General features: G+C 48.6%; 12 protein-coding genes, 1 long non-coding RNA gene and 1 pseudogene across 37 annotated transcripts in view; 5 read left to right on the forward strand and 9 right to left on the reverse strand.

Moving 5' to 3' along the window:
- LOC140710880 (G antigen 10-like) overlaps window positions 1-4619 on the reverse strand; it is a 4823-nt gene extending 204 nt beyond the window's left edge. Inside the window, exons 1-4 of one of the 2 annotated variants that reach the window (XM_073013706.1) lie at window positions 4522-4619; window positions 3402-3490; window positions 2797-2920; window positions 1-13 (exon numbers count right to left, since the gene is read on the reverse strand). The exon at window positions 1-13 is cut by the window's left edge and continues 204 nt beyond it. In XM_073013706.1, the coding sequence (XP_072869807.1) occupies window positions 1-13; window positions 2797-2920; window positions 3402-3482 (218 nt within the window). In that variant the 5' untranslated portion in view covers window positions 3483-3490; window positions 4522-4619. Of the gene's footprint in view, window positions 14-2565; window positions 2921-3401; window positions 3491-4521 lie in introns of those variants that run through there. The other variant, XM_073013705.1, reaches the window with a different exon arrangement.
- A 13215-nt stretch (window positions 4620-17834) lies between these two features.
- LOC140710882 (G antigen 10-like) lies at window positions 17835-22657 on the reverse strand. Of its 2 annotated transcripts, XM_073013711.1 has the most exons (4): window positions 22560-22657; window positions 21440-21528; window positions 20835-20958; window positions 17835-18051 (listed from the first exon to the last, which is right to left on the reverse strand). In XM_073013711.1, the coding sequence occupies exons 2-4, from the start codon at window positions 21518-21520 to the stop codon at window positions 17927-17929; spliced, it is 330 nt and encodes a 109-aa protein (XP_072869812.1). In that variant the 5' UTR covers window positions 21521-21528; window positions 22560-22657; the 3' UTR covers window positions 17835-17926. The 2 variants fall into 2 exon arrangements, with proteins under 2 accessions (XP_072869812.1, XP_072869811.1); XM_073013710.1 differs by lacking the exon at window positions 17835-18051 and having other exon boundaries at window positions 20604-20958.
- A 4185-nt stretch (window positions 22658-26842) lies between these two features.
- LOC140710883 (G antigen 10-like) lies at window positions 26843-31665 on the reverse strand. 2 transcript variants are annotated; one of them, XM_073013713.1, is made up of 4 exons: window positions 31568-31665; window positions 30448-30536; window positions 29843-29966; window positions 26843-27059 (listed from the first exon to the last, which is right to left on the reverse strand). In XM_073013713.1, the coding sequence occupies exons 2-4, from the start codon at window positions 30526-30528 to the stop codon at window positions 26935-26937; spliced, it is 330 nt and encodes a 109-aa protein (XP_072869814.1). In that variant the 5' UTR covers window positions 30529-30536; window positions 31568-31665; the 3' UTR covers window positions 26843-26934. The 2 variants fall into 2 exon arrangements, with proteins under 2 accessions (XP_072869814.1, XP_072869813.1); XM_073013712.1 differs by lacking the exon at window positions 26843-27059 and having other exon boundaries at window positions 29612-29966.
- Window positions 31666-51368: 19703 nt separating this feature from the next.
- LOC140710884 (G antigen 10-like) lies at window positions 51369-69369 on the reverse strand. 3 transcript variants are annotated; one of them, XM_073013714.1, is made up of 5 exons: window positions 69229-69369; window positions 68636-68759; window positions 56355-56480; window positions 55640-55641; window positions 52664-52726 (listed from the first exon to the last, which is right to left on the reverse strand). In XM_073013714.1, exons 1-5 carry the CDS (start codon window positions 69307-69309, stop codon window positions 52664-52666), a joined length of 396 nt encoding a protein of 131 aa, XP_072869815.1. In that variant the 5' UTR covers window positions 69310-69369. The 3 variants fall into 3 exon arrangements, 2 of the variants coding, with proteins under 2 accessions (XP_072869816.1, XP_072869815.1); XM_073013715.1 differs by lacking the exons at window positions 52664-52726; window positions 55640-55641 and adding an exon at window positions 51369-52061; XR_012092028.1 differs by lacking the exons at window positions 52664-52726; window positions 55640-55641; window positions 68636-68759; window positions 69229-69369 and adding exons at window positions 59648-59945; window positions 65688-66122 and having other exon boundaries at window positions 56372-56480.
- A 5416-nt stretch (window positions 69370-74785) lies between these two features.
- LOC140710783 (uncharacterized) lies at window positions 74786-82164 on the reverse strand. Its single transcript, XR_012091852.1, has 3 exons — window positions 81953-82164; window positions 81374-81497; window positions 74786-74939 (listed from the first exon to the last, which is right to left on the reverse strand). It is a non-coding gene; the product is annotated as an uncharacterized lncRNA (long non-coding RNA).
- A 16358-nt stretch (window positions 82165-98522) lies between these two features.
- On the reverse strand, window positions 98523-116439 carry PPP1R3F (protein phosphatase 1 regulatory subunit 3F). Of its 2 annotated transcripts, none has more exons than XM_007991707.3 (4): window positions 115101-116439; window positions 104523-104578; window positions 103915-103994; window positions 98523-100204 (listed from the first exon to the last, which is right to left on the reverse strand). In XM_007991707.3, the coding sequence occupies exons 1-4, from the start codon at window positions 116099-116101 to the stop codon at window positions 98951-98953; spliced, it is 2391 nt and encodes a 796-aa protein (XP_007989898.1). In that variant the 5' UTR covers window positions 116102-116439; the 3' UTR covers window positions 98523-98950. The 2 variants fall into 2 exon arrangements, with proteins under 2 accessions (XP_007989898.1, XP_007989897.1); XM_007991706.3 differs by having other exon boundaries at window positions 103915-103997.
- An 18-nt stretch (window positions 116440-116457) lies between these two features.
- Window positions 116458-135603, forward strand: FOXP3 (forkhead box P3). Of its 7 annotated transcripts, XM_007991695.3 has the most exons (12): window positions 116465-116841; window positions 119698-121343; window positions 127502-127733; window positions 128464-128602; window positions 129017-129104; window positions 129174-129278; window positions 130181-130268; window positions 130474-130554; window positions 131774-131924; window positions 132642-132718; window positions 134080-134181; window positions 134362-135603. In XM_007991695.3, exons 3-12 carry the CDS (start codon window positions 127524-127526, stop codon window positions 134509-134511), a joined length of 1191 nt encoding a protein of 396 aa, XP_007989886.3. In that variant the 5' UTR covers window positions 116465-116841; window positions 119698-121343; window positions 127502-127523; the 3' UTR covers window positions 134512-135603. The 7 variants fall into 7 exon arrangements, 6 of the variants coding, with proteins under 6 accessions (XP_037848866.2, XP_007989886.3, XP_037848868.2 ...); XM_037992938.2 differs by having other exon boundaries at window positions 116458-116841; window positions 134080-135603; XM_037992940.2 differs by lacking the exons at window positions 116465-116841; window positions 119698-121343 and adding an exon at window positions 128261-128365 and having other exon boundaries at window positions 126335-127733.
- Window positions 135324-155459, reverse strand: CCDC22 (CCC complex scaffolding subunit CCDC22). 3 transcript variants are annotated; one of them, XM_007991697.3, is made up of 18 exons: window positions 155356-155459; window positions 150310-150466; window positions 148437-148614; window positions 143593-143725; window positions 142749-142855; window positions 142557-142623; window positions 142279-142457; window positions 138923-139117; window positions 138295-138357; window positions 138085-138204; window positions 137544-137663; window positions 137332-137448; window positions 137121-137222; window positions 136931-137038; window positions 136592-136687; window positions 136286-136345; window positions 136129-136203; window positions 135324-135696 (listed from the first exon to the last, which is right to left on the reverse strand). In XM_007991697.3, the coding sequence occupies exons 2-18, from the start codon at window positions 150357-150359 to the stop codon at window positions 135583-135585; spliced, it is 1884 nt and encodes a 627-aa protein (XP_007989888.1). In that variant the 5' UTR covers window positions 150360-150466; window positions 155356-155459; the 3' UTR covers window positions 135324-135582. The 3 variants fall into 3 exon arrangements, with proteins under 3 accessions (XP_007989888.1, XP_072869821.1, XP_072869823.1); XM_073013720.1 differs by lacking the exon at window positions 155356-155459 and having other exon boundaries at window positions 150310-150524; XM_073013722.1 differs by lacking the exons at window positions 138923-139117; window positions 155356-155459 and having other exon boundaries at window positions 150310-150517.
- On the forward strand, window positions 151498-152083 carry LOC103231969 (heat shock protein beta-1 pseudogene; annotated as a pseudogene).
- On the forward strand, window positions 155029-180867 carry CACNA1F (calcium voltage-gated channel subunit alpha1 F). 4 transcript variants are annotated; one of them, XM_007991705.3, is made up of 44 exons: window positions 155029-155147; window positions 155388-155530; window positions 155625-155777; window positions 157509-157705; window positions 157817-157920; window positions 158822-158979; window positions 159254-159346; window positions 159454-159547; window positions 159713-159739; window positions 159888-160048; window positions 160953-161178; window positions 162825-163032; window positions 163124-163244; window positions 163359-163440; window positions 164902-164947; window positions 165457-165508; window positions 166198-166342; window positions 166523-166652; window positions 167033-167092; window positions 167240-167346; window positions 167433-167520; window positions 167964-168071; window positions 168162-168214; window positions 169409-169555; window positions 170393-170594; window positions 170692-170850; window positions 171665-171775; window positions 172030-172113; window positions 173142-173270; window positions 173629-173694; window positions 173948-174039; window positions 174456-174615; window positions 174845-174972; window positions 175251-175347; window positions 175530-175632; window positions 175891-175992; window positions 176173-176303; window positions 176541-176666; window positions 177250-177419; window positions 178841-178948; window positions 179092-179219; window positions 179324-179436; window positions 180129-180326; window positions 180575-180867. In XM_007991705.3, exons 3-44 carry the CDS (start codon window positions 155651-155653, stop codon window positions 180803-180805), a joined length of 5172 nt encoding a protein of 1723 aa, XP_007989896.1. In that variant the 5' UTR covers window positions 155029-155147; window positions 155388-155530; window positions 155625-155650; the 3' UTR covers window positions 180806-180867. The 4 variants fall into 4 exon arrangements, with proteins under 4 accessions (XP_007989896.1, XP_072869819.1, XP_072869820.1 ...); XM_073013718.1 differs by lacking the exons at window positions 155029-155147; window positions 172030-172113 and having other exon boundaries at window positions 155430-155530; XM_073013719.1 differs by lacking the exons at window positions 155029-155147; window positions 167964-168071 and having other exon boundaries at window positions 155430-155530.
- Window positions 180868-185918: 5051 nt separating this feature from the next.
- On the forward strand, window positions 185919-198101 carry SYP (synaptophysin). The gene is made up of 7 exons (XM_007991681.3): window positions 185919-185996; window positions 187133-187198; window positions 188330-188454; window positions 191491-191686; window positions 192408-192599; window positions 194136-194466; window positions 196628-198101. The coding sequence occupies exons 1-6, from the start codon at window positions 185961-185963 to the stop codon at window positions 194460-194462; spliced, it is 942 nt and encodes a 313-aa protein (XP_007989872.2). The 5' UTR covers window positions 185919-185960; the 3' UTR covers window positions 194463-194466; window positions 196628-198101.
- A 1464-nt stretch (window positions 198102-199565) lies between these two features.
- PRICKLE3 (prickle planar cell polarity protein 3) lies at window positions 199566-210644 on the forward strand. 4 transcript variants are annotated; one of them, XM_037992919.2, is made up of 9 exons: window positions 199566-199666; window positions 201232-201317; window positions 202026-202209; window positions 205655-205768; window positions 206073-206210; window positions 206986-207189; window positions 207268-207472; window positions 208268-208567; window positions 209223-210644. In XM_037992919.2, the coding sequence occupies exons 1-9, from the start codon at window positions 199625-199627 to the stop codon at window positions 209819-209821; spliced, it is 1872 nt and encodes a 623-aa protein (XP_037848847.2). In that variant the 5' UTR covers window positions 199566-199624; the 3' UTR covers window positions 209822-210644. The 4 variants fall into 4 exon arrangements, with proteins under 4 accessions (XP_037848847.2, XP_007989870.3, XP_072869827.1 ...); XM_007991679.3 differs by having other exon boundaries at window positions 207286-207472; XM_073013726.1 differs by lacking the exon at window positions 205655-205768.
- PLP2 (proteolipid protein 2) lies at window positions 210404-213686 on the reverse strand. 2 transcript variants are annotated; one of them, XM_007991676.3, is made up of 5 exons: window positions 213398-213686; window positions 212217-212369; window positions 212018-212113; window positions 211066-211156; window positions 210404-210818 (listed from the first exon to the last, which is right to left on the reverse strand). In XM_007991676.3, the coding sequence occupies exons 1-5, from the start codon at window positions 213491-213493 to the stop codon at window positions 210796-210798; spliced, it is 459 nt and encodes a 152-aa protein (XP_007989867.2). In that variant the 5' UTR covers window positions 213494-213686; the 3' UTR covers window positions 210404-210795. The 2 variants fall into 2 exon arrangements, with proteins under 2 accessions (XP_007989867.2, XP_072869832.1); XM_073013731.1 differs by having other exon boundaries at window positions 213324-213596.
- A 1499-nt stretch (window positions 213687-215185) lies between these two features.
- On the reverse strand, window positions 215186-222875 carry MAGIX (MAGI family member, X-linked). Of its 4 annotated transcripts, XM_073013728.1 has the most exons (6): window positions 222636-222874; window positions 221645-221791; window positions 220769-220851; window positions 220468-220695; window positions 220236-220368; window positions 215186-219446 (listed from the first exon to the last, which is right to left on the reverse strand). In XM_073013728.1, exons 1-6 carry the CDS (start codon window positions 222682-222684, stop codon window positions 219133-219135), a joined length of 954 nt encoding a protein of 317 aa, XP_072869829.1. In that variant the 5' UTR covers window positions 222685-222874; the 3' UTR covers window positions 215186-219132. The 4 variants fall into 4 exon arrangements, with proteins under 4 accessions (XP_072869829.1, XP_072869830.1, XP_007989842.2 ...); XM_073013729.1 differs by lacking the exon at window positions 220468-220695 and having other exon boundaries at window positions 222636-222875; XM_007991651.3 differs by lacking the exon at window positions 222636-222874 and having other exon boundaries at window positions 221645-222127.
- Window positions 222876-255026: the final 32151 nt, after the last annotated feature.

The raw sequence follows: 255026 nt of genomic DNA on the forward strand, positions 1-255026 counted from the left end.
TCAGGCTCTGGCCCTTGAAAATAAAAAATACATATCAATTTAAGCAGTAAAACATAAAATATCAATAAGAAAATAATACTCATGCTCTCTGTGTTATTATATCAAAGCTTTAGCTACTATAATGATAGATGTGTTGATAAGAATCCCACGAACATTATTTCAGCAGTCTGTTAGCAGAAAACAGGAAAACAAGGTGTTCCAAATATTACCCTCTTCCTTTCCGAAGACTGCCCTCAGACAACTTTGTGGCCTCCTTTGCTCTTCTCTGTTATTCTACTTCTGATTGTCCTTACCTCATCAAATGACTCAAGGCTGAAATCCTGTCTCTCACAGCACTTACACTCCTAGCACTTAGACTCTCCTACGGCCTGAGTAGCCACCAATCAACGCGAGTTGAAAAAAGGTCTTTAAAAAATACATGAAAAAGCCCAAACTGCAGAACATTCTGCAAACCAACTGGTCTATCCTCTTCAAAAATGTCCATATCATGAATGACAAAGAAAAATTAAGGAAACATTCCAGATTAAAGGAAACTAAAAACACCTGAAAAGCACATGCAAGACGTGATCCTGAACCGGACTCTGGATCAGAAAAAGAAATCCTATCAATAACACTATCTGGGCCGGGCGTGGGGTCTCACGCCTGCAATCCAAACACTTTGGGATGCCAAGGTGGGCAGATCAGGTGAGGTCAGAAGTTCAAGACCGCAGTGGCAGGCGCCCGTAGTCCCAGCTACACGGCAGGCTGAGGCGTGAGAATCCCTAGAACCTGGGAGGTGTAGGTTGCAGTGAGCCAAGATCGCACTACTGCACTCCAGCCTGGGCAACGGAGGGAGACTCCGTCTCAACAAAGAATAACGAAAGGAAGAAAGAAGTTGTCTAGGGAGCTGGCAAAATTTGAGTATGCACTGCGTATTAAATGACTGCATTTTCTCATTGTTAAATTTCCTGATTTTGATCTTTCTGCAGTGATGATCCAAGAAATGACTTTCTCTTTGTGCTGACGATATACACACCCTCAAGTACATAGGGGAAAGGACCATGATACCTGAAACTTTATCTAAACAAGTCAGCATTAATAACAGTAAACATATATCCGCGTGTGGGTGTTTGTGAGTGTGTGGGCAGCCGGGTAAAAGAGGGAGGGAAGAGACATGAAACGTACGGAGAGAAAGCTATTAATAATTGGCGAATCTAGGTGAAAAGTATATGAGTTCGTTGTACTATTCTTGCAAATTTTCTATAAATATTATATCTTGAATATAGACAGAGTAAAAATTTTAAAGAATATATGACAACTACACTGAAGTTTAGGAAGAGAGGAGGTTTTCTTTTGATTGTGGTAAAAAATACACATATCCTCAAACTTACCGTCTTTTTTTAAGTGGTACGGTTCACTAAGGAGTTATGTCTGCAACATTACCAGCCACTAGGCACAAACTTCGAATCTCTGTTTTCCTATACCATGAAACCTTGATTTATTTACTTCTTTGTTTGTTTGTTTATTAGCAATGAGGTCTTGCTGTGTTTCCCAGGCTGGGCTTGAACGCCAGGGCTCAAGCGATCCTCTCACCTCAGCCTCCCAAGTAGCTGGGACTATGAGTGCACAGCGTTCAGCCCAGCTTGAGACCTCTCTCCTAAATGACAATCTGAGGATAAACCACAGGACATGCATAATGCTTATATTCAGCTGTAGAGTACCAAGAGCACTGTGCATCACCTAAGAAATCGGAAGTCTACAACATGGATAGGATTTCAGTTACAATTACAATGTCAATTTCTGAAGGACTGATTAGCTGAATGGATTTGAGGACTACAGAAAATCTTACAGTCACAACACCCATTACCTACTGGGGTAAACAGAAACTTAACTTTGTTCAAACAAAGTTATATTTAGGTCCGAAGGTCCCAAATGTAATATTCCATAAATGAACCCCGTGAAGAACAAAGCACCAAATATAACATTGTTTGTGAATCACACAAGATACACTATCCCGCACTTAGAATAAGGGAGTGGGTGGACAGCAAGTAATGGGCATTGTTATCAGTCATATTCTAGAAACTTTTAACAATGAATCCCTGGAATAATCCATGACCTCAGTTACATAAATGTTTCCTTTCAAAACATTTTATCTTGGAGAAATTATTTCCACCTCATGTTAACCCCAGGATAACTCCTTTTCTGCTTTTCCAACCATAAAAGGATTTAATCACCTCCTAAAAGCCACTTAGAAAATCACTAAACCAGCTACCTGTATGGCAGTATCCTCGTTTATCCAGCTTTTATCAAACGTACCATATAAAAATATCAATCAAAGGAAACGGTGGCCAACATTCAGTGACTCAGTTTTTGGAGCTGCTCCTGCTCCTCTCAACTGGGTCTCTTCTTGGGCCAGTACTAAGCTACCTTACAGTAAAGCATTTGAGTTTTAAGCATTTTCAGCAAAATCTTTCCTTCTTTATAGCAACACAGATGATAGGAAGACACAAACCTTGGAACAAAGTACAAATTGTGTATTCACCAGTCAAGGGTTCTCGGATAAAACACAATCCCGGCACCTCTATTCTCTCATTCATAAAGTCGAGAAATTTTATCATAGTGAGGGATTTGCCTAAGCTAAGCTGCAAACTACATAGCCTCCTGGCTTTTCCAGTCAATTTCAGGCATTCTTTCCATTGATTTCTTTCCTCCTGTTCCCGCTATGTGACAATGCATAACACACACACACATGCACACACGCACACGCACACACACAGACACACACACCAGCGGGCATTCTTCTTCCCTTTCCATCACCTTGCCCTGCAGATGCTCCCTCATCCTCTCCCTCCTGAGCAGGTGCAGGATCCTGACTTTGAGTTGCTGGTTCCCCTTCTTCAGGTTTTGGTGGTTCCACTTCTTCATCACTGAACTGCTCGGGCTGGGGAATATGTGTGGGTGTGCAAATAAAGAAAAAAAAAAAAAAAACAAGTTTTGCTATTGATACAAAATTTTACATATATACACAGAATACATAGCTGTTTCTGATCATAACTAAGCCTAAAGACATTTCTCCAACTCTATTCTCTATGGCCAAGAAGGTTACTCTACCCACAGGGAGGTTACTGTGAGAAAAGTGACGCACAAGGACTTTGGAAGCTATTATACTCTGTGTTGGAATACATGTGTACGATCCGTCATTAACAAACAAAGCATGAGAAAGAAGTCATGGGCAAAAGCTGAAGAACACGAGAGGAAAAACAAAAAATCCTCCACAATCAACGTTTCCTTCATCAGACGCCATAATCATGTTTTATCAGCAGGAAAGACGTTTCTCAGCATTTCCATACTAATGCAACAACACTATCACAAAAATTAATTTCTGCTAATAGAAAACATCGAATTAACGTTTAAGCGCTCACCAGCATAGGCCCAATCACTTCAGGAGGCTCTACATAGCGTCTTGGCCTACGCCGATAGGTCGATCTTCCTCGCCAACTCATATTTCACACTGAAAACAGACAACCGTGATTGGGAACATGCGCTCCAGAGGGCTGCCATATTCGATCACTTCCATGGATCAATGTTAACTTGTCGTTTTAATTTTGAAAATACTGTCAAAATAAGTCCCAGAGTTAAGCATACGTGTGTACATTTTCTAAGTGCCTACAAAGCCATTTATGCTGGCCAAGCTGGCAGAGCAGTCATCTTAAGGCGTGTGGCAAGAGGCAGAGGACATTTTTTTCTAAATTTCTTTTGGACCGCGGTCTCGCTGTGCTGCTCAGGCTGGAGTGCAGCGGCGCCATCACAGCTCACTGCAGCCTCGACCTCCTGCTCAAGGGATCCTCCCGCCTCTGTGTCCCGAGTAACTCGGACTATAGGCGAGCGCCACTGTGCCCCGCAGATAGAGGTCATTTCTGATGAGGTTTAGTTTCACAAGCGGACTCCCCACGAAAACATTAGTGAATCGCAATTCCCGTGATCGCTGCTTTGGGCAACTCCCGCTTCCTAGAGCCATTCACCCCCTCTCACATCAAGTTTGGTTGCACCACACTGCCTCGCCCACTCCTTCCCACTTTTCCCAGACCTTCCATGGCGTATGTGAGACCTTGCAGTGCTTCTCACTCAGGCGCTCCACACTCCACACCGCTGGGGGGCGCTCACCAGGCCGTAGCCTTCCCAGGTGCCAGGTTCCTTCTTTACCGCCCGCCTTGCCCCCACCGGGCACCCTATTCAGGATCTGCCCTGTGTCGTTGGAGGATCTCGGCACCTCGGGACTTCCATCCCCCAAACGGCACTCACCCCATCTTCACCTGAGCCCCTGACTGCCTTCCCTCCCGGCCCACCTTCCTCCCTGTCCAGGCCCCCTGACGACCACAAAGTCGATGGTGGCATAGCAGCCTGAGAAGAGAAGGAGGACGACCTCGAGGTCCTTCTCCCTCAGAGGCCACAGACGAGGAAGCGGGATCCACCGGACCCACCGAGGCCCTCTTCACCCTCACTCACACTTCAGCCCCCGGGATAACTGGCCTGCAGACCTACCAGACGAATCTCAGTAGGGGAAAAAGAGTCCGGATGGCAAGAACGAGACCGCACAGCCTCACAGCTCCCTGGCGTTCTTCACGTGGGCTAACGGGCAGGGCGGAAGACGCCCAGTGAACATGCGCACTGAGACGGGGGCCCAGGGAGCATGCGCGGCTGTGGGCCTGGGCGGGCTGCCGTTCCCAGCCCAATGCCCCAAACCCCCGGTTCCCATCCAGTGAGGATAATAGAATCCAACTGCCCTTTGCTGTTCCCTATGTTTCTGGGACTCAAATACCTCAAGTAGTGCTCCCCTCAAAACTCACTCGATTTTCAACTGAACTGACCCCCGACACACACACATACACACACATACACACACACACACACACACACACACACACACACACACACATACCCAGGGTCCTCTCTTGCCGTGGCCCCACCATGGGGACAAGAGCCACGGTGACCCACCTGGGAAGACAGGTAGACCACATGCAAAAACAGCAATAGCAGTCTACACCAAAAAGAAATTGTTCAATGTGAACAAGTCACAGAAAGAGACTGAAAAAAAAAATGAATACAATCTCTAGGACCTGTAAAGAAATACTAAAACGATAGCTATCATTTGTAGCATCAGAATCACAGAAGGAGAAGTGACGGTATTAGGGAAACGGGACAGCCAGAGTGGCACCATGTGAAAATCAACTCCGTCTTGAAAATAGCAGGATACACAGTCCTACCAGTCACAACCCATGGTCCTAAGATGTTTGGAGTTGAGAAAACAGACGAAAGGTACCTCCAAGGACATGCTCCCACAGCAGCGGAAACTGCAGGGTTCCCAACACCCATAGCAATATATGCTTTCAACATAATTATGCTTTCATGGACTTACACACGGGTAAGTCAAGGATAGTTGTCTTTAAATCAACAGAATGATAAATTTCATCATGCAAGTCTTTGTCCCCCTGCACAAAGGTACAGATAAGTTTAGTCTTTGTATAGATAAGATCCCTATAGAAGAAAAACCTGATCAGGCCAAGTCTCACGCCTGTAATCCTAGTATTTTGGGAGGCTGTGCTGGCCAGAACACCTGAGCTCAGGACTTCCATCGAGACCAGCCTGAGCAACATCAGAAAATGTCATCACTACAAAAAACAAAGAAAAAGCCATCAAAAAATTACCTGGGCATGGTGGCATGTACCTAGACTCACAGCCACTCAGGAGGCTGATGTGGCAGGATCGCTTCAGCCCAGGAGGTCAAGGCTGCAGTGAGCTGTGATAACACCACTGCACCCCAGCCTGGATGACAGAGTGAGACCCTGTCTCAAGTTTTAAAAATTGAACTTAAAAACCTACAATCTTATCAATCGAATTCACCATATTAACAGATGAATGGGAAAGAATGCTGTGGTAATCAAAATAGATGCACTGTTTGATGAAACTCAACATAGATTCAAATGAATACGCTCAGCATATTTAGAACAGAATGGAATGACTTACTCTGAAGAAGTCCATCTACAAAAAAAGGACAGTAAATATGACGGTGAAATTGTGGAAGTTTTCCGTTTCTCATCAGGGATAAGACAAGGATGTCCACTATCACCATGGTAACAGGTGGGTCTGCACAGTGCCATAAAATCAGAAAAGGAAATAAAACTCTTTACAATGGCAGCAACAGGACTGGCGCAGAGGCCCACGCCTGTAATCCCAGCACTGTGGGAGGCAAGGCGGGTGCATCACTTGCACTCAGGAGTCCAAGAACAGCACGGGAAACATGGCAAAACCCCGTCTCTACAAACAATACAAAACGACAAAGAAAAATAAATGGCAGAAACAAAATTGCTCTTATTGAAGGATGATATGTTTCTGTATGTTGAAGACTGAAAATGATCTAGAAATAAAACTTTTAGAATTCATAAGCATATTTCACAAGGCTGCTGGATAGAAAACCAATATATAAGAATTATGTCTCCGCCGGGCATGGTGGCTCACGCCTGTAATCCCAGCACTTTGGGAGGTCGATGTGGGTGAATCACGAGGTCAGGATTTCAAGAGCACCCTGGCCAAGATGGTGAAACCCTATCTCTACCAAAAATACAAAACTTAGCGGGGCGTGATGGAGGGCGCCTGTAATCCCAGCTACTCAGGTGGCTGAGGCAGAGAATTGCTTGAATCCCGGAGGTGGGGGATGCAGTGAGCAGAGATCGCGCCACTGCACTCCAGCCTGGGTGACACAGCGAGACTCTGTCGCCAAAGAGAAAAATGAAAGAAAGATAAAAGAATGATGTCTCTACATACCAGCTCAAACACTTAGAATATAACATTTCAAAGAATGATACATGTCTCACAGCATCAAAAAGCTAGAAATAAAGTTCACAAAAGATGCGCAAGACTTCTTTGCAGAGGGCTGTAAAGCTTTATTGGGAGAATTGTAATGAACAAATTTCCAACATAGGAGCAGCCTGCATCATTTCAGCGTGTCTTCTTTTAACACTGTCATTGCTTTTCACCTGTAACAGAAACGTAACAATTGGGAACATGACTTAGCAACAGATTATTTAAATGACCCTAAAGGCATACAAAACACACTACAGTTTGGATTTTATTAAATGGAATAGAAACAAAACCCAAAGGGTGATCCTGTGTCTTACATCCAATTAAACCTCTCTATACACTTTGAGGACAGACCTGCAGAATTTAAAGGTAATTTCTTCCCTAAACATCCAGTGCTTCCTTTCAATTCAAAAGCACTTACAATTCACAGTCAGCAATTTGGAAAACACATGTGTAAAACATACTTCAGTTGATTAGTCAGGAAGTACTAAAGTCATGGTCTTTCAACTTTAAATCTGATCAATCCATGTCTCTAAAGCTGAAACTTCCATGTAACATTTGATATGGTGAGAGATGATTATATCACATATGTGTCGACAGTCTTATTAGAAATGCTGGCTCATGAAGACTGACAGTGCGGCAGGCAGCGTGCATAGCACAGGCATCTTACTCACACCCATGCTGAGCATCACTGACCTACATGCCACAGATGATAGGAACTAACCGGTCTCTCACCAGTTGATAATTTCATCACTCAAGGTTTCCGTGAGGAAAGATTTTAAAAGCAATTGTTCATTAAAAGCCAGACAAACCCAGCCTGGGCAACATAGTGAGACCTCATCTCGACAAAAAAAAATTTTTTTTTTACTTTAACAAAAAAAAAAAAAAAAAAACAACTTAAGGCACGGTGGCTTGTGCATGGACTTTCAGCCACTCAGGAGGCTGAGGTGGGAGGACTGCTTTACCCAGGGAGCCAGAGGTGGCAGTGAGCTGAAATCACACCACTGTACTCCAGCCTGGGTGACAGACTGAGACTCTGTCTCAAACAAACAAACAAAGAGGAGGGAGAATTCACAATTTGACAAGATACTACGATAGGTATTCAGCTCTCCACACGGAAAAACTAGGATGAAGCAGAGTGACCGCTCACTTTCTTAGGAGCAATGAAATCTCAATTTAGAGATTTTCAGATGACTCAGGCCAGGGTTTCATGATTTGGAATCAACACATCATGCGAAGCAGATGATCTCTGTATCCCATGCATTCGATGCAACGGGATCAGAGTATGAAAGAACCAGAAGGGAAAATGGTTTTCAAATCTCTGACTTCAACTCACTATTTTCATAAGAACTAAAGACAGGTTTAGAAGTGAAAGGACTCACTCAGCATCTCGCCAAGGCTGTGAGAGCTGGTACTAGAACCCGCATCAGTGCTTCGGCATTTTTCACACCAAGTGATGGGTGTTACAAATGTGTTATGTATTTGTTAAAAGCAGATCTTTACAAAAGCATCTGAAAACTATGAGCTATTGGTTCAAGGATTTAGACTCAAATCTTCATTCAACATGGCTTTGACTCAGTTTGTTTCTATATCTGACAGCCTATCAGTCGGGTGCTGGGGCCTGAACTACGTTTCAAATAACCTTTCTATATAAGAACTCTAGTATTACAGAGGCAGTACTGTTACCTCTCTGCTATTAAAAATATAATGCTGGGTCGGGCTCCGTGGCTCTCGCCCGTAATCCCGGAAATTTCAAAGGGCGAGGCACGTGGATAACCCAAGGCCAGGAGTTCGGGACCAACCTGTGCAAAGGAACGAAACCCCCATCTCTACTAAACATATGAAAATTAGCTGGGAACGGTGGAGCACGTCTGTAAGCCTGGCTACTCGGGAGGCACACGCAGGAGAATGACTTGAACCCGGGAGGCCGAAGTTCCAGTGACCGAGGTGGTACCACTGCACTCCAGCTTGGTCGACAGAGCGAGACTCTGTCTCAAAAAATAACTATTATTATTATAATATGATACTGTGGAAACAGACACCCTACGATTTGCATGTCTAATGGATTGCCTACCTTATTCAGGCCTTTTCACCTCCTCTGGATTTGGCAGGCTCATCTCCTGGACATCAGGACCATCTTCACGCTCATAATCAGTCGTCGGGCGAACCTCTTCCTGGCTCTCAGCTTCAGGCTCTGGCCCTTGAAAATAAAAAATACATATCAATTTAAGCAGTAAAACATAAAATATCAATAAGAAAATAATACTCATGCTCTCTGTGTTATTATATCAAAGCTTTAGCTACTATAATGATAGATGTGTTGATAAGAATCCCACGAACATTATTTCAGCAGTCTGTTAGCAGAAAACAGGAAAACAAGGTGTTCCAAATATTACCCTCTTCCTTTCCGAAGACTGCCCTCAGACAACTTTGTGGCCTCCTTTGCTCTTCTCTGTTATTCTACTTCTGATTGTCCTTACCTCATCAAATGACTCAAGGCTGAAATCCTGTCTCTCACAGCACTTACACTCCTAGCACTTAGACTCTCCTACGGCCTGAGTAGCCACCAATCAACGCGAGTTGAAAAAAGGTCTTTAAAAAATACATGAAAAAGCCCAAACTGCAGAACATTCTGCAAACCAACTGGTCTATCCTCTTCAAAAATGTCCATATCATGAATGACAAAGAAAAATTAAGGAAACATTCCAGATTAAAGGAAACTAAAAACACCTGAAAAGCACATGCAAGACGTGATCCTGAACCGGACTCTGGATCAGAAAAAGAAATCCTATCAATAACACTATCTGGGCCGGGCGTGGGGTCTCACGCCTGCAATCCAAACACTTTGGGATGCCAAGGTGGGCAGATCAGGTGAGGTCAGAAGTTCAAGACCGCAGTGGCAGGCGCCCGTAGTCCCAGCTACACGGCAGGCTGAGGCGTGAGAATCCCTAGAACCTGGGAGGTGTAGGTTGCAGTGAGCCAAGATCGCACTACTGCACTCCAGCCTGGGCAACGGAGGGAGACTCCGTCTCAACAAAGAATAACGAAAGGAAGAAAGAAGTTGTCTAGGGAGCTGGCAAAATTTGAGTATGCACTGCGTATTAAATGACTGCATTTTCTCATTGTTAAATTTCCTGATTTTGATCTTTCTGCAGTGATGATCCAAGAAATGACTTTCTCTTTGTGCTGACGATATACACACCCTCAAGTACATAGGGGAAAGGACCATGATACCTGAAACTTTATCTAAACAAGTCAGCATTAATAACAGTAAACATATATCCGCGTGTGGGTGTTTGTGAGTGTGTGGGCAGCCGGGTAAAAGAGGGAGGGAAGAGACATGAAACGTACGGAGAGAAAGCTATTAATAATTGGCGAATCTAGGTGAAAAGTATATGAGTTCGTTGTACTATTCTTGCAAATTTTCTATAAATATTATATCTTGAATATAGACAGAGTAAAAATTTTAAAGAATATATGACAACTACACTGAAGTTTAGGAAGAGAGGAGGTTTTCTTTTGATTGTGGTAAAAAATACACATATCCTCAAACTTACCGTCTTTTTTTAAGTGGTACGGTTCACTAAGGAGTTATGTCTGCAACATTACCAGCCACTAGGCACAAACTTCGAATCTCTGTTTTCCTATACCATGAAACCTTGATTTATTTACTTCTTTGTTTGTTTGTTTATTAGCAATGAGGTCTTGCTGTGTTTCCCAGGCTGGGCTTGAACGCCAGGGCTCAAGCGATCCTCTCACCTCAGCCTCCCAAGTAGCTGGGACTATGAGTGCACAGCGTTCAGCCCAGCTTGAGACCTCTCTCCTAAATGACAATCTGAGGATAAACCACAGGACATGCATAATGCTTATATTCAGCTGTAGAGTACCAAGAGCACTGTGCATCACCTAAGAAATCGGAAGTCTACAACATGGATAGGATTTCAGTTACAATTACAATGTCAATTTCTGAAGGACTGATTAGCTGAATGGATTTGAGGACTACAGAAAATCTTACAGTCACAACACCCATTACCTACTGGGGTAAACAGAAACTTAACTTTGTTCAAACAAAGTTATATTTAGGTCCGAAGGTCCCAAATGTAATATTCCATAAATGAACCCCGTGAAGAACAAAGCACCAAATATAACATTGTTTGTGAATCACACAAGATACACTATCCCGCACTTAGAATAAGGGAGTGGGTGGACAGCAAGTAATGGGCATTGTTATCAGTCATATTCTAGAAACTTTTAACAATGAATCCCTGGAATAATCCATGACCTCAGTTACATAAATGTTTCCTTTCAAAACATTTTATCTTGGAGAAATTATTTCCACCTCATGTTAACCCCAGGATAACTCCTTTTCTGCTTTTCCAACCATAAAAGGATTTAATCACCTCCTAAAAGCCACTTAGAAAATCACTAAACCAGCTACCTGTATGGCAGTATCCTCGTTTATCCAGCTTTTATCAAACGTACCATATAAAAATATCAATCAAAGGAAACGGTGGCCAACATTCAGTGACTCAGTTTTTGGAGCTGCTCCTGCTCCTCTCAACTGGGTCTCTTCTTGGGCCAGTACTAAGCTACCTTACAGTAAAGCATTTGAGTTTTAAGCATTTTCAGCAAAATCTTTCCTTCTTTATAGCAACACAGATGATAGGAAGACACAAACCTTGGAACAAAGTACAAATTGTGTATTCACCAGTCAAGGGTTCTCGGATAAAACACAATCCCGGCACCTCTATTCTCTCATTCATAAAGTCGAGAAATTTTATCATAGTGAGGGATTTGCCTAAGCTAAGCTGCAAACTACATAGCCTCCTGGCTTTTCCAGTCAATTTCAGGCATTCTTTCCATTGATTTCTTTCCTCCTGTTCCCGCTATGTGACAATGCATAACACACACACACATGCACACACGCACACGCACACACACAGACACACACACCAGCGGGCATTCTTCTTCCCTTTCCATCACCTTGCCCTGCAGATGCTCCCTCATCCTCTCCCTCCTGAGCAGGTGCAGGATCCTGACTTTGAGTTGCTGGTTCCCCTTCTTCAGGTTTTGGTGGTTCCACTTCTTCATCACTGAACTGCTCGGGCTGGGGAATATGTGTGGGTGTGCAAATAAAGAAAAAAAAAAAAAAACAAGTTTTGCTATTGATACAAAATTTTACATATATACACAGAATACATAGCTGTTTCTGATCATAACTAAGCCTAAAGACATTTCTCCAACTCTATTCTCTATGGCCAAGAAGGTTACTCTACCCACAGGGAGGTTACTGTGAGAAAAGTGACGCACAAGGACTTTGGAAGCTATTATACTCTGTGTTGGAATACATGTGTACGATCCGTCATTAACAAACAAAGCATGAGAAAGAAGTCATGGGCAAAAGCTGAAGAACACGAGAGGAAAAACAAAAAATCCTCCACAATCAACGTTTCTTTCATCAGACGCCATAATCATGTTTTATCAGCAGGAAAGACGTTTCTCAGCATTTCCATACTAATGCAACAACACTATCACAAAAATTAATTTCTGCTAATAGAAAACATCGAATTAACGTTTAAGCGCTCACCAGCATAGGCCCAATCACTTCAGGAGGCTCTACATAGCGTCTTGGCCTACGCCGATAGGTCGATCTTCCTCGCCAACTCATATTTCACACTGAAAACAGACAACCGTGATTGGGAACATGCGCTCCAGAGGGCTGCCATATTCGATCACTTCCATGGATCAATGTTAACTTGTCGTTTTAATTTTGAAAATACTGTCAAAATAAGTCCCAGAGTTAAGCATACGTGTGTACATTTTCTAAGTGCCTACAAAGCCATTTATGCTGGCCAAGCTGGCAGAGCAGTCATCTTAAGGCGTGTGGCAAGAGGCAGAGGACATTTTTTTCTAAATTTCTTTTGGACCGCGGTCTCGCTGTGCTGCTCAGGCTGGAGTGCAGCGGCGCCATCACAGCTCACTGCAGCCTCGACCTCCTGCTCAAGGGATCCTCCCGCCTCTGTGTCCCGAGTAACTCGGACTATAGGCGAGCGCCACTGTGCCCCGCAGATAGAGGTCATTTCTGATGAGGTTTAGTTTCACAAGCGGACTCCCCACGAAAACATTAGTGAATCGCAATTCCCGTGATCGCTGCTTTGGGCAACTCCCGCTTCCTAGAGCCATTCACCCCCTCTCACATCAAGTTTGGTTGCACCACACTGCCTCGCCCACTCCTTCCCACTTTTCCCAGACCTTCCATGGCGTATGTGAGACCTTGCAGTGCTTCTCACTCAGGCGCTCCACACTCCACACCGCTGGGGGGCGCTCACCAGGCCGTAGCCTTCCCAGGTGCCAGGTTCCTTCTTTACCGCCCGCCTTGCCCCCACCGGGCACCCTATTCAGGATCTGCCCTGTGTCGTTGGAGGATCTCGGCACCTCGGGACTTCCATCCCCCAAACGGCACTCACCCCATCTTCACCTGAGCCCCTGACTGCCTTCCCTCCCGGCCCACCTTCCTCCCTGTCCAGGCCCCCTGACGACCACAAAGTCGATGGTGGCATAGCAGCCTGAGAAGAGAAGGAGGACGACCTCGAGGTCCTTCTCCCTCAGAGGCCACAGACGAGGAAGCGGGATCCACCGGACCCACCGAGGCCCTCTTCACCCTCACTCACACTTCAGCCCCCGGGATAACTGGCCTGCAGACCTACCAGACGAATCTCAGTAGGGGAAAAAGAGTCCGGATGGCAAGAACGAGACCGCACAGCCTCACAGCTCCCTGGCGTTCTTCACGTGGGCTAACGGGCCGGGCGGAAGACGCCCAGTGAACATGCGCACTGAGACGGGGGCCCAGGGAGCATGCGCGGCTGTGGGCCTGGGCGGGCTGCCGTTCCCAGCCCAATGTCCCAAACCCCCGGTTCCCATCCAGTGAGGATAATAGAATCCAACTGCCCTTTGCTGTTCCCTATGTTTCTGGGACTCAAATACCTCAAGTAGTGCTCCCCTCAAAACTCACTCGATTTTCAACTGAACTGACCCCCGACACACACACATACACACACATACACACACACACACACACACACACACACACACATACCCAGGGTCCTCTCTTGCCGTGGCCCCACCATGGGGACAAGAGCCACGGTGACCCACCTGGGAAGACAGGTAGACCACATGCAAAAACAGCAATAGCAGTCTACACCAAAAAGAAATTGTTCAATGTGAACAAGTCACAGAAAGAGACTGAAAAAAAAAATGAATACAATCTCTAGGACCTGTAAAGAAATACTAAAACGATAGCTATCATTTGTAGCATCAGAATCACAGAAGGAGAAGTGACGGTATTAGGGAAACGGGACAGCCAGAGTGGCACCATGTGAAAATCAACTCCGTCTTGAAAATAGCAGGATACACAGTCCTACCAGTCACAACCCATGGTCCTAAGATGTTTGGAGTTGAGAAAACAGACGAAAGGTACCTCCAAGGACATGCTCCCACAGCAGCGGAAACTGCAGGGTTCCCAACACCCATAGCAATATATGCTTTCAACATAATTATGCTTTCATGGACTTACACACGGGTAAGTCAAGGATAGTTGTCTTTAAATCAACAGAATGATAAATTTCATCATGCAAGTCTTTGTCCCCCTGCACAAAGGTACAGATAAGTTTAGTCTTTGTATAGATAAGACCCCTATAGAAGAAAAACCTGATCAGGCCAAGTCTCACGCCTGTAATCCTAGTATTTTGGGAGGCTGTGCTGGCCAGAACACCTGAGCTCAGGACTTCCATCGAGACCAGCCTGAGCAACATCAGAAAATGTCATCACTACAAAAAACAAAGAAAAAGCCATCAAAAAATTACCTGGGCATGGTGGCATGTACCTAGACTCACAGCCACTCAGGAGGCTGATGTGGCAGGATCGCTTCAGCCCAGGAGGTCAAGGCTGCAGTGAGCTGTGATAACACCACTGCACCCCAGCCTGGATGACAGAGTGAGACCCTGTCTCAAGTTTTAAAAATTGAACTTAAAAACCTACAATCTTATCAATCGAATTCACCATATTAACAGATGAATGGGAAAGAATGCTGTGGTAATCAAAATAGATGCACTGTTTGATGAAACTCAACATAGATTCAAATGAATACGCTCAGCATATTTAGAACAGAATGGAATGACTTACTCTGAAGAAGTCCATCTACAAAAAAAGGACAGTAAATATGACGGTGAAATTGTGGAAGTTTTCCGTTTCTCATCAGGGATAAGACAAGGATGTCCACTATCACCATGGTAACAGGTGGGTCTGCACAGTGCCATAAAATCAGAAAAGGAAATAAAACTCTTTACAATGGCAGCAACAGGACTGGCGCAGAGGCCCACGCCTGTAATCCCAGCACTGTGGGAGGCAAGGCGGGTGCATCACTTGCACTCAGGAGTCCAAGAACAGCACGGGAAACATGGCAAAACCCCGTCTCTACAAACAATACAAAACGACAAAGAAAAATAAATGGCAGAAACAAAATTGCTCTTATTGAAGGATGATATGTTTCTGTATGTTGAAGACTGAAAATGATCTAGAAATAAAACTTTTAGAATTCATAAGCATATTTCACAAGGCTGCTGGATAGAAAACCAATATATAAGAATTATGTCTCCGCCGGGCATGGTGGCTCACGCCTGTAATCCCAGCACTTTGGGAGGTCGATGTGGGTGAATCACGAGGTCAGGATTTCAAGAGCACCCTGGCCAAGATGGTGAAACCCTATCTCTACCAAAAATACAAAACTTAGCGGGGCGTGATGGAGGGCGCCTGTAATCCCAGCTACTCAGGTGGCTGAGGCAGAGAATTGCTTGAATCCGGAGGTGGGGGATGCAGTGAGCAGAGATCGCGCCACTGCACTCCAGCCTGGGTGACACAGCGAGACTCTGTCGCCAAAGAGAAAAATGAAAGAAAGATAAAAGAATGATGTCTCTACATACCAGCTCAAACACTTAGAATATAACATTTCAAAGAATGATACATGTCTCACAGCATCAAAAAGCTAGAAATAAAGTTCACAAAAGATGCGCAAGACTTCTTTGCAGAGGGCTGTAAAGCTTTATTGGGAGAATTGTAATGAACAAATTTCCAACATAGGAGCAGCCTGCATCATTTCAGCGTGTCTTCTTTTAACACTGTCATTGCTTTTCACCTGTAACAGAAACGTAACAATTGGGAACATGACTTAGCAACAGATTATTTAAATGACCCTAAAGGCATACAAAACACACTACAGTTTGGATTTTATTAAATGGAATAGAAACAAAACCCAAAGGGTGATCCTGTGTCTTACATCCAATTAAACCTCTCTATACACTTTGAGGACAGACCTGCAGAATTTAAAGGTAATTTCTTCCCTAAACATCCAGTGCTTCCTTTCAATTCAAAAGCACTTACAATTCACAGTCAGCAATTTGGAAAACACATGTGTAAAACATACTTCAGTTGATTAGTCAGGAAGTACTAAAGTCATGGTCTTTCAACTTTAAATCTGATCAATCCATGTCTCTAAAGCTGAAACTTCCATGTAACATTTGATATGGTGAGAGATGATTATATCACATATGTGTCGACAGTCTTATTAGAAATGCTGGCTCATGAAGACTGACAGTGCGGCAGGCAGCGTGCATAGCACAGGCATCTTACTCACACCCATGCTGAGCATCACTGACCTACATGCCACAGATGATAGGAACTAACCGGTCTCTCACCAGTTGATAATTTCATCACTCAAGGTTTCCGTGAGGAAAGATTTTAAAAGCAATTGTTCATTAAAAGCCAGACAAACCCAGCCTGGGCAACATAGTGAGACCTCATCTCGACAAAAAAAAATTTTTTTTTTACTTTAACAAAAAAAAAAAAAAAAAAACAACTTAAGGCACGGTGGCTTGTGCATGGACTTTCAGCCACTCAGGAGGCTGAGGTGGGAGGACTGCTTTACCCAGGGAGCCAGAGGTGGCAGTGAGCTGAAATCACACCACTGTACTCCAGCCTGGGTGACAGACTGAGACTCTGTCTCAAACAAACAAACAAAGAGGAGGGAGAATTCACAATTTGACAAGATACTACGATAGGTATTCAGCTCTCCACACGGAAAAACTAGGATGAAGCAGAGTGACCGCTCACTTTCTTAGGAGCAATGAAATCTCAATTTAGAGATTTTCAGATGACTCAGGCCAGGGTTTCATGATTTGGAATCAACACATCATGCGAAGCAGATGATCTCTGTATCCCATGCATTCGATGCAACGGGATCAGAGTATGAAAGAACCAGAAGGGAAAATGGTTTTCAAATCTCTGACTTCAACTCACTATTTTCATAAGAACTAAAGACAGGTTTAGAAGTGAAAGGACTCACTCAGCATCTCGCCAAGGCTGTGAGAGCTGGTACTAGAACCCGCATCAGTGCTTCGGCATTTTTCACACCAAGTGATGGGTGTTACAAATGTGTTATGTATTTGTTAAAAGCAGATCTTTACAAAAGCATCTGAAAACTATGAGCTATTGGTTCAAGGATTTAGACTCAAATCTTCATTCAACATGGCTTTGACTCAGTTTGTTTCTATATCTGACAGCCTATCAGTCGGGTGCTGGGGCCTGAACTACGTTTCAAATAACCTTTCTATATAAGAACTCTAGTATTACAGAGGCAGTACTGTTACCTCTCTGCTATTAAAAATATAATGCTGGGTCGGGCTCCGTGGCTCTCGCCCGTAATCCCGGAAATTTCAAAGGGCGAGGCACGTGGATAACCCAAGGCCAGGAGTTCGGGACCAACCTGTGCAAAGGAACGAAACCCCCATCTCTACTAAACATATGAAAATTAGCTGGGAACGGTGGAGCACGTCTGTAAGCCTGGCTACTCGGGAGGCACACGCAGGAGAATGACTTGAACCCGGGAGGCCGAAGTTCCAGTGACCGAGGTGGTACCACTGCACTCCAGCTTGGTCGACAGAGCGAGACTCTGTCTCAAAAAATAACTATTATTATTATAATATGATACTGTGGAAACAGACACCCTACGATTTGCATGTCTAATGGATTGCCTACCTTATTCAGGCCTTTTCACCTCCTCTGGATTTGGCAGGCTCATCTCCTGGACATCAGGACCATCTTCACGCTCATAATCAGTCGTCGGGCGAACCTCTTCCTGGCTCTCAGCTTCAGGCTCTGGCCCTTGAAAATAAAAAATACATATCAATTTAAGCAGTAAAACATAAAATGTCAATAAGAAAATAATACTCATGCTCTCTGTGTTATTATATCAAAGCTTTAGCTACTATAATGATAGATGTGTTGATAAGAATCCCACGAACATTATTTCAGTAGTCTGTTAGCAGAAAACAGGAAAACAAGGTGTTCCAAATATTACCCTCTTCCTTTCCGAAGACTGCCCTCAGACAACTTTGTGGCCTCCTTTGCTCTTCTCTGTTGTTCTACTTCTGATTGTCCTTACCTCATCAAATGACTCAAGGCTGAAATCCTGTCTCTCACAGCACTTACACTCCTAGCACTTAGACTCTCCTACGGCCTGAGTAGCCACCAATCAACGCGAGTTGAAAAAAGGTCTTTAAAAAATACATGAAAAAGCCCAAACTGCAGAACATTCTGCAAACCAACTGGTCTATCCTCTTCAAAAATGTCCATATCATGAATGACAAAGAAAAATTAAGGAAACATTCCAGATTAAAGGAAACTAAAAACACCTGAAAAGCACATGCAAGACGTGATCCTGAACCGGACTCTGGATCAGAAAAAGAAATCCTATCAATAACACTATCTGGGCCGGGCGTGGGGTCTCACGCCTGCAATCCAAACACTTTGGGATGCCAAGGTGGGCAGATCAGGTGAGGTCAGAAGTTCAAGACCGCAGTGGCAGGCGCCCGTAGTCCCAGCTACACGGCAGGCTGAGGCGTGAGAATCCCTAGAACCTGGGAGGTGTAGGTTGCAGTGAGCCAAGATCGCACTACTGCACTCCAGCCTGGGCAACGGAGGGAGACTCCGTCTCAACAAAGAATAACGAAAGGAAGAAAGAAGTTGTCTAGGGAGCTGGCAAAATTTGAGTATGCACTGCGTATTAAATGACTGCATTTTCTCATTGTTAAATTTCCTGATTTTGATCTTTCTGCAGTGATGATCCAAGAAATGACTTTCTCTTTGTGCTGACGATATACACACCCTCAAGTACATAGGGGAAAGGACCATGATACCTGAAACTTTATCTAAACAAGTCAGCATTAATAACAGTAAACATATATCCGCGTGTGGGTGTTTGTGAGTGTGTGGGCAGCCGGGTAAAAGAGGGAGGGAAGAGACATGAAACGTACGGAGAGAAAGCTATTAATAATTGGCGAATCTAGGTGAAAAGTATATGAGTTCGTTGTACTATTCTTGCAAATTTTCTATAAATATTATATCTTGAATATAGACAGAGTAAAAATTTTAAAGAATATATGACAACTACACTGAAGTTTAGGAAGAGAGGAGGTTTTCTTTTGATTGTGGTAAAAAATACACATATCCTCAAACTTACCGTCTTTTTTTAAGTGGTACGGTTCACTAAGGAGTTATGTCTGCAACATTACCAGCCACTAGGCACAAACTTCGAATCTCTGTTTTCCTATACCATGAAACCTTGATTTATTTACTTCTTTGTTTGTTTGTTTATTAGCAATGAGGTCTTGCTGTGTTTCCCAGGCTGGGCTTGAACGCCAGGGCTCAAGCGATCCTCTCACCTCAGCCTCCCAAGTAGCTGGGACTATGAGTGCACAGCGTTCAGCCCAGCTTGAGACCTCTCTCCTAAATGACAATCTGAGGATAAACCACAGGACATGCATAATGCTTATATTCAGCTGTAGAGTACCAAGAGCACTGTGCATCACCTAAGAAATCGGAAGTCTACAACATGGATAGGATTTCAGTTACAATTACAATGTCAATTTCTGAAGGACTGATTAGCTGAATGGATTTGAGGACTACAGAAAATCTTACAGTCACAACACCCATTACCTACTGGGGTAAACAGAAACTTAACTTTGTTCAAACAAAGTTATATTTAGGTCCGAAGGTCCCAAATGTAATATTCCATAAATGAACCCCGTGAAGAACAAAGCACCAAATATAACATTGTTTGTGAATCACACAAGATACACTATCCCGCACTTAGAATAAGGGAGTGGGTGGACAGCAAGTAATGGGCATTGTTATCAGTCATATTCTAGAAACTTTTAACAATGAATCCCTGGAATAATCCATGACCTCAGTTACATAAATGTTTCCTTTCAAAACATTTTATCTTGGAGAAATTATTTCCACCTCATGTTAACCCCAGGATAACTCCTTTTCTGCTTTTCCAACCATAAAAGGATTTAATCACCTCCTAAAAGCCACTTAGAAAATCACTAAACCAGCTACCTGTATGGCAGTATCCTCGTTTATCCAGCTTTTATCAAACGTACCATATAAAAATATCAATCAAAGGAAACGGTGGCCAACATTCAGTGACTCAGTTTTTGGAGCTGCTCCTGCTCCTCTCAACTGGGTCTCTTCTTGGGCCAGTACTAAGCTACCTTACAGTAAAGCATTTGAGTTTTAAGCATTTTCAGCAAAATCTTTCCTTCTTTATAGCAACACAGATGATAGGAAGACACAAACCTTGGAACAAAGTACAAATTGTGTATTCACCAGTCAAGGGTTCTCGGATAAAACACAATCCCGGCACCTCTATTCTCTCATTCATAAAGTCGAGAAATTTTATCATAGTGAGGGATTTGCCTAAGCTAAGCTGCAAACTACATAGCCTCCTGGCTTTTCCAGTCAATTTCAGGCATTCTTTCCATTGATTTCTTTCCTCCTGTTCCTGCTATGTGACAATGCATAACACACACACACATGCACACACGCACACGCACACACACAGACACACACACCAGCGGGCATTCTTCTTCCCTTTCCATCACCTTGCCCTGCAGATGCTCCCTCATCCTCTCCCTCCTGAGCAGGTGCAGGATCCTGACTTTGAGTTGCTGGTTCCCCTTCTTCAGGTTTTGGTGGTTCCACTTCTTCATCACTGAACTGCTCGGGCTGGGGAATATGTGTGGGTGTGCAAATAAAGAAAAAAAAAAAAAAAACAAGTTTTGCTATTGATACAAAATTTTACATATATACACAGAATACATAGCTGTTTCTGATCATAACTAAGCCTAAAGACATTTCTCCAACTCTATTCTCTATGGCCAAGAAGGTTACTCTACCCACAGGGAGGTTACTGTGAGAAAAGTGACGCACAAGGACTTTGGAAGCTATTATACTCTGTGTTGGAATACATGTGTACGATCCGTCATTAACAAACAAAGCATGAGAAAGAAGTCATGGGCAAAAGCTGAAGAACACGAGAGGAAAAACAAAAAATCCTCCACAATCAACGTTTCCTTCATCAGACGCCATAATCATGTTTTATCAGCAGGAAAGACGTTTCTCAGCATTTCCATACTAATGCAACAACACTATCACAAAAATTAATTTCTGCTAATAGAAAACATCGAATTAACGTTTAAGCGCTCACCAGCATAGGCCCAATCACTTCAGGAGGCTCTACATAGCGTCTTGGCCTACGCCGATAGGTCGATCTTCCTCGCCAACTCATATTTCACACTGAAAACAGACAACCGTGATTGGGAACATGCGCTCCAGAGGGCTGCCATATTCGATCACTTCCATGGATCAATGTTAACTTGTCGTTTTAATTTTGAAAATACTGTCAAAATAAGTCCCAGAGTTAAGCATACGTGTGTACATTTTCTAAGTGCCTACAAAGCCATTTATGCTGGCCAAGCTGGCAGAGCAGTCATCTTAAGGCGTGTGGCAAGAGGCAGAGGACATTTTTTTCTAAATTTCTTTTGGACCGCGGTCTCGCTGTGCTGCTCAGGCTGGAGTGCAGCGGCGCCATCACAGCTCACTGCAGCCTCGACCTCCTGCTCAAGGGATCCTCCCGCCTCTGTGTCCCGAGTAACTCGGACTATAGGCGAGCGCCACTGTGCCCCGCAGATAGAGGTCATTTCTGATGAGGTTTAGTTTCACAAGCGGACTCCCCACGAAAACATTAGTGAATCGCAATTCCCGTGATCGCTGCTTTGGGCAACTCCCGCTTCCTAGAGCCATTCACCCCCTCTCACATCAAGTTTGGTTGCACCACACTGCCTCGCCCACTCCTTCCCACTTTTCCCAGACCTTCCATGGCGTATGTGAGACCTTGCAGTGCTTCTCACTCAGGCGCTCCACACTCCACACCGCTGGGGGGCGCTCACCAGGCCGTAGCCTTCCCAGGTGCCAGGTTCCTTCTTTACCGCCCGCCTTGCCCCCACCGGGCACCCTATTCAGGATCTGCCCTGTGTCGTTGGAGGATCTCGGCACCTCGGGACTTCCATCCCCCAAACGGCACTCACCCCATCTTCACCTGAGCCCCTGACTGCCTTCCCTCCCGGCCCACCTTCCTCCCTGTCCAGGCCCCCTGACGACCACAAAGTCGATGGTGGCATAGCAGCCTGAGAAGAGAAGGAGGACGACCTCGAGGTCCTTCTCCCTCAGAGGCCACAGACGAGGAAGCGGGATCCACCGGACCCACCGAGGCCCTCTTCACCCTCACTCACACTTCAGCCCCCGGGATAACTGGCCTGCAGACCTACCAGACGAATCTCAGTAGGGGAAAAAGAGTCCGGATGGCAAGAACGAGACCGCACAGCCTCACAGCTCCCTGGCGTTCTTCACGTGGGCTAACGGGCAGGGCGGAAGACGCCCAGTGAACATGCGCACTGAGACGGGGGCCCAGGGAGCATGCGCGGCTGTGGGCCTGGGCGGGCTGCCGTTCCCAGCCCAATGTCCCAAACCCCCGGTTCCCATCCAGTGAGGATAATAGAATCCAACTGCCCTTTGCTGTTCCCTATGTTTCTGGGACTCAAATACCTCAAGTAGTGCTCCCCTCAAAACTCACTCGATTTTCAACTGAACTGACCCCCGACACACACACACACACACACACACACACACACACACACACACATACCCAGGGTCCTCTCTTGCCGTGGCCCCACCATGGGGACAAGAGCCACGGTGACCCACCTGGGAAGACAGGTAGACCACATGCAAAAACAGCAATAGCAGTCTACACCAAAAAGAAATTGTTCAATGTGAACAAGTCACAGAAAGAGACTGAAAAAAAAAATGAATACAATCTCTAGGACCTGTAAAGAAATACTAAAACGATAGCTATCATTTGTAGCATCAGAATCACAGAAGGAGAAGTGACGGTATTAGGGAAACGGGACAGCCAGAGTGGCACCATGTGAAAATCAACTCCGTCTTGAAAATAGCAGGATACACAGTCCTACCAGTCACAACCCATGGTCCTAAGATGTTTGGAGTTGAGAAAACAGACGAAAGGTACCTCCAAGGACATGCTCCCACAGCAGCGGAAACTGCAGGGTTCCCAACACCCATAGCAATATATGCTTTCAACATAATTATGCTTTCATGGACTTACACACGGGTAAGTCAAGGATAGTTGTCTTTAAATCAACAGAATGATAAATTTCATCATGCAAGTCTTTGTCCCCCTGCACAAAGGTACAGATAAGTTTAGTCTTTGTATAGATAAGACCCCTATAGAAGAAAAACCTGATCAGGCCAAGTCTCACGCCTGTAATCCTAGTATTTTGGGAGGCTGTGCTGGCCAGAACACCTGAGCTCAGGACTTCCATCGAGACCAGCCTGAGCAACATCAGAAAATGTCATCACTACAAAAAACAAAGAAAAAGCCATCAAAAAATTACCTGGGCATGGTGGCATGTACCTAGACTCACAGCCACTCAGGAGGCTGATGTGGCAGGATCGCTTCAGCCCAGGAGGTCGAGGCTGCAGTGAGCTGTGATAACACCACTGCACCCCAGCCTGGATGACAGAGTGAGACCCTGTCTCAAGTTTTAAAAATTGAACTTAAAAACCTACAATCTTATCAATCGAATTCACTATATTAACAGATGAATGGGAAAGAATGCTGTGGTAATCAAAATAGATGCACTGTTTGATGAAACTCAACATAGATTCAAATGAATACGCTCAGCATATTTAGAACAGAATGGAATGACTTACTCTGAAGAAGTCCATCTACAAAAAAAGGACAGTAAATATGACGGTGAAATTGTGGAAGTTTTCCGTTTCTCATCAGGGATAAGACAAGGATGTCCACTATCACCATGGTAACAGGTGGGTCTGCACAGTGCCATAAAATCAGAAAAGGAAATAAAACTCTTTACAATGGCAGCAACAGGACTGGCGCAGAGGCCCACGCCTGTAATCCCAGCACTGTGGGAGGCAAGGCGGGTGCATCACTTGCACTCAGGAGTCCAAGAACAGCACGGGAAACATGGCAAAACCCCGTCTCTACAAACAATACAAAACGACAAAGAAAAATAAATGGCAGAAACAAAATTGCTCTTATTGAAGGATGATATGTTTCTGTATGTTGAAGACTGAAAATGATCTAGAAATAAAACTTTTAGAATTCATAAGCATATTTCACAAGGCTGCTGGATAGAAAACCAATATATAAGAATTATGTCTCCGCCGGGCATGGTGGCTCACGCCTGTAATCCCAGCACTTTGGGAGGTCGATGTGGGTGAATCACGAGGTCAGGATTTCAAGAGCACCCTGGCCAAGATGGTGAAACCCTATCTCTACCAAAAATACAAAACTTAGCGGGGCGTGATGGAGGGCGCCTGTAATCCCAGCTACTCAGGTGGCTGAGGCAGAGAATTGCTTGAATCCGGGAGGTGGGGGATGCAGTGAGCAGAGATCGCGCCACTGCACTCCAGCCTGGGTGACACAGCGAGACTCTGTCGCCAAAGAGAAAAATGAAAGAAAGATAAAAGAATGATGTCTCTACATACCAGCTCAAACACTTAGAATATAACATTTCAAAGAATGATACATGTCTCACAGCATCAAAAAGCTAGAAATAAAGTTCACAAAAGATGCGCAAGACTTCTTTGCAGAGGGCTGTAAAGCTTTATTGGGAGAATTGTAATGAACAAATTTCCAACATAGGAGCAGCCTGCATCATTTCAGCGTGTCTTCTTTTAACACTGTCATTGCTTTTCACCTGTAACAGAAACGTAACAATTGGGAACATGACTTAGCAACAGATTATTTAAATGACCCTAAAGGCATACAAAACACACTACAGTTTGGATTTTATTAAATGGAATAGAAACAAAACCCAAAGGGTGATCCTGTGTCTTACATCCAATTAAACCTCTCTATACACTTTGAGGACAGACCTGCAGAATTTAAAGGTAATTTCTTCCCTAAACATCCAGTGCTTCCTTTCAATTCAAAAGCACTTACAATTCACAGTCAGCAATTTGGAAAACACATGTGTAAAACATACTTCAGTTGATTAGTCAGGAAGTACTAAAGTCATGGTCTTTCAACTTTAAATCTGATCAATCCATGTCTCTAAAGCTGAAACTTCCATGTAACATTTGATATGGTGAGAGATGATTATATCACATATGTGTCGACAGTCTTATTAGAAATGCTGGCTCATGAAGACTGACAGTGCGGCAGGCAGCGTGCATAGCACAGGCATCTTACTCACACCCATGCTGAGCATCACTGACCTACATGCCACAGATGATAGGAACTAACCGGTCTCTCACCAGTTGATAATTTCATCACTCAAGGTTTCCGTGAGGAAAGATTTTAAAAGCAATTGTTCATTAAAAGCCAGACAAACCCAGCCTGGGCAACATAGTGAGACCTCATCTCGACAAAAAAAATTTTTTTTTTTACTTTAACAAAAAAAAAAAAAAAAAAAAAAACAACTTAAGGCACGGTGGCTTGTGCATGGACTTTCAGCCACTCAGGAGGCTGAGGTGGGAGGACTGCTTTACCCAGGGAGCCAGAGGTGGCAGTGAGCTGAAATCACACCACTGTACTCCAGCCTGGGTGACAGACTGAGACTCTGTCTCAAACAAACAAACAAAGAGGAGGGAGAATTCACAATTTGACAAGATACTACGATAGGTATTCAGCTCTCCACACGGAAAAACTAGGATGAAGCAGAGTGACCGCTCACTTTCTTAGGAGCAATGAAATCTCAATTTAGAGATTTTCAGATGACTCAGGCCAGGGTTTCATGATTTGGAATCAACACATCATGCGAAGCAGATGATCTCTGTATCCCATGCATTCGATGCAACGGGATCAGAGTATGAAAGAACCAGAAGGGAAAATGGTTTTCAAATCTCTGACTTCAACTCACTATTTTCATAAGAACTAAAGACAGGTTTAGAAGTGAAAGGACTCACTCAGCATCTCGCCAAGGCTGTGAGAGCTGGTACTAGAACCCGCATCAGTGCTTCGGCATTTTTCACACCAAGTGATGGGTGTTACAAATGTGTTATGTATTTGTTAAAAGCAGATCTTTACAAAAGCATCTGAAAACTATGAGCTATTGGTTCAAGGATTTAGACTCAAATCTTCATTCAACATGGCTTTGACTCAGTTTGTTTCTATATCTGACAGCCTATCAGTCGGGTGCTGGGGCCTGAACTACGTTTCAAATAACCTTTCTATATAAGAACTCTAGTATTACAGAGGCAGTACTGTTACCTCTCTGCTATTAAAAATATAATGCTGGGTCGGGCTCCGTGGCTCTCGCCCGTAATCCCGGAAATTTCAAAGGGCGAGGCACGTGGATAACCCAAGGCCAGGAGTTCGGGACCAACCTGTGCAAAGGAACGAAACCCCCATCTCTACTAAACATATGAAAATTAGCTGGGAACGGTGGAGCACGTCTGTAAGCCTGGCTACTCGGGAGGCACACGCAGGAGAATGACTTGAACCCGGGAGGCCGAAGTTCCAGTGACCGAGGTGGTACCACTGCACTCCAGCTTGGTCGACAGAGCGAGACTCTGTCTCAAAAAATAACTATTATTATTATAATATGATACTGTGGAAACAGACACCCTACGATTTGCATGTCTAATGGATTGCCTACCTTATTCAGGCCTTTTCACCTCCTCTGGATTTGGCAGGCTCATCTCCTGGACATCAGGACCATCTTCACGCTCATAATCAGTCGTCGGGCGAACCTCTTCCTGGCTCTCAGCTTCAGGCTCTGGCCCTTGAAAATAAAAAATACATATCAATTTAAGCAGTAAAACATAAAATGTCAATAAGAAAATAATACTCATGCTCTCTGTGTTATTATATCAAAGCTTTAGCTACTGTAATAATAGATGTGTTGATAAGAATCCCACGAACATTATTTCAGTAGTCTGTTAGCAGAAAACAGGAAAACAAGGTGTTCCAAATATTACCCTCTTCCTTTCCGAAGACTGCCCTCAGACAACTTTGTGGCCTCCTTTGCTCTTCTCTGTTGTTCTACTTCTGATTGTCCTTACCTCATCAAATGACTCAAGGCTGAAATCCTGTCTCTCACAGCACTTACACTCCTAGCACTTAGACTCTCCTACGGCCTGAGTAGCCACCAATCAACGCGAGTTGAAAAAAGGTCTTTAAAAAATACATGAAAAAGCCCAAACTGCAGAACATTCTGCAAACCAACTGGTCTATCCTCTTCAAAAATGTCCATATCATGAATGACAAAGAAAAATTAAGGAAACATTCCAGATTAAAGGAAACTAAAAACACCTGAAAAGCACATGCAAGACGTGATCCTGAACCGGACTCTGGATCAGAAAAAGAAATCCTATCAATAACACTATCTGGGCCGGGCGTGGGGTCTCACGCCTGCAATCCAAACACTTTGGGATGCCAAGGTGGGCAGATCAGGTGAGGTCAGAAGTTCAAGACCGCAGTGGCAGGCGCCCGTAGTCCCAGCTACACGGCAGGCTGAGGCGTGAGAATCCCTAGAACCTGGGAGGTGTAGGTTGCAGTGAGCCAAGATCGCACTACTGCACTCCAGCCTGGGCAACGGAGGGAGACTCCGTCTCAACAAAGAATAACGAAAGGAAGAAAGAAGTTGTCTAGGGAGCTGGCAAAATTTGAGTATGCACTGCGTATTAAATGACTGCATTTTCTCATTGTTAAATTTCCTGATTTTGATCTTTCTGCAGTGATGATCCAAGAAATGACTTTCTCTTTGTGCTGACGATATACACACCCTCAAGTACATAGGGGAAAGGACCATGATACCTGAAACTTTATCTAAACAAGTCAGCATTAATAACAGTAAACATATATCCGCGTGTGGGTGTTTGTGAGTGTGTGGGCAGCCGGGTAAAAGAGGGAGGGAAGAGACATGAAACGTACGGAGAGAAAGCTATTAATAATTGGCGAATCTAGGTGAAAAGTATATGAGTTCGTTGTACTATTCTTGCAAATTTTCTATAAATATTATATCTTGAATATAGACAGAGTAAAAATTTTAAAGAATATATGACAACTACACTGAAGTTTAGGAAGAGAGGAGGTTTTCTTTTGATTGTGGTAAAAAATACACATATCCTCAAACTTACCGTCTTTTTTTAAGTGGTACGGTTCACTAAGGAGTTATGTCTGCAACATTACCAGCCACTAGGCACAAACTTCGAATCTCTGTTTTCCTATACCATGAAACCTTGATTTATTTACTTCTTTGTTTGTTTGTTTATTAGCAATGAGGTCTTGCTGTGTTTCCCAGGCTGGGCTTGAACGCCAGGGCTCAAGCGATCCTCTCACCTCAGCCTCCCAAGTAGCTGGGACTATGAGTGCACAGCGTTCAGCCCAGCTTGAGACCTCTCTCCTAAATGACAATCTGAGGATAAACCACAGGACATGCATAATGCTTATATTCAGCTGTAGAGTACCAAGAGCACTGTGCATCACCTAAGAAATCGGAAGTCTACAACATGGATAGGATTTCAGTTACAATTACAATGTCAATTTCTGAAGGACTGATTAGCTGAATGGATTTGAGGACTACAGAAAATCTTACAGTCACAACACCCATTACCTACTGGGGTAAACAGAAACTTAACTTTGTTCAAACAAAGTTATATTTAGGTCCGAAGGTCCCAAATGTAATATTCCATAAATGAACCCCGTGAAGAACAAAGCACCAAATATAACATTGTTTGTGAATCACACAAGATATACTATCCCGCACTTAGAATAAGGGAGTGGGTGGACAGCAAGTAATGGGCATTGTTATCAGTCATATTCTAGAAACTTTTAACAATGAATCCCTGGAATAATCCATGACCTCAGTTACATAAATGTTTCCTTTCAAAACATTTTATCTTGGAGAAATTATTTCCACCTCATGTTAACCCCAGGATAACTCCTTTTCTGCTTTTCCAACCATAAAAGGATTTAATCACCTCCTAAAAGCCACTTAGAAAATCACTAAACCAGCTACCTGTATGGCAGTATCCTCGTTTATCCAGCTTTTATCAAACGTACCATATAAAAATATCAATCAAAGGAAACGGTGGCCAACATTCAGTGACTCAGTTTTTGGAGCTGCTCCTGCTCCTCTCAACTGGGTCTCTTCTTGGGCCAGTACTAAGCTACCTTACAGTAAAGCATTTGAGTTTTAAGCATTTTCAGCAAAATCTTTCCTTCTTTATAGCAACACAGATGATAGGAAGACACAAACCTTGGAACAAAGTACAAATTGTGTATTCACCAGTCAAGGGTTCTCGGATAAAACACAATCCCGGCACCTCTATTCTCTCATTCATAAAGTCGAGAAATTTTATCATAGTGAGGGATTTGCCTAAGCTAAGCTGCAAACTACATAGCCTCCTGGCTTTTCCAGTCAATTTCAGGCATTCTTTCCATTGATTTCTTTCCTCCTGTTCCTGCTATGTGACAATGCATAACACACACACACATGCACACACGCACACGCACACACACAGACACACACACCAGCGGGCATTCTTCTTCCCTTTCCATCACCTTGCCCTGCAGATGCTCCCTCATCCTCTCCCTCCTGAGCAGGTGCAGGATCCTGACTTTGAGTTGCTGGTTCCCCTTCTTCAGGTTTTGGTGGTTCCACTTCTTCATCACTGAACTGCTCGGGCTGGGGAATATGTGTGGGTGTGCAAATAAAGAAAAAAAAAAAAAAAACAAGTTTTGCTATTGATACAAAATTTTACATATATACACAGAATACATAGCTGTTTCTGATCATAACTAAGCCTAAAGACATTTCTCCAACTCTATTCTCTATGGCCAAGAAGGTTACTCTACCCACAGGGAGGTTACTGTGAGAAAAGTGACGCACAAGGACTTTGGAAGCTATTATACTCTGTGTTGGAATACATGTGTACGATCCGTCATTAACAAACAAAGCATGAGAAAGAAGTCATGGGCAAAAGCTGAAGAACACGAGAGGAAAAACAAAAAATCCTCCACAATCAACGTTTCCTTCATCAGACGCCATAATCATGTTTTATCAGCAGGAAAGACGTTTCTCAGCATTTCCATACTAATGCAACAACACTATCACAAAAATTAATTTCTGCTAATAGAAAACATCGAATTAACGTTTAAGCGCTCACCAGCATAGGCCCAATCACTTCAGGAGGCTCTACATAGCGTCTTGGCCTACGCCGATAGGTCGATCTTCCTCGCCAACTCATATTTCACACTGAAAACAGACAACCGTGATTGGGAACATGCGCTCCAGAGGGCTGCCATATTCGATCACTTCCATGGATCAATGTTAACTTGTCGTTTTAATTTTGAAAATACTGTCAAAATAAGTCCCAGAGTTAAGCATACGTGTGTACATTTTCTAAGTGCCTACAAAGCCATTTATGCTGGCCAAGCTGGCAGAGCAGTCATCTTAAGGCGTGTGGCAAGAGGCAGAGGACATTTTTTTCTAAATTTCTTTTGGACCGCGGTCTCGCTGTGCTGCTCAGGCTGGAGTGCAGCGGCGCCATCACAGCTCACTGCAGCCTCGACCTCCTGCTCAAGGGATCCTCCCGCCTCTGTGTCCCGAGTAACTCGGACTATAGGCGAGCGCCACTGTGCCCCGCAGATAGAGGTCATTTCTGATGAGGTTTAGTTTCACAAGCGGACTCCCCACGAAAACATTAGTGAATCGCAATTCCCGTGATCGCTGCTTTGGGCAACTCCCGCTTCCTAGAGCCATTCACCCCCTCTCACATCAAGTTTGGTTGCACCACACTGCCTCGCCCACTCCTTCCCACTTTTCCCAGACCTTCCATGGCGTATGTGAGACCTTGCAGTGCTTCTCACTCAGGCGCTCCACACTCCACACCGCTGGGGGGCGCTCACCAGGCCGTAGCCTTCCCAGGTGCCAGGTTCCTTCTTTACCGCCCGCCTTGCCCCCACCGGGCACCCTATTCAGGATCTGCCCTGTGTCGTTGGAGGATCTCGGCACCTCGGGACTTCCATCCCCCAAACGGCACTCACCCCATCTTCACCTGAGCCCCTGACTGCCTTCCCTCCCGGCCCACCTTCCTCCCTGTCCAGGCCCCCTGACGACCACAAAGTCGATGGTGGCATAGCAGCCTGAGAAGAGAAGGAGGACGACCTCGAGGTCCTTCTCCCTCAGAGGCCACAGACGAGGAAGCGGGATCCACCGGACCCACCGAGGCCCTCTTCACCCTCACTCACACTTCAGCCCCCGGGATAACTGGCCTGCAGACCTACCAGACGAATCTCAGTAGGGGAAAAAGAGTCCGGATGGCAAGAACGAGACCGCACAGCCTCACAGCTCCCTGGCGTTCTTCACGTGGGCTAACGGGCAGGGCGGAAGACGCCCAGTGAACATGCGCACTGAGACGGGGGCCCAGGGAGCATGCGCGGCTGTGGGCCTGGGCGGGCTGCCGTTCCCAGCCCAATGTCCCAAACCCCCGGTTCCCATCCAGTGAGGATAATAGAATCCAACTGCCCTTTGCTGTTCCCTATGTTTCTGGGACTCAAATACCTCAAGTAGTGCTCCCCTCAAAACTCACTCGATTTTCAACTGAACTGACCCCCGACACACACACACACACACACACACACACACACACACACACACATACCCAGGGTCCTCTCTTGCCGTGGCCCCACCATGGGGACAAGAGCCACGGTGACCCACCTGGGAAGACAGGTAGACCACATGCAAAAACAGCAATAGCAGTCTACACCAAAAAGAAATTGTTCAATGTGAACAAGTCACAGAAAGAGACTGAAAAAAAAAATGAATACAATCTCTAGGACCTGTAAAGAAATACTAAAACGATAGCTATCATTTGTAGCATCAGAATCACAGAAGGAGAAGTGACGGTATTAGGGAAACGGGACAGCCAGAGTGGCACCATGTGAAAATCAACTCCGTCTTGAAAATAGCAGGATACACAGTCCTACCAGTCACAACCCATGGTCCTAAGATGTTTGGAGTTGAGAAAACAGACGAAAGGTACCTCCAAGGACATGCTCCCACAGCAGCGGAAACTGCAGGGTTCCCAACACCCATAGCAATATATGCTTTCAACATAATTATGCTTTCATGGACTTACACACGGGTAAGTCAAGGATAGTTGTCTTTAAATCAACAGAATGATAAATTTCATCATGCAAGTCTTTGTCCCCCTGCACAAAGGTACAGATAAGTTTAGTCTTTGTATAGATAAGACCCCTATAGAAGAAAAACCTGATCAGGCCAAGTCTCACGCCTGTAATCCTAGTATTTTGGGAGGCTGTGCTGGCCAGAACACCTGAGCTCAGGACTTCCATCGAGACCAGCCTGAGCAACATCAGAAAATGTCATCACTACAAAAAACAAAGAAAAAGCCATCAAAAAATTACCTGGGCATGGTGGCATGTACCTAGACTCACAGCCACTCAGGAGGCTGATGTGGCAGGATCGCTTCAGCCCAGGAGGTCGAGGCTGCAGTGAGCTGTGATAACACCACTGCACCCCAGCCTGGATGACAGAGTGAGACCCTGTCTCAAGTTTTAAAAATTGAACTTAAAAACCTACAATCTTATCAATCGAATTCACTATATTAACAGATGAATGGGAAAGAATGCTGTGGTAATCAAAATAGATGCACTGTTTGATGAAACTCAACATAGATTCAAATGAATACGCTCAGCATATTTAGAACAGAATGGAATGACTTACTCTGAAGAAGTCCATCTACAAAAAAAGGACAGTAAATATGACGGTGAAATTGTGGAAGTTTTCCGTTTCTCATCAGGGATAAGACAAGGATGTCCACTATCACCATGGTAACAGGTGGGTCTGCACAGTGCCATAAAATCAGAAAAGGAAATAAAACTCTTTACAATGGCAGCAACAGGACTGGCGCAGAGGCCCACGCCTGTAATCCCAGCACTGTGGGAGGCAAGGCGGGTGCATCACTTGCACTCAGGAGTCCAAGAACAGCACGGGAAACATGGCAAAACCCCGTCTCTACAAACAATACAAAACGACAAAGAAAAATAAATGGCAGAAACAAAATTGCTCTTATTGAAGGATGATATGTTTCTGTATGTTGAAGACTGAAAATGATCTAGAAATAAAACTTTTAGAATTCATAAGCATATTTCACAAGGCTGCTGGATAGAAAACCAATATATAAGAATTATGTCTCCGCCGGGCATGGTGGCTCACGCCTGTAATCCCAGCACTTTGGGAGGTCGATGTGGGTGAATCACGAGGTCAGGATTTCAAGAGCACCCTGGCCAAGATGGTGAAACCCTATCTCTACCAAAAATACAAAACTTAGCGGGGCGTGATGGAGGGCGCCTGTAATCCCAGCTACTCAGGTGGCTGAGGCAGAGAATTGCTTGAATCCGGGAGGTGGGGGATGCAGTGAGCAGAGATCGCGCCACTGCACTCCAGCCTGGGTGACACAGCGAGACTCTGTCGCCAAAGAGAAAAATGAAAGAAAGATAAAAGAATGATGTCTCTACATACCAGCTCAAACACTTAGAATATAACATTTCAAAGAATGATACATGTCTCACAGCATCAAAAAGCTAGAAATAAAGTTCACAAAAGATGCGCAAGACTTCTTTGCAGAGGGCTGTAAAGCTTTATTGGGAGAATTGTAATGAACAAATTTCCAACATAGGAGCAGCCTGCATCATTTCAGCGTGTCTTCTTTTAACACTGTCATTGCTTTTCACCTGTAACAGAAACGTAACAATTGGGAACATGACTTAGCAACAGATTATTTAAATGACCCTAAAGGCATACAAAACACACTACAGTTTGGATTTTATTAAATGGAATAGAAACAAAACCCAAAGGGTGATCCTGTGTCTTACATCCAATTAAACCTCTCTATACACTTTGAGGACAGACCTGCAGAATTTAAAGGTAATTTCTTCCCTAAACATCCAGTGCTTCCTTTCAATTCAAAAGCACTTACAATTCACAGTCAGCAATTTGGAAAACACATGTGTAAAACATACTTCAGTTGATTAGTCAGGAAGTACTAAAGTCATGGTCTTTCAACTTTAAATCTGATCAATCCATGTCTCTAAAGCTGAAACTTCCATGTAACATTTGATATGGTGAGAGATGATTATATCACATATGTGTCGACAGTCTTATTAGAAATGCTGGCTCATGAAGACTGACAGTGCGGCAGGCAGCGTGCATAGCACAGGCATCTTACTCACACCCATGCTGAGCATCACTGACCTACATGCCACAGATGATAGGAACTAACCGGTCTCTCACCAGTTGATAATTTCATCACTCAAGGTTTCCGTGAGGAAAGATTTTAAAAGCAATTGTTCATTAAAAGCCAGACAAACCCAGCCTGGGCAACATAGTGAGACCTCATCTCGACAAAAAAAAATTTTTTTTTTACTTTAACAAAAAAAAAAAAAAAAAAAAAAAAACAACTTAAGGCACGGTGGCTTGTGCATGGACTTTCAGCCACTCAGGAGGCTGAGGTGGGAGGACTGCTTTACCCAGGGAGCCAGAGGTGGCAGTGAGCTGAAATCACACCACTGTACTCCAGCCTGGGTGACAGACTGAGACTCTGTCTCAAACAAACAAACAAAGAGGAGGGAGAATTCACAATTTGACAAGATACTACGATAGGTATTCAGCTCTCCACACGGAAAAACTAGGATGAAGCAGAGTGACCGCTCACTTTCTTAGGAGCAATGAAATCTCAATTTAGAGATTTTCAGATGACTCAGGCCAGGGTTTCATGATTTGGAATCAACACATCATGCGAAGCAGATGATCTCTGTATCCCATGCATTCGATGCAACGGGATCAGAGTATGAAAGAACCAGAAGGGAAAATGGTTTTCAAATCTCTGACTTCAACTCACTATTTTCATAAGAACTAAAGACAGGTTTAGAAGTGAAAGGACTCACTCAGCATCTCGCCAAGGCTGTGAGAGCTGGTACTAGAACCCGCATCAGTGCTTCGGCATTTTTCACACCAAGTGATGGGTGTTACAAATGTGTTATGTATTTGTTAAAAGCAGATCTTTACAAAAGCATCTGAAAACTATGAGCTATTGGTTCAAGGATTTAGACTCAAATCTTCATTCAACATGGCTTTGACTCAGTTTGTTTCTATATCTGACAGCCTATCAGTCGGGTGCTGGGGCCTGAACTACGTTTCAAATAACCTTTCTATATAAGAACTCTAGTATTACAGAGGCAGTACTGTTACCTCTCTGCTATTAAAAATATAATGCTGGGTCGGGCTCCGTGGCTCTCGCCCGTAATCCCGGAAATTTCAAAGGGCGAGGCACGTGGATAACCCAAGGCCAGGAGTTCGGGACCAACCTGTGCAAAGGAACGAAACCCCCATCTCTACTAAACATATGAAAATTAGCTGGGAACGGTGGAGCACGTCTGTAAGCCTGGCTACTCGGGAGGCACACGCAGGAGAATGACTTGAACCCGGGAGGCCGAAGTTCCAGTGACCGAGGTGGTACCACTGCACTCCAGCTTGGTCGACAGAGCGAGACTCTGTCTCAAAAAATAACTATTATTATTATAATATGATACTGTGGAAACAGACACCCTACGATTTGCATGTCTAATGGATTGCCTACCTTATTCAGGCCTTTTCACCTCCTCTGGATTTGGCAGGCTCATCTCCTGGACATCAGGACCATCTTCACGCTCATAATCAGTCGTCAGGCGAACCTCTTCCTGGCTCTCAGCTTCAGGCTCTGGCCCTTGAAAATAAAAAATACATATCAATTTAAGCAGTAAAACATAAAATATCAATAAGAAAATAATACTCATGCTCTCTGTGTTATTATATCAAAGCTTTAGCTACTGTAATAATAGATGTGTTGATAAGAATCCCACGAACATTATTTCAGTAGTCTGTTAGCAGAAAACAGGAAAGCAAGGTGTTCCAAATATTACCCTCTTCCTTTCCGAAGACTGCCCTCAGACAACTTTGTGGCCTCCTTTGCTCTTCTCTGTTATTCTACTTCTGATTGTCCTTACCTCATCAAATGACTCAAGGCTGAAATCCTGTCTCTCACAGCACTTACACTCCTAGCACTTAGACTCTCCTACGGCCTGAGTAGCCACCAATCAACGCGAGTTGAAAAAAGGTCTTTAAAAAATACATGAAAAAGCCCAAACTGCAGAACATTCTGCAAACCAACTGGTCTATCCTCTTCAAAAATGTCCATATCATGAATGACAAAGAAAAATTAAGGAAACATTCCAGATTAAAGGAAACTAAAAACACCTGAAAAGCACATGCAAGACGTGATCCTGAACCGGACTCTGGATCAGAAAAAGAAATCCTATCAATAACACTATCTGGGCCGGGCGTGGGGTCTCACGCCTGCAATCCAAACACTTTGGGATGCCAAGGTGGGCAGATCAGGTGAGGTCAGAAGTTCAAGACCGCAGTGGCAGGCGCCCGTAGTCCCAGCTACACGGCAGGCTGAGGCGTGAGAATCCCTAGAACCTGGGAGGTGTAGGTTGCAGTGAGCCAAGATCGCACTACTGCACTCCAGCCTGGGCAACGGAGGGAGACTCCGTCTCAACAAAGAATAACGAAAGGAAGAAAGAAGTTGTCTAGGGAGCTGGCAAAATTTGAGTATGCACTGCGTATTAAATGACTGCATTTTCTCATTGTTAAATTTCCTGATTTTGATCTTTCTGCAGTGATGATCCAAGAAATGACTTTCTCTTTGTGCTGACGATATACACACCCTCAAGTACATAGGGGAAAGGACCATGATACCTGAAACTTTATCTAAACAAGTCAGCATTAATAACAGTAAACATATATCCGCGTGTGGGTGTTTGTGAGTGTGTGGGCAGCCGGGTAAAAGAGGGAGGGAAGAGACATGAAACGTACGGAGAGAAAGCTATTAATAATTGGCGAATCTAGGTGAAAAGTATATGAGTTCGTTGTACTATTCTTGCAAATTTTCTATAAATATTATATCTTGAATATAGACAGAGTAAAAATTTTAAAGAATATATGACAACTACACTGAAGTTTAGGAAGAGAGGAGGTTTTCTTTTGATTGTGGTAAAAAATACACATATCCTCAAACTTACCGTCTTTTTTTAAGTGGTACGGTTCACTAAGGAGTTATGTCTGCAACATTACCAGCCACTAGGCACAAACTTCGAATCTCTGTTTTCCTATACCATGAAACCTTGATTTATTTACTTCTTTGTTTGTTTGTTTATTAGCAATGAGGTCTTGCTGTGTTTCCCAGGCTGGGCTTGAACGCCAGGGCTCAAGCGATCCTCTCACCTCAGCCTCCCAAGTAGCTGGGACTATGAGTGCACAGCGTTCAGCCCAGCTTGAGACCTCTCTCCTAAATGACAATCTGAGGATAAACCACAGGACATGCATAATGCTTATATTCAGCTGTAGAGTACCAAGAGCACTGTGCATCACCTAAGAAATCGGAAGTCTACAACATGGATAGGATTTCAGTTACAATTACAATGTCAATTTCTGAAGGACTGATTAGCTGAATGGATTTGAGGACTACAGAAAATCTTACAGTCACAACACCCATTACCTACTGGGGTAAACAGAAACTTAACTTTGTTCAAACAAAGTTATATTTAGGTCCGAAGGTCCCAAATGTAATATTCCATAAATGAACCCCGTGAAGAACAAAGCACCAAATATAACATTGTTTGTGAATCACACAAGATATACTATCCCGCACTTAGAATAAGGGAGTGGGTGGACAGCAAGTAATGGGCATTGTTATCAGTCATATTCTAGAAACTTTTAACAATGAATCCCTGGAATAATCCATGACCTCAGTTACATAAATGTTTCCTTTCAAAACATTTTATCTTGGAGAAATTATTTCCACCTCATGTTAACCCCAGGATAACTCCTTTTCTGCTTTTCCAACCATAAAAGGATTTAATCACCTCCTAAAAGCCACTTAGAAAATCACTAAACCAGCTACCTGTATGGCAGTATCCTCGTTTATCCAGCTTTTATCAAACGTACCATATAAAAATATCAATCAAAGGAAACGGTGGCCAACATTCAGTGACTCAGTTTTTGGAGCTGCTCCTGCTCCTCTCAACTGGGTCTCTTCTTGGGCCAGTACTAAGCTACCTTACAGTAAAGCATTTGAGTTTTAAGCATTTTCAGCAAAATCTTTCCTTCTTTATAGCAACACAGATGATAGGAAGACACAAACCTTGGAACAAAGTACAAATTGTGTATTCACCAGTCAAGGGTTCTCGGATAAAACACAATCCCGGCACCTCTATTCTCTCATTCATAAAGTCGAGAAATTTTATCATAGTGAGGGATTTGCCTAAGCTAAGCTGCAAACTACATAGCCTCCTGGCTTTTCCAGTCAATTTCAGGCATTCTTTCCATTGATTTCTTTCCTCCTGTTCCTGCTATGTGACAATGCATAACACACACACACATGCACACACGCACACGCACACACACAGACACACACACCAGCGGGCATTCTTCTTCCCTTTCCATCACCTTGCCCTGCAGATGCTCCCTCATCCTCTCCCTCCTGAGCAGGTGCAGGATCCTGACTTTGAGTTGCTGGTTCCCCTTCTTCAGGTTTTGGTGGTTCCACTTCTTCATCACTGAACTGCTCGGGCTGGGGAATATGTGTGGGTGTGCAAATAAAGAAAAAAAAAAAAAAACAAGTTTTGCTATTGATACAAAATTTTACATATATACACAGAATACATAGCTGTTTCTGATCATAACTAAGCCTAAAGACATTTCTCCAACTCTATTCTCTATGGCCAAGAAGGTTACTCTACCCACAGGGAGGTTACTGTGAGAAAAGTGACGCACAAGGACTTTGGAAGCTATTATACTCTGTGTTGGAATACATGTGTACGATCCGTCATTAACAAACAAAGCATGAGAAAGAAGTCATGGGCAAAAGCTGAAGAACACGAGAGGAAAAACAAAAAATCCTCCACAATCAACGTTTCCTTCATCAGACGCCATAATCATGTTTTATCAGCAGGAAAGACGTTTCTCAGCATTTCCATACTAATGCAACAACACTATCACAAAAATTAATTTCTGCTAATAGAAAACATCGAATTAACGTTTAAGCGCTCACCAGCATAGGCCCAATCACTTCAGGAGGCTCTACATAGCGTCTTGGCCTACGCCGATAGGTCGATCTTCCTCGCCAACTCATATTTCACACTGAAAACAGACAACCGTGATTGGGAACATGCGCTCCAGAGGGCTGCCATATTCGATCACTTCCATGGATCAATGTTAACTTGTCGTTTTAATTTTGAAAATACTGTCAAAATAAGTCCCAGAGTTAAGCATACGTGTGTACATTTTCTAAGTGCCTACAAAGCCATTTATGCTGGCCAAGCTGGCAGAGCAGTCATCTTAAGGCGTGTGGCAAGAGGCAGAGGACATTTTTTTCTAAATTTCTTTTGGACCGCGGTCTCGCTGTGCTGCTCAGGCTGGAGTGCAGCGGCGCCATCACAGCTCACTGCAGCCTCGACCTCCTGCTCAAGGGATCCTCCCGCCTCTGTGTCCCGAGTAACTCGGACTATAGGCGAGCGCCACTGTGCCCCGCAGATAGAGGTCATTTCTGATGAGGTTTAGTTTCACAAGCGGACTCCCCACGAAAACATTAGTGAATCGCAATTCCCGTGATCGCTGCTTTGGGCAACTCCCGCTTCCTAGAGCCATTCACCCCCTCTCACATCAAGTTTGGTTGCACCACACTGCCTCGCCCACTCCTTCCCACTTTTCCCAGACCTTCCATGGCGTATGTGAGACCTTGCAGTGCTTCTCACTCAGGCGCTCCACACTCCACACCGCTGGGGGGCGCTCACCAGGCCGTAGCCTTCCCAGGTGCCAGGTTCCTTCTTTACCGCCCGCCTTGCCCCCACCGGGCACCCTATTCAGGATCTGCCCTGTGTCGTTGGAGGATCTCGGCACCTCGGGACTTCCATCCCCCAAACGGCACTCACCCCATCTTCACCTGAGCCCCTGACTGCCTTCCCTCCCGGCCCACCTTCCTCCCTGTCCAGGCCCCCTGACGACCACAAAGTCGATGGTGGCATAGCAGCCTGAGAAGAGAAGGAGGACGACCTCGAGGTCCTTCTCCCTCAGAGGCCACAGACGAGGAAGCGGGATCCACCGGACCCACCGAGGCCCTCTTCACCCTCACTCACACTTCAGCCCCCGGGATAACTGGCCTGCAGACCTACCAGACGAATCTCAGTAGGGGAAAAAGAGTCCGGATGGCAAGAACGAGACCGCACAGCCTCACAGCTCCCTGGCGTTCTTCACGTGGGCTAACGGGCAGGGCGGAAGACGCCCAGTGAACATGCGCACTGAGACGGGGGCCCAGGGAGCATGCGCGGCTGTGGGCCTGGGCGGGCTGCCCTTCCCAGCCCAATGCCCCAAACCCCCGGTTCCCATCCAGTGAGGATAATAGAATCCAACTGCCCTTTGCTGTTCCCTATGTTTCTGGGACTCAAATACCTCAAGTAGTGCTCCCCTCAAAACTCACTCGATTTTCAACTGAACTGACCCCCGACACACACACATACACACACATACACACACACACACACACACCCAGGGTCCTCTCTTGCCGTGGCCCCACCATGGGGACAAGAGCCACGGTGACCCACCTGGGAAGACAGGTAGACCACATGCAAAAACAGCAATAGCAGTCTACACCAAAAAGAAATTGTTCAATGTGAACAAGTCACAGAAAGAGACTGAAAAAAAAAAATGAATACAATCTCTAGGACCTGTAAAGAAATACTAAAACGATAGCTATCATTTGTAGCATCAGAATCACAGAAGGAGAAGTGACGGTATTAGGGAAACGGGACAGCCAGAGTGGCACCATGTGAAAATCAACTCCGTCTTGAAAATAGCAGGATACACAGTCCTACCAGTCACAACCCATGGTCCTAAGATGTTTGGAGTTGAGAAAACAGACGAAAGGTACCTCCAAGGACATGCTCCCACAGCAGCGGAAACTGCAGGGTTCCCAACACCCATAGCAATATATGCTTTCAACATAATTATGCTTTCATGGACTTACACACGGGTAAGTCAAGGATAGTTGTCTTTAAATCAACAGAATGATAAATTTCATCATGCAAGTCTTTGTCCCCCTGCACAAAGGTACAGATAAGTTTAGTCTTTGTATAGATAAGACCCCTATAGAAGAAAAACCTGATCAGGCCAAGTCTCACGCCTGTAATCCTAGTATTTTGGGAGGCTGTGCTGGCCAGAACACCTGAGCTCAGGACTTCCATCGAGACCAGCCTGAGCAACATCAGAAAATGTCATCACTACAAAAAACAAAGAAAAAGCCATCAAAAAATTACCTGGGCATGGTGGCATGTACCTAGACTCACAGCCACTCAGGAGGCTGATGTGGCAGGATCGCTTCAGCCCAGGAGGTCGAGGCTGCAGTGAGCTGTGATAACACCACTGCACCCCAGCCTGGATGACAGAGTGAGACCCTGTCTCAAGTTTTAAAAATTGAACTTAAAAACCTACAATTTTATCAATCGAATTCACTATATTAACAGATGAATGGGAAAGAATGCTGTGGTAATCAAAATAGATGCACTGTTTGATGAAACTCAACATAGATTCAAATGAATACGCTCAGCATATTTAGAACAGAATGGAATGACTTACTCTGAAGAAGTCCATCTACAAAAAAAGGACAGTAAATATGACGGTGAAATTGTGGAAGTTTTCCGTTTCTCATCAGGGATAAGACAAGGATGTCCACTATCACCATGGTAACAGGTGGGTCTGCACAGTGCCATAAAATCAGAAAAGGAAATAAAACTCTTTACAATGGCAGCAACAGGACTGGCGCAGAGGCCCACGCCTGTAATCCCAGCACTGTGGGAGGCAAGGCGGGTGCATCACTTGCACTCAGGAGTCCAAGAACAGCACGGGAAACATGGCAAAACCCCGTCTCTACAAACAATACAAAACGACAAAGAAAAATAAATGGCAGAAACAAAATTGCTCTTATTGAAGGATGATATGTTTCTGTATGTTGAAGACTGAAAATGATCTAGAAATAAAACTTTTAGAATTCATAAGCATATTTCACAAGGCTGCTGGATAGAAAACCAATATATAAGAATTATGTCTCCGCCGGGCATGGTGGCTCACGCCTGTAATCCCAGCACTTTGGGAGGTCGATGTGGGTGAATCACGAGGTCAGGATTTCAAGAGCACCCTGGCCAAGATGGTGAAACCCTATCTCTACCAAAAATACAAAACTTAGCGGGGCGTGATGGAGGGCGCCTGTAATCCCAGCTACTCAGGTGGCTGAGGCAGAGAATTGCTTGAATCCCGGAGGTGGGGGATGCAGTGAGCAGAGATCGCGCCACTGCACTCCAGCCTGGGTGACACAGCGAGACTCTGTCGCCAAAGAGAAAAATGAAAGAAAGATAAAAGAATGATGTCTCTACATACCAGCTCAAACACTTAGAATATAACATTTCAAAGAATGATACATGTCTCACAGCATCAAAAAGCTAGAAATAAAGTTCACAAAAGATGCGCAAGACTTCTTTGCAGAGGGCTGTAAAGCTTTATTGGGAGAATTGTAATGAACAAATTTCCAACATAGGAGCAGCCTGCATCATTTCAGCGTGTCTTCTTTTAACACTCTCATTGCTTTTCACCTGTAACAGAAACGTAACAATTGGGAACATGACTTAGCAACAGATTATTTAAATGACCCTAAAGGCATACAAAACACACTACAGTTTGGATTTTATTAAATGGAATAGAAACAAAACCCAAAGGGTGATCCTGTGTCTTACATCCAATTAAACCTCTCTATACACTTTGAGGACAGACCTGCAGAATTTAAAGGTAATTTCTTCCCTAAACATCCAGTGCTTCCTTTCAATTCAAAAGCACTTACAATTCACAGTCAGCAATTTGGAAAACACATGTGTAAAACATACTTCAGTTGATTAGTCAGGAAGTACTAAAGTCATGGTCTTTCAACTTTAAATCTGATCAATCCATGTCTCTAAAGCTGAAACTTCCATGTAACATTTGATATGGTGAGAGATGATTATATCACATATGTGTCGACAGTCTTATTAGAAATGCTGGCTCATGAAGACTGACAGTGCGGCAGGCAGCGTGCATAGCACAGGCATCTTACTCACACCCATGCTGAGCATCACTGACCTACATGCCACAGATGATAGGAACTAACCGGTCTCTCACCAGTTGATAATTTCATCACTCAAGGTTTCCGTGAGGAAAGATTTTAAAAGCAATTGTTCATTAAAAGCCAGACAAACCCAGCCTGGGCAACATAGTGAGACCTCATCTCGACAAAAAAAAATTTTTTTTTTACTTTAACAAAAAAAAAAAAAAAAAAAAACAACTTAAGGCACGGTGGCTTGTGCATGGACTTTCAGCCACTCAGGAGGCTGAGGTGGGAGGACTGCTTTACCCAGGGAGCCAGAGGTGGCAGTGAGCTGAAATCACACCACTGTACTCCAGCCTGGGTGACAGACTGAGACTCTGTCTCAAACAAACAAACAAAGAGGAGGGAGAATTCACAATTTGACAAGATACTACGATAGGTATTCAGCTCTCCACACGGAAAAACTAGGATGAAGCAGAGTGACCGCTCACTTTCTTAGGAGCAATGAAATCTCAATTTAGAGATTTTCAGATGACTCAGGCCAGGGTTTCATGATTTGGAATCAACACATCATGCGAAGCAGATGATCTCTGTATCCCATGCATTCGATGCAACGGGATCAGAGTATGAAAGAACCAGAAGGGAAAATGGTTTTCAAATCTCTGACTTCAACTCACTATTTTCATAAGAACTAAAGACAGGTTTAGAAGTGAAAGGACTCACTCAGCATCTCGCCAAGGCTGTGAGAGCTGGTACTAGAACCCGCATCAGTGCTTCGGCATTTTTCACACCAAGTGATGGGTGTTACAAATGTGTTATGTATTTGTTAAAAGCAGATCTTTACAAAAGCATCTGAAAACTATGAGCTATTGGTTCAAGGATTTAGACTCAAATCTTCATTCAACATGGCTTTGACTCAGTTTGTTTCTATATCTGACAGCCTATCAGTCGGGTGCTGGGGCCTGAACTACGTTTCAAATAACCTTTCTATATAAGAACTCTAGTATTACAGAGGCAGTACTGTTACCTCTCTGCTATTAAAAATATAATGCTGGGTCGGGCTCCGTGGCTCTCGCCCGTAATCCCGGAAATTTCAAAGGGCGAGGCACGTGGATAACCCAAGGCCAGGAGTTCGGGACCAACCTGTGCAAAGGAACGAAACCCCCATCTCTACTAAACATATGAAAATTAGCTGGGAACGGTGGAGCACGTCTGTAAGCCTGGCTACTCGGGAGGCACACGCAGGAGAATGACTTGAACCCGGGAGGCCGAAGTTCCAGTGACCGAGGTGGTACCACTGCACTCCAGCTTGGTCGACAGAGCGAGACTCTGTCTCAAAAAATAACTATTATTATTATAATATGATACTGTGGAAACAGACACCCTACGATTTGCATGTCTAATGGATTGCCTACCTTATTCAGGCCTTTTCACCTCCTCTGGATTTGGCAGGCTCATCTCCTGGACATCAGGACCATCTTCACGCTCATAATCAGTCGTCAGGCGAACCTCTTCCTGGCTCTCAGCTTCAGGCTCTGGCCCTTGAAAATAAAAAATACATATCAATTTAAGCAGTAAAACATAAAATATCAATAAGAAAATAATACTCATGCTCTCTGTGTTATTATATCAAAGCTTTAGCTACTGTAATAATAGATGTGTTGATAAGAATCCCACGAACATTATTTCAGTAGTCTGTTAGCAGAAAACAGGAAAACAAGGTGTTCCAAATATTACCCTCTTCCTTTCCGAAGACTGCCCTCAGACAACTTTGTGGCCTCCTTTGCTCTTCTCTGTTATTCTACTTCTGATTGTCCTTACCTCATCAAATGACTCAAGGCTGAAATCCTGTCTCTCACAGCACTTACACTCCTAGCACTTAGACTCTCCTACGGCCTGAGTAGCCACCAATCAACGCGAGTTGAAAAAAGGTCTTTAAAAAATACATGAAAAAGCCCAAACTGCAGAACATTCTGCAAACCAACTGGTCTATCCTCTTCAAAAATGTCCATATCATGAATGACAAAGAAAAATTAAGGAAACATTCCAGATTAAAGGAAACTAAAAACACCTGAAAAGCACATGCAAGACGTGATCCTGAACCGGACTCTGGATCAGAAAAAGAAATCCTATCAATAACACTATCTGGGCCGGGCGTGGGGTCTCACGCCTGCAATCCAAACACTTTGGGATGCCAAGGTGGGCAGATCAGGTGAGGTCAGAAGTTCAAGACCGCAGTGGCAGGCGCCCGTAGTCCCAGCTACACGGCAGGCTGAGGCGTGAGAATCCCTAGAACCTGGGAGGTGTAGGTTGCAGTGAGCCAAGATCGCACTACTGCACTCCAGCCTGGGCAACGGAGGGAGACTCCATCTCAACAAAGAATAACGAAAGGAAGAAAGAAGTTGTCTAGGGAGCTGGCAAAATTTGAGTATGCACTGCGTATTAAATGACTGCATTTTCTCATTGTTAAATTTCCTGATTTTGATCTTTCTGCAGTGATGATCCAAGAAATGACTTTCTCTTTGTGCTGACGATATACACACCCTCAAGTACATAGGGGAAAGGACCATGATACCTGAAACTTTATCTAAACAAGTCAGCATTAATAACAGTAAACATATATCCGCGTGTGGGTGTTTGTGAGTGTGTGGGCAGCCGGGTAAAAGAGGGAGGGAAGAGACATGAAACGTACGGAGAGAAAGCTATTAATAATTGGCGAATCTAGGTGAAAAGTATATGAGTTCGTTGTACTATTCTTGCAAATTTTCTATAAATATTATATCTTGAATATAGACAGAGTAAAAATTTTAAAGAATATATGACAACTACACTGAAGTTTAGGAAGAGAGGAGGTTTTCTTTTGATTGTGGTAAAAAATACACATATCCTCAAACTTACCGTCTTTTTTTAAGTGGTACGGTTCACTAAGGAGTTATGTCTGCAACATTACCAGCCACTAGGCACAAACTTCGAATCTCTGTTTTCCTATACCATGAAACCTTGATTTATTTACTTCTTTGTTTGTTTGTTTATTAGCAATGAGGTCTTGCTGTGTTTCCCAGGCTGGGCTTGAACGCCAGGGCTCAAGCGATCCTCTCACCTCAGCCTCCCAAGTAGCTGGGACTATGAGTGCACAGCGTTCAGCCCAGCTTGAGACCTCTCTCCTAAATGACAATCTGAGGATAAACCACAGGACATGCATAATGCTTATATTCAGCTGTAGAGTACCAAGAGCACTGTGCATCACCTAAGAAATCGGAAGTCTACAACATGGATAGGATTTCAGTTACAATTACAATGTCAATTTCTGAAGGACTGATTAGCTGAATGGATTTGAGGACTACAGAAAATCTTACAGTCACAACACCCATTACCTACTGGGGTAAACAGAAACTTAACTTTGTTCAAACAAAGTTATATTTAGGTCCGAAGGTCCCAAATGTAATATTCCATAAATGAACCCCGTGAAGAACAAAGCACCAAATATAACATTGTTTGTGAATCACACAAGATATACTATCCCGCACTTAGAATAAGGGAGTGGGTGGACAGCAAGTAATGGGCATTGTTATCAGTCATATTCTAGAAACTTTTAACAATGAATCCCTGGAATAATCCATGACCTCAGTTACATAAATGTTTCCTTTCAAAACATTTTATCTTGGAGAAATTATTTCCACCTCATGTTAACCCCAGGATAACTCCTTTTCTGCTTTTCCAACCATAAAAGGATTTAATCACCTCCTAAAAGCCACTTAGAAAATCACTAAACCAGCTACCTGTATGGCAGTATCCTCGTTTATCCAGCTTTTATCAAACGTACCATATAAAAATATCAATCAAAGGAAACGGTGGCCAACATTCAGTGACTCAGTTTTTGGAGCTGCTCCTGCTCCTTTCAACTGGGTCTCTTCTTGGGCCAGTACTAAGCTACCTTACAGTAAAGCATTTGAGTTTTAAGCATTTTCAGCAAAATCTTTCCTTCTTTATAGCAACACAGATGATAGGAAGACACAAACCTTGGAACAAAGTACAAATTGTGTATTCACCAGTCAAGGGTTCTCGGATAAAACACAATCCCGGCACCTCTATTCTCTCATTCATAAAGTCGAGAAATTTTATCATAGTGAGGGATTTGCCTAAGCTAAGCTGCAAACTACATAGCCTCCTGGCTTTTCCAGTCAATTTCAGGCATTCTTTCCATTGATTTCTTTCCTCCTGTTCCTGCTATGTGACAATGCATAACACACACACACATGCACACACGCACACGCACACACACAGACACACACACCAGCGGGCATTCTTCTTCCCTTTCCATCACCTTGCCCTGCAGATGCTCCCTCATCCTCTCCCTCCTGAGCAGGTGCAGGATCCTGACTTTGAGTTGCTGGTTCCCCTTCTTCAGGTTTTGGTGGTTCCACTTCTTCATCACTGAACTGCTCGGGCTGGGGAATATGTGTGGGTGTGCAAATAAAGAAAAAAAAAAAAACAAGTTTTGCTATTGATACAAAATTTTACATATATACACAGAATACATAGCTGTTTCTGATCATAACTAAGCCTAAAGACATTTCTCCAACTCTATTCTCTATGGCCAAGAAGGTTACTCTACCCACAGGGAGGTTACTGTGAGAAAAGTGACGCACAAGGACTTTGGAAGCTATTATACTCTGTGTTGGAATACATGTGTACGATCCGTCATTAACAAACAAAGCATGAGAAAGAAGTCATGGGCAAAAGCTGAAGAACACGAGAGGAAAAACAAAAAATCCTCCACAATCAACGTTTCCTTCATCAGACGCCATAATCATGTTTTATCAGCAGGAAAGACGTTTCTCAGCATTTCCATACTAATGCAACAACACTATCACAAAAATTAATTTCTGCTAATAGAAAACATCGAATTAACGTTTAAGCGCTCACCAGCATAGGCCCAATCACTTCAGGAGGCTCTACATAGCGTCTTGGCCTACGCCGATAGGTCGATCTTCCTCGCCAACTCATATTTCACACTGAAAACAGACAACCGTGATTGGGAACATGCGCTCCAGAGGGCTGCCATATTCGATCACTTCCATGGATCAATGTTAACTTGTCGTTTTAATTTTGAAAATACTGTCAAAATAAGTCCCAGAGTTAAGCATACGTGTGTACATTTTCTAAGTGCCTACAAAGCCATTTATGCTGGCCAAGCTGGCAGAGCAGTCATCTTAAGGCGTGTGGCAAGAGGCAGAGGACATTTTTTTCTAAATTTCTTTTGGACCGCGGTCTCGCTGTGCTGCTCAGGCTGGAGTGCAGCGGCGCCATCACAGCTCACTGCAGCCTCGACCTCCTGCTCAAGGGATCCTCCCGCCTCTGTGTCCCGAGTAACTCGGACTATAGGCGAGCGCCACTGTGCCCCGCAGATAGAGGTCATTTCTGATGAGGTTTAGTTTCACAAGCGGACTCCCCACGAAAACATTAGTGAATCGCAATTCCCGTGATCGCTGCTTTGGGCAACTCCCGCTTCCTAGAGCCATTCACCCCCTCTCACATCAAGTTTGGTTGCACCACACTGCCTCGCCCACTCCTTCCCACTTTTCCCAGACCTTCCATGGCGTATGTGAGACCTTGCAGTGCTTCTCACTCAGGCGCTCCACACTCCACACCGCTGGGGGGCGCTCACCAGGCCGTAGCCTTCCCAGGTGCCAGGTTCCTTCTTTACCGCCCGCCTTGCCCCCACCGGGCACCCTATTCAGGATCTGCCCTGTGTCGTTGGAGGATCTCGGCACCTCGGGACTTCCATCCCCCAAACGGCACTCACCCCATCTTCACCTGAGCCCCTGACTGCCTTCCCTCCCGGCCCACCTTCCTCCCTGTCCAGGCCCCCTGACGACCACAAAGTCGATGGTGGCATAGCAGCCTGAGAAGAGAAGGAGGACGACCTCGAGGTCCTTCTCCCTCAGAGGCCACAGACGAGGAAGCGGGATCCACCGGACCCACCGAGGCCCTCTTCACCCTCACTCACACTTCAGCCCCCGGGATAACTGGCCTGCAGACCTACCAGACGAATCTCAGTAGGGGAAAAAGAGTCCGGATGGCAAGAACGAGACCGCACAGCCTCACAGCTCCCTGGCGTTCTTCACGTGGGCTAACGGGCAGGGCGGAAGACGCCCAGTGAACATGCGCACTGAGACGGGGGCCCAGGGAGCATGCGCGGCTGTGGGCCTGGGCGGGCTGCCCTTCCCAGCCCAATGCCCCAAACCCCCGGTTCCCATCCAGTGAGGATAATAGAATCCAACTGCCCTTTGCTGTTCCCTATGTTTCTGGGACTCAAATACCTCAAGTAGTGCTCCCCTCAAAACTCACTCGATTTTCAACTGAACTGACCCCCGACACACACACATACACACACATACACACACACACACACACACACACACACACACACACCCAGGGTCCTCTCTTGCCGTGGCCCCACCATGGGGACAAGAGCCACGGTGACCCACCTGGGAAGACAGGTAGACCACATGCAAAAACAGCAATAGCAGTCTACACCAAAAAGAAATTGTTCAATGTGAACAAGTCACAGAAAGAGACTGAAAAAAAAAAATGAATACAATCTCTAGGACCTGTAAAGAAATACTAAAACGATAGCTATCATTTGTAGCATCAGAATCACAGAAGGAGAAGTGACGGTATTAGGGAAACGGGACAGCCAGAGTGGCACCATGTGAAAATCAACTCCGTCTTGAAAATAGCAGGATACACAGTCCTACCAGTCACAACCCATGGTCCTAAGATGTTTGGAGTTGAGAAAACAGACGAAAGGTACCTCCAAGGACATGCTCCCACAGCAGCGGAAACTGCAGGGTTCCCAACACCCATAGCAATATATGCTTTCAACATAATTATGCTTTCATGGACTTACACACGGGTAAGTCAAGGATAGTTGTCTTTAAATCAACAGAATGATAAATTTCATCATGCAAGTCTTTGTCCCCCTGCACAAAGGTACAGATAAGTTTAGTCTTTGTATAGATAAGACCCCTATAGAAGAAAAACCTGATCAGGCCAAGTCTCACGCCTGTAATCCTAGTATTTTGGGAGGCTGTGCTGGCCAGAACACCTGAGCTCAGGACTTCCATCGAGACCAGCCTGAGCAACATCAGAAAATGTCATCACTACAAAAAACAAAGAAAAAGCCATCAAAAAATTACCTGGGCATGGTGGCATGTACCTAGACTCACAGCCACTCAGGAGGCTGATGTGGCAGGATCGCTTCAGCCCAGGAGGTCAAGGCTGCAGTGAGCTGTGATAACACCACTGCACCCCAGCCTGGATGACAGAGTGAGACCCTGTCTCAAGTTTTAAAAATTGAACTTAAAAACCTACAATTTTATCAATCGAATTCACCATATTAACAGATGAATGGGAAAGAATGCTGTGGTAATCAAAATAGATGCACTGTTTGATGAAACTCAACATAGATTCAAATGAATACGCTCAGCATATTTAGAACAGAATGGAATGACTTACTCTGAAGAAGTCCATCTACAAAAAAAGGACAGTAAATATGACGGTGAAATTGTGGAAGTTTTCCGTTTCTCATCAGGGATAAGACAAGGATGTCCACTATCACCATGGTAACAGGTGGGTCTGCACAGTGCCATAAAATCAGAAAAGGAAATAAAACTCTTTACAATGGCAGCAACAGGACTGGCGCAGAGGCCCACGCCTGTAATCCCAGCACTGTGGGAGGCAAGGCGGGTGCATCACTTGCACTCAGGAGTCCAAGAACAGCACGGGTAACATGGCAAAACCCCGTCTCTACAAACAATACGAAACGACAAAGAAAAATAAATGGCAGAAACAAAATTGCTCTTATTGAAGGATGATATGTTTCTGTATGTTGAAGACTGAAAATGATCTAGAAATAAAACTTTTAGAATTCATAAGCATATTTCACAAGGCTGCTGGATAGAAAACCAATATATAAGAATTATGTCTCCGCCGGGCATGGTGGCTCACGCCTGTAATCCCAGCACTTTGGGAGGTCGATGTGGGTGAATCACGAGGTCAGGATTTCAAGAGCACCCTGGCCAAGATGGTGAAACCCTATCTCTACCAAAAATACAAAACTTAGCGGGGCGTGATGGAGGGCGCCTGTAATCCCAGCTACTCAGGTGGCTGAAGCAGAGAATTGCTTGAATCCCGGAGGTGGGGGATGCAGTGAGCAGAGATCGCGCCACTGCACTCCAGCCTGGGTGACACAGCGAGACTCTGTCGCCAAAGAGAAAAATGAAAGAAAGATAAAAGAATGATGTCTCTACATACCAGCTCAAACACTTAGAATATAACATTTCAAAGAATGATACATGTCTCACAGCATCAAAAAGCTAGAAATAAAGTTCACAAAAGATGCGCAAGACTTCTTTGCAGAGGGCTGTAAAGCTTTATTGGGAGAATTGTAATGAACAAATTTCCAACATAGGAGCAGCCTGCATCATTTCAGCGTGTCTTCTTTTAACACTCTCATTGCTTTTCACCTGTAACAGAAACGTAACAATTGGGAACATGACTTAGCAACAGATTATTTAAATGACCCTAAAGGCATACAAAACACACTACAGTTTGGATTTTATTAAATGGAATAGAAACAAAACCCAAAGGGTGATCCTGTGTCTTACATCCAATTAAACCTCTCTATACACTTTGAGGACGGACCTGCAGAATTTAAAGATAATTTCTTCCCTAAACATCCAGTGCTTCCTTTCAATTCAGAAGCACTTACAATTCACAGTCAGCAATTTGGAAAACACATGTGTAAAACATACTTCAGTTGATTAGTCAGGAAGTACTAAAGTCATGGTCTTTCAACTTTAAATCTGATCAATCCATGTCTCTAAAGCTGAAACTTCCATGTAACATTTGATATGGTGAGAGATGATTATATCACATATGTGTCGACAGTCGTATTAGAAATGCTGGCTCATGAAGACTGACAGTGCGGCAGGCAGCGTGCATAGCACAGGCATCTTACTCACACCCATGCTGAGCATCACTGACCTACATGCCACAGATGATAGGAACTAATCGGTCTCTCACCAGTTGATAATTTCATCACTCAAGGTTTCCGTGAGGAAAGATTTTAAAAGCAATTGTTCATTAAAAGCCAGACAACCCCAGCCTGGGCAACATAGTGAGACCTCATCTCGACAAAAAAAAAAATTTTTTTTAATTTAACAAAAAAAAAAAAACAACTTAAGGCACGGTGGCTTGTGCATGTACTTTCAGCCACTCAGGAGGCTGAGGTGGGAGGACTGCTTTACCCAGGGAGCCAGAGGTGGCAGTGAGCTGAAATCACACCACTGTACTCCAGCCTGGGTGACAGACTGAGACTCTGTCTCAAACAAACAAACAAAGAGGAGGGAGAATTCACAATTTGACAAGATACTACGATAGGTATTCAGCTCCCCACACGGAAAAACTAGGATGAAGCAGAGTGACCGCTCACTTTCTTAGGAGCAATGAAATCTCAATTTAGAGATTTTCAGATGACTCAGGCCAGGGTTTCATGATTTGGGATCAACACATCATGCGAAGCAGATGATCTCTGTATCCCATGCATTCGATGCAACGGGATCAGAGTATGAAGGAACCAGAAGGGAAAATGGTTTTCAAATCTCTGACTTCAACTCACTATTTTCTTAAGAACCAAAGACAGGTTTAGAAGTGAAAGGACTCACTCAGCATCTCGCCAAGGCTGTGAGAGCTGGTATTTGAACCCGCATCAGTGCTTTGGCATTGTTCACACCAAGTGATGGGTGTTACAAATGTGTTATGTATTTGTTAAATGTTAGACCTAATACCATAAAAATCCTAGAGGAAAACCTAGGTAGTACCATTCAGGACATAGGCATGGGCAAGGACTTCATGTCTAAAACACCAAAAGCAACGGCAGCAAAAGCCAAAATTGACAAATGGGATCTCATTAAACTAAAGAGCTTCTGCACAGCAAAAGAAACTACCATCAGAGTGAACAGACAGCCTACAGAATGGGAGAAAATTTTTGCAATCTACTCATCTGACAAAGGGCTAATATCCAGAACCTACAAAGAACGCAAACAAATTTATAAGAAAAAAACAAACAACCCCATCAAAAAGTGGGCAAAGGATATGAACAGACATTTCTCAAAAGAAGACATTCATACAGCCAACAGACACATGAAAAAATGCTCATCATCAGTGGCCATCAGAGAAATGCAAATCAAAACCACAATGAGATACCATCTCACACCAGTTAGAATGGCGATCATTCAAAAGTCAGGAAACAACAGGTGCTGGAGAGGATGTGGACAAATAGGAACACTTTTACACTGTTGGTGGGATTGTAAACTAGTTCAACCATTATGGAAAACAGTATGGCGATTCCTCAAGGATCTAGAACTAGAAGTACCATATGACCCAGCCATCCCATTACTGGGTATATACCCAAAGGATTATAAATTATGCTGCTATAAAGACACATGCACACGTATGTTTATTGCAGCACTATTCACAATAGCAAAGAGAAATAATACCACACATCTACAGCCATCTGATCTTTGACAAACCTGAGAGAAACAAGAAATGGGGAAAGGATTCCCTATTTAATAAATGGTGCTGGGAAAACTGGCTAGCCATAAGTAGAAAGCTGAAACTGGATCCTTTCCTTACTCCTTATACGAAAATTAATTCAAGATGGATTAGAGACTTAAATGTTAGACCTAATACCATAAAAATCCTAGAGGAAAACCTAGGTAGTACCATTCAGGACATAGGCATGGGCAAAGACTTCATGTCTAAAACACCAAAAGCAACGGCAGCAAAAGCCAAAATTGACAAATGGGATCTCATCAAACTAAAGAGCTTCTGCACAGCAAAAGAAACTACCATCAGAGTGAGCAGGCAACCTACAGAATGGGAGAAAATTTTTGCAATCTACTCATCTGACAAAGGGCTAATATCCAGAACCTACAAAGAACTCAAACAAATTTACAAGAAAAAAACAAACAACCCCATCCAAAAGTGGGCAAAGGATATGAACAGACATTTCTCAAAAGAAGACATTCATACAGCCAACAGACACATGAAAAAATGCTCATCATCACTGGCCATCAGAGAAATGCAAATCAAAACCACAATGAGATACCATCTCACACCAGTTAGAATGGCGATCATTCAAAAGTCAGGAAACAACAGGTGCTGGAGAGGATGTGGAGAAATAGGAACACTTTTACACTGTTGGTGGGAGTGTAAACTAGTTCAACCATTATGGAAAACAGTATGGCGATTCCTCAAGGATCTAGAACTGGATGTACCATATGACCCAGCCATCCCATTACGGGGTATATACCCAAAGGATTATAAATTATGCTGCTATAAGGACACATGCACACGTATGTTTATTGCAGCACTATTCACAATAGCAAAGACTTGGAATCAACCCAAATGTCCATCAGTGACAGATTGGATTAAGAAAATGTGGCACATATACACCATGGAATACTATGCAGCCATAAAAAAGGATGAATTTGTGTCCTTTGTAGGGACATGGATGCAGCTGGAAACCATCATTCTTAGCAAAGTATCACAAGAACAGAAAACCAAACACCGCATGTTCTCACTCATAGGCGGGAACTGAACAATGAGATCACTTGGACTCGGGAAGGGGAACATCACACACCGGGGCCTATCATGGGGAGGGGGGAGGGGGGAGGGATTGCATTGGGAGTTATACCTGATGTAAATGACGAGTTGATGGGTGCAGCACACCAACATGGCACAAGTATACATATGTAGCAAACCTGCACGTTGTGCACATGTACCCTACAACTTAAAGTTTAATAATAATAAATAAATTTTAAAAAAATAAATAAATAAAAAATAAAAGCAGATCTTTACAAAAGCATCTGAAAATTATGAGCTATTGGTTCAAGGATTTAGACTCAAATCTTCATTCAACATGGCTCTGATTCAGCTTGTTTCTATATCTTACAGTCTATCAGTCGGATCCTGAGGCCTGAACTATGTTTCAAATAACCTTTATATAAGAGCTTTATTACTAAAGAGGCAGTATTGTTACCTCTCTCTTATTAAAAATATAATGTGGCCGCCACGGTGGCTCAAACCTGTAATCCCAGCACTTTGGGAGGCCGAGACGGGCGGATCACGAGGTCAGGAGATCGAGACCATCCTGGCTAACACGGTGAAACCCCGTCTCTACTAAAAAATACAAAAAACTAGCCGGGTGAGGTGGCGGGCTCCTGTAGTCCCAGCTGCTACTCGGGAGGCTGAGGCAGGAGAATGGCATAAACCCGGGAGTCGGAGCTTGCAGTGAGCTGAGATCTGGCCACTGCACTCCAGCCTGGGCGACAGAGCGAGACTCTGTCTTAAAAAAATAAATAAATAAAAATTTAGAAAATAAAAATAAAAATATAATGCTGGGTTGGGCACGATGGCTCTCCCCTGTAATCCCGGCAATTTCAAAGTTCGAGGCAGGTGGATCACCTGAGGTCAAGAGTTCAGGAACTACCTGTGCAACATAATGAAACCCCGTCTCTACTAAAAATACAAAAATTAGCTGGGCGTGGTGGAGTATGTCTGTAAGCCTTGCTCTGCGAGAGTCTCAGGCAGGAGAATCACTGGAACCCTGGAGACAGAATTTCCAGTGAGCCGAGATGGCACCACTGCACTCCAGCCTGGTCAGCAGAGTGAGACTACATCTAGAAAATATAATAATAATTATGATACTGTGGAAACAGACACCCTATAGTTTTCATGCCTAATGGATTGCCTACCTTCTTCAGTCATTTTCACCTCCTCTGGATTTGGCAGGCCCATCTTCTGGACATCAGGACCATCTCCACGCTCACACCCAGTCTTCGGGTGAACCTGTTCCTGGCTATCAGCTTCAGGCTCTGGCCCTTAAAAATAAAAAGTACATATCAATTTAAGCAGTAAAACATAAAATATAAGTAAGAAAATAATATTCATGCTCTCAGTGTTATTATATAAAAGCTTTAGCTAGTCTTATAATAAATGTGTTGATAAGAATCCCAGGAACATTATTTTAGGAGTCTGTTAGGAGAAAACAGGAAAACAGGGTTTTCCAAATATTACCCTCTTCCTTTCTGAAGACTGCCATCAGACACCTTTGTTGCCTCCTTTGCACTTCTCTGTTATTCTACTTCTGATTGTCCTTATCTTATTAAATGACTCAAGGCTGAAATCCTATTTCTCATAGCACTTACACTCCTAGCACTTAGACTCTTATATGGCATGAGTAGCCACCAATAAATGCTGAGTTGAAAAAAGGTCTTTATAAAATACATGAAAAAGCCCAAACTGCAGAACATTCTGCAAACCAACTGGTCTATCCTCTTCAAAAATGTCTATATTATGAATGACAAAGAAAAATTAAGGAAACACTCCAGATTAAAGCAAATTAAAAACACCTGAAAAGCACATGTAAGACGTGATCCTGAACCAGACTCTGGATTAGAAAAAGAAATCCTATCAATAAAATTATCTGGGCCAGGCATGGGGTCTCATTGCTGTGGGATAATTAAGGAATCAGAGAGACCGAGGGGTTGAGGAGGAATTATTTAATTATTTAGGTGCACCGACCCATTCTGATTAACATCCAAAGGACTGAGCCTGAACAAACAGTCAAGCTACCTTTTAAGCATTTCGTGGGGCTGGGGGAGATCTGTGCAGGGGGAAGTGTATCACAGAAGTGAGAAACAAAGACAGTTACTCAATTAAGACATGCATTACATCATTTCTTACTCTTCAAGGAACAACCTATTTTAAGACTTGAGATTATCTGTCTAATAACCTTGCTGCTGCACAGCTAGAGAAACAGAGTCTTCACAATGCCTGGGGAAGGGAGAGATAAGGCTCACTAGCCACAGAAGGAAAAACAGGCAGTTAATTTTAAAGGACTCCAACTCTTTCTTTTCCTCAGGGGGAACTGTGTTTTCTTACATACAACTGAGTTTTTGCTTACACATTCTTTAATTTCTTTTAATTCATTTCATTTCACCCCTTTGGTGCTTTTTATAACAAAGGTGTTCATAGAAAGCACCATTATTTGTCACCTCTTCACAGAGCTGAGCTGCTTCTTCTACTGGCAGCAGTTGATATTTGGTTAATGCCATCAACTGTGCAGTAGTGTGTCAGGTTACTATTGCCTTTATGGTTGACTGAATACTCCCAATAAACAGGTAAAATGCAAGGGAAGATGAGCCAGATGCCAAGAATAAACAAAAACCCACCAATAAGAGTTTCGAATCTTCTAAAGGTTGAGCACCATCCTCCAAACAATGAATCCGGGGCCCATCCGGATCAAGTCTGAACCGGAACATGGGCCAACTTGCGCATTCTAGCTGTGATTTCCATGACAACTCAGCCATTATCATTGATTTCTAGGCAACAGTTGGTTAAATTAAGTTTTCCACATACTCCTCCTTCTGAGGCTAAGAGGTAATCTAAAACCAATCTATTTTGATATATAGCATTTCTCATTTGTGTTGCTTGTATTGCCAATAAATCTAGTGCCCTTGACGCTTCATTGGTTATAATTTCAAGGACTGCCTGCAACTTTATGAAGCAGTTGACCATATAGATTGGGGTGTGATATCCCCATGACCCATCTTATGCCCAGGTAGCTGGCCCATAATATTTAGTGATTCTTTCAGGAGGCCATTCATTATCCTTCCAGTCTCCTATGTCTACATCCTTTGTGACATTTGTGTCTAATTTTGTGATTATGCTTCTTCTAGTTCTTCTTTTATTTTCATCATAAACTGGATACCCTAAGAGTTCCCCTTGCTTTAGAGGAATTAGTAAGAAGGATGGCTTGATTGTTCCTAATACACATGCCCCTGTCCATTTAGCCAGCAGTTGCCAATATGCCCATGCTCCACAGATCTAATATAGGCCAGAGGGTGCTTTCCAAGCATTTGGAGACCCTAGAGATGCCAAGAGTGGCTTAGAATAGAGAACCGAAAGGGTTTGGATCTGGTAAGTAGGAGTCATTCCGGGTGTTTCTCCAGAGTTTTGTCTTTAGTCTCATCATAATACTGTTGCCCTAGGCAGATTGTTTCTCCTACTCCTTCTCTGAAAGACTTTCTCCAATGGGCGATACAGTATTTTCCAATTATGGAGTTTTTTAACAACCAAACACTGGCTGAGGCTGTTGGTTCACTGGCAGGGTTAGGCGAAGTGAATTTATCTTGTGGCATTAATTCCTTTGCCTCCCATGGCCACTGGTCCCCCATATTAGTTTCTCCACATACACAGCATGAGGAAATTCCTAAGCTGTCAGTTATGTTTTCAGCTGGTTGGGCAAATAAGTTTTTGGTTGATGGGGAAAGCGCAGACACTGACTGATCAAAATGCTTATAGAATGACTTATGGACCCAAAATTGCAGGGTTGGACGCATTTGAGTCCTTCTAGTCTTTTTGACAATTAGTAGTGGACTCCAAGGCCTGCTCCTTGTCTATTTACCTGTAATAGTGCTGTCTGTCCTGTAGACCAGAAAGGTAGCTCTGGCTTTAAGATAGCAAAATTTAAAGGATTGCATGCCCTTGTCTTACAGTTTGGTTTGGTTGACATACTCCTTAGCAGAGCAGTCCTTCCTGAATGTAAGTGTTGGAGCTCTGTTAGCATAGACCACTGAATGTTACAGTCTAGGCATCTGATTTGTGGTTCTCCGTACAGATGTTTAGGGCTGCTCCTGCTAAGCCTCTCTTGTGTTAAACCATTGCAGACTGTTTCTGGTTGTATGTGTAGGTTCTTAACTTGGTTCCTGTACATTTATAGTAGGTACGGTACAGTAGAATTTTAACTATGGTATTTTTTACCCAGGTAGTGTGTACACAATGTGGGTATCCTTCTAAAGATTTCTCCCCTTTTAGTATAGACAGAAATGGTAACAACATCAGTGTATGTAATAGAAACATGCTTACACTACACATGGGCATGGCAAACCTTCCTCTGAGCATAGACATTTGCAGCATTTGCAGTAATAACAACAGAACAATCAGTATTGACAGAATTATAACTAGGCTTATAAATTGTATTTACATTTACTTATCCAGAGATGGCCCTCTTAGCTTCGGCTGTGCGTAGACTAGTCAGCTTCCAGGATGTGACTAGAGCAGAGATTGTAGGATCCTCAAGCTTCAGCCGTGTGTCGACTGACCAGCCCCTGGTGCGGTCAGAGCAGGGCAGTCATCCTTCTTACCGGTGGTTGGGTTTTGTCATAGGACCATTTGGGTGGGGCAATCTGGGTCTTGTTAGCTAATCCACTGGTCATCGTCAGGAGTCACGGTTGCCACTGGTTTCAGCCGGCTATTGTGAATCCAAGGTGTGACACCTGCAACTTTAACAGCAGTGGGAGTAGACATGATTACAATATGGGGCCCGTCCCATCAGGGCCCCAGGGTTGTTAGATTCCACCTTTTAACCCAGACAGAGTCCACTGGCTTATGTGGATGCACTGGGTCTGTTAGACTTATAGGTATCCTTTCCCTTACCTAGCTTTGCACCTCTTGCATTGCCACTCCTAAAGCCTGCATCTGTCTCCTAAGGGTTAACTCTCCTAACTCCTTTAAGTCCCCTCTAATTTGATTAATGATTGGGGTGGCCTTCTGAACAATATTTCATAGGGTGAATACCCAGTTTGTTTTGTAGGTGTACACCTGACCTGGAGGAGGACCATGGGCAAGACCTGATCCCATCATAAGTGAGTTTCCTGGCAAAACTTTTTTAGTAGCTGTTTGAGTGCCCACTTCATCCATTCCACCTTCCCTGAACTCTGTGGTCAGTAGGCTGTGTGCAGTTTCCATGTGATCTTTAAAAGTTGAGTCAGCTGTTGTACTACTTCTGCCACAAATGCAGGATCATTGTCTGATCCTAGGGTTAAAGGCAACCCAAATCTTGGCATGATGTCTTTTAGTAGCACCTTTGTTACCTCTCGTGCCTTTTCAGTTCTGGTGGGGAAGGCCTCAACCTACCCTGAGAAGGTGCAAACAAACACTAGCATATACCGGTAACCTCCTGCTCAAGGTAACTCGGTAAAGTCTACAAGCAGGTTCTCAAAAGGCACAGCTCCTGCTTCTTGAATTCCGGGGGGTTGAGTTGGTCCTTGTTTTGGATTATTCCGGGCACAGGATAGACATTGTTCACAAACAGCACAGGTGATGGCAGAGAGCTGTGGCACATAGAAATGTCAACCTATCTCAGTCTCTAGTCGTCCTTCCAATGTGTGTTCTTTTATGGATCTGCTTCACAAACCTTGGGGCTTTTGTTTCTGGGATGGCTAGCCTCCCATCAGAGAACAGCCACCATCCATTTTTAATATATTTTCCTGTTTCCTGACCAAACCAAGCTTTTTCACTTCAAGAGTAACTGGTTACCTCCAGTAAAGGGGGCTCTATAAGGAGAGACATTGCTAGAGTTCTTTCTTCAGGTAAAGCCTTGCTCATTGCTGCCTGCCTAGCCTCTCGGTCTGCCTTTCTGTTGCCCCGTGCCTCATAGCTTTTCCCGATTTGGTGTCCTTTGCAATGAATGACAGCCACCTTCTCTGGAGCCCATATGGCTTCTAATAATTGTAAAATTTCCTCTTTATTTTGTATTTCTTTTCCTTCAGTAGTCAATAGTCCTCTCTCTTTGTACATTGCCCCATGGGCACGCAGGGTTGCAAAAGCATATCTTGAATCCCTATATATGTTTACTTTCTTCCCCTTGGCCAATAACAGTGCTCTGGTTAATGCTATTAATTCAGCCTTCTGAGCAGAAGTCCCAGAAGGTAAGGCTTGAGCCTCGACCACTGAGTACTGGGTCACTACTGCATACCCTGCATATTGCACCTCATCTGTTATGAAACTGCTACCATCAGTGAAGTAGTCAACATCTGGGCTCTCCAAGGGGGTATCTCTGAGATCTTCCCGGCTGGAGAACACTTCATTCACCGTATTTATGCAACAGTGGGGAAGGTCCTGCCAGCAGTAAGGCAACCCACCATCCTTCCAACTGGGCTCCTCCACAGGTAGTAGGGTAGCTGGGTTCAAGGTATTCACAGACTCCAGTGTTATCTGGGGATTTTCACACAGAAGCCCTTGATACTTTAGCATTCTAGAGTTGGACAGCCAACGATGTCCTCTTTGCTCCATTAAGGTGAATACAGCGTGTGGCACCCAGACTATTACCTTCTGACCTAGGACTAGCTTGTTGGCATCTTCTATAAGGATTGCAGTAGCTGCCAGCACCCTGAGGCAGTGGGGCCAACCTAAGGCCACCAAGTCCAGTCTCTTGGATAAGTATGCTACTGGCTGATGCCAAGAGCCCAACAACTGAGTTAAGACTCTGACTGTCATTCCCTTCCATTCATCCACATACAGAAAGAAGGGTTTTGGTTTGTTTTTTTAACATCTGGCAACCCTAGCGCTGGGGCTTGAATGAGAGCTTCCTTTATATCTTTGAAGGCCTTCTCCTGTTCCTTTTCCTATATGAGGGGCTCTCTTTCTTTTCCTTTGGCAGCCTCATATAAGGGCCTTCCTGTAAGGGAGAAGTTTGCAATCCAGATTCGGCAGAATCCTGCTGCACCCAGAAATTTCTTGACCTGCTACCTTGAAACTGGGGTGGGCAATGCACATACAGCCTCCTTGCATGCACTTCCAAGCCTGTGCTGGCCTTGGGATACCATGAATCCTAGATATCCAACCTCCCGAAAACAGACTTTTGCCTTGTCCTTGGACACTTTGTAAACTGGCCTGTATTCACCATTTGGCTTGCGCACAGGAAGCAGAGGAGTATTCCAGGAGGACTTGCATTTCACTATAATCCTATGTTCATAGAGCTGATTTAAATGTTTTGTTATGCCATCAATTGCCTCTCTGGGTAGGGGTACTGACAGACTCGTACCAGGGCAGCATAAGGGTTAAGCTCTACTACCACCGGGGGTCTGTTTGCAGCAAGTCCAGGGGGGTTGTCCTCAGCCTATACACCTGGTACCTTGAAAAGCATTCCCCACATATTGTGTAGGTCTGGCTCCGGTAGCCTTCTGGCACACAGTTCATAGAGCCACCATTCCTCAGCCTTTGTGACAGTTAGAGTCAATACCATTGCCTTAGACTTTCCAAACTCCAGTGTCATATTCCCTTTAAATGTAAAGGAAATTTGTGCCTGCAGTTTCTGGAGTAAGTCTCTTCCTAACAAGGGCACTCGACAATCTGGCATATATAGAAACTTATGCTGCACTTCTTGTCCCCTAATAACACATCTCCTGGATTTGCAGAAAAGTCTCTTTTCTTTGGCCCCTATAGCCCCTACAATAGTAGCACAGTTCTTTGTGGGGGAGCTAATTGGGTGAGGTACCGCAGAGAAATTAGCACCAATATTGACCAGAAAATCCATTAATTGGCCCCCTACTTCCATAGAGACCATAGGCTCCCCGGGGCCTGAAAGGATGGAGTCTAGTCTGTCTCATTCCTCTAAATTCTTGGCCCCCACTAAGCTGATCGGATCAGGATCTGCCTTGGAAGCACCACAACTAGCAATCAAACGCCGCTCTTGGGTGTTAGACCATTGAACATTCTCCTTATTCTTTTGACATTTATCCTTCTAGTGTCCTTTCCTTTTGCACCGTGCACATTAATCTCTCTCCAGCCTCGGCTGGCTTTCCAACTCCTATCCAGACTAGCCTTTTCCATGACCGCGTTCATGCCCGTGTCCATGCCTCCTTGCAAAGCCAGCTTCTCCTCCTGTAAGGGCTGCTGCTAGTAAATTAGCCTTTCTTAAGCCTCCGATCAGCTTTCTTCTTTGCCTCCTGATCTCAGTTAATGTACACCTTGGTAGCCACTTTAATAAACTGAGTAGCATTCATGCCGATGAAGCTTCTAACTTCTGCAATTTATGCCTAATATCTCCTTGGCCCTGCCTTACAAATGCTGTATTCACCATGCGCTGATTTTCAGCAGCATTAGGGTTAAATGGAGTGTACAACCAAAATGACTCACAAAGTCTTTCTTAAGGGAAGGGGAACATCACACACCGGGGCCTATCATGGGGAGGGGGGACGGGGGAGGGATTGCATTGGGAGTTATACCTGATGTAAATGACGAGTTGAGGGGTGCTGACGAGTTGATGGGTGCAGCACACCAACATGGTACAAGTATACATATGTAACAAACCTGCATGTTATGCACATGTACCCTAGAACTTAAAGTATAATAATAATAATAATAATAATTAATAAATAAATAAACTGGCTAGTGCTTTTATCTGCAACCTGGAGCACTTCTAAGATTTTTTATATTGGTTGCATTTTTCCTTTTTTTTTGAGACGGAGTCTGGCTCTGTCGCCCAGGCTGGAGTGCAGTGGCCGGATCTCAGCTCACTGCAAGCTCCGCCTCCCGGGTTTACGCCATTCTCCTGCCTCAGCCTCCCGAGTAGCTGGGACTACAGGCGCCGCCACCACGCCCGGCTAGTTTTTTGTATTTTTTAGTAGAGACGGGGTTTCACCGTGTTAGCCAGGATGGTCTCGATCTCCTGACCTCGTGATCCGCCCGTCTCGGCCTCCCAAAGTGCTGGGATTACAGGCTTGAGCCACCGCGCCCGGCCGCATTTTTCTTTTACCATCCTTTAGTCTTTGCAGAAGTGTTTCTTGGCGCCTTTGTAGGTGTTGAAGCCAGACTGCCTCATCTGGGTCCTAGTAGGTGTCCTTTTGTCCTCGTAAGAGGCGTAAGCATAACTTGGGCATGGCCAGACCTGAGATGGCCTGTCTGACTTTTCTAGCCTTTCACTTTAACTTCCCGGAGCTCTGATTTCTGTGAGACTGGGAGCCTGTATCTCTTTGAACTTAACTCCTTAGGGGCAGTTAGCCTTGGTAAAGGGGGGTACATTGGAATGTAGGGAGGAGGGGTCTCTATTACCTCCTGTGGTTCTTGCAAAAACGGTTTTCTCTTTCCTCAGACTTTTCTTTTGTTTCCATAGCTGCCCGGGCAGCTGATTCTTACTTTCACTTTTGGCTTTTACTTTTCACTTTTTACTTTTGGAGTTACAAGCCTCTGTGACTTTCCCTGTAACTCTGTAGCTGCCAGAGCAGCTGGTTTCTCCCGGCGTGAGCTGCGAGCATTCTACAATAAACTGCTAGGCATTTAGTCATCAATCAATATAAAGACTAGGTCTGAATGCCCTGGCTGTCCTCTGACCCCAGTCACCACCTTAAAACACATGGCCAATTTCTCTGTAGTGCCTTTGGCCAGCCATCCAACACTAAAAGAGGGCTATTCTAATTCACGGTATGTCCTTAACTTTTGAGCATCCAGTTTCATCCCATAATCACCTCTAAATCCTTTTAAAAATTTTTTTATCATGCACTCCAAAGGAGTTGGTTTCAATGCTTTTCCTCCCATTTCCTCCCTTGTAGCACACTTTCACTCTCAGGTCCACCAGACTGGGTCCTATTACGACAGTTTCAGAGGCTGCTTAGCCAGGAACGTGCCTTCCCCTTTCACAGCCTGCTGTGGCTATGGAGCTGGTCCTATCAGCTGTGCACAACGTCCTAGGTCTGATTTCCCCGCACTTGCCTTGGAGCACACAGCCCACGCTAAGGGATCTGTGCTTCCCCACGTCACTCCCCGCATTGGGCTCTCCCGAGACCATCTCTTTCACACACTTTCACACATGTCCTCTGCCCCAGGACTCCTCATCGGATGAAACGGGCCTCTCCCGTGTCCCAGGTGAGCCTAGTTAGGCTCCCACATTCACACACATACACACCACTCCTACCCCAGGACTCCTCATCGGACGAAACGAGCCTCCCTCATGTCCTGGGTAGGACCACACACACCCACACACTCCCAATTGGGGTGGCAAGCCACTCTTGCTACCCTGCCAGCAAGCTCTTCCTTGCTGCACTTGCCGCTCTATCGGCCCATTTTCTCCACCAGTGAACCACTTTCACTTTGTTAGGGGGACATGAGGTTCATCCAAATTGGCAGGCCACTCCTGCCACTCCCAGCCACTCTGGGTTAGATGAGTAGCTGGTCCCCGGGAGGTGATCAAGCTCCCCTTTGTCCCTATGGGACGGGCTTTCCTGACTTGGGCCCTTTATCCTTACTGTGGTTCCTGAAGTGCTGGTATCATGCTGCAGCCCTGTCTCTGGTTCCTCTGCGCTGCCACATAAGTCCTCGGGATGCAGGGAGAGCCAGTCTCCATCCGGGTAAAGCTCCCCCATGGTGTGCCTTGGATGCCAAGTCTCCCCCAGTCCTGGGGGTCTAGTCCCACAGGCAAAGAAGACAGTAAATCTGTCATCTCTGATCCCCGTCTGGGCCACCAGAAATGCTGTGGGATAATTAAGGAATCAGAGAGACCGAGGGGTTGAGGAGGAATTATTTAATTATTTAGATGCACCAACCTAGTCGGATTAACATCCAAAAGACTGAGGCCCAAACAAAGAGTTAAGCTATCTTCTAAGCATTTCATGGGGCAGGGGGAGATCTGTGCAGGGGGAAGCGTATTACAGAAGTGAGAAACAAATACAGTTATTCAATTAAAACATGCATTACATCATTTCTTACCTTTCAAGGAACAACATGTTTCACGACTTGAGATTATCTACCTAGTGACCTTGTAGCCACACAGCTAGAGAAACAGAGTCTTCACAATGCCTGGGAAAGGGAGAGATAAGGCTCACTAGCCACACAAAGAAAAACAGGCAGTTAATTTTAAAGGACTCCAGCTCTTTCTCTTCCTCAGGGGAAATTGTTTTTTTTTAACATACAACTGAGTTTTTGCTTACACATTCTTTAATTTCTTTTAATTCCTGTTCCATCACGCCTGTAATCCAAACATTTTGGGATGCCAAGGTGGGCAGATCAGGGGAGGTCGGAAGTTCAAGACCAACCTGGACAACAGGGCGAACCCTATCTCTACTAAAACTACAAAAAAAAAAAAAAAAAGGAAACATTACTCGGGCGTGGTGGCCAGGCCATGTAGTTCCAGCTACATGGGAGGCTGAGGCATGAGAATCCCTTCACAACCTGGGAGGTGTAGCTTGCAGTGAGACAAGATCGCACTACTGCACTCCAACCTGGGGAACAGAAAGAGACTCAGTCTCAACAAAGGAAAAAAAAAAGGAAGAAACAAATTGTCTGGAGAACTGGAAAAATTTGAGTATGCACTGTGTATTAAATGACTGCATTTTCTCATTGTTAAATTTCTGATTTTGATCTTTCTGCAGTGATAATCCAAGGAATGACTTTTTCTTTGTTCTGACAATATACACACACTCAACTACATAGGGTAAAGGGCCATAATATCTGAAACTTTATCTAAACAAGTCAGCATTAATAACAGTAAACATATATCCATATGTGTGTATGTGAGTGTGTGGGCAGCAGGGTAAGAGAGGGAGGGAAGAGATATGAAACCTATGAAGTGAAAGCTATTAACAATTGGTGAATCTAGGTGAAAAGTATATGGGTTCATTGTACTATTCTTGCAAATTTTCTATAAATGTTATGTCTTGAAAAGAGATACAGTAAAAATTTAGAAGAATATAAGACAACTACACTGAACTTCAGGAAGACAGGTATTTTTAATTGTGGTAAAAAATATATGTATCATAAAATTTACCATCTTAACTATTTTTAAGTAGTACAGTTCACTAAAGAGTTATGTTTGCAACATTACCAGCCACTAGGCACAAATTTTGAATCTGTGCTTTCCTATACCATGAAACCTTTAGTTATCTGTTTGCTTGTTTGTTCGTTTGTTTGTTTATTACTGATGAGATCTCGCTATGTTTCCCAGGCTGGACTTGAACTCCAGGGCTCAAGCAATCTTCTCACCTCAGCCTCCCAAGTAGCTGGGACTATGAGTGCATGGCGTTCAGCCCAGCTTGAGACCTTTCTACTAAATGACAATCTGAGGATAAACCACAGGACATGCATAACGCTTATATTCAGCCGTAGAGTACCAAGAGCAGTGTGCATCACCTAAGAAATCTGAAGTCTACAACATGGATAAGATTTCAGTTACAATTACAACGTCAATTTCTGAAGGATTGATTAGCTGAATGGATTTGAGGACTATGGAAAATCTTACAGTCACGACACCCATTACCTACTGGGGTAAAGAGAAACTTAACTTTGTTCAAACAAAGTTATATTTAGGTCCGAAGGTCCTACATGTAATATTCCATAAATGAACCCCGTGAAGAACAAAGCACCAAGTATAACATTGTGAATCACACAAAATATACTGTCCTGCACTGAGAATAAGGGAGTGGGTAGACAGCAATTAATGGGCATTGTTATCAGACATATTCTAGAAACTTTTAACAGTGAATCCCTGGAATAATCCATGACCTCAGTTACATAAACGTTTTGTTTGAAAATATTTTATCTAGGAGAAATTATTTCAATCTCAATGTTAATCTCAGGATAATTCCTTTCTTGCTTTTTCTAACCATAAAAGGATTTAATCACCTCCTAAAAGTCACTTAGAAAATCACTAAACCAGCTACCTGTATGGCAGTATCCTCGTTTATCCAGCTTTTATCAAACGTACCATATAAAAATATCAATCAAAGGAAATGGTGGCCAACATTCAGCGACTCGGTTTTTGGAGCTGCTCCTGTTCCTCTGAACTGGGTCTCTTCTTGGGCCAGTACTAAGCTACCTTACAGTAAAGCATTTGAGTTTTAAGCATTTTCAGCAAAATCATTTCCTTCTTTACAGCAACATCGATGGTAGGAAGACACAAACCTTGGAGCAAAATACAAATTTTGTATTTACCAGTCAAAGGTTCTTGGATAAAACACAATCCCCACACTTCCATTCTCTCATTCATAAAGTTGAGAAATTTTATCATAGTGAGGGATTTGCCTAAGCTAAGCTGCAACTACATAGCCTCCACGCTTTTCCAGTCAATTTCAGGCATTCTTTCCATTGTTTTCTTTCCTCCTGTTTCTGCTATATGACAATGCATAACACACACACACACGCACACACAGACACACATAGACGCACGCACCAGCAGGCATTCTTCTTCCCTTTCCCTCACCTTGACCTGCAGATGCTCCCTCATCCTCTCCCTCCTGAGCAGGTGCAGGATCCTGACATTGAGCTGCTGGTTCCCCTTCTTCATGTTCTGGTGGTTCCACTTCTTCATCACTGAACTGCTCGGGCTGGGGAATATGTGTGGGTGTGTAAATTTAAAAAAAAAAAAAAGTTTTGTTATTGATACAAAATTTTACATATATACACAGAATACATAGCTATTTCTGATCATAACTAAGCCCAAAGACATTTCTCCAACTCTATTCTCTATGGCCAAGAAGGTTACCCACAGGGAGGTTACTGTGAGAAAAGTGACGCACAAGGACTTTGGAAGCTATTATACTCTGTGTTGGAATACATGTGTACGATCCGTCATTAACAAACAAAGCATGAGAAAGAAGTCATGGGCAAAAGCTGAAGAGCATGAGAGGAAAAACAAAAAATCCTCCACAATCAACGTTTCCTTCATGAGACGCCGTAATCATGTTTTATCAGCAGGAAAGACGTTTCTCAGCATTTCCATACTAATGCAACAACACTATCGCAAAAATTAATTTCTGCTAATAGAAAACATCGAATTAACGTTTAAGCGCTCACCAGCATAGGCCCAATCATTTCAGGAGGCTCTACATAGCGTCTTGGTCTACGCCGATAGGTCGATCTTCCTCGCCAACTCATATTTCACACTGAAAACAGACAACCGTGATTGGGAACATGCGCTCCAGAGGGCTGCTATATTCGATCACTTCCATGGATCAACGTTAACTTGTCCTTTTAATTTTGAAAATACTCTCAAAATAAGTCCCAGAGTGAAGCATACGTGTGTGCGTTTTCTGAGTGTCTACAAAGCCACTTATGCTGGCCAAGCTGGCAGAGCAATCATCTTAAGAAGTGTGACAAAAGGCAGAGGGCATTTTTTCTAAATTTCTTTTGGTCCCGCGGTCTCCCTGTGTTGCTCTGGCACAGTGCAGTGGCGCGATCACAGCTCACTGCAGCCTCGACTTCCCACTCAAGGGATCCTCCCACCTCAGCATCCCGTGTAACTGGGACTACAGGCGCAGGCCACAGCTCCCCCCTGACAGAGGGCATTTCTGATGAGGTTTAGTTTCACAAGTGGACTCCACATGAAAACACTAGTGAATCATAATTCTCGTGATTGCTACTTTTGGAACACTCCCACTTACTAGAGCCATTCACCCCTCTCAAATCAAGTTTGGTTGGACCACACAGCCTCGCCCAGTCCTTCCCACTGTTTCCGGACCTTCCATAGCAGAGGTGAGACCTTGCAATGCTTCTCACTCGGAGGCTCCGCACTCCACAAAGCTTGGGGGGCACTCACCAGCCCGCAGCCTTCCCAGGTGCCAGCTCCCTTCTTTACTGCCCTCCTCGCACCCGCCTGGGGCCTCGTTCAGGGATCTGCCCTGTGTCCGGGGTTCCTGGCACCTCCTGACTTCCAGCCCTCTGACAGCACAACCAGCAATCGCCCCTTCTACTCCTGAGCCCTTGACCTCCTCCCCTTCATGGCCCACCTTCCTCCCTGTCCTGGCCCCTTCACAACCACAAAGCTGATGGTGGCCTCGCAGCCTTTGAGAGAAGGAGGACGACCTCGAGGCCCTTCTCTTTCAGAGGTGAGGAACTCCCTCCCTTTCAGAAGACTCGAGGCCCTTCTCCCTCAGGAGCTACAAGGCCCTTCTCCCTCAGAGGCCACAGACCATGAGCAGGACCCGACAGACCCACCCGAAGCACACTGCCAGCTCTTCAACCTCACTCACACTTCAGCCCCCAGGCTGACTGGCCTGCAGACCTACCAGATGAATCTCAGTAGAGGAAAAAGAGTCCGGACAGCAGGAACAAGACCACACACCCTCACAGCTCCCTACCGTTCTCCACCTGGGCAAAGCATCGGAGCGGAAGACGCCCAGTGAACAGGCGCACTGAGACGGGAGCCAAGGAGCATGCGCGGCTGTGGGCCGGGGAGGACTGCAGTTCCCAGCCCCGCAACCCAAACCCTGGATTCCCATCCCCACTGAGGATAATGGAATCCGACCTCCACCTCCCTCTGCTGTTTCCTATGCCTCTGGGACTCAAATACCTCAAGTAGTGCTCAAGTAGTGCTCCCCTCAAAACTCATTCCATCTTCAACTAAACTCCCCTCCCCTCCAGGGCCCTCTTTTGCCCTGGCCCCACCATGAGGACAAGAACCACGGTGACTGCCTGGGAAGACAGGTAGACCACCTGCGAAAACAGAAATAGCAACCTACCCCAAAAAGAAATTGTTTAATATGTGAACAAGTCAGAGAAACAGACTGAAAGTAAAATGAATACAACCTCTAGGACCTGTAAGAAAATACTAAAATGGTATCATTTGCAGCATCAGAATCACAGAAAGAGAAGTGACAGTATTAGAGAAACAGGACAGAGTGACACCATGTGAAAGTCAACTCCATCTTGAAACTAGCAAGACACATTCCTTACCAGTCACAACCCAGGGTCCTAAGATGTTTGGAGTTGAGAAAACAGACGAAAGGTACCTCCAAGGACATGCTCCCACAGCAGCCGAAACTGCAGGGTTCCCAACACCCATAACAGTATATGCTTTCAACATAATTATGCTTTCATGGACTTACACACTGGAAAGTCAAGGACAGTTGTCTTTAAATCAATAGAATGATAAATTTCATCATGCTCTTAGCCCACCCACACAAAGGTACAGGTAAGTTTAGTCTTTACATAGATATGACCCCTATATAAGAAAAATCGGCCAGGCCACGGCTCACGCCTGTAGTACTAGTATTTTTGGAGGCTGAGCTGGGCAGATCACCTGAGCTCAGGTGTTCGAGATCAGCCTAAGCAACATGAGAAAATCTCATCACTACAAAAAAAAAAAAAAAAGAAGAAGAAAGAAAAATTAGCTGGGCATGGTTACATGTACCTATAGTCACAGCTACTTAGGAGGCTGAGGTGGGAGGATCGCTTGAGCCAAGAAGGTCAAGGATGCAGTGAGCTCTGATGACACTACTGCACTCCAGCCTGGGTGACAGAATGAGACCCTGTCTCAAATTTTAAAAATAGAAAATAAAAATGTACAAAGTTATCTATCTAACTATCTACATTAACAGATGAATGGGAAAAAAATACTGTGGTAAACAAAATAGATGCACTGATGAAACTCAACATATATTCAAACGAATACTGTCAGCAAATTTACAACAGAATGGAATGACTTACTCTGATAAAGCCTGTCTACAAAAAAAAAAGGACAGTAAATATGATGGTGAAATGGTGAAATGTTTCCGTTTCTCATCAGGGATAAGACAATGGATGTCCACTATCACCATGGTAACAGGTGGGTCTGCGCAATGCCATAAAATCAGAAAAGGAAATAAAACTCTTTAAAATGATAGCACCGGCCCAGCGCAGTGAGGGCCTGTAATCCCAGCACTGTGGGAGGTGAGGTGGGTGCATCACTTGCACTCAGGAGTCCAAGAACAGCCCGGGAAACATGGCAAAACCCTGTCTCTACAAACAATACAAAAGGAAAAACAAAGAAAAATGGCAGAAACAAAATTGCTCTTATTGAAGGATGATATGATTCTGTATGTTGAAGACTGAAAATGATCTAGAAGTAAACTTTTAGAATGCATAAGCATATTTCACAAGGCTGCTGGATAGAAAATCAATATATAAGAATTATGTCTCGCCTGGGCGCAGTGGCTCATGCCTGTAATCCCAACACTTTGGGAGGCCGAGGCGGGTGGATCACGAGGTCAGGAGTTCAAGAGCAGCCTGGCCAAGATAGTGAAACTCCATCTTTACTAAAAATACAAAAAAAAAAAATTTAGCCGGGTGTAGTGGTGGGCTCCTGTACTCCCAGCTACTCGGGAGGCTGAGGCAGAAATTGCTTGCATCCAGGAGGGGGGGTTGCAGTGAGCAGAGATCGTGCCACTGCACTCCAGCCTAAGCAACAGAGTGAGACTCCGTCTCAAAAGAGAAAAAAAGAAAGAAAGAAAGAAAAGAATGATGTCTGTACATACAAACTCAGTTAGAATGTAAAATTTCAAAGAATGATACATATCTCACAGCATCAAAAACCTAGAAATAAAATTCACAAAAGATGTGCAAGACTTCTTTGCAGAAGGCTGTAAAGCTTTATTGGGAGAACTTTAATGAACAAATTTCCAACACAGGAGCAGCCTGCATCATTTCAGCGTGTCTTCTTTTAACTCTGTGATTGCTTTTCACCTGTAATAGCAACATAACAGTTGGAAACATGACTTAACAGCAGTTTATCTATATGATTCTAAAGGCATGTAAAGCCCGCTACAGTTTGGGTTTTATTAAATAGACTAAAAACAGAACCGTAAGGGTGATCCTGTGTCTTACATCCAATTAAACCTCTGTATACACTTTGAGGACAGACCTCCAGAATTTAAAGGTAATTTCTTCCCTATATATCAAGTACCTCCTTTAAATTCAGAAGCACTTATAATGAATGGTCAGCAATTTGGAAAACACATATGTAAAACATATTTCAGTTGATTACTCAGGAAGTACTAAGGTCATGTTCTTTGGACTTCAAATCTTATCAACTCATGTCTCAAAATCTGAAACTTACATGTAACATTTGATATGGTTAGAGGTGATTATATCACTCTATCCACTGTCTTATTAGAAATAGTGGCTCGTGCAGACTGACTGTGGGGGCAGGGAGCATGCTTAGCACAGGCATCTTACTCACACCCATCCTGAGCATCACTGACCTTCATGCCACAGAAAATAGAAACTAAACAATCTATCACCTTTTGATCATTTACCCACTCAAGGTTTCCTTCGTGAAAGATTTAAAAAGCAATTATTTATTAAGAGCCAGAGAATCCCAGCCTGGGCAACATAGTGAGACCTCATCACTACAAAACTTTTATTAAAAAAACAAAATAAATCAGGCACAGTGGCTTGTGCCTGTAGTTCCAGCTACTCAAGAGGCTGAGGTAGGACGATCACTTGAGCCTGGGAGTCAGAGGTTGCAGTGAGCTGAAGCTGCACCACTGCACTCCCGCCTAGGCGACAGAGTGAGACTCTGTCTTAAAAAAAAAAAAAAAGAAAAGAAAGGCAGCAATAGCAAGATGGCCAAATAGTAATACCTCTGGTCTGCAGCTCCCAGCGAGATCAAGGCAGAAGCTGGGTGATTTCTGCATTTCCAGCTGAGGTACCCGGCTCATCTCACTGGGACTCATTAGACAGTGGGTGCAGCCTGTGGAAGGTGATCAGAAGCAGGGTGGGGCATTGCCTTACCGGGGAAGCACTAGGGGTCGGGGAACTCCCTCCCCTAGCCAAGGAAAGTCATGAGGAACTGTGTTGTGAGGAACGGTGCATCCAGGCCCAGATACTATGCTTTTCCCACGGCCTTCTCAACCTGCAGACCAGGAGATTCCCTCCTGTGCCTACACCACCAGGGCCCTGGGTTTCAAGCACAGAACTGGGTGACCGTTTGGGCAGATATGGAGCTTGCTGCAGGAATTGCTTTTCATACCCCCGTGGTGCCTGGAATGCCAGGAAGACAGAACCGTTCACTCCCCTGGAAAGGGGGCTGAAGCCAGGGAGCCAGGTGGTCTAGCTGAGCAGGTCCCACCCCCATGGAGCCCAGCAAACTAAAATCTACTGGCTTGAAATTCTCACTGCCAGCACAGCAGTCTGAAGTTGACCTGGGACTCTCAAGCTTGGTCGGGGGAGGGACATCTGCCATTACTGAGGCTTGAGTAAGCAGCTTTCCCCTCACAGTATAAACAAAGCCTCCAGGAAGTTCAAACTGAGCAGAGCCCACCACCGTTTGGCAAACCCGCTATAGCCAGACTGCCTCTCCAGATTCCTCCTCTCTGGGTAGGGCATCTCTGAAAGAAAGGCAGCAGCCCCAGTCAGAGGCTTATAGATAAAACTCCCATCTCCCTGGGACAGAGCACCTGGGGGAAGGGGCAGCTGCAGGCATAGCTTCAGCAGATTTAATGTTCCTGCCTGCCGGCTCTCAAGAGAGCAACAGATCTCCCAGCACAGCACTCAAGCTCTCCTAAGGGACAGACTGCCTCCTCAAGTGGGTTCCTGACCCCCGTGCCTCCTGACTGGGAGATACCTCCAAGCAGGGGTCGACAGATACCTCATGTAGGAGAGCTCCGGCTGGCATCTGGCAGATGCCTCTCTGGGACGAAGCTTCCCAGAGGAAGGAACAGGCAGCAATATTTGCTGTTCTGCAGCCTCTGCTGGTGATACCCAGGCAAACAGGATCTGGAGTGGACCTCCAACAAACTCCAGCAGACCTGCAGCAGAGGGGCCTGACTGTTAGAAGGAAAACTAACAAACAGAAAGGAATAGTATCAACATCAACAAAAAGGACGTCTACACAAAATCCCCATCTGAAGGTCACCAACATCAAAGACCAAAGGTAGATAAATCCACAAAGATGAGGAAAACTAAGCACAAAAAGGCTGAAAATTCCAAAAACCAGAACGCCTCTTCTCCTCCAAAGGATCGCAACACCTTGTCAGCAAGGAAATAAAACTAGACCGAGAATGAGTTTGACGAATTGTCAGAAGTAGGCTTCAGAAGGTGGGTAATAACAAACTCCTCCGAGCTAAAGGAGCATGTTCTTACCCAATGCAAGGAAACTGAGAGCCTTGAAAAAAGGTTAGAGAAATTGCTAACTAGAATAACCAATTTAGAGAAGAATATAAATGACCTGATGGAGCTGAAAAACACAGCACGAGAACTTCGTGAAGTATACACAAGTATCAATAGCCATATCGATCACGAGGAAGAAAGGATATCAGAGACTGAAGATCAACTTAATGAAATAAAGCATGAAAACAAGATTAGAAAAAAAAAGAAAAAAAGGAACGAACAAAGCCTCCAAGAAATATAGGACTATGTGAATAGACCAAACCTACATTTGACTGGTGTACCTGAAAGTGACAGGGAGAATGGAACCAAGTTGGATAACACCCTTCAGGATGTTATCCAGGAGAACCTCCCCAAGCTAGTGAGACAGGCCAAGATTCAAATTCAGGAAACACAGAGAACACCACAAAGATACTTCTCGAGAAGAGCAACCCCAAGACACATAATCGTCGATTCACCAAGGTTGAAATGAAAGAAAAAATGTTAAGGGCAGCCAGAGAGAAAAGTCCCACAAAGGGAAGCCTGTCAGACTAACAGTGGATCTCTCTGCAGAAACCCTACAAGCCAGAAGAGAGTGGGGGCCAATATTCAACATTCTTAAAGAAAAGAATTTTCAACCCAGAATTTCATATCCAGCCAAACTAAGCTTCATAAGCAAAGGAGAAATAAAATCCTTTACAGACAAGCAAATGCTGAGAGATTTTGTCGCCACCAGGCCTGCCTTAACAAGAGCTCCTGAAGGAAGCAGTAAATATGGAAAGGAAAAACCAGTACCAGCCACTGCAAATACCAAATTGTAAAGACCATTGACACTATGAAGAAACTGCATGAACGAATGGGCAAAATAACCAGCTAGCATCATAATGACAGGATCAAATTCACACACAACAATATTAACCTTAAATGTAAATGGGCTAAATTCCCCAATTAAAAGACACAGACTGGCAAATTGGATAGAGTCAAGACCCATCAGTGTGCTATATTCAGGAGACCCATCTCATGTGCAAATAGACACATAGGCTCAAAATAAAGGGATGGAGGAATATTTACCAAGCAAATGGAAAGAAAAAAAAAAAAGCAGGGGTTGCAATCCTAGTCTCTGATAAAAGAGACTTTAAACCAACATAGATCAAAAGAGACAAAGAAGGGCATTACATAATAGTAAAGGGATCAATGCAACAAGAAGAGCTAACTATCCTAAATATATATGCACCCAATACAGGAGCACCTAGATTCATAAAGCAAGTTCTTAGAGACCTACAAAGAGACTTAGACTTCCACACAATAATAGTGGGAGACTCTAAGACCCCACTGTCAATATTAGACAGATCAATGAGACAGAAAATTAACAAGGATATCCAGGACTTGAACTCAGCTCTGGACCAAGTAGGCCTAATAGACATCTACAGAACTCTCCATCCAACATCAACAGAATATACATTCTTCTCAACACCACATTGCACTTATTCTAAAATTGACCACATAATTTGAAGTAAAACACTCCTCAGCAAATGCCAAAGAACAGAAATCATAACAAACAGTCTCTCAGACAATAGTGCAATCAAATTAGAACTCAGAATTAAGAAACTCACTCAAAACCACACAACTATATGGAAACTGAACAACCTACTCCTGAATGGCTACTGGGTAAATAATGAAATTAAGGCAGAAATAAAGTTCTTTGAAACCAATGAGAACAAAGACACAATGTACCAGAATCTCTGGAACATAGCTAAATAGTGTTTAGAAGGAAATTTATAGCACTAAATGCCCACAGGAGAAAGCAGGAAAGATCTAAAATCGACACCCTAATATCACAATTAAAAGAACTAGGGAAGCAAGAGCAAACAAATTCAAAAGCTAGCAGAAGACAAGAAATAACTAAGATCAGAGCAGAACTGAAGGAGATAGAGACACGAAAAACCCTTCAAAAAATCAATGAATCCAGGAGCTGGTTTTTTGAAAAGATTAACAAAATAGATAGACTGCTAGCCAGACTAATAAAGAAGAAAAGAGAGAGTAATCAAATAGACACAATAAAAAATGATAAAAAGGGATATCAGCACTGATCCCACAGAAATACAAACTACCATCAGAGAATACTATACACACCTCTACACAAATAAACTAGAAAATCTAGAAGAAATTGATAAATTCCTGGAGACATACACCCTCCCAAGACTAAATCAGGAAGAATTCAAATCCTGAATAAACCAATAACAAGTTCTAAAATTGAGGCAGTAATTAATAACCTACCAACCAAAAGAAGCCCAGGACCAGACGGATTCGCAGTCAAATTCTACCAGAGGTACAATGAGAAGCTAGTACCATTCCTTCTGAAACTATTCCAAACAATAGAAAAAGAGGGACTCCTCCCTAACTCATTTTATGAGGCCAGCATCATCCTGATACCAAAACCTGGCAGAGACACAACAAAAAAATAAAATTTCAGGCCAATATCCCTGATGAACATTGATGCAACAATCCTCAATAAAATACTGGCAAACCGAATCCAGCAGCACATCAAAAAGCTTATCCACTACGATCAAGTCAGCTTCATCCCTGGGATGCAAGGATGGTTCAACATACACAAATCAATAAATGTTATCCATCACATAAACAGAACCAATGACAAAAACTACATGATTATCTTAATAGATGCAGAAAAGGCCTTTGATAAAATTCAACACTCCTTCATGCAAAGAACTCTCAATAAACTAGGTATTGATGGAATTTATCTCAAAATAATAAGAGCTATTTATGACAAACCCACAGCCAATATCATACTGAATGGGCAAAAGCTGGAAGCATTCTCTTTGAAAACTGGCACAAGACAAAGATGCCTTCTCTAACTCCTATTCAACATAATATTGGAAGTTCTGGCCAAGGCAATCAGGCAAGAAAAAGAAATAAAGGGCATTCAAATAGGAAGAGAAGAAGTCAAACTGTCTCTGTTTGCACATGATGTGACTGTATATTTAGAAAACCCCATCGTCTCAACCCAAAATCTCCTTAAGTTGATAAGCAACTTCAGCAGTCTCAGGATACAAAATCAATGTGCAAAAATCACCAGCATTCCCATACACCAATAATAGATAAACAGAGAGCCAAGTCATGAGTGAACTCCATTCACAATTGCTATAAAGAGAACAAAATCCCTAGGAATACAACTTACAAAGGACGTGAAGGACCTCTTCAAGAAGAACTACAAATCTTTCCTTGAGCAGTGGCTCAAGGAAATAAGAGAGGACACAAATGGAAAAACATTCAATGCTCATGCATAGAAAGAATCAGTATCATGAAAATGGCCATACTGCCCAAAGTAATTTATAGATGCAATGCTATCCCCATCAAGCTACCATTGAGTTTCTTCACAGAATTAGACACAACTACTTTAAATTTCATATGGAACCAAAAAAGAGCCAGTATATCCAAGACAATCCTAAGCAAAAAGAACAAAGCTGGAGGCATCATGCTACCTGACTTCAGACTATACTACAAGGCTACAGTAACCAAAACAGCATGGCACTGGTACCAAAACAGATATATAGACCAATGGAATAGAACGGAGGCCTCAGAAATAACACCATGCATCTAAAACCATCTAATCTTTGACAAATCTGACAAAAACAAGCAAGGGGGAAGATTCCCTCTTTAATAAATGGCGTTGGGAAAACTGGCTAGCCATATGCAGAAAATTGAAACTGGACCCCTTCATTACACCTTATACAAAAATTAACTCAAGACAGATTAAAGACTCAAACGTAAGACCTAAAACCATAAAAACCCTAGAAGAAAACCTAGGCAATACCATTCAGGACATAGGCATGGGCAAAGACTTCATGACTAAAACACCAAAAGCAATGTCAACAAAAGCCAAAATCGACAAATGGGATCTAATTAAACCCAAAGAGCTTCTGCACAGCAAAAGAAACTATCATCAGAGTAAACAGGCAACCTCCAGAATGGGAGAAATTTTTTACAATCTATCCACTGACAAAGGGCTAATATCTAGAAACTACAAGGAACTTAAACAAATTTACAAGAAAAAAACAACCCCATGAAAAAGCAGGTGAAGAATATGAACAGACACTTCTCAAAAGAAGACATTTATGCAGCCAACATGAAAAAAAAGCACATTATCACTGATCATTAGAGAAATGCAAGTCAAAACCATAATGAGATACCATCTCAGGTCAGTTAGAATGGTAATCATTAAAAAGTCAGGAAACAAGAGATGCTGGAGAGGATGTGGAGAAATAGGAACATTTTTACACTGTTAGTGGGAGTGTAAATTAGTTCAACCATTGTGGAAGAGAGTGTAGCAATTCCTCAAGGATCTAGAACTAGAAACACCATTTGACCCAGCAATCCCATTACTGGGTATATACCCAAAGGATTATAAATCACTCTACCATAAAGACACATGCACATGTATGTTTAATGCAACACTGCTCACAATAGCAAAGACTTGGAACCAACCCAAATGCCCATCAGTGATAGACTGGATAAAGAAAATGTGGCACATATATACCATGGAATACTATGCAGCCATAAAAAGGATGAGTTCATGTCCTTTGCAGGGACATGGATGAAGCTGGAAACCATCATTCTCAGCTGGAAACCTCAACTAACAGAGGAACAAAAAATCAAACATCACATGTTCTCACTCATAACTGGGAGTTGAACAATGAGAACACATGGACACAGGAAGGGGAACATCACACACTGGGGCCTATCGGTGGGTAGGGGGCTAGGGAAGGGATAGCATTAGGAGAAATATCTAATGTAGATGATGAGTTGATGGGTACAACAAACTACCATGACACGTGTATACCTATGTAACAAACCTGCATGTTCTGCACATGTATCCCAGAACTTAAAACATAATTTTTTTTAAAAAAAGCAAGAGAATTCAGAATTTGATAGAATCTAAGAATAGATATTCAGGTCTCCATGTAGAAAAACAAACATGAAACAGGGTGCCCACTCACTTTCTTAGTAGGAAAGAAAGCTCAATTCAGATGTTTTAAGATAACTCAGGCCAGGGTTTAATGATTTACGATAAACAAACCATGCAAAGCAGAATCCTATGCATTCTATCCAACAGGATCAGAGTATGAAAAAAAAACAGAATGGAAAATGATTTTTAAAATCTGACTTAAACTCACTTTTTTTTTTTAAGACGGAGTTCTACTCTTGTTGCCCAGGCCAGAGTGTGCAATGGCGTGATCTCAGCTACGGCAACCTCTGCCTCCCGGGTTCAAGTGATTCTCCTGCCTCAGCCGCCTGAGTAGCTTAGAATACAGGCGCATCCCACCACACCCAGCTAATTTTTTGTATTTTTAGTAGAGACGGGGTTTCACCGTGTTAGCCAGGAAGGTCTCAATCTCCTGACCTCGTGATCCACCCACCTTGGCCTCCAAAAGTGCTGGGATTACAGGCATGACCACCACACCCGGCCTCTTTTCTGGTTTTTCTAACCACAAAAAGATTTAATCACCTCTTAAAAGTCACTTAAAAAAATCATACTAAACCAGCTACCTGTATGGCAGTATCCTGATTTATCCAGCTTGTATCAAACTTACCATATAAAAATATCAATCAAAGGAAATGGTGGCCACATTCAGTGACTCGGCTTTTGGAATTGCTCCTACCCCTCTGTAATGGGTCTATTCTTGGGCCACTACTAAGCTACCTTACAGTAAAGCATTTGAGTTTTAAGCATTTTCAGCAAAATCAGTTACTTTTTTTACAGGAACACATACGGTAGTAAGTCACAAACTTTGGAACAAAATATAAATTTTGTATTCACCAGTCAAGTGTTCTTGGATAAAACACAATCCCCGAGCCTCCATTCTCTCATTCATAAAGTGGAGAAATTTTATCATAGTGAAGGATTTCCCTAAGGTAAGCTGCAAACTATACCCTCTTCACTTTTCCAGTCAATTTTCAGGCATTCTTTCCATTGTTTTCTTTCCTCCTGTTCCTGGTATATGACAATGCATCACACACACACACACACACACACACACACACACACCCCAACAGACATTCTTCTTCCCTTTTCCTTCACCTTGAGCTGCAGATGCTCCCTTGTCCTCTCCCTCCTGAGCAGGTGCAGGATCCTGACTTTGATTTGCTGGTTCTCCTTCTTCAGGTTTTGGTGGTTCCCCTTCTTCATCACTGAACTGCTCGGACTAGGGAATATGTATGTATGTACAAATTTTTTTTAAAAAAGTTTTGTTCATAAATGTCAATTATATGTACACAGAATACATAGATGTTTCTGACAATAACTAAGCCTAAAGACATTTCTCCAATTCTATTCTCCATGCTCAATAAGGTTACCCTACCCATAGAAAGGTTACTCTGAGAAAAGTTATCCACAAGGACTTTGAAAGTGATTATACTCTGTGTTGGAATAGATGTGTACAATTTGCCATTAACAAACATGAGAAGGGAGTCATGGGCAAAAGCTGGAGAACACAAGAGAAAAAAAAAATCATCCTGAATCAATGTTTCCTTCGTGAGACACCATATTCATTTTTTATCAGCATGAAAGACTTTTATCAGTGTATGTATAGTAATACAGCAACACTATCAAAAAGATTAATTTCTGCTAATAGAAAACATCGAATGTTAAAGCACTCACCAACATAGGCCCAATAACCTCAGGGGGTTCTACACTGAGTCTTGGTCTAGGCCAGTAGGTTGATCTTCCTCACCAACTCACGTTTCACACTGCAAAAAGAAAACTGTGATTGCGAACATGCACCTGAGAGGATAGCTGTATTCGATCACTTCCATGGCTAAATGTTAACTTGTCATTTTGATTTTGAAAATACGTTCAAAATAAGTCCCAGAGTTAAGCATACGAGTGTACGTTTCCTGAGTGCTTGCAAAGCCACTTACGGTGGTCAAGATGGCAGAGCAATCATCTTAAGGCGTGTGACAAAAGGCAGAGGACATTATTTTAAAATTTATTTTGGATGGGGGATCTTGCTCTGTTGCTTGGGCTGCAGTGCAGCGCTGTGATCACAGCTCACTGCAGCCTTGACCTCCCGCTCAAGCGATCCTCCCGTCTCAGCGTCCCGAGTAGTTGGAACTACAGGCACGCGCCACTACACCCCACTGACAGAGGACATTTCTGATAAGGTTTAGTTTCACAAGTGGACTCCACATGAAAACACTAGTGAATCACAATTCCCGTGACTGCTGCTTTTGGCACACTCCCACTTACTAGGGCCATTCACCCCCTTAAATCAAGTTTGGTTGAACCACACAGCCTCACCCAGTCCTTCCCATTGTTTCTGGACCATCTATGGCGGAGGTGAGACCTTGCAATGCTTCTCACTCAGGCGCTACTCACTCCACACCACTAATGGGTGCTCACCAGCCTGCAGCGTTCCCAGGTTGCAGGCCCCTTCTTTGCGGCCCACCTCGCCTCTGCCAGGGGCCCCATTCAGGACTCAGGAATGTGCCCTGTGTCGGGGGTTCCCGGCACCTCGGGACTTCCATCCCTCCAACAGCACCCCCAGTACTCACCCATCTTCACCTGAGCCCCTGACCGCCTTCCCTCCACAGCCTACCTTACTCCCTGTCCTGGCCCCTTAACGACCACAAAGCTGATGGTCTGGTCACAGACTGTGAGGAGGAGGAGGAGGAGGATGACCTTGAGGCCCTTCTCCCTCAGAGGCCACGAGGCCCTTCTCCCTCAAACGCCACAGACCATCACACCACGGGACCCACCGGGCTCACCTGAAGCCCACTGGCTCCTCCTCTCCCTCACTCACACTTCAACTTCCAGGAGGACTGGCCTGTGGACCTACTAGATGAATCTCAGTAGAGGAAAAAGTGTCCAGATGGCAGGAATGCTACTGCACACCCTCACAGCTCCCTGGCGTTCTCCACGTGGGCTAAGGGGCAGACGGGAAGACGCCCAGTGAGCATGCGCACTGAGACAGGTGCCCAAGGAGCATGCGTGGCTACGGGGCAGGAGAGGGCAGCAGTTCCCAGTACCACACCCGAAACCCCCGATTCCCATCCCCATTGAGGATAATGGAATCCGACCTCCCTCTGCTGTTTCCTATGCCTCTGGGACTCAAATACCTCAGACAGTGCTCCCCTCAAAACTCACTCCATCTTCAACGGAACCCCCTTCCCCTCCAGGGCTCTCTCTTGCCCTGGCCCCACCATGGTGACAAGGACCATGATGGCTGCCTGTGAAGAGAGGTAAACCACCTGTTAAAACAGAAATACCAACTTACCCCATAACATTTACACAAGATCAAGAGTCTCATAACCTGATATTCAAAATGTCCAGCATGTAAATTGAAATTACTCAGAATATGAAAAACCAGGAAAATAGGGGAACTCAAATGGGGAAAGACAATGCACCAACACCAATGCTAAATAGACATGTTGGGATTATCTGGAAAAGCCTTTAAAGATGCTATTTTTAAAATGCTTAAACAAGCAATCATGAACACTTTTGAAACAAGTAAAAACAGAAAGCCCTGGCACAAAGAAAGAATATTTAAAGAAGAAACAAATGGAAATTTTAGAAGTGGAAAATATAATAACCATGGAAATAAATTCTCACTGAATGGATTCAATAGCAGAATGGAAGCAAGAAAAGAGTTTGTGAACTCAAAGAGATAAATAGAAATCGTTCTATCTGGCCAAGAGCAGTGACTTTTACCAGTAGTACTAGTATTTTTGCAGGCTGAAGTAAGAAGATAGATGGCTTGAGGTTAGAAGTTTGAGACCAGCCTGGGCAACATAGTGAGACTCGTCTCTACAAAAAAAAAAAAAAAAATTAACAACAGCCCAGGCCCAGTGGCTCACGGCTGTAATCCCAGCACTTTGGGAGGCCAAGGAGGATATATCACCTGAGGTGAGGAGTTCAAGACCAGCCTGGCCAACATGGTGAAACCCTGTCTCAACAAAAATTACAAAAATTTAGCCAGGCATGGTGGTAGGCACCTGTAATCCCAGCTACTAAGTGAATCAGCAGGAGAATTGCTTGAACCTGGGAGGCAGAGGTTGCAGTGAGTTGAGATCATGCTGCTACACTCCAGCCTGGGTGAAAGGAGCAAGACTCTGTCAAAAAAAAAAAAAAAACCTTTAAAAATAGCTGAGTGTGATGATACATGCCTGTAGTCCTAGCTACTGTGAACACCAAGAAGGGAGGATCCCTTGAGCCCAGGAATTCAAGGCTGCAGTGAGCTATGATCTCACCACTACACTCCAACGTGGGCAACAGAGTGAAACTCAGTCTCTAAAACAAAAAGAAATTGTTCAATACGAGCAAGTCAGAGAAAGAGACTGACAGAAAAATGAATACAATCTCAAGGACCTGTAAGAAAATGCTAAAACATCTATCATTTGTAGCATCAGAATCACAGGAGAAGTGAAAGTGTTATGTAACCAGGAGCCTAGGACAGCCAGAGTGACACCATTTTAAAATCAACTCCATCATGAAACTAGCAAGGCACATTCCTGGCCAGTCACAACACATGGTCCTAAGATGTTTGTAGTTGAGAAAACAGACTAAAGATACCTACAAAGACATACTCCCAAAGCAGTGGAAAGTCCAGGGTTCCCAACATCCATAACAATATACGCTTTCAAAATAATTATAGTTATGCTTTGATGTACTTACACACTAGAAAGTCAAGGATAGTTTTCTTTAAATCAATAGAATAATAAACTTCATCATGCTGTTAGCCCACCACACAGAGGTACAGATAACTTTAGTCTTTACATAGACAAGACTGCTATATAAGAAACACACTAGGCCAAGGCTCACGCCTGTAATCCCAGCACTTTGGGAGGCTGAGGTGGGCAGATCGCCTGAGCTCAGGAGTTCAAGACCAGCCTGGGCAACATGACAAAATCTCATCTCTACAAAAAAAAGAAAATAGAAAAATTAGCTGGGCATGGTGGCATGCACCTATAGTCCCAGCTACTCAGGAGGCTGAGGTGGGAGGATCACTTGAGCCCAGGAGGTCAAGGCTGCAGTGAGCCAAGATCGCACCACTGACCTCCAGCCTGGGGGACAAAGCGAGACCCTGTCTCAAAAAGAAAAGAAAAACTTAAAACAAAGATAGTGCATTCCTCTGCTTCCTTTCTGGGGACACCCTTCTCTGTAATGGACTAGTTTTCAATAAGTTATCTCTTTTTTTTTTTTTTTTTTTTTTTTTTTAAGGAGTTTGGCTTTTGTTGCCCAGGCTGGAGCACAATGGCACGATCTCAGCTGACTGCAACCTCTGCCTCCCAGGTTCAAGCAATTCTCCTGCCTCAGCCTCCCAAGTAGCTGGGATTACAGGCACCTGCCACCACGCCCAGCTAATGTTTTTATATTTTTTGTAGAGACGGAATTTCACCACACTGGCCAGGCTTGTCTCGAACTCCTGACCTCAGGTGATCCACTCACCTCATGCTCCCAAAGTGCTGGGATTACAGGCGTGGTGGCTCACGCTGGTGATCAGGACCCCTTTTTCTGGTAACGCAAGTATTTGATTAAACTTACATATATTTGACCAGGCATGTGGCTCACACCTTTAATCCAAGCACGTGGGGAGGCTGAGACAGGATGATTACTTCAGCCCAGGAGTTCAAGACCAGACTTGACAACAAAATGAGATCTCATTTCTATAAAAGAAAAAATTGGCCGGGCACAGTGGCTCACGCCTGTAAACCCAACACTTTGGGAGGACGAGGTGAGTGGATCACCTGAGGTCAGGATATGTATATATATAGAGAGAGAGAGAGATATAGATATAGATATAGATATTCATTCATTCATTAAAGCATTGTGTGATGGGATTTCAAGGTATGTGGATATAATGTATAAGATAATTATAATATAATTATATAAATATAAAGGCAGGAAGACTAAAGAGACCTCTATGATGGTAAGGTTTCTACCTTCCATGTGAAATAGTAAAAGATTTATTCTAAGTAGTCAATGAAGAGTTAGGTTTGTATATTTTAATTCCTAGATAATGAATCACATTAAAAAGTATACAAAAAGATAGAGCCAAAACACAATAGATAAAATAAAAAGAAATACTTCAAAATGTTCAGGCCGGGTGTGGTGGCTCACACCTCTAATCCCAGCACTTTGGGAGGCTGAGGCAGAGGACTGCTTGAGCCCGGGAAGTTCTTAGGTCGCAGTGAGCACTGGTCATGCCACCGCACTCCAACCTGGGCAACAGAGCAAGACGTTCTCTCAAAAAAAAAAAAAAAAAAAAAGAGTTCACAATTGTAGATATTTTTATTAAAATTTTTTAAAAGAAAAGAAAAAAATGTTCAAATAACCCAAAGGAAAGCAAGAAAGCAGAAAGAAACAGATAGTCTGAATAGATTTGTATCTAGTAAAAACTGAATTCATACTTGAAAACCTTTTTTAAAAAAGAGAGAAGTTGCTGAATGTTGCTGGCCCCAGAAAGAAAAATTTAAACAGAAAAAGAAAAAAAAAAGAATTTGCAACAATGAGATACCACTATACACCTAGAAGAATGGCCAAAATCCAGAACACTGATAACACCAAATGCTGGTGAGGATGTGGAGCAATAGGAACTCTCATTCATTGCCGGCAAAATGCAAAATAGTACAGTCACTTTGGAAGACAATTTGGTAGTTTCTTTAAAAACTAAACATAGTCTTACCATACCATATAGGAATCATGCTCCTTGGTATCTACTGAAAGGAGCTGAAAACGTACATCCACACAAAAGCCTGCACATGCATGTTTGTTTATTTATGTTTCATCTTCTAGTCTATACCTTTGCAAACACACAGATGTTTGAAGTAGCTTTATTCATAATTGCCAAAACTGGAAAGCGAACAAGATGACCTTCAGTAGGGGAATGGATAAGTAAGATATGGTATATACAGAGAATGGAATATTATTCAGCACTAAGTAAAAATGAGCTATCAAGCCATGAAAAGACATAGAGGAAACTTAAATGCATGTTACTAAGTGAAAGATACACACTATATGATTCCAACTATATATGACATTCTGGAAAAGGCAAGACTATGGAGACAGTCAAAAGATCAGTGGTCACTGGGAGTTAGAGGGGAGGGAGGGATGAATAGGCAGAACACAGAGGATTTTAGGGCCGTGAAATTACTCTGTATTATACTATAAAGGTGAAAACATGTCATTATACAGTTAAGCCAACCCATAAAATGTACAACACTAAGAGTGAACCCTCATGTAAACCGTGGACTTGGGGTGATAATGATCAATTGTAACAAATGCTCCACGCTGATGAGGGTTGCTGATAATGGGGAGGCTGTGCATGTGTGGGGGTGAAGGGTATACGGGATATCTCTGTACCTTCCTCTCAGGTTTACTGTAAACCTAAAACTGCTCTTTAAAAAAAAAAATTTTTTTAAGCATTTTTTAAAAAGAAGAAGAAGATAAAGTTGCCAGGTCCAGATGGTTTCACTGGCAAATTGTGTCAAACATCTAAGAAGAAATAATACCAATTCTACAAAATCTCTTCAAAAAATAAAAGACAGAAACACTTCTCAAATAGCATTACCCTGATACCAAAACCAGAAAAAAGTATGGGAAAAGTACAGTCCAACTTCCTTCATGAACATAGATGCAAAACATAAGAAAACCCTCAACATAATATTACCAATTCAAATCCAATGTACAAAAATAAGACACCATGACCAAGTGAGGCTTATCCTGGGGATGCAAAACTGACACAATATTCAAAAATCAATGTGGCCGGGTGCAGTGGCTCATGCCTGTAATCCCAGCACTTTGGGAGGCCGAGGTGGGCGGATCGCTTGAGTCCAGGAGTTCGAGATGAGCCTGGCCAACATGGGGAAACCCCATCTCTACTAAAAATACAAAAATTAGTTAAGCATGGTAACACACACCTGTAGTCCCAGCTACTTGGGAGGCTGAGACATGAGAATTGCTTGAACCCGGGAGGCAGTTGCAGTGAGCTGATATAGCATGACTACACTCCAGCCTGGGTGACAGAGAGACTCTGTCTCAAAAAAAAAAAAAACAAATAAAAATAAAATAAAATAAAAAATAAAACAAAAATCAATAAACGCAATCTACCATATTGACATTTGAAAGTAATTGAACCACATAACCATATCAAGTCATGCAGAAAAGCTTCTGACAAAATTCAACATTGATTCATGATCTTAAAAAAAACTCTTAGCAAACAAAAAGATAACTTTCTTAACCTGATATAAAGCATGCACCAAAAAAAACAAAAAACAAAAAAACTACAACTTAGATCATACTTTTTTTTTTTTTTTTTTGAGACGTATTCTTGCTCTGTTGCCCAGGCTGGAGTGCACTGGTGCGATCTCAGCTCACTGCAAGCTCCACCTCTCCAGGGTTCATGACATTCTCCTGCCTCAGCCTCCCAAGTAGCTGGGACTACAGGCACCCGCCACCACGCTCGACTAAATTTTTTGTATTTTTAGTAGAGACGGGGTTTCACCATGTTAGCCAGGATGGTCTCGATCTCCTGACCTCATGATCTACCCCCCTCAGCCTCCCAAACTGTTGGGATTACAGGCATGAGCCACCGTGCCCAGCTTAGATCATACTTGATAGAGAAAAACTAAATGCTTTCTCCCTAAGATCAGAAATGAGGCAAGAATATCCACTCTCACTCCTGCTATTCAACATTATAATTGAAAGGCCTGACCAGCTGCAGTAGCTCACGCCTGTACTCCCAGCACTTTGACAGGCAGAGGTTGGCGGATCACTTGAGCTCAGGAGTTCGAGACCCCTGGGCAACATGGCGAAACCCCATCTCTACAAAAAATACAAAATTTAGCTGGGTGTGGTGGCACATGTGTCTGTAGTCCCATCTACTCGGGAGGCTGAGGTGGGAGAATCACTTGAGCCCAGGAGGTCAAGGCTGCAGTGAGCTGTTGATCGCACTACTGCATTCCGGCCTGGGCAACAGAGTGAGACCCTGTCTCAAAAAAAAAAAAAAAAAAAATGTAGTGATAGAGTGTTGCGTGGGTGAGGGGATGAGGGGAGGGAGTGACTATAAGGGGAGACACAATGGAGTTCTTTAGGGTGATGGAGCTGTTCTGAATACTGATTACAGGGGTGGTTACATGAATCTACACTTATTAAAATTCACAGAAACTCCCCCAAAGTCAATTCTACTGTGACAATTTTTTAAACAAATTTTTCCTTTTCTTTTTTTTTTTTTTTTTTTTTGAGACAGAGTCTCATTCTGTCGCCCAGGCTGGAGTGCAGTGGCGCAGTCTTGGCTCACTGCAAGCTCCGCCTCCCGGGTTCACACCATTCTCCTGCCTCAGCCTCCCAAGTAGCTGGGACTACAGGCGCCCGCCACCACGCCTGGCTGATTTTTTGTATTTTTAGTAGAGATGGGGTTTCGCCGTATTAGCCAGGATGGTCTCAATCTCCTGACCTCGTGATCTGCCTGCCTCGGCCTCCCAGAGTGCTGGGATTACAGGCGTGAGCCACCACGCCTGGCCTAAATTTTTTAAATTGTATCAATCAAGCAGTTGAAAATCCTTGTGTGGGGTTTTGCTTGTTTGGTTGCTTGTTGTTGTTGTCGTTATTGTTGTTGTTGTTGTTTTGAGACAAGGTCTCATACTTTAACCCAGGCTGGAGTGCAGTAGCCTGATCTTGGCTCACTGCAACCTCTGCCTCCCAGGCTCAAGCAATCCTCCCTCCTCCGCCTCCGAGTAGCTGGGACTATGGGCACATGCCACCATGCCCAGCTAATTTTTGTATTTTTTGTAGAGATGGGGTTCGCCATGTTGCTCAGGCTGGTCTCAAACTCCTGAACTCAAGTGATCCTCCCACCTCGACCTCCCAAAGTGCTGGGATTTCAGACATGAGTCACCGTGCCTGGCCAGAATCCTTGTTTTCTGTAAAACTGTTTTAACACAGGTGTATGTATGCCTAAATACTAATTTTGTTTGGTTTTAAGCCATATATGAAAAGCATATATCATCTCCTCTTTTGTATCTGGCTTCTTTCACTTAACATTGTGTCTTTGTGTACCTTAGTTCACTCCATCTCATAGCTGTGTAGTATTCCATGATGTCAATATAGCACAATTTACTTATGCGGTTCCTGATGATGTATAATTGGTTTTTTCCCAGTATTTTGCTATTACAAATAGTTTTACTATATAAACTTTCCTGTGTGTCTCCCAAGTTTACGTGTATGGGAAACAATGCTCACCACAGGTAGTTTATAGTGGTAAAAAAGTAAATCGAACACTACCTAAACATCCTAATAGGAGGATAATAATAAATGAGGGCATATCGTGCAAATCACGTCAGAACAGGTGAGTCATTATTTGGATAAATTACCCAAGTGCTAACCTGGTGGCTGTCGTGATGATGACACACGGCTCTAATGACGGCATGTGGGTCGCAGTAACTCACAGTGAGCTCACTGTGAGCTCTTGGAGCATCTTGGGGCTCCCCATGGGCAGAGATGAGGACAAACAGGAAGGAACAGTGGCACAGTGGCTGGCCACCCCAGAACATTACAGAGACAACCTCGCCTGGTCCCCAGCCCACGGTTCTGCTCATAGACTCAGAACTTCCCCCACCTGACTGTCCTGAGCACTTTGAGGAAGGCAGCCCCTGGCCATGCCTAAGGTGGCCGCATCCGTCCTTTCCCACCAACCCTGACCTGCTCCTCCTCCTTTTGGGCCAAATCTGCTTTCTCAGTGCCTCGGCTCCCCTCCATTCACGAGCATCTCCTGCATGTCGGGGGTGTAATGATGCCCATTGCACAGGTGAGGTGACTGAGGGCAGCAGCTGGGCCTGCAGCTGCACAGCAGGTCAGTAAGCCTGTGCTGGGTGGGCCGTGCCTCACCCCACAGCTGTGCACCCCCTCAAGCCGTACAGAGATTGTCTCCTGCCTCCTCTTTCGAGGGATCCTCCCGGCCCGTGTCTCCCCCAGACCACCACGTCTGGAGCTTCTAGACCTGGCATTCAGGCCCTGGGAGAGGACTGGGTGAAGGTGGAGCTGAGGATCGGGCTGGGGGGTTGGTGGCCTTTTCCTGAGCCCCAGGCTCTGTTGGGGCTGTCTCCAGTGTCTTCAGGATCCAGGCTGGTACCCTCAGCAAACCTGGCCAACCTGGCCAACCTATATAGCCTGACCTGCCCCGGCCACAGGCCTCAGAGCCAGTGCATCTTGTGGAAAAATCCTATAATGGACCCTTTAAGTGAGATAAAGAGGATTAAAAATATGAGAACCTCTCTTTAGTGATGGAAATGAGTTCCTGATAGAAGGAAAGAGAAAGAGGAGGAGGAGAGCCATCTGTAGAAGACCCTGAACAACAGTAAAAGCCAGGCCCGGCCGGGCGCGATGGCTCAAGCCTGTAATCCCAGCACTTTGGGAGGCCGAGACGGGCGGATCACGAGGTCAGGAGATCGAGACCATCCTGGCTAACACAGTGAAACCCCGTCTCTACTAAAAAATACAAAAAACTAGCCGGGCGAGGTGGCGGGCGCCTGTAGTCCCAGCTACTCGGGAGGCTGAGGCAGGAGAATGGCGTAAATCCGGGAGGCGGAGCTTGCAGTGAGCTGAGATCTGGCCACTGCACTCCAGCCTGGGCCACAGAGTGAGACTCCGCCTCAAAAAAAAAAAAAAAAAAAAAAAAAAAAAGCCAGGCCCTCGGCTGCCCCCACCTGTCCACATGCATAGAGGGAGGCTCCGAGGGACACCCAGCATGCAGCTCATGTACCCTGAGGCCTGTGACCCTACAAGCAGTGAATGGTTTTTTTTGTTTGTTTTGTTTTGTTTTGTTTTGATTATTATACTTTAAGTTCTAGGGTACATGTGCACAACGTGCAGGTTTGTTACATACGTATACATGTGCCATGTTGGTGTGCTGCACCCATTAACTCTGCATTTACATTAGGTATATCTCCTAATGCTATCCCTCCCCCACTCCCTCCCCACAATAGGACCCAGTGTGTGATGATCCCCTTCCTGTGTCCAAGTGATCTCATTGTTCAATTCCCATCTATGAGTGAGAACACGTGGTATTTGGTTTTCTGTTCTTGCAATAGTTTGCTGAGAATGATGGTTTCCAGCTGCATCCATGTCCCTACAAAGGACATGAACTCATCCTTTTTTATGGTTGCATAGTATTCCAAGGTGTATATGTGCCACATTTTCTTAATCCAGTCTGTCACTGATGGACATTTGGGTCGATTCAAGTCTTTGCTATTGTGAATAGTGCCACAATAAGCATACGTGTGCATGTGTCTTTAGAGCAGCATGACTTACAATTCTTTGGGTATATCCCCAGTAATGGGATGGCTGGGTCAAATGGCATTTCTAGTTCTAGATCCTTGAGGAATCGCCACACTGTTTTCCACAATGGTTGAACTAGTTTACAGTCCCACCAACAGTGTAAAAGTGTTCCTGGCCGGGCGCGGTGGCTCAAGCCTGTAATCCCAGCACTTTGGGAGGCCGAGACGGGCGGATCACGAGGTCAGGAGATCAAGACCATCCTGGCTAACACGGTGAAACCCCGTCTCTACTAAAAATACAAAAAAAACTAGCCGGGCGAGGTGGCGGGCGCCTGTAGTCCCAGCTACTCGGGAGGCTGAGGCAGGAGAATGGCGTAAACCCGGGAGGCGGAGCTTGCAGTGAGCTGAGATCCGGCCACTGCAGTCCAGCCCGGGATACAGAGCAAGACTCCGTCTCAAAAAAAAAAAAAAAAAAAAAGTGTTCCTATTTCTCCACATCCTCTCCAGCACCTGTTGTTTCCTGATTTTTTTAATGATTGCCATTCTAACTGGTGTGAGATGGTATCTCATTGTGGTTTTGATTTGCATTTCTCTGATGGCGAGTGATGATGAGCATTTTTTCATGTGCCTGTTGGCTGTATGAATGTCTTCTTTTGAGAAGTGCCTGTTCATGTCCTTTGCCCACTTTTTGATGGGGTTGTTTTTTTCTTGTAAATTTGATTGAGTTCTTTATAGGTTCTGGATATTAGCCCTTTGTCAGATGAGTAGATTGCAAAAATTTTCTCCCATTCTGCAGGTTACCTGTTCACTCTGATGGTAGTTTCTTTTGCTGTGCAGAAGCTCTTTAGTTTAATTAGATCCCATTTGTCAATTTTAGCTTTTGTTGTCGTTGCTTTTGGTGTTTTAGACATGAAGTCCTTGCCCATACCTATGTCCTGAATGGTATTACCTAGGTTTTCTTCTAGGGTTTTTATGGTTTTAGGTCTAACATTTAAGTCTCTAATCCATCTTGAATTAATTTTCATATAAGGAGTAAGGAAAGGATCCAGTTTCAGCTTTCTACTTATGGCTAGCCAATTTTCCCAGCACCATTTATTAAATAGGGAATCCTTTCCCCATTTCTTGCTTTTGTCAGGTTTGTCAAAGCAGTGAATGTTTAAGACTGTCTTCTCTGAGGCTTTCCCTATCTTGGAGATAAGATGCCCCCTGCTGACAAAGGCAGGTATCGCTGTAGGGTGGCCGTCCATGGCTGCGCTGTTCCTGGAGACACCAAGACCTCACTGTGGGACCAGAGGCTTCAGTTAGGCTTCCCTGACTGAAAGGAAAAAGTCACTTTGACTTAGCAGGAAGCTCAGGTTTGGACTTGGTCTCACCCTGGACAAAAAACACTGAGGAGGGGAAGCAGAGGGGTTGTAGGATGCAGGTGGGTGACAGCAGGACTGAGGGCTGAGGACAGAGAGATGGGGCCACTGTGAAACTAAGATGCTGGCCCTAGTCACAAGGAGGAGGGAGAGGCAGACCAAGAAGTCCTCGGCAAAGGGCTGAACTCAGGGCCGATAAGAACATGGAAGGCCCTCACCTGTAAATGGGTGATAGAAGTAGAGTTTATCTAGTGACTGGCCACTAAAATTTTTAGAAAGAAAAGTAGGGCCAGGCGCAGTGGCTCATGCTTGTAATCCTAGCACTTTGGGAGGCTGAAGCAGATGGATCACCTGAGGTCAGGAGTTCGAGACTAGCCTGGCCAACATGGCGAAACCCCGTCTCTACTAAAAACACAAAAATTAGCAGAGCATGGTGGCGCATGCCTGCAATCCCAGCTACTCGGAAGGCTGAGGCAGGAGAATCTCTTGAACCCAGGGGGCCAAGGGTACAGTGAGCTGAGAATGCACCACTTCACTCCAGCCTGGGAGAAAGAGCGAGACTCCGTTAAGAAAAGAAAAGGAAACAAAACAAAACAAAACAAAACAAAGAAAAGAGAAAAGAGACAAGGAAAGAAAAGGAAAAGAAGAAAAGAAAGAAAGAAAGAAAGAAAGAAAGAAAGAAGGAAAGGAAAGGAAAGGAAAGGAAAGGAAAGGAAAGGAAAGGAAAGGAAAGGAAAGGAAAGGAAAGGAAAGGAAAGGAAAGGAAAGGAAAGGAAAAGAGGGAGGAAGGAAGGAAGAAAGAGAGAGGGAGAGAAAGAAAAGTAGGCTGGACGCAGTGGCTCATGCTTGTAATCCCAAAACTTTGGGAGGCTGAGGCAGGTGGATGGCTTGAGCTCAGGAGTTCGAGACCAGCCTGGGCAACATGGCAAAATCCTGTCTCTACTAAAAATACAAAAAGTAGCTGGGCATGGTGGCATGTGCCTATAGTCCCAGCTACTCGGGAGGCTGAGGTCAGAGGATCACTTGAACCCAGAGGTTGAGGCTGCAGTGAGCCGTGATTGTGCCACTGCACTCCAGCCTGGGTGACTGAATGAGACTGCATCTCAATTTTAAAAGACAGATGTACAAACTTATCAGTGTAATTCACCACATTAACAGATTAATGGGAGAGGGCAGGGTGGGAGCATAACAGTGATTGCAAGAGCTCCAGCCATCGGGGATGACAATGGGCGTGTCTTGCCCTGTGCCTGGCACTGCTCGGTGACTGAAGACTCATCTCACCTCTCCCTCACTTAACCCTGTGAGGAGGGAAAGTTATTACCCTGATGACAGATGAGCAAAGGGAGGCACAGAAGGCTGAAGTCACTTGCCCACCGTGTGACCCAGGGCAATTTAGTCCCAACCTGTGTCGCTCCAGCCCCTGCTCCTGTCCACCCTCCTACCCTGCCTTGACTACAAGACCTGTCTAACGTGGGCTCAGGAGGAGGGCAGTACACACGTTTTCCCCAAAGCCTGCACCTACCCTGCTTGGCAGGCATAAGCCCCCTTTATGAATGGGGAACGGAGGCTGGTGGAGGGCAGGTGACTTGCCCAAGGTCACACCACCAGGGCTTGGGGTTCCAGGCTTTTATGAGGCCCACCAGGCCCCAAAGTCCATATGTCCTGGGCTATTGTGGGTGTGAATGAGGCCTGAGGGGAGATGGACTCCATCATCTGAGGACAAAATGGGCAGGTCCTATCCATCCCGAGAGGCCCCGCTCTATGGCTGGTGTCGGGGGCAGACGATAGAGGATTCCCCACCAGGCGATCTCCACAAACAGAAGGCAAGACCCGGAGCCCAGGGATGGTTCTGCAGGAAGGAGGCCGCCTACACTGTGTGGTTCACACCAGGAGGCTGAAGTCTCTGCAAGCCTGTGCGCAGGAGTCTCAGACACTCACGCTACTCCCACTTCCCACTGCACTCTGCTTCACTTTTGAGGTCTGTGCATAAGTGTATAAAACCTAAATGTATGGGGCGGGGGGGTTGTTGTTTTTTTGAGACAAGAGTCTTGCTCTGTTGCCCAGACTGGAGCACAGTGGTGTGATCTCGGCCCACTGCAACCTTCACCTCCTGGGTTCAAGTGATTCTCCTGCCTCAGCCTCCCAAGTAGCTGGGATTATAGGCGCCCACCACCACGCCCGGCTAATTTTTATATTTTTAGTAGAGACAGGGTTTCCCCACGTTGGCCAGGCTGGTCTTGAACTCCTGACCTCAAGTGATCTGCCTGCCTCGGCCTCCCAATGTGCTGGGATGACAGGTGTGAGCCACTACACCTGGTCCATAAATCTGTTTTAATGACGATGAATAAATTGCAAATCCATGAACAGTCTTCCAGGTCAAGCAGTGAACCATTATTGACATCCCAGAAATCCTCCGGGCCCCTTCTCAGCCACATCCCTCTCTCTGCCAGAAGTGAACACTATCCTGACTCTGGTAATCAGCCCCTCGCTTTTCTTTACAATGTCACCACTTAGGTGGTAATTCATGAGTTCTGCCTGCTTGAGAACTTCGCATAAATGGATCAGTGTGGAAGCTTTTGTTTGGCTTTTTGTGATTCATCTGTATGCTTTTCTGCAGTTATGGATCTTCTATTCTCATTATACAATATTCCATTCTGTGAATACACCACAATTTATTTAGATGCTTATTGGCACACCTAGTTTTTCTTAATGTATTCCAGGTTTGAGCCCTTCATCAGTTATATATGATTCCATTATCTCCTCCCAATTTGTCACTTGTGTTTTCACTTTTTTTGTTTTGTTTTGCTTTTATTCATAGCAACCTACTACATAATGTTTTCACTCTCTTTGTGGTGTCTTTTGGTCAAAGGACATTCCTAATTTTAAAGTCACTGAATGTTTCATAATTTTCATTTATGGTTAATGTTTCTGTGTCATGATGGAAAACTTTGCTACCATGAGTATACGAAGGTATTTTGCCTTATTGTATTTTTTTTTTTTTTTTTTTTTTTTGAGATGGAGTCTCGATCTGTTGCCCAGGCTGCAGTGCAGTGGTGCCATCTCGGCTCACTGCAACCTCTGCCTCCTGAGTTCAAGCGATTGTCTCATCTCAGCCTCCCAAGCAGCTGGGACTACAGGTGGATGCCCAGCTAATTTTTGTATTTTTAATAGAGACGGGGTTTCACCATGTTGGCCAGGCTGGTCTCAAACTCCTGATCCGCCCACCTCGACCTCCCAAAGTGCTGGGATTACAAGAGTGAGCCACGGGGCCTGGCTCTGCCTTATTGTATTCTTAAAGCGCTTTGGTTTTGCCCTTCACATTTAGGCTTTAAGCCCACCTAGAATTATTTTTATTTGTGTTGTAAAGTAGGGATCCAAGTTCGTATTTTTCAATGCAGGTAACCAATTGTTGTATTTATTCAAAATCCAATCATTCCCCCACTGATCTAAGACACCTGCTTGGTCACCAGTTCTGTGTCTACACATGAGTGTGTCTCCACTGTTTCTGAGATCAATAGTCTTTTATTGGTCTACTTGTCTACTCTTGCAAAAATATCGTGCCATCTGAATATACCACAATAAGTATGTGTCCTGGCTAGTCTTGGCACTTCTACATAAATTTAAGAATGTGTCATGATCTGCACACAGGCAAAACTCTATTGGAATTGTGGTTGGATTTGCATTGAACCCACAAAGCAGTTTCAAGAGAACTGACAGCTTTGCACAGTGGCCAATGAAGAAGGAAAATGAGGAGAGTGTGGTGTCTTGGGAAACCAAGTGAAGAAAGGGTTGCAAGGTAGAGATGATCAACTATGTCAAATGCTACCAATATCCCAAATAAGATGACGTCTGAGACTTAACCGTGGCTATAACAATGTATCTTCAGCAGTTTTGCCGAAATGGTTGGGCAAAAAAGATCTGACTGGGGCTATTTCAGAAAGGCATCATAGAAGAACTGAAGAAAGCTTGTATAAATATTTCTTTCAATAAGTTTTGCTGTAAAGGGAAGTAAATAAATATGTGGTGTTTTATTTTGTTGAGCAGTTTTTTATTTGCATGCAATAAATATATATCTTTCTTTCAAACCTTCTGGGCTTCCTGTTTTTAGCAGAAATGTGATGTCTGTGGACAACAACTGTGCTACAAAGTACTACAGTACGTTAACTCCTCTTTTGTTTCTGAGGCCTTATCTCAGGGGCTAAGGGGTCTCCCTGCTGGTGTCAAAGGCTGTTTTTTCAGTAACCTCAAAACCTTGTGGCTGATTCACAACTGATGTTCCCACATCCACAGGAGACCACAGGTACCACTGCAACCATGTGACTGACACCAAACCCTCATGTGGCCGCCACTCTTCCTCCCTGGCTCCCACCACCACCATCCAAATACACACCTGTAGGGTCCCACAGGCAGAATGTGGAAAAGACAAAGAACCATATGGATTAGGACCACGAGGTGAGGAGACACAGATCTTCAAGGACAGACATGTTGAAGCAGCAGCAGGCGACCACGTCCCACCCCCAACTCCCCACTGTGATCCTCCCACAGAAAGTGACCACCCTGCACACTCATGCCCAAACAGGAGAACACTACACCGCAAGACACTGTTTCTCATAGAGCTCTATTGTGGCATATAATAATAGGTACTCTATATAAATTAAATTAAAAATAAAGCTCCAGCATGTTGCACAGGTTGGCTGTTAATAAATATATCTCTGGGTAATTGTGCCCCAAGACCAGCTCACGACCACTCTCCCTCGTCCAGAGAATTATACAAAAATAAATACAGGCTCAGGGGGTAGGGGGAGGACATGCCCAGTTCCACTCTAAAAGTTCCCCTCACTCACACCATCTACCCATCCCCTCGTCTCCACTGGGGTCACCACAGGGAGCCCTGTGTTAACTGGAGAGCTTGGGGATGGGAAGGCCTCTCTTTCAGTAGAGCATTCTCAGAAGCAAAGGACCCAGGTTCCCTCACTGCACAGGCCATGTATCCCATCTCAAGCCTCTGCTGATCCCACAAGCAGAGCCTACGAGAACCAAGCCAGAGAGAGGCACAGCGCAAGCACCAGGAGGGACACACCACTGTTCAGAGCCACAGGGACCACCACTAGCCCAGCCAGGACCCCCAGAGTCTGGGTCAAGGGCCCCCGGAGCTGAGGAGGCAGTGCACACACACATTCTGCAGGGGCTGCTAGGTTGGGAGACCTCTTTGGGGGTTCAAGGCTTGGGCCTGCATCCTTTTCATCCTGGGAGCTCACATGAGGCCTGGCTATGCTAGAGAGACAGACTTCGGCCCCCAAAGGACTGAGGGTGGGATTTTGCCCCTGCAGAAGGACGGGAGAGGCTGGCTTCTTGCCAGATATGGGATCAAAGCTGCCTGCCAACTCACTGGTGACCTCTATCTGGGCTTCTGTCCCAGCCTCCCCCAGGTACTCGGTCACCCCAGCTATCACCCTATTCATGTGCAAAGAGCTAGTGTCCTTGCCCATCCCTTTCTCAGGATCCCCAGTGAACTGACCCTCTGTACCCAGAACCACAGGGCCGTCACATCCTGAGCCCTCTGCCCATGGGAGCCACACATCTCCCATAGTGGCTACCACAGAACGGGCCTCGGAGAGGATTTCCGGAGGCGATTCCTTGGGGCTGTCCCCTTCTGGGCTGGAGGGTATGACAGAGAGCCCCTCTTCACCCTCCCCCTCATCATCAGGGTCTTCGGTGTCCTTGATGAGCTCCACGCCACGCCCCAGCCGGGCATAGTGCAGTGTGATCTCCTCAGCCAGGGCGCTGTTTAGGGCCCGCTCAGGGCCAGGCCACTTCAAGATCAGGTCGCGGTCCGTCAGTATGCCCAGGGGATGGCTGGGGGATATCCCTCCATCTGTGGAACCCTCCCCACCACCCCCTGCCCCACCCGCAGCCACAGCAGCCCGTAGGCGGCTCAGATGAGACAGGTAGAGCTGTTCCAGCTCCTGGTCAATGGTGTCCTCACCGAGCAGCTCCTCCGACCCACTCATGGCCTCCAGCCCCCCTCCATTCTCACTCGATACTCCCCATGTGGCCTCTGCCTGCTGCTGGCTGGGCTCCAGGAAAGGCCCGGTGGCCCCCTCGCTCGCATCGGGCCCTGAGGCCTGGTCTCTGGGGGAGCCACCCAGGCCACAGAGAGGGGAGGAGGGGGGAATCCTGATGGCCGGTGCCTGGAGGACTTCTGTAAAAGCCACAGGAGGACTGCTTCTGGGGACGTCACCTTCTTCTGCGGGGTTGCCAGTCATCGGAACATCAGAAACCTGGAGCCATGGCCGGGGCGAGGGGGCAGAGAAAAAGCAAGGGAATGAAGCAGAGGAGGGGATGGAACAAGCAGAGACAGTAAGAAGTGTGACAGCCCACAGCCAGCCCCACAGGGGTTTCTATATAAAAACACCTTAAAGTGCCCTCTGTCACTGTCTAGACTCCAAAGACTGTCATCTATGGTAAAATAACACAGTTAGATGCAGTAAAATGGGGCTTCTTGCAGATTATAAAGCTGAGGAATTCGGTGGGTGTGAATATTTGGTGAATGATAATCACTAAACACTGCTGGCTTACCTTCAAAACAGAGCCAGTTAAAATAACTTAAAAGTATAAGTAGCCAGGCACAGTGGCTCTCATCTGTAATCCAAGCACTTTAGGCAGCCAAGGGGGGCAGATCACATGAAGCTAGGAGTTCGAGACCAGCCTGGCCAATATGGTGAAACCCCCTCTCTACCAAAAATATAAAAATTTAGCTGGGCATGGTGTTGCGCACCTGTAATCCCAGCTACTCAAGAGGCTGAGGCAGGAGAATCACTTGAACCCAGAAGGCAGAGGTTGCAGTGAGCCAAGACTGTGCCACTGCACTCCAGCCCGGGCAACAGACAGAGACTCTGTCTCAAAAAAAAAAAAAAAAGAGTGTAAGTGGATTGTTTGTAACACAAAGGATAAATGCTTGAGGGGATGCATACCTCCTTCTCCATGATGTGATTATTACGCATTGCATACCTGTATCGAAACACCTCCATAAACATATACACTATGTCCCCTCAAAAATTAAAAATTTATACATTTTTAAAAATGAAAATGCAAAAACAATTCCCAAAACACAGTCGGGATGTCCATATGAACCCATGATATATCATCTTCTCTTTTAAAAAAAATTATTTCCTAGCTCCATCTTTTGAAAAGGCCTAGAAACAATGACCAATCTAGTAGCAGCAAGAATGCTGAGCCCCCAAATCTTGGCCTTTGAATGCCACTCTCCACTGAAAGGAACCAGTGCTCCTTAAAGAAATAGCTGCTTCTGGCCAGGTGTGGTAGCTCACGCCTGTAATCCTAGCACTCTGGGAGGCCAAGGCGGGTGGATCACCAGGAAGGTAAGGAGTTCGAGACCAGCCTGACCAACATGGTGAAACCCTGTCTCTACTAAAAATACAAAATTCAGCCGGGTGTGGTGGCATATGCCTGTAATCCCAGCTACTCAAGAGGCTGAGACAGGAGAATCGCTTGAACCCAGAAGGCAGAGGTTGCAGTGAGCTGAGATTGTGCCACCGCACTCCAGCCTGGGAAACAGAGAAAAACTCTGACTCAAAAAAAAAGAAAGAAAAAGAAAGAAAGAGAAAGAAAAGAAAGAAAAAGAAAGTAAAAGAAAGAAATAAAGAGAGAGAGAAAGGAAAGGAAAGAAAGGCAAGAAAATAAAGAAAAAGAAAAAGAAAAGAAAGAAAAGAAAAGAAAAGCAAGAAAGAAATGGCTGTTTCCAGGCTTGGGGCAGGGAGAGTACAGGATGAGCCTAGCACATATTGTCATGGAAGATGTGAGAAAGGCTCACAGAATGATGAGGATGTGTCAAAAGGACAGAGGAGCCCATCTCAATAAGCTCCTACTAGCCAGGGGTAGTTCATTTTAAGCATCAAAAAAACACACAAATAAGTGCAATGGATTAAAACTCATCAAATACGTTTAGAATTCATGAGTTCATAATGACACAAAACCAAAAATCCTTTTATTGGTCACCTTTGGAGTAGTACTTCTCTGAAAACTGGTAAATAAAATGGAAAAAATTAAATATTTACACTGCTTTTTCTGCACAAACTATATCTCAAAGTAGCCAAATAGCTGGTGTGGGACAGTTTTTCTTTAAAGAAGAATTCTAGCTAATAAAGGAAGTGGGAATAGTAGAATTAAATAGAGTTAATTCTAGTTAATTTAATAAAAGATTAAATACATTCATTTAATACAATTAATTTGATAAATTAAATTTAATAAGATTACATTAATAGAATTAATAAATTAATAAAAATGGAGTAAGAAACGTATTTCCACCTGGATGTAATCAGCCAGACCCAGACTGGAAAATTCTACAGGACAAGCAAAGTTTCTTCAACCAACAAATTGCAAAGAAACAAAGTGGGGGAGATTTTTAAAATCTAAAGAGACACATCAATCAAATGCAACATGTCAACCTTGTTTGGATCCTAAAACACTTATGAGAGAAGGAAACTTGAACACTGACCAAATACTTGATGATACTAAGGAATTACCGTCTATTTTCTGAGGTGTGATGATAGTATTACGGGGTTAAGAATTCTTAATTTTCTGGCCAGACGTGATGGCTCACACCTGTAATCCCAGCACTTTGGGAGGTCAAGGCAATGGATCCTGTCTCTACTAAAAATACAAAAATTAGCCGGATGTGCTCGCTTGAACCCAGAAGGCAGAGGTTGCAGTAAGCCGAGATCACGCCACTGCACTCCAGCCTAGGTGACAGAGTGAGACTCTGTCTCAAAAAAAAAAAAAAAAGAAAGAAAGAAAGAAAAAGAGTTCTTAATTTTCTGAGATACAAAAAGAAGTATTTATGGATGGGATGATGTCTGAATGTTTTCCAAAATAATTCCAGAGGGAATGGGAGGGAGGAGACGGGGTATAGATAAAATAAGAATGGACATGTGTTGATATTTACTGAAGCTGAGGGATGGTGTATGTAGGTTCGTTATACTATTTTACTTTTATATATGTTTGAAACTTTTTGTAATTAAAAAGTTCACACACACACATACACACACACACACACACACACACACACACCTCCAAAATGTCTCTACCTCCCCTACCTACCATCATACTCGCCTGGGCCACTGCAGTGGCCTCCCCTTCACAGGTCGCCAGTATCTACCCTTGCTCTGACAGTCTATTTTCCAAGCAGCAGCCAGAGGGAGGCTGTTAAATCCTAAATCAGATCACGTCCCTCCTCCGTCCACAATGCTCTTGCAGCTCCCCCTCACTCGGAGTAAAAGCCAAAGTCCTCACCATGGCCTGTGAGGTGCCACCCAATCTGCCCTCAGCCACCTCTCTGCCCTCACCCCGCACCACTCTCCCCCTCCCTCGTTCTGCCCCCACTGCACTGGCTTCTACACTGTCCCTCACACACGTTAGTCATGGCCTCACCTCAGGAACTTCACACTCGCCTGGGATGTTCTTCCCTTAGTTATCCACGTGGCTCACTCTCTCACCTTCCTCAGATCTTCGCTCAGATCTCACTAATCACTAAAGCCTTCCCAGGCCACCCAATCTAAAGTTGCAACCCCCCGACCCAACAACACACACACACAGTCTCTCACCCACTCCCTGTTCCTTTATATTTTTCCTTATCACTCATCATCACCTAAAGTACCATACATTCTATTATTTTATCATGTCTCACCCTACTAACACATAAGCCCCCTCGAAGAGCATTTTTCACGTCTGTAACAGTGCTTGGCACAGAGCAAGCACTCCATAAATTTTTGCTAAATTAACAAATGACATTTCTACAAGCCCAGGTGAGTAACTGCATTCTCCCCCTCCCCCATCGGGTTCTGAGTTTTGTGCCCTCCCTCTAACCCAGAGAGGACCCAGAACTAGTGGGCCCCACCACCCAGCCCAGCAATAGTCACACTGTGAGCCTCCTATTGGGCTGTCCACTCCAAGGCTGCAAGGACCCACTTACCTGAAGTGTCATCTGGGGCCACGGACGGAGAGGGGTGGGGGCCACCAATGGACCCACTGACTCCTGGACATCAGGATGTTCTGCTAGAGGGAAGAGAAAGGCAGCATTGGGCAAGACAGGCATATAAGTAGGTATGGTTTTGTTAAGAAAATCTGCCATCCTAGCCAACCAGCAGTTTTGCCTCTGAAGCTTTCTGTGACAATCTAAAGCAGAGGGTGCACCTTCATTTTTTTTTTTGAGATAGAGTCTTGCTGTGTCACCAAGGCTGGGGTGCAGTGGCACAATCATGACTCACTGCAGCGTCAACCTCCTGGGCTCAAATGATCCTCCCACCTCAGCCTCCCCAGTAGCAGGGACTACGGGTGCATGCCAGCATGCCCGTCTTGTTTTTTCTTTTTTTTTTTAAGAGATGAGGTCTCACTATGTTGCCCAGGCTCCTCTTGAACTCCTGGCCTCAAGCAATCCTCCTGCCTCAGCCTCCCAAAGTGCTGTGATTACAGGCATGAGCCACTGAGCCCAGCCTTTTTCATTTTTATAGAAAGAAAAACAGTAGGAAGAAAGACATGGTAAATACAAGCTAAAACTTCTGAAGCTGGCCAATTGCTTACCCACGGCAGGGGTGTTATCATCCATGTTCTTCGTCTTCAGTTCCTCCTCAGCAGGCCTGCGGGGCAGAAGAGAGTACATGGATCTAATACCCTGAGAGGTCACTTCTGCCACCCACTGGCACCTTCTGAGCCTCTGTGCTAGCCCACCTTCACCTGACAGCTGCTGGTTTCTCTTCTGCTGCCTTTGGTTATCCCTCATCCTAAAAGTCCTACAGCCTCCTTATAGAAAATTCACAAAATACAGAAAAGTCTAAAGAAGCAAGAAAAACAATCACACATCAGCCAGAGACAACTACTGTTACCATTCTGGAAAATTTCCTTCCAGATATTCTATGAAATCATTTAGATTCTACAGATATAATTTCACAGCTAGCTTTGTCCATTTAACAGTAAGAAACATCATTATATACTTTTGCAAACATTTCAAATGGCTGCTTAGTACTCATATCATACCATCCCCTTCCTACTGAGCAGATAGGTTCTTTCATTTAGAGGTCGCAAAGCAAACCAGCAAACAGCATTGGGCATAGTTTTATCGACACTTGTATCATTTCTTTAGGATATATTCCTGGCTGTGGAAAGAGAAAAGATAGAAGAACCCATCTTTTTGGCTGGGCGTGGTGGCTTACACCTGTAATTCCAGTACTTTGGGAGGCCAAGGCAGGCAGATCACTTGAGGTTAGGAGTTCAAGGAGTTCAAGACCAGCCTGGCCAACATGATGAAACCCTGTCTCTACCAAAAATACAAAAAATTAGCCACGCATGGCGGTGCACACCCATAGTCCCAACTACTTGGGAGGCCAAGGCAGGAGAATCGTTTGAACCTGGGAGGCGGAGGTTGCAGCGAGCCAAGATCGCGCCATTGCACTCCAGCCTGGGGGACAAGAGTGAAACTCAGTCTCAAAAATCAAACAAACAAAAAAGGCCAGGCGCAGTGGCTCACATCTGTAATCCCAGCACTTTGAGAGGCCGAGGCAGGTGGACCACCTGAGGTCAGGAGTTCCAGACCAGCCTGACCAACATGGTGAAACTCCGTCTCTACTAAAAATATAAAAATTAGCTGGGCGTGGTGGTGGGCACCTGTAATCCCAACTACTTGGGAGGCTGAGGCAGGAGAATCGCTTGAACCTGAGAGGCGGAGAGTGCAGTGAACTGAGATCGCACCACTGCACTCCAGCCTGGACAACAGAGTGAGAGATCATCTCACAAAAATAAATAAATAAAAAATAAATAAATAAAAACCTTTTCTAAGGGCAGGCGGACAAGATTGTGAGGCAGAGGAATGCAAATGGAGACTGGGAGGGAAGTCACAGAGGCCTGGGTCCCTATGCTAACCCTCCCATCCCCATATCAGCCTGGCAGGTCACTCCACCTCCTCACTCATAAAACATAAAACAGAGCCGCGGGGAGTCAGGATGTGCACTAAGCACAAGGCAGTCAAGAGGAATGAGAACGGACAGGTAGAAATCAGGGCCTGACACACAGCAGGGATTGAATCAACTGTAGATATTTATGGGTCTTCTTCCTCCTTCGCGAGGCCAGTCAGATCCCTGAGTGGCATAAGCCAAGTAAATTTCAGGTGGGTCCTCCCAGGGGTGGGATCTCATCATGGAGAAGTCACTGTTCTTATTCTGAAAATGAGTATCAAGTGTCTACAGATTAAGGCAAATGAGGGAAGCATTGACTAAAACATGTTCAGAGACCTGAGAGGAGCTGGGGCGACTGCCTACACCTTTTTCTTCCTAAGAGGCAATGTGATGTTCTTGATACTTCTGGCAATGGATGAAACTTTTTTTTTTTTTTTTTGAGATGGAGTCTCGTTCTGTCGCCAGGCTGGAGTGCAATGGCGTGATCTCAGCTCACTGCAACCTCCGCCTCCCAGGTTCAAGTGATTCTCCTACCTCAGCCTCTCAAGTAGCTGGGATTACAGGTACCCACCATCACAGCCAGCTAATTTTTATATTTTTAATAGAGACGGGGTTTCACCATGTTGGCCAGGCTGGTCTCAAACTCCTGACCTCAGGTGATCCACCGTCCTCGGCCTCCCAATGTGCTGGGATTACAGGCACGAGCCACCCCGCCTGGCCTGGTTGAAACTTTTTGAAAACCCATAACCAATTACCTTCATAGAAACAGAGTATCACCATCTGACCCCTACATAGTACCTACTATGGAATTACACACTGTTTTAAGTGTTTCACATTTTTTTTAAATAAGTTTTTGGGGTTTCTTGGCTTTTGTTTTTGTTTTTTCTTAGAGATGGGGTCTTGCTATGTTGACCAGGCTGGTCCTGAACTCCTGGACTCAAGCGATCCTCCCATCTCAGCCTCCCAAAGTCCTAGGACTACAGGCATGAGCCACGGCGCCTGGGCAACATGTGTTAATTCAATCCTCACAACCACCCTATGAGACAGGTACTTGTAATCCTCTGAAGCAGGCAGCACTATTGTCTCCATTTTACAGAGGATAAAACAGAGGCTGAGTAAATGGCTCAAGGTCATACACTTCACATCACAACCCAAGCCTTCTGGCTCTTACCCAGTCAGCTGCTGCTTCTTGGATGAGGGAGAGGGTCTTACCCAACCCATCTCCATCCTTTCTAGAAGTAGACAGAGGGAGGCATCAATACCAGACAAGATCCCTCCCTCCTCCTTCATGCAGGCTTTTCTTCAGACCTGCCTTTGCCCACATTCCCCGTTTCCCTACCTCCATGGGCCTGGGACGTGTGTGGCTAGGAGGCCACTAGACACAGAGTGGCTGCAAGAACTGCTTTCTATAAATACCCTCAGGGAGGACGCTTTAACCATATCTATGGATCTAGAGTCTAGAACTCACAAATCCCACCAGAGGTACTTGAATCAGAATACTACAGGGTCTAGGGTGGGTGACTCTGGGAGCCCAGGTGCCACCCCCCACACATCACAGATGAGAAAGAGAGATTCAGAGCAAACCAGCTTGGTCCCACACCAATCCCCTCTGTGGTCCTAAAATCCAAGTCTTTGGACTTATGTCTCAACATGATTTCTGCCAGGCTGCACTGACTTACTTCTTTTTGCTGCCATAGTCTCTCACGACAGAAAACATCCTCCCCTTAGGATCTTCTAAACCAAGCCTCTTCAAGAAGGCCCACAGACAGACAGAAAGCCAGCACTCCCACCTGTGCGCAGTAGCAAGCAAGCCTTCTCCTCCATCTGGCCTAGTCTGGACATACATTACAAACAGGCTTCTAAAAGCCACTACAGAGTCATAGATGTGAGAGAGAAAAAGGAGAACACTCAGGAAGCAGCCAGCCAGCAGGAAAAGGACTCCACAATTCAGTTGGAGGAAGGAGAAGAGAAAGAAAAACACACAATCAATCCCTCAGCCCCCAGAGCACCCATTCCATGGCTGAGGAGGGCGAGAACATCCAAAAAGCAGGTCACGCCATTGAGCCAATCCCAAGATCCGCAACATCAACAGAAGCAAACAAGTCATTCTCCGAAGTCAGATATGAAAGCAGAAAGCACAAGCATGCATTGTTCACCTCCTCCACCATGGGCCCCTCTCATTGACATACCAAGGCATTTGAAAACCTTCACATCCATCCTTCAAAACAACACCCTTCCTTTTTACAAATGCAAAAACTAAAACTCAAGGAACTGCACCTCTACACTCACTGACTACATAACCACGCTGGTAACAAACATCCCAGGAGGGCTCCACTTTGAAGAGAGTTTGATATTGTGGGCTTAAAAAGAAACAAGTATCTTTGAACTGTCTTTCACAGTAAAAACTCAAGGGCAGCTATGACTTCAATCAACATGAGGATAGTAAGAGAAATCAAGTACAAATGTATATTGACTCACTGATTGGTAACAGAGAAGAGGGGTTCTTAGAAAAATGGGGAGGGAGAAGATTAAGAACAAAACTGTACCTGCAGTATGCCTGCTCGTTTTCAAGAAGGAAACCTGTTCTTTTGGCACCAGCCCCACAAGTACCACGTGGCATCCCCTCAAGGGCAGTGAGCCATAAAGGCCAGGGCATACAGATCTGGGAAATCCTGGACATGCATCATTTGGGTGCTAGTGAGCACTAGTCAAGCTGGTGTCGCCTAAAAGGGGCCATTTCAGGCCTGCACACCAGTCTCCTGGGCGTACGAATTCCTCCAGCTATCAGGAAACAATGGCTGCCAAGCTGATAGTCCCCGAGGAGACCAGAGGGTGAGGATTTGGAAAGAGATGGTGTTGGCCCCAGCCTAGGCCAGCCGAGAAAGAACAGAAAGGTGAATCGCCAGTCACAGAGTGAGCAAGCAGGTGAGGGCTGACAAGCCCTGTGGAGAAAAGCAAAGCAGACTTTCAGAGCAGTCACAGACTGCCATTGCCACCACCACCCAAGTCCTCTGGAGCAACCCCAGCATTCATGTTTTCAAAGAATTTTGCCAGCCCAAAGTGGGTCAGGCGCTGAAACCCAAAGGGAAAGTCAGCAGACCCCGGCTCCCATGTAGTCAACCTGAAGATAACGCTGACTTTCCGGGGGGACGAGTGGCTTCAGAAACCTGCCGCACGATACTCAGAATTACAGTTACCCTGAGCCATCTGCTTTCTGAAAAGAACAGGGCTTGAAGGTGGCTGTGAAAGCCACCAAGTTATGTGGGGCACTGCTTTGCCTTCCCCAACAAGTGTGTCAGCCTCAACTCTGGGACTTGCAGGCGATCCAGTGGGGTAGAGGGAGGAGAGCAGTTTCTCGTGCCATGAGCTTCTTCAACAGCCATGACTTCGGCCATGACCCATAGTAAGAAATCCATTCTACATCATAACCCAGCACATCCACACGTGTAAAGAGACATATAAATAACTGAAAAACAGTTGTTCTTTGAGTGAAACAATACTTACCTTTACTGCATGTGATAAAACACTGGCATTTCTTATGCTATTTCCTTCTTTTTAATGCTTGTTGAAACCCAGTAAATTGACTTCACAACTCTAAGGGTTAGGATCTGCAATTTTGAACAATCCCAGCTCTGCCACCTATCAGTTGTGTGACCCGGGGCAAGATACTTAACCTGTGCCTCAGTTACCTCATCTCTAAGGAGGGGATAATACCTACATCAGTAAGTTGTTCAGCAGATCAAAGAAATATTTGAAAAGTACCTATAAAGCACTTAACAGTAACCCCCTCCAAATTTCCATTGAGGGAAACTGAAGCTCTGAAAGGAAAGCAACTCGCCCAGTGTTGCCCTGCTGGTAAAATGCATCGCCCAACCTGGTACAGTAGCTAAGGGCTGGAGCTCTAGAGCAGGACCACACAGGCTTGGATCACAGCTCTGCTACTTTCTTAGCACGTGGCCTCAGGCCTATGTCCTTAACCATAATGCCCTACCAAGTTTTCTGTAGCATAAAAGAGGATCACGTTCACATTAATTCCTCACTCTACAGACAACTAAGATGCCCCCTGACTTGTCCCGTTCAACTCCGGTTATTCCGGTTTCCCTGAGGCTGCCAACTTGGATACCAGGTTGGATCCTCATCCCTTCAGTTATAGGTGCACTGAAAGACAGTGGGCCTTCCTGTGCATCAGCCCTGGTGACGGACCCTGGAGACACCATGGTGAGCAAACCCAACTAGGAAGCTTACAATTCAGTATGGAGGAAAGCATTAAAAAAAATACTCAAACTCATTCTTTCAACAAATATTTATTGAGCACCTGCTAAGTGCCAGGCACTGTGGCAGGCCTGCAGGAATACAGTGGTGAATGAAAGCAGACCATGTCCCTACCCCTCACGGAGCTTACAGTCTAGCAGGGCAGAGAGAGTCATCCAGCAACCCCCTAATAAAGGTCTAACTACAAACTGCAGTCAGTGCCTTTAGAAAAGGAAAGAATGCCCTAGAATAAGGGTCCCTGGCCCAAACTGCAGGGTCAGGCAGGGCTTAAGGATGCTGAAAAGCAAAATGAGCAAGTGGGGAGGTAGGGGAGTGAGAGACTGCTTGGGAACCCTGTGGGAGAGGTGATGAATGCAGTGCCCGACAAGGTGAGTTTGAGGAATTATTTGGGCCATCAGTCAAGTGGAGACGCCAAGTTTGGATACATGAAGCTAAGGGAAAAGCCAGGAGAAAGAGAAGGGCCAGAGAGTTAAGAGGAAAACCAGCAGAGTGTGGTCTCAAGGCAAGGGAAGACAAAGTGTTTCAAGTAGGAGTGGTCAACCACTTCAAGAGGAAAACCAAAAAACCACCTGCAGAATCTGGCAGATGCTGGGGGCTAACCCTTACATGGGGTGAGCAAGTGCAGAAGGCAAGTACAGGCAACTCTTTGCAGGGGTCAGCAGTGAAGGGGAGGGTGATGAGGTGTTGGCCAGAAGCAGGAGGGAGAGAAGGAGGGGTCAGCGGAGACACAAGGGATGCTGGCACCGGTAAAAGTCAACAGAGGATCAAGCGCGGGCAGCAGAAAACCTGCCAGGAGAGAAAAGGTGACTGATGATGTCAGATTCTAGAGCAAGTGGCAGAAACTGGGACTCAGAGCACAGGAGGGAGAAGTGGCCTGAGCAAGAAGGGACTCCTCCTCATCTGTAACACAGGGGAGTGAAATCAGCGTGCAGACTTGGGGGCCTCAAGTTATAGGGAGTTCCATTCTTATGGCTTCTGCTTTGTTTTTTGAAGCAGGAGAGAAAGTCTGAAGGTAAAGAACATTTGAAAGAGTCACTTGAGAGGAGAAACAAGAGTGGATCAGGAAAATATAGAACTGCCAGGCAGGGTGGCCGATGACCCTCTATTGGTGGCGATGCTCATCTGCTCTGCCACAGGACATTCTCTAACCAAGCTTAGCACCTGCTGGGCTGATGAGTGCTACGAAAAAGCTGGGGGCCTAAGGATGCTGGGGTAGACAGCTCCCCTGGGGAAGTCCTCTTAGAACTGAGGGATCAACACTGGAGGAGAATGCAAGGGGTACGGAATAAAAGTTCCTGGTGAAGGAAACAGCAGGGGCAAAGGCCCTGCAGCAGAAAGGAGCGAGGCCCTTTGGAGTAACAGAAAGACCACGGTGACAGGAGCTCAGAAAGAGCACTGGTGTAAGACTAGAAGCCAGTGGAGGCCAGATTGGGGGATGGGACAGGAGGGTGCTTGAAGACCATGGTGAGACTTTCTTGCTCTTTACTTTTAAGAGGAATAGGACGCTTCCAAAGGGTAGTGTCAAGTGCCAAGGAAGATCAGGAGGGCTTTTCCCCACACCAGCCCTAGGACTTTGGACTTTGGGAGCCTCAGTTTGCTCATCCAGGAAAGAGAAATTTAAAACCCTCTACTTCACAGGGAATGTTGTCAGAATTAAACCAGACCTTGCATGAAAATACAGTACTCAGTGAAGTGCCTGGCCAAGAGCAGGGGCTCAGCCAGGTCTCATAAAACAAATCCTCTATACCGCATCCCACAAGCCCTGTGACATCTTAGGACCACTCTGCATCTCTTTCCCTGCTGGAACCTAGCACTGTGCCCAGCACACAGTAGGCCCTCAATAAATGCTTGTTGATTAATCATCTCTAAGCTTTAGAGTTATCAAATGCCTGGTCCAGCAACCCAGGGAAAACAGAAAGCAGTCATTTGGGTTTCTGAACTATATCCTGATGGCTACCACGGACTTCTCCCATGCCCTCACCTGATGTGGCTGTGCTCAGTGCACAGTGGGCCTGCAGCCAACATTTCCTAAACAGGAAGCCCTCTATGATAGGGCTCCCACAGGTAAGGGATATACCCTGAGATCCTCCACCATTTCCCAAGAGGGCTAGGTCGCAAAGGGTGGCTAGTCTTCAGCAGCGCTGCAAGTCACTGGCAGCACACAGGTTCTAAAACAATAATATGTTGAAATGTACTCGCCAAGAAAGCCACCGACCTACAAAAAAACCCTTATCGCTGATCTTGCAATGAGCACCAACCTCCCCTTTGCAAGAGCTGAGATCGAAAGATAAAGAAGCTATCAAAAAGCCATCTGCCCACTTAAAATAATATCACAAGTCATGTTAGGAACCACAGACCTGGGGCCAGATACCAAAACAATTGTCTGAACAGGCTGCTTCAATTTCTCCTTAAAACCACCCATGTATGTTAAAAGAAAAACACCCTCTCCACCCACCTTGGCCCTGCAAGGTTTTGATTTCTCTGTTCTCTGTCTTTCACACTCTTTAAAATGACCAAACTCCTTTACCCAAACTGTCGCATCTTACAGACAGGGTTCCCATGACAGCCGGCGGGGATGACAGCTTGGGAAAGTGATAGAAATGAAGGTGGCTCTGGGGCACTGGACCTGCTCAGTATCTTCATCCGGGTGGTGGTTACACAAGTGCATACATATGTACAAATCCGCTGGGCTATACATGGAATATCAGTATACTTTACGTAAGTATACCTCAATAAAGCAAAAAAAGGTAAAAGGAAAACATGACATGCTGGGAACACCAAGAGTGAAATCCAGAATTTGCCCTGAATCATGCCAGGCTTTCTAGAGGATCAGTTTTAAAAAAAAAAAAAAAAAAGAAAAAAAGAAAAAAGTAAATATACATCCCTAGCATTTCTTCCCTGGCCCTGTCACTCACTAAATGAGAGGCTTTGAGCAAGCTGGCTCACCTCTCTGAGCTACCTGTCTCCCCTCTACTAAATGGGGATAATCATAGCACCTACACAACACAGCATGCACAGCAGGCCTCATGGAGAGAATGGATCTGATGTTCATAGCACAGAAATCAGTAAATGCTGGCCAGTTATCTTTTGCAGCTACCACCATGCTTCAGTTACCTTGCCTATGTTTGCTGCATCCAATCCAACCATGCAAAGTGACTGTTATTCCCCTTAACAGAGGAGGAAACTGAGGCAAGGCCACACAGCTGATGGGCGGAGTCGAATTTAGGAGAGGAATCCAGGAAACTGTAGGTGTGGCTCCCTAAATACTGACACCAGCTAACATCTGTATACTACTTTAAGCCAGACTCAGTTCTGAGCATCTTTACTCATATCCCGTAAAGTAGGTGCTATAATTCTGCTTTACAGATAAGGTTCCTGAGGAACGGTGTAGTTAAATGTGTTGGCCAAGGTCACAAGGCCAGTAAGTGGCAGCGCCAGGATTTGAACCCAGGAAATCTATGCCAGAATCCACACTCTTAATGCTGTAAGAAAAAACATGCTGCCTGTCCCCTTTAAATGAAGTCTCAGATTATGGTGGGGCTCACAGGTGGGTGAGTGGGTGCTTGCCTGCCTGCTCAGTTACCCAGGAACATCTGCCCACCAGCCCGGAGTTAGACCTTTCTGAACTACTCACAGCCTAAGGCCTTACCAGAACCAGCAGAACCCACAAATGTCTCACTGCAGCCAGGGGCTTCTGACCGAGCATATACATACAAGGTCTAAAAAGCATTTTCCCATTTCCATTTCCAGTCCTCCCAGGAACAGGGAAATGTATGGATTTTAGGGAGAATCTAGTGATCCTGGGCCAGACCTAGGGTGACCGCAAAAAGAATCAGGCCCAGCTGCTGCCCTTAAAGAACTCATAGCTTGACAGAGGAAACCTAGGGAAATCTTCTACCAGGGCCCCCTGGGGTATAACTGATTATTTCTCCCTGTCCCTGAATGATCACAGGTAGTGTGGCAAAAAAACAAGGGACAAAAACTTCAAGTCCAGTACCCATCTGGTTCTGTCTCTCTGCCAAAGCCACTGCTTTATTGTGAGAGCACGGGCTCAGCCCCTCGCCTCCACAGGAGGACTCAAAGTAGATTACAGCATAAGAGTAGAGTGCACAGGCTTCAAGGTCAGACATGGGTGAACTGGAAGAGCCAGGTTGACACCACTGCCTCAACCAGTTTCTCCACCTCTGGAATCCTGGTTTCCTGCTCTGTCAGAAAGAGAATCTGCTCTATCCCCCACTGGCAAAGCCCTCAGTCCACACTACTATGTCACTGCAGTTCTCTCCACTCCCAGCACACTGCTGATCATTCACACCAACCTCATTTCCACCCCAGGACCTTTGCACTTGCTGTTTCCTCTACCTAAAACACCCTTGGTTCCATATATGCACATAACTGTTCTTCATCATTCAGGACTTAGTTTAAATGATAGTTTAAATGAAACGTCCTCAGAAAAATCCTCCCTATTCCTTCTTCTACAAACTCTACCCCACCTCCCCACCGTATCTGCATAACTCTTCTTTATCATCATTCGGGACTCACCTCCTCACAGGCCCTCCCTTTAACAGTATGTCTAATACAGTCATTCCCTCCCAATCTATCCCCTTACTCCCTTCAGCAGCTTTGTCCCTATTTATCCTATCTGCTTCCTCCCTTGTTTTTTCAAACTGTCTCCCATAGGAGCCTGTATGAATCCTTGAGGGCAGGGTAGATGTCTGTCTTGTTCAGGGCTTTACAGTGGAACTCAATAAATGAATGAATAAAACCCCAGTTAAAACAGTGCCTAGCACATGTTTGACCTCCATCACTCTTGGACTAACTGACTCAATGCACCCTCCTCCCTGTTCTGGAGAGCAGGCCTGAGGGGTTCCTGGGCCGGAATGTTTGTCCTCCATCCCAGACACAGCCCTGCGTTGGCGGAGGTGGCGCTGGCTGACATTACCTGCGCCTCACCGGCTTCATGCAGCTCTTCAGCTGCCTGGCCTCAGCCTCCACGGGACCCTGGCACTCGGGCTGTGGCTCCAGCTGCTGCAGCTGCTGCTGCTGGGGCAGCCCTTCCGCATCAGCGGGTGAGGGAGCGGGTGCGATCCGGAGCAGGACTGTGTAGTTGCGGCCGTGGTTGTTGGCCCAGAAAGTGCCCTCGGGGGTCTCATAGCGCACCACGAAGTCGAGGCGCGCCCCATCGCCCGCGCCCTCAGCAAAGGGCAGCTGGAAGGCAAAGCGGTCAGTGCGGCCGCCGTCGTCGGGCGAGGAGGCGGACGCCTGGCCGGGGCCCAGGCCGAGCCCCGGATCCAGGATGGGATCTCCTGCTCCTGTTCCTCCCGCTCCTGCCCACGGCGGGCTGCGCGGGACGTAGCGCGCTGGGTGGTCGCAGAAGGAAGCCCAGCCGTCGTGTGAGGCCCGCACGTGCACCGCCTTCTCGAAGGAGCGGTTCAGCACGCGTACCAACCCGCGCAGCACCGGCGGGCGGCCCCCCGGCACCCACACCCCGGCACCCCCGGGAACCGCTCCGGGAGGCGGCAGCAGCGCCTCCAGCTCCACCATGACGCGCCCCAAGCGCTCCAGACGGCCCGGCGCGGGCGGCAGCGAAAATGTGGGGACCAGGTAAAACCCCCCGTCAGCGGGGACAGGGCACAGCGGCGAGGGCTCGGGGCCAGCCTCCTCTTCCTCCTCCCCTTCATCCCCATCCTCGCCATCGTCGTCCTCGTCGGCCCCGCCGCCGCCGCCATCTTGCCCGGCCGCCGCCGCCATCTTGCCCGCCCCGGGCCCGCCCCACGGCCGGTAGCGGCGCAGCTGCGCCAGCGGCAGCCCCAGGGCCTCGTCGGCGAACAGCACCCTCCGCGGGGCCACCGCCGCCTCGACCGAGGTGCGGGGCTCACCCGCGGCCGGCGAGGGGGGCGCGGAATGCCGCAGCGGGGGCTCCACAGGGGCCGTTCGCGCCATATCGGCGGCGGCGGCGGCACCGACGGCACCGGCGGCGGGACCGGCGGGGGCAGGGCCTGAAGGGGCGGGCAGCCAATGGGAAGGCCAGCGCGGAGGGGTACGGCTCACGGAGGCGTAGGCGGTGAGATGAAGACAGGTATAGCAGAGGGCCAATGGGCAGCCATACGCGGATGACGTAGCAGCGAATTGAGAGCCGGAGAAGCACACAGCCAATGGGAATGCCCGGGAGTGGGCGGTGTAGGGGGCGGGATGATCGAGGAATCAATGGAGAGGCCGGAATGGGGGTGGTGCGGAATCCAGGATGAAGAAAGCAGAAGGAGACAGCTAATGCGGAAGTCTGAGCGAGAGCGACATGTGGGCGGTGGGAAAAGTGGAATGGCTACAGGCGATGAGGGCAGCCGGGAACGAACGCAGAGGCCCACAAAGTGGGAGATCCCGCGGGTTGCGTAGGCGGTGGAACAGAAGCTAGAGACAGAGAACAGCCAATGGAGAGCCGCGCGCGGGATGACGATATAGCTGCAGCAAGCCAATGGGAAGGCTTGTGAGCGTGCACTAGCGCTTTGAGGGCGGTGCCAAGGCGGAGCTAGCCAATAGGAAGGCTAAAAGGAGACCAAGAGGCGGGTGTGTCAGCGGCCACGGAGGTGGGACCATAGGGGGTCGAGCCAATGGAGATGGAGGCTGAAGGCGGGAGCGAGGACGAGAGATGGCGGATAGCCAATGAGGGAGCCAGGGTGAAGGCGGTGAGACCATAAAGAGCAGTATGGGATGAACCAATGCCGAGGCTGGAAAGTGCCTCGGGGACGGAGGGAGGGCTTGGAGGCAAGACGCGAAAACAGCAGAGCCGACGGGGGCGGTGTAGGTGGTGTGAAGGGAGGCATGAGTAGCCAATAAGGAGGCCGGAGGGGAGGACGCTGTGTAGGCATAGTCTGAGCTATTGGGTGGCCGGACAGCAGGACCAAAGAACGCAGGCAGCCGTTAGGAAAAATGTTCCTCTCAGGGATGGAGTTACCCTCTCCCTAATCCTCCGTGACTCCCCATGGTCCCAGGAATACCCAGAGCCTCTGAAGGCCTAGACCACACCCTGGTGCGTGACCTAGGAAAGAGAAAAGGACTCTCCTGTTGCAGTTAGTTACTTACTGGGTCCTCCCTGCCCAACTCCAACCTTTGCTTGAGCAGTGCCACAAGCCAAGAATGCCCCTGATGTCAACCGCAAGCACGCTCCAGGACTTGGTACTATTGTTGAATGAATGGCCGAATAGGATATTTAATTTTCTGAAGGATTCACTTTTTAAAATTTCAGCTTAGCAAACACTGAGGCTGACTGTCCGCTACCAGAAGTCGATTGGGCATATGGGTAGCTTCTGACCAACGGAATCACAATTAAAGCCCTGTCCTTCTTGCCCAACCTGATACTCCACACCCCACAGGGGCCTCACCTCGCTTCTTTCTGTCCCCCCATCTCTGCTGCTACTGTTCCCTCTCGCAAGAGTGCTGTTCCTTCTGCTGCTTCCATCTAGTGAACTCCTTTCACTCTCCTTTTGCAGTCTCACCTTCTGTGGGAACTCAACTGCAGCTTTTGTCCACTGAATACATCTATTCATACATTCCTTCTCCATCCTGGGAAGATTTACTGAACACCTACTGAGTGCCAGGTTCTGAGCATGCTGTTACCTCATTAGAACCTCACAGCATCCTAGGAGGGAGGTGATCCTTCCAGCAGCCCCTCTCCCCAGGTCTCCAGGATGTCCATGAGTTAGAAAGAAATATGTTCAGTTGCAAGTAACAGAAAAATCATAAAATAATGGAGGCTTAAGAAAGATAGAACTTTATTTTTTTCTCACCTAAAAGTTCAAGCTGGCAAATAGTCCAGGGACTCCTTCCTGCCCACCTGGTTTGGGCATTGTCTGTCCTGATCTGGCTCCAAGACCCTCAGTCTTCAACAAATCCTTTTGGCTGTCTATTAAAAATATTTACCAAATCCACCCTCTTCTCACCACCTCCACTAGCAGCAGTATCACCAGTCACCTAGACTACTGCAGTAACCAGCTCCTTGCTGGTCCCCTGCTTTCACATTCAGTCCCTAGACTCCATTGTACACTCAGCATTCAGGGGTTTCCTGTTAAATCCTAACACAGTTTATGTTTCTCCTCTGCTCACAACCCTGTCATACCTTCGTCCTCACTCAGCGTTGAAGCCAAAGTCTTTACCATGGCCTACAAGGTCCTGTGTGGTCTAACCTCCAAGTCCCCTTTCTGACCTCACCTCCAACTTCTCTTCTTGCTCTCTCCACACTAACCACACCAGCCTCTTTGTAGACCTTGAACAAATCAGGTATACTGCCACCTCAGGACCTTTGCCCTGGCTGTTTCCTTTGGAGTTCCTCAGATATCTAGCTGGCTCCCTCCCTCATCTCCTTCAAGTCTTTGTCAGAGGCCCCTGTCTCTGGGGACTTTTCCTGACCCGTTTAATCTTGCCCAGTCACCCCCAACTCCCAACCCTCGCAGTCTCCTTCCCGAGAAGCCCTCCATGAGAGAGGATATAGTCCAGTATAGAGGGGAGGTAGCGACCTCTACTCCTCTCTGCCCTTCTGACCCCAGCCCCCATTCTGCAAGGATCTTGGCTTTCAGCAGCCCTAGCATTTCCCTCTCACACCCTGGGCCCTGCCCAAGGGGCCAGCTGACATTCTCGGCCACCACCTTCACTCTGTTTGCCTCCTATCTCTCTGGCCACTCTCTTTCATGGAGTGAGTGACAGTAAGGGACAGATGGTCTGGAGAAGGTGTAAGGAGAATGCAGCCCACACCTCTGATCTTGAGAGAGAAAACTAGCCCCCATTTCCAGGAGGGGACAGGTGCTGGGGCAGGGAACAAGGCCTCCACTGATAGAACTGGCCTGGTTTATAATTACACAGGAGGTGTAGGGAACACTCCGACCCAAGTCTGCAGGGAGCAAGGGGTCATTAACCATGGGAACATCACTGCAAGGGATCATTAACCTTGGGACCATCACTGCAAGGGGTCATTAACCTTGGGACCATCACTAGAATCAGCTCCCCAGGACTTCTTCCTGACATGCATGCTCCTCACCTCCTCCCTTGCTCCCTCCCACATGCTGTGACATCTGTTAAACAACTGCTGTACACGGGGTCCCTGCAGGCCTCCAAGCAGGGGACCTCATCCCACCTTGGTGCCTCCCCTGGCTGTCCAACACACCCAAGCCATTTTTGGGTCTCAGATGTGTCCCACCAACTCAGAAGTCTCAACCAGTGAAAGTTTTGTTTTGAACTAATGGTAGGGAGGGTTGGGTACTTTTTTTTTTTTTTTTTTTTTTTTTTTTTAATTGTTGTTGGCTGATTTTTTTAAGGTCTTTTTTTTTCTTCTTCTTCTTTTTTTTTTTTTTTTCTTCACAAAGCCAGGCCATCAGGCCCACTCTGGGCTTTTCCAGAAGGGTGAGTCTGAGTTGAGGAAAGAGGCCCTCCTTTTTATGAGGGCTTAGAAGGTTGGGGGAGGAAAGGGGGCAAAAGGGTGAAGGGGTGGGTCTTGGCCACCAGATTTGTACCATGTAAATAAAAAGCCCTTTCCAATTTCTCTTCCCCAGGTCTGAAGCCAGTCTTGTAGAGGGCTGGAATGGACGTTGGACAACTAGAACCCTGGGCTTTGCAGGGTGCTGGCAGCTGGAAGTCTCCACCATGGCCTGTCAGGAGAAGCCCCTGGGGGCTGGTCTACCATGCTGACCAGTGGTTGGATAGAGTGCCTGCTGAGGTCAAGAAATGCAGCCGCCAATTCCCGGACAACCTAAAAACCTCACAAGCTTCAAGTCTCCAAGGACTCTCCAAATCCCAGGATCTCCCTGTCATCACATCCTAGAATTTAAAACCTGAGACCATCGAGTTCAGGAAAACTTGGGGATTTCAAAGCCCGGCACCAAAGAAAGCGGGACCCACACTCGCCAGCTCTGTGATCTTGGGCAAGTTGCTTGACTACTTATACCTCCATTTTCCTCATCTGTATAACAGCAATACAATAATAATGAGATGGAGCTCAAGGGGCCATGGTGAGGTTTGAACATGATCACTTGTGAGACATGTTCAGCATTGTATCTGACCCATGGAAAATTCAAGATAAACATCAGCTACTGAGATGATGGCGGATATTTGGAATCCTAAATCCTTGGAATCTGGGGCTTTTCAAAGCAAAAGATCCCAAAGGCTGAGGGCCTCAGAAGGATCAGGCCATGATGTTCCTGAAACAAGAGGGTCAGGGTCCCAGTGGGCCTCTGGGCTTCTTCGTGAGGATGGATGCATTAATACTGGGGACCTGCTAGGGACCTTCCCAGTGGGACAGTGGCTGGGTCAGGGCACTCAAGCCCTAAAACGTGATGAGGCAAGACTTTTCTCTCTTTCCTTATTCAGTAACTATCAGTAGATTCTGGGAGCCAGGGATTCTCCGACTCTTCGATTCCATGAATTGTAGGGGATGACGGTGGGCTCTCCACTTTCTCCTCCATGAAGTAACTTACATGCCCCTCACCCTCTGTGGGAGGGGTGTTGCAGGGGGTCCAGAACTCCCCTCGCTGGGTAGTTTGAGCAGTGGGGACCATATCAATTTCATCTATGGGGAAACTGAGGCCTGGAGCAGGGCAAGGCCTCTGGGAACCCAGCCCTATTCTGTCTCTTTCACTGGCATTTCCCATCCACACATAGAGCTTCAGATTCTCTCTTTCTTTCCCCAGAGACCCTCAAATATCTTCTCACTCACAGAATGGTGTCTCTGCCTGCCTCGGGTTGGCCCTGTGATTTATTTTAGTTCTTTTCCCTTGTTTTTTTTTTTTTTTTTCACACTCTACACACTTTTGTTTTAAAAACTGTGGTTTCTCATGAGCCCTATTATCTCATTGATACCTCTCACCTCTGTGGTGAGGGGAAGAAATCATATTTTCAGATGACTCGTAAAGGGCAAAGAAAAAAACCCAAAATTTCAAAATTTCCGTTTAAGTCTCATAATCAAGAAAAGGAGAAACACAGAGAGAGAGAAAAAAAAAAACTATGAGAACCCCCCCCACCCCGTGATTATCAGCGTACACACTCATCGAAAAAAAATTTGGATTATTAGAAGAGAGAGGTCTGCGGCTTCCACACCGTACAGCGTGGTTTTTCTTCTCGGTATAAAAGCAAAGTTGTTTTTGATACGTGACAGTTTCCCACAAGCCAGGCTGATCCTTTTCTGTCAGTCCACTTCACCAAGGTGAGTGTCCCCCCTCTCCCCTACCAGATGTGGGCCGCATTGGAAGAGATGGCAGGGAGGTAGGCACCGGGGGGTCAGGGGCCCTCTGGTACATTGGGATGTACCCAGCTACCGTGATTCCAGCCAGGTAAGGTCTTTAAAATAATAATAATAGAATAAATGGCAGAAAACTTAAAGGTGAAGTATTTAATGCATGGGCAGGGGCAAAGATAAATGAATTCATCAATGGATACGTAGATGGATAGGATTTTAAAAATATGTCAGCTGCCAGTCTTTATGGATTTCAGAGCTTTGAACAACTTGAAATGCTGTCCAGGTGCAACTGAAAATTTCAACTGCATCTCTCTCATCTCTTTGTCTCTTAGCTCTTGATGCCTCTCATCCTTCTCTGTCTCTCTGCTCACCCTGTCTCGCTCTTTTACATGTTTCTCTGCCTCTCCTTCTCCTGCCATCTGTCTGTTGCTACACTTAGACTCTCTTTCCCCGCATCTCTCCTGGCCTCTGACCATCTCCCCTGTCTCTGTCTCCTCCATCTTGACTACACTCCATCGATCTCCTTTCCTCCGTCTCTCCCACTCTCTTTTCTTGCCTTCCCCCCACCCTCCTGCCATCCCAGCCAGCATCCAGCCTAGAGCTTTGTACACAGCTGGCGCTTAATAATAGTAATGTCGCTGAGGACCTTTACATTTTATGAGAGTGAGCATCAGTTCTGTTCACGCTGGTAGCAGGATTGCAAGGTGCCAGGGCAAGCTGAGCACTTAACTGAACTTTGCTTGTATCACTTTAGAGGAGACCCTTGGGGTGGGGGTGGGGGCAGGGAGCACTTCACGCCATTGTCAACCATGGTTTAGCTGTGTGGACCTACCCCAGGACTGCATGTGTGTGACCAGAGTCCATGTTCAGGAAGCGAGCAGGTTGTTCAGGGCTGGGATGAGCTCGATTCTGCAGGCTTAGCGCAGCGTTTGGCACACAATAAGTGCTCACGAAGTGTTAGCTATTAGTATCTCTGTAACCAAATTAGAATCATGCTATCTATTGGTTTTGTTCCTGCTTTATTCAATTAATAGTAGTGTTTTTGAAGCTTACTAAAAATTGTTTGAACACATGATCTTTCCTGAGGGACAAGACTGTCCTCACATCAGCATGAACTTTGATTGATTTGACCAAGTGCCAATTGTTGGACATTCCGGTTGTTTCTTGTTTTTTTCTATAAACTTCCCTGACTGCTTCCTTGGATTCCTGAAAAGGGAGTTGCTGGGGCAAAGGGAACATGCATTTTTAAAGTTTATGACCCTCTCTGCAAATTCTCCTTCCAAAAGATTGTCCTATTTTATGCTCCCTCTACTTAACCTAACCCTGGGTGAGTATTACTATTTTTTAATTATTTCCCAACATTACAGGTAAGAAAAACACATTATCACATTGTTGAAATTTGCATCTTTTGATCACTTTTACTGTTTGTTGGCCATTTGTGCTTTTTCCTTTTTTTTTTTTTTTTTCTTTTTTGGTTGTCTGGTCACGTCCTTACTCCTAATAGGGTGTTCATCTTATTTTTCTCTTATTGATTTGCCACAGCTGTTTATTTGGAATGGTTATTAACCTTTCATCAGCCATACATATATAGCAAATATTTTCCCCAATTCATCATTTGTTTTTTTCTATTTGTTTACGGTGTTTTTTTGTGATGCTTATGATGGTTTTATATAGTCAAATAGGTTAGTCTTTTTTTCTGTGGCTTCTGTCTCTGGTTTTGTGCTTAGAAAGTCCTTTCCCACTTGAAAATGAGATAAATGTTCACCTATGTTGGCTTCTAGTCTCTTTTATGGCTTCATTTTTTCCATTTACTATAGAGGTTAAGAGTGTGGGTACTGGAGCCAGACTGTCTGAGACAAACCCAGCGTCACCCCAAGCCATATGTGTGATTTTTAGCCAGGCACTTAAACTCTCCATACCTCCATTTCCTCATATGTACTGCAATGATTATAATAGTACCTTCCTCAGGAGTCTTTGTTTAGATTAAAATTTTTAACCACAGTAAATACTTAGCAGAAAGCCTGACACACAATAAACCCAAGATCAGCATTAGGTATTAAAGCTTATATCTTGAATGGATCTGGGTATTTTAGGGTATATGATGGTGGTGACATTTCAAACTGGGCAGGGAGGGGTTGTTGGGATAATGGACTGATTATTCACTCAATAACTTTATCTTCTCTGTAATTATCTCAGACACATTTGTTAAACAATCCATCCTCCATGGTCCTCCAGTTTGAAATGCCACATTCATCACAAACTCAGTTCTCTCCATACGTGGGTCCATGTCCAAGCTTTCTGTTCTGTTCTCTTCCCCAGTATCTGTTCTTATACCAGGACCACATTGTTTTGCTGATTGTTGCTTTGCAATACAATTCAATACCCAGCCATGGGCGTTCCTGGCACCTTGTCCTTCTTTATTCTTGATTATTTCAGGCAGCATCAGTTGAACCAGCCATAGACCAGCAAATGTTCTTATTTGAGGCAATCCTCTCGCGCGTATGCACTCTGGCTCTCCATGTATGTCTCCATTTCTCTCAGTGTCTCTATCTCGTGTTCTCTCTTGCTCGCTCTTTGTGTGTGTCTCTTTGTCTCTATGTATCCCTATCTCTCAGCCAGTCCCCTGGATAGAGGGGCACTTGTCAACTTGAAGCCCTGCAGACACCTAATGACTTAACCAGACACAGTGTAGAAGGGCCCTGGCCCTCGTCGACTCCACGCCTCTCCCTGCTCAGTGTAGAAGGGCAAATTGAGGACTAGAGATCCCAGGGTCTCGCCAAAATGCAGCGGCAGAGTTGAAATCCAAGCCTAGATCTCAGGACTCTAGGTAGGACCCTGGATCTGGCTCTCTCCTCAACTACAGGCCTCAGTTTATCCCTCAGCACCCAGAAGGGGGAAGGGGGACCTGGGCTACCATTCTCCCTTCTGCCTTCTCACACATTGGACCCCAGCTTCTCACAGGTTGGACGATCCACGATCACAGTGTGGGGCCCAGCCTCACAAGAGCTGGGCTAGGTGAGGCCCTGGGCTCCATGGGTCAGGAGGCCTAGTTGGCCAGAGCGTGGTGATGATGGAGGAATGTCAGTCAGTCAGGCTGTGTGTCCCCAGAGCTGGTGCTGGTCCCTGAAAACCTTGGTTGTGGGGCCCCTCCAGAGAGTCTGGTGATGGGCTCTGTATTGGTGAAGGCCGAGACTTTTCCAGCTCCCCCGATGAGGCCCAGGCCAAAGGCACACCAGCCTCAACCACCTCCTCCCCGTTGCCATCTCTGGCGGAGTGGCCATGTATTTGGGAATGTCGTTCCAGAGTGGACAGGGAGAGTGAGGCCCTGGGGAGGCTAGCTGTGGTTCCAGGTCTGGTAGGCAAGAGGCCCTATAAAGCAGCAAGCTGCCTTTCAGGTGGTTCCAGGGAGTTTGGATACCAGGGACACTGGCCCTACACATACTGAGACATTGGGACCATAGACCCCACAGTCTGTGGTTTTGAGATTCTAGGATCCTTTAAATTTAAGAAATGCTGCTCTATAATTCTGAAGTCCTGGTGTTATACTATTTGAAGACCCCAGGGGTCCCAGTATCTGTGGAGCCTGCCTGGCACTCTCAGAGCTTCAAACCTGGGTCCTCTCCACAACCCAAGAAGGGCCAGGTCTACAGAGCTAGAGGCTTGTCACGGTGGCCAGATGGACAACACCTACCACATCCACTAGCACCCACGTCACCCCACCTGGGCCAAGCCTGCTGCAGGACAGGGCAGCCAATTCTCGGAACGAAACCTGTGGGGTGGGGTATCTGCCCTCTTCTCTTCCTCCGTGGTGTCGATGAAGCCCGGTGCATCCGGCCGCCATGACGTCAATGGCGGAAAAATCTGGGCAAGTCGGGGGCTGTGACAACAGGGCCCAGATGCAGACCCCGATATGAAAACATAATCTGCGTCCCAGAAACATCCCCCATGCAGCTTCTGAGAAACCCAGTCAGAAAGGGATGTCCCAACAGACAGTGCAGGAAGCTGGCTGCCCAGCCCGGCCCTCTAGGTCCCCTACCCCCAGACAGATCATCTCCACATCCCTGTCTGAAAATGTATCTGTGCTTCACTGAGTCAGGCCATCCCACATGTGTTTGGGGAGAATTCTTAGCTCTGGCCAAGTGTCCAGGCAGCTTCAGAAGTGACCACAGGCCAGCCGCATGGGCCAGGCCAGAATGGTGGAAAACATCCATTTGCACCAAAATTGGTATTAGTTTGTTCTGGCTGCTATAACAAAGTACCACAACTGAGTGGCTTCAGCAACAGAAATTGATCATCTCACAGTTCTGGAGGCTAGAGTCCAAGATCAAGGTGTTGCCAGGGTTGGTTTCTTCTGGGGGCCATGAGGGAGAAGCTGTTCCAGGCCTCTCCCCCAGCTTCTGGTGGTTGCTGGCAATCTTTGTTATTCCTCGGCTTGAAGGAACATCACCCCATCTCTGGCTTCATTCATTCACTCACCTTCTCATCTCACCAGTGCTCTCCCAGGCCCTTGTTTGGAGCCTTCACAGACCCACACTCCTGTTTCTCACGAAGTAATGTTCTAAGCCCCCAGGAGACTAAGAACTTAATACCTGGATTCTCGCACGCATCTCCCTCAGCACCACAGCTCTGTCAACCCCCAGGAGGTGACAGCAAAGAAAGGAAGGAGCAACTGCTCCCCCAGAACCCTTCCATACTCCCCCGGGCTGCTCTCAGCAGCTGTGTGCCCAACTCAGTGCTGTGAGGTGGAACGGAGAGATGGAGACACAGACACACACATACACACACCAGAGAGTTTATAAAATGTGCACACAGAAACACTTCCTAAAGAAAGAAGTGGAGTTCTCAAGTCACTATGGGACTATGGAACTCAGCATCTGAGCATCCCCTTCTGTAATAATGGGGTTGGCTGGGCAGTCCCTTCCAGCTCTGGCTTCCTCTCAGACCAGGATTACAGGATCCTGAAAAGCCAGCGCTTCCCTCGGGGAGTGGAAGATTCTGGGGCTCAATAGAGGGGCCTGGAGCCATTGTGGAGGGCTTTCAAGGTGAGGACAATAGAAGAGCAGGCCTTGTGTGGCTTGGACAGGGGAAGAGGAGAAGGAGTGGGCATCTGAGGCAGGGTGAGTAGGATGAGCCAGGCTCGAGGGCCAGAAATTGGAGTGAACTCTGATGGGGATTGGGTTGAGAAGCTTCTACAGGCCCCAGCTCAAGAGACCCTGTCTCTCCTTCTCTCTGTCACTTGCCATGCTGGATCCGTGCATGATCACACTCCTGGACTCGCCTCCTTGCCCTGAGATCCAGACCCCCGTATTCAGCTGCCCCCTCAGCTCCTCCACTCACACATCTAATGCCAGACTCTTCATGTCTATCCACACCTGCACTTTTGCCCCCAATCCAACTCCCCGCCATGTCCCCCATCTCAGGTAATGTCAGCTTGGTCCTTCCAGCTACTCAAGCTAAAACCCATGTTACTTTGACCCTCCCTCTTACCCACTACATCCAAGCTGCCAGCACTGCTCCTGATCCAGCTGCAGATTAAGTCTCAGAATCTACCCACTTCTCACCTTCTCCACTGCCACCAGCCCATTCTGTGCCAGCATCATCATTTGCCAGGACTATTGCAATAGCCTTCTCACTAGCTCCACTCACAGCAGCCAGATGAATCTTTTGAGTCCATGCCTAGTCACTGGGGCAAAATAGGACTCCCAGGAGAAAGTCCAAGACCAGCTCCGGCAACATGAGCAAACACAGCCTGTGCAGGGTGCGGGAGGGCCGGAGGCCTGAGGCTTGAAACAGCTCTCAAGTGGAGGGAGAAACAACCATTGCCCTCATAGATAGAGGACACATCCACACCAGGGCTGTGCTAGTGTGGGCAGGCAAGCCAGGTGCTGGACCTCTGCACGTGGGGCGTGTGTGGGTATGCATGTGTACCTGTGTTCTTGGGGGGGGGGGGGGGGGTGTGTGTGTATGTGTGTGTGTCCATAGCTGGGGTGCAGCTGTGGGACCCCTCGGGACATGTCCCAGCCAATGCCTGCTCTCACCAGAGGGGTGTCCACGTGGTTCAGGTGGTTGAGTATCTTATACCGCCCTAGCACATGTGTGACTCCTTTCCCCTATTGTCTACACAGCCTGCCCTTGGACAAGGACCCGATGCCCAACCCCAGGCCAGGCAAGCCCTCGGCCCCTTCCTTGGCCCTTGGCCCATCCCCAGGAGCCTCGCCCAGCTGGAGGGCTGCGCCCAAAGCCTCAGACCTGCTGGGGGCCCGGGGCCCTGGGGGAATCTTCCAGGGCCGAGATCTTCGAGGCGGGGCTCATGCCTCCTCTTCCTCCTTGAACCCTATGCCACCATCGCAGCTGCAGGTGAGGCCCTGGGCCCAGGATGGGGCAGGCAGGGTGGGGTACCTGGACCTACAGGTGCCGACCTTTACTGTGGCACCAGGCGGGAGGGGGGCTGGCTGGGGCACAGGAAGTGGTTTCTGGGTCCCAGGCAAGTCTGTGACTTATGCAGATGTTGCAGGGCCAAGAAAGTCCCCACCTGCCAGGCCTCAGAGATTGGAGGTTCTCCCCAACCTCCCAATCCCTGTCTCAGGAGAAGAGGAGGCCATATTATAGTCCCATGGGCATAGCTATGTGTCCCCATCCCCATGTGACAAGAGGAGAGGACTGGGGCCAAGGAGGTGAGGTGACAGGGTTGAGGCCAGCTCTGCGATTTATTAGCTGTTTTATCTTTAAAAAGTTACTCGATCTCCATGAGCCTCAGTTTCCACACGTATAAAAGGGGGACGATCATAGCATCTACCATGTGGGCTTGCAGTGCAGAGTATATGAATTAGACACAGACCACTGAGGATCAGGATGGCCTCTCACCCACCTGCCTTTCTGCCCAGCTGCCCACACTGCCCCTAGTCATGGTGGCACCCTCCGGGGCACGGCTGGGCCCCTTGCCCCACTTACAGGCACTCCTCCAGGACAGGCCACATTTCATGCACCAGGTATGGACGGTGAATGGGCAGGGAGGAGGGAGCAGGTGGGAGAACTGTGGGGAGGGACCCCAAGCCAGGCTGAACCACAGCCCACATGTGCCCCCCAGCTCTCAACGGTGGATGCCCACGCCCGGACCCCTGTGCTGCAGGTGCACCCCCTGGAGAGCCCAGCCATGATCAGCCTCCCACCACCCACCACTGCCACTGGGGTCTTCTCCCTCAAGGCCCGGCCTGGCCTCCCACCTGGTAACACCTCAGCCCATACCCCATGGCTTCACAGAACCCCTGGGTCCCCAGATCCTTGGCCGTGAGCAGTGTAGGCTATTCTGAATTGCAGTCCTCTGAGTGTCAAAGGTGTCAGGTCTCAGAGGCTTGGAAACTCCAACCTCCAAAAAATGTCAGGTGCAGAACCTTAAAGATGCAGAATGTCAAAATCACGAAACCACAGAGCTTTACAAAGCTAGTCAAAATGTCAGCACCTGCGAATGGCCGTCTTTAAGCTTCTCTGCCAGAAGCCTGGGACTTTGGGGACAGCAGAGCCCCCTGGGAGTCAGGGTTTTTGAGGCTCAGGAGGGTGGGAAGCTCAAAATGAGAGGCCTTGTGGGTCAAGCTCCAGAGCCCAGCCCACAGCCTCCAGAGATGCCCTGTCCCCACCCACAGGGATCAACGTGGCCAGCCTGGAATGGGTGTCCAGGGAGCCAGCACTGCTCTGCACCTTCCCAAATCCTGGTGCACCCAGGAAGGACAGGTCAGTGGACAGGGCTGGGAAGGATCCTCACCCTCCTATCCCCTCCCCTGACACCCTCTATCCCCCCAGCACCCTTTCGGCCATGCCCCAGAGCTCCTACCCACTGCTGGCAAATGGTGTCTGCAAGTGGCCCGGATGTGAGAAGGTCTTCGAAGAGCCAGAGGACTTCCTCAAGTGAGTGGCCCAGGCCTGTGCCAGTCCACTGGCCCTGGCTTGTGGGGAGAGGTCTGGGGTACAGATCTCAGCCCAGGCTTAATCCCAATAAGTAGTAAGATGAAAGAGCTAAACTCTGAGACTGTGGGTTCAAATCCCAGCTCCATCCCTGACTGCCTGTGTGACCTTGGACAAATTACTTAGCTTCTCTGGACCTCAGTTTCCTCATATGTATAATAAGAAACATTTGTTCTGTTATTTACCCCCATTTTACAGACAAGCAGACTGAGGCCAAAGAGGTTAAGTGCCTTGATCAAAAGCTCCCAGTTCCTGAGTGACAGATCTGGGATTTGAACCCATGCAGCCAGGCTCCAGATTCTGCACTCCTAACTGCTTTGCCCTGCTACTCCTCATGCCAACATGCCAGCCTTATTCTACTGTCCCCAAAGTTCTAGCTCCTCTAGATGGCTGCTGCTGCCTCCCCTCAGTCCCCCCCATGCCTCTCTCTCTCTCTCTTCTCTCTCTCTCTCTCTCTCTCACACACACACTGCACACAACCCTTAGCAGCAACCCCGCATGTCCTGTCCTCCTTGCAGCCAGGCCTTTGCACAGGCCGTCCCCTCCACCCGGAACGCCTTGCCCACTCTCACCTCCCTGGCCCATTCTCAGCTCACCACACTTCCAATATTATCTCCAGCACCCTGGCCAGGCTCAAGTGGTGAGCTCAGGCCTGACATGCAGTAGGTGCCGAGTGGCATGTGTTAAGGGAATGAGGAGTATGAGACAGAGACTGAGATAGAGAGGGGAGAGGAGCTGGGGCTCAAACGAGAGACCTCCCAGAGGGTCTGGGCCCTCCCCATTCAGAGCATTGAGCCAGGCCAGGCCTGTCATGGTCACCTGTATGGAATCTTCTCCCTACTTAGGCACTGCCAAGCAGACCATCTTCTGGATGAGAAGGGCAGGGCACAATGTCTCCTCCAGAGAGAGATGGTACAGTCTCTGGAGCAGCAGGTAATGCCAGGGCAGTGGGGGGTAGGGGACAGAGATAGTACACAAAACCTTCTGTCCACCATGTGCCAGAAACCAAGTTCACCTGGGACGAGGGCTGATATAAAGGAAGGAAGAGGAGTGGGCACTCCCAGGGAATACCGTAGCCTGGGCAAAGATGTGGCAGAGAAGGGCCAGGCTGAGGCCTCATGTTTGTGCCATTTCACAGCTGTTGCTGGAGAAGGAGAAGCTGAGTGCTATGCAAGCCCACCTGGCTGGGAAAATGGCACTGACCAAGGCTTCATCTGTGGTGAGCGACCCCAGGACTGGTGGTGGCAGACTCAGACTGCTGGGGGGCAGGGAGGAGGTCTGCAGGGTGCAGGGAACCTAACCTCACATGCAGGTCCTGAGAGCTAGGGTCCCCTGTCCCCAGCTCCAAACATGCCCAGACCTAGAAATCTGTCCCCCTCCACTTACAAACCCTCTGACCCTAAGATCCCCAAACACTGTGATCCTGAGTTGTCAAAGCAAATGCAAATAGCCAAAGACTTTCCAGACGCAGGCTGTGCGCCAGCAGGACCAGCTATGTAACCTGCAGGGCCCCTTGTTCAGATTTCAAGATGGCGACCACAGAGCATTAAACAAAGCACAGGGTGCCACATAACCACACAGGTCACACACCCATGAACCCAGCCCTGGAGGCCAGGCACTGTTTTTGAGTGCTTTGCTGGTGGTAGTTTATTTCTCATGATGCCAATATACAGATGAGGAAAATTGAGGCCAGGGAGGTTTAGGTGACTTTCCCAAGGTCACAATTGAGTGGTAAAGAGCCCTATTCAACCCCAGCTCATGGTCTCAGCATCAGTGGCCACATACGACATCCACACCTGCGCTCTAATAAATATGGCTCATGCTGTTTTGTGGGATTCCGCTTCAGACTGGAATTTAGAAGAGGGCGTCTTTGCTTTGGAAAACACTGATTTAAAAATAAAGTGGGGCCGGGTGCAGTGTGGCTCACACTTGTAATCCTAGCACTTTGGGAGGCCGAGGCAGGTGGATCACATGAGGTCAGGAGTTCGAGACCAGCCTGGCCAACATGGTGAAACCCCGTCTCTACCAAAAATACAAAAATTAGCTGGGCATAGTGGCGGGCACCTGTAGTCCCAGCTATTCGGGAGGCTGAGGCTGCTTGAACCTAAAAAATTAGCCGGGCGTGGTGGCGGGTGCCTATAGTCCCAGCTACTGGGAGGCTGAGGCAGGAGAATGTCATGAACCCGGGAGGCGGAACTTGCAGTGAGCTGAGATCGCGCCACTGCACTCCAGCCTGGGTGACAGAGTGAGACTCCAACTCAAAAAAAAAAAAAAGGAAGAATTGCTTGAACCCGGAAGGTCGGGGGATAGCAGTGAGCCGAGATCGCACCACTGCACTCCAGCCTGGGCGACAGAGCAAGACTCAGTCTCAAAAAAAATAAAAAGTAAAAAGTGGGAAGTTTAAGCCTCTGGGTCACCAGCCTCTACCCCTCCCCCAGGCATCATCTGACAAGGGCTCCTGCTGCATTGTAGCTGCTGGCAGCCAAGGCAGTGCCGTCCCAGCCTTGTCTGGCCCCCGGGAGGCCCCTGACAGCCTGTTTGCTGTGCGGAGGCACCTGTGGGGTAGCCATGGAAACAGCACATTCCCAGGTAAGAATGGTCCTTGCACTACACAGTGCTCCCAAGCTCCTAATCCTGACAGGCTCTGGGAGGAGGGTGCAAAGGAGCTCCATGCTGCCCCTTCCCACCACCACCGCCGCAGCTGCCACCACTCAGCCTTTGGGAAAATGCATCCGCTCACAAAAGCTTCCTTTCAGAATATTCGTGGCCTGAAAGTCCCCCATATGGTCTTGAGTGTCTGGCCCCTAGCTCTGACTTCCCTGGGGATTGGGGCCATGCCTCACCCACTCTGGACTCCAGCTACTACATTCGGCCATCAGAAGGGAGGGACCCTGCTAAGTAATTCCATCCAGGAGCACCTCCTTTCCTCCCCTGACCAAGGAAAATCGGGGTGGATTCGCCCAAGCTCACCTATCCACTGCTGTCCACCAGGCCTGGCCTGTAGGCTTAGCAGGGATCAGAGACCTTGACTGTCATCCTGGCTCTGCCATTTAACCTCTTGCATCCTTTGGTATGCAAGTTACTCCGCTTCTTTGCAACCTCGGGGAGAACTATTTTGGCAGAAGTGGTGCAAAGAATAAATGATACAACTTATATGTCAGGTGCTCAGCAAACAGTACTTGTGCCCGTGGACACAGGTGTTGACGGTGAGATCTCAGGCCTGTAGACTCACCTTGTAGGGAGAGGGGACAGGGAGCTAGCTAGGAGGTCCTGCATGGGGCTTGATTCATCCCCACCCTCTGACAGAGTTCCTTCACAACATGGACTACTTCAAGTTCCACAATATGCGACCCCCTTTCACCTATGCCACGCTCATCCGCTGGGTAAGCAGGGCAGCTCAGCCCCAAGGAGGAGGAAGACAAAGATGGGGTGGGGGACCTGCCTCCCAAACTCCTGTCTCCCTCTGAGCGCCCTCAGAGTGGGTTCCTCCATTCCCAAGCCCCAGCCCCAAGGAGCCCCAAGCCACGCCTCAAATGTGACCCCTCATGCTAGCTTCACCCCAAACCTGTCCACGAATCCAAACCTAAACCACTATCCAGGCCAGAGCATGCCAAATTCTGACCCTAAACCTATCCCCTTCCAGATGTCCACCTCAGCCCCATACCTAACCCTCTCCTGGACCTATAAAATAGCCCAAAGCTAACCCCATCACTGCACCTTGCCCTAAACATACCCCAGCTCTTACTCTAACTCCTTCCCCAGCCTTTATGCCAACCCAACCCCATCTCCTTCCCTGGCCCCAACGTACTCCAGTATGTCAATACACCCCCAGCTGGGCACCATTCCCAGCCTTTCCTTGTAACACTCATCTGACCCTTAACTTCATCACCCCATCCCAACTCCTTCATCTCAGCGTCCCCAATGCCTTCTCAGAACCTTCATCCTAGCCCCACACCTAACCCCAAACCTGAACCTCACCCCTACATGATACCAGACATTCCCCAACTATCTCTGAACTGAAGCCCTGACCTAGTCCCATCCTGACCGATAACTTCACTGCAATCATCATCGCTGACTCTGTAATCCCATTCCTGAATTCAAACTGATCAAATTCCCTGACCCTCAGCCTCACTCCACACCGAACCCCACAACTAACCTCATCCTTGCCCCGAGCCTAACCACCTAACCACGTCCCTGACATGTAAGATACTCAGTAATTCACCCCATCTCTGGCTCCTGAACTAAAGCCACGTCATCCCATCCCTCACCCCTAGACCCACCTGAGTCCACCCCCAGCCTGACTCTTAACCCACCCCTTCCCTGACCCTTAAGTTGGCCTCGCCCTTTACCCCTTCCAAATCCTTGACCCCACTTCTGACCCTTCACCTTCCCCAACCCTGAAATGTCACCTCCACAGAGAACCCCAACTCCAACTCCATCCCAGACCTTTCACCTCACTTCAGCCCTAGCCCTGAACAAGACCCCACTCCCAACCTCAGTCCTGATCCCTTACCTAATCCCAGAACAACCATACCCACACCCCACATCTAACCCTGCCCGACCCGACACTTCACCCCTTTTCTAACTCCATCTTTGACCCCATGCTTCACCCCACATCTAGTCCTGTCCCTGATTACCTGCCCCCACAATTCCACCCCCATGTCAGATGGCTCAGGGTAGGTCACAGCCCCTCTAAACCCCAACTTTGGGGAACGTGCCCCTTATCCCACCCCCCAACTTCCAGGCCATCCTGGAGGCTCCAGAGAAGCAGCGGACACTCAATGAGATCTACCACTGGTTCACACGCATGTTCGCCTTCTTCAGAAACCATCCTGCCACCTGGAAGGTGAGCTCCTCTGAGGTGGCGGTGGCTGAGATGGCCTCAAGTGCCACCGCAGCTCGAAGTGGGCAGGCCTGGGGCTGGGCTTATAGGCACATTGGGGAGGAACGGGATGTGGGTTGCTGGTGGTGGCTGCTGGCCTCAGAGGTTGACGCCCACCTGCTCCCTGTCCCCGGCCTTCCACAGAACGCCATCCGCCACAACCTGAGCCTGCACAAGTGCTTTGTGCGGGTGGAGAGCGAGAAGGGGGCTGTGTGGACCGTGGATGAGTTGGAGTTCCGCAAGAAACGGAGCCAGAGGCCAAGCAGGTGTTCCAACCCTACACCTGGCCCCTGACCTCAAGATCAAGGAAAGGAGGACGGACGAACAGGGGCCAAACTGGTGGGAGGGAGAGGTGGTGGGGTCAGAGATGACAGGCCCTGGATGTGCCCACAGGGAACAAGAAGTGAGATTTCCACTGTCTTGCCTGCCAGGGCCCCTGTTCCCCCATTGGTGGCCATCCCTCCCCCATCATATCCTTTGCCCCAAGGCTGCTCAGAGGGGCCCCATTCCTGGCCCCAGCCCCGACCTCCGCCCCAGACACACCCCCCAGTCGAGCCCTGCAGCCAAACAAGAGCCTTCACAACCAGCCACACACAGCCTGCCTCAGCTGCTCACACAGATGACTTCAGGGCTGGAAAAGTCACATAGACACACAAAATGTCACAATCCTGTCCCTCACTCAACATAAACCCCAAAACACAGAAAGCCTGCCTCAGTACACTCAAACAACCTCAAAGCTGCATCGTCACACAATCACACACAAGCACAGCCCTGACAAACCACATCCCCCAAGGCGCACACCCACAGCCAGCCTCGGGACCCACAGGGGCACTGTCACACGGGTGTGCCCAGAGGCCTACACAGAAGCAGCGTCAGTACCCTCAGGATCTGAGGTCCCAACACATGCTCACTCACACACACGGCCTGTTAGAATTCACCTGCGTTACCTCACGCATGTGCACACGCACAGCCCCACAGTGGGTCTCTTGAGTCCCATGCAGACACACGCAGCCACACACACTGACTTGCCAAAAATATCCCGTTGTCTCCCCTGCCACTCACCTCACTCCCATTCTCTGAGCCCTGATCCATGCCTCAGCTTAGACTGCAGAGGAACTACTCATTTATTTGGGATTCAAGGCCCCCAACCCACAGTACCATCCCCAATAAACTGCAGCCGAGCTCCCCACATGCTGGACTATCACCCCATATAAGGGCTGCGGTCAGTGGGCAGGGGTCTGGGTCCAAGGCTGCAGCAGGAGGAACTGGGCAGTGGAGGAAGTAGCTAGGGCATGTGCTTGGCCATTGCCTCTAGCACCCCAAATCCCTGCCTGAGGCTGGGGAGAGACCTCTGCCGGCAGCTCCTCAGGCCTCCCGGACCCGGCCCAGGAGGCCAGCGTTCTCCTGGCGGAGGGCTCGGTAGTCCTCCCGGATCTTCTCCAGGTTGCTGAGGGTCTTCTTGCCCAGCTCTGTCTCGATCTGAGGCAACGTGAACACATGCCCCCTCAGCGCACACACAGCCCCTTTCCCAGCTCCTGCTCGCCAGCCCCCATCACAGCCACTCTGGGCCCCTCCCACCACCTTCAACAACAGCCTGCTCTGTCCCATGGCCAGGACTCACGTGGTGTTCCCTCTACCCAAAGCATCCTTTGCCATGTGGCAGGATTCCCCCTACATCTTTAAACTGAAGCCTTTGCCCATGGCCCTGGGAGGCAGGAAGGAGGGCCCTTGGGGTGGAAGCTGGGGCTCACAGTAGGCCACTTGCCTGTCCCAGGTCACAGGCACAGGCACTAAGGGGCAGGGCTGGGTGTCCAGCCATAGGCTGTGTCTGGCTCCACGGCCTCTCTCAGCATAACCTGAGCAACTGTCCCCCCGCCTGCCTTGGCTCCCCATCCTGCCCCCAGGCCTTACCTGCTCCTCGAGGTCTCGAACCTCCCGCATGATGGTGCCGGTGTCCTCAATGGTCTGGATGAGCTGGCTGCAGTTCTGGGGACAACAGGAGCAGAAGGCTTGCACCCAGCCCCACCCACCCCCAGCAGCCCCACCCCAGGCACATGTCTCCCCTCACCTCGTGCAGGGCAGCTAGATACTTATAGGCCTTCCGAACAGCATCGTCCTTCTTGGCATCCTGACCAGACACAGGGACCTCAAAGGTATCAGTGGGCTGCCCTTGACCATCTCCATGCCCTAAGAAGGCCACCCTCTACCACCACCCCACTAGCTTCATCCTCCATGAAACAAAGCCAGCCCTGGGCATCAGTGCACCTCCAGCCTCGCACAGGGCCTGGGTCTGGACCCCAGCCAGCCCGTTAGCAGATGCACAAGGCAGCAGCCCAGCCTCACCCCACTCACCCCCGCCCAACCTGCCCCACACCTTGAACACAAGCTCATCAGTCACCGCAAACGTCCGGTCCAGCTTCCCAGATAAGGAGTTGATTTCCTTCTGAAGCTCCTTCGTGTCAGACAAGATCTGGCAGACACCATGGTGGCCATGAGCCCCTGCCTGGGGCAGGCTGGCTGCAGTGGAGGGTCCTCATGTGCACCAGACAGGGACTTTGTCACTGTATCAGGGGTGACTGGGATGGATTGTGTGTGACTATTCTGTGTTAGAGTGCGACTGGACAGCTCTGCCTGAGGGTGTGAGGTCCCTGTGTGCAGCCACACTATGCCTGACAGCCCAAATGACCCACCCTCCATGGCCCTGGCGGCGTACCTTGGTGATCTCTTCCTTCTGCTTCCGGATGTTGCCCACAATCTCCAGGATGCGCTGGGTGTAGGCCAGCCGGGACACATCTCTGGGCAGAGTCTCCAGCTCTGACACCTAGGCAGGGACATAGCAGGCACTGCCCCAGGACCTGCCCCCCACCCTCCTAAGCTACCCAGGTCCCTCACACAGGCCTTACCAGCTGCTTATAGACCTCCTCCTTCCTGCGGGCCTCTTCAGCAGCTGCCCGGACACTCTGGTGCAGTTCTTGGATCTCTGCCAGCCGCCGAGAAGATTCCAGCTGCCAGGAGCCCACAGGCAGAAGACAGTGAGCAGAGCACAGGGATGGCCCCCTAGAGAGGGAACGAGTCTTCCCTGGCCTGCCCACAGCCCAGTGCCCCACTGCTTACCTCTCTGCAATCCTGCAGCTTTCGGAGGTGGCGGTACTCAGCCAGGAGTGGGACCCGGTGCTTCTCCCACTGACCCGCCAAGTGGATGACCCGCTGGGCACTATTCTCCACCACAAGCTGGTGGGGGGTGGGTATGTGTCACACAGGCTGGGCCCTCCAACCCCGCCCCGCCACGCCCTGCCTCTCCCCCCCAGCCACATCCCCAACCCCACCTGCAGCTTGGCAAGGTTGGCAGCCCCATCAGGCAGCAGCTCCACCGTGCGGCTCTTCAGGCGCAGGGCCTGCTCACGCTCCGCTGTGCTGAGCTCGCTCTGCCGGCACTCAGACTCTGCCTGGCCCACGGACACCCAGTCACATGCCACAGCCCCCATGGAGCTCCACAGATGACTGTACACCCCCGTGGCCCCCACAGGCCTCTCTGACAGCTCCACGCTGGTGCCAAGGACCCCGAGAATCCCCTAATCCCCTGTCCATGCAGACCCGTGGTGCCCCACAGATGCCCACAGACCCTCCGAGGACCCCTCAATCCCCTGCCCATGCAGACCCACGGTGCTCCACAGATGCCCACAGACCCTCACCCCAGCCTGATTCTCACAGCCACCCTCAAGAGGCCCACGGATCCCCAACGGCTCTCAGGAACCCTTCTGCCATGTGCAGACCTCTACAGAGCACCTCTTGTCCCGTCTAGTCCCTCACACCCTGAGGCCCTCCTTCTGACCTAGCCCAACGTGCAGCCCCTCCCCCGCCCCTCACCTGCACAAAGCTGACGCCCAGGGTTTTCATGTCGGCCTCAACCTCCTCAATGCTGCGGTTCACTCCTTCCAGCTGCTCCCGAAGGGACTCAAGCTCCTGTTCCTGAGCTGCCCATGTGTCCTGGGAGGCCCAGGCCAGTCAGGGTTGGGGTGTCAGGCCCAGTAGAGAAGCAAGGGCCTGGGACACCCCCCTCCAACCCACTCTGCTCACCTGTTCAGGCCGCCGGGAGGTGGCCGGCACATCTGACACCTGAGTGGCCTGGGTCTGGGGCTCCTAGGGGAGTGACGGGGGCATCCTGGTTGTCGGGGAAGGCCCTTCCTCACGTGGCCCAGCCTCAGCCTCCCCTGAGAACTGCCCCCAGTGCAGCATGCATGCCCACTCAAGCACTGATGGCGGCTAGACTGTGACTATGTGGGTAAAGGCACCATCTGCAACCTCAGGCCAGAGTGCTTGCTCATGGAGAAAGCTCCCTGACCCTGACACAGCTCCTACCCACCTGCCCATCTCTCAAGCCTCAAACGCCCATGAGAAAGATGGGGGGCCCTCAGAGTGAACATCTTAGGACAGAAGATACGCTCAAAGGAAACTGCCTGAGGAAAGGGGGTGTTGCCCCAAGAACACCCCCACACCCTTGCATGGTTCCCACCTATTCACATTTTCTCCAGTCAAGTCCCTAAGAAGCTAGGGGACCTCTGGGTACCCACCCCCAGTGGGCAAGGGCCTGTCCAGTGGGAACACAAGAACGTGTGTGTGGATAAAGGTGTGGCGCTGACACAAAAAGCCACCCTCCAAGCCTGCCACATCCAGCCACACATCCCATGTCCTCAGGTGCACCCACCAGATGGAAGGTGAACTTCTCTGAGTGCGTGAAGCGGGAGCCCTTAGGAGCACCAGTCTTGGCCCCAGCACCCCAGGCCTGCAGCAGCTCTCCCAGGTCTCGGGTTTGTATGGGGGCCCCAAGCAGGCCCCAGCTTTGGCGCAGATGCTCAGTCAGTTGCTTCTGCAGCCGCTGCCGCTGAGCCCGTGTGTCCTCCTTAGGAGAAAAGGCGGGGGAAGCAGAAGGATGTAGGGGCCCACCTAGCACCCAAGGCCCTGCCTCCTCCAAGGACCCCCTGACAAGAGTATACAAACAAGTCATCCCCACCCTCCAGCCTTCCCACTAAGGCAGGCCCTGCTCTGCTCTACTGCTCCACCAGCCCGGGATCTCCTTGAGGAAAGGGGTCTCCTCTTGCTCACAGACATACTTCTCTCCACCCACTAAATCCCCATGCTGGAGAAGAATGTGGGAAGAGAGCGGGGTGAGCCTAGAGCCCCCAAATCCAAGAGAATCATAGACAGGTGATCAGGGGACAGAGCAGCGACAGGGAATCAAAGGTACCAGGTACAGAAGGAGGCAGAGAGAGAGAGGCAAGAGAGGCACAAGAACAGAGAGTTTCAAGATAACTGGGAAAATCTGATTATGAACTCAGTGTTGGATGGTATTAAGATATCATTGTTGGCTGGGTGCAGTGGCTCATGCCTGTAATCCTAGCCCTCTGAAAGGCCAAGGTAGGCAGATCACCTGAGGTCAGGAGTTCAAGACCAGCCTGGCCAACATGGTGAAACCCCAACTGTACTAAAAATACAAAACTTAGTGCACTCCACCTCCAGGAGGTGGAGGTTGCACTGAAGTGAGATCACACCATTGCACTCCAGCCTGGGCAACAAAGCAAGACTCCGTCTCAAAAAAAAAAAAAAAAAGAACAAAAACCACAAGATATCATTGTTAACTTCATTAGCCATGAAAATGGTCCAGTGGTTACCTTGAAAACAATGTCCTCGTGAGTTAAGAGATGTAATCCTAAGTATTTAGAGTTGAAATGACATGATGTCTGGGATTTGCTTTAAAATAATACAGCAACGAAGAAAAATTTGGGAGAGAACAGATGAAGAAAAGTTGGCAAAATGGCACATAGGATTCACTAGAATATTCTCTCCACGTTTATGTTTGAAAATTACTATAGATCATAAAAACAGAGACAGATGGCCGGGCGCGGTGGCTCACACCTGTAACCACAACACTTGGGGAGGCTGAGGCAGATGGATCACGAGGTCAAGAGATCGAAACCATCCTGGCCAACATGGTGAAACCCCGTCTCTACTAAAATACAAAAATTAGCTGGGCATGGTGGTGCACACCGGTAGTCCTAGCTACTCAGGAGGCTGAGGCAGGAGAATCACTTGAACCTGGGAGGCAGAGGTTGCAGTGGGCCAAGATCGCGCCAATGCACTCCAGCCTGGGCGACAGAGGGAGACTCCATCTCAAAAAAAAATAAAAATAAAAATAAATAAATAAAAAAGACACAGAGGTGAAGACAGAGAGAGAAAGGACAGATAAGAAAGTGGACAGACCAGGAGGGGGCCGACACAGAGGTGGAGAAAAAGAGGGACAGACAGAGATGTGGACACAGAGGAAGACGGGACAGATAAAGAGGCAGACAGAAGGAGAGGGGGGCCAAATACAGAGGTGGACAGAGAGGAAGAGGGGACAGATATAAAGGTGGACAGAAGGGGAGGGGTACTGATACCCAGGTGAACAAAGAGGAAGAGGGGACAGAAATAGAGCAGAATGCAGGGAGGGAGAAAGAGAAGTGGACAGGAGGAAAAGGGGACAGATAAAGAAATGGACAGAGGGAGAGGGGTGACAGAGGTGGACAGAGAGAAGGAGAGGACAGATGCAGAGGTGGACAGAGGGGAAGAGGGGACAGATACAGAGATGGATAGAGAAGAAGAGGGGACAAAGAGGTGGATAGAGAAGAGGCGGCCGGGCACGGTGGCTCATGCCTGTAATCCCAGCACTTTGGGAGGCCAAGGTGGGCGGATCGCTTCAGGTCAGGAGTTTGAGACCAGCCTGGTCAACATGGCAAAATCCCATCTCTAAAAAAAATACAAAAAAGTAGCTGCGTGCACCTGTAGTCCCAGCTACTCAGATGCCTGAGGTGGGAGGATTGCTTGAACCTGGGAATTCGAGGCTGCCTTGAGCCCTGATCACGCCACTATAGTCCAGCCTGGGTGACAGAGCGAGACCCCATCTCAAAAAAAAAAAGACAGAAGAAGAGGGGACAGATAAAGAGATGGACAGAAGGGAAGGAGGGACAAATACAGAGGTGGACAGAGAGGAAGAAGGGACAGATAAAGAAGTGGACAGAGGGAATGGGCAACAGATACAGAGATGGACAGAGAGGAAGAAGAGAGAGATGAAGAAGTAAACAGAGGCAGAGGGGTGACAGATATATCGGTGGACAGCAAGGAAGGGGACAGATACAGAGGTGGACAGAGCAGAAGGGGACACAGATACAAAGGTGCCCAGAGAAGAAGAGGGGACAGATAAAGTGGACAGAGAAGGGAGAACAGATAGGTAAACAGAGTGAGAGAGAAATTCAGTACAGAAATGAGGAGACAGGTAAGAAAGAGAAGCAGCAAGAACACATAACTAGAATAATGGGGACAGGCAGAAATAGTGCAAAAACCTAGAAACCGGAAAAATGAACATCAGTGACAAGTGCAGAAACAGAGAAAGAGTAGGGCCGGGCACGGTGGCTCATGCCTGTAATCCCAACATTTTGGGAGGCCGAGGTGGGCAGATCACCTGAGGTCAGGAGTTCAAGACCAGCCTGGCCAACATGGCAAAACCCTGCCTCTACCAAAAATATAAAACTTAGCCAGGTGTGGTGGTGCAAGCCTGTAATCCCAGGTACTTGGGATGCTGAGGCAGGAGAATCGCTTGAACCCGGGAGATGGAGGTTGTAGTGAGCCAAGATCATGCTACTGCACTCCAGCCTGGGTGACAGAGCAAGACTCCAAATGAATGAATGAATGAATGAATGAATGAAGGCAGGTAGCAAATCCAGATTGCTCCGGTTGCCAGGAATCTCATGCACATTATTCAGTCTAACTACTACCCTGAGAGGAGAGCACTATTACTATCCGATTTTTTAGCACAGGAAACCAAGGCTCTGAGGAGGGATACTGACTTGTCCCAGGTTCTCCTTTTTTCTGACTCCAGTGTTCTTTCAGGTGGGGAGCTGGGTAAGTGCACACAGAGGGGAAACAACGGAAGGGAGGGACAAAGTAGGGAAGGAGAGGAGCACAGGACCAGCGGGAGCATCAGTGAGCAGCAGCCTGGACAGCAGGGAGCCAGGCATCCGGCTGTACCTGGGGTGGGAGGCGGGATGTTCGGGGCACCCAGTCCTCATCCCCTGGCCGGTCCCGGCCCGTCTGCTGGCAGAGCTGCAGGGCATGGTGTTCGAGGAGTGAGGCCACCCTTCCAACAGGCTGAGGCACCTGAGTAGGGACTGGAAGCAGCAGGGGACTCGCCTGGAACTCCCGTGGCTCTGGAGACAGGAACAGAGTCAGCTGGCCCTGCCGCATGGCAACGCTATGAGGGTCCCCCCCACCTTCCTCCTCACCCCTCCCCACAGCCTCATGCTCACCGCCTCTGGAACTCAATTCGGGCACGACCAGCCTGCTGGCACGGAAAGGCTTCTGGAGGGCTGAGCCCTGGTGGGAGAGCAGGCTCAGAACCTCCAGGATGAAGCGGGATGAGGGTCGCCAGGGGTAGGGGGCCAAAACCCTGGGCACCCAGACAGGGACAAGAGAAGATCCACGGGAATCGGGGGTCCCACCTGGAGGTGCTGCAGCTTGGGAGTGCGAAGGAGGGGCGGGACCCAAGGCAGTGCCAGCTGGTCCCGAATTTGGCTCCCGATGGCCCGGAGGAGAATAGCTGAGTCACCTATGGGGGATGGGAAGGAAGTGAATCAGGTGACAATGCTGCAAATCCAAAAGGGCATACCCTAGGAGACCAGCCTCCACTCCTGACCCCCATCCAGAGATACACATCTATCCAGCTTGCGTTCTCACGTTCAGTCATTCAACAAACACTGAGCACCTACTCTGTACAGGTCGCTGTTCTAGACACTAGGGCTACTTCGTGGAACAAACTGGATAAAGGTCCCTGCCTTCAGGGAGCTGGCAAGCTAGCAGAGGAAAGAGATCATGAATAGGATTCTGAGTACCATCCAGACTGCAGCCAGGCGGGGATCAGGAGAGGGCTGTGGAGAGGAGGCTAACCTCAAAGAGGTAAGGGAGTGAACCATGAGGATACCTAGGGGAAGGGTAACCCATGATACAAAGGTGCAGAGGCAGGAGTGTACTGAGGTGTGTTTGAGAAGGACCCAGGAGGCCCAAGTGGTTAAAGCAGAGTGAGAGAGAGGGAGGGCACAGGGGTTGAGTCAGGGAGGCCCCTCCCAGCACCAATGCACCACCGGGGTCAGCTCAACTTCAGCCCCCTGCCCCCTGCCCTGTAGCCCCTCTCTGATGCCTAATCCTCCTGCCTAGCGCTCCTGAAGGCACATACCGCCATCCCTACTCATCAACCTTTTCACTACCTCTACCTCTCTCAGCCCTACAGCCCCCAGAAGGCCCTCCTCTCCCCTCACCGCCCCAACCCACACCCCAGACACCCAGTACCTGCAGGCTGGTCTGCATCCTCAGAGGCATCGGTGGGCAGACGCTCAGCCAAGAAGAGAAGCAGGTCTCGGAGGTCAGGCTCACTGGGGTAGAGGAAGTTCTGATAGCCAAGCTCCAAGGGATAGCCCAGGTCCTGAGGGTTGGTGGGGGGCCATCAGGAAGCAGGCAGGGTCCTCCTGCCCTGGGAGACTTGGGCCTAGGCTGAAAACACTCCCACTCTCTCACTAACCACCACCCTCCCAATCTCCCCCGGCTCCCCAAGGCCTCTGGGCCCTGTGGGGAGCCACAGAGTGAAGACAGTCAACGCTACAGAGAACAAGAAACAAGATTAAAGCTCTGGCCTTTCTATGACTCAAAATCCAGAGGCCATAAAAGAAAAGATGGGTACTTTTGAATGCATGAAAAGAAAGAAAATATTTAAAGAAAAATATAATAAGCAAAGTCAAAAAAAAATATTTGGAGCCCATATCATAGGTAAAGAGCAAATCTACCTATTATAGAAAGAGTGCCTAAAAATAAACAGGCCAAAAAGACCAGATGCACAATAGCTCAGAACAAAAGGACTCATGAGGGTTCTGGCTGGGGACCGAGGAAGCAGGCCAGGAGAGAAAGAAAGCCTTTTCCCTTTTTTTTTTTTTTTTTTTTTTTTTTTGAGACAGGGTCTTGCTCTGTTGCTCAGGCTGGAGTGCAATAGCGTGATCTTGGCTCACTGGAACCTCTGCCTCCTGGGCTCAAGTGATCTTCCCAGACAGCCTCCCGAGTAGCTGGAATTACGGGTGCACACTACCACACCCGGCTAATTTTTGTATTTTTAGTACAGACAGGGTTTTGCCATGTTGGCCAGGCTGGTCTCAAACTCCTGGGCTCAAGCAATCTGCCCACCTCGGCCTCCCACAGTGCTGGGATTACAGGTAGGAATCACCACACCCAGCCTACGAAAGCCTTTTTCTTCCAGAGTTGCCACTGCTTTAGAACTGCATAGCCTCTGAAAGCAGACTTCCTGGATTCAAACCCAAGCTTTGCCTCTTACCAACTATATGACCTCAGGCAGATCACTTAACCCCTCTGTGCTTCACTTTCTTCATCTGAAAGAGGGTATACCAACAGTATATATAGCAGAAGGTTGTCCTGAGAATTAAATGAGTTCACGCCATGTTATTTACCACAGGGCCTGGCACAGGGTACACTTAGAAGCCATCATTATTCTATACTTAGGAGTATACTGGGTCACAATGCAAGATGTATTTATTTTGGAGGCTCAAGGTCAAATAAGTATGAAAACCACTGGCTTTTAAGGTATTTTACTTTGGATTTTTTCTAACATATGCAATCAAAGAGCTGTGACTGATACAGAAACTCATCCCAGGAGTGGGAAAGGTGCCAAAATATGGACGTGGCTAAGGTGCAGAAACTGTTGCCAGGAGCAGGGCATATGAAAATGAAGATGCCATGGCAGTGCTGAGATGAAGAGGGGGGCTATAGAGACAGCACACAGCTGGATTAAGAGAACCCCTTTTGCCTGCTGCAGGTAAACCAAGGCTGCTGGGGGCCAGACAACCATACGTATCTGTTTTTTATTTTTTTGGAAACAAGAGTCTTGCTCTGTCACCCAGGCTGGAGTGCAGTGGTGCAATCTCGACTCACTGGAAACTCCGCCTCCTGGGTTCAAGTGATTCTCCTGCCTCAGCCTCCTGAGTAGCTGGGATTACAGGCACGTGCCAGCACACCTGGCTAATTTTTGTATTTTTAGTAGAGATGAGGTTTCGCCATGTTGGCCAGGCTGGTCTCAAACTCCTGACCTCTGGTGATCTGCCCGCCTCCACCTCCCAAAGTGCTGGAATTACAGGCATGAGCCACCGTCCTCAGTCTTTTTTTTTTTTTTTTTTGGAGATGGGGTTTCACTCTGTCTCCCAGGCTAGAGTGCAGTGGCACAATCACAGCCCACTGCAGCCTGGACCTCCCAGCCTCAAGCAATCCTCCTACCTCAGCCTCCCACATAGCTGGGACCACAGGCATGTGCCACCTTGCCCCACTATGTTTTTATTTTATTTTTTGTAGAGATGGGGGTCTCACTATGTTGCCCAGGCTGATCTCGAGCTCCTGGGCTCAACTGATCCTCCCACCTCGGACTCCCAAAGTTCTGGGATTACATGCAAGAGCCAACATGCCCAGCCCATATGTACTTCCTGGCCACTGGAAAAGCCATAGTTACTAACCCCCACTAACATCAGTGTAAGCAAAAGCAGGTAAACAAAATCCAAGAGAGACAGCACTGAGAGAAGAGCAGAGAACTGTGGGAAGCCTGAGCCTGTGTACTCTCCTCTGCAAACAGAAGACAAAACTTCCCCCCTATTAAGTGCTAACCTCAAGAATACATACAGTCCTGGGCCAGGGGACAGACTGCCTACCTCATAAGGCCACCAAGAGCCCCAGAGAGAAGAACGTGACAACTCCTGAGAGCTGGGTGAACCTGAGAGCCAAGGGATGGAGGGAGCTCTGAGACCTGTTGCTAAGAGACAGAGACCGCAAAAGCAAGGCCCAAATTTAACAGCTCTAGCCATCCAGTCCCCTACATCTAAATGAAAGTTTTCATGATAGTTACTCTATTGTCCCTCCACCACCATGTACTTCCCGGGTCAGTTCAAAGTGTTTCCATTCACTATGTAGCCACAGGTTCCAGATCAGACCTGTCCAATAATAGTAATCCCATTTATGCAAAGCTTATTATAACCAGCTTTTCACACATTAACTCATGTTTAATCCTCACAGCAACGCTATACGGTAGCTACAATTCTTATACCCATTTTACACATGTAGAAACTTAGCCTCAAAAAGGTTAAGAGAGCCAGGCGCGGTGGCTCACACCTGTAATCCCAACACTTTGGGAGGCTGAGGTGGGTGGATCACAACGTCAGGAGTTCGAGACCAGCCTGGCCAAGATGGTGAAATTCCATCTCTACTAAAAATACAAACATCTTAGCCAGGCATGGTGGCAGACGCCTGTAATCCCAGCCACTCGGGAGGCTGAGGCAGGAGAATCGCTTGAACCTGGGAGGCAGAGGAGGTTGCAGCGAGCTGAGATCGCGCCACGCACTCCAGCCTGGGCAACAGTGTGAGACTCTGCCTCAAAAAAAAAAAAAAAAAAAAAGTTAAGAGACTGGCCCAAAGTCACAGAGTGAGTGAGCCGGGAGGGTAGCATTACTTGGAGCTCTTGAATACAAGCACTGGACTCAGCTCTATACTGGGGATGCGTGAGTGCTTCATCAGAATGGCTCTTTACCAGGCACAGTGGTGCATGCCTGTAGTCCCAACTACTCAGGAGGCCAAGGCAGGAAGATTGCTTGAGGCCAGGAGCTTGAGACCAGCCTGGGCAACATCTCTGCAAAAGCAAGACCCCATCTCTATGAAAAATTTAAAAATTCTCGGGCAGGGTGACATATGCCTATAGTCCTATCTACTCGTGAGGCAGAGGCACGAGAATCTCTTGAGGCCAGGAGTTCAAGACCAGCCTGGGCAATATAGCAAGACCCTTACCTCTAAAAAAATTAAAATATTTTTAAAAAGAAAAGTACTTTATTTATTCTATCACAGAGACATTTTTGGAATTACTGTCAGCAGAGGCAGGATGTGTGGTTCCCACAGAGGTAAGGTAGCAGAGACACTCTTTTAGGTAACCAGCATGACTTCCTTTGGGTAATCATCCTTATCCCAACTCCATGGGATCCGGAAGGAGCGGCTAATCACAGTGTCCTACAGGAATGACCGTGTCGGCCAGGCGCGGTGGCTCACACCTGTAATCCCAGCACTTTGGGAGGCCAAGGCAGGCAGATCACAAGGTCAGGAGTTCGAGACCAGCCTAGCCAACATAATGAAACCCCGTCTCTACTAAAAATACAAAAATTAGCCAGGCATGGTGGTGCATGCCTGTAGTCCCAGCTACTCGGGAGGCTGAGGCAGGAGAATCGCTTGAACCCAGGAGATGGAGGTTGCAGTGAGCGGAGATCACGTCACTGCACTCCAGCTTGGGTGACAGAGAGATACCTCATATCAAAAAAAAAAAAAAAAAGGCTGGGCACAGTGGCTCACTCCTGTAATCCCAGCACTTTGGGAGGCCAAGGCGGGTGGATCATGAGGCCGAGAGATTAAAACCATCCTGGCCAACATGGTGAAACCCCGTCTCTACTAAGAACACAAAAATTAGTTGGGTGTGGTGGCGCATGCCTATAGTCCCAGATACTCAGGAGGCTGAGGCAGGAGAATCACTTGAACCCAGGAGGCGGAGGTTGTAGTGAGCCAAGATCACACCACTGCACTCCAGCTTGAGCAACAAAGCGAGACTCCGTCTCAAAAAAAAAAAAAAAAAAAAAAAAAAAGGAATGACCATGTCATCCAGACTGGGCCAGAGGAGAAAGTGATTAGTTTAGGAGTATATGACCCAGACAGGGTGTTTTCTGGAACTAGGAAATGAATACTATGGGGTGGGGGTGGTGTTTTACAGCTAAATTTAAAACATAGAAGCCAGGAGCAGCCCAGGTGCAAACTGGATAAACTCATTTGCTCATCATAACAGCCCTACATTTACCATCTCCATTTCACAAACAGGAAAACTGGGGCCCAGAGGGTTAGGGTCACACAGTTACAAAGTGGTGGGACTAGGATCTAAACTACTCAGGCAGTTTGACCTTACAGTCAGCAGCCTTAACCACTAATGAAAGCTAAGCCGCTGGAAAAGTGACAGAGGAAAGGCAAGTGTTGCAGAGGAAAGTCAAGTGTTGCAGAGGAGCTTGGTTACTTTGTAAAAGAGGAAGGAAGAGGATGTGTGCATTGGTAGGAGGGCCACTCACCATGCAGGCCTGAGCCAGGCTCATGGCCAGGCGGAACCGGGCAGACATGGCAAGAGGCAGCAGGGGGCTGAGGCCAGAGCCCACAGCAGGGTTGATCACACGCAGGCAGCGGACCACAGCCTCTACAACCAGCTCAGTGGTGAAGGCGCGCAAGGTCTGCACATCTGGAGGAACTGCCCTGAAGAAGAAGGGGACCAGCTTGATCAGGGGAACAGTTAGGCAAGAGGGATCAGGCTGAGCCCTGCAGCCTTTTGGAATCACTAGTACCAGGGTAGAGGCAGGGAGGATGCCTACAGTTCAGACAGATCCTGGATGTTGGTGACTGTGACTTCCATTTGAAAAACCAGGAACTGGCCGGGCGCGGTGGCTCAAGCCTGTAATCCCAGCACTTTGGGAGGCCGAGACGGGCGGATCACGAGGTCAGGAGATCGAGACCATCCTGGCTAACACAGTGAAACCCCGTCTCTACTAAAAAATACAAAAAACTAGCCTGGCGAGGTGGTGGGCGCCTGTAGTCCCAGCTACTCGGGAGGCTGAGGCAGGAGAATGGCGTAAACCTGGGAGGCGGAGCTTGCAGTGAGCTGAGATCCGGCCACTACACTCCAGCCTGGGCGACAGAGTGAGACTCCGTCTCAAAAAAAAAAAAAAAAAGAAAGAAAAACCAGGAACTAGGGAAATCCTCAGGTCCTAAGATCTTGGAGTAGGAGAACGGTGGATGGAAGAGAACTAAGTTTAGAAAAATATCAAAATTTGGGGGTCTGGGAAGGTTAAGGGGTCCAGGTGGCACAATCTCTGGGTTTCTTGGTTCCCAGATAGTATGTTCTTTGCATACATATTGAGCTGCTAGAGTTTTAAGAAGACTAGATTTTAGGAGGCTGCTGTTTTCAGAAGTTCCAAATGTCAGGATCCCTGGGTATAAAGATCCCTGAATATCAAGACCACCTAGTTTCAAGCAATACAAAAATCAGACTCCCTAGATGTTGGCATCCTGGGTTTTTCGGGTCCCTGAACGGAGGAGTCTTCGTGCATCAGGATGACCAAATGCTGATGTCAGATTTTAGAATCCTGGGGTTTTTTGGCTGGGCGCGGTGGCTCACACACCTGTAATCCCAGCATCTTAGGAGGTGGAGGCAGGCAGATCACTTGAGGTCAGGAGCTGGAGACCAGCCTGACCAACATGGTGAAACCCTGTCTCTGCTAAAAATACAAAAATTAGCCGGGTGTGGTGGCACACGCCTGTAATACCAGCTACTTGGGAGGCTGAGGCAGGAGAATCACTTGAACCCGGGAGGCGGAGGCTGCTGTGAGCTGAGATCACACCACTGCACTCCAGCCTAGGAGACAGAGCGAGACTCCATCTCGGAAAAGAAAAAAAAAAAAGAATCCTGGGTGTTTTTTAAGCCCCAGGTGTTTGGGGAACTGGAGTTTGAAGGATCCCAAGTATCCCGTCCAGGGATTTTTTTGGAGTCCCCGAGTGCCAGGGCCCTGGGGTTTTATGCTCCCTGGTTCTTAGGGCACAGGGGTCTTAGGGTCTCCACATAACAGGGTCTCAGGGTGTTGATGTTAAGATCCCCAGATTACAGGGTCCCGGGTCTTGAGGTTTCAAGGTTGTAACGTCTCAAGGTGTCTGGGTCCCAGAACTTTGGGTGTACTAAATATCATGGTCAAAGGATTTGGGAGGCCCCTGATGTCGGTGTCAGGGAGGGCGGGGTGTGTGTGTGTGTTAAGGGGGTAAGGGTCTTAGGATCCTTGAGTTGGAGCCCTGAATGTCAGGGCTCAGGGTCCCGGGTTTTAAGGTTCCCGGGAAACGGGGGTCCTGGGCTTTAGAGTCCCGGATGTGGGCTTCGCGGGTGGGCGGGGGCGCTGTCCTTACGTGCCGGCCTGGCGCAGGGAATGGATGAGGATTCGGTCCGCCTCCTCCATGGTGGAGCCGTGTCGGAGTCGGGGGCTGGGTCAGGGCCGGGTCCGAGAAAGTGGGGAGCAGCTGTAGAAACCCTGCTCCGTGCTCGCGGTCCAGAGTGTCACGGGCCCTGTGGGGAGAGTTGGGAAGTGTAGTTCTGTGAGCGAGCACGGCGCATGCCGGATGTGAGGCCTGGGGTGAGTGTGCACGGAGGTTGAGCTTGCAATAGCTGCTGGGAGTTGTAGTTCTTCCACCTGCAGTCCAGTGGGCTCTTCCAAGGGAAAAAGGAACAACCCGTGTGGTGGGGAGTGGCGGGACCGGACAGAAAGGGGCTTCTTAACTCATTCGTTTAAGGCGGCATTCATCTTCTAGGCTATGAAAGTGTACACATTAAGGGCAGAATTTTAACACAAAGCGACTACTTCCCTATGTCTTAGTCTCCTCATCTGTAAAATGGGACTATTGACAGTACCTGCTTTTTAGGATTAAAACAGAATTAATTTATATAAAGCATGTTGTACTATGTGCCTGACACATAAGATAAGAAAGCACTATGTAAGTTATAGTTACTAGTATTCATGCATTCAATAAATGCTTTAATATGATACACATTTGTACACTCCAAAGAATAATTACACAGCAAATATCTATGTAACCGGCTAGGTGCAGTGGCTCACGCCTGTAATCCCAGCACTTTGGGAGGCTGAGTCGGGTGGATCACCTGAGGTCAGGAGTTCAAGACCAGCCTGGCCAACATGGTGAAACCCCCTCTCTACTAAAACGAGAAAAATTAGCCAGGCATGGTGGCGCATGCCTGTAGTCCCAGCTACTCGGCAGGCTGAGGCAGAAGAATCACTTGAACTGGGGAGGCAAAGGTGGCAGTGAGCTGAGATTGTGCCATTACACTCCAGCCTGGGTAACAGAGCGAGACTCTGTCTCTAAATAAATAAATAAATAAATAAAGCAAAAGAAATCTATGTAACCATTTCTTGAACAGCCGAGGCGCGCCTGCAATCCCATCAGTTTTGGAAGCCAAGGCTGGAGGATCGCTTGAGGCTAGGAGTTTGAGACTGGCATGGGCAATACAGCAAGACACCATCTCTTAAAAAAAAAAAAAAATGACACCTGTCCAAGCAGACGTCCCAAGCAGAGCCTGGCAGCATGACCGAGCGCCGCGTCCTCTTATGGCTCCTGCCGGACCCCAGCTGGGACCCCTTCCGCAACTGGTACCCGCACAGTCGCCTCTTCGACCAGGCCTTCGGGCTGGTCGCAGTGGTTTGGCACCAGCAGCTGACCAGGCTACGTGAGCCCCCTGCCCCCCACCGCGGTCGAGAGCCCCGCGGTGGCCGCGCCCGCCTACAGCCGCGCGCTCAGCCAGCAGCTCAGCAGCGGGGTCTCGGAGAACCGGCCCACGGCGGACCGCTGGCGCGTATCCCTGGACGTCAACCACTTCGCCCCTGACGAGCTGACAGTCAAGACCAAGGGTGGCGTGGTGGAGATCACCGGCAAGCACAAGGAGCGGCAGGACAAGCATGGCTACATCTCCCGCTGCTTCATCCGGAAATACATGCTGCCCCACGGTGTGGACCCCACCAAGGTCTCCTCCTCCCTGTCCCCTGAGGGCACACTGACCGTGGAGGCCCCCATGCCCAAGCTAGCCACGTAGTCCAACTAGATCCCCTTAGAGTCGCGGTCCCAGCTTGGGGGCCTAGAAGCTGGGAAATCCGACCAGTCTGCAGTCAAGTAAAAGCCTTAGCCCGGATGCCCACCCCGGCTGCCACCACTAGCCATGCCCCCTCACCCACCTGTGTGTTCTTTTGATACGTTTATCTTCTGTTTTTCTCAAAGTTTGAAGCAACCCAAAATTAAAAAAAAAAAAAAATTAGTTGGGCATGGTGAGGCACAACTGGCTGAGGCCTGAGGATCACTTGAGCCCAGGAATTCAGCGCTACTGTGAGCTATGATCAAGCCACTGCACTCCTGCCTGGGTGACAGAGCAAGACCCTGTCTCTAAAAATAATAATAATAATTGATAATATTTGATCTTTTTTCCATAGAGATATTGCACATATATTAGGTTTTTCCTACATACTTCGAATTCCATATACTATTGGAAAATGACATCCTTTTCTTATTTTAGTTTGACTGTTTGCCACAGGTGTATATTTGGTAAACATTTCATCTGTTGCCAGGCTCTGGCCCACAAACGTCCCATTTGCACCCCCACCGCCACCCTCCATACGACATTGTTATCGCCCCGCCCTGTGGCCTTAATCCCTCCAAAGCTGGGGGAAGAGAGGGGGGTTGTGTGCAGATGGCCCTTCAATCTCGAAAGGAAGATGTCGGAATCTGAAGGCAGGAAAGGTGAGAGAATCCTTCCATCCCTGCAGACCCTTGGAGCAAGGTGGAGCTCCACCCTCAGCCCCTCTGACCCACCCGTTGCCCACCCAGACCTCACCCCCAGAGAGCCTCTAGGTGACCAGAACCACATCACCCTGTTCCCCATCCCAGCCAGCCCCAAACAGCCTCTCTGCCACCAGAGCCCTAATGCTCAGCCTGACCCAGACACTGCCCCCCATGGCCTCTCAGCCTCATCCACAGCCTTAGTTCCCAAAGGAAACCCAACCTCAATCCTGGCTCTGACCCCTATCCGAACGCCCACCTGAAACCTAACACAAAGTCTACCAACCAGAAGGCAAACCCCTGTTAGAGTCCAAACCCCACCCCAGATACAGACCTAAAGTCACCTAACCTCAACCTCAACCCCGGGATGTCAATACTGTTAGTGAGTGCAGTCTCTGACTTTCCAGAAAGTACACAGACCCTTTTAAAAAAAACAAAAACAAAAGAGAGAGAACACATACTTGATGGTGGTAGTAAGCCATGAGGGCTCTAGAGTTAGACTGGGTGTGACTCCCCATTCAGGCACTTCAGCAAGTCGCTTAACCTTTTCTTCTCAATTTTCTCATCCGCAAAATGGGAATAACACTATGTGCCAGGCATTCTTTTGATTCTGAACTCATTTAATCCTCACAACACCGATATATTGTAGGTAGTCTTATTATCATCCTTTTTATACAGATAAGGAAACTGAGGCTCAAAGAGATTACATAATTTGCCCAAGGCAACACATAGCTACCAAGTGGTAGAGTCAGGATTTAAACTCAGGCAGCCTGTTTCCTCCAAAGCTGAGAATCTTAACCAGGCCGATCTACTGCCGCTCTGAGGCTGAAACGAGACCATGGGAACTGGGAGTGGTCTTAGCTGAAAACCCCAATGCAAACTTCAAGTCCCACTCAAAACTCACCTTTGACCCTAACCTGTATCCTAATTCTAATTCCAATTCATTCAAATACCCAGTCCTAACCCTTAGTCAAAGCTCCACTCCTACCTATATTTAAACCCATCTCCACCCTAACCCAAAATCCACTACTCAAATTTAACCTTAAATTTGCCCACTGCATGGCAATTTAAACTTTACCCCCAACTCAAACACCAAACCCTACTGCATTTGGAAATGTAATCTCACCTTCACTCCCCTATAAACTCTCACTCTAGCCTTAATCTTAATTCGAACACTCTTACTTCCCAGTCCTTAACCCAGCTACTCCCAGCTCTCCCTAATTTTCCATGCTCTTCTCTCCTTCCTTCAAACAGAGGGACAGGATCAGGTAGGAAGCAGCCACAATTGCCCCAATACCCTGTCCCTCCCTGACGAAGTTTCTCCATATAGACACCACCCCAGAGCCCAGTCCAGCCAATGGGGCAGGCCCTGGTCCCGAATGGGGGCTGTGCCCCGGACCCCCAGCTGTGGAAGGTGAAAGCAGTGGGGCATCAGGCCTAGGGACCCCTAAGCGAAGAAACCAGCACAGCAAGCACAAGACAGTGGCAGTGGCCAGTGCCCAGCGGTCACCTCGGGCACTCTTCTGCCTCACCCTGGCCAATCCTCTGCGACGGTCCTGCATCAGCATCGTGGAGTGGAAGCATCCTGGAAGGCAGTGGCGGGGCCCAGGGGTAAGGGTCGTCAGGGTACCAGAAGTCAAGAATTGGGTCAGGGCTGGAATGGAGGAGGGCCGAGGTTATCAGGGTCAAGAGTCAAGAATTGGATTGGGGGGCCGGTTCAGAAAGGCAAAGGTCACCGGGATTCAAGAGTCAAGGACTGAATCACAGCAAGAGTTGGGGATGGCTAAGATTTCCAGGAAGGACAAAGTCAAGGCCTTGTCAGGGCAGGGGTCGAGAATGTCAGGACCTATCACCTTGGGAGTCAAGGGTCAGTGCTGGGTGGGAGGTCCCCAAGGGAGTGTGGGGGTTCCAGTGCCACTCTGCCAGGGTCCTTGACTGTGTCCACCTGAGGCCCTTCGACATCCTCATTCTGCTGACCATCTTTGCCAACTGCGTGGCCCTGGGAGTTTACATCCCCTTCCCTGAGGACGACTCCAACACTGCCAACCACAACCTGGTAAGGCCCGCCCCGCCCCAGCCCGTTCCCAGCCAGCTAGAGACCTAATAGAGCTCACTCCTTCCAGCCAGACCCCGCCCCCTCTCTGACCCAGATGGCCTTGCCTGGCTCAGCCCCACCCTCGGTCCTGACTATGCTCCCCATGCCCCCGTCAAACCCCGCCTTCAAATAACTCCCCGACTTCCCGCCCCGCCCCCGGTCCCACCCCCCAGGAGCAGGTGGAGTACGTATTCCTGGTGATTTTCACTGTGGAGACGGTGCTCAAGATCGTGGCCTACGGTCTGGTGCTCCACCCCAGCGCCTACATCCGCAACGGCTGGAACCTACTCGACTTCATCATCGTCGTTGTCGGGTGCGCGTCTGCGGGGGACACCCCACCCTAGTCGCCTTCCTACCCTCAGGCCTGCTGAATTCTGGGCTCAGGAAAGCGACTCTTTCAGACCGCCCCCATTCGGCAGCCAGAATCAGGAATATTATTAAAACCCATTTCTATTTCTAGTTACAGGGACTTGTGCTTTTCTGAGAAGGTTAGGGTGGAGGGGGGAATCCCAAGGCCTGACCTCCGCCTCCCTGCTTGGTGCTCCCCCATCAGGCTGTTCAGCGTGCTGCTGGAGCAGGGCCCCGGACGGCCAGGCGACGCCCCGCACACGGGGGGAAAGCCAGGAGGCTTCGATGTGAAGGCATTGAGGGCGTTTCGGGTGCTGCGGCCACTGAGACTGGTGTCTGGGGTCCCGAGTGAGTGGCACATCCCCCGAGGTCGGAGGTGGAGGGTGGGGGTGGGGCTGAGCTGACCCCGCCCTTATTTCTGCCTACCCCTCCCTCCCCGCAGGCCTGCACATAGTGCTCAATTCCATCATGAAGGCTCTGGTGCCGCTGCTGCACATTGCACTGCTCGTGCTCTTCGTCATCATCATTTATGCCATCATTGGGCTCGAGCTGTTCCTTGGACGAATGCACAAGACGTGCTACTTCCTGGGATCCGGTTAGTCGGCCCGCCCCTCCTAGGCAGAACATGCCCCGTCCTCTGGTTTCTAGATCCAATACTGCACTCAGAGAAACCCGCTGAAATTCACAAGACTCCGCCCCCAGGCTCAGGTTCCATCCCCAGATAACTAAGTCCCACCCATATATTCAAGACTCTGCCCTAAATCAGACTACAACCCCACCTCGCTAATAACTCCGCCCCATCACAAGACTGTACCCACAGGCTAAGGTCCTGCCCCGCACTTAAGACAAGACCCTGCGCCTTGGCTCGCGCCTGTATTCCCGGCATTTGGGAGGCCGAGGCGGGAGGATCATTTGAACGCAGGAGTTCGCGACCAGCCTGTGCAAAATAGTGAGCTCCAGTTTCTAAATAATAATAATAATAATAATAATAAAATTAAAACAATTTTTAAAAACTTTATCGGCCGGGCGCGGTGGCTCACGCCTGTAATCCCAGCACTTTGGGAGGCCAAGACGGGCGGATCACAAGGTCAGGAGATCGAGACCACCCTGGCTAACACGGTGAAACCCCATCTCTACTAAAAACACAAAAATTAGCCGGGCGCCGTGGCGGGCGCCTGTAGTCCCAGCTACTCGGGAGGCTGAGGCAGGAGAATGGCGTGAACCCGGGAGGCGGAGCTTGCAGTGAGTGGAGATCGCACCACTGCACTCCAGCCTGGGCGACAGAGCGAGATTCCGTTTCAAAAAAAAAAAAAAAAATTATCCTCGGCTGGGCGCCGTAGGCTCATGCCTGTAATCCCAGCACTTTGGGAGGGTGAGGCAGATGGATCACTTGAGGTCAGGCGTTCGAGACCAGCCTGGCCAACATAGTGAAACCCCATGTCTACTAAAAATACAAAAAATGAGCCGGGCGTGGTGGTGCACATCTGTAATCCCAGCTACTCGGGAGGCTGAGGCATGAGAATCGCATGAGCCTGGGAGGCGGAGGTTGCAGTAAGCTGAGATCGGATCGCACCACTGCACTCCAGCCTGGGCGATGGAGTGAGACTCGGTCTCAAAAAAAAAAAAACTATATTCTCCATGACTGGTCTCATACACTCAGACCATTTACCCAGCCCCCAGCCCATGCCTTGACCCTCCCCTCTTTTCAAGAGACCCGTCCAAATTCACAAGACTCCGCCCCCAGGCTCTTGCCTCATTGTTATTTACAAGACTCCACGCCAGGATTTAAATCCCTGTTGGTGGGATCCCTAGCTTGCCAGTGGTTCAGAATACGGAGCTCGCAGGGTTCTGCCCTAGAAGTGGAGCTAAGTGTTGCCTTAGAAAAATGTAGGACTGACCGGGCACGGTGGCTCACGCCTGTAATCCCAGCACTTTGGGAGGCCCAGGCGGGCAGATCACAAGGTCAGGAGTTCGAGACCAGCCTGACCAATATGGTGAAACCCCGTCTCTACTAAAAATACAAAACAAATTAGCTGGGCGTGGTGGCACACGCGGGTAATCCCAGCTACTCAGGAGGCTGAGGCAGGAGAATTGCTTGAACCCGGGAGCTGGAAGTTGCGGTGAGCTGAGATCCTGCCACTGCACTCCAGCCTGGGCGACAGAGGGAGACTCCGTCTCAAAAAAAAAGAAAAAGAAAAAAGAAAGAAAGAAAAAGAAAAAGAAAAATCTAGTACCCAAGTCGAACTTCCTAAGTGGGCGGGGCTTCAGGGTGGCAGCGACTGAGAGTGGGCCTGCTTCCAAGCCCCAAGCTCCAGTCTTCCTGCAGACGTGGAAGCCGAGGAGGACCCATCGCCCTGTGCCTCTTCGGGATCGGGGCGTGCATGCACGCTGAACCAGACTGAGTGCCGCGGGCGCTGGCCAGGACCCAATGGAGGCATCACCAACTTTGACAACTTCTTCTTCGCCATGCTGACAGTCTTCCAGTGCGTCACCATGGAAGGCTGGACCGATGTGCTCTACTGGGTGAGGTGGACTGTGGGCACAGAGCTCGGAGGCTGCACCTGCCTTTCCTCCCTGACACTCACGCAGGAGTGTCTGCCTACCCTGAGGGATGCATGCCTTTTCTCTCCCCAGATGCAAGATGCCATGGGGTATGAACTGCCCTGGGTGTACTTTGTGAGCCTTGTCATCTTTGGGTCCTTCTTCGTCCTCAACCTTGTGCTTGGCGTCCTGAGTGGGTGAGGGATCTAGACACTCCCTGCTTCCCACCCCTCAGCCACTGCCCGCTTCTTTGTGCCTGGCAAACTCCTAGGCATCCTTCAAAACCGATCTGAAATACTCCTTCATTCAATCATGAGCATCTGTTGTATGTGAGGCACCATTTTAGGAATGGAACAAAAGACAAAAATCTCTGCCTTCCTGGTATTACATTCTGATGGGGAGAGACAGAAAGTAGCAACATATGCAATAAAATAAGTGTGTGCATTTATATATTGGCACGCACATATATGTAGTGTTTTATATGGAATGTGTACTGTGGAAAGAAAGGAAAGATAAAAGATAAGAACGGAGAGCTCTTGTGATTATAAATAGGGATGTCAGGAAAGGCTGTCTTGACAAGGTGTTATTTGAGTAAAAATGTGAAAGAAGCCAGGTGCAGTGGCTCATGCCTGTAATCCCAGCACTATGGGAGGCCAAGGTGGGAGGATGGCTCGAGGTCAGGAGTTCAAGACCAGCCTGGGCAACATAGTGAGACCTAATCTCTACAAAAAATGAACAAAAATAACTGGGCATGGTGGTGCACGCCTGTAGTCCTTGCTACTCAGGAAGCTGAGGTGGGAGGATTGCTTAAGCCCAGGAGGTCGAGGCTGTGGTGAGCTATGATCACACCACTGCACTCCACCCTGAGTGATAAGAGTGAGATCCTGTCTCTGGGAAAAAGGAAAAAAAAAAGAGAGATGAGGTGCACCATCTGAGGGAAAAGCATTCCAAGCAAAGAGAATGGTCAGTGCAAAGGCCCTGAGGCTAGAATGTGCTTGGCATATTCAAAGAGTAGCTAGGAGGCTAGTGTGGCTGGAGAGGTGAAAGCAAGGTGTTCAGATTGGCTCCTCCCCCTAGCCCTCTATCCTCCTCCCTCAGGGAGTTCTCCAAGGAGAGAGAGAAAGCAAAAGCTCGTGGGGATTTCCAGAAGCAGCGGGAGAAGCAGCAGATGGAGGAGGACCTGCGGGGCTACCTGGACTGGATCACTCAAGCCGAAGAGCTGGACATGGAGGACCCCTCCGCCGATGGCAACCTTGGTTCTATGGCTTAAGAGGGCCGGGCGGGCCATTGTAGGCAACTCCAATCTGGTCCATTCCCTGCATGCCTTAGATGTGGTCTGCCATCCTGAGACCCACCTAGGCCTGATCTGCAACAACTCTAGCCCCAGCTCCCCCCTCCCAAATTATGGCTCAAAATGCAGAATCAAGACCAACCTCAGCTATAAAGACTCCAAATGACGCCCCTACCCTAGACATGGCCCTAACCCTGCCCCCAGTATGTCCTCCCTAATTGTCCTTTCTCTCCCTGCAGGGCCACAGCTGACCGAGCTGACCAATAGGAGGCGTGGACGTCTGCGCTGGTTCAGTCATTCCACTCGCTCCACACACTCCACTAGCAGCCATGGTGGGGGTCCAGCCAGGCTGGGGTGGGGGTGGGTAGGCAGAGGTGAAAGCCAAAGGTTGGACCTTGGGGTCTTCAGGTCCTGACCACTATCCCCACCTTGCCTACAGCCAGCCTCCCAGCCAGTGACACCGGTTCAATGACAGAGACCCAAGGCGATGAGGATGAGGAGGAGGGGGCTCTGGCCAGCTGTACACGCTGCCTGTGAGGGCCCCCAGCCCCTGACCCAGCCCAGAAACCAGTCCAAACCCTGACTCTAGTCCTTTCTTTAGCCTCAAGCCTCAACCTCAGTCCTTGACCTCTGGCCCCAGTTACTGACTCCCCTTTTGCCCTTTATGACACCCACCTCCCATCCCCCCTCTTTTTCAGAAACAAGATCATGAAAACCAGGGTCTGGTGAGTTGGGAAAGTTGTGTGAATCCTTGACTCCATGACTTTGAAACCCCCCACCTCTAAGCCCTCATCACCTTTGAGACCCCCCACCTGAGCCCCCCAGGGCGGGCTTAGGTAGGTGATCTCAGCCTGTGGGCTCCCCTTCCCCCAGCCGCCGCCTCCGCCGAGCCAACCGGGTCCTTCGGGCACGCTGCCGTCAGGCTGTGAAGTCCAATGCCTGCTACTGGGCTGTACTGTTGCTCGTCTTCCTCAACACGCTGACCATTGCCTCTGAGCACCACGGGCAGCCTGTGTGGCTCACCCAGATCCAGGGTACACCCCCAGCCTGCCAGCGTCTCCCCCAGCCTCCTATTCCTTCTACCCCAGAAGCTTAAATCCAGGACCTCTAGGGTGCCTCAGCCCCCAAGACACTGCCTTTCCCCCCAAATAAATCCAGAGCCCTTAGACTATTCCATCCCACCTTGTAGCTTACACAGGTAGAACTTGCTGTGTGCCTCAAGCTCCTTTCTCAGCACCTTTCTTTATGTGTACTGACAATTTCTTCACCACAACCTTATGCGAGTTAAATACTAAGGCACAGAACACTGAGCACCAAGGCACTGAGGGGTTAAACGACTAATCTCGGGACTCAGCTAGTGAGTGGCAGAGCCGGAATTAGAACCCAGGCAGCCTGGCTCCAGAATCCAGGCTCTTATCATCACACTGTCTGGACAAGTTCTCCACATCTACAAAATGGAGATGATAGATAATAGTATCCACTTCATGAGGCAGCGAAGAGGAGTAAATGATGTAAAGTGAAAAGTGCTTAGGACATAGCCCACCATAGAGCTAACACTTTATAAGTGTCAGCTCTTACTATTATTCATTATAATCTCAGCCCCAGCCTGAATACTGAGCACATTTCTAACCCATAACCCACAAACCAGCCCCAATCCCAAAGAAACCCTAGACTCTAACTCTACTTGTGAATTTGGGTCTTCTGGATTCATAGTCTGGCCCCCACCCCGACTCTGCCCCACATCCCCATCTCCAAGCCCCTCAAAACTTCACCTATTCTGACCTACAAACTCACCCCAATCCCTAGCCCTAAGTTTTCCCTCAGCCAGCACCTGGCCTGATACCAGCTACCCTGGGTCACCCCATGGTCCCTAGTTACCTCCCCACATGTCACCATAGAAACTGGCCAGCCCAATCACCCCTGCCCATCTCCCCACAGAGTACGCCAACAAAGTGTTGCTCTGTCTGTTCACGGTGGAGATGCTTCTCAAGCTGTATGGTCTGGGCCCCTCTGCCTATGTCTCTTCCTTCTTCAACCGCTTTGACTGCTTCGTGGTCTGTGGGGGCATCCTGGAGACCACCTTGGTGGAGGTGGGCACCATGCAGCCCTTGGGCATCTCAGTGCTCCGATGTGTGCGCCTCCTCAGGATCTTTAAGGTCACCAGGTGTGTATCAGGGGAGGGGGAAGACTAGGTCCCCAAACACAGCCCCAACAGCCCCCACCCAAACTCCAATGATAACTTCATCTGCTTCACCATTCATTGAGCAGACATCCTTTGAGTGCCTGCTGCGTGCCAGGCACCCTACCAAGCCCTAGGGAAACACCAGGAATCAAGCAGACACAAGTTCCTGTCTTCATCCACTGAAGAGAGTGTCTACTCCATTTCCATCGCCTTCCTCAACCTCAACTCCTGCTCTAACGTTTTTCTCCAATCCCATACTCATTCCCAACCCAAACCCCATCCCAAACCCCAACCACAATACCATCTCTGATCCCAAACCCCAACCACAGGTCACCTATGAGCCCACTTACAACCCTAACACCCATTCCCAAGCCCAACCCCATCTCCCACCTCATCCCTAACTCCCAGCCCCATCCCTGTCACTAACCACCAACCATAATACCATCCTCATTCCCCAAACAGAACCCCCATGTCCCTAACCCCTTACCTATCACCCTATCTTCAACTGCAACTCCATTTCCATTCTCAGCCCCAGTCTCATCCCATCCCCTCCTCTATCCCAGCCCTCAACCACAACTTGTCCTTAACTCCATCTCCAACCCCAAATACGTCACAACCCCATCCCCAACACCAGGCCCAGTCCCAACCTGAAGCCCAATTCTAGCTTCACCAACTTGATTAAACCTCCATCCTAGGCTGGGTGCGGTGGCTCACGCCTGTAATCCCAGCACTTTGGGAGGCTGAGGCGGGTGGATCACGAGGTCAGGAGTTCAAGACCAGCCTGGCCAAAGTAGTGAAACCCTGTCTCTACTAAAAATACAAAAAAATTAGCCGGGCGTGGCGGCACGTGCCTATAGTCCCAGCTACTCAGGAGGCTGAGGCAGGAGAATCGCTTGAACTCAGAAGGTAGAGGATGCAGTGAGCTGAGATTGTGCCACTGTACTCCAGCTTGGGCAACAGAGTGAGACTTCATCTCAAAAAAAAAAAAAAAGAAAAAAAAAAGAAAAAAGAAAAAGGAAAAAGTAAAAGAAAAAAAACCCTCCATAGTAACCTTATCTCCCAATCTCCCATTACACCCCAACACCAACTCTAACACCAAACTCTCAACTTTCCCCTACTTCTTTATTTTATTTTATTTTTTTTTTTAGACAGAGTCTCGCTCTGTCGCCCAGGCTGGAGTGCAGTGGTGTGATCTTGACTCACTGCAAGCTCCACCTCCCGGGTTCATGACATTCTCCTGCCTCAGACTCCCAAATAGCTGGGACTACAGGCGCCCACCACCACGCCCGGCTAATTTTTTTTTTTTTTTTTTTTTTTTTTGTATTTTTAGTAGAGATGGGGTTTCAGCATGTTAGCCAGGATGGTATCGATCTCCTGACCTCATGATCTGCCCGCCTCGGCTTCCCAAAGTGCTGGGATTACAGGCATGAGCCACCGTGCCCAGCCTCCCCCACTTCTTACTCTCATCTCACCCCAACTCCAAAATCAGTTCTAACCCTGACACCAAAGCTATTTGAGCCGAACCTTCCCAGGTGCATCCCAAGCTGGAGCCCTGACCCGGCTCCTGATGCTCCAGCCACATCCAGTGGACATGGCATCGACCCTTCCGCCTCCCATTTCTATTGCAGACACTGGGCATCTCTGAGCAATCTGGTGGCATCCCTGCTCAATTCAATGAAATCCATCGCATCCTTGCTGCTTCTCCTCTTCCTCTTCATCATTATCTTCTCCCTGCTTGGCATGCAGCTGTTTGGGGGCAAGTTCAACTTTGACCAGACCCACACCAAGCGAAGCACCTTTGACACGTTCCCCCAGGCCCTTCTCACTGTCTTTCAGGTGGGATCTGGAGACCATGGGATGGGTGGGTCGGGGAGACCCTGGAGTTGGAGGGGGTCCAAGAGCTCCATGGTGACTTTCCACCCCCCAGATCCTGACAGGTGAGGACTGGAATGTGGTCATGTATGATGGTATCATGGCATACGGTGGTCCCTTCTTCCCAGGAATGCTGGTGTGCATCTATTTCATCATTCTCTTCATCTGTGGCAACTGTATCCTTGGAGCTTTGTGGGGCTGGATGATGGTGGAGTGGGGGTGGGTAGGGGGACCTGGGTGGTCTACAGGCAGGGTGCTTCTCCATCCTTTGCAGCCTAAGCTCATCCCAGACATCCTGTTGAACGTGTTTCTTGCCATTGCTGTGGACAACCTGGCCAGTGGAGATGCAGGCACTGCCAAGGACAAGGGCGGGTGAGATCTGGCTCCACCCCTAACACAGTCTCTCTCTGGAATCCCTAACTGGGAACCCCTCAGACACCCCCACCACCAGAGATGCCTCTAGACACCCTGGTAATCCCCATCTCCAGATACCACCTGCCAGTCCTCATTCATTCAACATGCATCTATTGAGTGCCTACTGTGTGCCAGGTCCTGTTCTAGATGCTAAGGAGACAACAGGGGTCAAGGCAGACAGAGTCCTCACCTTCATGGAACTAACATTCTAGTTGAGGAAGGCAAGAAAAATATAAACAAATGAATATATAATATATGTTAATAATATGTAACAAAGATAAATAAAACAGAATGAAAGGACAGCAAGAAATGAAGATTGCTCTTTGGGGTTAAGGTTGGCAAGGAAGGTCTCTATGAGGAAATGACATTTCACCAGAGACTTGAATGAAGTGCAGGAGTGAGCCATGAAAATATCTGGGGGAAGAGTATTCAAAAGGGGAGTGGCAAGTGCAAAGGTCCTGGGGTGCTAATGTTCTTAGCACTTTTTTTTTCTTTTTTTCTGAGATGGAGTTTTGCTCTTGTCACCCAGGCTGGAGTGCAGTGGTGCCATCTCAGCACACTGCAACCTCCGCTTCCCAGGTTCAAGCAATTCTCCTGCCTCAACCTCCTGAGTAGCTGGGATTACAGACGAACACCACCACACACAGCTAATTTTTTATTATTTTTTGTATTTTTAGTAGAGACAGGGTTTCACCATGTTGGCAAGGCTGGTCTTGAACTCCTAACCTCATGTGATCCACCCGCCTCAGCTTCCCAAAGTGCTGAGATTACAGGCATGAGCCACCGCACCTGGCCGCATTCTTAGCACTTTCAAAAAAAATACCAGCGATGCCCGGGTGCAGTGGCTCACACCTGTAATCCCAGCATTTCGGGAGGCCGAGGAGGGTGGATCACCTAAGGTTAGGAGTTCGAGGCCAGCCTGGCCAACACGGTGAAACCCAGTCTCTACTAAAAATACAAAAGAAAATTAGCTAGACAAGCTCGCTTGAACCCAGGAGGTGGAGGTTGCAGTGAGTCAATATTGCACCACTGCCCTCTAGCCTAAGCAACAGAGTGAGACTCCATCTCAAAAAAATAAAAATAAAAACAGTGAGGCTGGAATGGAGTGACGAAGGAGGAGAGTGGTATGGAGTAAAGGTCAGTGGAGGAAATGGGGGGCCAGATTGAGGGCATTCTGGGCCAGGGTGAGGACTGTAGTTTTTCCTGAATTAAGGAGCCGTGGGAGGGTTGTGGGCAGAGTTGGGATGTCCCAGACAGGGTTTAACAGGCTCCCTCTGGCTGCTTTGAGAACAGACTGTTGGGACGGGCAATGGGGAAGAGCGAAGCAAGAAGGTTCTATGGGACTCAAGAAAGGTCTGTTCTGACTGTATCGATCCCCCTTTGCCCATCTGCAGCAATCACCCCTATTTCCTCACACAGGGAGAAGAGCAGTGAGAAGGACCTCCCACCGGAGAATGAAGGCCTGGTGAGTTAGATGCCTGGGCACTGTCTACACCTCCTACTCCCACCACTACCTGTCTATGTGTGCATGTCTGGTTTTTTGTTGTTGTTGTTTTATTTTGAGACAGAGTCTCACTCTGTCGCCCAGGCTGGAGTGCAGTGGTGCCATCTGGGTTCACTGCAACCTCTGCCTCCTGGGTCCAACAGATTCTCCTGCCTCAGCCTCCTGAGTAGCTGGAATTTACAGGCGAGTGCCACCACACCCGGCTAATTTTTGTTATTTTTGAAAGAGACAGGGTTTCACCATGTTGGCCAGGCTGGTCTCAAACTCACTGACCTCAAGTGGTCCACCTGCCTCAGCTTCCCAAAGTGCTGGGATTACAGGCATGAGCCACTGCGCCCAGCCATGTGCATGTCTTTAACCTTCATCCTCTGCCTATTCATTCCCCTATTATTGCATTTCTTCCATGCTTCCCCTGTGTCCATTCCCTGTGTCTCCCTCACCATTGATGACCCCCGTCTTCCTGTCCTCAGGTGCCTGGTGTGGAGAAAGAGGAAGAGGAGGGTACAAGGAGGGAAGGAGCAGGCAAGTAGGCAGGGCCAGGTGGAGCAGGTGTGGGACCCTGGGGACAGAGCTCAGGCAGACAGCTCCTGACCCCTGAGACCCTTCTCTCCAGAGATCGGCCTTTTCCAAGATCATCCTGAAAATAACAGACTTGGTATGTGGTCAGCAACGTTTGGGAACATTGAGGTTAAAGAAGAGAAATGCAGCTTAGGCAACATAGCAAGACCCCATCTCTTAAAAAATAATAATAATAATTAGCCAGGCATGATGATGCAAGCCTGTAGTCCCAGCTACTCGGGAGGCTAAAGTAGGAGGGTTGCTTGAGCACGGGAGTTCAAGGTTGCAGTGAGCCATGATGGCACCACTGAAGTCCAACCTGGGGGAGCAGAGTGAGACCCTATCTCTAAAGAAAAGTAAGAAGAAGAGAAACACGTTTTGTTTACTGCTGAACTTCTCAGAGCCTTTATTATAAAATAGTCTGTGTACACAACATTCATTCAACACACATTTGCTGAGCTCCTACTGTGTCCCAGGCACTGTTCTAAGTGCTGCGGACATAGCAGCGTACAAAACAGACTAAAATACCTTCCTGGAGGAGCTGACATTCTAGCAGGGAAATGGGAAGAATTGGCCATGTGGCAAACACTCTTCTGGGTGTTTTACATCAACTTGCTCAATTAATTTTCTTTTTTGCTTTTCTCTGGTGCCAGACATGGAGGAGGAGGAGGAAGAAGAAGAGGAAGAAGAGGAAGAAGGTGCAGGCGGTGTGGAACTCCTGCAGGAAGTTGTACCCAAGGAGAAGGTGGTACCCATCCCTGAGGGCAGCGCCTTCTTCTGCCTCAGCCAAACCAATCCGTGAGTGCTGGAAGTGGCAGGGGGTAAGGCAGGAGGGGCTAGGGCAGGTGGAGGACCATGGAGCAGCCAAGGTGGGAGTGGGGGCATGGGTGTTGCATCAGGGCCAGAGCTGTATCCCTTGGAATCCCTGATCAGTTCTGTGGTCCTGAGTTCTGACCATGGCCCACTCCCTCTCCACAGGCTAAGGAAGGGCTGCCACACCCTCATCCACCATCATGTCTTCACCAATCTTATCCTGGTGTTCATCATCCTCAGCAGTGTGTCCCTGGCCGCTGAGGACCCCATCCGAGCCCACTCCTTCCGCAACCACGTGAGACTTTGGCTGGGAGATAGGAGCTGAGGGGACACTCCTAGGGGTGTCCTCGTGGGCACAAGCTGGGGCAGGGTGGAGATAAGGAGAAGAGCCCTAGGTGAGCCTAGAGAGAGGCTTGTTAATGGCAGCTGATGCAGTACCAGCCTTTACGGTGTGTGCAACACACGGGGAAGCACCAGGGGCGAGATCAATATTTGACTGAGGAGGAAGCTGTGCTCAGAGAGGTTAAGCAGGCCAAGGGTGCCCATGTAGCTGGGTAGAGGCAGAAGAGTCCAAATTTAAACCCTAATCTTTCTGATGGCCAAGCCTTTTGAGAAGTCACCTAGGATCCCCCTCAGTCATGACTCAGTGGCTCCCCACTCTTTCTCACACCCCAGATTCTGGGTTACTTCGATTATGCCTTCACCTCCATTTTCACTGTGGAGATTCTACTAAAGGTGACTAATGGGACTCCAGTTCTACCCTCAGTTGCCCCAGCACTCTCCCCACCGGTCCTTGCAGCCCACCTCTCCGGTCCCCATCCCCACCTCCCCCAACCCCCACCACCTCCAGGTCTGGAGTCTAGCCTCATGTCCCGTCCCCAGATGACAGTGTTTGGGGCCTTCCTGCACCGCGGCTCCTTCTGCCGTAGCTGGTTTAATATGTTGGATCTGCTGGTGGTCAGTGTGTCCCTCATCTCCTTTGGCATCCAGTAAGTGACAGCTCCCCAGCCCACCCCATTCCTCTCACAGCCGGGGCCCAGCCAGGGCCAATGCCTGAGGATTGCCCCTTCCCCAGCTCCAGCGCCATCTCAGTGGTGAAGATTCTGCGCGTACTGCGAGTACTGCGGCCCCTCCGAGCCATCAACAGGGCCAAGGGACTCAAGGTAACCCCACCGCACCCAAACCCACAGGACCCAGGCCCTGCCCTGCCCCTGGGGCCAGGATCACTGATCAGACTGACCATTTCCACTGATGCGTGACCATACAGCCTGGACCTGACACGTAAATACACATCCCTGACCACTAGCCGTGTGGCCTGACCCATGTTCCTTCCAAGTGACCATATGTTTCTACCAGTGGCCACATTTCTCAGACCCAGCTCCCTGACGGGTGGCCACAGATCCCCACCCGGCAAACACCTATTCCTGGTGGGTGCCCACACATCTCTAGCCCCTAACACTGCCTTTTGAACACATGTTGCTAATCATACATCTCTGACCCATCACCACATGTCCCCAGCCCAAGTCCCTGAGCTACATCCAGAGTCCCTGCCTCATGACCACTGTGGCCTGTAGTGTTCAGTAGCCATATGCTTGGGTGCCCGCAGCATGTGGTGCAGTGTGTATTTGTGGCCATCCGGACCATCGGGAACATCATGATTGTCACTACACTACTGCAATTTATGTTCGCCTGCATCGGGGTGCAGCTCTTCAAGGTGGGGCAAACACTGGAGGGAATGCCAGGCAGGGGTCCGGGCGGGAGCGTGATGAAGGGTGAACCTATATGACAGACATCCTCTCTACAGGGGAAATTCTACACCTGCACGGACGAGGCCAAACACACCCCTCAAGAATGCAAGTGAGTGCCCAAGGCCCTGCCCTCCACGGAGCTCAGGACCCCTCCCAAAGACTATACAGCCCCTAGATCTCACCAAGGCCCAAAGATATAGTCCCAGAATTGTCCCAAGAACTGCAGAGGCCTTCAGATCTCACCAAGTCTTCGGAGGTCCCCCTGATACCTCCCCCAAATCCCTCTCCACATTCCCCAAGTGACCTACATTCCACTCCAGACCCTTAGCAATCACCACCCCCACCCTGAGCCCCCAGCTTCCATCTTGAGACTCCTGTAGAGGGTAGTTAAAAGCCTGGGCTGTGAAGTCAGACGTTACTGGTTCAAATCCACTTCATGAGACTTAGTTACATTTCTTAAACTTACTCAGTTCCATTTCACTCAGCTGAAAAACAGGGCTATCTCACAAGGCTCTTGTGAAGAGTAAATGAGCTACTACATGGAAAATGTACTTTGTACAATGTAAAGTTGCTACACAGAAAACCTAGCTTGGGCTGGGCGCTGTGGCTCACGCCTGTAATCCCAGCACTTTGGGAAGTTGAGGCAGGCAGATCACCTGAGGTTGGGAGTTTGACACCAGCCTAGCCAATGTGGTGAAACCCCATCTTTACTAAAAATACAAAAATTAGCTGGGCTTGATGTTGTGCGCCTGTAATCCCAGCTACTCGGGAAGATGAGGAGGGAGAATCGCTTGAACCCGGGAGGCGGAGGTTGCAGTGAGCCGAGATCATGCCACTGCACTCCAGCCTGGGTGGAGTCTTTTTTGAGACTCTGTCTCAAAAAAAAAAAAAAAGAAAAGAAAATCTAGCTCAGTGCCTGGCATATAGTTAATGCTAATAAACGTTGGCTATTATTTATTTTACTTTTTCCTGGCAGGCGATGATGAGAATAATGGTGATGATGAAATGATGCCAACTATGTGCCAGACACTAGTCTCATGTCTTGACTTGTGACATTTATTGATCCTTGTGACAAGCCAGGAAATCAATTCTGTTATTATCCTTATTTCTTAGAGTGGGGAAATGGAAGCACAGAAAGGGTAAATGTGCAAGATCACCCAGCCAGGACATGGAGGGACAGGATTTGAACCCAGACCATATTGCTCCACCACTATGTCCTGCTGCCTCCCTGCTGGAGACCCCAGAACATTTCCCCAGTTCCTCTCCCCTCCTCACCCATCTAACCTGTTTGCAACATCCATAGGGGCTCCTTCCTGGTGTACCCAGATGGAGATGTGTCACGGCCCCTGGTCCGGGAGCGGCTCTGGGTCAACAGTGATTTCAACTTTGACAATGTCCTTTCGGCCATGATGGCCCTGTTCACTGTCTCCACCTTTGAAGGCTGGCCTGCGTGAGGGACAGGGCCCTGGGGTTATCAGGGGATAGGGCAGGGGTCTCTGCAGGATTGGGTTGGGATCTCCTAGGAATGGGTGGGAGTGTATCTTGGGGATGTGACGAAGGTCTCTCGAGACTGGATAGGGTTTTTCTAGAGAGTGGTGAGTGTATCGGAGGACTGTAGAGGTGGGGTTCCCAGAAGCTGGGTGGGAGTTCTTTGGGGACTTGAGTGAGGGATCTCCAGGAATTAGACAGGGGTCTCTAAGGGACTAGGTAGCTAGATAGAAGCCTAGAAAGGATTGGAGATGGTTTGGGGGGACAGAGTGGAGGTTTGAGGGGACTGGGATTGGTCTCTGAAGAGATGAAGCAGGGATTCAGGGATTTCTAGAAAGCTGTGCAGGTCTTTGGGATACTCATTGTGGGGCTCTGTGGGAAGATGGAGTGGGGATTCAAGTTGATGGACAGGGATAAATTTACAGATCATTGGGGGCTTGTGTGAAAGTTCTGGGGAGGTGCATGGGGGTCTCCAGGTGGTTGGAGAAGGGGATTTGAAGGTCTGTGGAAACTTAGGGGATTTCTGGGTCTTTGAGGGTCTGAATGGAGATTCTCTGGAGGACTGTATGGGGATTTCTGAGAGCATGGGACAGAGGATTTGGACTCTTTGAGGGTCTGGCAGGGGTCTCTTAGAGTATGTATGGAGGTCCCAGGTGGTTAGGTCAGGAGATTTAGGGGTCTTTGGGGTGCCGGGCAGGAAACTCTGGGGTGTCTCTGATAAGTGGACTGGGGGTAGGTCTGAAGGGGCTGGGATATCCCCTCACCTGCCCCTACCTCTACCCCCCTCTGGCTCCCACAGACTGCTATACAAGGCCATCGATGCATATGCAGAGGACCACGGCCCCATCTATAATTACCGTGTGGAAATCTCAGTGTTCTTCATTGTCTACATCATCATCATTGCGTTCTTCATGATGAACATCTTCGTGGGCTTCGTCATCATCACCTTCCGTGCCCAGGGCGAGCAGGAGTATCAAAACTGTGAGCTGGACAAGAACCAGGTGACCTCTGACCCCTGACCCCCTGTGGATGGTCACCAACCCTTCCCTCCTTGCCTCAGGACCCCACTGCTCACTCATGACCTGCCCTGGTATGCAGCGTCAGTGTGTGGAATATGCCCTCAAGGCCCAGCCACTCCGTCGTTACATCCCCAAGAACCCGCATCAGTATCGTGTGTGGGCCGCTGTGAACTCTGCTGCCTTCGAGTACCTGATGTTCCTGCTCATCCTGCTCAACACAGTTGCCCTAGCCATGCAGGTCTGAGATCCCTGCCTGAACCCCGCCAGACTCCTGACCCTATTATCTCCACACAATCCCTTGGGAACCGTTAGGAACACTTAAGGCTGCAAGTAACAAACCCCCTGCTAACTAATAGTGACTTAAGCGATAAAGACATTTGCCATATTTCTTCAAGTCCATGGCCAGTACTTGTAAGTTGCATCCTGATTTCAGAGATGTAAGAATGTGAAAAAAAAAAAAGGTAGCCAGTGGCCATTGCAAGTTGCCATTTATTATAAAATGCACCCCAATTTCAGATATTCTAAAATGTAAAAAAGATGTGCATCCTGGAGTCAATGAATTGTGGTAATTATCTCAGGTATTGAGAAGTGCAGAGGTAGGCTGTTTGTTCATTGTTCATCCGGGACCCATGCTCTGTCTTTCTGCTTTACCATTCTTAGCAAGTTGGCATTCATTCTCATGATTGTTGTTTCATGGTCACAGCTCCAGGCATCAAAACCACACTCAAGGCAGGGAGAGTTGTACCTGGGGACTCTCCTTATTTGATCCTTTCATTGGAAAGCAAAATATTGTTTACAGAAGCTGCTAACCAACAGCAGATTTATGTTTATGTCTCATTAGTCAACCTGGCCTTGCCTAGCTACAAGAAAAGCTAGGAATCAAGAACTAAACTTTCCAGTATCCACAATGGGAGGCAGACAGTGCAAGGGGTTTGACCAATCCACAGTGTGATCATGTCCCCAGACTCGCCTCAGCCCAGGCCAGGGAATATTTGGTTGGGTGTGGGGGGTCTCTGCCTCAGGTTCCATCTCAACCTGATTTTCTCCTGCAGCACTATGAGCAGACTGCTCCCTTCAACTACGCCATGGACATCCTCAACATGGTCTTCACTGGTCTCTTCACTATTGAGATGGTGCTCAAAATCATCGCCTTCAAGCCCAAGGTGGCCCCCCTGCTCTAGCCCCACCCACCAGTGGATGAGTTCCTTGGGAGTGGAGTGTATTGCAGAGCTCTGGGGTTGGGGATGTGGGCAGCAACCAGGGAGTGAGTCTAGGGAGTGAGAAGGATTCAGGTGCAGGCCCATCGTGTGATCCAAGCCAAGCCCTGCCCGCCTCCAGCACCCCCTACTACTACTGGCCCCCTACCCTGGCTTGCAAGCTTTGAGAAGACAGGGCACTACTTTTCTCCTGCCTGCAGCATTACTTTACTGACGCCTGGAACACGTTTGATGCTCTTATCGTGGTGGGCAGCGTAGTAGATATTGCCGTCACTGAAGTCAATGTGAGAACTGGCCTTTCCACTAATCCACTCTCACCCTACACACCTTCCCTCACCTCTATCCTGGGGCTCCCTTTCATGTGGGTAGGTGGTTCCCACGCATATCCTCCCTACTCCTGGAGACTCAGTGCTTCTCATTCTAGCTCTATCTCTTCTGAGTCCCTGTTGGGTTCAGCCAAAGTCCCCCTCTACCGGCTTCCTCATTCCATTTTGTAACCTATCTACTGGCTCCACCATCTCCTGAAACGCCTCTCCTGTTATTTCTGTTATCTCTTTCATTGCCTCTACATTCCCCATCCATTGGCTCCGTCATGTCCACTGACTCCTGCTTTGGCTCCATCTTTTCTGATGACTTCATTGGCTTCATTTCTCCACCAACTTCATCGTCTCTGACACTGGCTCTTTCATGGCTCTGTCATCATCACTGACTGTATCATTGGCTCCATCACCTCCATTGGGTACTACATGGTTCTGTCGCCTCAACTGACAATGCTGCTGGTTCCCTATCTCCATCACTGGCTTCTCCATTGGCTCCTCCATCGGTTCTCATCTCCATCATCTCCATGACACCACTGGATCCATCATTTCCTCTATTGGCTCCAATGTCTCTGATCCATCACCTCCTTTACTCTCTCCTCTCCCTTCCACTCCCATTACCAACTTTTTCCACAACCATCCTAATCCACTACCATATAAACTTTCCCATTGTCTCCTGTATAATGACCCCACCATCACCCCCTATATATGCTCCATCATTTCTTGCCTTGTTCATTTGGGCCTATGATGTCATCATCTCCCCTATCACCTTTTTCTTGGTCATATCTCCCTCCAGAATGGTGGCCACCTTGGCGAGGTAGCCCACTCTCATAACAAGGACTCTCTGCTTCTTTTCCCATGTCCCTCTGTCCCTCCATCCCTCCGGATTACCCTGGGGCCTGAGTGATTTGGGTACTGGGAGGGTCAAAGAATGAGATAGGGAGATAGCTGGAGTAAATGCAAACTGAGCATCCCTACTGCACCCCTCACCCCAGAGCTCTGAGGACAGCTCCCGCATTTCCATCACCTTCTTTCGCCTCTTCCGAGTCATGCGGCTGGTCAAGCTTCTCAGTAAGGGTGAAGGGATCCGCACATTGCTCTGGACATTCATCAAGTCCTTCCAGGTAATTCCCCACCTCATCCCTTTGACCATACTTCTCCCCCATTTCACACTTCTCAGCCTGCCCCTTTACAACCCTCAGAACTACATCTCCCAGCATGCCATACCCATTTCCAAATTATCATTCCAATTTTCTCTCTTTTCGGGGCTCTCAATTTCCAACACACCTCTGGCCTCACTGACCTTACTCTATCTACTTAACATTATGTTCACATTTGAGAGACACCGCAGTCCTGGGCAGTTTGGAGATGGACTGCATCTCCCAGTAGGCCCAGGCCAGGGAAAGCAGTGCATTCTGGGGCTTATAGTTCTCTGCCTGAGCCTGTGCATCTATTCTCTGCCCCGCTCCCCCATCCCTATAGGCCTTGCCCTATGTGGCTCTTCTCATCGCAATGATATTCTTCATCTATGCCGTCATTGGCATGCAGGCAAGTGGGGACCCTAGGAAGCATCTCTTAGGCACTCCTCTGCTGGCAGGGGATGGGGTAGGAATAGCCCCAAAGTAGGGGTGGCGGGTAGACAGACAAGCTGGACAGCCCTGGGTCAATCTACACATCTGTGAAATGAGATCAGCAGTGATGCCCTGTTTGTCAGGGTTATGAGGCTCCTTTAGGTATTAGGAGGTGTGAAATGGGTGGGGAATGGGTTCACCCCACTGACACAGCCTTGGTGTGTCCACAGATGTTCGGCAAGGTGGCTCTTCAGGATGGCACACAGATAAACCGAAACAACAACTTCCAGACTTTTCCACAGGCTGTGCTGCTTCTGTTCAGGTGACATCTACTCACTCCCCTGCCATCTCATGCCCGTGGGTGCCCACACACCCTCTCTGAGCCTCAGACTGCTTGAGCTATGGGAATAACACGGCAGCATGGGGCTCCATACAGCCCGAGATGTTTCCTGGCTATGATGTGAGGAGTCTGTTAGAGTATTCTAGCCTCAGCCATTTTCTTTCTGTCTGTAAGACACGTCCCCTTCTCAGGTCTCAGTGCCTCATCTGTAAGATGCAAACACGACTGTCATCAACGTGGCCACACTGGCTGTTAAAATATTGAAATGTTATCTGTGCCAGATGTAGCCCCTGGTGAGAAGTAGGTCATCTCCTCATTCCCCAGTCCTCTCCCAACTCCATTTGCCATGACTTCATAGCCTTCCCTTCAGGATGCTACCCCTGTGTGACCCCCACCAGGTGTGCCACTGGTGAGGCATGGCAGGAGATAATGCTTGCCAGCCTTCCCGGAAATCGGTGTGATCCTGAGTCTGACTTCGGCCCTGGTGAAGAGTTTACTTGTGGTAGCAATTTTGCCATCGCCTATTTCATCAGCTTCTTCATGCTCTGTGCCTTCCTGGTGAGAACCATTTCCTAACAACCACCACCACCATCATGGGGGCTGGCCCTGAGGGGCTCAGGGATGTGACGTGGGCAGCCCAGATCTTCAGAGTGGGTGAGAGGGCTGGTCTGATGACAAGACCAACCCACAGACTCATGACCATATAAGCCCACCCCAGCCTACCACCATCCCTCCATGACACTGTTCTGCCCTTCACCTAACCGCTCCCCTGCTCAATGGCCCACAGATCATAAATCTCTTTGTGGCTGTGATCATGGACAACTTTGATTATCTCACCAGAGATTGGTCCATCCTGGGCCCCCATCACCTTGATGAATTCAAGAGGATCTGGTCTGAATATGACCCTGGGGCCAAGTATGCCCTCTATCCCCTTACCTAGAATCCAGAGGACAATGCACCGCCCTACACAGTCCCCTAGCCCCAAAACCTCCGACCTCTGCATCCCATTACCCAGTCAATAGATGCCCCAAGGTTTCCACTGCCCCATCCTCTGCCCTCTCTGACTGCCCTCCAGTTCTTCCCTGGCAAGCTCTGGGGTACTGGTGGGGGGAGGTAGTGATGAGCTGGTGGGGCCTTGAGAAAGGGCTAGAGGGGGTATCGCCAATCCAGTGGTACCTCCCCACCTCCTCCAGGGGCCACATCAAACACTTGGATGTGGTTGCCCTGCTGAGACGTATCCAGCCCCCTCTGGGATTCGGGAAGCTGTGCCCACACCGAGTAGCCTGCAAGGTCTGTGCACCTGCCCACCCCCAGGCCCCTGAGAGAGCTATCACATGGCAAGGGTGGGAAGGGATCTGCCTTGGGTGGGGAGGGGTATTTGATCGCATCCTCAGAGGTTTCTGCCCCTTGACATTCATTCCTGCATACCCAGCATTTTCCCAGAGTGGGTTTCATGTCTCTGGTGTTCGCAGAGACTTGTGGCAATGAACATGCCCCTCAACTCAGATGGGACGGTGACATTCAACGCCACACTCTTTGCCCTGGTCCGGACATCCCTGAAGATCAAGACAGAAGGTGTAGGGGAGGGGCAGGAGTGGGATCGTTCCTGGGGAGGGTGCAAAGAGCAAATTCATTGAATCATGGGCCCCTCTCCTAGCTCTGAACCTCAAAATGGGTGACCAGATTCTCCAGGCCTGTTTCCCCACCCTCCATGTCCAATGGGGGCGGTGTGCATCTGCGGTAGCAGCTTGTGAAGTCACCCCTCCAACAGTGAGGGGGCAGCTGTGGAGGTTCTTCCTATTGGCTCATGCCCCACATCCTCCTCCAACGCAGGGAACCTGGAGCAAGCCAACCAGGAGCTGCGGATTGTCATCAAAAAGATCTGGAAGCGGATGAAGCAGAAGCTGCTAGATGAGGTCATCCCCCCACCAGACGGTGAGCTATCCCCGCCCCAGTTCCCCGCGCCAGTCCCTGAATGGCAGATGATCGCTCTCCACCACAAAACCAGCGCTGGGCAGAGGGCGAGGGGAAGTCCATGCTGGTGGGTAGAGAGCAGGGAGGCGGGCTGGGTCAGAGGGCCCCCGTGTGATCTTGCCTTCTCTCCCTTGCCCCTAGAGGAGGAGGTCACCGTGGGCAAATTCTACGCCACATTTCTGATCCAGGACTATTTCCGCAAATTCAGGAGGAGGAAAGAAAAAGGGCTACTAGGCAACGAGGCCGCCCCTAGCACCTCCTCCGCCCTTCAGGTCTTCGGGACAGGGCCTGGTGTGGACGGGCATGTGTGACAGCGCTGTGGCTGATGCTGACCCCCATTTTGATCTTGTGAAACCCATGCCACAGATGAGGAAACTGAGGCCCCAGGCCTCACAGAGGGCCAGGGTGGCTGAAGGACTCCTTCCCCCACCCTACTTGCCTGCATGGGAAACAGAGAGGGAAGGTTCAGACCCTGAGCTGCCTGCTTACCTATTTCACCACCTCCACAGGCTGGTCTGCGGAGCCTGCAGGACTTGGGTCCTGAGATGCGGCAGGCCCTCACCTGTGAGGAGGAGGAAGAAGAGGGGCAGGAGGGAGTGGAGGAGGAAGATGAGAAGGACTTGGAAACTAACAAAGTGAGGACAAGTTTTCACTCTCCCAGGAACTTGATTGTAAAATACTTTGTCAATCCCCTGAGTGATTTTGACACCGCTTCTGGGAAGAAGCCCCCCCCCAACCCAGAGAAGCCCCCTCTGCAATAGAAAAATATTTATTTGAGGCTGGGAATGGTGGCTCATGCCTATAATCCCAGCACTTTGGGAGGCCAAGGTGGGAGAATTGCTTGAACCCTAAGGTTCAAGACCAGCCCTGGCAACATAATGAAACCGCCTCTCTACAAAAAAAATTAAAATTAGCTAGCAGTGGTGGTGCAAGCCTGTAGTCCCAGCTATTTGGGAGGCTGAGGTGGGAGGATTGCTTGAACCTGGGAGGTTGAGGCCACAGTGAGCTGTGATCGTGCCACTGCACTCCCGCCTGGTGACAGAACAAGACCCTATCGCAAATATTTATTTATTTATTTACTTGTTTATTTATTTGATATTTACCACTGCTGTTGGAGGGCAAGGCCCACATTCATGGACCTGTGGGGGAGACACGCTATATGACCAAATAACTTAGCCAAAAAGTGGATGCAACACTCAGTCCTGTGACTCTCCACAGGCCACGATGGTCTCCCAGCCCCCATCTCGCCGGGGCTCCAGGATTTCTGTGTCTCTGCCTGTCGGGGACAGACTTCCAGATTCACTCTCCCTTGGGCCCAGTGATGATGATAGGGGGACTCCCACCTCCAGTCAGCCCAGTGTGCCCCAGGCTGGATCCAACACCCACAGGTATTGTCAAGTGTCTGGAGGTAGACTGTGAGGGAAGGCAAGGACTAGAGACTGGACTGAGGCAATTCAGGAGGCATGAAGTTGAGGAGGGTGGGAGGGAGGGCCTAGAGGCCTTCAAGCAGAAATTTGGGAAGAATGGAGGTGTTTCAAGGGCTCAGGTAAGAATACAGGGTGATAAGAGATTCATACGAGAAAGGCAATACAAAGGTTTAATGCAAAAAGCACATTATTTGAAACCAAGATTTTCAGTTCAAATCCTGGCTCTGCCATTTGCTAAGTGACCTTGGGCTAATCACTTTTTCTTTTTTTTTTTTTTTTTTTTTTTTTTGACAGAGTCCTGCTCTGTCGCCCAGGCTGGAGTGCAGTGGCACGATTTCAGCTCACCGCAACCTCTGCCTCCCGGGTTCAAGTGATTCTCTTGCCTCAGGCTCCAGAGTAGCTGGGATTACAGGTGTGCGCCATGACGCCAGGCTAATTTTTTTTGTATTTTTAGTGGAGACGAGGTTTCGCCATGTTGGCCAGGCTGGTCTCGAACTCCTGACCTCAGGTGATCTGCCCACCTCAGCCTCCCAAAGTGCTGGGATTACTAGCTTGAGCCACGTGCCCGGCCTAGTCACTTCGTTTCTATAAGCCTCAGTCTCCTCACCTGTATGAGGGGTATGATAAAGCACTTACTTCACAGGGATAAAGAAAGGATGAAATGAGGTAATGCATGTTGAGCACTTAGCTTTTAGACAATACACAGGCAGTTGAAAGAAAAATTTTTAAAAACTTTTTTAGAGTGTCTAGCTTGCCCAGGCATGGTGGCTCACACTCGTAATCCCAGCACTTTGGGAGGCCAAGGTGGGAGGATCGCTTGAGCCCAGGAATACAAGACCAGCCTGCACAACATAATGAGACCCCGTCCATACAAAAGATAAAAAAATAGCCGAGCATGGTGGTGCATGCCTGTAGCCCCAGCTTCTTGGGAGGCTGAAGTGGGAGGATAAATTGAGCCTGGGAGGTTAAGGCTGCAGTGAGCTAAGATCATGCCGCTGTACTCCAGCCTGAGTGACAGAGTAAGACCTCGTCTCAGAAAATAAAAAATAGAAATAAAAAAATAAAGGGCCTAGCTTTTACAGGCTCCCTCCACTCCTAATACATGCCCAGTTTTGTGTTGAAGGCATCTCTCTACAGGTCAACTTTGATTTTTTTGAAACTTTCGGTCCTTCTGATGAGATGGACATCTATTAAACAAAAGCCCATGGTCACTTTAAAATGGTTAATGGTTAATTTTATGTGACTTGTCGTCAACAACAACAACAACAAAATCCAAAAGCCCAGTGTTTCTGTAAGGGTTGGGGCATGGTATGAGAGGAACCAGTGGCCCAGGGCCACATATTGAGGGATCTGGTCTGCCTAACGTGCCTCACTTTCCCCAGGAGAGGCTCTGGGGCTCTCATTTTCACCATCCCAGAAGAAGGAAATTCTCAGCCCAAGGGAACCAGAGGTCAAGACAAGCAGGATGAGGATGAGGAAGTCCCTGATCGGTACACTGGCCATACCACATGGGATGAATCCATGAGCTGGGGTGGGGGAGGGGTGGGAACTGGGTCGAGGAGGACTGTTGGTGCCCCATCTCCCAGGCCCAGACCCAGACCCAAGTTCACCCCTGGCCCTCCCACCCACACAGGCTCTCCTACCTAGATGAGCAGGCAGGGACTCCCCCGTGCCCAGTCCTTTTGCCACCTCACAGAGCTCAGAGATACATGGATGGGCACCTTGCACCACGCCGCCGTCTGCTGCCCCCCACACCTGCAGGTGAGAGCAGGGATGGATCCAAGGGGCCCCAGAGGGCCTGTAGGACAGAGATCTGGGGAAACACTGACATTGCTACTTGCCCCTGGTGCCCCACCTACCCCCAGGTCGGAAGCCCTCCTTCACCATCCAGTGTCTGCAGCGCCAGGGCAGTTGTGAGGATTTACCCATCCCAGGCACCTATCATCGTGGACGAAATTCAGGGCCCAATAGGGCTCAGGTGAGGCTGTGGAGGTGGTGCTGGGGTCTGGGGTCTGGAGAGGTGGGGGCAGCCTAGGCTGAATTTCTCAAACACAGCACATATCAGGCCCTTTTTTTTTTTTTTTTTTTTTTGAGACAGAGTTTTGCTCTGTTGCCCAGGCTGGAGTGCAGTGTTGAGATCTCGGCTCACTGTAACCTCTGCCTCTCGGGTCCAAGCGGTTCTCCTGCCTCAGCCTCCCAAGTAGCTGCGATTACAGGTGTCCGCCACTATGCCTGGCTAATTTTTGTATTTTTAGTAGAGATGGGGTTTCATCATGTTGGTCAGGCTGGTCTCAAACCCCTGACCTCAGGTGATCCACCCACCTCAGCCTCCTAAAGTGCTGGGATTACAGGCGTAAGCCACCGTGCCTGGCCTCAGAGCCTTCTGAAGAACAGGACACATATGAATGAATGCACACAATGCTCACTGTACTTGTGAGGAAACTGAGGCCCAGAGAGGTTTACCCCAGATCATGCAGGTAGTAAGTGGCAGAGCTGACATTTAAACCCAGACCTTCTGCGCTCTTACATAAATAAACTCAAGCCTGACTTATACCCATTCAGTTTCACTCCAGTTGTATATTGAAGGAAAGGAGTAGGCACAGCAGTGAGTCCTAGACCCTCATACCCTACTTATCCATCCCTGCCCCTCTGATGTTTATTCCGGCTCAGGGTTCCTGGGCAACACCGCCTCAGCGGGGTCGGCTCCTGTATGCTCCGCTGTTGTTGGTGGAAGAGGGTGCAGCGGGGGAGGGGTACCTTGGCAGATCCAGTGGCCCACTGCGCACCTTCACCTGTCTGCACGTGCCTGGAACCCACTCGGACCCCAGCCATGGGAAGAGGGGCAGTGCCGACAGCTTGGTGGAGGCTGTGAGTCCAGACGGCATATAGACAAGATGGTTGGGGGAGAAGGGGAGGAGGTGGGTACTGGAGGAGGAAGGAAAGGAGTCCCCGGGTCCTACGTTGTGCATGTAGATATCCCTTTGCCCTACGACCTCTCCTCACCCCTGTCCCCCACTGACTTCCCTACATGCCCTCATGGGCACGTCATTTATCCACACTGAACCTTCTGTGCACACTGTGCCCTCAGTCAACACTGATCCCACCTGTGCCCCTAGGTGCTCATATCAGAGGGTCTGGGCCTCTTTGCTCGAGACCCACGTTTCGTGGCCCTGGCCAAGCAGGAGATTGCAGATGCATGTCGCCTGACACTGGATGAGATGGACAGTGCTGCCAGTGACCTGCTGGCACAGGGAACCAGCTCGCTCTATAGCGACGAGGAGTCCATCCTTTCCCGCTTCGACGAGGAGGACTTGGGAGACGAGATGGCCTGCGTCCATGCCCTCTGAATTCTCACCCCTTCCCAACTGCTCAATAAACCTCCTGCCCTCCCCTCCCCAGCAGGAGACAGGCATGGACCACACCCCTGGATTTTGTTGTCTTTGCACTGGGGGACAGGGCTGCCTGGGGGCCCCCATCCATCCATCCCCTGTTCCTACCCTGAGCCACTGCCCACACACGGGTATTTCCAGAAACCAGGACAGCCAGGCCTGATTATTCAGCGTCAGGGAAGGAGGGAGGAGGAGGAGGAGGAAGAAGAGACAGCAGCCAAAAAAAGCTGGAGGCAGAGTGGAGGAGGGGGAAGGGGGAGGGAGAGGGCGTTGGACAGAGATGGAGGAAAGGGGAGAGAGAGGGTGTGAAAGGTGCTTGGACCCAGAGAGGAGGAAAGGCAGAGATTTCACCAGGGCTCAGCCAGGTCAAACTAGGAAGGGTAGACGGATGAGAAGGAAAGGAGAAGGAAACCCAGAGGAGAGTCCTGCCAGGGAAGAGTCCTAGAGGTTGGAATCGCCCTGGTATGTGATGCATCTTAGGCAGAGGGGTCCTCTGACCGTAACAGGAATTTTAGGGCGGCTAAATTGAGATCGCTCTGTCTCCCATCTCCCACCTTCTGCCTGAAAAAGAAAAGAAAACCTAAATCCTCCATCAGTAGACAACATAGGTGACAGCAAAGGGCAGGGCTCCCAGCCCTGGGGAACCCACTCAGGGCCCACCTGGCTTTCCTGAGACCACCTAAGAGTAACCTACTTTTATCCCACACAGATCCCAGAGGTCCTCTCTGCCTCTTGCCCCAGCTTTACTCCTCACCCAGCCTTTGGGGTTACATTCGCTCAGTGAAGGCTTATCAGGCATTTACTGTGTGCCAGGCACCGGCTCTGGGATTCTCTCCGGACAAACTGAGCTGGCTGAAACACGGGACAGGTCTCATCCAAAGTGGGAGTCAGCCCCACTCCAGAGGAATTGAAGGTAGTATTGGCAGTGGTGCAGGATGAGACCACCAGGCGGGGAGGAGCTCTTCCCAGCTCTCAGAGTAGGGGTTTCTCATTTGTATAATTTGTGCCAATCAAGCCAGGACTGAAATTTGAGGGAAGCCAGAATTGGAGACTAGGACTGAGAAGATTGAGTTACATTAGGCCTTGAAATAAAGGCTTAAAGTGGCTGGGCTGGAGTTAGGTGGCAACAGCAAGTCATGGGCAGGTCATAAAGAGTGAAGGGAGACTGTTGAGGGATGAGGTGGGAGAAACCACTGAGGCCAGATCAGGCGGAGCCTTGAATGCCAGGCCCCAAACTCTGGGATTTTTCCTATAAGCAGTGGGGAGCCATGGGAGGGATTTGAGTAGGGTAGTGACATAGTTAACATTGCATTTTAAATAGATGTTCTGACGGCTGTGCTGAAAACAGAAGGGAGGGGGAAGAGACTGGAGATGCTAAAATTGGCAGGAATGATGGTCGCCTTAGCCAGGGGAGGTGGCAGAGGAGATGGTGAGAAGTGAGTGGATTCCAGAGATGTGTAGGAGGTAAAATGAACCATTTATTGGGCCCTGTGCTAACTGCATTACAGTGATTATCTCGTTGAATCAGTGCAACAACCTTATAGGTATTATTTTAAACCATTTTACCTGTCCAGGGTCAAACAAGAAGAAATATCAGAGGTGGGATTCAAATTCAAGCAGTTTGATGCCAAGATCCATGCTTTTAACCCTTCCTGTGTACTGCTTCCCCAATAAGGCAACAACTGGGAAGTATCCATTACATATTTGTGTGAATGTTCATGTTCAAAAAAACAGGTATTGAGCTGGGCATGGTGACTCATGCCTGTAATCTCAGCACTTTGGGAGGCTGAGGCGGGAGGATCACTTGAGCCCAGGAGTTCAAGACCAGCCTGGGCAACAAAGTGAGACCTCGTCTCTACAAAAAAATTCAAAAATTAGCTGGGCATGGTGTCTCATGCCTGTGGTCCCAGCTACACAGGAGGCTGAGGCAGGAGGATCACTTGAGCCCAGGAGGTTGAGGCTGCAGTGAGCCATATTCATGCCACTGGACTCCAGCCTGGGCAACACAGGGAGACCCTGTCTCAAAAAAAAAAAAAAAAAAGAAAAGAAAAAAGAAAAAAAAAGGATATTCATTCAGATGGTTCAAAATTCAAAAGGTAGGCCAGATGCAGTGGTTCACACATGTAATCCCAGCACTTTGGGAGGCTGAAGTGAACAGTGGATCACTTAAGGTCAGGAGTTCACAACCAGCCTGGCCAACATGGCAAAACCCCATCTCTACTAAAAATACACACACAAAAAATAAAAATTCGCCAGACGTGGTGGTGTGTGCCTGTAATCCCAGCTACTCAGGTGGCAGAAGTAGAAGAATCGCTTGAACCCAGAAGGCGGAGGTTGCAGTGAACTGAGGTTGCACCACTGCACTCCAGCCTGGGCAACAGAGCGAGACTCTGTCTCAAAAACAAAACAAAACAAAACAAAACTACTGAGATGCTGTTTTTCATCTTTCAGGGTGGTGAGTATCAAAAAGTTTGATAATGTTCCATATTGGCAGGTTGGCCAGAAACAAGCATTCTCATAAATCGCTTGTGGAAGTTTCATTATCTTATACATTTATCTTTTAGCACATGCGTGAGTCTATCTGTAAGATGAATTCCTAGAAGTATGAAGCTGAACCAAACAGTAAATGCATTTATTTTTTTAGATTTTGCCCAATCGCCTTCTACACATGTTATACCATGTCTGCCTGTGTAGAAGGCAATTGGGCAAAATCTAGAAAAATAAATTCATTTACTGTTTTGTTCAGCTTCATACTTCCAGGAATTTATCTTACAGGTAGACTTGTACATGTGCTAGAAAGTGTATGTACGAAATGATACACTACCGGGCTGTTTATTTTTTATTTTATTTTATTTGAGATGGAGTCCCAAAAGGTACAAAGGGGTATAAAGTGAAAAGTTTCCCTACCCTCTGGAAGCAAATAGTATTATCAGGTATCTTTTATAGACATACAAGATGGTGTGCTGAAAAAAAAAAGATGCTGTACTGATAAGTTAGCACAGTGGCTAAGAGTAACAGGTCCTGGAGCCAGACTTCCTGGGTTCATATCCTGGTTCTACCAATTTGCCAGCTGTGTGAACTTAGGAAAATTCCTCTCTGCCTCGTAGTTTATTCAGCTGTAAAATGAAGACAGTTGTCGTACCTGTCCCATAGGGTTACAGTGAGAATTTAAGTGAGTAATACAGGCAAAGTTCTCTAAACAGTACTTGACAGAAAACAGCCACAATTTAAATATTAGCTATTCTCTGTCTGATATAACCCTTCTCTTCTCTTTGTACACAACTACCACACAGTTTGACATCTTGCATTTTTTACTTAACTAAATATCTTGGCAATCATTCCATAGTTCCATGTTATTATAATGACAGTGGCATAGTATCAAGAGTTTATTTAAACAGGCTACCAGCAATGAGCACTTTGGGAGTGTTCATTCTTTATCCTATTATAAACAGCCCTGGCCCAGGGCGGTGGCTCATACCTGTAATCCCAGCACTTTGGGAGGCCAAGGCAGGCGGATCACATGAGGTCAGGAGTTCATGACCAGCCTAGCCAATATGGTAAACCCTGTCTCTACTAAAACTACAAAAAAAAAAAAAAATTAGATGGGCATGGTGGCGGGTGCCTGTAACCCCAGCTACTTGGGGGAGGCTGAGGCAGGAAGAATTGCTTGAACCCGGGAGGCGGAGGTTGCAGTGAGCGGAGATCGTGCCACTGCACTCCAGCCTGGGCAACAGAGCGAGACTCCATCTCAAAACAATAAAAAATAAAAAATAAACAGGCCAGTCGTGTATTATCTTATACATATATCTTTTAGCACATTTATGAGTCTATCTGTAAGATGAATTCCTAGAAGTATGAAGCTGAACCAAACAGTAAATGAATTTATTTTTTTAGATTTTGCCCAATTGCCTTCTACACATGTTATACCAATGAAACTTCCACAGGCGATTTATGAGAATGCTTGTTTCTGGCCAACTTATCAATATGCAACGTTATCAAACTTTTTGATACCACCCTGAAAGATGAAAAACAGTATCTCAGTAGTTTTTTTTGTTTGTTTGCTTGTTTGTTTTGTTTTTGAGATGGAGTCTCGCTCTGTTACCCAGGCTGGAGTGCAGTGGTGCGATGTCGCCTCAGTGCAACCTCTGCCTCCTGGGTTCAAGTGATTCTCCCGCCTCAGCCTCCCAAGTAGCTGGGATTATAGGCGCCTGCCACCACAGCCAGCTAATTTTTGTATTTTTACTAGAGATGGGGTTTCACTGTGTTGGCCAGGCTGGTCTCAAACTCCTGAGCTCAAGTGATCCACCTATCTCAGCCTCCCAAAGTGCTGGGATTACAGGCATGAGCCACCCCACCTGGCCGAAGTTGAGCATCTTAAGCCCCAACTGTATTTTGGGTTTTGTATCATAGCCATCACTGTTGACCTTGATGGGCCTAGTTTTAGTTGCAGGAAGGAGGGTTATTCCAATTAAGAGAGAGCTAAGGAATAAATAGCAGGTAAAGTGGTAGAGTTAGAGTAGGCATTAATTTGACAAAGAGGAAGAGAGAAATAAGGGAGATGGTTAGCTGGGGGAAGGAGAGAGTTTCCGGGTATGCTTAAAATGCAGACTACGAAAAAGGAACCTGGAAGACCTTGAACCGTGTTTAAACTGCAGGGACTCTGGGCACTGCCAGCTAGTAGCTGGCTGACCTTGTGAGAGTCACTTAAGCTCTCTGGGGAATCATTTTCCTCATCTGTAAAAACGGCGGAATAGTCCCTACGACATAGGACTTTTGTAAGCATTAAATGAGTGAACACGTTTAACAAACTCAGAAAAGGGCCTGGCAAAGTTGTCACACTGTAGGACCAAACGGGGAGGTCTCCTCTCCCGAGCCCTCGAGCTGTGTTTTCCCAAGGCATATTCCGGCACGCTCTCGCGGCTCCAGTCTCCCGGCCGGAATGGCTGCCGGTGAGACTGGGGTACAACCCTCTGTGCGCAGGCGCGTTGCGGGCAAGGAGGGGGTGCGAGGGGCGGGGCTGCAGCCGCCTGGGCTGTTCCAACGAGCGCGCGCCGCCCCCGCCGCGCCCCGCGCCGCCCTTGCTAGCCGGCGCCTCCCGCCCCCTGCATTGCTGATGCTGCTGCTGGCAGACATGGACGTGGTGAATCAGGTACGCGCTCCAGCACCGTGGACAGAGCCCGCCGCTGCCCGGCTGCCAGGGCCGGGTCGCTCAGGCCCGCCGACTCTGGGAGGTGGTGGCCAGGGTCTGGCAGCGGAGACCCGGTCCCCGGCGCTGGGGCTGGGGTCTGCGGCAGGTGAAGGGGAGGAAAGGGGAGATGGAGGAAAGGAGTGCGCTCTTTGCCGCAGCGAGGGCCGTCCTCACTGCCGCAGCAGGGGCCCCGGAGCCCAGTTCATTACTGGCGACCGCGAGGGGAGGAATAGGGGCCCGGGGGCTGGAGTGAGGGCAAGGGACAAGGGGAGGGGAGAGTGGAAGGAAGATGGGGGGTGCTGCGGATAAGCTAGGAAATAGAGCGACAGAAGGTGTGGGGGCGGGGGTGGGGGAGAGGACTGGCACCCGCCCCTCCCAAACAGAGACTGTACCCCCATAGGCGACCACCCCTTCCCCCAGAGCACACCTAGGGGACAATCTGATTTTACTCCTTCCAAAACCCCCAGTCTCCTCACCTCCAGCACATAGCGACTGAAGCCATGTCCCAGCCCTCCCCCACCTTAATCAGTCCAGACCCTCTCCGCCATCTCTCTCTTCACCACCTCAGAAACTCACCCCCAATCAGTCCCAACCCTTCCCCATCCCCATCACCTCAGACCTCCACCATCACTGCCATCTGACACACCTTTACCGCTGCAGACCCTTCCCCCACCTGAGCCAAACCGACTCCTGCCCTGTTATGACTCACCTTCACCATCACAATCCCCCACCAGAATGCACCCCACTCCATCCCCATTCTCCACCCAAACCCCTTCCCTATCTGACTCGCCTTTATGTTTCAGACCTGCTCCCCCTCCTTAACTAGTCCTGACCTCATCCCCATCTCCCTCACCCCCGACCTCCTCTGCCATCTGACTCACCATCTCTTCAGACCTTCCCACCAGTCCTTGGACCCCAGGAGTCTTTTCTCAGAGACCCTGGGGCTCACACCTTCCCCAAGGTGTCACTTTCTCCTTTTCACCCCCTCCCTGAGGTCACATGCTCCATCCCCAGGGGTCATTGATAGGCAGCCTTGCCACTCACCTCCCTCTCTACCTCCAACAACCCCACCCCTTCCCCACTGTTTCTCTCCTCAGCTGGTGGCTGGGGGTCAGTTCCGGGTGGTCAAGGAGCCCCTCGGCTTTGTGAAGGTGCTGCAATGGGTGAGTGTGGTCTGGGCTGTTGGGGGAGAGTACAAGGAGAGAGGGAGGTCATGGGGTCCAGAAGAGCAGGGGTGGAGTAGGGACGGATAGCCAGAGATGAGTGCGGGGGTTGTAGGGGATGGGGGAATTAGGCTCCAGGTTGAGGTTTCAGGGGTTTGAAGCCAGAAAACAGATGAGCTGTGACGTCACATAGGGTTGAGGGTACCCCCGTTGTGAAGTGGGAGATTGTGACGTCCTACCTCCTCTCCTGAAGTGAGGGAGGGGTGGGGGAGGTGGAGCCTGTAGCAGATGCTGGGTGAGCTATGCAAAGCCAGAGAAACCCAGAGACAGTGAAGGTGACAGAGAGAATGAGGGACAGGGAATGATAAAGACAGAGATGGAAATACTGAGGAAAATAAAGAAATATGGAGATGAGAAGAGATACAGAGATAACAGAGAAGAGACAAACAGAAACAAAGAAAAGAGAGACACAGAAAACAGATGCAAAGAGAAACAGACGCAGGGAGAGAGGCAGGAAAACAGGGTGGGGGAGAGAGAGACACGGAGAGAAAGAGACACTCAGAAAAAAAGAGAAACCAACACACAGAGAGGCAAGAGGGAGACAGAGAGAGAGCCATCCAGAGACCGAGTGAGAGACAGGACAGAAAGACAGAGACAAACAGACCAAGAAACAGAAAGACACAGACATACAGGCATACACTTACACAGACAGAAAAAAGAGATAAAAAGAGACACCAAGAGATCAGACAGGCAGAGGCAGAGAGGATCAGAGACAAGAGAGACAAAGAGACATCTGAGAAAGACAAAGACACATAGAGAAACAGAGATACTGAGAGAAACAGAGACACAGTGAGATACACAGAGAACAACAGAGACAAACAGAGAAGAGGGAAGTCAGCATGGAGAGGCAGAGACAGAGAGAGACACAAAGAGAGAGAGAAACAGGAAGAGACAGCCATACCCTTGTAATCAGCTTGTCCTTGGTCCCGATGAGCCCTGATTAGGGGTTGGGGGTGGGGACTGCTCCATCTGCTGCTGCCTGTGCTGGGCCCCCAGTCTGTCCAGAGGAGGGCACCTCCCTCCCACATGCACACAGGTTCACTGTGGCCATCCCCATCCCTGCTGCCCAAGGTCTTCGCCATCTTCGCCTTTGCCACATGCGGCAGCTACAGTGGGGAGCTCCAGCTGAGCGTGGATTGTGCCAACAAGACCGAGAGTGACCTCAGCATCGAGGTCGAGTTCGAGTACCCCTTCAGGTGTGCTCCCACCCTGGGATCCCAACAGACCTGGGAGAGGAAGGGGCAGGGTGGAACCGGCCAATATCTCTCCCTCAAGTAGCTCTTGCCCAGCTCCCACCTCAAGAGGCCACATCCACTGGGATCACTGAGCACCTGCCTTGTACCCGGCACTGCTCTGGACTCTAGGACTATGTGGTGAGCAAGGCAGACATAGGCTGTGGCCCTCTGGCTCTGTTCCAGCAAAGGGGTAAAGGACAGACAATAAATAAGATACAAAAATAAAAGACAGGTGTATATACATACCTTAACCCGGTAGGTACTCAATTAATGTTAGCCAATATTATTATTTAATCCCCATTCATTCATTCTATACACATTTTTGAGAACTTATTGTATATCTGGTACTACTCAAAGTGCTGGGAGCATGATAGTAACTAAAACAGACCCAACTCCCGCCAGGCGCAGTGGCTCACGCCTGTAATCCCAGCACTTTGGGAGGCCGAGGCAGGTGGATCCCCTGAGGTCGGGAGTTTGAGACCAGCCTGACCAACATGGAGAAACCTCGTCTCTACTAAAAATACAAAATTAGCCAGGCATGATGGTGCATGTCTGTAATCCCGGCTACTCAGGAGGCTGAGGCAGGAGAATCACTTGAACCTGGGAGCCTAAATCGCGCCATTGCACTCCAGCCTGGGCAACAACAGCGAAACTCCATCTCAAAAAAAAAAAAAAACAGACCCAACTCCCTACCTTCATGGAGCCTAGATTATAACAAATAAATTAACAAAGAGGATAATAGCAGACTGAGAGAAACTCAAGGAGGGGATCCTCATGTAGGGTTTTATGGTAGAGAATAATGAGGGGCACTGCTTAGATATAGGGAAAAATTAAACCCAATTAAACAATTCTGACATTTATTGAGCTCATACTGTGTGCCGGGCACTACACTGGGTGCTAGGTGCACAAGAATGAGCACAGGTGGCATGGGCGCTACCCTCACAACGATGTCTACCTCCTGCAGGGTGGGACAATCGAGACCCACAGATGCAATCCCTGCACAGGTTTCTGAGACTCCCCCACTATTTGGCCAAATTACATAACCACTCTGGGTCTCAATTTCCTTATCTGTAAAAAGGAATACTAATAATATCTACCTCACAGGGTTGTGGTCAGCATTCAATGAGTTAATACTCATCAGGTGCTTAGCACAGTGCCTGGCACACAGTAAGTGCTCCATCAGTGTTTGTTCAATAAGTAAAATAAATTTAAGGAACTCAGGAAAGAGGACAGGGATTGAGTTGGAAACTGGGGGTCTTCAAGCACTAAGGGTAAATGTAGGCTCAAGAGATCACCCAGTTGGGGGATGGAAGAGTGAAAATAGAAGAAAACCTAGCACAGGCCCTGAGCAATGATGGAAAAGAGAGGAGGTGCCGGGAAAGTGTGGCCTGAGAGGCAGGGGGCAGCCAGGTATCCATGGGTCCACAGAGGCAAAGGAGAGAACAGTTTGGGGAAGGAAGGGGAGCTGGCAGCATGGGACACTGCTTAGAGCCCGCCCTTTGGGGATCCACAAGACCTCAACCATCCCTGCGCCCCCTCCCCACACCTCCCATGTCTAGAACTTTGGGTCCTAAGGCTTTAACCCACAAGTCCCCCAGAAAAAGAGTCTTGGCCCTGGGTCCCCCTGAGCAAATCTCTCCCAAACTGCCCTAATACCCAAGGACCTGTCATTCCCTCTTATGGACCTCCTCTCCTGACCCAGCCCACTAGAAACAGAAACTCAAACCCAGATGCAACTCCTAGCTCCATCACTTAGGAGCTGTACAACTTTGGGCAAGTAACAACCTTGCTAAGCCACTGTATGTTCATCTGTAAAAAGGGTATAATAAAGCCTGCTTTAGAGAATTGCTGGAGGCTGTCATTAAATGAGACAATTATGTAAACTGCTTAGTAGGTGATTAATAAGTGCAAGCCTCTTCCCTCAGGGCCTTTGCTACACAAAGGCATTGGCACCATTTGCTCAATCTCAGGATCCTGGCCTCCAATCTGAGACCGTGCTCCAGTACTTCTCCCCACAGACATTTTCTCTCTACAACCCCCACTTTTCTTCCATCACACCACAGGAAAGGCCTTAGTCCCAGGACACCTCCCCTCTTCCCTCACATACACACACCCTGTTCCAGGATCCCTTTACCCTCCTTTCTTTCTGTCTGTCTTTTCCTGTTGTGTAGTCGCTGGGCTCTCCTTTGCTATGCATACATTTTTTTCTCTAGAGGACCTGAACTGGGGTGGGAGAGGAAAGTCAACATGAGGAAGGGAGAAAACAAGGTTCAGATCCCAACTCTGACATTCCCTTGCCAGCTGTGTGACTTTAGGCAAGTTAATGCACTTCCCTGAGCCTCTGTTTCCACCTCTGTACATTTCATTTGATAAACATTTCTTGAGTGCCTGCTAGGTGCCAGCACTGTTCCAGGGCCTGGAGATACAGTGGTGAAAACAGAGGAAAAAGCCCCACCCTCTTGTAGTTACAGCAAAAAACAAGATTAAAAAAAATAAAATATCTGGTATGTCAGATGGGTACCACTACTATCGAGAAAAGTGGAGCAAGGAAGCCAGGCTAAGGAGTGCTGGTTGTGAGAATGTTTCCATTTAATTTTAAGTAGGGAGATCAGGGAAGGTCTCAATGAGAAGGTGACCGTTGAGCAAAGCTTCAAGGAGATGAGGGAGTAAGACCCGAAGCTATCTAGGGGGAAAGCATTCCCGGCAAAGGGAACAGCCAGTACAAACAAAGATCCTGGGGAGGGAGGATGCCTGGCAAGTTCTAGAAATAATCAAGAGACCAGAGTGCTTGGGTTGGAGTGAAGGATGAATAACACCTATCTCACCAGGATGTTTTGAGCAATCAGTGAAATGTGACTGGTACATAGTAGGTGCTCGATGAATGGTTATTTCCTCCTCTTCCTGGGGCCTTGTCAGAATCGGGGGGACCCATAATTGGGCTGGAGGGTTGAGGGGGTTCTTAGGGGCTGGGCCACACCTGCCCACCTCTGTTTGCAGGCTGCACCAAGTGTACTTTGATGCACCCACCTGCCGAGGGGGCACCACCAAGGTCTTCTTAGTTGGGGACTACTCCTCGTCAGCCGAATTCTTTGTCACCGTGGCTGTGTTTGCCTTCCTCTACTCCATGGGGGCTCTGGCCACCTACATCTTCCTGCAGAACAAGTACCGAGAGAATAACAAAGGGCCCATGCTGGTGAGTCCCCACAACCACTTGCATGTAGCGACCATGGGGACACGGAACCTCAGGGACATAGCCATGCTCACAGACCACACCAAATCCCAGACAGGCCCATAGGCACACAGCCACCATAACAGCCACACATATAGCTGCCGCTGCTATTAATCCACACCAGGCATCAGGGACACAGAGTCATAGAGTCACAGAGACATACAGCCCATGCAGAATCCCAGACAGGCCCACACCTGAGAACCTTCCTGCTCTCACACAACCACACAGCCTAGATCAAAGGAAGAGGCCCACAGAGGTTCACTGTGACAGTCATGCCTGTCATCATGCCACACCGACACACTGATTCCTACACTGCTGTACTCACACACCCTCAGCCTAGACACAAAATGACAAAAATTCCCACATGCAGACAAAAGTGGAAAGACACATTACTTTCCACAGATTCGGAAATCATCCCACAGAGTTCCCCTCCCCCCAACACCCACAGCCACATATCACAATCACACTCCCACATCCTCTGTGTCATGTACACACACAAGCTCAAGCTGGGAGGGCCACCTTCAGGTGAAAGTGCTGTGGGCTTGAGAGCTGAAAAGGCAGGGGAGAGACAGGCCTCTTCTGGGGGTCTCTTCCCCAAAGAAAGCCTGTGATCCGAGGAGGCCCCAGGGCCTAGCGTGAAGCAGTCCACTCACAGTGCCGTCTTCCTCACCCCTGCCTGCCTTAGGACTTTCTGGCCACGGCTGTGTTTGCCTTCATGTGGCTAGTTAGCTCATCGGCATGGGCCAAGGGGCTGTCAGATGTGAAGATGGCCACAGACCCAGAGAACATTATCAAGGAGATGCCCGTCTGCCGCCAGACAGGGAACACATGCAAGGAACTGAGAGACCCTGTGACCTCGGGACTCAACACCTCGGTGGTAAGCCCTAAGTGCTGGCTGGAGGAGGGAGAGTGGAAAACAGTACAGTCCGGCATGGGGAGTAGTGGAGTGGGAGAATGAGAGGAGAGTCAGGGGAGATCCAAGGGGTGTCCCTGGAGAACACGTGCCAACAACAACATTGAAGGATGAGCTAGCAATTGTAACCACTGTGACACCACAGACTGTCCCCAAAGGGGGAACATGACAGCTTCTGTCCAGATTAGGTTTGGGAGACCTGGATCCCAGACCCAGCCTAGACATGTAGAATTTCTGGCAATTCAGCACCCTCTCGGGACCTCAGTTTCCTCATGTGCAAAATGAAGGAAAAACTTGAAATGTTTCCCCACTTGGATGCCCCCTGGTGGCTGGAGTCAGACTGTCTGCGCTCAAATCCCAGCTCTACCTCTTGCAAGCTCCCTGACCTGAAACTAGCGACAGCCTCTCAGGGTTCAGTTGAGCATGTATAATCGAAAACTAATAATGGGTCTTGCTCCAAAGTTGAGTATTTAGTGAACTAATAATACGGAGTGCTCAGGAAAGGGCCTAGCACAAGGTAAGTCGTATACAAGGATTACAGATGCTAAGATTACAACTTTTCTTTCCTGTCACTTGCTGGATGTGAGACTTCAGGTAACTTAGCCTCTAGGGCCTCAGTTTCCTCAACTATAAAATGGGGATAGTATTTCCTGCCCAAAACTGAATTTTAAGTAAACTTATAACATGTAAAGCTCTTAGAAGAGGGCATGGCATATAGGAAAAGATACATAAAGTGTTTTATGTCTTAAAATTACTTTATGTGGCTGGGCGCAGTGGCTCATGCCTATAATCCCAGCACTTTGGGAGGCCAAGGCAGGCAGATCACCTGAGGTCGGGAGTTCAAGACCAGCCTAACCAAAATGGGGAAACCCCATCTCTACTAAAAATACAAAATTAGCCGAGTGTGGTGGCACATGCCTGTAATCCCAGCTACTCGGGAGGCTGAGGCAGGAGAATTGCTTGAACCCAGGAGGCGAAGGTTGTGGAGAGCCGAGATCGTGCCATTGCACTCCAGTCTGGGCAACAAGAGCGAAACTCCATCTCAAAAAAAAAAAAAAAAATTATGCAAGTTTCATATATTTTATACATGTACACTTATATATTTATATCTACATGTATGTATTTAGATGCATGTTAGTGGTATAGTTATATTTAATAAGTTTGTATCCTTACATTTTGCTATGAATATATTACAAATTTACATTTTATACATGCATAAACGTGTATATAATGTGCATATGTGCAAATATGTAAATAATTGTATATGTAATACTGATAGATCGCAGCATCCCCAGAACTCCAAATTCTTCTAACACGCCCTCCCCGCCAGAGGTGATTTTTCTGCACATCGATGTTCTCGCACTGGGACTCAGAGAGTCTGGGTTTCAGAAACTCCCACCCTGCGGAGCCTATGGATTCATTCCCCGCATGCTCATTCCTGCACGCAGGACCGCCAAGGCAATGGGCGGGGTACCACAGCCGAGCCTTGTCTCCCTGCAGGTGTTCGGCTTCCTGAACCTGGTGCTCTGGGTCGGCAACCTGTGGTTCGTGTTTAAGGAGACAGGCTGGGCCGCCCCGTTCCTGCGCGCGCCTCCCGGCGCCCCCGAGAAACAACCGGCACCCGGGGACGCCTACGGAGATGCGGGCTACGGGCAGGGCCCCGGCGGGTACGGGCCCCAGGATTCCTACGGGCCTCAGGGCGGCTACCAGCCTGACTACGGTCAACCAGCCGGCGGCGGTGGCGGTGGGTACGGGCCTCAGGGCGACTATGGGCAGCAAGGCTACGGCCCGCAGGGTGCACCCACCTCCTTCTCCAATCAGATGTAGTCTGGTGAGTGACCGGCGAGCGGTGCAGCCAAGGAGGGTACAAGAAAGTAGACGAGCGGGTCAGTGAACCAATAAGAGTCAGGGGTAAAGAGTACGTAAGGCGTTTACTGGGGCAAGTAAGGACTGAAGTTTGAAGGAGGCAATCAAGAGGCAGAGCTACCTGCTAAGAGCTGAAAAACTAGCCAATGAATGGAGAAAAGAAGAACGGTGCTTCAAGATGGACAGAACGAAGAGCCAATAGGAGGGAGATAGAAGTGCAAGTCCGGGGAAAGGCGGGGGGAGAGAAGCAGAGCAACCAATAAAGGGAGGGAATATCGGGGGACTTGCGCAATGGCAAGTCAGCGGAGCGCAAGAGTCACAGAAGCGACGAGGAGGTGGGTCTTAGAGGTGACTGATAAGCCAATAGGTGATAAGGCCAATAGATGGTGAGGGTAAATGGGCGTGGATCTTGAAGGTCAGACGAGCTCACCAATCCAGGAGGAGGGGATAGATCTGCCGCCTCTCCCCAATGCTCGAGGGGAGGGAAGTAGTGTGGATCTTCAAAGGAGGAAGAGGGACGGGGTGGGGTCCTGGAAAGGCTTGCCAGCCTTCTTGCTGGGCCTTAAAAGAGAAGTGAGGGTCGGGCTCGGTGGCTCGCGCCTGTAATCCCAGCACTTTAGGAGACCGAGGCGGGCGGATCGCTTGAGTCCAGGAGTTCGAGACCAGCCTGGGCAACATGCTGAAACCCCACCTCTACAAAAAATACAAAAATTAGCTGGGCGTGGTGGCATGCATCTGTCCCATCTACTTGGGAGGCTGAAGTGGGAGGATCACTTGAGCCTAGGAAGTTGAGGCTGCCGTGAACTATGATCCTGCCACTGCACTCCAGCCTGGCAACAGAGCGAGACCCTGTCTCAAAAAAAAGAAAGAAAGAAAAGAAATAAGAAAAGAGAGAGGCCAGGCGAGGTGGCTCATGCCTGTAATCCCAGCATTTTGGGAGGCCAAGGTGGGCGGATCACCTGAGGTTAGGAGTTCAAGACTAGCCTGGCCAACATGGTGAAACCCCGTCTCTATTAAAAATATAAAAATTATTTTTAATTTTTATATTAAAATTAAATATTTTAATTTTAGACGTGGTGGCGCACGTCTGTAGTTCCAGCTACCCTGGAGGCTGAGGCAGGAGAATAGCTTGAATCTGGGAGGTGGAGGTTCCAGTGAGTTTAGATTGTGCCACTGCACTCCAGCCTGGGCGACAGAGCGAGACTCTGTCTCAAAAAAAGAAAAAGAAAAAGAGAAGTGAGATTTCCCTCAGATAGGAGGGAGGATGTAGGGGAGGAAAGGCAGAAGGAAAAGGCTAGGGGGTGGCGTGAAGTAGGGGGAGGCAGAAGGTGGCAATACTTGGAGGTAGCCTCTGACACTGGGTTAGCCAGGATGGAAAGGGCATCCCATATCTAATTCATCAAAAAATCCTGTTGGTCCTACCTTCAAAAAATATATCCATCATCTTCCACTGTCATCTCTCCCGGACCTCTTCTCAGGTCTCCATTTCCATTCTGTTCTACTCATAGCATCTGGAGGGATTCTGTTAAATCCTAAATTAGGCCACAGTCCTCCTGTGCAGAACTCTGCCCTGTCGCAGGCTGGGCGTGGTAGCTCATGCCTGTAATCCTAGTACTTTGGGAGTGCTAGACTTGAACTCCTGGGCTCAGGCAATCCTCCCACCTCAGCCTCCCAAGTAGCTGAGACTATAAGTGTGAGCGACCATGCCCACCTCACTTTTTTTTTTTTCATTTCTTATTGTCACCCTGTGTTATACGATATAATCCACTCATGCATCATGTTTGCTGTGCGAAGTCTATCTCCCCCTGCTACAATATAAGCTGCACAAAGACAGGGATCTTTGTTTTGCTCAATATAGTTTAGCACAAATGGCTAGAACAGTACCTGTCAAGGGACTACTTTTTTGGTTGGGGGAGGGAGACTGTATCTCTTTGGTACCTAACCCAGTGGGGGCAAGGTCAGGTATATCTTCTCAGTAGAGGCAGCTGGGATGAAGTTGTCTCCAGCAATATAAGTGAAAGAAGAAAAGACATAAAGCCAGGAAAAAGGCATAACAGCCCAACCCCTATCTGAGGGCGCCACCCATGTCGGACCCCCTCTCCTTTCTGTGTCTTTTGTCTCTACAGGTCAGTGAAGCCCAGGAGGACCCATGGGGGGGCAAGAGCTCAGGAGAAGGCCTGCCCCCCTTCCCACCCCTACACCCTAGGTCTCCACCCCTCAAGCCAGGAGACCCTAACTGTCTTTGTTGTTTATATATATATATATTATATATAAATATCTATTTATCTGTCTGAGCCCTGCCCTCACTCTACTCCCCTCATGCACTAGGTGCCCAGTCTTGAGTGGGCCTCCTCTCTTACCCCTGTCCCTTTCCCTGCATCCCTTGGCCCCTCTCTGTTTACCCTCCCTGTCCCCTGAGGTTAGGGGGATCTGAAAGGACAGGGAGAGAACAGACCTCAGCTGTGTGGGGAGGGTGGGTGTGGCTTTAGACTCTCTCTTCTCTCCCCCTCCCCTCCTCCCAGCTCTGACCTTGGTTCCTCCAGCAATGCCTGCCTGAACAAAGGCCATTAGGGAAATCCAACTCCAGGGTGAGAGAAAGGCAGTGATTGGGGGGGCTTCAGGTAGAGAGAGCATTTTAGACCCAAGGTGGTCTTGGAGAGGAGCTGTGGAGTGGAGGGGTCGGCAGGGAGGCTGGGTTCCAGACAGAGTGGATCTGGAGTCTGAAGGAGAGGAGTGCGCTAGAGCATTCTGGGGTGGGGCTTGGAAGGACGCTGAGGGCAGGGTTCTAGAAGGGGCGGGGCTTTGAGTGAGGCAGAATGGTGGGCTCCAGAGTAGGTGGGTCTTGGACTGGGACCAGAGCCTATGGAAAGGGTGTGGCTTGGAACATTTGGGAGACTGAGCTTGATTATAAAGGGGACAGATCTTGAGCAAGGCAAGAAGTGGGATTCAAGAATGGGCCAAACCAGGGTTCTAGACAGGGTGGGGCTTAGAATGGAGCTTCCATGGTGGTTTCAGAAAGGGCAGCCCCTCCCCATGGTGCAGTGAAGAAAATGTTTTACAGTGGCTGGGTTTGGGCAGTGGAAAGGGGACTTGGATAGGAGCTTCCAGATGGGTTTTGTTAGGGATGGAGGAGAATGGCTCTGGCTACAGCTTGAGACGGAAGTGGCCTGAGAAGAGCCAAGTGATATGGCTTGTAGGGTGAGGCGTGGGATCCAGAGAGAAGCTCCCCACCACACACACCCTTCCCCACTCCTGTGATGAAACAGCTAGGTTAATCAGAGGACAGAACCAACGGGTCTGTGGGGCTGGCCCACCCCTCTTCCCCCTTCCCCTGCCCCCTCCCTCCCTCCACACCTCCACCCGTCCTGGGGTGGTTGGAGGCCCGGTCTGGAGCCCCTATCCTGCACCCTCTGCTGTGTCTGTGATGTCAGTAGTGCCTGTGATCGTGTGTTGCCATTTTGTCTGGCTGTGGCCCCTCCTTCTCCCCTCCAGACCCCTACCCTTTCCCAAACCCTTCGGTATTGTTTGAAGAATCCCCCCTCCCCAAGGAAGAACAAATATGATTCTCCTCTCCCAAATAAACTCCTTAACCACCTAGTCTACCCGGCTCTGGTTTCTCAGTGTGCCTTTTTCGGGTGCCGGAGAGGGGGTCAGCCAGGGAAGAAAGGAGGGAGAGGTTGTGAGAACAAGCTCCCCCCGGACCTACCGACTGCAGTTCAGCTTGCTGCACCATTTCAGGCCCCTTCAAAAGTGTTAGGCAGAGCGGCATCCTCTAGAAAGCCTCTCCTGCGGATCACTCTGTCACTCTCTGAATAGCCCTGCTCGCCCTCCCAATACTAGCCACCGAATGCCTGGTCTTTCTAGGATTTGGTTCTAATTCTGGTCCCTTAGTCAAGCCCCTTCCGAGCCCCCGTGGAACCCTCTCCTCAAATCCCCAAGGGATCCGAATAGAAGGAAACCTCACATTGCCTAACCCCCTCCCTAATCTTCAGACCCTGCTGTCTCTCTTTTCCCTGCCTCAGCCCAGGCTGGAAAAATGGGAGACCGGTTAGGCAAGGCCGGGAGGTGGGGCGCCGAGGTGACTCCTTAGTTCGTTATTCTCTTTTACCTCTCCACTCCACGGGAAGTGACAGGGACATGTGTAATGGGGGGCGGGAAGAGGTCCCTGGCGCCCGCGATGAAAGGCCTGGCCGCTGCAGCCTCCGTGCCTAATTAGAGACCCGGGCCAGGAGCCCGAGTTCTGACTGAGGCCATGGGACTCCCTCCTCCCAGCCCTGAGGCACAGCCAAGCCTGAGAGTGCGAAGGAGAGGCTCCCAGTCCTGGAACTGAGCTGGGGAAGGGGATAACTGGAGAGAGAAAAATGGAGGTGGGGGAGGGAAGGCTTTAAGAGGTACTTCTCAGGACTTGGGGGCGGGAGCGGGGCTGGACAGCTAGGCTTATAAGGATGAGGGGAGAGAGGGGAGGACGGCTTTGGAACCTGGCCTGGCTCTGAGAGGGGAATGAGAAGGGAGGAGTGCGTATAAGATCTAGCTCTCTAGTGGCTAGGGCCAGGTTCCCAGGTTCCCAGCGAGCACCAGCTGGGGCCGCGGGTGAGGTTGGGGGCCGTTGTTACAGCATTCATCGAGGAGACCCTCGGAGCCGCACCAGTGGGGAGGAGCCAAGAGATGTCTTTAACCCCTCTCCCAAATAAGCATCCGAAATAAATCGACACAAAATGTCAACACAAGCACCCTAGCTCGCCACCCCTCTCAGTCCAGTTGGCCACCTCCGAGTCTCCCCATCCTCCACTACAGAGCCCTCAAGCCCCAGGTCCCGTGAGAGGCTACGTGGCATACCGGGGTTCTGGGGGTCGTGCCTTGTGACGCCCCGCACTGGCCTGGAGCGGGAGGGCAGGGGCCTTTCGCGCGGGGCACCCGGGGCTGCGTGCAGCTCACCTTTAGGCAGGGGGCGCCGTGGCAGCGGAGAGACCACATGCCCAAGGGCGGGCCCTGCGGGGCGCGCTCCTCCCACGAGGGTGTCAGGTTTACGGAACCGAGCTCCCAGGCCGGACGCGCGGTGGCCTGACGGTCCCAAGGATTACATTCGCTTGACCCGGCCTGGCTTGACCCTGCCCGGGCGCGCCATGTTCGCGCGTGGGTCCCGGAGGCGCCGCTCCGGGCGTGCGGTGAGCGGGAGTCAGGGCAGCGGTGGGGGTCGGGGGTAAATTGAGGCCCGGGCGAGGGGGCAATTGATAGGCATAGTGAATAGGTGCCCCACAGAGGGTCTGGGAATCCCATCCCCTGCATTCCCAGACCTGGGGCTGGGGCTGCTGGAGGCGAATGGATGGAGGAAGGTGTAGATCTGGTGGCCCAAACCCCCTAATCACCTCTCTGCATACTTTCATCAGTACTCCTGGGAGCTGGTGGGGACCCCTCTCTTGTGAATTGTGGGAGGGAATCCTGAGGGCCAGAGGACTGGGTCCTGGGGCCTTAGGTTGAGCAGGAACCTCCTGAGCTTCTTTTTTTTTTTTTTTTTTTTTTTTTTTTGAGACGGAGTCTTTCTCTGTCACCCAGGCTGGAGTGCAGTGGCACTATCTCAACTCACTGCAACCTCCGCCTCCTGGGTTCAAGCGATTCTCCTGCTTCAGCCTCCCGTGTACCTGGGATTACAGGCGCCCACCACAACGCCTGGCTAATTTTTGTATTTTTAGTACAGACAGGGTTTCACCATGTTGGTCAGGCTGGTCTCGAACTCCTGACCTCAGGTGATCCGCCCACCTCGGCCTCCCAAAGTGCCGGGATTATAGGCGTGAGCCACCGCGCCCGGCAGACCTCCTCAGCTTCTAAAGGACACAGTACCTTGGAGGAATGTGGACGGACGGATGGAGTCCTACACTCCTGGGATGCCGAAATGCTGACGGTCAAGAGACTGGGATTTGGGGGAACAAGGCTTCCAGGGTTCCGCCTGAGCAAGGGAGTTTTTGACTTCTTAGACAGGACGGTCTTTCACTTCCTTTGGAGTGGGTCTCTGACCTGGGAATGTGGGGTCTGGGTTTGGTGGTCCAGAGAAGGAATAAATAGCCCTAGGATAGGCGGGGTAAAGGCCAAGGTTTCTTGGGATGGGGGTTTATTGGGATAGGGGTTTCTCAGTAGGCACCTCCTGAGATCCTGGGGAAGGGTCCCCAGTTCCTTGGGTATCAGGGCATGAGGCCAGGGTTTGGGGGAGGAGCTCCTGAGCTTGTGAAGAGAGGGGCAGGGGTTCACGTGGGAATCTCAAGGAAGGATGGGGTCTCGTCTCCTACCCTGTGGAACTGGAGTGCTGCTGGCGGCGTAGATGGAGAGGGAACCAGGATGAAGCCTGGGAGAGGATGCCCAGAATAGGGGCTCTGTGCCCTAGTGGGGAGAGTACTCTGAATTCTCGGGGAGATGCTTGAGCCCTGGAAGGATCTAAGGCTGGTGGGAGGTGTCTGAGGCTAGGGGCGGACGGGAAGGGGGGGTTCGAGGCCAGCCTAGGGAGGGGAATTCCCTGAAAAGGGGACATATAAGGAGGTGGCTTCAACTGCCCCCCCTCTGCCTCGGTTGTGTCCCGTTCCCCCGCACTCTGGGCGCTGTCCCAGCCTGCCCAGCGCTGCCCAGGTAAGACAGGCCCCAGCGTGCGGTCGCGGGCAATGAAGTGGAGGGGCGGGCGTTGACTTCTCCTTCCCTGCTTCCGCGCTTCACCTGGCCCTGCATCTGCTCCCGCCCACTGCAGCCTCCAGAAGCAGAGGACCCAGACCGGGGCCAGCCCTGCAACTCCTGCAGGGAGCAGTGCCCCGGCTTCCTGCTCCACGGCTGGAGGTAAGTGGCTCCCCTAAAGGGCCTCGCCTTTTTCAGAGCTCCGCCTTCGGGGGGGAATCCAGGAGGCTTAGGCCACGCCCCTACGCTTGAGCTCCGCCTACAGAGGGATCGCAGTTGGGAAAAGAGCCTCAGGCTCAGATTCAGAGCCCCGCCCCCTAACTCATTCCCAAAAGTCCGGTTCCCAGGAGGGCTCCACCCACTATGCAGCCCCGCCCCTAGAAGAGTTCCACCGTAGCCGTTGAGTTGCATCCCTAGGGAGATTCTTCGTCCCTAGCTCTGAGCGCTGCCCACTGGCCTCCAGCACCCCTCTTAGACTCAGACCTACTCTCCCAGGCCCAGCGTCCTATCCTCCTGCTGGAGCCCTGCACCCAATAGACAGCGCCTACAGCCCCCAGACTCAGGCCCTACCCACAGGCTCAGAGCCCACAAGTTCAGAGCCTCACCACAGGTTAGATGCCTGTGTCTAGTGAAAGTTTCCCCACAAAGCGTCCCACTCCCCACGACCTGTCCTCTGGCTCACAGCCCAGCCACTCCCTGGCTCACAGGCCCACCTCCTGCAGCCCCGCCCCCAGGCCCAGATCCCCGTCCCCGCTCACAGCCCTTTGGTGGTGATAATCTGCATGTCCCGGCTCCTCCGTTGGACCTGGGCTGCCGAGGGGTTCAGGTGGGCGACCCTTTAGTAACTGACCCCCATCCCGGCCCTCTCAGAAAGATCTGCCAGCATTGCAAATGCCCGCGGGAGGAGCACGCAGTGCACGCGGTGCCTGTGGACCTGGAACGCATCATGTGCCGGCTAATCTCGGACTTCCAGCGCCACTCCATCTCCGACGACGACTCAGGCTGTGCATCGGAGGAGTATGCCTGGGTGCCCCCAGGCCTTAAGCCGGAGCAGGTGACCAGAGGCCAGCCCTCCACTCTTGCTGTCCAGTGGTTGCACACTAATGCTCACATACACACGCACACACACTCAGGTGGGAACCTATTTCTGGGGCTATGCTAGAGTGTGCACTCAGACCGAGGGTCCTTCTGGCCCGTCTGTGATCGAGGAGTGATCAGCCCCCCATACCTTGGGTGACTGAGGGACCAGTCGCTCAGGGCCTGTTCACCCCAATCCTATTCTTTTTGATTGTTTGTTTTTGAGACAGGGCCTCACTCTGTTGCCCACCACAGCCTCCCTTGTAGCTGGGACTGCAGGCGCATGCCACCATGACTGGCTATTTTTTAAAATTTTTTGCAGAGACAGGGTCTCCCTTGTTGCCCAGGCTGGTGTTGAACTCCTGGGCTCAAGTGATCCTGCCTCGGCCTCCCAAAGTGCTGAGATTACAAGAGCAAGCCACCATGCCTGGTCCCACTCCCTGTTCTACCCTCCCAGCACTTCATTCACCACATGACTTCATTGATTGAGTCATTCAACACATAGTTATGGGGCACTTACTGCATGTGAGACACTGTTATAGGCACTGAGGACACAGCAGTGAGCAAAACACAAAATAACATATTTGCCCACAGGCGTGGTGGCTCACGCCTGTAATCCCAGCACTTTGGGAGGCCGATGCGGGTGGATTACTTGAGGTCAGGAGTTTGAGACCAGTCTGGCCAACATGGCAAAACCCCGTCTCTACTAAAAGTACAAAAATTAGCTGGGTGTGGTGGTGCACACCTGTAATCCTAGCTACTTAGGAGGCTGAGGCAGGAGAATTATTTGAACCCAGGAAGCAGAGGTTGCAGTGAGCTGAGATCGTCCCACTGCACTCCAGCCTGGGCAACAGAGTGATACTCTTTTAAAAAAAAAAAAAAAAATCTGCCCAGGTGGAGGGTAGATTCTGGAAAGGAGGAACACCCAATAAACAAACCTGTAAATATATGTCAGATGGTATAAGGGCTATGGAATTAAAAAGCAAGGAATGTGGGGTGAAGAAAGAGGGAGGCAGGGAGGGAGGGAGGGAGAGAGACACTAGAATTGTAAATAGGGTGCCCAGAATAAGCCTCTGTGAGAATGTAATGGTTGAGCCGCCTGAAAGGAGGTGAGAAGTGAGCCATGCAGATACCTAAGGTTACAGTGACTCACGCAGGCAAAGGGCATAGCTAATGCCAAGGTCCTGAGGCAGGAGTGTGCTTGGCATATGTAAGGGACGGCAAGGCCAGTGCTGCTGAAGCAGAGTGAGCAAGGGGAAGACCAGCTGGAGATCAGGTCAGAGATGTGGTAGGGGCTATGGAGAGGACTTTGACTTTGCCTGTGAATGAAGGGAAAGTCACAAGAGGGTTGTGAGCAGAGGACAGCCTGGAAGAATAAGGGTGGAATCAGGAGACCAGTGAGGAACCTGATGATGATGGCGCTGGCAGTGAAAGGAGTTATAAATATATATGGAGAGAGAGAGACAGACAGAGAGAGAGAGAGGCCAGCATGGTGGCTCACACCTGTGATCCCAGCACTTTGGGAGGCCAAGGCGAGTGGATCACTTGAGGTCAGGAGTTTGAGACCAGCCTGGCCAACATAGTGAAACCCCATCTCTACTAAAAATACAAAAATTAGCCTGGCATGATGGCAGAAGCCTGTAATCCCAGCTACTCAGGAGGCTGAGCCACAAGAATTCCTTGAACCCAGGAGGCAGAGGTTGCAGTGAGCTGAGATTGCGCCACTGCACTCCAGCCTGGGCAACAGAGCAAGACCCTGTCTCAAAAAAAAAAAAATAGGCCGGGCGCAGTGGCTCACGCCTGTAATCCCCCCACTTTGGGAGGCTGAGGCGGGCAGATCGCCTGAGGTCGGGAGTTTGAGCCCAGCCTGACCAACATGGAGAAACAACCTGGTCTCTACTAAAAATACAAAACAATTAGCCAGGCGTGGTGGCGCATGCTACTCGGGAGGCTGAAGCAGGAGAATTGCTTGAACCTGGGAGGCGGAGGTTGCATGGAGCCCAGATCATGCCATTGCACTCCAGCCTGGGCAACAAGAGTGAAATTCCGTTTCAATAAAGAGAGAGAGAGATAGAGTCTCACTCTCTCCCAAGTAGCTGGGACTACAGGCATGCATCACTACGCCTGGATGATTTTTGTATTTTTTGTAGAAATGGGGTTTTGCCATGTTGCCCAGGGTGGTCTTGGACTCCTGGGCTCAAGCTATCTTCCCCTCTGGGCCTCCTAAAGTGCTGGGATTACAGGTGTGAGCCACGGTGCTCAGCCTATATTTTGGAAGTAGCGCTCAGAGGATTTGCTTGTGGGGGTGGGAGAAAGAGGAGTGAAAGATGACTCTGAGGATAGGTAGATTAACTAATGTGGGAGAGGCCAAGACAGGAGCGAGTTTAAGGGGTAAGAGCATAAGTTTAGTTCTGGTCATCTGGAGTTTGAGATGCCTGTTAGACTTCTAAATAGCCACATTGCCTGGAACTCAAGGGATAAGTTAGAGAGCTGGACGTATGTGTTTGTCATTATGTGTCACAGGCTGGAGGTGACACATTAGCCAAGTAAATGATATTTACAGCCATAAGGTTGAGTGTAATTCCCAAGAAACTGAATGTAGACAGAGGCAAGAGGACCAAGAGCTGAGTCCTAGGATCCGCCCGCATTTAGGGGTCAGCTAGTTGAGGAGAAGACAAAACAGGGGCAAAGAAGGAGCAGCCAATAAGGTGGAAGGAAAACCTGAACTGTGTGGTGTCCTGGAAGCCAAGGGAAGAAAGTGTTTCCAGGAAGAGAGAGTGGTCAGCCTGGTGCAGTGCTGCCATCATCAAGTCTGATGACGACTGAGACCTGAACTATTATTTTAACAATGGGGAAGTCATCGATGACCTTGACAGCTTTGGAAGAGGAATGGGAACGGAAGCCTGCCTCGAGTAGGCTCAAGAGAGATTGGAAGGAGAGGAAGTGGAGTGAACACAAGTGCTCATAACTTTTTGAGGAATTTTCCTGTAAAGGGAAAAAGAAAAGTGTACCAGTAGACCAGGAGTGGTGGCTCATGCCTGTAATCCCAGCTATTCAGGAGGCTGAGGCAGGAGAATCGCTTGAACCCAGGAGGCGGAGGTTGCAGTGAGCCTAGATCATGCCACTGCACTCCAGCTTGGGCAAAGAGCGAGACTCCGTCTCAAAAAAAAAAAAAAAAAAAAAAAAAAAAAGTGGATCAGCAGCTGGAGGAGGAAGTGAGGTCAAGACATGCAGGAACCCTCAGCGTGTTTGGGAGCTGGGAGCTGAGGGAAATGATCTGCCTTTAGGAAGGAGAGATGGGGAAGTCCGAAGGTCTCTCCTGATGCCTTTCATTTTCTCAGAGAAATAGGGACCCGCCATCTCACTGTATCCCAACTCACCTCTCATTTCAGTTGTTTTCTCCCACTCCTGTGTCCTCCCAGGTATATCAGTTTTTCAGCTGCCTCCCAGAGGATAAGGTCCCCTACGTCAACAGTCCTGGGGAGAAATACAGGATCAAGCAGCTGCTGCACCAGCTGCCCCCACACGACAGTGAGGTGAGGAGAGAGAAGACAGGAAGGGCATGCCAGGCACAGGGCATAGCCTGGGCCAGTGCAGGGCAGGGTCAGAGGAGGAAGGGTGAGCTGATCTGAGGTGAGTGGTTCAGACAGGCAGGGGTCATCAGGGGACATTCCTTGGCAAAACCACAGCTGGGCCTTGGAAGTAGAGGTGGGTACTTCAGGCAGGAGGCACCATCTATAGAAAGACCTAGAAGTAAACTTTCGGGACATGGATGAAGTCTGGAAGAGAGGCAGGAACAGGCATCAAGGGAGGAGCCTGGGAGATGCCTTCCCCTCCCAGGCACAGTACTGCACAGCACTGGAAGAGGAGGAAAAGAAAGAGCTCCGAGCCTTTAGCCAGCAGCGGAAGCGGGAGAATCTGGGTCGTGGCATCGTGCGCATCTTCCCAGTGACCATCACTGGGGCCATCTGTGAGGAGGTGAGCCGTGGAGGGCCTCAGCGAGTGAGCAGTGCCTCTGCTCCAAGCCCTGGGGAGCAGGACACATCTTCCAAGCACTAGGAAGATGAGGCCTGCACCTTAAGCCCCAGTGAGCTGTCTCTAGGGTCCCCTCTTGTGGGTGGGGTCTGTTCCTCACATCTCACTGTTGGGCAGGGACTGCCTCTAAGGCAACCGCTGGTGGACGGGAACCTGTCTCATCGATCCCACTGTCGTGTAGGGTTTATCTGTAAGGAGGACCTAGTGTGTTTTTCTCCCCCTCTGTGCAGTGGACATGGGGCATGGGCTGTCCCTTTGGCCCTCCTGTGGTCAGAACTTGTCCTCAAGAGCTGACCCACAGTGGCAGGGCCTGTCTGCAGGGCCCAGTGGTGGGCAGGGCCTGTCCTTAGATCCTACTGTTAGGTGATATCTATTGCTAAGGTCCCGGTGGGTGGAGACTGTCTCTGTGGTTTCCCCCACTAGGCCTGGCCTGTCTGTCTTCCCCACCCCTGATGACGGAGGCTTGTCTGTAAGGCCACCCACCATGGGTAGGGCCTGTCTCTATGGCTTCCCCCATGAGCAGGGTCAGTCTCTAAGGTACCGCCCAACCCCATCCCTGGTATAGGCAGGGCCTGTGTCAAAGTTACCCCGTGGGTGGGGCTGGTCACAAAGGTTCACCGTGGGAAAGGCCCAAGTGTAACATACTTTGGCTGACCCCATCCATCTGACCATCTTGGTGACGGTAATGGTAACCATCTTGGTGCTTGTCTCGTGGCAGTGTGGGAAGCAGATTGGAGGTGGAGATATTGCAGTGTTTGCCAGCCGTGCAGGCCTGGGTGCCTGCTGGCACCCACAGTGCTTCGTGTGCACCACATGCCGGGAACTGCTGGTTGACCTCATCTACTTCTACCATGCTGGCAAGGTCTACTGCGGGCGTCACCATGCCGAATGCCTGCGTCCACGCTGCCAAGCCTGTGACGAGGTTTGGGCCTCCCTGCCCAGGGATGGGAGTGGAGGGTGGGTGGGCAGGGCCAGGAGCAGGCTCATCTGACAGCCACAGATGGCCTGCGTCCCCCAGATCATCTTCTCCCCTGAGTGCACGGAGGCTGAGGGCCGCCACTGGCACATGGATCACTTCTGCTGCTTTGAGTGTGAAGCTTCGCTAGGAGGGCAGCGCTACGTCATGCGTCAGAGCCGCCCCCACTGCTGTGCCTGCTATGAGGCCCGCCATGCGGAGTACTGTGATGGCTGTGGGGAGCACATCGGTGGGTGAATGCAGTGGGACTGGACAGAGGGATGGATGGACAGCTGGGCCACAGCCCTACCCCACCAGGACTCCTCCTGTCCTCCAGGCCCCATCCTCCACTGTGCCCTGTACTTTGTCCAGCCCCAACACTATAGGCCTGTATGCTTGGCTGCAAGTCCCACTCCCAATGTCCCCACTATGCCATGCTTTCTAAACCCCACCTACACAATGCTAGGCCACCACCACATGTCTACACCCACCTCCAGAGGGTGCTCGTGCTCTAATTCCGGCCCCAGGGCTCCCCCTACCCCTAGCCTCCACCACCCCAAGCTGTGCCCGGTTCTCCTCCACTCTCCTGTATCAGCCTAGGTCAGACCTAGCTTCCAGCTACACCCTACCCTCTGAGAACCACTCCTTGCTCACTAGGGCCACTCCCCACCTGTTAAGCCCTGCCCCTACCAGCCAAACCTCCTCTTCAGGCCAAGCCTTCCATTCTCCTTCCGCCTGGAGCCACCCCTTAATGTCTAAGCCTTGCCCGAATCTTAGAGTCCAATGCCCACCCCGCTCTGGGAGAGAGCACCCTGTGAAAGAAAGGGAGGAGTGAGAGAGAGGTTCACCAGCCAGTCTCCAGGAGAGAACCAAAACCTGTTTCCTGCTTTCTCCAAAAGGGCCCCATTCTGGAGGAGGGAGGAAGGCACCTAGGGGTGCCCTGCCTGGGATTCTCCACCTCTTCCTGAGAAGGGACTCATTCATGAGAGGTGGTGGTATGCCTGGGGGTTCTGCCTCAGTTTTTCCCCCTGGTGGTTCCCCACAGGCCTGGACCAAGGCCAGATGGCTTACGAGGGCCAGCACTGGCATGCCTCAGACCGCTGCTTCTGCTGTAGTCGCTGTGGGCGGGCCCTGCTGGGCCGTCCATTCCTGCCACGCCGAGGCCTAATCTTCTGCTCTCGAGCCTGCAGCCTTGTGTCCGAGCCCACGGCTCCAGGACCCGGCCGCCGCAGCTGGAGTGCCGGCACTGTTACAGCCCCACTTGCAGCCTCCACAGCCTCTTTCTCTGCTGCAGAGGGGGCATCAGAGACCACCACCAAAGGCACCTGCACGGAGTCAGCGCCAGGTGAGCTAACCCTCCAGCCACACCCAGCCACAGCCCAGTCAACCCTACCTCCTTGCCCCTGCCTCAACCCTGGCCCTTCCTCCTTGACTCGCCCAGACCCTTCACCTGCTGCATCCCTGGGCCCTGCCCATTTCTCAGCTCATCCTCCTTCCCCACACCATTCCAGGTCTGGTCTCCATCCCAAACTACACCTGCCTCGTGAACCCTGGTTCCACCCTGTCAATACAGGGCCGGTCCCCTACCTCAACTTGTCTCTGCTTGACCCCAAGTTCCTCTTCCTCTTCTTCAGCTGGTCACTCTTCATCCTCTGCAGTCAGGCCCCACTCCATTTATCGCAAACCAAATTTACTCCAAACTATGCCACACCGCTTCCATCCGAAGGCACCCTCGGTGTCCTGGCCACGCCCCGTGCCCTGGCCACGCCCCCCACACCAGTCCCATCTTGCTCCGTGTTCTTCCTTCCAACCCTCTCTCCACCCAGAGCCTGCTCCAGGCCTCACACTTCCCAGACTCCCCACCTCCCTGCCCTTCTCCGACCCCTGCCCCCACTTTCCCAGTCTTAGTGGAGGAAAGAAAGCCCTTTCGCAGGCCTCCCCTCAGAAGGGGGCCAGTGGGAGGGCAGATACAAGGAGTCGCTCTGTCTCCCCCTTAACAGCTACAGGCCCCGAGGAGCCTTCCCGCTTTCTGAGAGGGGCTCCCCACCGCCACTCCATGCCGGAGCTGGGGCTCCGCAGTGCCCCCGAGCCGCCCCCAGAGTCCCCCGGCCAGCCTAACCTGCGCCCAGATGATAGTGCCTTCGGTCGCCAGAGCACCCCACGCGTCAGCTTCCGCGACCCTCTCGTGTCTGAAGGAGGTCCGCGCCGGACCCTGAGTGCACCCCCGGCCCAGCGCCGCAGGCCACGCAGTCCCCCACCCAGGGCCCCCAGCCGTCACCACCACCGTCATCATCACCATCACCACCACCACCGCCACCCAAGCAGACGTCTCCACTATCAGTGTGACGCGGGATCAGGGTCAGACTCGGGATCTTGCTCCAGCTCGCCCTCCAGCTCCAGTTCCGAATCCTCAGAGGATGATGGCTTCTTCCTAGGAGAGCGCATCCCTCTGCCCCCGCATTTGTGCAGGCCCATGCCTGCTCAGGACAATGCAACGGAGACCTTCAACTCCCCATCTTTATCACTCCCCAGGGACTCTCGCCCAGGGATGCCTCGACAGACCCGACAGACCCGAGACAAGAACTGCATCGTGGCTTGAAGGCAGGCCTTCCTGGAGGGGGCTCCATTCTCCAGTCAGAGTAGACGATGAGGCCCATGCCCCTCACCCCCACGCCCCACCCCCACAACCCAAGTCATAAATCCTCTTCCTCCCTCCTTTGTCTGTTTGTTTCTATTTTTGTTTCTGTTTTAGAGACATGATCTGCTCTATTGCCCAGGTTGGAGTGCAGTGGTATGATCACGGCTCACTGCAGCCTCAAAAGTTTTGGGCTTAAGTGATCCTCCCACCTCAGCCTCCCAGGTAGCTGGGACTCCTGGCTGGTGTCAGCGTGCCAGCTAATTTTTTAATTTTTTGGTAGAGATGGGATTTCGCCATGCAGCCCAGGCTGGTCTAGAACTCCTGAGCTCAAGCAATCCTCCCGCTGCCTCCCAAAGGACTGGGATTACAGGCATGAGCCACCGCACCAGGACTTTCGTTTGTATTATCGAAGTAATTTAATATTTGTTGTAAAACAGGCCTGGCTTCTTTGCCTCCTTGCCCCAGCTGTTTCCACTCCATTTCCCCCTCCTGATGCTTGAAATTTATCCACATTTGATGAAAGGATTACTGTATTCATTATCATATATTTTAACAATGTTTATTATTCATTTATCCCTCTACAGAACCACCACCCACACCGAGATTATTTGGAGTGGGTCCCAACCTGGGGACTGGACTCTGAAATCTAACTCCCCCCTTCCCTCATTTTGTGACTTAGGTGGGGGCATGGTTCAGGCAGAACTGGTGTCTCCTATTGGATCCTGCAGAAGGAGGACCTAGGCACAGGCGTATGGTGGCCACACCCAGGAGGGTTGATTGGCAGGCTGGAAGACAAAAGTCTCCCAATTAAGGCACTTTTACCTCTATGAGGGGGTGGGAGTTGGTTGGCTGGGAATATTGTTGTTGGGGTGGGGAGGAGTTATTTCAATGGAGGAGTTATTTGCAGATTGCAGAGAGAAATGAAGGGAGCTCGCCTACACCGGGCCATCTGCGGGGTCTGCAGGTGAGGAAAAGAGAGAAAGCATTGGTTGAATCTATATGCCCATTGTTTAAAAACAAGATCCAAAGTCCATGAACATTTTACACACAAGAATACTGAAGCTTATGGTACCTACTGGTACAAAAGCCATCAGTACCAATACGGGACCAGAGTTGGCATTCATGCCTTTAAGAGATCCCTTTCCTTTTCTCCTCTGCCCTCTCAGCAACCCCCTTACCCCCAACCAACACACATACACCCTTACCAGTGGGGGCTGCTGTATGTCTTGGCTGCCGAAAGGGGAAGGTGACATAGGCATCATAGCCAAAGAGGCACGTAGCGATTAGGCCCAGTACCTGGGGGACAGGATAGGAGTGAGGAAGGTTAGATTAGGTAGTCAGGTTACTCAGTCTCTTATCTTCTTGCATCTACCACCTCCAGCACCTGACCCATACAGGACGGGACTCAAGCCCCAGGTTGGGAAGCCAAAGAACCCCAGGGAAAGGCCAAGAGAATGCATCCTACCCCACTCTCCCTCCTCCTATACCCCTCAACACAGGGAGGCCACACTGTGGCCTTACACGTAGGGGGCACAATTCAATTCATACTTTTTTTTTTTAAGACACAGTCGCACTCTGTCACCCATCTGTCACCCAGGCTGGAGTGCAGTGACATGATCTTGACTCGCTGCAAGCTTTGTCTCCTGGGTTCAAGTGATTCTCCTGCCTCAGCCTCCTGAGTAGCTGGGACTACAGGCACCTGCCACCACACCCAGCTACTTTTTGTATTTTTAGTAGAGACGGGGTTTCGACATGTTGGCCAGGCTAGTCTTGAACTCCTGACCTCAAGTGATCTGCCTGCCTCAGCCTCAGCCTCCCAAAGTTCTGGGAATACAGGCATAAGCCACTGCGCCCAGCCCCAATTCCTACTACATTTGGGACAAAGTTCTTGCAGATGGTAGTCCAGTGCGTTGACAAAGGCACCACCTGTTTGTACTTCTCACCAAGGTCCTTGTGTCTGACAAGGGACTGCCCTTCACAGCAAATGAAGACCTTGGGAGGCAAAAGCAAGTCCTGTGCCAAACTTCCCTCCATGCCCTGAGGACAAGTGTGACTTGCTGTGGGCCACACGATTTCTGCTGGAAACTAAGGCAGAAATGGCCCCTGGCTCCTCAAACCCTTCCCTCTGTGCTTCAGAGCTGCTCCCATGGCCTTTACCCCTGCGACGATTTTGGAGTGGTTTCCTCTCTCAACAAGGACAACAATGGAGGTGATCAGGTAGAGGATTGCCGCTATGAGGGTTCGGAAGAAATCCTGTGAGGTGTAGGGAGAAGAGGGAAGTCAGCATCCACAGTTCCCAGACAATCCTAACTGCCCAGACCCCTCCCTGGCCTTGCCATTGTGGACCCCTTCTCACACTCCAAGGCCAGTTGATGAATGGTATCTTGGTGTGCAGGTCACACATGTAGACAACAAAGAAAATAGCAGCAAGGATCATCTCAACCACCGACAAGGAGGAGTAGCCTGGTGTGGAGGCACTGAAGCAGATCAGGATCACCAGGCATAATATCTGGAAGGGTGACATGGGAAAGGGGACCTCAATCAGCAACCAGGGCTGAGGAGATTGGTTTAAATTAGGAGTCCCGTACTCGAATGACTATGAGCGCTGGGGAAATGACACGCAATAATAGCTAAACACTTTTTATGTGCTCACTGTGTTCCAAATTCAATCATCACGACAATCTAATGTTCTGGGTACTATTATTACTCTCTCTAATTTATAGATGAGAAAACTGAGGTGCAGAGAGGTTTAATGGCTTGGCCAGGGTCACCCAGCAAGTAAGAAGTAGAGTTGGGTGCCTCAGTTTCCTCCCCTTTTCCCTTCTAGGATATGGGCAGCCTGAGGGGAGTGGCGCTGCCAGGTGTTTTGTGAGCCCCGCTGACGCCGGCTTTGTGGCCTTGACCCGGGCTGAACACGCGGTTCCCCCAGCAACCCCTTTGGGAAGCGGTGAGAGTGACACCAGAGAGGCAGGACTCCGTTAAAGGCGCCGCACCCCTTTTACAAGTGACTCAAAGGCGGCGCCCACTTTGAGAAGGGTGGAAACCCCGAAAAGCTAAGGACATCCCGCCCGGCCTCAGAAGGGCAAGGAAGAACTGGCGAAGGGCGGGGCCCTCTACACCGCGGGACTAGCGCGTGGGGGGGCCCCACCCCAACAGGCCCTGCCCCTGGGCGCGCTGCCAGCCCGCCCTCCTGTGTCCAGGCCGCGCCACGCCCTGCCGCAGGAGGCCCCGACTTCCCAGCACCCTGGGACCCCTTCGATGAGTCCACTGATGAAACGCAGCTCCCCCCGCGTAGCCCTCCGTATGCATTATAGGCTCCTTGCCTCACCCCGGGGGCTACCAGATCTCAACAACCTTCGTCAAACCCCACCGACTCGCCCTGCGCCCCGGGTTTCGGGCCTTCACCTTGAACCCACCCACCTGCACCCCACTGCCGAGCGCCCCGGCCAAGTGCCTGCCTCACCCGGACCATCCAGTTCCGCGTGGTCCAGCCACCCCATCCCGCTTTTGCCCACGCGCCTGCCCCAGGTCGCTCACAATCTCAGCAAACAGGAGGATTCCCTTTCGGGTGCGCGAGAAGTTGGTGCAGGCGGCCCAGCAGCCAGGGGCCGAGAGGCGCTCAGAATCCGCCATGGCATGGGCTGGAGTCCGTGGTGCCTCGGAGGATCTGCTCGCTTGCTCGTGGTTTCGAGGACGCTGCACACCCAGCTGTCTTGCCCGCCGTCTGGCCGGGAAGGGGGCCCCGGGGCGAAGGAGGGAGTGAATCACCGCGCAGAGATGACGCGGGCGGGGCCGGAGCCGGGCCAGGTGGCTGCCGCCCCGGAAGCCCCCTCGCCCCGCCCGCCAAGGATACTCCCAGCCCGGCGCACAGCCCCCGAGGCGCCCCATCGCCAGGGTGCTTGGCAGCTCCAGGTACCAGGAGTAGTAATAGAGGGACCCCTCGCCTTTTTGGAATGCAAATGCACCCGAGACAGCTTCAGCTGAGAACCGCGGGAATCTGGCTTTGGGAGGGAGTGACTCAGTTTCCTTAACGGAATAAAACGGCCTAGGCAGAGTTAAATCCGAAAGACCTGTGGCCCAGTATGTTGCCAGAATTCAGAATATTTTTGATTTCAGAAAGTTTTCCCGTGCATATACTCTCAGCAGGGTTTGGAGCTGTCGCGTTTAAAAAAAAAAAAAAAAAAAAAAGGCCAGGCGCGTGGCTCATGCCTGTAATCCCAACACTTTGGGAGGCTGAGGCGGGTGGATCACCTGAGGTCGGGAGTTCGAAACCAGCCTGACCAACATGGAGAAACCCCGTTTCTACTAAAAATACAAAAATTAGCCGGACATGGTGATGCATGCCTGTAATCCCAGCTACTTTGAAGGCTGAGGCAGGAGAATCGCTTGAACCTGGGAGGCAGAGGTTGCGGTGAGCCAAGATCACGCCATTGCACTCCAGCCTGGGCAACAAGAGTGAAACTCCATCTCAAAAAAAAACAAAAACAAAAAGCAAAAGCAAACAAAGAAACAAAATGGTATGTCTTCAAGAAAAAGGTATGAATGTTCACAATAACTGGGTAAGGATTGAAAAGTGTTCCTCCGCTGGGCACAGTGGCTCATGACAGTAATCCCAACACTCTGGGAGGCTCAGGCAGGAGGATCGCTTGAGCCCAGGAGTTAGAGATCAACCTTGGCAACATAGTGAGACCCTGTTTCTACAAATAATTTTAAAAATTAGCCCAGGCGGCCGGGCACAGTGACTCACGCCTGTAATCCCAGCACTTTGGGAGGCCGAGGCAGGCAGATCATGAGGTCAGGAGTTCGAGACCAGCCTGACCAACATGGTGAAACCCCACCTCTACTAAAAACACACCAAAAAATGAGCCGGGTGTGGTGGTTCGCGCCTATAATCCCAGCTAGTCAGGAGGCTGAGGCAGGAGAATTGCTTGAACCCGGGAGGTGGAGGTTATAGTGAGCAGAGATTGCGCCACTGCACTCCAGCCTGGGTGACAGAGCAAGACTCCATTTCAAAAAAAAAAAAAAAGGAAGAAAAAAAGAAAAAAAAAAATAGCCCAGGCATTGTGGCGCGTGCTTGTAATCCCAACTACTCGGGAGGCTGAGGTGGGAGGGTTGCTTGAGCCCGGGAGTTCAAGGCTGCAGTGAACCATGATCAGACCACTGCACTCCCGCCTCGGCAACAGAGTAAGACCCTGTCTCCAAAAAAGGAAAAACAGAAAGAAAGAAAGAAAATTGTTCCTCATTAGATCAGGTCAGGTTTTGCAACCAAATAGTGTCTATCTTGTGGGAAAACCATCGGTTTCCAGGGCTTTTTGTTCTCCAGAGTTTTGGATAATGGATTGCGGACAGTGGAATAAACCTCTGAGCAGTGATGAGGATAAGACCCTGCCAGTGTAAAGGCTGTGTGAGAACAGGGATTGGTGAGCACTGAGTTGCTCAGAAATAGGGCAAGCATTGTTTCTAGTGTTAGAGCCCGAGGCCGGAAGCAGTGGCTCATGCCTGTAATCCTAGCACTTTGGGAGACCGAGGTGGGAGAATCACTTCAGCTCAGGAGTTTGAGACCAGTCTGGGCAACGTAGTGAGAGCTTGTCTCTATTTAAAAAAACATTTTTTGTAATAGTGTTAGAGCCCAGAGAGCCCAAGGTCTGATTCTGTGTTCTGCAATCCCAAGGAAGTCCTAGCCCTAAATGTTGGCCTTCAGTTTCCTGGTTCTGAAGAGAGGGGCCAGTCAGCACAATTGTACATGAGGAATAGGAAAGTTTATTTCTGGGGGACTGGCAAGATTAATGGATGGCTCCTGGGGTGCAAGGCTGAGTGACATTTGTAGACACTTTGTTTGTATTTATTTATTTTTTAGTAGAGACAAGGTCTCACTATGTTGCTCAGGCTGGTCTTGAACTCCTGATCTCAAGCAATCCTTCCGCCTTGGCCTCCCAAAGTGTTGAGATTACAGGTGTGAACCACCGCACCTGGCTAAGTGTGTTATTTTGAGCAAGTAATTTCCCCCAGCTCAGCCTTAATTTCTGCATTTAAGACATGCATCTGGTCTCCTGGAATCAGGAACCCGGAGTTACCCTGAGGGACACACTCTCCAGACTAGATGTTGTTTTTATTCTCATCTCATTTGATGTGGGGGAGAATCATAACTGGATGGCCAGGAGGATTCAACCCAAGGGCCTGCCTGCTCTCTCTGCCAACACAAGGCCCCTCAAAACTAAGGAAAGACCTCCCCTCTTTCAGCCCCGCTTGGCTGAAGAGTGAGTGAATAGTGGAAGGGATGAAACATATTTTTCCCAGTGATAAGTATGTGCTTGCCAACTCTGCGAGGACACGTCTGAATTTCTGAAACAAGACAAACCTGGTTCCGCTTCAACGCCTTTGCACTTGCTATTCCCTCTGTTGTCAATGCCCTTCACTCAGTGCTTCATATACCTGGCTTCTAGTCATCCAGGTTCCAGCTCAAGAGTTATGTTTTCAGAGGCCAGAAGCCCACCATCATCTCCCACAATATAACCTCCTTTTGCTAGCTTCATAGCTTCATGACTCTCACTTCTCTCTGAAGGTTTTTTTTTTTTTTTTTTTTTTTTTTTTTTTTTTTTTTTGAGAAGGAGTTTCGCTCTTGTTGCCCAGGCTGGAGTATAATGGCATGATCTCAGCTCACTGCAACCTCCATCTCCCGGGTTCAAGCGATTCTCCCGTCTCAGGCTCCTGAGTAGCTGGGATTACAGGCATGCGCCACCACACCCAGCTAATTTTGTATTTTTAGTAGAGACGGGGTTTCTCCATGTTGGTCAGGCTAGTCTTGAACTCCCAATCTCAGGTGATCCACCTGCCTCGGCCTCCCAAAGTGTTGGGATTACAGGCGTGAGCCACATGCCTGGCCTTTTTTTTTTTTTTTTTTTTTGAGATAAGGTCTCACTGCCATTCCAGCTAGAGTGGAGTGGTGCAGTCATGGCTCACTGCAGCCTTGACCTCCCGGGCTCAAGCGATCCTCCTACCTCAGAGTCCCAAGTAGTTGGGACTACAGGCATGAGCCACCACTCCCAGATAATTTTTAAGCTTTTTGTAGAGACGAGGTCTCTCTACGTTGCCCAGGCTGGTATCAAACTCGTAGGCTCAAACAATCCACTCGCCTCAGCTTCCCACAGTACTGGGATTACAGGCACAAACCACCATGTCTGGTTATTATTATTATTATTATTATTATTATTAGAGACAGATTCTCGCTCTGTCACCCAGGCTGGGGTGCAGTGGCGTGATCTTGACTCACTGCAACCTCCACCTCTTGGGTTCAAGCAATTCTCTGCCTCAGCCTCCCGAGTAGCTGGGATTACAAGCACCTGCCACCACACCCGGCTAATTTTTGCATTTTCAGTAGAGATGGTGTTTCACCATCTTGGCCAGGCTGCTCTTGAACTCTTGACCTTATGATCCACCAGCCTTAGCCTCCCAAAGTGCTGGGATTACAGGTGTGAGCCACCACGACTGGCCTGGTTTTTTAGTTATTCATTTTCTTGTCTTTTTTGTCTGACATCTGTCTACCCTCATTACATACATCAGCTACACAAAGACAAATTGTATGTCTTGTTCCTCCAGCATCTCCACAGTACCTAGCACAGTGCAATGTATACAGTTGGGTTTCAGTGCAGGTGAAATTAAGAGGACAGACTTGGGAAATCAGGCCTTGATTAAATCTTGCTTTGATCCTCCTCTCTCAAGCTATCTGCACTCCCTGGGCCTCACTTTCCTCCTCTGTGAAATGGACATATTCGGATCGTTGAGTAGATGTGCAACTATTGTAGATGAAAATAAATATTGCAATAGAGCCAGTAGCAGGGATAAAACTAAGTACATGGTGGCCGGGGTTACTATTATTAGTCTCTTGGGTGTGACTGTATTTATAGGACTGGGGCTCTTGAGCCCTATGCTAACTTCTGAAGAACCACATCTCCACCAGGCTCTAAGTCAGGGGTAGCTGGAAGCCACCCTGGCACACTTCCCCACAATGTCTGCCTACAGCTCTAACCACTCAAGTGTTCACCTCTTCACTCTCCAGCTCCCAGCTCTCGCAGCTTGTCTTCGCCGTTCCTCTTTCCTCTCCAAGGCCACCTGGACTCTCGCACTGGGATCCTTTAAATTATTTCTTCCTTCCCCGTCCCCTCCCCACAGGGGCGAAAGTTGTCTATTCCGTCAGACCACAGCTTCCCTCCTGGGTGGGGGGATGGGGCTGAGTGCTCAGGATGTGGTGACAGCGGAGGTGACTGGACATTTCTGTCCTCTGCCAGTGCCTTCCTCGCAGCTACCCCGGTTGGAGTCCCGCTGGCCATATAAGCCCTGGCTGCGGGGCTCTGTTCGCAGGGTGAAGGAAACTCTGGGCCTCTCCCGTGCGGGGAACGCCCAGTATGTGGCGAGTGCACACAAGCCCGGCTGCAGTTCTTCACCATGTACGGAAAATGGGGGCACGGCCCAAAGGTTCTAACAACCTTTTTTAGCCCGGCCCGCCCAGGGGCGCTGACTCACACCTTTCCCGCTCCGCCCCAAAGGGGGATCCAGGGCCCCAGCCGATGCCCAGAGAGTGGTAGCCTACGTGCCAGCAAAAGTTGGCAGACTAGGCCGGAAGTGGGAGACCAGAGGTCCCTGGCGAAGGAAGCCGCCCTGCTTCTAGGCTTCTAGCCTTGCTATCCCGACGTCAGTTGAGGGTCTGGATGATTCCGAGACAGGACTGTGGATACATTGGTGCAGTCCCGCCACGACAGGCTCACCTCTGCATTCTCCATGCCATGAACAATAATTTATGTGTAAGACCCTGTACACCTCCAAAAAGGTGAAATTGATGAATAAGGAGAGGAGCAGGAGACGGGGAAGAGAAAAAGAAACCACGCCAAGCTGAGGACCAGCGGAAGCAAAGATCATGTGCAAGCAGGAAAGCAGCAGCATGAAGCTAGTTAGCGATTACTCGAAGCAGGATCAACCCACCTGCTCCTTTACAGAGTGGCCTGGGCAGCCCCACCCCGCCTCGAGCGCCTGGCAAATCAAGACCAGATCGAACCATTTTATTACCTCTCCCTCCCAGAACCAGAAGCGCAGGCTAGCCGGGCTGGAAGGGTCGTACCACTGACGCTGCAAGGGGAGTGCGGGCAGAGCCACTGCGCAGCGGGAGGGGGGACCAGACCAAGTGGAAGCTCTCGGGGAAGTGCCAAGTGCCCGGCGGCCACACGGGCCGGATCCAGGTTGGGCGGTAACTAGTGAGCCCCGCGCCGTCAGAGGTAGGCTCAGTGCCTCCGCCTTCCGGCTGCCATCTCCTGAGCGAGCTGCGCTGCCCCCCGGACCCCTAGGGCCCGCGAGAGCCGTTCCTCGCTGGGCACTAGCCAGGGCCCCGGGGAACCCGGGATCTGGTCGTTGGGATCCTCAGTGCAGCGCTCAGGAGGAGAAACCGTGGCGCCATCGGCGACCGCCTCTGGACTAGGCTCTGGGCTGCCCCGGGTCTTCTTGAGCGTCGTCCGGGATGGAGGGTGCTGAACTGGGGAAGTGCTGCTGCTGCTGCGACACCCCGTTACCTCCGGCCCTCCAGGATCTGGGCTGCGATCTAGCCATGACGGGACTACGGATTAGATTGGGTGGTGAAGTAGGGAAGGGAAATCCGGGCCTTTGGCGGAGGGTGGACAGGAGAACCCAAAGGCTGCGGGAGATGAGACCCTGGCCCTTAGAGAAATCTCCCCTCGAGGCCTTCTGGGATCGGCACCACCCCTCACAACCCCGACACCTCCTTTCCCGAGACCCCTCCCCTCCTGGATCCAGAACATGCCCCTCAGAAATCATTTCCCACAATCTCCAAAGGAAATCAAACGCCTCTCATCTAGGATCCCTTGCTCTCTCCTCTCTCATCCCACCTCCGTTGACTCCCAAACCACCAACCCTTTGTTTTTCAGAACTAGACCCCCCTACCCTCTGGATCCCCATCCAGTCCCCCGCCCCCCCGCTCTAGTGGATCAGAAGGCTAAGATCCACTCTGCCTTCCCCTCTGAGAACTAAGACCCTTCCTTCCAAACACTTGCTTTTATCCTAGACCCCTTCCCTTCTCTCTCCCCAGTACCTGGAAAGCCCACCCTCTGAAATTCCTATCCTTGGGACTGACACCCCTCCCTGCCCCTGCTTTATTCCTATCCTGGGACCCTGTGCCCCTCCCTGCCCCTACTTGTGAGAATACCATGACCTCTTGCAGACCCTCCCCACAGAGACCACCAAACCCTTCCCACCCAGAATCTCAGCCTCTCCACTCTGTGAACCTCTCTCTTCTCCTCACTGATCTCTGACTTCTCTCCCCTGGGAAACCCACCAACTCCTTTTTGGGGCTCTCCCACCCCTCGAGACTTGCCAGGGTGGGTCTCCAGAGGCCGTCGAAGAACCAGGTGGAGCTGGGGGCCTCCAGCTCGGATCCGCTCCACGGCCTGGGCATGGGTGAGGCCCTGCGTTGACTCTCCGTTGATGTGGAGCACAAGGTCCCCGACCTGGAAGAGTGCAATGCAGTCGTGTTGGAAAAGCAAAAGGAGAGCACCCAAACAAAGGCAGGGATAGCACCTACCAATGGAAGAGTCTTCAGGGCTCACCTCCAAACGACCACAGCGCTGTGCTGGACCATCCTTCAGCAGCCCGCGCACGGCCAGTGGAGTGTCCCCAGAAACATCCCGGCCCCCACCTAAGGTGAGGCCAAAGCCTGCGTAACCGCGGACCAGCTCCACAGAGAAATGACCAGAGGCCTGGGATGGCTTCGGAGCACTACGTGCCTTACCCTGGATCACTTGGGGAGGCGCATTACGTGTCTCTAACCAACGGTGCTGGAATAAAGGACACTGGTGTACATAGTTTGCCCTGAGGCAGGTTGCCTCCAATAGAAGGATAAGATGTTACCTGGGGCCGGTGATCCACAATAGTGGCATGAGGCAGGCGACTATCTGTGACCTCTATGTCCGCAGAGTCCAGCACGCTAACAACTGGGGGATAAAAGCGGTGGAGAGGGCTGTGGGGGGACATGCCATGGAAACTACCTAGGACCTGTTCCCTGAGTTAACATTCTAGCCCCATCTACTTGCCTCGCCCCTGCAGCTCATATACAAACTGGCCCACCATTTAACTACGCACCATCCCCTCAAGTAATCTTAAAGGCTCTCAGCCCAAACAATAACTGTTCTGACCCCACCGTCTTAACAAACAATCCTGGGCTCAGCCATGTGAATAATCTTCCAGGCCTTCCTATCTCCCTCTAATAACACGCAAAACACATCCCTCAAGTAACACCATTCGGCCCACCCTGGAGAATGCTACTCCAAAATTCGGCTCCTGAACCTTCCATAGCAAGCCCTCTAATTAGCCTCTAACCCACATCCCGTTCCAGACATCTCAAGCCCCGCCCCCATGGCACAATAGGCGCCACCCCCGTGACTCACATTTCAGGCCTGCCCCTTCGCTGCGTCTCCACCCCTCAAGCACTCCCCAGGCCCCGCCTCCCCATAAAGGACCCTCGAAGCCCCGCCGGCCAGAACGGGGATCCACCTCCGCACTCTCAACTAATGCAGCCCTTGCCTACTGTGATAACCCTCAAGGAATATTCTAGAATAACCCCAAGGCTCCTCCCACTCGAAGCACCCTCCTATCCCCGCCCCCCAAATCGCGCCCCTTGGCCCCACCCAAGGCAAGGCAGTAGTTGCTGACCGCCCAGGCCTGCCCCTCTGAACCCAGCTCCTCTCCGAACCCTCCCCTAGCGGAGGCCCCGCGCCCGTCACGCACCCTCCTTCCGGCGCAGGCGCAATGTGGCGCCCGCCCTGCGTACCAGCGCCGCCACATCGACCGCAGCTCGCGCCGCCAGGGGGCGCGCGTCCAGCCGCGCCAGGAGCTGCCGGGCGCTGGGGCCGGCGAGCCGGGAGGGGCCGCGGCCTGCGCGGGAGAGGGGACAGGTCAACGCCGACCCTCGGCCTCGGCCAACCCCCATGCTTCCGGACGCCCGAAGACCTAGAAATGCCCTCAGGATACCCGGCGACCCCTGACCACTCCCTCGTTAGTTCCGGAGGTCACTGCTGTCCCTCCCTTCTCACGCGATCCCCTACCATCGCGGGTAGCCGGTGCACCCCCGCCTGCTCCCACGGTGTCCCTGGAGATCGCTGTTTGACTGCAATAGTCCTGGACACCTCCGAACACCATGTGAGGTCCTCGACTGCCCCCAATCACCCTGGATGCCCAACTCCTCGCCCACGATATCTCAGGGGACCCCGTTTCCCCAGATATCCTGGGAGAACACGGCCTGACCCCGTAGCCCCGGAACCCCCAATTCTCCCTCTAAGTATCCTAAGCAACCCCTGCTACCCCCATGAATTCCCTCAGAGGGCCTGTTCCCCCATGGCCCACGTACCTCCAGAGTCCCCCTCCACAGGTCCCCAGGGGACCCCAGTTCCCCTCCTCCCAGTTCACTACAGACCCTGAGTGCCCAGGTGTCCCCAGTGACCACGGGCAGACCCCTCCCCGCACATCTGCACATCTCCCTGGAGACTTCTGAGAGCCGCCTCCCCTGCTCTGGTGAGCGGCCCTTTCGCTCAGGTGTGCGTGTGGGTGGGGGACCTCGAGCCCAGCCTCCATCGCTGGGCCCCTTCCCCCTGCCACCGCCACTTAGGCGCCAGAGCCGCTCTGTTTACCACCTGTCAGAAGGAAAAGGTGTGGAGCAGACAGGCGGGACGAGGTGGCGGCGACTCGCCCTGTCCTTCCCCAACACCTCTGATCCTTGTACCTCCTCTGCTGCCCCTAGGGTCCGCGGCGTCCCCTGTGCGCGGCTCCATGGCCAGTAGTCCGCCGGGTGGACACAGGGCAGCCAGCTACGAATTTTGAGCTCTGGGGCGCGCTCACCTGGCGGCCCGCCCAGGTCCTGGAGGCTGAGGCTGGCAGGTCCCGTGTCTGGCTCCTGGACCCGTGCGATGACCTACCTGGCGGCCAGCAAGGAGGCCTGGCTGTGGGAGCCAGCAGGAGTGCTTGGCCTCACTCTGCTGCAGGCACTGCACTCTGTCAGCTGAAGGTCCTAGTTAGAATTTAAAAGCCTGACTATACCAACCGTTGCTGAAGATATGAAGGAAATGGAACTCCTGTACCGCCGGTGGAAATGTAAAATGATATTGCAACTTTATTTATTTATTTAGAGACGGAGTTTCGCTCTTGTTGCCCAGGCTGGAGTGCAATGGCGCGATCTGGGCTCACTGCAACCTCTGCCTCCAGGGTCAAGTGATTCTCCTGCCTCAGCCTCCTGAGTAACCGGGATTACAGGCAGGCACCACTATGCCCCCCTAATTTTGTATTTTTAGTACAGAGGGGTTTTCTCCATGTTGGTCAGGCTCGTCTCGAACTCCCCAAAGTGCTGGGATTACAGGCAAGGCCCGCCTTGGCCTTCCAAAGTGCTGGGATTACAGGTGTGAGCCACTGCGCCCAGCCTGCAACTTTAGAAAACAGTTTGGTAGTGTCTTTAAAAATTAAGCATACACATATGAGCCAGCCATTCCACTCCTGCTCATTTATCTAAAAGAAAGCATACATTTACATAGCCTTGTCTTACAAATATTCATAGCACCTTTATTTCTTGTCTTATTCATTTAGAACTACTGTAACAAAATATCATAGACTGGGTGGTTTAAACGACATAAGTTTCTCACAGTTCTGGAAGCTGGAAAGTCCAAGATCAAGGTGGTAGCTAATTTGTTTCCTGTTGAAGTCTCTCCTTTCGGCTTGCAGATGCTTGCTTTCTTGCTGTGTCCTCACATGGAATTAAGAGAGTGAAGGAGAGTAAAGGCATGAGAGAGACACACACAGAGAGAGGCAGAGATCTCTCTCTTCTGTTTCTTACAAGGCCACAGTCCTATCTGATTAGGGCTCCACCTTAATGACCTCATTTTGCCTTAATTGCCTCCTAAAGAAGCTATCTTCAGATACAGTCACATTGGAGGTTAGGGCTTTAACATATATATATTTATGGCTGGGCACAGTGGCTCACGCCTGTAATCCCAGCACCTTGGGAGGCTGAGGCGGGTGAATCACCTGAGTTCAGGAGTTCAAGACCAGCCTGGCCAACATAGCGAAACCCCATCTCTACTAAAATATACAAAAATTAGCCAGGCGTGGTGTCAGGTGACTTAATCCCAGCTACTTGGGAGGCAGAGGCAGGAGAATCATTTGAACCCGGGAGGCAGAGGTTGCAGTGAGCCGAGATCGAGCCATTGCACTCAAACCTGGGGGATAAGAGTGAGACTTCTCTCAAAAAAACAAAACAACAACAAAATATATATACATATTTATGGGTGGACACAATTCAGTTCATAATATTTGTTAATATCCAAAAACTGGAAATAACCCAAATGCCCATTAATAGTTGAATGAGGCCAGTAATTGCAGCACTTTGGGAGGCTGAGGTGGGAGGATCTCTTGAGCTCAGGAGTTGGAGACCAGCCTTGGCAACATAGTGAACCATTGTCTCTATTTTAAAAACGTAGAAACATTGTCTCTATTTTTAAAATGCTAATGCCTGTAATCCCAGCACTTTGGGAGGCTGGAGGTGGAGGCAGGAGGACTGTTTCAGCCCAAGAGTTCAAGACCAGCCTGGGCAACATAGTGAGACCCCATCTCTTAAAAAGAAAACAATTTTCAATGAAAAAAGTAGGTGAATAAGTTAACAAACTATGGTATACTCATACAGGGGAATACAACTCAGTAATAAAAAACAATGAAGGATTTGGATGGATCTCAAAAATAATTATGGTAAAAGAAGCCAGACCCACCCTCCAAAAAAGCACATGCTATATGATTTCATTTATATAAAAATCTAATAAAATGCAAACTGATATACAGTGACAGAAAGTGGATTAGTGGTTGCCTGGAGGGAGGGGGCCAAAAGGGCAGGAAAGAGGAAATACAAAAGGCAGGAGAAAACTTTTGGCAGAGATAGTTATACCCAGTATTTCTTTTCTTTCTTTCTTTCTTTCTTTTTTTTTTTTAAGTGACAGGGTCACATTCTGACATGCAGGCTGGATTGCAGGCAAATCATAGCTCATTGTAACCTCAAACTCCTGGGCTCAAGGGATCCTCCTGAACAAATAGGACTACACGTATGTGCCACAATGCCCGGCAAATTTTTTACATTTTTGTAGAGACTGGGGTAGGGGGGTCTCACTATGTTGTCCAGGCTGGTCTTAAACTCCTGGCTTCAAAAAGTCCTCCCACCTCTGCCTCCCAATATGCTGGGATTACAGAGGTGAGCCACCACACCCAGCCTGTTCAGTATCTTCACTGTAGTGATTGTTTCACTGATATAAACATATTCAAAACCTATCAAATTGAAGTCAATTATATCTCAACCCCTTAAAAACTTAAAATAGCCGGGTGTCGTGGCATGCACCTGTAGTCCCAGCTACTTGGGAGACTGAGACAGGAGGATCACTTAAGCCCAAGACTTCAAGATTACAATGAGCTATGATCATGCCACTGCACTCGACTCTCAGTGACAGAGTAAGACCCTGTCTTTTAAAAAATCGGCCGGGTGCGGTGGCTCAAGCCTGTAATCCCAGCACTTTGGGAGGCCGAGACGGGCGGATCACGAGGTCAGGAGATCGAGACCATCCTGGCTAACACAGTGAAACCCCGTCTCTACTAAAAAATACAAAAAACTAGCTGGGCGCGGTGGCGGGCGCCTGTAGTCCCAGCTACTCGGGAGGCTGAGGCAGGAGAATGGCGTAAACCCGGGAGGCGGAGCTTGCAGTGAGCCGAGATCTGGCCACTGCACTCCAGCCTGGACGACAGAGCGAGACTCCGCCTCAAAAAAAAAAAAAAAAAAAAAAAAATCAAATATAAATTCTGAAAACAGGCTGGGCATGATGACTCACGCCTGTAATTTCAGCACTTTGGGAGGCCAAGGTGAGAAGATCACTAAGGCCAGAATTTTGAGACCAGCCTAGCCAATGTAGCAAGACTTTGTCTCTAATAAATAAATAAATAAATACAATCTTTTGTTAAATTAATGAATTGGGTGGGACTGTGAGAAAAATTGACTTAATCCTTGAATGACGTGAGGCTAAAAGGGGTAATTGGGTTTTTTAAAAATGATGCTGATAATTATTATTGTTTTTGAGGTGGAGTTTCGCTCTGTCACCCAGGCTGGAGTGCAGTGGTGCGATCTCAGCTCACTACAACCTCCATCTCCTGGGTTCAAGCAATTCTCATGCTTCAGCCTCCCGAGTAGCTGGGACTAAAGGCACCCACCACCACGCCCGGCTAATTTCTGTAGTTTTGGTAGAGACAGGCTTTCATCATGTTGGCCAGGCTGGTCTCAAACTCCGTCCACCTCCACCTCCCAAGGTGCTGGGATTACAGGCGTGACCCACTGCGCCCAGCTGGGTAATTGGGTTGTATTCATAAATGGACGAGGCTAAGAGGGGCATTGGTTTGAATCCACAGTGGGGCAGAGCTAAGTGAGGGTTTGCTCTCCCATAGTGTGATTGTAATCAACATTAAAGATAAGCACCTCCACTGCTACCAAATAGCTTGACTAGGCACAACACCAGCAATTTGGAAGCTTTGTTCCGAACTCTCTTGACAATCTTACCATGCATATCTCATCACTCCCACTTCCCAGAGGGGTACATTGAGGTGTCAGACAATGCAGTGGCTGGAGTTCCTCCCTTATATCTGCATCCTCTCTACACCCCCAACCCTGCCAGCAGCCTTGGTGACACATGCACTACTCTCTCCGCCCCAGTCCTTACCCCTGCCCCTGGAATTTCCGCCCTGCTGGTGTCAGCTCTCTCAGTGAACACCTATCCAGCATCCTGAGCCCCCACCCCTGTAATTCACGTCCCCTAAGGACATCCTTGGATCCCTTCATTCCTTCATGATTCCTCAAGCTTGAATACCTCCAAGCCTGAAAGCAGTTTCGCATCCCCAGACCTTTGAGTCTCCCATCCAGTTGGCAAGCTCCCTGATCGATGTTAGTAGATTCTGCCTGGTGCTTGGATGCCTCCCCTCACCATCCATCTGTCCTCAGCCCTTGGACAATGCCCCAGTCTGCAAGACCCTCCCATTCATGGAGCTACAGAGCCTCAAGTTCTCCTTCACAGTGTGTAAGCACCTCACTCTCACATCCACAGGTTCTTAAAACCTGGAGCCCCAGATTGGAAGCTGCCCTCTCCAGATTCAGGTGTGGAAGTCTCAACAAGAACTGGGAGGAGTAGTGAAGGAGGTCCAGGGTGTCCCCCATTAGACAAGGTCAGGTCAGAGGTGAAAGAGGCAGGGGACTGCAGGTGGAATGAAAGCAGTAACTGTTCAGCCCCTTTCACCTACGAGGATACTGGGCCTCTGAAAGGTGAACCAGAGAGGCTGCACAACCAGCCAGAATGGACATTAGGACACAGTGTATCCACAGCCCATAGTGAAATAGTCACTGACCAAGTGAGTGTTGTAGGTAAGCTGCCTGAAACTGGTGTTGGCTTGCTGCAGGGACCTGGGCAGGTCCCTAAGCCTCTCAGACCTTACATTTCTTATTTGGCAAAGTAGTGGTGAAAGGCCCTCTCTCACTGCAATCCCATTCCTCCTTCCACTACAGTCACACTGTGTCCGCATGCTCCCTGCTTAGGGCTTATGTCTCCAGACACTCCCCTTTCCAGACACAGAAGAGGCCTCGTTCCTCCACTGACATCAGCTAGTGTCCTATCTAACTCCAATGCATTCATTCAGAGCCTCCTTGATTTTGGGTCCCACCTCTCATTCACTCTCCAAGGGACCTGCTCTCTGCAATCTTTCTTTCTTTCTTTCTTTTCTTTCTTTCTTTCTTTCTTTCTTTCTTTCTTTCTTTCTTTCTTTCTTTCTTTCTTTCTTTTTTGAGAGGGAGTCTTGCTCTGTCACCCAAGTTGGAGTGCAGTGGATCTACCTCAGTTCACTGCAACCTCCACCTCCCAGGTTCAAGCGATTCTCCTGCCTCAGCCTCCCAAGTAGCTAGGATTACAGGCACCCACTACCATGCCCAGCTAATTTTTATAATCTTAGTAGAGATGGGGTTTTGCCATGTTGGCCGGGCTGGTCTCAAACTCCTGGCCTCAAGTGATCCGCCTGCCTTGGCCTCCCAAAGTGTGATTACAGGCATGAGCCACCGTGCCCAGCCTGCCCTTTCCAATTTTTGAGTCCCATAACCTCATAATGCTCAGAGCACCAAACCATTCTTTGGCTCCAAAAGCTCAAACAGTACTCAGTCCCACCACACATTTCCAGTTTCCCAATAGGGACAGTGGGAGATAAACCTCCCCTGCAAATACACTGAGTGCCTACTATGTGCAAAGCTCTGGTGGAGATTGCAGAATTGCCTAGTAAACTCAGGGTCCAGTTCTGCGTCCCTGCTTTTAGTTATCAGAGGTCAGACAGTATCCTAATTTCTCTGGGTTTCGACTTCCCCTTCCTGTGCTGGAATAACAGCATCCTGGGGTGGAAAAAGGAGCCAGTCCAGCGTCCTCAGCTAACGGAGCTAGTCCTCCTTGCTGGCCGCCAGATAGGCCACCCCGCAGATCCAGGAGCCAGGCACGGGACCCGCCAGCCTGTTTCCAAGGTCTGAGCGGATCACCAGGTGAGCGCGCCCCAGAGCACAAAACTCGTCGCTGACTGCCCTGCGTCCACCCGGCCGACAACTGGCCATGGAGCCGCGCACAGGGGGCGCCGCGAACCCTAGGGGGAACAGAGGAGGTACAGGAATTGGGGATATTGGGGAAGGACAGGGCGAGTCGCCGCCACCCTCGTCCCACCTGTCTGCTCCACACCTTTTCCTTCTGACAGGTGGTAAACAGAGCGGCTCTGACGCCCAAGTGGCGGTGGCAGGGGGAAGGGGCCCAGCGATGGAGGCTGGGCTCGAGGTCCCCTACTCACACCCACACCCTAGCGAAAGGGCCGCGCACCAGAGCAGGGGAGGGGCTCTCAGAAGTCTCCAGGGAGATGTGCAGATGTGCGGGGAGGGGTCTGCCCGTGGTCACTGGGGACACCTGGGCACTCAGGGTCTGTAGTGAACTGGGGGGAGGGGACCTGTGGAGGGGAATCTGGAGGTACGTGGACCATGGGGGAACAGGCCCTCTGAGGGAATTCATGGGGGTAGCAGGGGTTGCCTAGGATACCTAGAGGGGAAACTGGGGGTCCCAGGGCTACGGGGTCAGGACGTGTTCTCCCAGGATATCTGGGGAAACGGGTCCCCTGAGATATCGTGGGCAAAGAGTTGGGCATCCAGGGTGATTAGGGGGCAGTCGAGGACCTCAAGGGGAGTTCGGAGGTGTCCAGGACTATTGCAGTCAAACAGCGATCTCCAGGGACACCGTGGGAGCAGGCGGGGGTGCACCGGCTACCCGCGATGGTCAGGGATCGCGTGAGGGGAGGAACAGCGGCGACCTCCGAAACTATCGAGGGAGTGGCCAGGGGTCGCCGGGTATCCTGAGGGGCATTTCTAGTCTTCGAGCGTCCGGAAGCATGGGGGTTGGCCGAGGCCGAGGGTCGGCGTTGACCTGTCCCCTCTCCCCCGCGGGCCTGGGCCCCTTCTGCCCGCAGGCCCCAGCGCCCGACAGCACTTGGCGCGGCTGGACGCGCGCCTCCTGGCGGCGGAAGCTGCGACCGACGTGGCGGCGCTGGTGCACAGGGCGGGCCATTGCGCCTGCGCCCCAAGTAGGGTGCGTGACTGGGACTGGGCCTCCCAGGGGGCAGGTTTGGAGAGGAGCTGGGTTCAGAGAGGGGCAGGCCTGGGGGGTCAGCAGTTACTGCCCTGCCTTGGGTGGGGCCAAGGGGCGCGATTTGGGAGGGCGGAGATCGGAGGGTGCTTCGAAGGGGAGGAGCCTTGGGGTTATCCTAGAATATTCCTTGAGGGTTATCGCAGTAGGCGAGGGCCAGACTAGTTGAGAGTGCAGAGCTGGATCCCCTTTCTGGCCGGCGGGGCTTCGAGGGTCCTTTCTGAGGGGGCGAGGCCTGGAGAGTGCTGGGGCGAGCAAGCAGCGAAGTGGCAGGCCTGAAATGTGAGTCACGGGGATGGAGCCTAGGGGCCCATGGGGGCTGGGCTTGCGATGTCAGGAATGGGATGACGGTTAGAGGCTAATTAAAGGGTGTGCTCTGGAAGGTTCAGGAACCATTTTTTTTTTCTTTAATACTTTAAGTTTCAGGGTACATGTGCACACCGTGCAGGTTTGTTACATACAACATGTGCCATGTTGCTGTGCTGCACCCATTAACTCGTCATTTACATTAGGTATATCTCCTAATGCTATCCCTCCCCCTTCCCCCCACCCCACGACAGGCCCTGGTGGGTGATGTTCCCCACAAGAGCCAAATTTTGAAGTAACATTCTCCAGGGTGGGCCGAATGGAGTTTGCGTGTGTGTGTGACCATATTTGGAGATAATCCTAAAGGTGTTATTTGAGAAATGTTTTCTGTGCTTTATTAGAGGGAGATAGGAAGGTAAGGTCTGGAGGTGTTCAAATGGCAGGACCCAAGATTATTTAAGGAGGTGGAGCTCTGGGGATTACTTGAGATGAGGGTGCGGAGACAGTTTAATTGGAGGCGTGGCTCGGATGTAAATTCAAGGAGCTGCGGCTAGAAAGTGAATTTAAAGGGCAGGACTGAGATAATTTCTAAGGAGAGTCCCTAACCGCTTTCTCCGCCTCTTCAATCCCCTAGCCTGCCTCTTCAATCCCCTAGCCTTTATCGTTCTGGGCTGTAAGGACAATAATGTCATGGATAGTCGCCTGCCCCACAGACCCCCTCACCTTTCATGCAGAGGTTCTATCATGGCAAATACAGCCAGGCATGAAAAACCTTGGGTACTTTTCGGGAACTGTGAACAGTACCTGACTCCGGAGTCTGCCTTAATGAACCTTGGGGGCAGGAGGCTTGCAAGGGTATGGGTAAGGATGGAAGGTGAAGAAGGGCAGTGGACAAAGCTAGGCTGAAAACATAGCATAAGCCCTGAGCCAATGTGGAGAATTGGGTACGACTCCAAACTCTGGTGCTAGGCAGCCTGGGTTCAAGTTTGACTGCTACTACCAGCGTCCTCACCTTCAGTATATTAAGCTCTTTGTGAAAAGCTTAGCTGCAGCCATACAAAAGAATGAGATCATGTCCTTTGCAGGGACATGGATGGAGTTGGAGACCATTATCCTTTACAAACTAATGCAGGAACAGGAAACCAAGTACTGCATGTCCTCAGTATAAGTGGGAGCTAAATGATGAGAACACATGAACACATAGAGGGGAACAATACACACTGGGGCCTATTGGAGATTGGAGGATGGGAGGAGGGAGAGGATCAGGAAAAATAACTAATGGTTACCAGACTTAATACCTGGGGGATGAAATAATCTGTACAACAAATCCCCATCACACATGTTTATCTATGTAACAAACCTGCACATGTATCCCTGAACTTTTTTTCCTTGTTTTGAGATGGAGTCTCAGACTGTCACCCAGGCTGAAGTGCAATGGCGCCATCTCGGCTCATCGCAACCTCTGCCTCCTGCCTCAGCCTCCTGAGTAGCTGGGATTACAGGCGCCCACCATCACACCCAGTTCATGTTTGTATTTTTAGTGGAGATGGGGTTTCACCATGTTGGCCAGGATGGTCTCAATCTCCTGACCTTGTGATCTGCCCACCTCGGCCTCCCAAAGTGCTGGGATTACAGGCATGAGTCACTGCGCTGGGCCACCCCTGAAACTAAAAATTTTTAAAAATACTAAAAGAAAAGAGAAAGAAAGAAAAACTTAGCTACTCAAATGTAAACAAAATATATATTTTCATGTTAAGAATCAGAACAACAACAACAACAAAACAAAACCATGTAACCTGTATCTTTCTGTAACAACTTTCAGACTTTTTGTTTGAAATACACGAGGTCATGGGTAGATAATCTATTGCAACCTTTTAATAACTTTTTAACAGATAAATTGAGATATTATATATAATTTACATAACATACAATTCACCCATTTAAAGTATACAATTGGTTTTAGTATATTCACAGGATTGTGCAATCATCATCCCATTGTAAATTTAGAACATTTTTGTCCCCCTAAAAGAAACCCCATGCCAGTCGCAGTGGCTCATGTCTGTAATCCCAACACTTTAGGAGGCTGAAGCAGGAGGATCACTTGAGCCCAGGAGTTCCAGACCTGCCTGGGCAACATAGTGAGACCCTGTCTCTCCTAAAAGTAAAAAATAAAGGTCGGGCACTGTGGCTCACGCCTTTAATCCCAGCACTTTGGGAGGCCGAGGTGGGCAGATCACAAGGTCAGGAGATCAAGACCATCCTGCCAACATGGTGAAAACCCATCTCTACTAAAAATACAAAAATTAGTTGCCCGGGCGCGGTGGCTCAAGCCTGTAATCCCAGCACTTTGGGAGGCCGAGACGGGCGGATCACGAGGTCAGGAGATCGAGACCATCCTGGCTAACATGGTAAAACCCCGTCTCTACTAAAAAATACAAAAAAAAAACTTGCCGGGCGAGGTGGCGGGCACCTGTAGTCCCAGCTACTCGGGAGGCTGAGGCAGGAGAATGGCGTGGACCGGGGAGGCGGAGCTTGCAGTGAGCCGAGATCGTGCCACTGCACTCCAGCCTGAGCGACAGCGCGAGACTCCGTCTCAAAAAAAAAAAAAAAATTAGTTGGGTGCGGTGGCATATGCCTGTAATCCCAGCTACTCAGGAGGCTGAGCCATGAGAATCACTTGAACCCAAGAGGTTGCAGTGAGCCGTGATCACGCCACTGCACTCCAGCCTGGTGACAGAGTGAGACTCCATCTCAAAAAATAAATAAATAAAAATAAAAAACAAAAATGTAGCCTGACATGATGGCAAACACCTGTAGTCTAGCTACTTCGGGGGTTGAGGCAGAAGAATCACTTGAGCGGGAGAGGTGGATGTTACAGTGAGTCCTGATTGCACCACTGCACTCCAGGCTAGGTGACACAGCAAGACCCTGTCTCAATGGATGGATGGATGAATGAATGAATGAATGAATGAATGAATGAATGAATGAACGAATTAACCCTATAGCCTTTTTTTTAGAGAGATGGGATCTTGCTATGTTGCCCAGGCTGGAGTGCAGTGGCTATTCATAGTCGCGATCCCACTACTGATCAGCACGGGAGTTTTGACCTGCTGTGTTTCCAGCATGGGTAGATTCACCCCTCATTAGGCAATCTGGTGGTCCTTGGTCCTGAGAGGTCACCATATAGATCACAAAGTTAGTGTGAAGTTAGTGTGAACACCCAATCAGCGTAGCACACAGCCCAGAACTGCTGGACTCAAGTGAGTCTCCTGCCTCAGACTCCCAAGTAGTTGGGACTGCAGGCATGGTCACAGAGTCTGCCCCACAACCTTTAGCTCTACTCCTCCAGCCCTTGGCAACCATTAACACACTATCTCTATGGATATGCTTATTCTCATTTCCTAAAAATTGAATCATACAATATGTGGTCTTTTGTGATTTCCTTCACAAAGCACTATGTTTTTGAGGTTCTATGTTGTAGCCTGTGCCAGTACCTCACTCCTTTATATTGCCAATTAATATGTCTTATATGGATATGCCATATTTTATTTATACATTGATTGGTAAATGAACATTTGGATTGTTTCCACTTTTTGGCTATTCTAAATAATGCTGCCCTGAACATTTGTGTACGAAGTTTTGAGCAGACATATGTTTTCATTTATCTTGAGTATATACCTAGGGGTAGAATTGTTGGGTCATATGGTAACTCTAAGTTTAACATTCTGAGGAGCTATTAAACTATATTCCAAAGTCACTGCAAAATTTTACAATCCCACCAGCAATGTATGAGGTTCACAATTTCTCCAAGTCATCTCTAACACTTGTTATTATCTATATATTTTTTTGAGAGAGGATCTCAATCTGTTGCCCGGGCTGGAGTGAAGTGGCACTATCTCAGCTCACTGCAAAAAATACCTCCACCTCCTGGGTTCAGGTGATTCTTGCACCTCAGCCTCCTCAGTAGCTGGGATTACAGGTATGTACCACAACACCTGGCTTTTTTTTTTTTTTAATTATTATTGTATTTTTAGTAGAGACAGGGTTTTGCCATGTTGGCCAGGCTGGTCTAGATCTCCTGGCCTCAAGTGATCCACCCACCTCAGTCTCCCAAAGTGCTGGAATTACAGGCATAAGCCACCACTCTCTGCCTTATCTGTATTTATTTTTTTGACACGGAGTCTTGCTCCGGCCCAGGCTGGAGTGCAGTGGTGCGATCTCACCTCAGTGCAACCTCTGCCTCCTGGGTCCAAGCGATTCTCCCACTTCAGCCTCCCGAGTAGCTGGGACGACAGGTGTATGCCACCACACCCAGCTAATTTTTGTATTTTTAGTAAAGATGTGGTTTCACCATTTTGGCCAGGCTAGTCTCAAACTCCTGACCTCAAGTGATCCACCCGCATCAGCCCCCCAAAGTGCTGGGATTACGGGTGTGAGCCACTGTGCCTGGCCCCTTGTCTGTTTTTTGTTTTTGTTTTTTGAGACGAAGTCTTGCTCTGTCACCCAGGCTGGAGTGCAGTGGCGCAATCTCGGCTCACTGCAAGCTCCGCCTCTTGGGTTCATGTCATTCTCCTGCCTCAGCCTCTCTGAGTAGTTGGGACTACAGGTGCCCACCACCACGCCTGGCTAACTTTTTGTATTTTTAGTAGAGATGGGATTTCACCGTGGTCTTGATCTCCTGACTTTGTGATCCACCTGCCTCGGCCTCCCAAAGCGCTGGGATTATAATCGTGAGCCACCGTGCCCAGCCCCTTGTCTGTATTTTTTAATATAACATCCTAGTGGATGTGAGGTTGCATCTCATTGTGGTTGATTTTCATTTTCCTAATAAATAATTATGTTTTTATATGCTTTAGATAAATACGTTTTGATAGGGAGAACAATAAGCTCTCAAAGATGTTCATCTCCTAATCCCCAGAACCTGTGAATATGTTACCTTATCTGGCAAAAGATACATTGCAGATGTGATTAAGGATCTTGAAATGGGGAGATTATCCTGGATTATTGAGGGGGCAATATAGTCAAAGGAGTTCTTAAAAATAAAAGAGGATACAGGAGAATCAGTGAAGAAAATATGACAAAGGATGAAAAGGAAATGTGAAGCAAGGGTGATAGAGAAAGATCTGAAGATGATGCAGTGCTGGCTTTGAAGATGGAGGAAGTACTGGCCAGGCACAGTGGCTCACTCCTGTAATCCCAGCACTTTGGGAGACGTAGGCGGGCAGATCACCTGAGGTCAAGAGTTTGAGACCAGCTTGGCCAATATGGTGAAACCCCGTCTCTACTAAAAATACAAAAATTAGCCAGGCATGGTGGCACACACCTGTAATCTCAGCTACTCGGGAGGCTGAGACAGGAGAATTGCTTGAACCCAGGAGGCAGAGGTTGCAGTGAACAGAGATCTCTCCATTGCACTCCAGCATGGACAATAAGAGTGAAACTCCATCTCAAGAAAAAAAAAAAAAAAAGCACAGAAGAAGAAGAAGAAAAAGTGCAGTGGCTCACACCTGTAACCCCAGCACTTTGGGAGGCCGAGGCGGGTGGATCATGAGGTCAGGAGATCGAGACCACAGTGAAACCCCGTCTCTACTAAAAATACAAAAAATTAGCCGAGCCTAGTGGCGAGCACCTGTAGTCCCAGCTACTTGGGAGGCTGAGGCAGGAGAATGGCATGAACCCGGGAGGCAGAGCTTGCAGTGAGCCGAGATCGCGCCACTGCACTCCAGCCTGGGCAACAGAGCGAGACTCCATCTCAAAAAAATTAAAAATAAAAATAAAGGCCCCCCATGCTTTGGTAACACTAATGAACACCAAAGGACATCATTGGCTAACAAATGCTAGACTAACTAGATACCAAAGCTTGCTCTGTGAGAATCGCCGCATAACCATTGAAGTTTGCAACACCCTGAACCCCGCCACCTTGCTCCTGGTATCAGAGAGCCCAGTTGAACATAACTGTGTAGAGGTGTTGGAGTCAGTTTATTCTAGCAGACCCAATCTCTGAGACCATCCTTGGACAGCAGTAGACTGAGAGCTGTACATGGTCAGGAGCAGCTTCATCAACCCACAAGAAGAGAGGTGTGCGGGATATGGTAACTCTGGATGCTGTTATTAAAGCCAAATCGTTGCCCCAGGGTACTTCAGCCCAGAAGGCCAAATTCATTGCTTTAATTCGGGCCTTAGAGCTAAGTGAAGGTAAGATTGTAAACATTTACACTGACTCTTGGTATGCGTTTTTAACTCTCCAAGTGCATGGGGCATTATACAAGGAAAAAGGCCTGTTGAACTCTGGGGTAGACATAAAGTATCAGCAAGAGATCCTGCAATTATTAGAGGCAGTGTGGAAGCCCCAAAAGGTGGCAGTCATGCACTGCAGAGGACACCAGTGAGCTTCCACCTCGATTGCCTTGGAGAACTCCCGAGCTGACTCAGAGGTTCAAAAAGCAGCATCTACCCCATACCGGGCGTCAGTCACAGCCCCCCTGCTCCCTCAGGCACCTGACCTTGTACCTACTTATTCTAAAGAAGAGAAGGACTTTCTCCAGGCAGAGGCAGGGCAGGTGATAGAAGACGGATGGATCTGGTTATCGGACAGAAGAATAGCCATGCCACAACTGCTAGGACCCACAGTGGTATTGGCTGTGCATGAGACCACCCACCTAGGCCAAGAATCACTTGAAAAGTTGTTAGGCCAGTACTTCTACGTCTTGCATCTTTCAGTCCTTGCCAAAACAGTGGCGCAGCAGTGTGTCACCTGCCGGCAGCACAATGCTAGGCAAGGTCCAACTGTCCCCCCTGGCATACAAGCTTATTGAGCAGCACCCTTTGAAGATCTCCAAGTAGACTTCGCCGAGATGCCCAAATGTGGAGGTAACAAGTATTTGCTAGTTTTAGCGTGTACATACTCTGGGTGAATGGAGGCCTATCCAACACGGACCGAGAAAGCTCGTGAAGTAACCCATGTGCTTCTCCAAGATCTCATCCCTAGGTTTGGACTGCCCTTACAAATCGGCTCAGACAACGGGCCAGCATTTGTGGCTGACTTGGTACAGAAGACAGCAAAGGTATTGGGGATCACATGGAAACTACATACCGCCTACCGACCACAAAGTTTCAGAAAGGTGGAGCGGATGAATCGGACTATCGAAAATAGTTTAGGGAAAGTGTGTCAAGAAACAGGATTAAAGTGGGTACAAGATCTCCCTATGGTATTGTTTAAGATTAGATATACGTACCCCTTCTAGAAGAACAGGATATTCCCCTTATGAAATATTATATCATAGGCCTCCTCCCATACTACCGGGACTCCCAGGCACTCCTCTAGAGTTAGGTGAAATTGAGTTACAGCGACAGCTAAAGGCTTTAGGGAAAATTACACAACAATTTCAGCCTGGGTAAATGAAAGGTGCCCCATCAGCTTATTCTCCCCAGTTCACCTTTTCTCCCCAGGTGATCAGGTATGGATCAAGGATTGGAACGTAGGCCCCTTGTGGCCATGGTGGAAAGGACCCCAGACCGTCGTCTTGATCACTCCCAGAGCCACAAAAGTAGAGGGAATCCCAGCCTGGATCCAACACAGCCGGGTAAAACCTGCAGCACAGGAGACCTGGGAGGTGAGACCAAGCCTGGACAACCCCTGCAAAGTGACTCTGAAGAAGATGATAAGCCCTGCTCCAGTCACACCCATAAGCTGACTGGTCCACATATGGCCGAAGCGTGAGAAAACTCATCCTGGGACTCATTTTCCTTAAAGTTTGGACTTGTACAGTAAGGACTTCAACTGACCTTCCTCAGACTGAGGACTGTTCCCAGTCACTAAGGTAGGACAAAATCAAGTCACTAAGGTAGGACAAAAGGTTGCTGCAGTCCTATTATTTTATAGTTATTATGAGTGTACTGGGACTCTAAAAGGAACTTGTTTGTATAGTGCTATACAAGGTATATAGCCCAGGTATGTATATACAAGGCTATATACAAGGTATGTTGCCCAGGAATGACCAGCCTGATGTGTACTATAACCCATCTGAGCCCCCTATGACTTCTGTTTTTGAAATAAGATTGAGGACTGGCAGCTGGGGAAAAGCTGATACGAGTAAAGTAATAATTAGAACAGAAAATAAAGGAGTCCCTAAACAAATTGTCTTAAAATTTTATGCCTGTGTGACAATCAACAGTGACCCATATGGAAATAGAATAAGATGTAGCTCTCTACATTGGGAACGGGGCTATATAGTAGAAAATAAGTATGTTTGTCATGAATTAGGACTGTGTAGTGATGAATGTAGTTACTGGTCCTGTGTCATTTAGGCCACCTGGAAAAAAAAGATGAGAAGGACCCTGTCTGCCTTCAAACAGGAAAGGGTAACTCTTCCTGCACTAGTGGTCACTGTAATCCATTAGAACTACTAATTACCAATCCCCTTCATCCCCATTGGAAAACAGGAGAGTATGTAATTCTAGGAATTGATGGAACTGGACTGGATCCCCAAGTAAATATTTTAGTCCAAGGGGAAGTCCACGAGTGATCTCCCAAACCAGTGTTTCAGACCTTTTATGATGAGCTGAATCTGCCAGCACCAGAGCCTCCACAAAAAAGGACAAAGAACTTGTTTCTCCAGTTAGCAGAAAATGTAGCTCATTCCCTCAATGTTACTTCCTGTTATGTATGTGGGGGAACCGCTATGGGAGACTGATGGCCTTGGGAAGCCCAAGAATTGGTGCCTACTGATCCAGTTCCTGACATAATTCCAGTCCAGAAGGCCCAAACTAGCAACTTCTGGATCTTGAAAACCTCAATTATTGGACAATACTGCATAGCTAGAAAAGGAAAAGACTTCACCATCCCTGTAGGAAGGCTGAATTGTCTAGGACAGAAGCTGTATAACAGCACAACAGGGACACAGGGACAGTCACCTGGTGGGGTCTAAACCATACTGAAAAGAATCCCTTCAGTAAATCTCCTAAATTATAGACTGTTTAGGCCCATCCAGAATCTCATCAAGACTGGATGGCTCCTGCTGGACTATACTGCATATGTAGGCACAGAGCCTACACTCAGTTACCTGATCAATGGGCAGGTAGTTGTGTCATTGGCACCATTAAGTCATCATTTTTCCTACTGCCTGTAAAAATAGGTGAGCTCCTAGGTTTCCCTGTCAATGCCTCCCTAGAAAAGAGGAGCATGGCTATAGGAAATTGAAAAGATGATGTGTGGCACCTCAAAAGGATCATACAGTACTATAGGCCTGCCACAAGGGCACAGATGGCTCATGGGGATACTGTACCCCCATCTACATCGTCTACATGCTCAACTGGATCATACAGTTACAGGCCATCTTAGAAATAATCACTAATGAGGCCGGGCGCGGTGGCTCAAGCCTGTAATCCCAGCACTTTGGGAGGCCGAGACGGGCGGATCACGAGGTCAGGAGATCGAGACCATCCTGGCTAACACGGTGAAACCCCGTCTCTACTAAAAATACAAAAAAAAAAAAAAAACTAGCCGGGCGAGGTGGCGGGCGCCTGTAGTCCCAGCTACTCTGGAGGCTGAGGCAGGAGAATGGCGTAAACCCGGGAGGCGGAGCTTGCAGTGAGCTGAGATCCGGCCACTGCAGTCCAGCCCGGGCTACAGAGCAAGACTCCGTCTCAAAAAAAAAAAAAAAAAAAAGAAATAATCACTAATGAAACTGACAGAGCTTTGACTCTTTTAGCCCAGCAGGAAACCCACATGAGAAATGCCATCTATCAGAATAGATTGACCTTAGACTATTTGCTGGCAGCTATAGGAGGAGTCTGTGAAAAATTCAACTTGACCAATTGCTGTCTGCAAAGAGATGTCAAGGACAAGTAGTCAAAACTATAGTTAGAGACATGACAAAGCTGGCACATGTACCCATGCAGGTTTGGCATAGGTTTGATCCTGGATCCCTGTTTGGAAAATGGTTTCCAGCTCTAGGAGGAGTTAAAACTCTTACGATAGGAATAATAATAGTGTTAGAAACCTGCATGTTACTCCCCTGTATGTTACCTGTATTTCTCCAGTTACTAAGAGGCATCGTTATCACCTTAGTTCATCAAAAGACCTCAGCACAAGTATACTACATGAATCACTATTGATCTGTCTCACAGGAAGATCTAGATAGTGAGGATGAGAATGAGAACTCCCACTAGTTAGTGAGGTTCTCAAAGGGGGGAATGAGGAGCGAGGCCATTTCTCCTACTGTCCCCTGTCTCCAAAGAAAAGGAGGAAGTAAAAACTAAAAAATAACAGACTGATCAGCACCACTGGCCAGGCCTGTAGGTTAAAGATTAACCCACACCCTAACCACTTGTGCTATCTATAGATCACAGACAATGGTATGGAGAAACACTTGCCTTGCTCACCACCCCCACCTAGTCACATACCCCATGCTTGTTCAATCTATCACGACCCTTTCACATGAACCCCTTAGAGTTGTAAGCCCTTAAAAGGGCCAGGAGCTCTTTCTTCGGGCACTTGGTTCTTGAGATGCAAGTTTGCTGATCCTCCCGGCTGAACAAAGCCTCTTCCTTCTTTAACCCAGTGTCTGAGGGGTTTTGTCTTGTGGCTCATCCTGCTACAAAATCATCCAGAGATAGCATGAGCTGGGATTCCAAAAAAAGAAGCACTAAATGCCAGGGTGATAAGCCCAAAATGCATATTGGGGGAATTTACATACAGAGTGCTGCAGAGACAGAGACCACACTCTGTCCTTATGAGGGACAGCAAGAGAAAAGGGATGTTCTTCCTAGGTATGTCCACAGCCAAAGGGTCACGGTATGGAGTTTATATGAGGCTTTAAGGAATTTGCTCAGGGCTAGGGTCAGTTTCTTTCAGTGTTTGGGCAATAACCCAGATACCTTTATCAATGCCCGGGAATGTTCAAGGCCTTGGTTTGAGTTCAAGCCTGCTGAGAAAAACCTACAGCTCACTGGGTGGAAGAATGGCCAAAGCACTCTTGATTTTAGGTCAGAAGACAAAAAGAAAGGAGGTGGAACTCAGGGATCCTACACTGGGTGTGGACTTCTTTGCATTTATCCTACTTGTTCATTGAACTTCTTGGATGTGTAGATTAAAGTTTCTCCATCAGGGACCCACGTGGTGGCTCACGCCTATAGTCCTAGTACTTTGGGAGGCTTAGATGGGCAGATCACTTCAGGTCAGGAGTTCGAGACCAGCCTGACCAACATAGTGAAACCCTGTCTCTATTAAAAATACAAAATTAGCCGAGCATGGTGGCGCATGCCTGTAATCCCAGCTACTCAGGAGGCTGAGGCAGGACAATCACTTGAACCTGGGAGGCAGAGGTTGCAGTGAGCCGAGATTGCACCATTGCACTCCAGCCTGGGCAACAAGAGTGAAACTCTGTCTCAAAAAACAAACAAAAAAAAAGGCAAAAAGGCCAGGCACAGTGGCTCACGCCTGTAATCCCAGCATTTTGGGAGGCCAAGGTGGGCAGATCACCTGAGGTCAGGAGTTTGAGACCAGCCTGGCCAATATGGTGAAACCCTGTCTCTACTAAAAACTACAAAAACTAGCTGGGTGTGGTGGTGGGCACCTGTAATCCCAGCTACTCGGGAGGCTGAGGCAGAGAATTGCTTGAACCCAGGAGGTGAAGGTTGCAGTAAGCTCAGATCATGCCACTGCACTCCAGCCTGGGCAACAGAGCGAGACTTTGTCTCAAAAAAAAAAATAAAGAAAAGAAAAAAGAAAAGAAAAAGAAAAAAGAAAGAAAGAAAAAGACAAAAATTAGCCTAACATGGTTGCAGGCACCTGTAATCCCAGCTACTCGGGAGGCTGAGGCAGGAGAATCGCTTGAACCAGGGAGGTGGAGGTTGCAGTGAGCTGAGATTGAGCCACTGCACTCCAGTCTGGTTGACAGAGGGAGACTCCATCTGAAAAAAAAAATTTTTAAAAAGCAAGTTTCTCCATCAGGCTGGGCATGGTGGCTCATGCCTGTAATCCCAACAGTTTGAGAGGCCTTGGATGGAAGATCCCTTGAGCCCAGGAGTTTGAGACCACCCTGGGCAACATAACAAGACCTCATCTCTACAAATAATAATTAGAAAAAAAAAACCTGGGCATGGTGGTGTGTGCCTGTAGTCTCATCTACTTCGGATGCTGAGGTGGGAGGATCGCTTGAGTCTGGGAGGTCGAGGCTGCAGTGAGCTGTGTTGAGCCACTGCACCCTAGCCTTGGTGACAGGAGACCCCATTTCAAAAAAAAAAAAAAAGTTTCTCTGTCAAATGTGGGAAGTCTTTAGCTGTTATTTCTTTGGACATTTTTTTCTGTTCCTTCCTGTGGAGTCCTGATAACTAAGCAACAAGGAAGGGGCCCTAGTTCAGGAAGGGCCCCAGGCTGGGAAGAACAATGAACAATTGTTCTGAGAGATGGCTAATCACAAGCAACCTGCTGGCACAATGACCTCATTCCACCTGGTAGGCCCCTCCAGCTTGAACCTCCAGCCCACACCTCTTAGCAGACAGCCCCTTCTCTGCTGCCTGTTGTACCCTGCAATGTATCTTCATACTTTCTCTAGCAAATCTGCTTTTCTTTTTTTCTTTCTTTTTTTTTTTTTTTTGAGATGGAGTTTAGCTGTTGTTGCCCAGGCTGTAGTGCAATGGCATGATGTCGGCTCACTGCAACCTCCGTCTCCCAGGTTCAAGCAATTCTCCTGCCTCAGCCTCCTGAGTAGCTGGAATTAATTTTGTATTTTCTTTAGTAGAGACGGGGTTTCTCCATGTTGGTCAGGCTGGTCTCAAACTCCTGACCTCAGATGATCCTCCTGCCTCAGCCTGCCAAAGTGCTGGTATTACAGGCGTGAGCCACTGCACCTGGCCTTTTTTTTTTTTTTTTTTTTTTGGGGGGGGGGGATGGAGTCTCCCTCTGTTGCCAAGGCTGGAATACAGTGGCGCAATCTTGGTTCACTGCAACCTCCGCCTCCTGAGTTCAGGCGATTCTCCTGTCTCAGCCTCCCAAGTAGCTGGTATTTTAGGCATGCACCACCATGCCCGGCTAATTTTTGTATTTTTAGTAGAGATGGAGTTTCACCATGTTGGCCAGGCTGGTCTCAAACTCCTGACCTCAAATGATCCGCCCACCTCGGCCTCCCAGTGTGCTGGGATTACAGGTGTGAGCCACGGTGCCTGGCCTAAATCTGCTTTTCTTGTTTTTTTGGTTTATGTTTTGTTTTGTTTTGTTTTGTTTTTGTTTTTGTTTTCTGGGACAGAATCTTGCTCTGTCGCCCAGGCTGGAGTGCAGTGGCATGATCTTGGCTCACTGCAAACTCTGCCTTCCGGGTTCACGCCATTCCCCTGCCTCAGCCTCCCGAGTAGCTGGGACTACAGACGCCCACCACCACACCCGGCTAATTTTTTTTTTTTTTTTTTTTTGTATTTTTAGTAGAAACAGGGTTTCACCAGGTTAGCCAGGATGGTCTCAATCTCCTGACCTCATGATCCGCCTGCCTCGGCCTCCCAAAGTGCTGGGATTAGAGGCGTGAGCCACCGCACCCAGCCAAATCTGCTTTTCTTTAGCTACGACTGTCTTGGTAAGTTCCTTTACTGCTTGTGACACAGGCTCCAGCTACTCGCAGCCATGATACTTCCTGTCTCCACTTCTTTCATATATGTATGTATGTATGTTTAATGTTCCCCTTTCATCTTGCATGTCTCCACTTCTGGTGGTATTGATGTTACTTGTGTGTTGGTGCACCTAATGGTGTCCGATATTTCTCTGACGCTGTGTTCATTTTTCTTGATTCTTTCTACTGTCTGGTCTTCAGTTTGCATAATCCATATTGTTCTCTCTACTAGTTCACTGGTGCTTTCTCCTGCCAACTCTAATTTACTGTTATCCCCTCTAGTGAATTTTTTTTTCTTTTCTCTCTTCTCATTTGGGTTATTATACAGTACTATTCAACTTCAAGATTTGCGGGGTTTTGTTTTGTTTTGTTTTGAGACTGAGTCTCACTCTGTCGCCCAGCCTGGAGTGCGGTGGCGCGATCTCTGCTCACTGCAAGCTCTGCCTCCCAGGTTCACACCATTCTCCTGCCTCAGCCTCCCAAGTAGCTGGGACTACAGGTGCCCACCACCATGCTAGACTAATTTTTTTCTATTTTTATTAGAGACGGGGTTTCACCACGTTAGCCAGGATGATCTCGATCTCCTGACCTCGTGATCTGCCTGCATCAGCCTCCCAAAGTGCTGGGATTACAGGCATGAGCCACCACGCCTGGCAATTTGTGGGTTTTTTATAATTTTTACTCCTTTGTTAATCTTCTCTATTTGATGAAATAGTGTCATCATACCTTCCCCTTCCCTTAAGGTTTTGTTGTTGTTGTTGTTATTGTTTTTTGGGTTTTTGTTTTGTTTTGTTGAGACGGAGTCTAGCTCTGTTGCCCAGACTGGAGTGTAGTGGCACCATCTCAGCTCACTGTAGCCTCTGCCTCCCACATTCAAGCAATACTCCTGCCTCAGCCTCCCGCGTAGCTGGAATTATAGGCGTGCACCACCACTCCCTGCTAATTTTTGTATTTTTAGTAGAAATGGGGTTTCACCATGTTGGCCAGTCTGGTCTCAAACTCCCGACCTCAGGTGATTCACCTGCCTCGGCCTCCCAAAGTGCTAGGATTACAGGTGTGAGCCACCATGCCCAGCCTATTTTATTTTTTTTTATTATTTTTTATTTTTATTTTTGAGACAGAGTTTCACTCTTGTTGCCCATGCTGGATTGCAGTGGCATGAGCTTTGCTCACTGCAACCTCTGCCTCCTGGGTTCAAGCAATTCTCCTGCCTCTGCCTCCCCAGTAGCTGGAATTACAAGCATGTGCCACCACACCCAGCTTTTTTTTTTTTTTTTTTTTTTTTAATTTTTAGTAGAGACGAGGTTTTACCATGTTGGCCAGGATGCTCTCAAAGTCCTGACCTCAGATGATCCACCCACCTTGGCCTTCCAAAGTGCTGAGATTACAGGCGTGAGCCACCGCACCCAGCCTATTTTCTTGAATAAATGTGTCTCCATTTGCGACATGACCTTTGACAATTCCCAGGGGGTTGTTGTTTTATTTTTTAATAATTTCCACCAGTTATGCTTGCTTTGTTGGGGAGAAGGTCCACCAAGCTCCTCGTCCCACCATTCTGGAAGTCCTTCTCTCTCTAGCTTTTAAAATGGTGATATATAACTAATAGAGAAGAACATGCATACAATGTACATAAACAGTTTAATGAATTGTAAAATTAATATATGTGTAACCCCTGCCAGGTTAAAAAAGAGACTGTGACCAATTCCCCAGAAGTCGCCTGCACACTTCTGAAATTGCTTTTTCTACTTAACAAAGTATTCTAGCTATTGTTCCCTGTCACTCTAGAAGAATTTTTAAACCTGTTTAATCACGGTATCGCATACACTGATATATAAGCATACAGATTGATGAATTGTCACAAATAACACATAAAAGCTTACTGCCATGGTTTAGATATGGTTAACCCTCGTGTTAACATTTGATCCCCAGTGTTGGAGAAGGGGCCTGATTAGAGGTGTTTGGATCTTGCGGGTGGATCTCTCAGGGAGGGAGTGAATGAGTTCTCACTTAGTTCCCTGGAGAACTGGTTGTTGAAAAGAGCCTGGCAAAGGCCAGGCGCGGTGGCTCACGCCTGTAATCCCAGCACTTTGGGAGGCCGAGGTGGGTGGATCACAAAGTCAAGAGATCGAGACCATTCTGGCCAACATGGTGAAACCTCCATCTCTACTTAAAATACAAAAATTAGCCAGGCATGGTGGCACATGCCTGCAGTCCCAGCTACTTGGAGGCTGAGGCATGAGAATCGCTTAAACCCGGGAGGCAGAGGTTGCAGTGAGCTGAGATTGTGCCATTGCACTCCAGCCTGGGTGACAGAGTTAGACTCTGTCTCAAAAATAAATAAATAAATAAATAAATAAATAAATAAATAACTTAGCCTCAGTTATTCCTTTATAGCAACATAAACAGTCTAAGACACTTATTTATCGATAAAGTAAGTGGCATCATAGCTCACTGCAGCCTCCAACTCCTGGGCTCAAGCAGTCCTCCCATCTCAGTCTCCCCAGTAACTTGGACTACAGGTAGGCACCACCATGCAAGGCTAATTTTTTAATTTTAGAGAGATGGGGGGGGTCTTGCTAAGTTGCCCAGGCTGGTCTCGAACTCCCAGCCTCAAGTGATTGTCCTGCCTCAGTCTCCCAAAGTGTACTAGTTCTTCTTTTTTTTTTTTTTTTTTTTTTTTTTTTGAGATGGAGTTTTGCTGTTGTTCCCCAGGCTGGAGTGTGGTGGCGTAATCTCGGCTCACTGCAACCTCTGCCTCGCAGGTTCAAGCAATTCTCCTGCTTCTGCACCCGGCTATGGTTTGTATTTCTTTCTTTTTTTCTTTTCTTTTTTTCTTTTCTTTTTCTGTGTGTGTGTGTGTGCGTGCGTGCATGCGATGGAGTTTCACTCTTGTCTCCCAGGCTGGAGTGCAATGGCGTGTTCTCAGCTCACTGCAACCCCTGCCTCTCGGGTTCAAGCGATTCTCCTGCCTAAGCCTCCCGAGTAGCTGGGATTACAGGCCTTGCATGGTGGTGCCTTCTACCACGCCCAGCTAATTTTTTTGTATTTTTACAATAAACAGAGATGGGGGTTTCACCATCTTGGCCAGGCTGGTCTCGAACTCCTGACCTCAGGTGATCTGCCCGCCTTGGCCTCCCAAAGTGGTGGGATTATAGGCATGAGCTACCGTTCCCAGCCTGTATACCTTATGTTATGAAATACCTGATTGTGTCCATTGCTTATGTTTCAGTCAGGGATTTCCTGCAGTTTATAGTTATTGAATTGGAGGAGCTCCTTGCATTTTGGGGATATTGACCCTGTATGTTTTATGCATGTTACTTTTTGGGGATTTTTTGAGACAGGGTCTTGCTCTGTCACCTAGGCTGGGGTGCAGTGGCACGATCTTGACTCACTGCAGCCTTGACCTCCTGGGCTCGAGCAATCTTCCCATCTCAGCCTCCCAAGTAGCTGGGATTACAGGCACCTGCCACCATACCCTGCTAATTTTTTATTTTTACATTTAATTTAATTTAATTTAATTTTTGAGACAGAGTCTCACTCTGTCACCCAGGCTGGAGTGCAGTGGCGCGATCTCAGCTCACTGCCACCTCCACCTCCCGGGTTCAAGCGATTATTCTGCCTCAGCTTTCCAAGTAGCTGGGATTACAGGTGGGCGCCACCATGCCTGGCTAATTTTTGAATTTTTAGTAGAGACAGGGTTTCACCATATTGGCCAGGCTGGTCTTAAACTCCTGACCTCGTGATCCACCCACGTCGGCCTCCCAAAGTGCTGTGATTACAGGTACAGGTGTGAGCCACCGCGCCAAGTCAATTTTTGATATTTTGTAGAGATGGGGTTTTGCCATGTTGCCCAGGCTGTTCTACTTTTTTTTTTTAATACTTTTTAATAAAATACAAATTTTTGTCATGTCCCATAACCTTCTCATGACTTCCTCATTACCCCAGCAAAGTCCTAAGATTCCCTGCTGTCCATGACCTAGCCTCTGCACATCACTCCAACTTCACTTCCTGCCATCCTTCACAATCCTTTTTCAGTCTTCAGTCCATTTTGGAAGTAGTGCTGGGCACAATTAATCCCCATTTTGTCTGTTTGACCACCCTTCCCTACAGCCCTCTGTGTCTGAGGTCTTAGACACATTTGTAATCCCTGATTTTCCCATCTCATATGAGTTCCTTGGAGGCAGGACTTGTTAACAGAGTGGATACTCAACTAATGATTATTGAATGAACAAAATAAATGGCTGGTTTTGTAAAACTTGGATATGGTCTTCCTTAATTATATGGTAAGCAAATACTTTTCTAAATGTTACTCCTGAGTTTTTCAGTATGAAGTAAAGACAGAAACAAAAATCTTTTCTCTTATTATATATTTTTTCTTCCTCCTTCATTTTTATTCTTTTGTTACAGATAGGATCTCACTATGTTGCCCAGTCTGGTCTCAAACTCCCGGGTACAAGCAACACTCCCACCTTTGCCTCCAGGGTAGCTGAGACTACAGGTATGAACCACCATTATATTTTCACTACCAAAAATTTTGCATCAAGGTCTACTGCGGTGGCTCACGCCTATAATCCCAGCACTTTGGGAGGCCAAGGCGGGTGGATCACTTGAGCTCAGGAGTTCAAGACCAGCCTGGCCAACATGATGAAACCCCATCTCTACTAAAAATACAAAAATTAGTGGGACGAGGTGGCACATGCCTGTAGTCTCAGCTACTCGGGAGTCTGTGACAGAATAGATTGAACCCGGGAGATGGAGGTTGCGGTGAGCCAAGATCACGCCACTGCACTCTAGCCTAGGTGACAGAGCAAAATTGTCTCAAAAAAAAAAATGCATCAGGATCAGGTTAAGCTGGGGTAATCTCCGTGATACATATCAGGAGCAAGTCAGAGACAAAGTGTGAACCAGCTGAGAAGGTAAAACGCTCAGGTTTTCCTAGGAACTCTTGCTTAAAAACAAAAAGCAAAACTCCTTCAGGGACCTCTTGTCCCAGTGTGTATAAGGCTGCATTGCGCACATTGCCTCAGGCAGCTGCTTTAGGAAGTGGGTATCACTTCCACCACGGACAGTTTGCATTGCAGGCAATGGAACCAGTGGAGAAGCCTGGTAGAGAACACCTTAACCAATTGATTCATGTTCATGTAATTAACAATAGGACTTATCAACATCATGAACTCCCTGATATGATGTGATTACAAGGGCACATCATCTCCATGACATTCTTGCCCAAAACTCATAATCTCAGTCTAATAATGAGAAATCACAAGACAGATCCATATTAAGGGGTGTTCCAGAAAATAACTGAACTATATTTTTCAGAAGTATTTTCTGGGCCAGGCGTGGTGGCTCAGCCTGTAATCCCAGCACTTTGGGAGGCCAAGGTGGGTGGATTACCTGAGGTCAGGAGTTCAAGACCAGCCTGATCAACATGGTGAAACCCTGTTTCTACTAAAAATACAAAAATTAGCTGGGCATGATGGCACACACCCGCAATCCCAGCTACTTGGGAGGCTGAAGCAGGAGAATCACTTGAACCCAGGAGGCAGAGGTTGTGGTGAGCCATGACGGCACTGCTGCACTCCAGCCTGGGCCACAGAATGAGGCTCCATCTCAAAAAAAAAAAAACAAACAAAAAAAACAGACAAGGGGCCAGGCATGGTGGCTCACACCTGTAATCCCAGCACTTGAGGAGGCCGAGGCGGGTGGATCACGAGGGCAGGAGTTCGAGACCAGTCTGGCCAATATGGTGAAACCCTACCTCTACTAAAAATACAAAAATTAGCCAGGCGTTTGCGGGCACCTGTAATCTCAGCGACTCGGGAACCTGAGGCAGGAGAAATTCTTGAACTCAGGAGGCAGAAGTTGCGGTGAGCCAAGGTCTTGCCACTGCACTCCAGCCTGGGTTGACAGAGCGAGACTCCATTTCAAAAATCAAAAACAAAAAACAAAAACAAAAAAACAAAAGCAGGCTGGGTGCAGTGCCTCACGCCTGTAATCCCAGCACTTTGGGAGGCCAAGGCAGGTGCATCAGAAGGTCAGGAGATCAAGACCACCCTGGCTAACATGGTGAAACCCCGTCTCTACTAAATATACAAAAAATTAGCCAGCCATGGCGGCACGCACCTGTAGTCCCAGGTACTCAGGGGGCTGAGGCAGGAGAATTGCTTGAACCCGGGGGAAGTGGAGGTTGCAGTGAGCCGAGGTCGTGCCACTGCTCTCCAGTCTGGGTGACTGAGCGAGACTCCGTCTCAAAAAAAAAAAAGAAGTCTGAAGGCCTTTTTTTTTTTTGACATTAAGTCTTGCTCTGTTGCCCAGGCTGGAGTACAGTGGCACAACCTCGGCTCACCGCAACCTCTGCCTCCCGGGTTCAAGCGGTTCTCCTGCCTCGGCCTCCGGAGTAGCTGGGATTACAGGTGCCCAACACCACGCCCAGCTAACTATTTTATATTTTTAGTAGAGACGGGGTTTCACCATGTTGGCCAAGCTGATCTCAAACTCCTGACCTCAGGTGATGCGCCCACCTTGGCCTCCCAAAATACTGAGATTATAGGCGTGAGCCACCGCACCTGGCCAGAAGTCTTTTTTTTTTTTTCAAGTCAGAGTCTCACTGTATTGCCCAGTGTGGAGTGCAGTGGCACGGTCTCGGCTCACTGCAGCCTCCAGCTCCCAGGTTCAAGCAATTCTCCTGTTTCAGCTTCCCCAGAAGTCTTTTATTTTAAGAGACTGAGTTGGCCAGGCATGACCTTGTCTCTTAAAAAAAAAAAAAAGAGTTAAAGAAACTGAGCCTCACTGACTTTGTTGCCCAGACTGGAGTGCAGTGGTGCAATCATAGCTCACTGCAGCCTCCAACTCCTGGGCTCAAGTGATCCTCCTCCCTTGGCCTCCCAGAGTGCTGGGATTACAGGCATGAGCCACTGTGCCTCACCTCTAAATATATTTTAAAGAATTTTGTTGTGTCTTGGAAAGCAAAGTGGTTTTACCCTTGAGATTCCAGGGCCCATCCCAGGATGCCCAGGGCTTCTAGGCCTGGAAACATGGCCGTGAGATTGAATAATGAGTTGCCTGTTTTTAAGACAATTCTCCAAACCACCATACTAATCTACCTTCCAAAACATGGTATGTCCCTATTTAATTTAATTTTATATATTTTACCCAGTAATGGGATGGCTGGGTCATATGGTACTTCTAGTTCTAGATCCTCGAGGAATCGCCATACTGTTTTCCATAATGGTTGAACTAGTTTACAATCCCACCAACAGTGTAAAAGTGTTCCTATTTCTCCACATCCTCTCCAGCATCTGTTGTTTCCTGACTTTTTTATGATTGCCATTCTAACTGGTGTGAGATGGTATCTCATTGTGGTTTTGATTTGCATTTCTCTGATGGCCAGTGATGATGAGCGTTTTTTCATGTGTCTGTTGGCTGTATGAATGTCTTCTTTTGAGAACTGTCTGTTCATATCCTTTGCCCACTTTTCGATGGGGTTGTTTGTTTTTTTTCTTGTAAATTTGTTTGAGTTCTTCGTAGGTTATGGATATTAGCCCTTTGTCAGATGAGTAGATTGCAAAAATTTTCTCCCATTCTGTAGGTTGCCTGTTCACTCTGATGGTAGTTTCTTTTGCTGTGCAGAAGCTCTTTAGTTTAATTAGATCCCATTTGTCAATTTTGGCTTTTGTTGCCGTTGCTTTTGGTGTTTTAGACATGAAGTCCTTGCCCATGCCTATGTCCTGAATGGTATTACCTAGGTTTTCTTCTAGGGTTTTTATGGCATTAGGTCTAACATTTAAGTCTCTAATCCATCTTGAATTAATTTTCATATAAGGAGTAAGGAAAGGATCCAGTTTCAGCTTTCTACTTATGGCTAGCCAATTTTCCCAACACCATTTATTAAATAGGGAATCCTTTCCCCATTTTTTGTTTTTCTGAGGTTTGTCAAAGATCAGATGGCTGTAGATGTGTGGTATTATTTCTGAGGACTCTGTTCTGTTCCATTGGTCTATATCTCTGTTTTGGTACCAGTACCATGCTGTTTTGGGTACCAGTACCATGCTGTTACTGGGTATATACCCAAAGGATTATAAATCATGCTGCTATAAAGACACATGCACACGTATGTTTACTGCGGCACTATTCACAATAGCAAAGACTTGATATCAACCTAAATGTCCATCAGTGACAGACTGGATTAAGAAAATGTGGCACATATACACCATGGAATATTATGCAGCCATAAAAAAGGATGAGTTTGTGTCCTTTGTAGGGACATGGATGCAGCTGGAAACCATCATTCTCAGCAAACTATCGCAAGAACAGAAAACCAAACACCGCATGTTCTCACTCATGGGTGGGAACTGAACAATGAGATCACTGTGACTCGGGAAGGGGAACATCACACACCGGGGCCTATCACGGGGAGGGGGGAGGGGGGAGGGATTGCATTGGGAGTTATACCTGATGTAAATGACGAGTTGATGGGTGCTGACGAGTTGATGGGTGCAGCACGCCAACATGGCACAGGTATACATATGTAACAAACCTGCACGTTATCCACATGTACCCTAGAACTTAAAGTATAATAAAAAAAATTATATATTTTTTCTTTTCTTTTCTTTTTGTTTATTTTGTTTGTTTATTTATTTATTTATTTATTTTTTTGATAGAGAGTTTAGCTCTGTCACCCAGGCTGGAGTGCAGTGGCGTGATCTCAGCTCACCACAACCCCTGCCTCCTGGGTTCAAGTGATGCTCCTGCCTCAGCCTCCCAAGTAACTGGGATTACAGGTAACCACTACCATGCCTGGCTAATTTTTTATTTTTAGTACAGATGGGGTTTCACCATGTTGGCCAGGTTGGTCTCGAACTCCCGACCTCAGAGGATCTGCCTGCCTCGGCCTCCCAAAGTGCTGGGATTATAGGCATGAGCCACCGTGCCCAGTCCATTTAATTATATTTATAGTGGCTGGTCATGCAGTGGCTCAGGCCTGTAATCTCAGCACTTTGGAAGGCTGAGGCAGGTGGATCACCTGAGGTGAGGAGTTTGAGACTAGCCTGGCCAACATGGCAAAACCCCACCTCTACTGAAAATAGAAAAATTAGCCCAGCATTGTGTCAGGCACCTCTAATCCCAGCTACTCAGGAGGCTGAGGCATGAGAATCACTTGAACCCAGGAGGTGGAGGTTGCAGTGAGCTGAAATCACGCCGCTATACTCCAGCCTGGGCAACAGAGCGAGACCCTGTCTCAAAATATATATATATATTTATTTATTTATTTATAACTTCCAATGTAAAGGCATATTTCTTCCATCCAAGGTGTGTGCTATAATTCATTTACTGCATCCCCTTCTGTTGATAATTTAAGTGGTCTTCAAGCTTTTGCCACAATAATACAATAATGAATCTCACATAAAATTATTTTACACATCTTCAGTGATTTCCTTGAGCCTGATTTGTAACAGAATTATATTAACTCTTTCTTAAGAATATCTGTTTAAGTATCTGTCATCTACTGTACAAACTATTTTATTTATTTACTTTTTTAGAGACAGGGTCTTGCTCTGTCACACAAGCTATAGTGCAGTGCCACGATCATAGCTCACTGCAACCACTAACTCCTGGCCTCAAGTAATCCTCCTGCCTCAGTCTCCCATAGTGCTGAAAATACAGGCATGAGTCACCACACCCAGCAACTCGGTATAAGCCACTCTATATAAACTCCTTTTTTAATTAAAAAAAAAATTGTTTTCATTTTCTAAGGCAGAGTTTCATTCTGTCCCCCAAGTTGGAGTGCAATGGCATGATCTCGGCTCACTGCAACCTCCGCCTCCCGGGTTCAAGCGATTCTTGTGCCTCAGCCTCCTGAATTGCTGGAACCACAGGCGCCCGCCACCATGCCCGGCTAATTTTTGTATGTGTAGTAGAGACAGAGTTTCGCCATGCTTGCCAGGTTGGTCTTGAACTCCTGGCCTCAAGTGATCCACCTGCCTTGGCTTCTCAAAGTGCTGGGATTATAGGCATGAACCACCGTACCCGGCCTGTATGAACTCTTGAGGTCCTACACAAGAGACATCTGTCTCAATAATCTTTTTTTTTTTTTTTTAATTTTCTGACTGCTTCATTTTTCCTTCATATCAGTAATCTTTGAAGCCTTAGGACCTGGTTCTCACAATATGTTTAATGTTGCTATATGTATATGTGTGTATATATATATTTTGCTGTTAATGCTTAATGTTGCTATATGTGTTTGTATATCTTCCTTCCTTCCTTCCTTCCTTCCTTCCTTCCTTCCTTCCTTCCTTCCTTCCTTCCTTCCTCTCTCTTTCTTTCGAGATAAAGTATCACCCTGTTGCCCAGGCTTTAGTGCTGTGGCCTCATAACCGCTCAGTGCATCCTCAACCTCCTGGGCTCAAGCGATCCTTCCCACTCAGCTCTCCAAGTAGCTGGGTCCACAGATGCGTGCCATCACACCCCGGTAATTTTTACATTTTTTTTGTAGAGTCAGGGTGTCACTATGTTGCCCAGGGTGGTCTCAAAGTCCTGAGCTCAAACAATCCTCCCACCTAGGCCTCCCAAAGTGCTGGGATTACAGGCGTAAGCCACTAAGCTCGGCACATGTTGCTGTATTTTTTAAATATGTATTTAAATGTCTATATTCCCTACTAAACTACAAGTTTATTTTTTTCTTTTTTCTTTTTCTTTTCTTTTTCTTTTTTTTTTTTGAGACTGAGTCTCGCTCTGTAACCCAGGCTGGAGTGTTGAGATCTCAGCTCTGCCTCCCGGGTTCAAGTGATTCTCCTGCCTCATCCTCCTGAGTAGCTGGGATTACAGGCACGTGCCACCACGCCCTGCTAATTTTTGTATTTTCAGTAGAGACGGGGTTTCACCATGTTGGCCAGGCTGGTCTCGGACTACTGACCTCACAAGTGATCCGCCTGCCTCAGCCTCCAAACGTGCTGGGATTACAGGTATGAGCCTGGTCAGTAGGCACTATTTCTTTCTTTCTTTCTTTCTTTTTTTTCTTTTTTAAGACAGAGTCTTGCTCTGTTGCCCAGGTTGGAGTGCAGTGGCGGGATCTCGGCTTACTGCAAACTCTGCCTCCTGGGTTCAAGCAATCCTCCTGTCTCAGCCTCCTGAGTAGCTGGGACTACAGGTGCCACCACCAGCCCGGCTAATTTTTGTATTTTTAGTAGAGACAGGGTTTCACCATATGAGTCAGGCTGGTCTCAAAGTCCTGACCTCAGGTGATCCACCGGCCTAGGCCTCCCAAAATGCTGGGATTACAGGCATGAGCTACCACGCCCGGCCAGTAGGCACTTTATGTCTATTATTTATTATTGTAGACAACTGACACTCCTTCCCCCGCCCCCGACCCTGACTTTTTCTTTTTTAGAGACGGGGTCTCGCTCTGTCACCCATGCTGGAATGCAGTGGCGCTATAAGAGCTAAGTGCAGCCTCGAACTCCCGGGCCTCAGGCCATCGTCCTGCCTCAGCCT

The sequence above is a fragment of the Chlorocebus sabaeus genome, chromosome X, assembly GCF_047675955.1.
Source record: "Chlorocebus sabaeus isolate Y175 chromosome X, mChlSab1.0.hap1, whole genome shotgun sequence".
In the NCBI taxonomy this organism is placed as follows: Eukaryota; Metazoa; Chordata; class Mammalia; order Primates; family Cercopithecidae; genus Chlorocebus; species Chlorocebus sabaeus.

What these genes read in the sequence shown, in the direction of transcription:
- LOC140710882 (XM_073013710.1), bottom strand. Translation starts at nt 21,520, where the DNA reads ATGAGTTGGCGAGGAAGATCGACCTATCGGCGTAGGCCAAGACGCTAT. An exon ending in AAGTGATTGGGCCTATGCTG is followed by an intron (nt 20,959 to 21,439) that starts GTGAGCGCTTAA and finishes CATATTCCCCAG; the next exon opens with CCCGAGCAGTTCAGTGATGA.
- LOC140710883 (XM_073013712.1), bottom strand. Translation starts at nt 30,528, where the DNA reads ATGAGTTGGCGAGGAAGATCGACCTATCGGCGTAGGCCAAGACGCTAT. An exon ending in AAGTGATTGGGCCTATGCTG is followed by an intron (nt 29,967 to 30,447) that starts GTGAGCGCTTAA and finishes CATATTCCCCAG; the next exon opens with CCCGAGCAGTTCAGTGATGA.
- LOC140710884 (XM_073013714.1), bottom strand. Translation starts at nt 69,309, where the DNA reads ATGAGTTGGCGAGGAAGATCGACCTATCGGCGTAGACCAAGACGCTAT. An exon ending in AAATGATTGGGCCTATGCTG is followed by an intron (nt 68,760 to 69,228) that starts GTGAGCGCTTAA and finishes CATATTCCCCAG; the next exon opens with CCCGAGCAGTTCAGTGATGA. An exon ending in GGGAGCATCTGCAGGTCAAG is followed by an intron (nt 56,481 to 68,635) that starts GTGAGGGAAAGG and finishes TTTATTTTTAAG; the next exon opens with GGCCAGAGCCTGAAGCTGAT.
- PPP1R3F (XM_007991706.3), bottom strand. Translation starts at nt 116,101, where the DNA reads ATGGCGCGAACGGCCCCTGTGGAGCCCCCGCTGCGGCATTCCGCGCCC. An exon ending in ATGAAGCCGGTGAGGCGCAG is followed by an intron (nt 104,579 to 115,100) that starts GTAATGTCAGCC and finishes TCTGCCCCGCAG; the next exon opens with GCCTGCTGAGGAGGAACTGA. An exon ending in TGATAACACCCCTGCCGTGG is followed by an intron (nt 103,998 to 104,522) that starts GTAAGCAATTGG and finishes TCTTCCCTCTAG; the next exon opens with CAGAACATCCTGATGTCCAG.
- FOXP3 (XM_073013723.1), top strand. Translation starts at nt 127,389, where the DNA reads ATGTCCCAGCCAATGCCTGCTCTCACCAGAGGGGTGTCCACGTGGTTC. An exon ending in GAGCCAGAGGACTTCCTCAA is followed by an intron (nt 129,279 to 130,180) that starts GTGAGTGGCCCA and finishes CTCCCTACTTAG; the next exon opens with GCACTGCCAAGCAGACCATC. An exon ending in TACAGTCTCTGGAGCAGCAG is followed by an intron (nt 130,269 to 130,473) that starts GTAATGCCAGGG and finishes GCCATTTCACAG; the next exon opens with CTGTTGCTGGAGAAGGAGAA.
- CCDC22 (XM_007991697.3), bottom strand. Translation starts at nt 150,359, where the DNA reads ATGGAGGAGGCGGACCGAATCCTCATCCATTCCCTGCGCCAGGCCGGC. An exon ending in CCAAGCTGCAGCACCTCCAG is followed by an intron (nt 142,624 to 142,748) that starts GTGGGACCCCCG and finishes CTCTCCCACCAG; the next exon opens with GGCTCAGCCCTCCAGAAGCC. An exon ending in TTCGAGACCTCGAGGAGCAG is followed by an intron (nt 135,697 to 136,128) that starts GTAAGGCCTGGG and finishes ACGTTGCCTCAG; the next exon opens with ATCGAGACAGAGCTGGGCAA.
- CACNA1F (XM_007991705.3), top strand. Translation starts at nt 155,651, where the DNA reads ATGAAGGCTCTGGTGCCGCTGCTGCACATTGCACTGCTCGTGCTCTTC. An exon ending in GCACCTCCTCCGCCCTTCAG is followed by an intron (nt 176,304 to 176,540) that starts GTCTTCGGGACA and finishes CCACCTCCACAG; the next exon opens with GCTGGTCTGCGGAGCCTGCA. An exon ending in GATGAGGAAGTCCCTGATCG is followed by an intron (nt 178,949 to 179,091) that starts GTACACTGGCCA and finishes CCACCCACACAG; the next exon opens with GCTCTCCTACCTAGATGAGC.
- SYP (XM_007991681.3), top strand. Translation starts at nt 185,961, where the DNA reads ATGCTGCTGCTGGCAGACATGGACGTGGTGAATCAG. An exon ending in TTGTGAAGGTGCTGCAATGG is followed by an intron (nt 187,199 to 188,329) that starts GTGAGTGTGGTC and finishes CTGCTGCCCAAG; the next exon opens with GTCTTCGCCATCTTCGCCTT. An exon ending in ATAACAAAGGGCCCATGCTG is followed by an intron (nt 191,687 to 192,407) that starts GTGAGTCCCCAC and finishes TGCCTGCCTTAG; the next exon opens with GACTTTCTGGCCACGGCTGT.
- PRICKLE3 (XM_037992919.2), top strand. Translation starts at nt 199,625, where the DNA reads ATGTTCGCGCGTGGGTCCCGGAGGCGCCGCTCCGGGCGTGCG. An exon ending in GGCGCCGCTCCGGGCGTGCG is followed by an intron (nt 199,667 to 201,231) that starts GTGAGCGGGAGT and finishes CGCCCACTGCAG; the next exon opens with CCTCCAGAAGCAGAGGACCC. An exon ending in TTCCTGCTCCACGGCTGGAG is followed by an intron (nt 201,318 to 202,025) that starts GTAAGTGGCTCC and finishes CGGCCCTCTCAG; the next exon opens with AAAGATCTGCCAGCATTGCA.
- PLP2 (XM_007991676.3), bottom strand. Translation starts at nt 213,493, where the DNA reads ATGGCGGATTCTGAGCGCCTCTCGGCCCCTGGCTGCTGGGCCGCCTGC. An exon ending in TCCTCCTGTTTGCTGAGATT is followed by an intron (nt 212,370 to 213,397) that starts GTGAGCGACCTG and finishes TCACCCTTCCAG; the next exon opens with ATATTATGCCTGGTGATCCT. An exon ending in ACATACAGCAGCCCCCACTG is followed by an intron (nt 210,819 to 211,065) that starts GTAAGGGTGTAT and finishes CCTCACCTGCAG; the next exon opens with ACCCCGCAGATGGCCCGGTG.
- MAGIX (XM_007991651.3), bottom strand. Translation starts at nt 221,846, where the DNA reads ATGGGGGTTGGCCGAGGCCGAGGGTCGGCGTTGACCTGTCCCCTCTCC. An exon ending in GCGCCTGCGCCGGAAGGAGG is followed by an intron (nt 220,852 to 221,644) that starts GTGCGTGACGGG and finishes TTTATCCCCCAG; the next exon opens with TTGTTAGCGTGCTGGACTCT. An exon ending in AGCGCTGTGGTCGTTTGGAG is followed by an intron (nt 220,369 to 220,467) that starts GTGAGCCCTGAA and finishes GCACTCTTCCAG; the next exon opens with GTCGGGGACCTTGTGCTCCA.